General features: G+C 40.8%; 5 protein-coding genes and 1 pseudogene across 26 annotated transcripts in view; 4 read left to right on the top strand and 2 right to left on the bottom strand.

Annotated features, from left to right (window-relative positions):
* Positions 1-83,732, bottom strand: part of SERINC5 (serine incorporator 5) — an 88,476-nt gene extending 4,744 nt beyond the window's left edge. Inside the window, exons 1-12 of one of the 3 annotated variants that reach the window (XR_011525700.1) lie at positions 83,509-83,711; positions 42,872-43,039; positions 24,709-24,887; positions 24,150-24,232; positions 22,423-22,516; positions 16,768-16,979; positions 14,781-14,876; positions 12,212-12,338; positions 5,305-6,167; positions 2,818-2,857; positions 1,743-1,887; positions 1-38 (exon numbers count right to left, since the gene is read on the bottom strand). The exon at positions 1-38 is cut by the window's left edge and continues 4,744 nt beyond it. Coding sequence is in view for 1 of the 3 variants with exons in the window: in XM_070571538.1 (XP_070427639.1) it covers positions 1-38; positions 1,743-1,887; positions 2,818-2,857; positions 6,101-6,167; positions 12,212-12,338; positions 14,781-14,876; positions 16,768-16,979; positions 22,423-22,516; positions 24,150-24,232; positions 24,709-24,887; positions 42,872-43,039; positions 83,509-83,535 (1,276 nt within the window). In the remaining 2 variants the exon portion in view is untranslated. Of the gene's footprint in view, positions 39-1,742; positions 1,888-2,817; positions 2,858-5,304; positions 6,168-12,211; positions 12,339-14,780; positions 14,877-16,767; positions 16,980-22,422; positions 22,517-24,149; positions 24,233-24,708; positions 24,888-42,871; positions 43,040-83,508 lie in introns of all 3 variants that reach the window. The other 2 variants (XR_011525701.1, XM_070571538.1) reach the window with 2 other exon arrangements.
* A 31,537-nt stretch (positions 83,733-115,269) lies between these two features.
* On the top strand, positions 115,270-116,637 carry LOC103562366 (dnaJ homolog subfamily B member 6-like; annotated as a pseudogene).
* A 993-nt stretch (positions 116,638-117,630) lies between these two features.
* Positions 117,631-218,087, top strand: ZFYVE16 (zinc finger FYVE-type containing 16). Of its 5 annotated transcripts, XM_070571520.1 has the most exons (23): positions 117,631-119,164; positions 134,565-134,767; positions 140,564-140,645; positions 142,413-142,464; positions 145,760-145,894; positions 159,282-159,396; positions 177,461-177,569; positions 178,483-180,749; positions 181,647-181,743; positions 184,479-184,640; positions 186,645-186,787; positions 189,444-189,822; positions 191,037-191,159; positions 191,885-192,040; positions 192,602-192,826; positions 196,030-196,112; positions 196,976-197,080; positions 197,436-197,583; positions 202,928-203,008; positions 211,822-211,984; positions 212,836-212,941; positions 213,907-214,074; positions 216,151-218,087. In XM_070571520.1, exons 7-23 carry the CDS (start codon positions 177,500-177,502, stop codon positions 216,310-216,312), a joined length of 4,638 nt encoding a protein of 1,545 aa, XP_070427621.1. In that variant the 5' UTR covers positions 117,631-119,164; positions 134,565-134,767; positions 140,564-140,645; positions 142,413-142,464; positions 145,760-145,894; positions 159,282-159,396; positions 177,461-177,499; the 3' UTR covers positions 216,313-218,087. The 5 variants fall into 5 exon arrangements, with proteins under 5 accessions (XP_070427621.1, XP_008535617.2, XP_008535616.2 ...); XM_008537395.2 differs by lacking the exons at positions 117,631-119,164; positions 134,565-134,767; positions 140,564-140,645; ... (1 more) ...; positions 145,760-145,894; positions 159,282-159,396 and adding an exon at positions 162,524-162,952 and having other exon boundaries at positions 216,151-216,238; positions 217,098-218,087; XM_008537394.2 differs by lacking the exons at positions 117,631-119,164; positions 134,565-134,767; positions 140,564-140,645; ... (1 more) ...; positions 145,760-145,894; positions 159,282-159,396 and adding an exon at positions 162,524-162,952.
* Positions 117,864-119,342, top strand: SPZ1 (spermatogenic leucine zipper 1). The gene has a single exon (XM_008537393.2). The coding sequence runs from the start codon at positions 117,864-117,866 to the stop codon at positions 118,992-118,994; it is 1,131 nt and encodes a 376-aa protein (XP_008535615.2). The 3' UTR covers positions 118,995-119,342.
* A 9,165-nt stretch (positions 218,088-227,252) lies between the features above and the next one.
* On the top strand, positions 227,253-263,349 carry FAM151B (family with sequence similarity 151 member B). Of its 7 annotated transcripts, none has more exons than XM_070571531.1 (7): positions 227,311-227,968; positions 232,366-232,491; positions 240,033-240,198; positions 249,427-249,644; positions 252,159-252,294; positions 260,281-260,334; positions 261,321-263,349. In XM_070571531.1, the coding sequence occupies exons 1-6, from the start codon at positions 227,944-227,946 to the stop codon at positions 260,303-260,305; spliced, it is 696 nt and encodes a 231-aa protein (XP_070427632.1). In that variant the 5' UTR covers positions 227,311-227,943; the 3' UTR covers positions 260,306-260,334; positions 261,321-263,349. The 7 variants fall into 7 exon arrangements, with proteins under 7 accessions (XP_070427631.1, XP_070427632.1, XP_070427637.1 ...); XM_070571536.1 differs by lacking the exon at positions 260,281-260,334 and adding an exon at positions 236,129-236,196 and having other exon boundaries at positions 227,752-227,968; XM_070571537.1 differs by lacking the exons at positions 227,311-227,968; positions 260,281-260,334 and adding exons at positions 230,429-230,542; positions 236,129-236,196.
* A 9,172-nt stretch (positions 263,350-272,521) lies between these two features.
* ANKRD34B (ankyrin repeat domain 34B) lies at positions 272,522-286,324 on the bottom strand. 10 transcript variants are annotated; one of them, XM_070571524.1, is made up of 5 exons: positions 286,163-286,324; positions 284,927-285,079; positions 283,006-283,091; positions 280,310-280,412; positions 272,522-275,773 (listed from the first exon to the last, which is right to left on the bottom strand). In XM_070571524.1, exon 5 carries the CDS (start codon positions 275,748-275,750, stop codon positions 274,206-274,208), a length of 1,545 nt encoding a protein of 514 aa, XP_070427625.1. In that variant the 5' UTR covers positions 275,751-275,773; positions 280,310-280,412; positions 283,006-283,091; positions 284,927-285,079; positions 286,163-286,324; the 3' UTR covers positions 272,522-274,205. The 10 variants fall into 10 exon arrangements, with proteins under 10 accessions (XP_070427625.1, XP_070427628.1, XP_070427627.1 ...); XM_070571527.1 differs by having other exon boundaries at positions 283,006-283,088; positions 286,163-286,281; XM_070571526.1 differs by lacking the exon at positions 286,163-286,324 and adding an exon at positions 285,975-286,151 and having other exon boundaries at positions 283,006-283,088.
* Positions 286,325-288,358: the final 2,034 nt, after the last annotated feature.

Below are 288,358 nucleotides of genomic sequence, written 5' to 3'. Positions count from 1 at the left end.
TCCTGCTGAAGAAGGTTTCGATGTTGGCACTTTCATAGCTGTGGAAACAAGAGACCCGGCTATGGTCAGAGAAGGAAGAGAACAGGTGGGGAGACGGTCTCTGCCGCCAAGTCTCCTTGCTTCTCTGCCCTCTCCAGCCTTTCTTTTTTCTTTTTTCGTTAACAACTCAATTCAGATATAATTCACATCCCTTCGAAGTGTACACGTCAATGGCTTTATTATGTTAGTAGACTTGTGTAATCACCACCACAATCAATTTTAGAACATTCTCATCACCCCAAAAAGAAATCCTGCACCCTTTAGCTGCCCTCCCATTTGCAGCACATTTTGTCTATTCATTCATCAATTGACGGACATTGGGGTTGATCCCCCTTTTTTGTGGATTACGAATAATGCTGCTAGGAACATCTGTGTACAAGTTTTTGTGTGGACAAACGCTGTTGCCGTTTTTTCTTTAGGGTATATACTTAGGAGTGGAAGTGCCAGATCACACCATAACTCTACGTTTAACATTTTGAGGAACTGCCCAACTGTTTCCCAAAGTGGCTGCACCATTTTACAATCCCACCAGGAGTGTAAGGGTTCCAACGTCTCTACATCCTCAACAACATTTATTATCACTTGCCTTTTTGACTATAGCTTCCTCTATCCTTTCTTAAGCTTCCCAAGGCAAAATTTTCCACCAATTCTCAAAGTATCCCTGGGAAGCATGAGAAACACCCCCTGCCCCTTCCTCCCTCAGGAGGATGCTTGGGAAGAATTTCCTCAGTGAACCCTTCCCTGATCACCCCCTTTGAAACCGCTGACCCCGCCAGCCCCAACCCCGTTGGTTGCTCCTCATTCCTCTTCCTCATTTTATTTTTCTCCCCAATACTCGTCACTGTCTGACACACCGTCCTTGATTTGATTCTCCCCCATTACATTATAATCCCTGCCACACACAACAGTGTGCCCACAGGGAGCCACTCAATGTTTGCTGAAGGAACGAATAAAAGAGCCCAAGGAGCCTAAATATCTATCCTCAGTATATCCGAAGGTATAAAAAATTATGATCCAATAGAAACTCTGGATCAGTCAAAAACTGATCCAGAAAGAAACACAAAGAATCTCTATGATTTAAAAAGAATCCCTATGTAGTGGCAGGGAAGTCAGATCCACCAAGAATCGCCAAGGTAAAAAAAAAAAATCCTCAAGGAGGAAAATATGTGTAATCGCATTGATGTTAAAAAAATTACAGAGGCTTGTAAACGCATAGAAAAGGAATGAAAGGGTACACACAAAATTGTTCGCAGCGCTTCCTGGGGTGGCGGGGAGAGGGTTACTGTTACTTTTCAGACTTCTACATTAGTCAGTTCTTAAAAAAATAGATGTTTCGTACTGTAGTAATGAAAGTGTAAAACAAGGAGGGGAAAAAGACCGGAAAAAAGTAGAAAATGGGGTATTTTCTCTTTCTCAAAAGCAGACCATTGCTTAAGAATTCCCAGTTTTCCTCCACCACTATTACTATGCTCTTCAAGCCGCCCATATGGAGTCGACCTTCCAGTTTCTTAAAGGGGCAGCAGGCATCGCCAAGTCCTAGGGTTAAAACCTGTTTCTGTAAAGGTTGTGAGGACAACAGCACTAGGAGAGGAGTTTAGTGGACTCCAGATCTGACCTGTGTCTCAGCACTTTAAAGAACAGGACTTGGCTTGGAGTCTTAAAAGACCGCCCTTTTGAAACGTCTAAGACAACGGGCCACTCACTTGAACCAGTTGGTGACGGTCATCATCACATAGAGGGAAGCCAAGAAGAACACGAAGTGGAAGTAGGAATAGCTATAGACGGTGCCTTTCTTCTCATCATAAATGACCCGTGGTCCCTCTTTCACATTCTGCTGCTCTTCAGTGTCTGTGAACCACAAAGCCAGCACGCACTCAATGGGTGAACACATGCACACGGACAGGGTTAGCAAAGCCACACTCACTAATTTCAAGCCCAAGGGCCATTGAACGGAAAAGACGTCAAAAGCGATTTGTGCCCTCAGGCAATTTTCATCTCTGCCCTAAGTCAAAACCCCCACCCACCCCAGAACCTTGTTAACAGGATGAGTCACCTAATGCCACATTTATTTTAACAGAGCAGAAGATCAGCTTAAATAAAACTGATTTTAAGCTCAGAAGAAAGTGAGAGAGAGGGGCCGGCCCCATGGCCGAGTGGTTAAGTTCACACGCTCTGCTTCAGTGGCCCTGGGGTTTCGCCGGTTCACATCCTGGGCATGGACCTAGCACTGCTCAACAGGCTACACTGAGGTGGCATCTCACACAGAGGAACCAGGATGACCTACAACTATGTACTGGGGCTTTGGGGAGACAAAGGAAAAAAAAAGAAGAAGAAGATGGGCAACAGATGTTAGCTCAGGGCCAATCTTCCTCAAAAAAAAAGAAGAAACTGAGAGACCCAAGCCCCTGGGATCCTCCAATCCAAGAAGAAAGTTGAAGGAAATAAACAGGCCAACAATGAGGTGTCAGGGCCTCTTGGTATTTTCCAAATCATTCCTGTAAAAAATGTACTTCCTGCTTCCCTAAATCTCACTGTATGATTTAACAAATTGGAGCCAAAATATAGACTGATTCTTGCCTGCCAGAACCAAGAGGAACAAACAAAACCCAGACACCGCTGGGGAAGAATGTGAAAAGTGTATAAACAGAAAACCGGCTTTGGAATAGAAGTTTCCCCTTGCCGCTTCAGCTATTTGTGTCTGAATCCCAAATGCCTACAGACTAGAGCTACAGGGCTGCAGGGCCGCACGGATGCACGGAAGGAAAGCTCTCCACTTACCCTCTCCGTCGGGGCCGAAGCAAAAGCAACACCGAGCTACCTGGGAAAGCAAAATCAACAGTCAGGTTTGGTTTGTGCTTCTCTGCTTCTCTCCACATCAGTAGGCTCTGAAGGCCGCCCACATACCAAGGCTTCCCCTGTCTGAACTACGTCCCAGGCCCTGAACTGCACGCATCATGCCTTTGGAAGGTTCTGACTAAGCAACTGTTCTCCCTAGATGCTCGAGTGCTGGTAATAGGAAATACAACGGACGTGGAGGGGAGCCACCTGCATCCCCTTCACAGGCGCACTCTGAGCGCTCGCTCAGCTACCGTGATTGCTGGGAGCAGACAGAGCCGGAGACCAGCAGCTCCAGGCTTTGCCCCAGCTGCAGAGTCACCTTGCCCTAGAGCAAACCCTTCCTGGGCAGCCCCACGGAGTGAGTGCTCCCAGCAGGGGTGTAAAGGCCCAGCCGCTGACCCCCGGGCACGGCTCTGCCGGGTCCTATCTGCCCTGGAGCCCCCATGGGGTTAGCGGAGGCCTTGTCCAGCCTGCAGCACCCTTCGACTTTAGCAGCTACCCAATGCTGCCTCCTCTTCGCCCCCTCTTCCCTCCATGTGTGTTGATCCCTAATAAATATCCTGCACATCCTGTGCTCCGTCTCAACCTGAAACACAGAGCGAGCGAGACAAGGTCCTGCTCTCACGAAACCCACTCCTGACGCTCCGCTCTACTCCCTACTCTATTCAATCCCCTTCTACCTAGGAGGCTGGGGCTATTATCCTGTTTACAGTTGAGGAAACTGAGGTCAGGCAGGTTAAATAACTGGCCTGAAGTCACAAAACTAGCTTAGTGGCAGGGCTAGGACAGAATGCAGGACGGAAACTCCAAGATCCGTGATTCTCAAGAGACAACATGCATCATGCAGCATCCAGGTGACGGTGGAGCCGCCAGCGTCAGTCCTGGCAAAGCTAAGGGGTCTGGAAGCAGGAGGCCTGGCCTCATTCCTATTAAAATCAGGCTCCTAAACTGCTGCCTCGATGGAGGCAGGGGGGCCGAAAACATGGATGGATGGGACGCTTTCCTTTGAAGAGTCTTTGGTACATTTCAAATTTCGTACCATGATTCTGACCTACTCAAAACAATAAAGTAAATTAGAAGAGTAACAGGTTATAAAAAGTCACTGCATACTCCAGAAGGACTCTGTTAAACAGAAGAAACACTACATGTATAAAGACAGTCTGGGAAGTGCTGGGTCCTCGGCACTTCTGGCTGATGATATTTCTACTCCAGGGAGCCAGAGACAAGGACACAGGAGCCTGAGGCTTCATCCCATTTATACACCTCAAGGCCAAGCCCCTGTTTCCCTCTTGCGTCAAGGAAACTTGTAATAGAGGGATTGGCCTTGACGGAATCTTGGATCAAGGACACAGTCTAAGATTCACTGATCCACTCAGTAGGCCCAAAGACATGGTGTGCTGGGGTCCTAGTTCTTTTGAAGCTCACATTACCAAAAGAAACCACTAACTCTCGCTTTCGAAGGTATATCCTGTGAAACGCGATGCGAGGACAGCAAACCCACTTCCGCCCAGCATGCTCTCCAGTTCAGAAGGAAACACTGGGACGTTTTTCCTTGGAATGAGAAGAAAAACATCCTCTCTGAAATCTAGCTGAGAGACTGCCTGTTCTTTGAGCTTTAACTCTGTACACAGTGGGGACACTGAAACCACAGCAGTGCAGCCTCCGCAGGTGGTCACCCAGTCAGTGGTGGGAACAAACGCCTGCCTTCTGGAGACCATTCTCTTCTGCAGAATAGGCAGGAACCTATTAACCTCAGCCCAGTTTTCTCCTTTTTAAGTGACATAAAGAGCTGGTGAATGATGCTGGCAGACTGAGAGCCCTTCATAACGGTTCACTATCTGTAGGTCAGGTGCAGGAAGGACCATCCCCAGAGACCCAGCTGCAGAAAAAAGTGCCATCTCTAGACAAACAGCAGGGCTCTCCCATCCAGGGAAAGTGATTAGAATGCAGCCAGGGCCAATGCCAAGCAGGGTGGGCAGCAGGGCCAGGAGACAGCAGCTGAGCCCTTGGGCAGCAGTGGTAAGGAAGAGACTCTGGAGCCAGTGCACAGTTTATATGCTGGCAAATCAAAAGAGTAAATGACTTAATGTTTCTATTTTTTCCTTCTGTAAAATGGAGATAAAACCCTCATTGGGGGGGCCAGCCTGGTGGCACAGCGGTTAAGTTCACGTGCTCCACTTCAGTGGCCCAGGGTCCGCAGATTTGCATCCCTAGGCACCGCTTATCAGGCCATGCTGTGGCAGGCGTCCGACATGAAAAACAGATGAAGATGGGCACAGATGTTAGCTCAGGGCCAGTCTTCCTCAGCAAAAAGAGGAGGGTTGGTGGTGGATGTTAGCTCAGGGCTAATCTTCCTCAAAAAAAAAAAAAAGAAGAAAAGAAAAAAAAAACCCTCATTGGGTTTTTATGAGGACTCAAAGAACTCACATACGTAGCACTTAGAAGAGTGCCTGGCACGCAGCAAGTGCTCTAAGTCTTAGGCTTCAGTGGAACCTCCCGTTCTTTCCATTCTTGGGGTCAAGGCTGGGTCTCTTCCTGGCTGCCTCCATCTGATCAGACCTTTTTTGATGGACGTTTGGTGGATGTTCCATTGAGGGCCCCAGAAAAAGACTTTTACACAAGTGAAAAAACAACAGACATCTGCTGACCAATAGGCATCTGCTGACCCCCCTGATTCTTGGGACCCACCCCCCTTTGTTCACAATTCTTTACCCAATGACCGGATGGTTAAACAACCCCATGCATATATCATGCTCAGCAGTGTGGCATAGAGCAAATGCTTGTTCCTTCCCTTCTTCATCTTTCTTTCCTCCTTCAGAACAGCTATCACATAACTTCATGGTCATGCTATGAATGGAGGGCACAGACAGGTATAAAACAGAGGAATGGATGAGAAGTTTAAAAAACCACACATATTCCATTACGACAGAGGAAAAGAGCAGAGAGAAGGCTGACAAAGCTACCCAGGCCTCTGGTGGGAGACGGGCAGCATGACGCCAACAAGAAGAGGCCAATTTTGCTGGAGGAACAAGCCAGGACTCATTTTAATCCCATAGTATATACAGGACATTTCTTTTTCTGTCCAAAAACTGTATTCTCCTTTCCCAAGGAAAAAAATGGGATCATAAAATGCAGATCAATAAAGATGCAAATAAACATAAAAAGGCTTCCTGAAAAATGGGTCTTCTGAGACGAACAGGATGAGAAAAGGAAATGAACTTACTTCCAGTTCAGGAGCTGCATATCGCCCCTGCAGAGCATCAGAACTGGCTCTTGTTGTTGACGTCAAACTAAGAAACAAACAAAAAGGTCAGCAGAGCATATTAACGTGTCATAGCATATGGCAGAAAGGGCAGAGGTGCCTGGCTGGTGCTCCAGGGACAGGCTCACTGTAACCTACAGTTCTGGCTGCTCAAATAAAAGCACAGTCATGAACCGCATCGTAAAGTTTTGGTCAACGACGGACCACATATACAACAGGGTCCCATAAGATTAGCACCACATAGCCTAGGTGTGTAGCAGGCTATACCATCTAGCTTTGTGTAAGTACGCTCTATGATGTTTGCACAACGACAACATCACCTAACGACACATCTTTCAGAGCATGTCCCCATCGTTAAGCAACACACGACTGTAGTCTGTTTTAATATTCCACTTTATTCCAAAACTGGCCGACAGATTCTACAGTTGATGTCCTTTTATATGGACTGCATTAGATCATTTTATGCAAAGAGAGGTTTGTAGGTAAAGAAATAAGATGTCTTTTGGTCCTATGATCTTGACTTTCACTATTGTTTTTTGCCTCTCCTCCCCCAAATGCCAAAAGAATTTTCTGATTTCACTTTTACTTTCCCCTCCCTCTGACTGGTCGCACGAAAGCAATGAAAGAACCCAGAGATGGCAATAAAAACCAATGGCCCGAAAAGCAGAGCTTATAGTTATTTACTGTGCAATCAGCCTACGGGAGAACAAGGTTTTCTGTTGGGAAATTTAACACCGAGTAGGTGTCAGTACGTTAAAAAAATTTCTTCCCCCCACACTCCCCATACCTAGAGAGGTACAATGCTATAAAATTTGGCTTACAGGGGTAAGAAAGGTATTTCTTTTCCCTGCAAAAAAACAGGGGTGGGGGGACATTTTAAGCAAATAGAAATACATACGATACTTAGAGTTCCAACTAAATGTATAGGTTCATTTAGCGAATATTTACTGAGGGTCTGCCATGTGTCAGGCCCTGCTCCAAGCACTGGCGACTCCGAAAAAGACCAGTGAGGCAGCAGCAGGTGCTGGCTAGTGCAGGGGCAGGAATTAATCAACTCATTTCAACCAAATAAACCACGTGGGGCAACACTGCCTCCTCTGCCCATTCTCCTCCCCTTTTGATCAATGAGATGTAAATAAACAATAATAACCCTTCCTCACAAAAAGGCCCTCTGGGATCCAAGCACATTGCTTCTTCTGCGGTTCACTCAAGTCCAATAAGCATCACTTTCACTTCTGCTGTGAACAGATGGATACTAATGCAGGCCCACTCCACTCCCACTTCCCAACTTTGAGCCTAGTCAGAGCAATGACAGAAACATTTCTTGAGGGTTGTGCGCTCAAGAAACACATACACCTTGCTCCTGAATTTAAGAGTGCACTATATTTTGTGCATATGAATTATGATTTAATACAGTATATACTTTCCATGGGGGAAAATGGAATTCTTAATTTTAGGAAGAGATTAGTATCTGGAATTTTCATCTGAAAGATGATAATCATTCTTTAAAGAGTTAGAATAAATATTTCACTTTATAAATTCTTTGGAATAAAATGGTTTCAGAAAAACAAACTTGATCCTGGCACCTTTGCCATTTCACCTCCACCATCACAGAGCAGTGAATGGGGAAGTGTTCACTCTTACTTCTAAACATATCTATATTCAGTTAATCATCAGTGATATGTGACTTCTACAAGTAGATGTTTCTGAAAAATAAGGTCTTTATTCAGTCATGGCCTTGCCCTGCGAAACACTCTTGGAATTACCAAGAAAATACCATTTTTACAAGCTCTTAAAAGGCATAGGAAATCTTACTGTCTGCATTCTGGCTGTTACTGACCCATCTGTCTGGTCAGCACAAGACAAGTTACTATAAAGCAATTCCTGGATCATCCATAATCCCTTCTCTTCCAGAGCTAAGGTATGAATGACTTTAACCCAGTTCTTCCTGTGGGGTGGATGCACACCAACAGCATTTGGTTGAGACAATGCTTCACCGTACAGAGAATGCTGAATGTACCGAGCACGTGTACTATCTCTGGCCTCTACTCACAGAAAACCAGTGGTGCCTCACGTTCTGTGACGACCAACCCGATATGCACTGCGGTGCCCAGAACCTCTTCCACACTGGCAGAGAGATGTGAAACGCAGGTGGCCCCTCCGTGCCTGCTTCAGTTGCTTTTAGAACCAGCCAAACTCCCCTAGATTACAGAAAATCTTGGAAAACCATGTCCAGACTTTCCTACTGGAGACCACAGATTCTGCCTCCCTGACAGATCCCTTGACTGTCCCCAGCCTTCATGTGGTGAAGTTCAATTATGTCCCTGGTGTAGGATATAATTGGTAACTCATAGCTCCCAAAGGAGATCAGAGTTCTATGTGAGCTGGGGGCTGGCTCCAACATGTCCCCTGAGGGACACAGAGCCATGAAGGTTTCTAGCTGGTAGGTTAGGGAATGGTGGGAATCCCAAAATAAAGACACAGCCCCCTCCCTTTTTTCTTAAATAAGAGTAGCAGACCCAGAACACACCAAAAGAATAGATACTCTCCTTGATTTGCCAACTTTTCTCAGTTTAAGCTAATCTTCTCTCCAATGCCATCTTACCAAACTTGTACCTATTTCACATGGTCTGCCACATTGCTATGAATGTCCCATTTTGAACTAGCAAATTGTTTGACATTTTATAAAGATTCTTCGTTTTTCTAATTTTGTATTTAAATTCTTAGACAGCTTAAATAATATACACTTCTACGCACAGCTAAAACTGCAGTAGCCAGGGAATATTTTTCAGCACAAACGCCTCCTAATAATATAACATGTGAGTCATCCAGCTTATCTTTGCACCTCAGTGAAGACTCTACCTTACTCCAAGTCATCCCAGGGGGAAAAAATGACCTGCCTCTCCAAATACTCCAGCAAAGGAGACTTGAGGAAAGGTTTCCTGAAATTAGGGGTAGAGAGCTACAGAAGAGGCTCCATGCCCCAGTTTCCTTTTATGTACAATGAGGGGATTGAACTTGATTGATTCCTGGATCCTGTCCAGGCTGGCAGTTTGAACTTGAAGCCAACAGAATAACAATTTCGATCAAAATCCAGAGACCAAGGAGGGAATTAAGGAATAGCTGGAGGAGGCTGGGGCCTGTCACAGCAAGGATCCACGCCTAAGGGCTGTGGCGGAATCGGCCTATAGAAGGAGCCCTTGGGGAACTCGTGCATGGGGTCCAAGTTGAGACGCTTCTTCACAGCAGTAATGCCTGGGTACAGTAGAAGGGGCTTCTGGAGCAAGGGTGGCCCCAGTAGGAAAGTCAGGCAGTAGGCTTTGGCTAAGCCCTCCTTCCAAGCTGAGACAGCGAAGTGTAAAACATGCTCACAGCGAGTGTGCCAGGAGCAGGACTTGGGACAGAAAACCAGAAACTGAGGATGGAGGTCATCATGAAAGGCCCCTAAAGAAGTATACGTGTGTGTGTGTTGGGGGGTGCTTAGGGAGGACTCCAGAGGGTTGAGAAGATAGCACACTGAGCTTTCTGTGACCTTACAGAAAAGTCAGCCCCAGGCCATCTTGGACTTCATTGAAAATGGGTGATTTCTTCCCCGTTTACTGTACACATTATCCAGTCTTTTTGGCTTCCTACAGTTCCTATCAAGACTTCTAGATATTCCTGCAATCGTGTTCAAATGACAGTTTCCATCCAGCCTCTTTTTGTAACATCTTCCAAGCTTTCATTCCTCTGAGTCTGGGAGGAAGAGGTAAACTCTAGGAGCCAGGATTTGAAACCTCCTCGTCAGGCCGCCTCCCACTCCAGCAGTCTTCAAGTCGCTACAGGCCTGAACTCCCTTCCCTGTGAGCTCCAAGACGCGCAGTTATGAAGTTCTCTGAGCTGACTCCTCTCGGAGCGGCAGCGGACAATCACAGCAACCGTCAACCTGTGGACCCCGGCACGCCTGTCACTCACTCCTGGGAAGACCCAGCTGCCATGGCCAGGGAGTGTGTTCAGGCCACGTGTCACACAAACACCCCCAGCTAGCTGGTCTCTCCTCCTCTCCACTCAGTGCGGCTGCTGTTTTCCATCTCCTCGTGCCATCGGGCACCAACGGTTTTGCAGTTTAATGACCAGCCTTCAATAACGTCTGCTGTTGGCATTTAGACAGCGTTTAAGTAGCATCTGTCAGCTTTGAAAATTGTTATCATTTGGGAACATCAGACTAAACCATACCAACCTCCACCAGGGTACCTCTACATTCTGGAAGAGGCACTGTCTTATTTACCATCTTTCACTCAAAAGCAGCAGCGAAAATCTGATCGAGTGAAAACTCCATGCTGCAAAGTAACGCCATCTATAGCAATTCTATCAGCCTACCAAGCATAATTTTTGCCACCTTTCCATTGATGGATTTATAGCAAATCCAAGCTCTGTTTTATCTGAGGGGCAAACATTTTTTCCATGTGCTATTAGGAGTCCAGCAAACTACAAAAACATATGATTTTATTCTGTCAAGTTATCTTTATAGCTTTTTTTTTTTACTGATAATACAAAAACAAACAAGAAATCCTAGCTCACTGTAAAAATAATCTTTTAAGGAAAAAACAGAAGAACAAGAGAAAAAAAATAATTTATCCCTAACACCACCATTATTACAAGTTTGGTTTATCTCCTTCCAAGATTTTTTTCTGTATATGTAAACACAAGTATATTTTATTTTAAAAATGGGATATTCTGTATTTACAATTTAGTATCCTACTTTCTCCTCACTTGATTTACCAATTTTTCTTACCTACCAATACATTAAAAAACTGAGTGACCAATAACATTAGCCACATTGCTGCCAAAGCCCGACATTATCAGATTCAGCAAAGAAAAGCTGACTCAAGAAAGAAGACCTGAGAATCAGGATTCAAAATTTGGGCCTTTATGGTGGTTTGCTGAAAGCATTCATTGACTTAGGCCCAAATCTCATTCGCTGCTTTGTATATAGCAGATACTCAGTGGACAATTACGGAATTAGTAAAAATGAAGGCCAGAAATTGGTCACGACGCTCCCTTCTGCTGCAACAAGGAGAAACTGTCACTATGTCAGAAAGAGACTGAGAATCACTCTAACAACCACCTGAACACAGCAAGCAGTCCATGGCTTCATGCATGACTCTGAACAAGTACTTCATAAAACTCAGCTCTCCTGTCTCTAAGATGCATATGTCTGCTGGCCCCTTTCTAGCCTTAGCGGGTGTCAGAAGCTATAACAGAAAACACCAACGTGCTCAGAAAGACACTTATTTTATTTATACAAGCTATCGTCACCAAGATTGTTTAGTTTTAGCCAAAGGAAGATCATAATGTGCCTACGACAAGTTCAAATTTTTATGCGCTGAAACACAACACACAAAATCTAAAACACAGAAGGAAAACCTAAACATGAAAAGGTGACTGTCAAAGGGAAGTTTAGTTATCAGTGAAATCTATACCCAGAATAAGAAACTCACCATTTCTATCCTTTTCTACCCCTCTAGCAATCTGTGAAACATCTTAAAGGTGGCGTCGACCCCATCATAAGCGTCTGAAATGTCATATGTACTTTGGAGGAGCTGCCTCCCCTCCTTAACAGCACTGCGGGTTTTACAGAAAACAGAAGGGACATTTCCTGTCTTTCTTGGACCAAGCACAAAATGGCCCTGTATGTAGGACTTTGTACTCTTTCCATCAACAGCAGAACAAATGGTATTTCCCTTGGATTAGAAACTTGCCAAAACATTCTGGCTCATACCATCTCTTCCTCACTTTGTGCTCCTTTGCCCTCCAATAATGCTTTTTAAGCTAGTAATATCCAACTGTCTTTCAGAGGGTGGCAACGTACCAGGAATTTATTTTATTTACCCCATATAAATACAAGTAAGGCAAATGAAGTCCCAACACCTAGATTTCAGGGGGTAAGACTACCTTTGTACTTCAGGCTATTTTCCCTCTTCCTCAGATGGTATTTGTTTTGCTGCCTCACAGCTGCTGAAACTTATTTAAATTCTTCTCCTGTACTTTTAAAGTCTGCAAAGACGGCCTCGGGTAACTCCGAAGACTTACCATGAATATAAGATGCACGCAATTAAGAGAGTGGTACCCAGTCCAGTAACCAAGTTTTCATCTCTGTACAGGTCCTGACCAAAGTCAGGCACACAGATCGTAACGTTCTTCCCACGGTCATCTAGAACTTGTAAAGAAAAGACAAAGTGATCACAGTCAGTTAGAAAAGGCTGTGGTAACTCACAGATGCATTCATTTTGGGAAAATTCAGCTAACTTAGAACAGTGAAGATTTATCATTGGGAACATCCACTCCACAGTCTAACCCGATTCAGACTACACTGCTGCTATCGCAAAGCACCCCTCTCCCATCTCAGCACCCTCTTAGAACAAGACCCTCAGAGTCCAGCTTAGCGCTAAAGGGTTCTTCAGTTCCAGGACCTTCTAAGAGTTGTGCTCTTTTTCAGCACTATTTAAACAATAGAGAAGAGTAAACTTGGATCCATCCATCAGCTGATGCGGCAGCCTCTGAACAGAGGTAGTGTGCAGACAATTGAGAGCGTCCTCCACATCTGTCCTGTCTGCAGGAGTGTCCAGGCTACTCCAAACCAAACAGGTACCAGCAGCAGAAGAGCCGTCTAGCCGACGGCCTCCATCCAGACGAGAAGTCGTGTTACCGTCAGTAACAGGATGGTCATCACATCTTTCAGGCTGCACCCTGGGAACCTCAGATAGGGTCTGTTTTTTTTAAAAACTTTGAGAGGCTCCATAACCAAGGTTTCTGTAACATGACCATCAGCAGTACTTTACTTTTTATCTAACACAGAGTCTTCAATTTTGAACAAACAAGCTAGGTCTGATTGCCAACTGTGCCCCAAAATAAAGAACAGAAACATAAAATAACAGTCTAGAAACCATTTTACAAACCAGTGCGGTCTAAGTGTTTCAAGTTGGACTAAAATTATCATTGGTCTTCGCACTTGAAACAGTAAACACAACTGTGTAGGCTGTGGTTAGGGACTCTCTATTCTTAGGCCAATGAAAAATGTTTTTTAAAAAATTGACCAAAATATGAACTTTGCTATTTAAGCAGTGCCACCAGAAATTAAAAATAGAAGTTTTTTTCTGTTTTTAAGTGATACCTGCCATTAAAAAAACAACTTGTAAACAAAAACCCCATTAAATTAAAACCAGAGATTAGTACAGAAACAGTCATAAAAGAAAGTCTCAGAGAGACAAGATTTAAATAAAGCTACAGAGCCATGAAAGAGCTTTTTTTAAAAAAATTCTATCCAGGATAGACTATAATTAATATAAGACCTACAATTATATCTCTCTGCACTGTAAACGGCTAGAAAGACGTCGAGACCCATACAAAGTATGTGTATACGCTAAAGCTTTCAAAATCATCTTTGCATTTGCTTTCTAAATTTAAAAAAGAAAAACTTCACGTTTCTAGTTTAGAGAAAAGAGTACATTTATTTAACTCGATTTATATAAGACCAAATGCACCCAAACGTGCACACATTTAAATACACTTACGTGTATATATATATGTGCGTGTGTATACATTTATATATCACAAAAGTGATAAACATGATGAAATACGACGAGCTTGGAGGTTAAAATAAGAAAATTTGGTCTTTTACTGGCAAGGCTCTAGGGCTCATACGACGCCACCTTAGAACATAATAGCGCTTTTCCAGTCTCCAGTACCCACGGCCACTGGTCTGCAAGAATAAAAGCTAACCCTTGTATAGCACCCACTACGTGCCAGGAACAGTACTTCCATATACCTATACACAACACTGAATGCCTAATAAACCACTTTATGAAATAGGAATCTTATTTAATTATCCGATTAAAATAATAATTAAAATTCTTATTTTAAAGGTGAGGTGTCTAGGCCAAGAAAGCTAAGTAACTTTGTAGAGTTACTCAAGTGGCAGAACCAGGCTACAAACGCAGGCAGTCTGCCTCTGAAGCTCATGCATATGCTGTTGTCTCTATAAATAAGCATCATTTAAGACAGCGATTCAAGGCCACAGTGCCGGCAGAGAGTGGAGCCAGGCTCAAACCCGGTCTCCTGCTTCCCGCTCCAATGTTCTTTCCATTCTCTATTACAGTCATAGAAATGGCCACCTGAAGAAAGGTAAATTAATAACCAGCTGAAAACAAAAGCAAATAAACAAAGCACAACACAAATGTTCCTTGAAAACACAGAGCAGGAAAATGAAGATCAGGCCTCGAGGCAATCTCAACAGCCCACCGCTGGCCAAGCCTTTCCTTCACAGCAGGAAGACTCAAAAGAAGGAATTTTCATGACCATATCCCCCCTTAAGGACTTTATTTAATGAAAAAGTCTAGATCTCTCTGTTTTGATTTATTGCAACCCAGGGGCTGAAGCTCAGTCAAGAGCACGTGCTTGGCATGCGTGAGGCCTTGGGTTCAACTTCCGGCACCTCCAACCATTCATTACTCAGCCTTCAACGCCATCCTGGAGAAACACAGGCTCAGCTTGATTTACTGCATCCCTGATGTTAAACAATACCTCACAGAGACATATTTCTTCCTCCACAAACGAAAATATTCATATTGCAAGCACACGCTCCCTAACAAGGCTGGCTTACCTAATTCTACAGGTTTGCTGGACAGAGCTGAGAAAGTGAGGTACGTGACATAGCAGCTTATGAGACCGGACTGTAGTAAGCCAGAGTTCGGCTGTCCTGGAAAATGATAAGAGACAGATTTTAAGACAGTGTTTTAAATTTCAACGATAAGAAAGCAGTACCAAAAAAAAAAATAGGTGTCCTCATCCTCAAATGACATTCCCCAAACTTGGACCTCCACCTTCAAAGGAAAGAAGAGTACATAATGTGTTTCTCAGATAACAGTAAAAAGACATGAGGGGGAGAGACCTGTACACTGAGCCTAACTGCTATGGTAGGGACGACAAGTTCTGCCAAGTTCTCTACCAACAGCTTATTTTGATAATAACTATGGCTGTACTTAAACACACTGCCTGTTCCCCCCGAGGTTCAGAACGTTAGTTCTTAAATCAGACGATCTCAGAAGAAAATGTGCTATCATTATTTGTGAGATCACAAAGCTTAGGGGGGTAAATGACAGATTTCATAGGTCATGGATTCCAGATTCCACAAGGTCATCAGACACTTAAAGGCCATGACAGTGGAAAAAAGCTCTTATCTGTCAATGGACTAAAACCTTTGGGAATACCAGAGTTGGCCCAGGCCCAAGAGGAAGGCGAGGGGGCTCAGCATTCACTGGGAGAAGGGCTTTAATGTTACGATATTTAAATTAAACTAAGTGTTTGGATCCTTGAGAGCAATCAGGATGTGATAAAAGGAATTTATCTTTTTTTGGTGAAATTTTCAACCACCTGCTGACATGAAAGGATTCAGTTTTACCCCATCTTCCCTCTGGTTAAATTTGTTTCCACAATTAAAATTATTAAGTTATACAGTGATCAATAAAGGTACAGAAATAGACCCTTTTATAAAGTTGCTCTTTGGCATGGGAATAAGATTTACCTCAGCAACTAACGGCATTAAATGAAATACTTCAAAATATTATTACTATTTCAAAAGCTATGATTTAATCCAAAGGATATTTTAATCTGAATACTAATAACATTTTAGGAAATTCTTAACTGACCAATTAAAGGGATTGGGATAATACTACTCTCAATTTCAGTAATGGACTTGAAATTTTTAGTACAGAAAAACTGTTAAATTATTCAATACTAGCAGCCTTTTTAAATCACCATTTTAGAAAGCATTCAAGGATCTATACCTTTTTGGCCATATTTTCCTTTTCCTCTCTAGAAACCTGAATGTCGTGCATTTTCATCACCTGTAGAGAAAGACGCCTACAAAAGACCTACAGATACCCACGTTTCCCTGCGGAGTGAGAGACCTACACTGGACCAGGGAGGGACATTTCTCTCTACAACCAAAGACGGCATGCCGGCTTCAGATACCAGAAGTCATTTATAAAAGACAATCTACACCTACGCTTTCTAAAGCACTTTCAAATCCTATCGTCTCTTCCTTTTGGCTTTGAAACCACCATGAGCAAGGTGAGGCTCACAGGTATTCTGTTGACTTTGCTGAGGAAGGAACTGGGTCTGAGGAAGATTAGCTCATGGGCCCAGCTGCTGGCTGAGCTGGGATTGGATTTCCTGCTTCCTGACTCCTAGATCACACCGTCCCTGATTTCTGGGCCACAGGCTTTGAGTGAAAGCTGAGCCCAGAAACAGCTCCTTCCGGAGACTTCTCATTCAAGTTTTACACAGAGATTGTAGAGAAGTTTATATACACTAAGGGCATTTTCCATTTAAACGCTCCTTATGGTACATGACTGAACAACGGCAATGTCTATCTCCTATTTATTGAGTTCATCACGTTTAGATCTTTCCTGATGTGAGGCACGCTTGACTATCACATTCAGTGTGGGATATGAAGAGGAGACTGGAATCCCACCTTTCCTATTGCTGACCCATCCACAGCAAGCTAGGGAATGACCATAATTTAAAAAAAAAAAATGGATTTGCTCAGACACGTATAAATAAGGAAGAAGAGAAAAAACTGTGCTTACGATTTTGGACACAGGGCAAGATGGCTACCAGTGAAATAAGCAGACACAGGCCTCCATTTGCCCCCAGGAGAATTTTGTTTTCCACGCAGCCGTCTTTCTGTGTATAAAACACTGCCATCAAAATGAAGCCTCCGGCGGCAATGGAGTACATGACGAGCGTCACCAGGGCCAGAGAGGCGTACCACAGCTTGTTGCTGGCTGTGCCTGCAGTCCTGTTTCTCCAGGAAGTGGGTGACAGGGAGGGGAGAGAAGACAAGTCAGTGAAGCCCCCCACAGCTTCTCTGACAACACCTACCATCCCCAAGGCATGGACTAATGCCATCAGGCCCCAGGCCACCATAACCAAGTTCTTCAGGAGACCTGTCACTTTACCAGTGATGATGCTCCATCGAAGCTGGGGGGTACAAGTAAATATGCTAAAACTTCTCGTTTCAAGCTTAGAATTTTTTTCTAAACACTAAAAGAATTCCGTTTTTGACTCAAGTGTATTCATCAACTAAATTAATATCCACAGACTTTATTCCAGCTTCCCCAGTCTGAATGTGAATTAGCCTGGGACAGGTTTTGGGCGTATTGGAAAGTGGCTCTTTGCTGGAGTTCTCTCAAGTTTTCCCTATAAACACAGAGCCTGGAGCCGCCACTGCTTCTCACTGGAAGTGCTGCCGGCAGCTCCTGCTGATGCCCATCCTCTCGTTAACTTCCCCCAGAGAAAGCCTGGCTGACCTCAGCTCTTTTATCTCTGCCCTGAAAAGGATCTGTAATAGCACTCCTTCTCCAAAACAACACCAAGTATGACTAAGGAAGAAGTTGACATTTAAAAAGTGGAGAATAGGGCCGGCCCTGTGGTCTAGTGGTTAAGTTCAACGTGCTCCGCTTCAGCGGCCTGGGTTTGGCTCCCAGGCGCAGACCTACACCACTTGTCAGCGGCCATGCTGTGGTGGCAACCCACATACAAAATGGAGGAAGACTGGCAAAGATGTTAGCTGTGGGTTAATTGTCCTCAAGCAAAAAAAAGAGGAGGACTGGCAACTAATGTTAGCTCAGGGCTAATCTTCCTCAGCAAAAAAAAAAAAAAAGAGAGAGAGAGAGAATAAAATCAGCCAGAAAGAGAGTAAAAATTTTAATGGGATTTACAATAAAGAATCTTAAAGAAGAGACTAATGTGCTTTCTAGTTTATATAAATATTAATAAGGGGATGGAAGAAACAAGTGGTGGTTTAACTATAGAAATTGTTCAGAACAAAGAGAAGAGTGTTTATAAACGCTAAGTGAAGAGACAGAACAACAATAGGGAACAGGGACTGAATCACTGTCATCTGCCTCATGAGTAAATTGCCCTTTGTAACCACATTCTCACAGAGCTTCACAGAGAAAGCAACTTAATGTTCCACAAAACTGGAAAGTGTTCAAGAAACCCAGCTAAAATGTTTTAATGATGAAAAAGTTACTGCAGCCAGAGACAAAGACAATAGGGAGGAAAGGCCAAAATGATAATGACCATCATATTCCCGAAACCAAGCCAGCACTCCAATGACCACAGAATTATTCTACAAAAGGCACAAAAAGGGAAAATGAGAGAAAATGAGACTCAAGAAAGAAAAAAAATCCAAAAGCCAAATAGCAATGGATGACAGACAGAATGCATTATACAGAAAAAGGTAAACAGCCCTGACAATGTGCGAGCGGGGTCCAACCGCTTCTTCACTAGTCTTTTGGGTTATGCTGTGAGCGTATGAAGGACTTTCCTACAGTCAATTTATGCTTCTATACCCAAGGCTAAATCTCAAACCCTAACCTCTGCCCTCAACCCCAGACTCCTGTCACCCAACTGTTCAAGGTCTCCACTTGGCGGTCCCATGGGCATGTCACACTCAGCAGGTCCCAAGGAACTCCCCAACCTTCACACTTCCATGCCCCAAATCTGCTTTTCTTCATCTTCCCAACCCCAGAAAACGGCAATTGCATTCTTCCCTTTGGTGGGAGAGGAAGGGAACACAAAGAGAAGAACTGAGGCCGCTCTTGGTTGCTGTCTTTCCCTCCCCCCGCTCCCCCTCCCCCGCCATCAGCAAACCCTACCAGTTCCAACTGCAGAGGAAATCCCAGTCTGACTCCCGCTACCATCCGGCTCCAAGCGACAGCCATCTCTCACCTGGATTATCTCCCTCCTTACCCGCACTTCTGACTCCCTCTAATCTTTTCCGGACTTAACACATACGTCACGTTCCTCCTGTTTCAAAACCCTCTGATGCCCTTCCATATCACAGGACGGTGGCAGAAGCCCTGCATGATCTGGCCCAGCACCATCTGATTCCATCTCTTGCACTCACCCCTCACCACTGGGGTCCAGCCACAGCCCACAGCCCTCTGCTCCTTCAATAAGCCAGGCACGGGCACAGCGCCGTCCTGCCTCGAGCTCTCCCCACCTCCTGCCCTCGCCCCTTACCATGAAGCCTCTCTGCTCTGCCTTCAACCCCCACACCCAGCTTTCTTTGTCTCCAAAGCTCTTGTCACCATTGAACCTGTTACTTCTTTGCTTGATTATAAACTGATTATCTATCCACGTCTCCCCAGCCCCCAGCAGAAGAAAGTGAGCTCCACACACCCAGCAGGACGGAGTCGCGTCCACAGCTGTTCTCCTGTCTAGCGCCTGGCAAACAACAGGTGTTTAACGAACCAGGACTGGCGCAAGGACTGTCAACTGTTAAAAAATAACTTCATGCAGCAATGAGGGCGGCGTGGCTGCTGTTCCCGCTGCTCCAGATTCGCCTGGTCCTCCTGATGACATCCTGTTTTTACAGACACCCCAAATATGTGCCGTGACTTATTCATCTTTATACTCTCAGCGCCCACCACACTGTCTGGAACACAGTCAATACTCCAAAAATTGAGAATACATGCTAAACGGAAAGCCCTCGGACGGAGATTAGAAAAGGCCCAGGCAGCAGAGGCAAGGGCCCGGACACAGCCGGAAGCAGGCACCAGGCTGGAGTGCTGGCCGGGCTTGGGCCTAGGCTGATGGTCGGGAGGGAATAAAACCCAGCAACAACATGAGGTGACAATCTAGTCCATTTAGAAAACGGGTCCTCACCAGAAGCACCTGAGGATACCACCTACTTTTTATTTCAATTTTCATGTAGAAGTGACACTTCAAATCACAAAATTTGAGCTAGAAAGAAAAAAACACATTAAACATCTAGTCCAACCACATCACTTTACAGGCGTGAAAACAGGTCAGAGAGGCCAAGTGATTTACCCAAAGTGAAACAGCAAGCAGCGTCCCGGTCTCCAGGCCCACACCTTTCCAGCCCACTGCCTTCAGGATTTTCTCCTTCTCAGGATGTTTAAGAAAAGGGAAGAAAAAGAACTTTGGCTGTTCCATGAAGAGTGAGATGAGTATTGTATTTTCTAGCTAAGCTTGTAAGCAAAAGTCTCTGTTAAAACACACAGCAAAAAAACCTATTAAATTAGAGGAATCTATCCGAAAATAACAATATTAGTGAGCTTCCTAGCTCAGTCCTAACTTTAGGAAGACAAGTCAACTATGAACACGCTGACAAAAGGGATTTCGTTGGTATTTGGCCTCAAAGCCCAGACAACAGCAACATCATTTGTTGCAAAGCTCTTAAGCCATTCTTACTGAGTGGTTTCTGGAAAGTTTTTAAAGAAACCAAACTCTTCCAGAATGCCTGTTAAAACTTGGCACCAAAAATTAGTCCCAGAAAATGGCTTCAGAATCAATCAAAACATTAAAGTCAGAGTGAAGACACACAAGTATCCTCAAGAGAACGGACCATTTAATGGGCAGATCAGGCACTCAGTATCAAAGATGCTAACGTTTTACCATGAAGTTCTTCTCTATTTTGAAGTATATTTGTGAAAATTTTAGGATGACGTATTTACTTTGTCTAATAAAAAATTCAGAAAGTACATTAAGTACATGAAAGTACAGTAAGAATTATCATAGAAAGAATGATAATTAAATTAATATCATTAAAATGCATTTCTAACTCTTTGAGGGTATTTCTTCTGCACTACTGAGAAAACAAGATCCCATACAAGAGAGTCTTATATGACTTCTCTTTAGGAAAACTCCCCTGACTCAAAATAAGATCTAGTGGAGACCCCAAACACAAATCACGGGGTTTCAAGGATGGCTCAAAAAGCAGGACAGCATGCAATCCTTTACACATGAGCATAACTCAGACCTTGAAACGTGTCATTGAAGAGATTAAGACTTGAAGAAATACCAAAACACATCTGGAGTGCTATTTGTATGACTATTCAACATGCCATAAACATTTCAAAAATAGGCTGTAAGCATTTGGGTGCTTACTCCAATATTTACCAAATAATAAAATGATTAACATTATCCTTTCACTCATGCATCTCATGATTTGATTTTTTTTTTAAGATTTTTTTTTTTCCTTTTTCTCCCCAAAGCCCCCCAGTACATAGTTGTATATTCTTCGTTGTGGGTCCTTCTGGTTGTGGCATGTGGGAAGCTGCCTCAGCGTGGTTTGATGAACAGTGCCATGTCCGGGCCCAGGATTCGAACCAATGAAACACTGGGCGGCCTGCAGCGGAGCGCGCAAACTTAACCACTCGGCCACGGGGCCAGCCCCCATGATTTGATTTTTTAAAAACAAAATCAAAATGAAACAGAAGCTACTACCACCAAACTGAGGAACATAATCAGAACGAAAAGTATTTTGAGAGAATTTGGACAGTACATTTGGTTTTGTCCAAGATAAAAAAAAATTCACATTCGTATAGTACTTTCTGATTTTTTTTCCCAAAACAGTATAAAATAAGATTAATGCCTATAAAATCTACAAAATAACAAAGGCCTTACTGGGGACAACAGGCAGCTATTTTCATTCCTATTTTGTAAGTAAGTGAGACGGAGAGCAGCCAAGGGCTTTGCCCGCAGCCACACAGAGTCTGGACCCCTGTCTAGCTGTCATTTCCTCAGTGTGGCCCAGCAAGAAATAAAACCAGCTCTTAAGAGTCTGGCATTTCCTACTTATCCTGGGATGTGAATTCTCCTTTCAAGGCACTGAGAAAGTCTGTATTTTTAAAAGTCAGGAGGGCTTTCCAAAGCAGCACACACACCTTCCTAAGGAAAGCGTCCTTCCACTCCCAGGCAGGTGAGAAGGAACAAACGTTTCTTTAAAGTAGAGAACTCTTCCATGGCACGTTCTTTGCAGAAATGAACCTCAGCTCCAAAGCACTTTGTTTTAATCTCCTAAGGCTGGGCGCCCGGGAGAAAGCCCATGCAGGTTTTCAGCCACCACCACAACCGGAGAGCTGGCACCGAAAGGCACCAGCAATAGGGTTGAGTGAGGCTGTCACATCAGTGATTGACTTAGAGCCCAAATGACAGAGTGTGGGGGAAAAGAGAGCTAAAAAGTGAAAAGAAACGAAGTGAAAGAAGGAAAGGTAGAAAGGAGAGAAAAACAGTATGGGAGAGGAGTGAATGAAGAGGTCCCAGGAGCAGGGGCGGAGGCAAGGTGCCAGCATAAGCTGTTTTTGGTGTGTGCAGGCTGCCGACCCCTGCAGTGCAAATCAGAGCACAGCTTTATCAACACCGTTCCACCGGCGGCTTCTCTGAGTCAGGCAGTGGGTCCACCGGAAGTTTTCCATAAAGGCACATACCAGTTTTTGTTCCATTTATGTGCAAACTCCACGAGCAGGATGAGCTGGATGCCTATAAAGATGAAGGCTCCGATGGCCCCCACATAGCGCCAGGCTGCAAAAGAAGACCATCCAGAAGGAGATGAGGTGATTGCGCCAAGCGTTTAGCTCAAAAGAGAGTAACGACTACAGTTCATTTTTACTGCATGCTGACAGTACCTACAACACATTTAATTCCCACACGATCATCAGTTGGGTACTATTATACCCACTTTACAGAGGAGAAAAACTGAGTCTATGTAAATCCACAAAGTCCTGGAGCCAGTAAAGGATGCAGCTGGGACGTGAACACAGGCAGCCTGGCTCTGGAGCACCCAAGCTTAACCTCCATGCTCTCACTGCCAGATATCTTAACAGAGGCAGTAATTCACAAAATCAATGAGGACCCACAATTTAAAAGTAAAAACACACACTGCCAGAAAAATCAAGGGTTCAAATTTTATTGGATAGGGAGCCACCAACATCTGGTGAGGAAATGAGGTTCCGACTTGGGACCAGGCACTCAGATCCTACTTCTGGCTCTGCTACAAAAAAGCGCTAACCTTGGATGTGCCACGTCACATCTCTGGGCTGCAGCCTGTATATAAAGGTGACTGAGCTGGACTAGACCTTTCCCGTTCTAAATCTATTATTCTAATACATAAAAGTAGGTCTGTGGGGAATAGAAAACCAGCAAGCAGCATTTCAGGTAAAAATGAGACTGGGGCATGACTTCCTTAAGGAACAGATAAAACCAGTATGACTCTGAAAACTGGTCGGACCCCAACATGTGACTGTCAGAGGGACTCTGACGGCTCCCTGTGGACTGACGCAAGGCGACTGTTCTACTGTCTTAATTAGGAAAGTGAATCCATTTGGTTTGAACAGTGTTTGGAACTGCTGAAATTCAGGCTTTTTTTCTCCCTAGTTCATATGAAGAAGGGCGCCCTGTTTCGGCTGATTTAAGGCTTCACATTAAACCAATTTTGGTAGGTTCTATCAATAAGGAATATAACTCTGTGTGACACGGTTTCACATCAGGTACGTTTAGAAGTAGACTGGAGGATGCCTTTTCGATCCCATGACAGCTGCCGCAGGTTTAGAGCCGCTCAGAGGCCATGTACTTGTTGTCCCCGGCTCTTCCGGGCAGTGCTCAGAGAGAACAAGGTCTCCCCTGCCTCTTCACTCATGGCTGACATGCTAAACCGGTTTGCAAACAAATGTTAAGTGCCTCATTTTCCTTTCAGGCCAATAACCTTAAAATCATCATTTCAATCTTCAGCCCACAGACTAATCAAAGGTCTTCTCACCTCCCTGGAGGAGGTGAGGCAGAAGAGGGTGTGGGGAAGGAGGGGCCTGGGGTAGATAAAGTATGGGCAGGTAAGGCAGGAATTTTTTTTTGCTGAGGAAGATTAGCCCTGGGCTAATATCTGTGCCAATCTTCCCCCACTTTATAAGTGGGTTGCCGCCACAGCATGGCTGATGAGTGGAGTAGGTCTGCACCTAGGAACCAAACCCACGAACTCAGGCCACCAAAGGGGAGCAGGCTGAACTCAACCACTACACCATGGGGCTGGTGCCAGGAATGTGTTTTTGAGCCATAAGAAAATCAGTAATTCAAAATATCAAACGCACCCTGGACTACGCTTTTGAATAATTTCACAAAATGGGTAAAGACAAAATAGGTACCCAAAATACCCCATTTTTACCATTCAGAAAGGTCTCCTGATCTGGAATGAAGAAAGCTCCCGAGCACATGGCCCCCAACAGCAGAAGTTTGAAGAACCAAAAGCTGGAAGGAAACAAAAAGGGGGAAATGTATTTAAATGATATTCAAGGAAGGACAAAAGGCCTCTTAGAAGGTAAGCATGTCAATCCACGATTCTGCCACTGGCAGTGTTCTCTCCAAATCGAGGGGAAGTAATTAAGTGACTGGAGACTGCCTTTTCCTAATTATACAGACTCAGCGTGGCCTTGGACTGTGCAAAACACCATTTTGTTGCAGGGGAGGAAACGACCTGGGGAGAGATCTTGGTACAAGAAATTAACTCTTGTCTCCACTTCATGTCTCGTTACGGTACCAGGTGTTACAAATAGGATTCTAGTTCTCAGGCCTCTGGGTGGTGGCAAGTCCCACCCTCCCTAAAATCAGTGTCACCAATTTCAACTGGAGGAAGAGCAGGGAGGGGCTGACAAGTGGAAGAGGTCCTGGATACTGTTCTGAACCCAAGGAAAGGGGACGTATGCCCACGAAGACCCGGGACTTACCCGTTGTGAATATGGGCTCGACAACTTTTGCTGTTGTTGATTTTTAAGGTCAGGAGGCAGAAGATGAAGAAGAAACAGGCCATTCCAAAGCAGACTCTGTACACGGCAGAGTACCCCACCAGATTCTGGCAGGTGTCTCCAGCTTTAATGCCTTTACAAAGGTCTTCGTAAAAAGGGATCTGAGGAAAAAGAGAAAACAGTCATCTGCTAAAACTGGTAAAGAAGGGCTGTCATGGTGTTCCCCCAGCCCACAGGTCAGAACCCAGCAAGGAGGGGCGCCACGTGCTCAGAGAAACGAAGGCTGAGAAGAGAGTAGAGTGTCCTTCCAAACACGACGACTTAATTCACTCTGACTCTTTTGAAAAGATCTAGTGTTCATAAGGTACCACTCAGCCTTTCCTTTCCCTGAATGAATTCTGAAATCCAGCATCAGGATTTTTTTTAAATGACACTTGTAATACACGGATAAATTTTTCTCAAGATGCATAAATATATAGAAAAAAGTGAGAGACTTCCTTCACTCTCACCCCAAAATGTCACTCCCCACCTCAGGAAAGTTAACATTTTGGGGGGTGTTTTTATTATTTTACATATATAAATGTGTGTGTGTATACACACCCCCATCCTTACACACAACACACACACACACACATACACCTGTATGGTACCATATATAGAGAGAGACAGCTTTATTAAATAAGAGTATACATATTGTTCTGCAATTATTTGTCCAATGAACAGTAAGCCACAGAGATCTCTCCCTATGGATACATAAAACCCCACCCACTCTCTTTAACCACTATGTAATATTTTATAGTAAGGCTGGATCAAAATTGGCTAGCATTCCCATATTGAGCTCCTTGGGAGGATTTTTTGTTTTGTGTATTTGTTTTTTGCTACTACGAACTCTGATTCCATAAACCCTGCTTGGATGCCTCACTGCACACATGCTGTGATTTATACAGACACTCCCGACCCAGAAATGGAATCAATGGGTCAAGCAGTATCTACGTTTTCAAATTTCAAGAATTAAAGTCAAATCACACTTTCAAAGACTGCACCAATTTACATTCTCACCAATAATATCTGAGACTGCTCACGTTCCCAACCTGAACACTCAATTCAAAGATAACAAACATTATCTTGTTTCAATGTCCATCTTCCTCATCACTAGTAAAAGTTCACATCTTTTCTTAAATTTAGGGTCCTCTGTAGTTTTCTCTGTGAATTGGCTGTTAATTGGGTTTTTTTCTTGATCCACTGAGCTCTTTATTTACGCATCTTAGTCTTCTAACAAATGCTGACAATTGTTTATTCTAGTCCAATTAGATCTTGATGTAAAACCTATTTACATTATGAGAATAATTAAAATCTTACATAAGGAGAACAGCAGTACATTTTTATTAATGTCAGAAAATACAGATTTAGTCAGTGGTAAAAAAAAAATTGCTTCTCATCAACATCAAAGTTGAACATTCTTCAGAACAGAAAACCAGTTGAAAATCACATTATAGCTGTTATTCATAAGACAAAAATATCACAGGGACAAAAGTCACACAAAGCTGGAGGTGAAATTGAAGCATGATAGTTTAGTTCCTTCTCCAGAAAAGATCTTGAAGAAACAATAATAACCGGGGCTATTAAGGTTTCCATAAACAAAAGGAAGACTAAATTTAACTGGACTTCGTCTTCCTGAATGAGGATTTGCTCCCCTCGGAAGAGACCTGCAGTCTGAAGCTACTGCGCCTGACTCTCAGACACGTTTTTCCAAAACAAAACGTATCTTTCCAAAGTAGTGTCTCAGGCAAAAATGCATCATTACGGAGACCGTACAAGCATAGCTCCATTTTCACGAACAGACACGAAGGATTTCATGAAGAAATGTCAAACACTTTGCAGTCAACAAGTCGTGCAACTGCAATGTTTTTAGATCAGAGCAAGATATAAATGCATAGAGACTACTATATTTTTTGACCAGGCTGTAAAACAAAGTAACACACGTGTAGGGTTGCCAGAAAAATACAGAATGTCTAGTTAAATTTAAATTTCGGGGCCAGTCCTGGTGGGCCAGTGGTTAGGTTCACCGTGCTCCACTTCGGCAGCCTGGGTTTGGTTCCTGGGCGGAGACCTACACCACTCCACTGTCAGTGGCCATGCTGTGCTGGCAGCTCACATACAAAAAAAAACAAAGAGAAAGACTGGCAGTGGATGTTGGCTCAGGGTGAATCTTCCTCAGTAAAAAAAATAAAATAAAAAAGAAAATTTAAATTTTGCATAAGCAATGGCTAATTTTTTAGTATAAGTGTGTTGTATACAATATTTGGGACATAGACTAAATATTGCATGGGACATACTTATACTAAAAAGGCATTGCTTGGCAAGAGGTAAAGGACAAAAGGCAGTTGGGAAAGGCCAGGTATGCCATGCTAAGAAGTCCGGCCCCCATTCAGTAGGCAAGGAGAAACAACTGTTTAAGCTGGGATGGCTGCAAAGCGGAGGACAGACTGGAAAGGGTACAGGTGTGAGGCAGGAGGGTAAGTTAGAAGGCCACTGTTTACCAGTCCAGGTAATGGATGAAGAGGGTCAACCAGGGGCAGAAAAAATAGAAATTCTGTGGGTAGAAGTCATAGGTGGTAGGAGGTGCGGATGACAAGAATGCGGACAGTGAACCGTGCAAGTGAAGGATGGGAGGGTTCCCTTTTGCTTCTTTCAACACGCTGCTGTTCAGGGCGGAGGGGACGAGGGTTGGCAGAGGACAGAGTGTGGCACTAGGAAGACACCTCAGGAGTGTGTTTTTAACTTACAGAGGTGGAGGCACCCTAGGCATCCCAGTGAGAACATCCGGTCTGGAAGCTGATTCAGAACGGCAATGAGGACCAGATATGAGGACACAGGAGGGGCCCCTGTGAAGGGCTGAGAGGTTAGCAAGTGCTTTCCGAAGGGCTCTGAATTTTCAGCTGTGTTTCACCGTGAGATCGCAAACTCACGGGATTAACCTCTCCAGATACTGAAGCAATGGGGAGACCCCACACAAAGTGAACGTTTCAGAGCCTCAAACCGGAAACCAAAGCTATCCCCATTGAGTGGTTCGGGTAACAAGGAGGTGACATTGCTTTAAATCTGTAAAAACTGTATTCCTGGAGGACCCTCATGACCTCACTCATTAGGCTGCCGTACTTACATGGGATTTATTGCTCTATGATACTCATTTGACTCTTTTCCTCCCTCCCTTCTCTCTGCTGCTCTATCAGCAAAGCCAATTCCTGACCCCCCACTATGACACACGCCTGTCAGCACCCCCTTCATCTACACCAGCCCTTCAGGCTCTTCTCCACCTCCCCACCCCAAACGCACATCTCTCATCTCCTTCTCCTAGAATGCATTTCAAGGAGAATGCTAATGCGAGCAGATCAGAGCTCCAGACCATCAGAGCTCCAGCCCATCAGAGCTCCAGCCCATCAGCTGCCATAGAGCCCTCCCTGTTTACTCCCAGAGGCCCTCGGGCTCCTCAAAGGGTGAGTATGTGGCACTGCACATTTCAACCAAAACACAAGTAGGCAAACCACCCCCTGCTCCAGACAGATCTGCTTTATGCTCTGCGGGCGACTTAGTCATTCAGCCTTCAGTAAGTGGTGAATATTTTTAGGCAAAGAACCTTCGAGTTGAACAAGCTGGCAGGATTCAGCAAGGGGAATTTGCTCTGATCAAATATTTGCTGTTCCAAGCTCCATCCAGTTTTGAAAAAAGAAAACATACATCACATACTGATTCCACACTGTGAGGTGACGGGGACAGGCCTGCTCAGGGTATGGCCCCTGAAGTCTGGCTCCGGGCACCCAAGGACACTGCATCCATGTTGGATCTGTACACAGCTGAAGGCAAGGGGCTTCCTCCCAACCCCCAGGGCAACCAGACTCGAAGCCACAAATTATCAGTGAGAACAGTCACGTGGACTCCCAGCCCCAACTCCACCACTAACTGGGGCAAATCACATGTCCTCCCCGAGCCTCAACTTCCTTCTCTGTACAAGGAAACAACACTGCTGCCCACCCCACGAGCTGCCCCGAGATCGAATCAGTTAATCCCCGTGAAGTGCTCATACAGTTCCTAGTCCGCATAGCCATTAAGTAAACTTCCTTAATTCTAAAGTACTATCTATCTTACAAAAAGAATTTCTGGGGGAAGAAGTCAGGCAAATTACATGTGTCACTGACTGGGTGAGGCATTCTGATACAAGCATGGGGGGAAATGAGCATCCTGGAACTCAGCAGATGCTCTATTCAGTTCACCAAGGGATTCGTATGGAAGGATACAGGGTAACTTGCAATGAGGTGAACCCTTCCCTGGCACATTTATATAAGAACTGAGTTCCGAAAAACAGCTCTCACTTGTCTGTCTTCCAGACACCTGGGCACCACCCAAAGGAAATACATCAACTCCCAAATCACGGAAGACATTTTTAAAACTTCAACACAAGTACTAAGCTCAAAGAGATGGGAGCTAGAAGGAAATCCAAGCAATTTTGTCTCCATAGGAGAGATGCTAGCCATGCCCCCCAATCTCAGGCAAACAAATATAAAGAAACAGAAGAGCTATGGAAACGCTTACAGGTCTAGTTGGCCAGGGGCTCAGATGCTGCAAACTTAGGAATAAAGGATGGACTGTGGGAGTGGTTCCTACAGAAATGGAGAGAGGAAGATGAGAGTCCCGCTCCTATAATATTAAAGTATTATTTGAGAGGTCAGAAAATGGCCTATTAGGAAAGCTAATGTTTCTTAAGTTTCATTATATCAGATTTCTAGGGCAGTGAATGAAACCAAGCTGCAAAGAAAGCTCTGGGCAGCTCAGCATGAGTAACAGCATAAAAACTAGAAGAACCGGATCTACAGATTTTTTTTAATATCCCTCACTTGAAAACGAATTTCAGAACCAAGAGCCTCTTTCAGTCTGCCTCTCCTCTTTCTGATATTTTCCAAACTTTCTATGACAATTTATTTTTCTCTGTGGAATAATTCCAGGCTCCACGACAATGTCGTCTGTCTGTCACTCACCAATGGACAGGAGCTGTGAAATGTGGAATGGTAAAATCAGCTTCTGGAGCCCGCCCTGTGGCCTAGTGGTTAAGCTGGGTACCCTCTGCTTCAGCAGCCTGGGTTCCATTCCTGAGCACAGACCTACACCTTTTGTCAGTGGCCATGATGTGGCGGAAACCCACATACAAAATAGAGGAACACTGGCACAGATGTTAGCTCAGGGTGAATCTTCCTCAAGCAAAAAAGCAGAAGATTGGCAACAGATGTAGCTCAGGGCGAATCTTCCTCAGGAAACAAAAAAATCGGCTTCCATCCTCTCATAGACAGCCTCTAAAGCAACCAAGACTCATTTCTCCATAAGTCATTATCTTTGAGGACCTTTTTGGGATGTGGAGGCTATAAAAAAAAAAAAAAAAAAACCGTAACAACAACCAGTACTTGATGTTCTTTTGTTTGAGTTTCTAAATTATTTTAAGAGAAAAATCTACATTGTGTCATTATTAAAAGCCACAAGAAGAATTAAAATTCCAGAGTCTGGTTTTATTTGACCCTGCCACCTCTGAAATCAGGAACTCAATGCCCTCAAACAGTAACTCCTCAGAACCTTGGAAGCACACATGCAGAGACGGAGGTGATGCTCCCAGCTCTCCCACCACGAGCATTTCATCAGGATCAATAGCCACAAACACGATTAGACAGTTAGAAAACAACTGAAATCAACTTTAAACAATAAGCTTTCAATCCAAACAAGACAGCCCCTGGAGGACTGACTAATTACAATGGTGTGAAGGGTTCGTCCACAGAAGGGGAACAGGGATCAGCTAATGTCAAGCCCTGTTTAGAGAATTAGGTGACATGCGGGCAGAATGTATAAATAAGAACCCCACCAGTTACCGACCTTGACAGAGAAATAAGAGTTAATCCCAGTGAAAACTGATGTAGGCCTTCAGGAGGCAATGGCAGTGGGGGTTGGGAGCCATGGAATGAATAGGTCCTGTTTGCTGATTTGACATGACCCATGAATAAAGGCAGAGGAACCCAGGACTAGGATCTCAGATTCCAGATTGGCAGGTGATCCGATGGCAGACCAGTGGCAGATAGGAATCACAGGGGAAGAGTGGTTTTGGGGTGGTGGGGCAGCAATTCACTTAACAATCAGTTACACTGGAAGTGCCTGTACCAAGGGGAAGTGTGGGCTGATGGCTACGTGTGCAGCACTCCAGAAAGATGGCTGGACTAGAGATCAAGATTTTGTAGTGACCCGCAGAGGTGGCAAAGGAGGCATCAATGGGAGTAAATAAAGTCACCTGGAGAGGAATGCAGTGAAAGAAGGGGAGGAAGACAGAGGCGTGCACAGCTCAGAACCCTGGGGGATGCAAACCTCCAGGGGCTGGGAAGAAGAAAGAAACTGAAAAGGATGAACCAAAGAGAAGCTGAAGGAGAGGCTTTCAAGAAGCAGAGGGGTCAGCGGTGTCAAACACTGCCAATGGGTGGAGGCCTGAGAAGTAACTGGATTTGGCAGCAAGGAGTCATCTGGGACACAGATCAGAATACTCTCTCGAGCAGGGTGGAAGCAGAAGCCGGACTGCAGACGGCTGAGGAGACAGTCAGGGATCTGGGTCAGAAAGCGAACCGAGCGAGCCTTCTTCGCGTGCTTTCGAGAAATCTAACTGCAGAGGATCCAAGTTCCAAGGATTGTTCCTAAATTGCATTTACTTGCAATTATACAAGCAATACATAATTATATTCTTGTTGCCAAAGAAAATGTAAATTACGATAAAGATACAGAAAACAGAATTGCCTTGACCATTATTACCCCAACTCTAATCTGATTGCTTCCCAGAGGTAACCGCTGTCACGGTCGCACGTCTATCTTCTAGACCTTTTGCTGTGTTATTCTACTCTCATAATGGCTTGCAGATTGTTGCAGGTTGAACACATAAATCTATCTGAAGCCTTTTTAACTACTATATAGAATTCCACAGTCTAGACCAACCATAATTATTTTCTGTTACCTAACTGGCAGACTCTTAGGTTGTGTCTGATTTTTCACTATAATAAATAACACACAATGGATACCGTCTGTATTGTGCACAGCCATGTAAAGCATTAGGAAGGAGAGATACCAAGAAGTTGAACACTGGGTCATAAAGTTGGTACGTTTTAAATTTTCATAGATACTGCCAATACTCCCCAGTAAGGGTTTTTGAAAACTCTAGGGTTGAAGGTAACAGGAGAGTAGAAGAGAGAAAGGGAACTGCCAGCAAAGCCACACAGCCCCCACCTTGCAGCCAGGAAATCCTGTGCTGCCCCTCCCCGTCAGAGTCTGCATCTCAGTCCTGGTTTCTGAGGGTCTTTGCCCACAAGCACTGCCCCAGCAATCAAAGGGAGCAGGGTGGGAACAGGGCCCTCTGAGTCAAGAAAAAACCTACACCTAACCCCAGAGACAATGTAAAATCGCAGCTATAGAGGTCTGGACTTTGTTTCAGTTGGAGAATATGGTCATTGCCCCCGACCCTCTCCCACAGAACACAGGGTCTGATGGAGAGCTTGGTGCCGCCCTGAGAGGAACAAGGCCGACTGAAGGATGTCTCCTGAACACGGAGATGCTAGCATTTCCATAACAAGAGGACTCAGTGTCTAAACAGGTGAAGTTTTCTATTTGGACCACTTATCGGACAGAAGAAGTGCTTATACCCTAAGTGAGCCCCAAATCAGCTTTCTTCTTGAATGTGTGAACCTGGAACACAGAGGTGACATATTCTATGCAAATTCGACCATGCGCATGACTGCCTTCTGTAAATAATTTTTAAAAACCCAGTGAAATTAGAGTTTGCACGTGCATTCTTTCTTCCATACTATACACTACATCACACAGTTAAACGTATATTCTTGCAGACGTTGATCATTCATGTCTACCAGGTGCGGGTATCGTTCTAGGTTGCGGGGACACAAGCACGGAATAAAATGAGTCTAAAAAATCCATGTTAACGAGGAGCTAACTTTCTAGTGAAATGCGGTATACACAAAACCATGTGTGCTCTACTTAAGGATATTTCAAGCATTTCCATGGCTAATTTTGACTATTCACGATTCTTGCCTTAGGTGGAACATGAGAATCTAATATCCCCCAAGAGATGGGACTCTACAGTACCCATAACCTCAAGATTCTGAGAGCCCCTAGTGACTTGTTGCCCAATCCTAGTACTGAGGACCAGGACATGGCAGACATTTAGATTCCTGGCCGAGCATCCTTCTCATTTTACCATTTACTGGATCTGGAATTGGGGGTCTCCAGCAGTAGAGGACCTAGGGTACCCATACACTCAGTGTCTCCATCCTCACTTCTTCCTGATCACCAAAATGCCTGGTTGGGCTACAGAAAAAGAACACTAATTATTTTTACCTGTGAATGACTTACCATTATTTCAAAAGGTCACAGAGAATAAGACATATATCCTGTTAAATGTGTCACACTAAATTTATTACTACATTATTCTTGCCTGGTCGACCCAGTATGTGGTTCTCACAGCCCAGGGACCTGGAGCTGAAGCAAGAACTCCAGTACCCTCAGCACAAAGTTCAGGCCATTGAGGTTTCCCCTTTAGAGAGAAGGAGGGAATAACTGGATGGATACCCATAGAGCCCCTGTGTCTAACACAGGCAGCAGCAGATGGCAGCCTGTGGGTCAAACCCAGCTAGCTCCTGTTTATGTAAATAAAGCTTTATGGGGACACAGCCACACTCATTTGTTGGCACATTGTTTTGGCTGCTTTTGCCCTAAAATGGCAGAGCGAGTAGTTGCTAAAGACCACACAGACCCCAAAGCTGAAAGTGTTTTCCAGCCGGCTCTTTAAGGAGAAAGTTCGCTCACCCCTGGACCACCAGGAAGAAGAGCTGAGGAGTTGTGCTGAACTGGGGAAGTAGAAATTAACATCTCAAAGGCGAATGACGGCTGGTGATAACTTAACTTACTCTACAGATGGAAAGCCAGGGGAGCAGAGAGCAGAGCAGCTCAGTGGATGTCTTCTGAGTGTCCCCGTGCTGTCCTGCCGTCTGGCCTCCACTCTCTCTTCCCCTTCTCCAGAGCTCACTGCTGTCCCCAGATGGAACTGGTGCTGTGAGTGAACCGTCCATCTCCCATGCGTCATTTTTAGAGCAGCAATTTAAGTATTTTAGTTTATCTGCCTGCAGATAACGGTGGTGGGACTAGGGGAGCACACGCCTCTGAGTGCCAACGCTTTTCTCTGTGGGTCAGAAGCCCTCAACAGCTCTAATGGAAAAAAGTCCTCACATCTGTTATGCACACACAGCCCATGGTACCAAAAATAAAACCCACACTGATGAAAGCTGGCATGTCGAAAGATAATTTTAGACTTATTTGAAGACTGCAGAAACAGTCTCACTGAAATTGAAAAACCATAGCCCCAAAATACCCACCCTCCTGTGATTAAGCTCAGCCCTGCTTTACAGGGGTTGTAACACCCTCCACGCCCTCTACCAACCTCCCGCCTCACCTCAGCTCCCAGTCTCCAGACAGGGACGGAGAGAAAGCATTCCTGAGCTCTAACGCGGGAGACCAAAGGTCAGCAGACAGATAGCTAAGCTGACACCACGGTCTCCAACAGTCGCTAACGGAGTTCACATATTTTTAGCTTTCAAACGACCATGTGCACACGCAGTCTAACGCTGGGGACTCCTTCTGTACACTCTTTCCAAACTGGTCTCCCTTCCCCCCAGCTGAGGCCCAGTTCTCTAAGGACAATGACTGTAAGTTACTCATACCAACATCCCCAGCACCTCACACGGTGCTTGGCACCTACGTGGGAAGGAAGGAAGGAAGGAAGGAGGGAGGGAGGGAGGATAACATGACTTAAAACATGAACTCAGATTACAGCTTAACCAAGTAACACGGTCACCCTTTCAACTCTGAGAAGTGTATCATCAAGACTCAACAATTCACAATATTTATGTTCCTGCTCCCAGCATTTTGAAGCTACTCTTCCTTAGTTTGTTCTGTCTCGTGCCATTTATTTGTCTGTTGCCTCTGACCTCGTTTTTATAAGAACAGGACTGTTTGTTTCCCTCTGTAAGCTCTCGTCTGTCCCATTTATCTGCAGAGCGGGCCCCGTCTGTGGACAGTTGCTTAACACATGCTTTCGATGATGACAGAAAAAAGGGTCAGGAAAACTTCAGTGCCCCCATCTCCTCATTCTCCCGATCCCACAGGCAGACCGATCCTAAAACAGAGATCCTGTTAACATCCGGTGCCCCCCAACAGCTTCCGGGTAACGGATCCTCCAGACCAAGGACAATGACTATTGTTTGTTGTGTTCTGGCTCCTGGCAAACTCATTATTACTGGACAAGGATCAAACCTCTTTGTCTTTGGTTCAGACTCAAAAAAAGACTCTCAGCAGGGTATACGTTAGTTCAAATCACTGCCTGAGTACAAAGCTGCTTCCCACCCTCGTTTTCCTGGCATCCGCTTGCGTGCGGGAGGGTGAGGCCTGAGCTGTGGGAGGAGCGAGGGGTGGGAGCACTCCAGGGACTCCTGTTTTCTCCCACATGGTGCTATGTCTGGATGGAATTTAGACCAAAGATAAAGTTGTTTGGAAATACGTGTCCCCAGAGTCACCCCAATTTGGTGAGGAGGGGGACACAGAGGATTTAAGAGGCGCAACCTCACTGTCTGCTCCCCACAGGGACACTCTGATTAGATCATAGAGAGAGCTTTCCTCCATGTTCTACAAAGGGCTTGAGGTTCCAGGGCCCAAATCTACCTTTAACCTCAAAAACGTACTCACTGATACACGCGACACACACAAGGTACGACAGTACAATGAACCCAGTTGCTGTTCAGAAAGACAACTTTTGAAAAGCATTCTGTCTCAGCCGGATTAAAAAAATACTCCAGAATCAAAGAAGTGGGTCAGCAACATTTTTTAGCTAACTCGACACCTGTTCTAATATAAAAACAGAAAACGCCACTAAGCATGGAGAGTTCTACGCTACAGAGCTTCAGCGCGCTTCAGCAACACCGGGCGCGCCGTCTCAAGTCCGCAGGTCTCCATTCAGCCAGTAAACACCGAACCGGAACGAGAGCCAGCCTTTCCAGCTTTGCATGAAACCCTGTCGCTCTGTGCGGGGACAAACCACGTGGCGTTTTAGATCAAAGTGGAATATTTCTCATTGCTGATGTTTACTTTAAAAAGATCGTTACACCAAACACACCTTGAAGGCAGGTTCTATTTTACATGCAAAGCCACTGAATAAATAAATACTAGGTTTGTAGTTGCCTCTGTTTTCCACTTCAGACTAACAGTGGTCCCTTGAGCCCAGATTTTGGACTTCTCAACAGGAAGCAGTGCGGGGAGTAGGAATAAGCTAAGAAAGCTGCCAAAGGCCCAAGGTGATGCTGTTTCCAGAAGGAATACTTCTCCCTCACTACCGACTCCAGAAGACTAGGACTCAGCAGGAAGGATAAGTTTGCTCAGGCTTTCCCTGTTACTTCCATGAACTTCTGAGCAACAAGCACACCTAGTCACACAGGCGGGAACAGCACTGGCCAGGTGGCCAAGCCGCCAACAGTCCTGGGTTCTAGTCCCAGCTCCACTGACGTCACTGCCTTGGACAAGCCACTTCCCTTCCCCGGGCCACATTCTCTCACCTGTCAAATGAGAGGGTTGGTTAGCATTATGACTCCAGATTCTTCCACTTTAAAAAAATCCTAACATTTTATTCAAATTATACTTTAAAAGAGATCATTATTTTCTCTGTATAACACTTAACACTGCCTGATATTTGCGCGCTCTTCCCAGGGCAGAACGCTTCCCATAAATGTGAGCTGCATCCTTTTTCCCCTTTCTTCTCTCTTTAACTAGATCCTTTAACTAGTAACTTTGTTTGGTGTATTTTTTTAATTCCCTGTGACTAGCGCAGGGAGGGCTTTCCTACAAACTACACTTACTCTAGTCCCTTCATATTCCTCTTAACAGTGTAGGTTAAAAATAGAAAGTGAAGAAGCTCATCTACCAAATTTCAGAGCCTCAAACATATTGGATCGAAGCTCTGTCAACTCCAGGAACCAGGGAAGTACTGCTGAATGTCACTGCGAACTGACTGAAGGATGCACTTATTATAACAGCCTTTTGAAAGCTGAGTTGTTTCTAAGGGAAGTAGCTTCAGTATTCATCTATGTCACTAACTATGGTGACCCCAGAATTCGGAAATGGGGCATCACTTGGGAGAAATACTAGTAGCAAACAGCATCCTCAGGTCACCCTGGAGAAAGAAGTCTGGGGGAAGGGAATATGTCTGTGAAGCTAGGGACGTTCAGAGAGAATCCAAGTCTAGATAAGGCCACTGGAATGTGACATCAGGGGCTGAATCAGGATGACTCGGAGGCACAGTGGAAACCCAATGCTTTTATAACCTGTCTGGGAAAAGTATGTGGTCAGCACTGGATCTGTCAGGGTCCCCACACTGTGCTGAGAAAAGTGGGCCCTATACAGGATAACCAAAGCCACAAACGAATGAGCTGCCCCAGGGGAAGCAGGCACAAGAGAAGGGCAGGGGGCGGTGTTTAAGGCTCTGGCAAAGAGGAGATGACCACTTCGTTCTGGGTGATGGGTAACAAGATGTGGAGGTGGCCTTGGGACTAGACTGGCTACAAATAATCCTTCTTTAACTATTTCACTTTCATCTACTTCCACACAATCTTAGATTAATACTGCTAATATACATGAATTTCCCATTTCTGCATCTCCTTCTGATGACGACAATAATGAATAGTGAAAATGACTGAGAAATACAGTCCAAAAAAACTTTACATATCACCTCTAGGGAATGTGTTGTGAGAGAAGGTTTTTCTGAATAAATAGAGAAAAATCCTTTAAGCCCATCCTGCTACCTTTGTTCAAAGGGCCCAAACTCACATTTAGCAGCCTCAACATATATCCCTTTTCCCTTTCCCTGGCAAATTTTGGACTTCATGATAAATGCAGAAACTGTGATTAGAATATATACTTAAGATTTTAAAAGGGGGATGGGGATAGGTGACAAATTTAACTTAGGGAAGAAGGAACTGGTTTTTAGATCCAATGCAGAGTCCCACCTCCACCCCACATTAATCCTGAAGTTGAGTGCTCCATTGAGTTCAATGGACCAAAGTGATCAGGACAATTTCTAAATAGTCATGTGAATAAAAATGCCAGATTCCAGCATGTAAAGGGGTAGACTAGTTAGTGTAGAGAAGGCCTTCTCGGGCCTCAGCCTGGGGCTGTGCGTGTAGATTTGGACAGACCACTCTAGCACACTCAGCAACTTCCATACTGCCCACCATAATGTGTGGGGTAAGAGAGCTCTCCTACCCATTTGGACACTTACATCCTTTTCAGAAAGTTGTGAACTCCAAGGATTTAAGCTATTTTGGGAGTTGCAAATCCAAACGCCTTTCTTCGGGGGCTAGAAGGAAGAGTAAATGTCCAGTGATGGGGCCCACGGTGAGCTACAGCATGCTAGCCCTTCTACAGGCAGCCAAACTGAAATTTAAAATACGTATATATATATATCTCTACAGGCTGGCCAAACAAGAGCCTGCAGGCCAATCTACAACTCCTAGGCTCGATTCCCAGGCTCTCCTGCAATCTCTGGGGTGTGGCGCTAGCTAATGGGTGGGGCTGGGGGCCAGGCTCTCACCATCAGACCGGCTGACTTTCATCAAGTCCAGGGAGAGAACGGAATTCAGGAGCTGCTTTTATGACACTGAGGAAACTGCAGCTATGAGCCCCCCTCACGTCTGGATCCCGTTAGATCTTGGCCAATGCTCCTCTGAAGCCCACCGCACCCTGCAACACTATCACTCTGTTCATCCAGGGCGAGAGGAACCAATCACAGGAGGAGGCAGCTTCCACACCGCCACTCACTCACTCAAAGGAAAACTGACCCAAACTCAGCAGGAGAAAATGGTGCGTAAAGCAAAATATGTTCCCAAAAGAGATCAAGTAGGATTACAAACAAAATATCATGCCTTCTAAAACAAATGAAGGAACAAAAAAAGATTGCTATCAAAATAAACATCTTAGTTGTCTCTCCTTTCAATGTAAGAAGTAATTCTTCAAAATTTAAATTTAAAACAAACATACAACAACAACACAAAAACCAGTCTTCCACAAAGTGCAAGATGTGTTTTGATTCTGAAACAACAAAATGCTCAGGATTCAGCCACCCCGGGCACTACGTACTACCCATCCCCAGGAACCTGGGCAGCCCAGGGACCAATGGAACATGGACAAAGAAAACAGCCCTAAGACGCTCCAGGTTAGGAACCTTTCAGACCCTTCCTCCCTTGGTCTGGCACGGAGTTCGCAGGGAGGAAGGCCCGAGGGCCACATAGGTCACCTGTCCTCCCTTCTCCAAGGTAGGCTTGGCTTTAGAGGCCTCTCTTCCACAGAAAACAAGACCAACCTTCCTTTCTCCTCCCTCCCAAAATGCGTGCGTAGACTCCCAGGGCACCCGAACCTCGAGTGTCACCATCCGCCTCCGAACACAGAGGGTGATCTGGTGCAGCAGGACAGGACGCTCAAATCTCTCAACCATTTAGTTTTGTGTTTTTGGCATTCTACATTCTAAAATGCAGATTTTCAATCCTCAAGGCATTAAATATCTTAGGACTACACCTGCCTGCATAACACGATTATTGACAGCAACGACCTGCAATAAAACGGTTCCTACGTTTTGAGATGGGGAAAATGCTCCAAGAGAAGACAGAAATCACACCCTACTCAGCCAGCACAGTAGAACTTTCTCTGAGCCGTGGTTCTCATGGGAAAGAGGAGTTTCCCTAGTGAAAACAAACAGCACCAAGTTTGACCCAGCACCTCCTTGGCAGTTGTCTCTCGCTCAAACTTAAACACAGGCTGCATCCTGAAACCAAGGAAAAACTGAAAGTAACTGGAAAGGGGCTGCGCTCACGTCCTTAACCCACATACCAAAGGCCATCGCACATGGAGGCGAGAATGCTGGGTGGGAGGCAATTACACACTCCCCTCTGGGCTGCTGGAGGCATACAGGGCTTCTCCTCTTCCATCACATCCTCACACATGTCTACAGGCCAACAAAGAGGGGGCGAGGACTGCGGCAGAAGCCCAGTGTGCATGCCCACAAGGGGACCTTTCAACGCCCACCCTCAAGCACCGCCTGAGGATGAGGTCAGCCTCCATTCTATAGGCCACGAAACAAGCTGACTTTGTGACCAGCTGGCGGGACCCTGTGAGGCTGTAAAGATGGAACAGGACTCGTTTCGCCCACAGGGACGTCATTCCCTATGCAGGAAGCCCAGCCAAACCAATTTTAAATCAGTCCATTCAGGGAACAGACACAGAGACATTTACAGGAGCCTCTGTGAGGCATCAGTTACCCACTCCTCCCTCTGCTCTGACCCCAAATCACACTGCACACACACCACTGCAGGGCTCACCTCCCTAAATGCCTCCCTGTTTCCATGACAGCCTCCCAGCCAAGAACCTACAAGAGCTGCCCACCTGCCACCAGACCACGGTCAACGCCGCACCTCAGCACTGAAATTCCTGCGAGATCTGCTCATTTGACCTACTCACATCTTCTCCCTGTCCTACGTGTGCCTTGTCCTTGCTCTTCTCTCTACCTACAAGGCCTAGTAGCTAAGAGCACGTTCAGCCTGCATTCAAATCCCAGCTCGACCACTTAGAGCTGGAGACCTCGGGCACGGCACTTTAAGGACTCAGTGCCTCAGTTTCGTCGCCTGCAGAGCAGGGATAACGACAGTGCCGACTGCTCAGGTGAGCACAGAAGTGGTAGAGTGAGATGATACAGCTAAAATGCTCGGAATAAAACCCGGCACATGGTATCACCCAAGAAATATTAGCACTTAAAATACTTATTATCATCAAGCAAGTCCGTTCTTCCATGAAGACTTCCCCAGCAATACCAGTTCACATCTTCCATTTGTTTCTTCAATGATCTATGAACAGTCGGAAAGCAGAGATACTGGCTGGAGTCAGGGACGGTTTCATGGGGCAGCATGACTTAATGGTAACCAAATGTCAAAATTATTATTATGAAAGTCGTATCCTAAAATAGAGACCTGTGGCTCCCAAATTCTCTCTGCCTCCAGCAACAAAGTCTCCATGGGTTCACCACTAAGAGATACTATATATTCAGATAGTTTCAGACTTTGTTTCTTGGATCCAAAACTTAATTCTACAGAGACTGAAAACTTCTCAAGAGCTGGGACCGCACCGCAGACAGCCAGGACATACTGGGAGCTCCCACCACAGAACCACAGCGATCCTCAAGCCAGTGCCTGTTGAATTTAAAAAACACAACACGAAGTTACCTGAAAAACAAAGGCAGCAAACGGGAAACTAAGTGGACCTACAGAATATGAGTTAAAATTTACCCTTTCAGTATCCTCCTTTTACACTTCTTACCACAAACACATGAGGGTAAGAGGAAGAGAACAGGGGGCAAACAACACAGAGCTGGAGTGAAACCTGGCAGAGACAAATGAGGCAGCCTCGCACCTTGGCCCCCTGCCTCCAAACCTCTACAGCACTGCATGCATACTCCCACACGGCACTTGTGAATTTCTACCTTGTTTCATGCCACGGAAGACTTTGGACCTTGTCTTCAGGTTTATAAGCTCGATTTCCCCCAAGTCCGAATGCCCCATAACTGCAGTGCCCTACTGAGTAGAGAGCTGGTGTTTAAGGCAATCAGAGGAGAATCTAAATTTCAAAAGTCTAAGAGTAGTTCCGCCACATTCCAGACGGTACAACCACAATTATAAACGCATTACCCAACAGAAAACTTCCAGGGGCCTCCTCCAACTAATGGATGGGAATGTATCAAGTGCTTTTAAGAAAATGGTTGTTTTGAACCCCTTGAGTGTATATGAAATAGTCTGCAGTTTTAGCCTAAGGTCGGGGAGAACGAACACTTCCTGGGGAGCTGCTCCTGGCCATGTTGTCCCCTCTGTCAGGGGTCCATCGGAGAGCTGCCCTGGCCTCCCTCCCACTCCTCACTCCGCAGTGCTCAGCGGTCAGCGGCCAATCTGTACGGCATGCGGGGTTTAGATAGCTGGGCTCTCCTCTCTCCTTTCCCCTCCGACAAGAGTGGCCCCCAGGCAGCACGCCTGCTGCTCTTCCCGACAAACTGTGCCCCTGCAGAGAGCGGCCCAGCCCAGCGAGACTGGTGCCCGGGGAGGGTCCCCAAGTGGGTAGGTCTGGCTCATGTTGGGGTTCAGCAGGAGGAAGCCCACTTCCCTGCAGACACAAGCTACCTCGTCTCATCAGCTTTAGGAGGGATAAACGGGATGTTTGGCACCTGCCTGCTGACGCTGTAGTCTTTATTGCCAGTTTGTTCAGAACCCGGGAAGGAAAGGATGGTGCCATTTATTGTGCGCCCTCGAAAACTCCAACACCCCTCCCCCCCGCCCTGTAATCTGGCTGATCAAGAGGCCTACTATGGGGAAAAGAGGGGAATTCCAGAAAAGGGTCCTATATTTGTCTCATCAGCATCACAAACCAGGCCTCGTTCTACATCCCTTGTCCAAGAAATGGCTGAAAGTGTATCCCTCAACCGTAGAGACACCCACCCTACAAGTGACATGTCCAGAAAAGTAAAAACCGCCCCATAGCCCACTCCTAACTGTCTGTGGGATTACCTAAGCCTTATCGTACTTCCCATATTGGCCAAATTAAGTGCTTATAACAGCTGCTATTTGAGATACTAGCAGCCACCCTTATGACAAGGGAGAAGTACAAAAGTCTACAAGACAAGACTACCTGTTCACATCCAATCAGGAAGAGCCATAAACAGGGAGAAGACAAAACACACAACCCCCTGATAGAAGCATCCTCCACCAAAAGTACCAGCCCACATTTGTACCACTACTCAAGATCAAGACATTGAATGGTTCGCCTGCTTGGCAGGAAAGCGCTGTTAGAGGCATCAGGACGGTTGAGAAAGAGCGAGTGTACCCAAAACCACACTGCGGTGTGCAGACCCCATCCTCTAAAGTGACTGTTCCCCACCACACCCCCTCCTGAACCATCAGAAATGGGAAGAGTTGAAAAGAGGCCCACTTACGTGCTCCTTCATCTCCTTAGGCATGGTTTTGGACATCATGACGCAGCAGAGGAGGGCGACGAGAATGAAGTAGAGCGCGTACATGAAGCGGGTGCTCCGGGACTGTCGGAACTTGGGACAGCAGCCGCAGCACAGGGCACAGCCAGCAGGCCCGCAGCAGCAGGCCAGCTAGAAAAGGAACACAGAACATCCTCTTAAAGCCACAACTTTACAAACCTATTAATCCCAGACCTCCGTTGCAGGTGACCTTTCAAAGCTACCATTTTTCCGAGGCAACCTGCCCATTGAACATGCACGAAGAGTTTAGTGTGTGAATAAAGCTTTCACCAGAACTGGCCTGATATCCTCTCTAATGATTAGCACCACCGCTTGGGAGATGCCCAATAATTAAGCAGAAAAGGCACAGTTCACCTGAAGCACCATAATCATTACTCTTAGATAAAGATTTCTGGGATCGGCAAAGAGAAGAGAAGAAGCCGAGAATTTAAAAAAGGACAAAATGAGGTGGGGAAAACACAAAAAACAAGAAGTTGGGCCCACGAAAGAGATATATCAAACTCCCTGAGCCTAACAATGCACTGTGTGAACACGTGGGGACGTGTGGGATGGGCAAGGCTAGGTAGGCTCGCATCTGTCCACTTTCACAGGACATCACGGCGTGTGTAACCTGAAGCTCAGGGGGAAGAGGTGCCTCCTGCAAACGCACCGCTGACCAGAGCGCCAGGTCCTCATGGTAAACTCTTAGGCTAATGAGTGCGGCAAGACTAGGCTTTATTGGTCAATGCAACTGGACATACTTTGGGGATATTAAATAAAATAGGGATTAAGTTTTCAGTTTTGGGTCTGGTGTTAATTGTTTTTAAAGACTTTACTTTTTTCACAGTAGTTTTAGATCTTACAACAAAATTGAGAAGAAGGCACAGAAATTTCCCATATACCCTCTACTCCTACACATGCATAGCCTCCTCCATTATCAAGAATGGTTTGTTTTTTTTTTTTTACCAAGGATGAACCTACATTGACACATCATAATCCATGGTTTTATCCTTTTATTGGCACATTAAAGTCTGTGATTTACCTAAGGGTTCATATTTGCTGCTGCATATTCAATGGGTTTGGACAAACATACAAAGACATATATCCATCACCACAATATCACACGGAGTGTTTTCACTGCCCTAAAAGGAAACTAGATCTTTAGGAGAGCATGGGGCACTAGAACACAGCGCTGTTAAAAGCTCAGGCTCAAAGACAGTCTGCCTGGGTTTGGGGCCTGGCTCTGTCGACTACCAGCTATGAAGCATGGGCAAGTTATTTACCCTTTTAAGACTCAGACTCCTCATTTATGAAAGTAATACTTTACTATATAACAATACTTATGCTGCGGTCTCTTGGACAACCTAATCAGACCCACCTGGTGTTAGGGAAGGAATTCTGCTTAGCAAATAGAGAATTCTACAAAAGAGTTCGTCATAAACTGCAAATAACAACAAAATCTACATGTATTAACTCTACATAAAACCTAACACCTAAAAATTCAATCTCTTGATAATGATTTGGAAGGAAGTTCAGGACTCTGACTGGCTTCAAAACAAGCACCAATTAGAAGGCCACGCTATAAACATCAGCTACAAGGAGACGAGATGATGGGTATACAGGTATAAGACAGCAGGTCGTAATCATAATGGTGCTATGACAGATCTTCAAAACATACACATTTCCCAAGTTATTTCATCTACTTCATGAAACTGCCGCTGTTTGAGCCCTTTGACGTTCTGTACTAGTTCATTACTTAAAATTTTTGCTAATGTACTCTTTCCATCTTACATTCAGTTTTCTAAGCCATTTTCCTCAAAAGACTCTTCTTGCCTCCCCAGACTAGGCCACTGCTTTGGAAGATAAGCTGTTCTATTGGGCTGGGCTAACAGATCACACCAGTGGGTCCTAACACTGTGCATGTGTGGTGTTCTTACAGGCCACCTTCCTTTACAGCGTGCTCGTGTCCCCGCCCGCCCGCCCCCTCACCCCTGCACTGGCTGAGCTGGCTTTTCTCCAGGCCATGTCTCCCTCCTCCTCTGCCTCCCAAAGTCTTTCCCAACTGCCTCCACCTTCATTAGTTGCTAACTCTTTAAGCTGTATAGTCTTAGATAACCAGTCTAACTGCATTCCAAATTTAACTGTGATAAACAAAATATTTATCCTATTTGGAAAAAGAAATATTTTAGGAGCAGTTGATGCTTCCCATGATAGAACTTTCCCACAGCAGAATCAACATTTAAACTTACTATCTCCGTGGAGGGGAAAATGAACAGACACACACACAATGTGAGCCTAATTGGTCATTTACAGACAGACACATAGTGACAGAGGGATGTGATTATGGAAAATGTGAAAAGAAAATCATACTGGTTTAATCCTCTTCTATCATTACAGTCATGTATCATTGTATGGATCTGATTTTTTAAACTTTCCTTATTGTTCACTTTAACTCTACATACTGCTATGGTATTAAAAAATATACGCGCGCGCGGGCGTGTGTGTGTGTAGATGTTTGTACATATAAAAACACAAGTCTAATATTAGAATCCAATAGCCATTCTCCACTAGCCTCAAAGGTACTTCTCAAAGCAAACTGCCAATAACCAAGGGTACAAGTGCACTAACTTAAACCAAACACTGACATACACACCAAGTGGAAATTCAAAACAGCATCCAAAGAAATGTTATGTTAGCATCCAGGAAAATCTCACAGTCCTGCTGACTTGCCACTTCTTTCTGGAAAAGCATAACTTAGAATAAAATGGGTTTACATAAGGCCCTGTCATTTATGGCTTTATTACTCTGAGCATGTCACTCCCCAGATCTTCACCTTCAAAACTGAAAAAATCAACTCCTGGTCAGCCTAACTGCCAGGGCTGTCACAAGCTTGCCGAGAAGTGCCTGCGTCTTGTTACCTCTGGCTCCAAGGGCCCTAGACCTTTTACTGAATAAATCAGGCAATACAAAACAAATAAATGTAAGATGTACATCACCAAGAGTGAACTCTAATACAAACCTTGGACTTTGGATGATAATGATGTGTCAATGCAGGCTCATCAATTGTAACAAATGTATTGCTCTGCTGGGGTTGTGGATAATGAGCGAGGCTGTGCATGTGTACGGGCAGCGGGTATATGAGAAATCTCTGGACCTCCCTCTCAATGTTGCTGTGAACCTCAAACTGTGCTAAAAAATAAAGTCTTAGAAACAACAACGCAACATATGAACAAAAGAGTGCCCATGAGTGGCTCAATAAACGGATGTTGAGTGAATAATATATGGTAAAATCATAATTGCAACACTCCTCAAACAAAAGGGCTGGCAATCCCACCCCACAGGGCCAAGTGCACAAGCTACGTGCTGCAGTCTGAATTTCTCACACCAGCAGTGTATCACGGAGCAGTTAAGGCTGTAATTTGTAGATACCGCATGCTCTCCTTTTCCTTATAATAAGAAGAAATTAAGACATATTCAAGAGGAACCCAAGACTATCTCTTTGGACGACAGTGCTTGCAATTCTTCTAGAAGTTTACCCTGCAGGTACACTTGTACAAGGGCAGAGATTTAGGCATAAGGTTGTTTGTTAAAATCATGGAAACAGTCTTATTCTCCAGCTACATGTGGACTGAATAAATGAATTATGGACTACCCATATAAGAGGATATAGTTAAAAAAAAATAAGTCGGCGTTATGGGCTGATTTGTGTTCCCCTACACCCGCCCAACCAAAATTCATATGTTGAAGTCCTAACCCCCTGAAAACTCTCTAATCTTAGAATGTGACTATATTTGGAAATAGGGGCCTTAAAGAGGTATTAAAGTTAAAGAAGGCCATTGGGTTGGGCCCTAATCCAGTATGACTGATGTCCTTGTAAGAAGAGATCAGGACATGGACATGCAGATAAAGAAGACCATGTGAAGACACAGAGAAGATGGCCATCAACAAGCCAAGGAGAGAGGCCTCAAAAGAGACCAATCCTTCTGACTCCTCGATCCCAGACTTCCTCGATCCCAGACTTCCAGTCTCCAGAACCATGAGAAAGTGAATTTCTTTGTTTAAGCCACTGGTCTGTGGTACTTTGTTATGACAGCCCCAGCAAACTAACACCGTGTATGCCCTGATATTTTCTATCTGGCATCTCCGTCTGTGGTGTGTATGTGTGCAGACACAAAGACCAGTAACACTGATTCCTTGCGGTGTGGGCCTAGATGTGGAGACAAAAAGCAGACACCTACTTCTCACTGTTCTGCTCTCCTGTTGGGGTTTTTACCATGTGCATGCATGACTCTTACGATTAAGAAAAAAGAAAAGAAAACTGACTATTTGAGAAAATGAGCTTGAAGATATTGATATAAAAGCATTTACAAATATGGCATTGACTTACATGATTTTTTTTCTGAACAACCTTCCTCTGCCCCAAACATACGGAAAAGGAAAAATTCCAAAGAGCCCTGCACGCCCACCATCTAACCTCTTTTGAAAAAGCAACAGCATGAATAGCAAAGGCTTTTCTAAATAGAAGGTGCTCTGTCCTTCCAGGGCGGAGTCTAAAGGAAAGGGTCAGCCAGCTGCTACCTGGAGCTGGGGCTCCCCGATGGCATCACTGTCCTTCACCTAGCTAAGGACCACACACACACACACACCCACACACACAATAAACACCAGTGTCCCGCCCGGTCCTCCCTCAGCACAGACAGCTCTTCTAAAGACTGACGCTCCCCATGTGAAGACGTGATCACAGAAACATGAGCTAGGACTGGTAGTAACTTCCAGGTTCTTCTTTTGTTAAATTAAAAAGCATAATTCTTTTATTATCCAAAATTCCCAGCCAGCAACACCACCGATAGGAAATAGTAAAGAATTAGGAAGAAAGCCAACTATGTGTCACAGAATTGGCGTGCACACACACACCATGTATCTTACTCATAAGAGCCCCTCTCTCCGTCCCTTGAGCCCGCCTTTCACAGTTCCTCCAGGCTTGCTTACACCCACGGTGACAAGGAGGGACAGTGATGGCAAGAGCACAGGTCCGAGAACCAGAGGGCCTGGGCGCCAACTCTCTGCGGCTCCCGTCTCGATTTTCCTCCCTCGTAAACTGAAGGAGCCTAAGGGGAGATGATGGGTGGGAGGTAACTAGGTTTCTCCTCCCATTCAACTCATTCCTATCCAGGGCAGGGGCAACCGGGAACGCTGTGTGGGAGCACGTCCTAAAGCTGACTGTCTCACAGGGAAAAGGCACGATCAACAGAGTGGCATCCATGCCACATTCTTGTGGTCTCTGCAAGAGGTGATGACATCCCCACCTTCCTAAGTCCTTAGATGTTGAAAATGAACTGCGATAGGCAGGCACACTGAGTTACCCCCAAGGCCAGACAGAAGAGAGAGAAACCGATCAGACAGAGAACTAAAAGGGAGGCAGTGGAAGCTCTCCGAGCACCCCGCATGAACACGAACATCGCTCTGCTCCGTGGTCCCCGCTCCACGTGGTGTGCCCCCACGGCAGTGCGATAACTCACACTCAGGACGTCCGCCCGGGCATCGCAAAGAATCACGTTCCATTCGGGGCACTGGGGAAGGCAAAGAAGTGCATGGGACACTTCTGTCACAAGAATCATCCCAAACGTGGGTCCCATTCTTTAGTTTCGGTGCTTTAGTTTTTGGGAGTGTCCATCCCTGAGCAATGTGGAAACACCCATCAGAAAGACTTATTCCTCGAGAGCTCTGGAGAGCCAAGTTGGCTTCAGGGCGAATAATTAAGTCCAAACTGCAAAAGGAAAGGAAATATTCCAATCTGACACCGCCCTTCATCCAGGCCTTTTCCCTGATGTGCAAATACAGGAGACCTAGCAGAACTAGGGAAGACATGAGAGGGTTTTTTGTAAACCACAATAATTATAATACTGTCCCTTAATAAACGGCGCAGAGAACGGGCAGCAGCTAGGAAGTTCCTCAAAAACTGAAGTTGTTGAAGCTTTGAGAAGCAGAACCCAGGTGTTCCTGGGCAGGCTGGAGGATTATGATATCAAGGAAACAGAAGAAAAACATTAAAGAGATTAAATTGGGTTCAAAATTTTTTATTAAAGTAGACAATGCTCTCTACACTTTATTTAGATTTCCACGTCTTTCTGGAACATACAATACCGCTCATGCAATGTCATGGCCCACTTGCCTTCCTTCTCCTTTGAGGTTAGGATTACCTATGAATCACCTGTGGTCAGCAGAAAGGTAGTGAACAATGGACTCCACTTTGATAGCAATATTCATTTAAATTCTGGACCCCACAACCAACATTTTGCCACTCATTCTCCTCGCTCCAAGCTCAGAAACAGCTTCCCACTGAGCTTATACAGACCTTTTTCTCCACTGCAACAGGGAGTCAGTGGTGGGGGTAAATAGGAACTCTTGCCACCATGGTGCCAGATGCTACCCTTTCTGGGTAGCAGGCAAGGGAATGATGTGACTTGAAAGCTAGAAGGAGAACACGCAGTTCTTCTGCTCAATAAAGGAATATCTTACTGCACAAACAGTGTAGCTGCAGGCAGTCCCAATTCACACAACGATTGTGTTTCAGAAAACTCAACAGAGTGTACATGCACTAGAAAGTAGGTTTGTTCGGGGCTTACAGTGGATTTCTCCCATACAAAAGAACACAGAGCAACCTATTAAAAAACTTACTTAATCCATAATAATACTAGCTAAGAAGAGTTAACACTTAGTAATCTCTTACACTGTCCTCTCTGCAAGGCACAACTATTATTATTAGCTATTATATCACCCCTACTTCCAGAGCCGTGACTGAGGCTCAGAGAGGCTGGGGGACTCAAGGTCAGAAAGCCACTAAGTGGTAGATCCAGGATTTAAATCTGGTAGACTCTTTGCCATTCTGCTCGACTTACTGCTGGAATAATGAGGGTGAACAGGACAGATAGCACTGGCCTGAAATTGGCCTGAAACTTTGAGGTTTCCTACAGAAGGGAAACGACTGCGTGGCAAGGAGCAGGCAAGAGAGGAAGCAGCTTTTCTCCGCTGCCCTTGGGTGTACAGTAAGCATTCCACAAAGATCCGAAGAAGCCTCTCCCTTTCTGTGACCCTTCCTCTCTGGCCAGGCAACCTCTGGCCTCAACGGACCTGGATGACCTCTATTAGAGCTCTGCCCCCAGCAGTTCAACCACCCCAATCACCAAGCTCTTCCCCTCCCCTCCAGGACCTAACCCATATACAAAAACCCTATTCCTAATCCCATGGAAATAACCAGGCCATTCACTCACTCAACTGATATTTATTATACTACACACCTATTATACGCAGTGGTAATTCCTGGAAACGCAGCAATAAACAAGGGACCTTGTTTCTATCCTCACCGAGCAAAAATACAAAGATATACAAAAGAATAGCCATCTAAGTGTTGTTTAGAAGAAAGAAGGGAAACCCGGATGTTCAATGAAAGAGTACTGATCACTGAAATTATGATACATCCCTACTCTGCAATACAATGCACCCAGTGAAATGATTACGCAGATTATCCATCCCTACTCTGAATACAATGCACCCAGTGAAATGATTACGCAGATTATCCAGAAAAACTTACTGCCATGGAAAGATGTCCAGACTGTACTAACTGAAAATAGTTAATAGGACAATAGTACAGAGTCTGACAGCACTTGGAGTGAAAATATGACAAGACATAGATCAGCAATAACAACAACAAAAAACAATCTAGAAGGATAAATACCAATATGTCAACAGCAGTTAACAGAGTTGTGGGACTGTGAAAGACTATGCTTTTCTGTATTTTCTGAACTCTTTTCAATAAGCACATATCTTATAATTAGCAAAATATTACAAGTTTCTATTTTGGAAGAAAACAAAACAACATTCCTACTCTATTCCGTAGGTGGTAAACACTCAAATATGTGTTAAATGAATCAGCCAACTGAGTAAATGAAATCTACTTCAGCTATGTTATTGGTAGAAAACAGGCAGAGTGAAGTATCTCTGTAATTGAGGCATAAAACTAGAAAATTCCCACTGTACTGTACCTTTAAAAATGGTTAAGATGGCAAATTTGCTGGTTTTTACCACATTAAAAAAATAAAAATTCCTTAATTCTTGTAATACTGTCACCAGACATGGACCCTAACCCACTTCTCTTGTCCTACCTAAACTCTAACTCTCTTGTCTTCTTGAAAGATGCAGGTGTTCCTTTATCCAACACCTTGGGGCCTTGAGCTTATGTGTCTTTCAGGTACGTTCCAGGAAGAAGCTCTAAGCGACAACTGCCCTGGACCCAGGTGCTCTGAATGGGACCAGACGGGCCCAGAGCGGGCAAGACAGCAACCACAAGACTGGCACCAGGACAGATAGGCAGAGAGCTGTACGAAAGTAACCTGCCCTCATTAACATTGCAAATTCCCTCCTGTAGGCAGGGCGAAGCAGCCATTTTTAGATCACGTGATATATGCAGAAGCCTGATCTCCAACCACGCATATGCAAGCTTCTGCCCACCTCTACTCACCATGATGAAACTTCCTCTTTCAATATTCATTCCTACCCCCAAATAAAGACACCCACCTCCCTGTGCTGGAGGGGTGGGGCCATGGCTTTGTGAAATTAGTCCCTATGGTCTCCATTTTTCTTTGCTGTATGCCACAAGTAAAAATTCAACTTTGTGAAACAACTACTTCTGGTGCAGTTTTATTTAACTCCCAAGAGGGGACCCACATTTGGTCCAGTAACAATATTTTTTAGAGTTTAATTGATACAAATAAGCCTCTACTTGGTAGAATTTGAAGCAAATAAAAATGAAATGAGAAAAATTAAACAGCTACCTAAAAGTTCAAGGAGTGGAACAAGATGCTATATACACATTTGTCCAGCCCAGAAATTACCTCTTGTATTTCCTTCATCTCAGTTTCTTAAGTTTCTCCCTCCTGAGTTCAGAGAATCTCTTAAAGCTCCAAGGTCTTCACAACCATTCCCACAACCACGACAAGAGGATTTGGGGGTGTCAGAAAGGAGCTTCTCACACAGGTTTTACTACACTAGAATGTGCGAGTTTCATCAACAGCATCTCCAAGAAAAGCACCATCAAGGGTCACTTAGCACCCACGGCCATTAGGACCGAATCTGAAACGGCTAAGGATGGGCTGTGAACACACATGAAGCCAGCCATTGGCTTCTGGGTCACAACGGGCCCTGGAGCAACAACCTATTCTCCTTGTGGGAGTCTCTTTCTCACTGGGTTAGGGTTATTGTCGGCACTAAGAGAATGCGATCAAGTTCTCTGTTCTCAGACAGCAGCTGGATTCTTTGAATCACCCCATCACACCACCCTCCACTTAGGTACCTCCTAAAAAATACCACATGATAAATTTTAGTAGGTTGGAGGAGAGAATCTATAAGGCTTAAGGTTAAAAGGTCAAGTGACTCCACTCTCTCTCTGACCATTCAACAGAAAACAAACATTCCTGGGAACAGATCATCGACAGCAGGGTTTGTTAAACTCAGCATCATGACATTTGGGGCCACATAATTCTTTGCCGTGGGGGCGTCCTGTGCACTGCAGGAGCTTTAGCAGCATCCCTGGCCTCTACTCACTAGATGCCAGAAGCAATGCCCTCCTCTCCCTCACAAGAGGTGACAATTAGAAATGTCTCAGACAGTGGCCCTCCCCCTTCTGTTGAGAACCACTGATTCAGGGGCTAAGAACAAGAGCTATGGAGTCAGGCTGTCCCGGCTCACAGCCCAGCTCAAACACTGCCTGATTATGCGGCCTTAGACCAATGCTTTACCTCCTGGGGACTCAATTACCTCATCTGTAAAATGGGAATAAAAATACCTACTTCACAGAGTTGTTAGGAGGATTAAATGAGACAATTCAGGAAAAGTTCTTAGCACAGGGCACTCGGAAAAAGGCAGCTGCTCTCGTCATCTCCCTCCTCCACAGAGATGCCCATACCCCTCAGTCCATCAGAGGTCAACAGAGAAAGAGGTAAAGCTGGGAGGAGGAGGATCAAATAATAACTGATTTATAAGGATGTTTTCATTTTCTGCTCTAACGCGGATGATAAATGCATGTGTTGAGGAAAACACTTTTAGAAATAAAACTCCTGAGCTCTGACCCAGGAGAGCATCCTAACAACTTGGGGGGAAAGCTGTTCCATGTTTCCATGTGTGTCAAAGCACTTGCCATGTGCCAGAGAGTTAAAGCTGTCTTTGTACCTTTGTTTCCACTAAGGAACAAACAAGGTGATTGGAACACTCATTCGTACCTACTGAAGCCACAAACACCTGCAGCAGAACAGGGCTGAGTTAAGCAAGTTCTAGAAAAAAAGGTGTCAGAAAATGAAACCTTGACATTCAAAATGGAAATGTGTAGAATAATGGGAAGAAAAGTGCTCATTAGATTTAAACCATTTTTCAAAGTTAAATCTTCTCATCAAAATAAGAAGGGGAAAATCCTGCTGGTTCTACTTTACAATAGCTTCATCAACAAGCCGTTAATGAAAGACAAACCTCCAAGTTTGCCTGACTGTGTCATGGAGATTACGCCACAATGGAGAAATCTGCCAAGCCATTTCCAAGAGGTGCTTGTACGCCAGCCCAATCCCCAAACCCTGCCAAGCCACAGAATGCTTCACAGGCTGGTGACGGAGTCCACAGAGCCAACTAGATCCAAGTGTGCTCTGGGATAGGGACCAGAAATGAGCTCATTTCACTCGTACACAGTTCAAGTGGGGATGAACTCAGGAGCTCAGCTGGGCCAGCAGTTTTAGGGGTTAACAGTGCACCCTTCTCCCCATCAAACAAAATTCTATGTGCAACTCCAACGTATAAAATGCATGGATATGCTACAATACTACAAATACACTTATGTATTCATACAACAAATATTTATTGAATGCTTACTAGCAACCAGGCGCTGTTCTAGGAGCTGGTAGTACAGTCCCGCCTTCATGAAGCTTACATTCTAGTGGACTTACATCAAGCTCAGCATCTCAAAAATTCTACCCAAACTGGGACAGTCACAGCACCTAGGTTGAAAGCCTCTGGTCCAGTTCAGTCCTCTCATGTTCCTGATGCGAAATCTGAAGCCCAGAAAGGGTAGGTGATTTGGCTCAAAGACAAATCTAGTGATGGGTATCAGTGAACCAACAAAACACACACCGGTTCAAACAACTCCATGCTCTGGAAGAGGGACGAGCGAATCAAGGACTCTGGACCCGACACTTCTGTAGCTATAGCATGACAAACTATCAGACAATCAAAATAACTAAATGACGCCTTCGTAAATAGGCTTAAATGATGCTCTGTTGACCCTGGTAAGAAGGCAGCAAGCGTCTAAGTATCCAGCACGTTTTGAAAGGTTTCCATCACGACAGTTAAAGTGAAAGGCGGGCCACATGATGAGTTAACCCAGGGATGGCCACAAGTGGAATGCTCCTGGACAGCTCCAGGCGATGGGTGGTAAATGCCTGACCCCCAGATGTACCTCCCTCCCCCATTCTGAAAAGCAGATGCAGAAAAGCTCTCCCCCCAGCCCACACACAACCCACGTGCAGGGTCAACTACTGGCCACTCCCCAAGCCACAGAAAGGGACCACGACTCACAAGACCGTCTGCCCCACTGCCTGTGACAACACACCTCTCTCTAAGGTTCCTCAGGCTCCAGCGGCACTGAGCAAGGAACAACCTGCCCACCACACTCTGGGAGATCGTGAGCCGTCAGGATCTCACAGAATCCTATTCTTTAGGGTTCACAAAATGCCCAAGGAAAGGGGACATTTCAAACTTGTTTTCACCTAAATGATTAGATAAGCTGGACACAGAAATGTCAGACAGCAAGGGAAGGCTGTACCTGGACGCACCAGCGCTAGGGGCAGGAGCAGGGAAGCGGGGAGCGAGGGAAAGGCTCACACTTGCTTAGACCCCTATTTCTCCCAGGGCACCGCAGGACTCCTGTCCCTCCTACAGGGTCACCCTCACCCCTCACTCACTCCCTCTTTCTGCATGAAAGCCTGGTGGCCACATGAAAGCTTGGTTTAACAGCTTTCTCTGGGAGCTGAGGTCACAGCTGCGCTGTTTTCCTGCAGCTGAGAAAACACCTTCTCACAGTCATTTTCACCATTCATCAGCTCCTCAAAACTTCAGGAAGCCTTTCCCAGCTCTCTTCTCCTTTCATCCTCAGAACTCATCTCCTTCCCCCACTTCCAGCCTGAAGAGGAAGGAAAACAATAGATATGCGCCCCACCCCCACCCCAGCAAAGAGCTACAGTTAATTGCCTTTTTTAAGGGAAGTGCTGTCCAGTTGCCCAGTAGATTTTATCAGCATCCCCACCCTCTTCTGAGCCAGGACCTCAGGATGAGGCCAGCAGGAACACCTGGGCAGCACTGCGAGGATGCTGTTCCTCAGGCACAGGCTGCCTCCAGGGCACCAACTGGCAGAGAACTACCCCACACATGCAACTTGAGAGGCTTCCTGTCAATACTCTCAAACACATTTGCAAAAGGAACCAGGGCCAAATGTAGGAGCCCATGAGTCATATTTTCTCTATCAAAAATACCAACAGAAATGAAACTATTCTTATACAGGAGCCCTCCTCTCCAACCTTCACCTTATTTTTTATTCACCAGGGCACCGGCTGCGTGGCCAAGCAGGGCAGGTGAGTCTAACGGGAGGTTTCCCTGAGGACTCCTTTTTAATCAAATAAGTCATTTCCTCACGTTAGGAGTGGTATTCCTTCTGCTTTTTAAAACCATTAAGATCAAGCTCTTCCATTGGCCCCAGACTATGAACAACTGTACCCCAGCATCAAAACCAAACACAAGGGAGCACAGAGCTGGGATGACACACCCACGAAATGAGCTGTTATTGGGCTGCAAGGTAAACAGGCCTGAGGGTAGGCAGTTCAGGAAATGGACCTTAATCACTATTTGTTCAGTCAAACCTAGCATTTCTCAAGTCAGCTAGTGGAGAGGATGCTGGACTGAGGAGGAGAGGCCTCCTTTAAAGACTCTGGATCTGTCTCGCCCCTCCTTCCCGCCTCCCCCCCCGCCCCCGGGGAGAGCCAAAGCCTTGGTGTTGCGCGGATGGGGTCAGGGCAGGGCTGACAGTTAGCACCTGTGAAGTGGGAGCCCCATCCCCCACGGAAAGGAAGGAATCAGCCAGCACTAGACCTGAGCTCCCAGACGGGAAGATGGGGAGCGGGAAGGGAGAGGGAAGGACAGGCAATAAAGTAGGAAGTAACTAAAATATCTATCTGGGCCCTGCCGTGGTGGCGGTGGTGGGAAGGGGAGTCCTGGGAAACTGAAGTGCTCGAGCAGAAGAGCAGGTGTGGTGGGAATGTGGGCGTGAACACAGGACAACAGAAGAGCTGGAGTCTTGAGCAGCCTGGATGAAGGGATGGAAAAAGGAAGTGGAGGAAGGCCCCACACAGCCCAGCCCAGAGCAGAACAAAAGCAGAGACTGCCTCACGGCAAAAGCAGAGAGCACTCAGAGGTGCTCCAGGTGTGGCTCATGGGCGAGCAGCCCGGGCGTCACTGGGCGCCTGTCAGGTCCCACCCCAGACCGGATTGTGAATTGGAACCTGCATTTTAAGAAGCTCCCCAAAGTCCTACCCGGCTCAGGTGAGAACTCTGGTGAGAGCTTGCTTTCTGCAGTGGCAGGGCCTCTGGTTCTGAGTATCCTGACAGGCCCAACCGCAGGCACAGGTGTGTTCACACCGTTCCGTGTCTAAAGACGACATTCCACACGCCTGACAGGTCTCCCTATCTCTTCAGTCAGAAGGGCTCTTCGCTGATGGCAAACAACGAAAGCCAGTTTCCAGTGAGATCAAACACCACTTCAATATAACAAGATAAAGGAATCATGCAGACTAGCAGGCAGTCCCTGAACAAGATGGCCTTAAATAACTTAACAGGGAAAAATGCAAATGGACACATCCTCCGGAAAAGATAAAGTAAATACACTAAAATACTAATCAGAGTTGTGACGTTAGAGGATCTTTGTTTTCTTTACCGTGTCCTGGCTTTTCCAGGTTTTCAACATTAGCATGAATTTCATAAGTCTTTTTTATTTTTTTTATTATTTTATTTTTTTTCATCACAATATGTCTTTTAAATTAAGAGAAAATTGGGGGCAGCCCCGTGGTGTAGTGGTTAAGTTCACACACTCCTATTTAGCAGCCTGGGGTTCACAGGTTTGGATCCCAGGTACAAACGTACATACTGCTCATCAAGTCAAGCTGTGGCAGGGTCCCACAAATAAAGTGGAGTAAGATTGGCAGGGATGTGAGCTCAGGGTCAATCTTCCTCAGCAAAAAGAGGAAGACTGGCAACAGATGTTAGTTCTGGGCCAATCTTCCTCACCAAAAAAATAATTAATTAATTAAGAGAAAATTACACAAAATTTGAATACATGAAGAATCAAAGAAGAGAAATCTTCTGATGCAAAACAAATAAAAAGCCCAGTTAATTTGCTGTCTTCCACATATGCTATGACTTGCTGTCTATTTTATTTATAAAATTCATTTTACTTGGGTACTTTAAGTGTCAAGACAGCAACCCTGGCCAAATCAGAAGAAAAGAAATATCATAAAATGGGTTTCAAGGATAGCTTTAATAAAAATGGTCCCAACCTCACTCTCTGGGGCTCACCCTAAGACACTGCTTTGACAGGGGCAACCTTCTATTGTACGGTCCTCCTTGAAGAAGAAGCACCTCACCAAGCAACCGTGGATGGGCCACCGTCTCAAGACGATTTCTCAGTGACGGGACAAAGCTTTGCTGATGCACTATCTCCAGCCATTACCTTTCATCAACACCAGCAAGTTCAGTGTCTACAAGGAGAATTGAGAACTCACGATATGTTGGTCCCTAAACAGACATTTACTCTGTAAGAGCAAAACTGGACCACATGGGACCAGACCCAAAACTGTGACCTCATCTCCAGACCCAAAACTGTGACCTCATCTCCAGACCCAAAACTGTGACCTCATCTGCTGCAACCCAGGAGTCCTTACACCCTGCTCCTTTTACTGCTCTTGTGTCACATGCTGGATCAAGGGACCCATCACTGAAATTAAATTATGGTACTTTTCTCCTAATTTGCAAGAACAAACTATAATATAGTTATTTTTTTGATGCTCTGGCAGCTTGGGGCCTTGCTGATCCAGGAAGGACTGCCCCTCCCAGGGCTAGCTAATTCCTAGAGATGAATATGCCTTTTGTATGCAAACCAATCAATTCGGGGCCCATATTCTGGACCACCTCTTCCGTCTGGCTCTTACACTCCAGGAAGTAATATTTCTCTGCTCTAACCATCCCAGGGCTGGGTACCAGACAAATAGAGATCACTCCTATACCCGGGGTCTGCTGAAATTATTCCATCTGGCTAATCCTAAGCCTGCTTTTGCTGCCCTGCCTTGCCTTTCCCAAGGAAGCCATAATAAAAGCTTCACCCATGCTTTCCCCTCACTCCTTCTGTCTCCTACCAGCCCCTGTGCTTCCCCAAGTGGCCCTGTATGGCATGGGTACCCCTTCTTCTTGGGAACTGTGAGTAGCAAACTATCTTTTCAGTGGCAGTTGTCTCTTGATCTGTTGGCTTCACCATACCTGAATAATAATAAAACCTACATTGTAAAACACACCCAAAAAATGGCTTCATTTTTCTCAATTTCCATTTTTTAATCTCACACATTTTCCTTAAGCCTTTACCACCTACTCCCAATTATGTATGGGCAGGTGGCAAACAGAAAGAACACATCACAGATATTCATAGGAAACTAAGAATCAGAAGATATTTTGCTTGCTTTGTTATGAACAAATACGTTTGGGATTTTATAGAATGTATATAATAACCATATTCTGCTATGGAAACAGATCTAGTGCCTGTCACTAACTTTCTCACGGTCCTCAGTAAAGAACACCATGATTTACAAAGAGTACCCAATCCTGACAACAAGTTCAAGAGTCAATGTTCTACTCAAATTAAAACTCATCTTACAAACTAACTTTCTGGTACCCTTAGGCATCCAGAATAACTTGAAATGAAGAATTCCAGAGCAAGAACAAAACAAAAAAAGGAACTGTCAGGAATAAATGGAAACCCGAAGATTTAACCTTTGATGACGCAAATTCCCACTCACCAACCAGAAAGTAAGGAGGCTTGATGGTCAGGCATTTTAGCCAATGTCCAGTCTTCCCAAAGAAAGCAAGGGAGAAACTGGGGAAACGTAGAGAAATAAGGTAAAATAGGCAGCAGAACCGACAGTCACAGAAGCAACAGCTACTGACAAGTATGTACAAATGTGCAACATATACTTTACTAGATTCGTTATATACATTACAGAATTTAACGTTCATCATAACTCATGTTGTTATCATCAACCTCTGTTATAGCTGAGAAAGCGGATCAAATAACAGACACACCTAGTAACTGGAAGAACTGGGATTTCTGCCTCAGTCGGGTGCCAAAGTCCATTTCTTTCCACTACTTTACAATGTTGAATTATCAGTTTACCACTGTGATCACGCCTTCACTAAATTCCTCTCATTCTCTTCTGATAACCACCCTCCCTGGTAGGCAGGGAGAGTAGCAGTACTCCCAACACAGAGATGAATGTGAAACCTGGATAAGTTACATTACTTTTGGAACTCATTCCCGGTCCCTCTAACATAGCACCCTGCAAGGAAGAGAGTAACGAGCAGCAAAACCTGGATGGTGCAGACAGAGCGAGGAGACTGGTGACACCAGAAAAGACAGAGACAGCAGCTCTGCAACCTCCATACAGCCGTGAAAGCACACAGTTATTCCACGTAAGTGTGCAATATGCACTTGCACGTGTACATGTGCACGCGTGGATGTGCACCCAAGAAAAGCAAGCAAAACTCCAGAGACAGAACAAAGCCCCAGAGCCCCAGCTCTACCTCAGTGTCAAACTTTGCAGCAAGTTCCATAATTCAAAAAGGCAGAGAATTACATGCTGTGTTGTCATCAAAACACTGAAAATTAAAGGCGGGAGTGTCTTAAGCAACCCAGGAGATCCTTCTACCTAGTACTTATTATAAATAATAGTTACCTAACATGTCTTAAACACTTCCTCTGTATCAAGGCACTACATACACTCTGCTGCTTTCAAGACATTCTTTCATTTAATCTTCAAAAGAGCCCTGTGATGTAAGTGTCACAATTCCCATTGTGCAGATTAGGAAACCCGAGCTACTGACTGCAAAGCCCATCAGGGTTCCAAAGACTGGTTTTATCCCCGCATCTCCAGGAGACGTGGAGTACACTGTTTTGAAGCCTCCTCCACCTGCTCCCATATAGAAACAAAGACCAAGAGACCCCAAAGCAGGTAAACGCAGGTAAGGCCTGAGGCAGTCAGAAGAGCCCACTGGACCTGAATCTTCCTCACCTGTCCTCCCCGAGCACCGAGCAAAGGCCTCCTAGGAGGAAACAGCCAAGGCCTTAGGCATCCCAGTATCATTCTGAAAGGCATTCTTCATTCTGATAAGTTCCAGTAGTATCAGTAATAATAAATTTTGAATAATGTAAAATTGTATTGTATATTTTCTAGATGCCAGGGGGAGTCCTAAGTTCTTGACATAGATTCAGTTCATCCTTACAACTCCATGAGATAAATACTCACTTACCATTTTTTCATTCGTATTTTTGCCATTTTTTCACAAATGAGAAAGTATTACTTAATTTTGTGACGTGAAAACGTACTACTCTTAAAATCAGAAAAAACTGTATAAGCTATGCTGACTTTGAAAAAGTGATGGAAAGACAAACAAAGAAGCAGACAAAAGACACAGGAAGAGAAGAGAGAAAAAGGAAATGAGAACGTCGATTCCATTTTTTCACAAATGAGAAAAGTGAGGTGGACAGAAGCGCAGTAACTTTCACAGGGTCCTGAGATGACAACTCGTCAGCCAGGTCCTAAACCTCTTCCCCGAACTTCCACGTGCCGTGTCTGGAGTGCAGGGGCCATGAAGAGTTGCTGACATACACTCAGAATAAAACGATGTTCTACCCGAGAGAGATGATTTCGAAGTTTCGAGCAATTATTTTGGACTCCAGTTAAATATACAGACACTGAACATAAAACAGAGCAAAAACCAAGTTTGGCACCGGTAGCAAGCACAAAACCTGACCCAGTCCACATCTCATCATTAGCCGCCTCCTTTCAACTATCATAGTAAGTAAACAATTTTAAAGTTGCCTACATTCTCGTTCACTATGATTCTGTACAAAATGTCCAGTTCTAAAATGTCCCACAATTCACATTTTTCCCATTGCTAACACTAGAATACCTCCCACTCTTTCTAAGACACATACAAAGATTCTTCCTAAGTCCTGAAAGTTAACTATTACAAGACACACAGGCAAAAGACAGAAAACAAAAACTAGACTGAGGCTTAAAGCAAATTTAGAGATAAGTTCAGAAAATTCCCTTTCCCTCAAAATATCACCTAATACATTACATATATATAAACCAAATTTTTTGCTAATTTAACATCTTGGGATCATTATTTCCAGAAACTGAATAAAACAAAACAGTTTTGCAACCTTGGAAGTTGTCGAGTAGGTGACAAATGAACAATATAAAACCAGAATTTGAACTCACGGACATTAAATATTCATGGGTTCAGTGAACATGAGGAATGGGTAAAGTAAATAACAGAAACTTGCTCCATAACATAGATGGGAACCTCCCGGCCTGTGGAGCAATGCAAACACACAGACCGGTTCCCGTGTATCGAAGTTACGATGATGGACATTTGCAAGGATCATTTGAGATCAGCCATGTAAAGAGCTTGGCCCATGTGCCTGCAGATAATAAGTGTTCAACAAGAGCTGGTATTAAATGCTCATCGTATTCAGTCAAGGTTACTTAGCTACTCTGCTACTCAGTCGCCTCACGTACACAACAGAGACAAGAGTAGTTCCTATAGAACCCTCACACACTGCTGGTGGGAATGCAAACTGGTGCAGCCACTATGGAAAACAGTATGGAGATTCCTCAAAAAATTAAAAATACAACTACCATATGATCCAGCCATTCCACTACTGGGTATCTATCCAAAGAGCTTGAAGTCAGCAGTCCCAAAAGTCCTACGTACCGCAATGTTAATTGCAGCATTATTTACAATAGCCAAGACATGGAAGCAACCTAAGTGCCCATCAACAGATGAATGGATAAAGAAGATGTGGTATATATATACAATGGAATACTACTCAGCTGCAAAACAGAACAAAATCATTCCATTTGCAATAACATGGATGGACCTTGAGGGAATTATGTTAAGTGAAATAAGCCAGCTAGAGAAGGATAATCTGTGTATGACTCCACTCATATGAGGAATTTAAAAATGTGGACTAAGAGAACAGTTTAGTGGATACCAGGGGAAAGGTGGGGTGGGGGGTGGGCACAAAGGGTGAAGTGGTACACCTACAACACGAATGACAAACATTAATGTACAACTGAAATTTCACAAGATTGTAACCCATCATTAACTCAATAAAAAAAAAGAGTAGTTCCTATATCACAGGATTATTAGGATGGGAATTGCATTCAAAGCACTTAGAACAACAACGTTAGCTACTAATATTATTCTTAGTGCCCTCAAAAAGGAAGCTGAGAGGTTTACAAGGCTGGGATCTGAAACTAAGTTGCTCCAAAGCAGCTAGTATCTCATTTCCTCAAACTCAACCTGGAGCTGATGCTTAGGGAGACTTCCATGGCTGCCAGTTCTCTTCCCACTGCCCAAGGAAATTCCCAGGGGACAAGGAACCCAAGGGCTCAACCTGTTCCAGGAACCTGCAAGCTTTAGCATCCTCAGTCCCATCACCTGAACCTCATGTCTGACCAAAGAGCTATTCCCGCTGTGTTTCTGTTTGCCAACTATTTCCAAAAGGCGTTGGAGGGGAGTTTTGTAACTATCTAAACAAATAACAACAACAAAGGCAACAGTTCCATTATGCAGTGCTCACTTCCAAGTGCTGTGATGGACTCCATTACACATGGACAATTTCTCCCAACGTGAGAGGCAGTTACTTTTATTATTATCCCCACTGTGGCAACGAGAAACTTGGGCTCAGGGAAATAAGCTGCCCAAGGTCACAGCTCATTAGGGGTGAGGATAAGGCCCAAATCCAGTTGCGACTTCAAAGCCAGCATTCTTAACCGCCTTGCCAAACTGAATGCAGAAAAGGAAAAAGGAAAAAGGGAATAGCACTTTTTTAAAAAATAATTGTTTTGGAAAACCAAATCAGAATTCATTTTCCAATTAAGGTATTGCTTAATAAATGAAAATATTAAATAAAGAACCAGCTACTGCTCCCTATGACAAGGAAGTGTACTTTAGTCCCGACAATTCCACTACTCAGGAGCACAGCTTAACTGTGATATATGGATGGCTCCAGTTTCTGCTGCACAGTATTTATTTTTTGTGATTTGTATAAACAAAATCATCTCTCATGCCTCTAACAACGTCTACTACAGTCCTGTGTAACTTACAATTAAGGCTCTGTAAATATTTAATCTCATGATCACACAAAGATGAGTCAATGTCTCAGAATGATGTCACCAGTCCCCAAACTGCAATCTCCAGCCCACTGACTGGCAGTCCCACTGTGTCAAAATCCCAGATGAATAATTCCTCCAACGCAGAGTCAATTAAAAAAATTAATAGAATTGAGAGCCCAAAAATAAACCCTAACATTTATGGCCAATTAACTTTTGACAAGTGGGCCAAGATAACCCAATGGAGAAAGAACAATATTTTCAACAAATGGTGCTGGAACTGGATATTCAAATGCAAAAGAATGAAGTTCGCACACTCTGCTTCAGCAGCCCGGGGTTTCACCAGTTCAGATCCTGGGCACGGACCTAGCACCGCTCATCAAGCCATGCTCAGCTGGCGTCCCACATAGCACAGTCAGAAGGACCTACAACTAGAATATACAACTATGTACTGGGGGGCTAAGGCGAGAAGAAGAAGAAAAAAAGAAGATTGGCAACATACGTTAGCTCAGGTGCCAATCTTATAAAAAAAAAAAAAAAATGAGACACCACTTCACATCCACCAGTATGGCTATAATAAAAAAAAAAAGAGACAATAATAAGTGTTGGTGAGGATGTGGAGAAATTAGAAGCTTCACACACCGCTGGTGGGAACATAAGATGCAGGAGCCTCTTTGCAAAATGATTCAGCAGTTCTCCAAAGGTTAAACATAGCTACCGCATGATCCAGCCATTCCACACCTAGATATATACGCATCCAAGAGGAATGAAGACATGTCCACAAAAAAACTCGTACACAAATATTGATAACTGCATTATGTAAAACAGTCAAAAACCGGAAACAACCCGAACAACGATCAGCTGATAAACAGATGAATAAAATGCGGTACACAGTCCGTAAAAGGGAATGAGGTACTGACGCACGCTACAACACGGATGAACCTGAAGAGATGCTAAGTGCGAGACGGCAGTCATGACAGACCACATTCATACGAAATGTCCAGAACAGGCAAACCCAGAGTCAGCAAGTCGATTAGCAGTTGCCAGGAACTTCTGAGGAAGTCTGGGGGGAAATTTGGAAATGACTGCTAATGGCCACAGAGGCAACAAAAATGTCCTAAAATTAGGTTGTAGTGACAGGGCAAAATTCTGTGACTATATAAAAACTACTGAAGTGTATACTTGAAACAGCCGAGCTGTACGGTTTGTAAACTTTATCTCAATGAAACTATTTTTTAAATTTTTACAAAGAATTTCTTTAATTAAAAAAATAACCTAATATAGTCCTTTTTAGATAAATAAGGAAGTGTATCTGAAAGAAAACCTGAAATAATTTTAAAAGGTTGGACATTTCTGCTCAACAGAGAAGTAAAAGCTTGGGCATTTCTCCACCCTACTTTAAGAATAAAAATAAAACTACGAGGTTTTTTTTGAACACCTGCTAATTTAAACAGGAATAAAGTGTCCCCAAGGGCAAATTCCCAGCACTTAGGAGCTGAAATTGTTTTACGTATTTCTTAAATTATCGGTGGGCTGTAAAACGCTTTGTAAAAAGTTCACATAAATTATTTCATGGATCTTTCACCGTGTAGTTTTCTTCAGAGACTGCACATTGGAAACGGCTGAATCTTAGTACTGGGGCTTCCATTCCTCTAACAATTTTCTTGTCTGGGACCAAAGCAGCCCTTTCAATACCTCCTAATAATCCACAGCCAGCTGGGCACTCTGACAAAGACGGACTTGACAGTTTAACTAGAATCTTGGCACCCACTCTTATGAGTGGCATACTCTTTTTTTTTCTAGTTCTGTTCACCTCAGTACACTTTGGTTAAGAAAAATCTACTTTTACGTTATGTAAATTGTGGATAACACAGATAAAAATAAATTACACCACATAGCCATGCCCGCTGCGCAAGGTGATAATCTCAGCTTCCTGTCTTAATGCAAAAATAGGTTAAATGTGTTGTCTCTAAATTCACTTCCTAAATACGTCACACACACACAGCCCCCACCACCATCTCCTTGATATCCAAGCAAATATGCAGAAAATGCAATTATACAACGTGTTGAATTCACACATGTAGGTTTGCTAAAACCTAAAGCTTGCCAAAACAGGCTTGCAGACTTTAAAGGAAGTGACCAAAACACGCTCATGATAAATTCAAACAGCATAGCAAGGTGTCAAGTGAAAAACAAATGCCCCCAACATTATCCCCTACGGTCGAGCTCCTGTTCTCACTCCGCTGCAGTAACCACTGTTGACAGTTTCTAGTATATCTTAAAAAGTCTCAGAAATCTTTATATGTGTACAAGCATCTACATACTTAAGTACATATGTGCCTCTTCCTTTTGAAAACCATGTGAGCTCCTCATACGCATACCGTTCTTTTACCCCTAGTTAACACTGTATCTTGGACACTGTTCCCTCTCTGCATACACATATTTAACCTCATTCTTTTTAATGGCAACACAGTATTCCATTGTATGAAAGGCTAGTGACTTTTTTTTAATTTTTTTCTGAGTTTACTTCTAATACAAAAAAAACAGGAGAACTGTTAGATCCAAGAACATGGACATTATTTAATTATGATTCAAAGAGATCATGCTAATTTAAATATTCTTCCAAAGACAAATGAACATGAACCCACAAAGCAGGTCTTTCTATCACCTCGTCCACTCTGGGTACTATTCTTCTAAACTTTGCCAATCTGATTAATGGAAAATATCTTCATTTTGAATTCTGATTTTTTAACTATGAGTAAGACTGAGTACTTTGCATTTTTTCCTAAACTATCTACCCCTGAGCTTTGCCCATTTTTCTATTCTGTGTCTTTTCTCTTGACTTACAGGAACACTTTTTGTAAATTAAGGAAAACAGATCTCTGTCCTGTGACTCAATGTGTGTCATCTGTGCTTTGACTTTGTTTATATTTTGCTATGGACAAGTTTCTAATTTTTATACAGTCAAATTCATCAATTTGGCTCATGTATCTTCTGTCAAGATCAGAAAAGCCATTCCAAGATTATTATTTAAAAAGTTCATTCATCTTTTCTCTTAATAATACTTCCTACGGGCCCACTTTTAGCCCACTTTAATATGGTTAAATATTAGAGCTATCCACAGTCCATTCTGATGTAAATAAAGGGCATGGATCAAACCCCAAAAGAAGCTTAGTCACAACTTGCGATCTGTGTACTGCCAGGCATCCCCTTAACAAGGAATATTTATGAACACATCCTCTGGGCCAGCTACTGTTCCACAGGCAAAACCCTATGAAGACCTTAGTGATCACCCCATTTTGCAGATGAGCGGACCAAAGGACAGATCAAGGACACAGCACTGGTAAGGGGCAGAGACCACATCTGGACTCAGGCTGTGTGTCACCAGAATCAGCTCTTAACTGCTCAACTATCCTGCCTCTGGACGAGCAACCGAGAAGCCTGAACACGCACACCACAAACACGTCTAAGTGAATTCTCTCTCTGCAAAGCAGGCTTTTCCTCTTCCTATTAATCACATAACATTATTTAACTAGCTTTGCTTAAATGCTAAATCTTAACATGATACTTCTGAGCGACACTGAAGCAAACTACATCCGAAACTGCCATGTCCACGTCAGGTTGTGAATGGATGTTATACACGTCCAGGTGCTGCGGTAGCGTCATCTACCTTGCTTGTTGTGTCCTTTTTCATCTCTAAAGCTGTGCATCACTGGAAGTGGGATTCAGTCCGTTCCGCAGGAGTTCTAAGCTGTATGAAAAGCCCAAACCAGACCCTGGGTCTGATCTGAGCAGTGTCATCCCATCTCCCTGGGGCCTTGTGGGTCGCTGGTCATAAAGGTGGGCGCAGCGTTTTCACAGAGACTGGTGACAGCTACTGACACCTGGGGGTTATCATGCCTGCTACAGATCAGCTCTGCACAGGCTCCCTCAAGAGAAAGGACTGCCCCACTCAAAACACCAACAGCCCCGCCGCTGGGACACACTAGCTGAAATCCCTCCTCCCAAATGCCACAGTTCACTTAACGAGGTTATGGTTTTTTCTTTATCTCTTCTCATAGCAGCCTTATAGAATACATGCTTTTTCGATCAGGAGCTCTGGACTTTGTTTACAGTACCTAATTGTTTTCACTCTCAAAGTCTTACAGACACCAGGAAGGGGGGCTGGAAGGGCACTGCTGAGTGGAAGAGAGGGGGCGCCTCCCTAATAATCTGGGAATACCCTCAGGCGCTCCATCAGGAGGGGCCTGGGGAAGGAGCATCAGCCTTGTTCTCCAGCGCTCGGAGCCCTGCTTTCTTTCTGCCACATCACAGCAGGAAAAAGAAGCCAGAGACTCAGCTCTGCCGGACCTTGTGCTTCCAAGAAAATGCAATCCCCTGACAACGCTTACCCCTCCCCTCCCCTTCCCCCATCATAAGGAAATAATCTGCTGCTTCACGCTTTTCAAAGCCTGCAGCCAGAAGCTGCTGCCGGGCATAACGATTTGCATAGAGCAGCTCATTGGTTAACCAGCTCTTTCTAAATGGCCTAATAGCCCTTACTCAGCAACCTGCAACTTTCACATACTACCTACCCTACTTGGTAAGAAAGCATACTCTTAAAACTGCTTTCTGTTAAATCCTATGATCCACAGACAGAACGGACCTTTCTGGAAAAATATTTAAACAACTGCTTGGGAGTTTGAGAGAAGAGAGGAGACAAAAGGTTTAAACTGATTTTATTACAGCAAAATACAGCGTAAAAAAAACCAGTGTGAGATTTCAACCATAAGATTATGTTTAAAATCTGTAGCCACGAGCTCTTTGCTGAACCGCTCTGCAAAGACAGTAGACATCTTCAGAAAAAGCCCAATATCCACCCATTCACTCTCTCGTCATTTACCAAGTGTCAACTGCGTCCTGGGCAGTGGAGCATGGCACAGGCCAGGAGGGCAGGTGGCAGCCCCTGCTGAGCGCTGATCAGCCCTTTGGACTCGAAAGAAGCCCTGACCTCTGGGGGCCTATCTCCTCCTCAGTAACCTGAGAGGGGGGACATGCACTCCCTTAAGGATCCTCCTCACTCCAGAATACCACTGTGTGACTTCCCAGATTCTCACAGTCCATATGCCATCTGAGAATGGTAACGCACGACCAGGAGTGCCAAGCATCACTCTCCTCAGAAACCTCCTGGTCAGCAGTGAGACCGTCTCTAGCTTGCTGCCAACCAAAGACTGCCCAAGACGGTTCTAACCTCAAACAGGCTGACCATTGTCCTTAAAATCTATTTGAGTGTGCTCAAAGTTCCAATAGTTTGGCTTCTAACCGAAATTTCTCCTACCCAGAGGCACAATTCCCCTTTGTCGGCATGTCCCAAGGTGCCATTTATGGTTTGGGTGGACACCAGGGAGTCCCATAACCAGGAGCCGCAGCATCAGCCCAACTGTGGCCCTCTATGGCCCATGAGCCGTCGTCCATTCCTGCCTTCGACGCTGCCTCTTCTACTATACAAAACGACTGCAGCCTGCCCCAAGATCCAGGCGAGCAAGTCCTTTCAGCCTCAGGAAGAGGAACTGAACCAGAGCTCCCTAAAATGAAGCAGCGCTGCTTCGGAAGGGAGGAAGTTCCTGTCTCTGGAGTTGTTTGCTTATTATAGGACTAGAAATCTGAGCACAATTGGGCAGGAGGAGCAGAAGACCCTTCCAGCCACTTCCAGCGCTAACTTTCTGGGAGCTGGTCCAACGGGAGGCGGGGGGCCAGCTCCACCCTCACACAGCTAACAGGAGCGTGAACTGGTCAGCCTTTCTGAAGGAGGTCTGCAACGCCCAGGGCTGCTGAGCTCATCACCCCATAGTCGGTTCTGCTACGCGTACTTGCTCTGAACATGCAAATTTGTCCTAACAGGACTGATATCGAAGGAGTTCGGAGCATCTCACCCCAAAATATGCTGCTTTGGCATATTGATTATTTTGAATTAAAGGCACTTGAGAAACAGCAGGTGCAAAAAGGGCACTGTGACTTTCTTTTTTCTTCCTGAAAGCAGGAGAGAAAACTCCCACATGAAAAGTGAACTCCCTGTACCAGGAGGAAGACGTTCTTATCAAGGAAAGAAGCTGAGACCAAGAGAATTCTACACAAACAGACCTCGTTCAAATCACTTATCTTCCTTTCGCCTCCCCACAGAGTTCAGTGGCTTTTCCACCATTGGCTCTCTTTGTTCAACCTACTATACAAGCAACGTGGTTTTGCTGTGGCTTTGGGTCTTCATTCCTTATGGGGTCTCCCAAGTCATGTAAAACTTACATTAAATAAATGTGTACGCTGTTCTCCTGTTAATCTGTCTTCGTCCATTTAATTTTTAGTACCAGCCAGAGACCCTCGAAGAGTCAAGGAAAACGTTTTCCTCCTCTGCCATGTTGGGGAACAATCTGAGCTAACAGAACGTGCATTTTTTGTCTGTGAGAAACACTAACTGAAGGCAGAACACGGCGCCCAGCAGAACTGAGCCGCGCCCACGAATGCACAGACCTCCACTCAACGCATCAGGAGTCGCTCCAAAGCACGTCCAGTGTCACAACATCCCATCCAATTCCAGACAACCCTTCTTGCACCACTTCACAACAACTCGCCAACCGCCACTCTTCCAACACCCGCTTCCACAAGCAAATTTCTGGTCTTTTTCAAGGTCAAGTGACAAATTTTTCATAATATTTATATATTTCTCAACTACTTAACATTTGTAAAATTATAACATCATTTTTTTCTGGGTTCCTTTTTTTTTTTTAATGTTTCACTGACAAAGTTCTGGAATGCTGTGCTCCTAACCCCATTTTTCCTATAAGGCCTGTGGTTTTTTATTGTGCAATTCTGCATACTGATTTTTAGGAATGCATATTCATGTTGCATTATAGCAGGACTATTTTCTTCAGACTGTAGCCTAAAGTAAGAGGCATGGGTATAGAGAAAGATTACATGAGTTATTTACAGTAATTTTTTTAAAAAAAAGAAATACAGGGGGCAACCCGGTGGCGCAGTGGTTAAGTTCTCACATTCTGCTTTGGCATCCCGGGGTTCACCAGTTCAGATAGCGGGTGCGGACATGGCACCACTTGGCAAGCTATGCTGTGGCAGGTGTCCCACATATAAAGTAGAGGAAGACAGGCACGGATGTTAGCTCAGGGCCACTCTTCCTCAGCAAAAAGAAGAGGATTGGTGGCAGATGTTAGCTCAAGGCTAATCTTTCTCAAAAAATAAATAAATAAATAAGTTGATATGATCAATTAAATGTAATACAGCCATTAAAATGTTTGCTTTAAGAATTCTTATGATATGAGAAAATATTCACAACGTTATGTAAAATGAGTTAGGATATAAAACTACATAGAGAATGGTCTTATTTATTTTAATACTAGAATAAAATAAAACAGAATACTAACAGAGTTTGTTCTCTGGGATTACAAACGATATTTATTTGCTTTATACTTTTCTGTATTTCCCAAGTTTTCTATCATAAATATATGAGCATTACTAGAGATATAAAAGGATCATTTCATAAAAGGATCAATTCATTAAAGAGATACAACAATCTTAAATGTGTGTACACCTAATGGAGCTTCAAAATATATTGACAAAAGTTGGCAGAACTAATGAGAGGAAGAGACAAAAACACAATCATAATTGGAAACTTTAATGCTCTTTTCCCAGTAATTGATAGAATTAGAACCCCCCCCCCACCAAAAATCAGTAAAGATGGAGAAGATTTGAGCAACATCAGCAAACAACTTGAAAACTATACGAATAATTGTCGAATATACGTTATTTTCAAGAGCACATGAAACATTCACCAAGATCTACCATTTCTGGGCCACAAAACAATAGGTTTAAAATAAATGAATATATACAGAATATGTTCTATGATCACCACAAAAGTAAATTAGAAATCAATAGCAAAAATATGTCTGGAAAATCCCCAAATATTTGGAAAATAAAAACACACTTCTAAATAACCCACAGGTGAAAGAAAAAAATTACAAGGAAAATTAGAAAATATTTTGAACTAAATGATAATGAAAATACAACATACCAAAATGTGTGGGATGTAAAATATGACTTTACTTACTTATTTTAGAGAAAAGAAAGATTTAAAGTAACGGTCTAAGCTTCTGCCTTAAAAATCAATAAAAGGGCAGATTAAAGTCACAGTAAAAGGAGGGAAATAAAAAGCAGAAATCAATGAAATAGAAAACAAACAACTGACAATGAAAAAGTTTGTTTTTGTCACAAGATTAACGAAATAGATAAACTCCTAGCTAGAGACATTAAAAAGGGGGGATGGGAGGCTGGCCCAGTGGCATAGTTGTTAAGTTCTCGCACTCCAATTCATCAGCCCAGGGTTCGCGGGTTAGGATCTCAGGCAGGGACCTCCCCACCACTCATCAAGCCATGCTGTGGCGGCATCCCACATACAAAATAGAGGAAGACTGCCACAGGTGTTAGCTCAGGGCCAATCTTCCTCACCAAAAAGAAAAAAGGTGAGGGGGACACAAACTACTAATATCAGGAATGACTGAGAGCACATGTATGAAGTAAACTGCCAGTTACAATATGTTATCTTGGAACAGACCCATAACAGATTCTTACAGAGGACTTGCATTTAGAAAATCTACTACATTAACCCCGATCAGTGTTGAAAAATCAGGCAGGAGATGACACAATTAGAACCAGACTTCACTAGAAGGAACAATCTGCTGGTGGTGTGGAAAAAGGATCACGCAGTGAAGGGACCAGAGGGAGGAAAATCAGTTACACAACACACATTTCCATCTTCCTGCCTCTAAGACAACCCCATCAACACTGGCCTTACTTCTGAGGTTATCATTCCCCCTCGATCAAGCGACAATGGGCAGGAAGGATGGTGCTCACGAGAGTGGAGTTTATCACACTGACTCCTCATAGCTTGTGCTCCACATGGACGGCCGTCTCCTGCAGCCTCCATTGCCACCTTCTTCTATGGGTCTTCCCAGAGAGAAGAATCTGGAAAGTGAAACATTTCCCAGACTCTTTGCTGTTAGGGTCCTGACAAGTAGCAACAACACTCACAACATTTGGAAGGTGAAAACAAGGTGGGGGCCAACCGCCTGCTGTCCTGTCAGCTGCCAGGCAAGGTCCCGGGACAGGACAGGCAGATGCAACCCCCACACTCAGGGCTCCTAGGTTAAGCCACCAGCTGCGTGGGTGTCTAGAGGCAGTCACGGTGGCGGCAGCTGCGGCTTCCAGACTCCCAGGTTCCTGCTGCAGTGGTGTGTTCTTACATCCAAGAGCTCCAAGGGTGCCCCCCGGATTCTTGTTCCTCTAGTTCTTTTATTTCTTAAACAGCCAATTCCCTGCATCACATCTTCTGCTGAAAATACCTAGAGTGGTCTCAGTTTCCTGCATTGAACCCTGACACACCTGCATTACCACTTTACAGATAACGAGGAGTCTTAATATCGTCTTGTTTTGATCCCTTTCAACAATCACATAAGGGAGACAAGACACAAATTTCCCCCATTTGATGAACAAAGAAACCAAGGCTCAGAAAAACTTAAGAACTGGGAACAGTAGTGAGCTCCCCAGCACTGGAGAGGTTCAAACACACCAGAAGTACACTTAGGAGAGGCATTTAAAAAAGACAGCTAAGCTTCAGAAGGGGAATTAAAAGGGATGCCTTTTAAAGCCTCTTCCAAAAGTTTTCAATTTCACAACCTGCCTCAAAAATCAACACCCAAATAGCAAAACCTTGATCTCTCCAGAACTAGACTTGCCTCTCCAAAATTTTCCAAAGGAGAATAAAATGCCATGGATTAGATTCAACCAACTTAAACAGAAAAGAGGGGGCAGGGTTGAAGGAGGAAGAAGAGGAAAGTCAAGGAGATGGAGGCTACCTCCAGACTAAACTTTGGCAGGTTACAGCAGTACTTGGAGGAAATGAACTTCACTCACCATCCTGCAATCTGGAGACAGGAGGTGTCCAAGCCTATCTCCACCACCCATCAAGAGCCAGCCCCGAAAGTGCTCAGGCTGTCCCCTGCTCCTCCTTCACCTTGGCAATCCGTTCAAATCAGCACCAAACCATACTCCACTGAAACCCACATCTCCCACTAGCTACTGGTCTCCCCGTCCATTGCTACAGGTCTTAAAAGATAATAACCGACCCTCCCTGGCTTCAGTTCCTAAGCTCCCCAGCACTCCCCAACCCACAGCACTGTAGCTTCTGCTCCTAGAAAGCAAGGCTGCCAAACCCCCCACCCCCAGGATTCTTTTTTTTAATTGAATTTTTATTGAGTTAATGATAGGTTACAATCTTGTGAATCTTCAGTTGTACATTATTGTTTTGTCAGTCGTGTTGTAAGTGCACCCCTTCACCCTTTGTGCCCACCCCCCACCCGATCTTTCCCCCAGTAGCCACTAATCTGTTCTCTTTGTCTGCATTTTTAAGTTCCTCATATGAGTGGAGTCACACAGAGATTGTCCTTCTCTATTTGGCTTATTTCACTTAACATAATTCCCTCAAGGTCCATCCATGTTGTTGCAAATGGGACGATTTTTGTTCTTTTTTACAGCTGAGTAGTATTCCATTGTATATATGTACCACATCTTCTTTATCCAATCATCTGTTGATGGGCACTTAGGTCGCTTCCACGTCTTGGTTATTGTAAATAATGCTGCAATGAACATTGCAAACCCCCCCCAGGATTCCCCATCTCCCTCTTACTAACTTCTTGGTGTCCTGTGACAAAGCCGAAAACTGCCCCCTACCCCCCACCCCTCACCCCCAGGCTCTTTCCCCTCCAGGGAGCCGGTACCCTCACTTAATTTTCTTCCTTTCCTTGTCTGCTACAGGGAATGTCTGCCTTTTCAGCAGAGATGTCTCTATTGTTGGCCTTTCCCTTCCCATTCTACATCTGGTTTTTTGGAGGTCAGAAGATCCCTTTGAGAAACTGAGAAACGGTAAGGACCCTCTTCTAGGAAAAGTGTTCAGAACACACAGACACGACTGCGTGTGCGGCTGCAGGGCTGCACGGAAGCCCCAGAGCCCCTTCCCGGGGGCCCAGCTCTCCACATGCTCCCTGGGTGGGCTCGTCTCCTCCCAGGGGAGTGTCTCCCCCAAGGGACTTCCTGCTCCCTTCCCTTTCCCAGGCATGAAAGGTCCAAAGCTGAGGTACACAAGCCTCAATCTGGGTCTGCAAGAAGTTCTGCCTGAGGAGAAATCTTATTTATACACAAGGAAATCCAGCATCAAGTCACTAGTCATTCCCAAGCATGAAAGTCAGCCTAGTTACTCGCTCTGAATTATATCATGCTAGGTACCCAATGAATATTTATCACTTGACATATTGCTTCAGGGGTGGTTAGCTTTTTTTTTTAAACATCAAATGAAATAAATCAACAATGTCCTAGGGTCCTTAGCAGTAATACTACCAAAGCCAAAGAAAATTCATTTTGCTACCGAATCCTATTACAGAGAACAGTTTCATTACTATGGTTACAAAATACTGCCATTGTTTCTGAGAACGCCACTGGAGGAGTTCAACAGCATGGATGGAGTCAAGAACAAAAGGTTGAATTCTTCCCCAGTTTTGGTGAGCCACACACTAAGGATCAGAGCATTAGGAGACTCAGTCCTCCGTTAAACTACTGAGATACAAAAGGAGAACAAAAAATTGGAAAATAAATCCCATAAAGACCTCGAAGGCTTTGTTTCAAAGTGCAGTTGGCCAGTTTATAAAAATGATACTTAAACAAACAGAAGCCTGATTTTCCATGTCTCCTGGTTATCTTCACATAAATAAGATTTAAGGGGTTATATGCATGTGTTTTTCCTACTTTTGTTTTGACTACACAGTTTTCATGAGAGTGAAAAATGCTGTCTAATCACTATATATTATAAACTTACTTCAAACCCACAAGTTGTTTCAAAATTCACTCTAACTAAGTTTTTCCATAACAGCTGTTTTCCTTACACATCAGCTCAACTCTAATCTCACAAGGCAAACTACAGAAGAAAAGCCTAAAGTAAAATCCTGTTTCCTTTAAAATTCAAACAGATGTTTTATGTAATCAAACCAATCCACTATTTGAATGTCCTACACACACGCTACACTGACTCCCAGATTATGTCCTAAAATCTTTTAAAATATCATTAATACACAAGCTAAAAATCTTTTAAAATACCATTAATACACATTAATGATTAAGATATCATTAATACGTATTAAAGTAATTAATACACAATAAGAGGATACCCCCACTGGAAATGTTTTAAAATACATTTTAATTAGGCATGCAAAGATTCACTTTGGACTACTTAGAAAACCTGATCGTCAGGGACCATCAGGGTGGTTTAGATTAGTAACTAGACAGATATTGCTCTCAGCATCCAACCCTAAATTCAACTGACGACAGCAACATGTAAGGAAAATTCACTAATAATGCTGCTCAGGACACTAAGAGAACACAGGATCCTTATTTACAATTAGAATTATAAATACTGAAAACAGCTCAGTCAAAGGACAAAGTGGAATTGCGTCTAATGGCTAGTTCTGCAGACATACCATCTTCTATGAGGACTCCCTTTTTAACGTCAAACTATCATGGATGAATTGGCCAGTACTGCTCTGAAATGCCATCAGCCGATGCCATCATTTCGTCTCTCCCCTCTCTGAGGCTTCTAAAGGGTGATTTACATTAAAATACCTGGGAAACTGAAAAGTAATGTTCAAGCCTCAGAGTTGAATCACTCCCAGATATTCAATCTCTGTGGGAAATCTAGAGTGATATTTATACAGAGGACGGGCGGAAACAAGCAGTGGGGATGGGGGTGTTAGCTTTTATCTCAACAGCAGAGAGATGAGTCAGAGGCTGCCTTCCACTCCCTACAGGTCGGCCCTCCTCAGCCCTCCCAGCAAGGTCATCCCACCCAGACCTGCCTCAGCCCAAAGCTATTTGTCAGCTCGCCCAGATCAGCTATAAAGCAGCCCAAGAAAACCAACCTGAAACAGCAACCTTCATCCTAACTCTCCACCTAACATGGCAACCTTCACACTCTTTACTGCTCAAGGTAAGTGACAGACTCAGCTTTCCAACAACCTGAACCTGGCTACCTACACAAACACATCTCCAAAACGCTCTTCCTGTATCAGTTCCCCAGTGAGCACAGCAGCCGACAGGTCAACATGAGCAAAGCATCAGCTCTGTAGGCATGGGAGAGCAATTGCGTGGAAGAGCAATTATGTGGGCATTTTACTGCATTCTGCCTGCGTTTTATAAAAACGAATAGAAAAATAAAAGAGCCGATACTAGTGCTAAGCAGCACAGGATTCAAACTTAATGTCACTGAAACCGAGATGAGCACCTCCGCACAGCAGGAAAACAGGCACTAGGACACCACTGAGACAGCTGGTGTCTGTACAAGCAACTGTAAAGAAAAAGATCAAAGTTAAAGAAAATGCTGAAAATGACTGAAATATATTGTTGACGATGGCATCTAAAGGGGGCATAATTAGGGATTTTCTTCATTTTTAGCCTTTGGGGAAGTGAAACACAAAAACCTATTAACAGAGAAGCCTATTAACTGACTTTCATACATTCAACTTGATGTAACACCTCTGGAGAAACGACAACCCACACCCGAATGTAAGCCCAGAAAACAATCACAGCTGCAGAGAGGTGACTGGTGCAAGTTAAAAACTTTCTTGGTCACCCCACAATTCAGCAAAAATAGTGGGGTCAAATATAGCACCTACAACATAATCCCAATTTTGCAAAGTAAAATCATAAATAGTAAATGTGAAAGACTGGTTTATAAAATATCAAAATGCAGTTCTCTCTGGGTGACAACGTATGATTTTTCCCTCATGTTTCATAAATACCCCAAATTGTTTAAAAAGCATCAGTCATGGAAAGAGTGAACTTTTGTGCCTGGATCCCTTCCAAGGGTGGAAGCAACACGTGATACGAACACCTAACATTTCCAATCACTATAAACAAAGAGCCGTGGGGAAGAGTTTTGTAACCAAAAGCACTCAACAGCGGGTTCAGCCAGGTGGTAGCACGTGCTTGTCTAGGAGAGAGGAAGCACATCCACGCATGGACCAGGAGTCAATGCCTGTGCGTCAGATGACCCAGTACTAGGGGGTGGGCAGGCTAAGTGGGAGTTCTGAGAGAACACTCAGAACAAGGGGAAGATCATTACTGAGGAAATGCTTCTTGAGCTTGGCCTCAAAAGCAGAGATTTGGGTTTCATGGAGAAGGAAGGACATTTCAGGGAAATCATTACAATTATGTGTGTAAGTGACTTTTTAAAGAAGTCTTCATGGACTGTGTGTGTGTTTCTGCTTTAAGCTACAACCTAGAGGTGGCCGGACGCCCTGATGAGGAGGCCCCATTCCAGCCGGCATGTCATCGGAGGGCACACTCTAAGTCTCCTCCGTGGGCTTCGGTTCCCTCTCACGCAGATGACCGCAGGTTTCCTTACCCAGCAGAAGGGTGAGAACCACAGGAACTCTCGGCACATGGCAAACCCGCCCAAAGCACTGCACGACCAAACTTCAGCACGGCTTCCAGCAGCCCAAGCCCGCATCCCTGGGATGACCCGGCCGCCTCTTGCCTTGTGAGTTCTTGTCTGGAAAAGCTCTGGTCTGTCAAAGAAATTTACTGTTTGTTCTAGCCAACACCTCAGATGGGCCCCAGCCTCCCTTTCCCAGAGTAGTTACTAAAAAGGGCTTACGACAGTGACTCCTTCCACTGTCCTCTGAGGTGTTTCGCTATTTCCTACAACTCTGGAGCGTCTCTCTCAAGGACCCAAATGCCATTCCTCTGAAATGCGGTCATCAGGAAGGACAGGGGGAGCCGGTTCGTGGCTGAGTGGTTAAGTTCACGCACTCTGCTTCGGTGGCCCAGGGTTTCACCGGTTCAGGTCCCGGGCACGGACATGGCACCGCTCATCAGGCCATGCTGAGGCGGCATCCCACATGCCACAACTAGAAAGACCCACAACTGAAAAAAATATATACAACTGTGTACCGTGGGGGCTTTGGGAAGAAAAAGGAAAAATAAAATCTTTTAAAAAAGGATGGACAGGGCCCGTCTCCCAGTCTGTGTGGAAGGACAGAAGCTAGCACGCACGGCTGGCCTAACCCTAGTTGTGACCTTTTATTCCTCTGACTACTAGGGCCCCCACTGGCTCCTGCTCCCTACACCCTCATTCTCCCTTTAAAACTCCCAGTCACCTCCATGTAAATGAGAACAGAGCTAGGCTCCTTCCCCTACTGTCAGTGGTTACTGAATGAAACCCGCTCTCACTACTTTAACTAAGGTCCGGCTTTAGGTATCTCTGACAATGGACAGTCCCTGGTGGCATTCGTGGCTTTGTTAATTAACATAAGTGACATTAGAAATGGGCTTTCAGTGAGGAAAATCTCAGCGATCAAGTAACATGATCTTGCTGGAAACACCTCAGCCTGGGCATTGATGCCCTGACAGGAACTGGCTATAAGGAGAGAGGGACTCTTCACCTGAGAACGGCACCAGGCTGGATCCATCCACACGGTCCTGCTGGTTCGACAGTCTTGGTCAAGTGCTGCCTACTGCAATGCTGTCGCATCTGCCTCAGCTGAGCACGCAAACTGCACGTCGGTGCGCCAAGGAGGCCCGAGAGCTGGAACTCCGTGAAGCCTCAGATCAGGCTGCACGACTGCTCTGCGCCCAGCTGCCAATAAACGTCTGCATGTGTGGCAGAGCCTGCTTTCTTCATAACCTGGACCACTTTACGAGGAAGAAGCCACACGTCACCCACCCATAACTACTGGCAACCACCAATGTCTACCGAGACAGCCTAACAGCGGTGTATTCAAAACTGCCTTAAGTCCATTATGAGCAACAATAATGAGCAACAGTTACTCAGTATTTATTCATATGGTAATACAAACAACAAGGAATAGGAATCTCACAGTTAAGAGCCCCAACTCGAGTCAGGTGGACCAGTGTTCAAGGCTGGCTCCACCATGTAACATCAGTCCAGTTCATTTATTTCTTGGTACTTAGTCCCCTCACCTGCAAAAGGAGGCCATTTAGAACATTACCCAGCCCAACTTGTGAAGAATGAATGAAGATATAACGTAGGTAAAAACAGACACTGAAGGCATGAAATAAACTTGAGTACTGTTATTATCATCATTAACACTTACACTTCCCCGAACAGCCTTATCCTCAAACTGCCTGGAAAGGGCTGTCCAGATTTTTCTACTGCTCATCTCATTTCACCTCTGACAGCATGTACTGTCATTTTCTGTGGCTATCTTCCTCCACACTCCCACCCCCAACTAGCCCTTAAGTTCCAGGAGAGCAAGGAAGCTCTCTGCTCCTCACCCAGTCCCCAGGGGCCTACCACAGTGCGGGGGTACCCAGAAGGCATTGAGTGGCCACTCTTCCGTAATCTCTGCTTCCATCAGCATCCATTAGCCAACAGCCTAAGCAAAATCTAAGTGTATATCCGAGTCGATGCAAAAATAAAATAAGATGACCTGGAGACCGTCCAGAGGCAGATGGGTAATGCCACTAACAAACTAAGATTTCTCCTTCTTAGTGCCAAACCCTGGACTAGAGGCTTCATTTCTATTATCACATGTAATCCTCATAATAACAGGAGGAGGAATTGTCACACCCATCCTACAGCGGAGGAAGACTGAGGTTGATGGAGGGTCAGTAACGTGTACAGTACACCAGCCCTTGCTGTGCAGACTCCCCAGCTGAAACCCAGACCTGAGCCCAAAGCACAGGCTCTCTTCCGCGTTACACACGGCTCCCAGTTGTCCTCCGTTAAAGTGCTCAAAATTCCTATCTCCAACCTCCAACTTCTGACTTAAACATCCAACTGGTGACTTGCCATCTCCATTTAATTTATAACAGGCGTCTGAAAAGTAAGAAAGCCAAAAGAAAACTATGGGTTTTCCTCGCCAAATGTCCTCCTCCCTCACCTCAGTACAAGGCACCACCAGCTCTCCAGCTGCTCAAGCCAAGAACAGAATCTCTCCCATTCCCGCACCCCACTTCTCCCCCACGCACAAGTCCTGCTCCGCCTCTACAGAATGCCCAGAAGCCAGCACCGTCCATGGTAAGCACTACTCCTCTCTCCTGGGACCACAGCAACAGCACACGGCCAGGACTCAAGCTCCAAAGGGACGGATTTTTGCTCACTGCTGAAGCCTAGAACACTGCCTGCACACAAGAGGAGGCTTAACTGCCTCTCTGAACAGACTCCTCTCTGAATGGACAGCTCTGACTGCTCTCCCTACCCCCACTCTAGTCCTTCATACAGCTGAGCCTCCACAGCACCAAGAGAGATCTTCCAAGTAGAAGTTAAACCACAGCTCTCACTGTATCAGGCATAAAACCCAAACTCCCAACAGTGGTTGACAGTCTCCACCCACATCTGGGCCTGGCTACCTCTCGACCTCATATGTGACACTCCAGCCACCCTGGACTCCCTTCTGTTCTTTGAACACCCTGGAAGGCTCCTTACCCAGACCTCGATACAGGTGCCTCTTCTTGCTGATCAGTCTCAATTCCAGGGGCGTCTTCTCAGACAGGCTTCCCCAGCAACCCTACCCAAAGCCACTCTGCCACTCAGTCTCCTTACAGTACCAGTACTTACTGTGTCATTATTGACACACTTATGGAATGTCCCCCACCCCCGGCCCCAACTGGACCCACCACTGAAGGCAGAGATGATGTCTGTCTGGCTCACTGCCATAGCTCCAGCTCCTGGCACATAGTAGGTGCTGTGATATTGTGATATGATCAGAAATATATATTTGGTCTTTGTCCCCCATAGGGGAGGCCATGGAGACTTGTGATTGGAGTCCGAAATGGGGCGTGGGCTGGGGGGAGTCTTGTGGGACTAAGCCTTTGACCTGTGGGATACCAACTCCAGATAGATGTCAGAAGTGAATTGAATTGTTGTACGCCCGGCTGATGTCCAGAGAGCTGAGGAATTGGTTGGTGTGGGGTAAAAAACCCTACATACATTTAATGTCAGAAGTACTGTGAGTAAAAACAGTTTATAGGTGCTCAAATTAAAAAAAAGATTCGGGGGGCCGGCCCGGTGGTGCAGTGGTTAAGTTCGCAGGTTCTGCTTCGGCAGCCCAGGGTTCGCGGATCCCGGCTGCAGACCTACGCACAGCTTATCAAGCCATGCTGTGACAGGTGTCCCATATATAGAATATAGGAAGATGGGCCTGGATGTTAGCTCAGGGCCAGTCTTCCTCAGCAAAAAGAGGAGGATTGGTGGCGGATGTTAGCTCAGGGCTAATCTTCCTCAAAAAAAAAAAAACAAAGATTTGTAGACTTAGATAGCTTCTGCTGGTGCTGTCTTTTCAAATGTAAACTTCACAGCCCCAGGCATAGGAAATCTTAGTGTCATCACCCCCAGCTGTGCGAGACCCACCACAGAGATGCCTCCAGCAGGCCCAAGAAAGCAGAAGTCAACCTTCCCGTGATGAACGGTCAGGACTGGGTTCTTTCCAAAGTCCTGAGAGGGGGATTTTAGAAACAAGTGATTAAATACTGCCAAAATATCAGCCATGCCAATACCTCTTTTCCAGTACCCACTTGAGTCCTGGTAATAATTTTCAGAGCTCTAAATTAACTGCTTGGAGTCACAGAAAGCCTCAGGCGGCTTTCAAGGGACTAGGGGAAGACAGATGCCCCTAAATACCTGTAGGGTAACTACCGCATAACGAAAAGTGTTGCATCAGATTGGAAATAAACAACAACGAAAGATTTGAAAAGTTTTCTTGAGATTCAGAAAGTTCCTAGGTCTCAGAAGCCCTGGTAAGGTGGTAAGCATCCTCTCCTCTTGTCCAACACGGCAAGTCATTACACTTCAAGTCAGAAACCTCAATTTCCTCATCTCTGAGAAAGCCAGACTGAATGCATGCCAAGTACCTATTCGACCTCAAAAACCAAACAATGACTTCACGTGGCTACTCGAAAGAGGACCGATCATCTGCCAGTATAATCGGCCGGTTACAGAAACCCACGCTTAACCCGGCATCACTCATGGGCTGGCCCCCGATTGTCGCAGGGCTGCATGTATTAAGAAGCAAGAACAACCCCGCACCTGAATGCCCCGCGGAGTCAAAGATTCATTTGAGAAAACACACCATTAAAACTCTCTAAGAAATGTTGATAATCAATATGGATAAGGAGGGGGGAGCTAGAGTCCGGAAAACTTTACCTACTTAGTTTTTTCTAACTCTACAGGAAAGAGTGAAATTAGCATTAAAGGGTTAAAACCTCCTAATTCGGCCCCGATGCACTACTAACCGGGAGGAGACGCCTATCCCAAGTGGACATATGTGTGTTAAGATATCACGAGTTTAATAGGCAAGAGGTGCAAAACAGGTTTTGGCAAGTTCAGCTGGAAGGAGAAACGGGAAGGCTCGCGCTCTACGAGGCAGCCGAGGCAACCGTGTCTGGGTCCAGACAGGGCTGAGTCCTCCCTGCACCCAGACCTGAACACCGGAGTTTGGAAACCAGGCTTTGAGACGTTCTCTCGAAGACAAGAGCTAACGCCATGCGCAACCTGTTTGGGCCACATGACCCGAGTTTTGTTCGGGGCACGGGAAAGGAGACGTCGCCCAAACCCACGCCTTTCCCTAGGTTCATCAGGAAGGCAAAGTCGGGTGCGCTACGGAGCTCAGCACCACACTCGCGCCCTGGGGGGCGGCGACACGCTTCAGAAGCAGTCGGGATCCTCCGCCCAGCCCCGCCCGCCCCACCCAAGGCTAAGTCCCGAAGGCCGGAGGGGAAGACCTCGGGGTCTCCTCTCGGGCTTCCCCGTGTCCCCTTCCCGCACAGGGCTTCCCCGATGGTTGAGAGCCACGCTCAGGCCCGAGGCACTGACCAGGGCAGCGCGAGGTCAGCCCGAGCGACCCACCACCGCCCTACTTGGGGCTGAGGAGCTGGGGCGCGCACCCAGGGTAGCCCGGGGTGCCTGCGCCCCGGGCCCGGTCCCCGATCCGCCGCCCCCGCGCGGCGCCCAGCCCTGCTCACCTGGCCCGCACAGCACCGCGCTGACATCGCGGCGGCCGACGACCCCGGCCGCGCTCCCTCGCTCCCAGCTCCCCTCCGGCCCGCCTGGCTTCCCCCGGCCTCGAGCACGTCTCGCTCTCCGGCTCACGCCTGGACGCGGAGCAGCCCCAGCTGAGCCCGAGGCCCCGCGGCCAGGGTACAAACAGGCGCCGCCAAGCCCCGCCCCGCCGCCGAGGCCCCGCCCCCTGGGGCCGCGGCCGCCGCAGCCCCGCCCCGCGCCCGCCCCTTCCCGGGCGCCCGGCCGCCGAGCAGGCTCGCCGCGGGCTCGCACTTCCGCTGGCGTCAGGCGGCTGGCGGCGGCGATCACTTCCCGGTGCGGCGCCGTGCTCCCAAGTCCTGCGCCGGCCCGGTGCCGCTCGGTCCCCCGCCCGCTGGCCCGCGGCTCCCGCGGAAGAGCTGGTTGCCCATCCCAGGAGAGCTTGGAGCCTTCAGTGAGCGAGTCCCGAGTGTCCCGCCCCGAGCCGGCGCGGCGGGACCGCGGCTGCGCGCCACCTGGGACATCCACGGGACCCCCGTTGCCGAAATCCCTGTACCTTCCTCATCTGCCAAGAAAACTTACCAAATTCTGAGAAAGTCACCTGTGCCCAAGCTTCCCCGACTCTGGGCGCTGGGCGGTCCTGCCCTGACGTTCCCACGACTCTTCGGGAGACCGGGGAGAGCCCTTTCTGCGCTTCCCTGGATATTCCGGCCTCTCCTCCCCCGCCCGCCAGAGACCACCTCCCAGCCCAGGGACTTGGTTTGCATCCCTGCTTCCCGCCCCCCTCCCGGTTCACTACAAAGATGGTCCCGGATAACTGCTGGTTCTATGCAGAAGGCAGAGAGGACGCCCCTGGTTTTTCTCCCTCTCCGTGTCTCATCACAGCCGCCTCCCCAAGAAGAGTAAGGGAATTTGTGTTAGTGCGAAGTTTGCGCCAAGCCCTTTCCTCTTTAAAACAGACATTACTGTAACCGCTTTCGAAGTGAGGCAACTGAAGCCCAGACAGGTTGCTTTAACTTGCCCAAAGCCTCACAGCAAAGCTGAAGAAGCAGAACTGGGATTGGAATCCACGTGTCTGACCCCTCCGGCAGGATGCAGTCTGTTTAACTGGACTCGCTTCTAGACAGAGCCTTTGGCAAAGGCAGTTTAGGAGCTGGAGACTAGAGTCGCGTGGGAACCAGTCCTCGGGATATGAACTGCACAGAATCTCCCACAATCTCAGATGCGGTGTTTAGAGAGAGAGAAATAATGGAGCAGGCCCTACTCAGAGCCACGGAAAGTAATGAGAAGTTGGCTAAGAAATGTTTTTAAAAACAGCATAAACAGTATCGGATCCACCCAGGAACCTGCTCGGTTGTGGCCTGTGATCCATCAGAGGCAGAGGGTCTGTAGTGAGCTTTCTAGTGAGCCTCCTTGTTGCTGGAGGCCTTCGCTATGGCCCATCTTCTCACCTAGGGGGACTAGTTGGGCACCTGGAGTTTCTGCCCACGGCCGGGCAGCTTCCCAGAAAAGGAAAGGTGTGAAACTGACCTTCTTTTGAGCGGGCTGGGACTCCAGGGCTGGTCGCCTCTTAGGGACTAGGGCTCAGGAAGGTAAGAAGCATCACCAGGGACCACTGGGTGAGAAGCAGAGCAGGTTGTAGGTTCCACGCCTCCTGAGTCCTGTGCTCTTTTTGCCAAATCGATGCCAATGTGGGAGGGTTCTGTGACTATATCACTGTTGACCTCGCAGAGAAAGAGAACACAAGTCTTACTAACCTGAGAATTTATAGACTCTGCCCCAAGGTACATGAAAACCCTAGTGGAAGCCTGAGCTCTTGGAGCCAGGAAGTGGCAAGTTTTAACTCCACCAGGAGCTGGCTGGGCGGCCTCTGAGCCTCAGTTTTATCATCAGCAAAACAGGGCTAACAGTACATTCTCCAAGGATTGATAAACTCACCCCTACACATCTTGCAGCACAGGGCCCAGCCTTCGTAAGCACTGACTAAATAGTAGCCCTGACTGGTATTAATAAACTAGTTTAAATGATGTTGAAAAAATAATATATGCAGGCTGATTCCCCGCTCCCTGCTGGAAGATCTCAAAGGACTGGCCAGGTCTGGAAGGGTACCACCCTCCTGGTTGGAGGGCTTTGCAGTTACTATTCAGGGTCTGGTTGGTAGCATCCTTTGCATCTGTGGTCACTTAACAAGAACAGAGGTAATGCCAGCAGACATAACATAAAACAGTGGCACCTTAATTTTATTTTAAGTACTCTGCAGACTTTTTCAAGAAGACAGTTGTGTACCGTGTCCCTACCGAGTAGGCAGTTTTCCAGTCCATCTCTTTTGATACAGATTTTTCAGGAATAAGCAGTAACAGACCTGTTTTCTTAAGACTGTAGCTCTTGGCAGACCTTGTGAAATATTTCCCCCACAAAAATTTTCTTAAATTAACTGAATGAGCTCCTTTTATACAATATAATTACATATGTATACATATGACATATTATAAATAACTATCTTATAATTTGCTTTTTTTCCCCTCCTGAATTTGAAGTTTTTTTGGCTTTTCCTTTTTAGGAAGGAGAAAACATTGAGTTAGAAACACTGCTCACTGAACTGAAAACAACAGTGATATACATGAAAGAAAAAAGCATAATCATAGAGGATCACTTTTTTTTTTACCTTTAATGAATTTAGAAAACTTCATTACAAATTTAATTTCCAGTTCAAGAATGGCTTAGAAGCAAATAAAATTAATTATTCTAATTCCCTAAAACTGTGTCAACTTTGAAAAATCCTAATGATGTGTTCTGTTGGTTTTTAAATATAAAAGAAAAAATTTCCCTAATCTTAGCTCACAAAGTCTCTAGGGACCTCAATCTAGTAGTGGAGGTTTAATTAATTTCCGTTACAAGTTAACAAGAAAGTATTCATTTAGAATACCTATAAATTTGGGGCCTCAGGCAAAAAATAATCAGAACTGGGCCGTCCTGGTGGCGCAGCGGTTAAGTTCGCACATTCCACTTCCGGTGGCCTGGGGTTCGCTGGTTCGGATCCTGGGTGTGGACATGGCACCGCTTGGCAAAGCCATGCTGTGGCAGGCGTCCCACAAACAAAATGGAGGAAGATGGGCATGAATGTTAGCTCAGGGCCAGTCTTCCTCAGCAAAAACAGGAGGATTGGCAGCAGTTAGCTCAGGGCTAATCTTCCTCAAAAAAAATAAATAAATTTTTTTAAAAATTAAATAAATAAATAATCAGAACCTTGTAGTTCCCCCATTCCACTCCTGGTAATTTCCTTTATTTATTATTTATTTATTTACTCTCCTTTATTTCTATTAAATTAATATATCCACAATGTTTTTGGTGTTTTTTTCCAAATAACTTCCAATTATTTTATCAGTTTTTCCTATTTACCTCCATATTTTCAAATAATATTCTTATGCTGTTATTTCCTGATCTGTTGCCTGTACTTATTGTGTATTATCTTTTGTGTTCTATGTGGGCTGAAAGTTTAACCCACTGAGCGCTATCATTTGCTATCTTGCCAATCTAATTTATATCACAGTTTTCAAAGAATTAAAAGTCAACGTTTATGGGATTATGGCTAGTAAAAATTATTCATTGCATAGCTGCATAGTGTATAATGATAGCATTTCTTTCTTGTCGACCTTTCATTTTTCGATCCCATCCGCCTCTCTTGGAGAGGCAGGGATATTCCTGTGTTTAGGGGTGGGGACACTGGACCCAGACCTGGGATCAGATCTTTGCATGGTCACTTATTAGCTCTGTGATTTTGAGGAGGTGCCTTCATCTCTCTGCCCGTCAGTTTCTTCCTCTATAAGATGAGGAGGATTCATAAATGAATGTACATTGAAGCACTAAGAACAGCACCTAGCACGTATTAAGTATTTCATGTTATGTTTTACTTGCATGATTTTCTATGTACCTAATCTTGATTTTTCTCCTTTCTCTCTCTCATCTGTCATAATTCTTTTTTCCCAGGTAATCAACCATGTCAGATAATCTATCAATTTCATTTCTTCCGAGAGCCCTCTCTTTCTCCTAGAACTCTCCAAACTGCTGGGATCTGGGTCCCTCCAGGCTGCCCCTGCACCATGGCCATCCTGGCCTCCCCTGGCTACTCTCTTCTGTTGGATATCTGGCTTTCTGGGCTCCTCTTTCTTGGTTTACTCCCTTGTTTTGGTGAGCCCATCAGCAGCTTTGGGACTCCAAACCCCTGCCTTTAACCCTATACTGACTTTCCTTGAGCTGTCCAACCTAAAATAAAAATTACTAATCTTCCTTTTTAACACTGTGGGGGGTCAGAATTGGCCACCCCAGAATGTGTCTCTTTGGCTTGATTATTATTTTTAAGAAAAAAGACTCTGAAAGAAACTTTGACCTCCCCCGCAACTGCCTAAAAGAAATTTAAGATAAAGGGCCTGTCCCTAGGACAAGCCATCGCCATAGATAACTCTGGGTTTCCGTAGACCGGGGAAGATCCTGGCTAAGCCCATTCTTATCAAAGGTCTATCTACCAAACATTTGCTTTTCCATTTCCATGTGAATTGCCTTCCTCCCCTTTGAAGCCCCAAACCACTATCCTCCTCCACCCCCTATCCTCCTTTGTCTTTAGCTGAAGACAGTATTTAAGGTGGCAGCCTCAGCCATTCCAGCTGAGTTACCCAGTTTTCCTGGGTTTCTCCCATGTATACATGTTATAAAGCTTTGTTTGATTTTCTCCTGTTGTTCTGTCTCCTGTCAATTTAATTCTTAGGCCAGCCAGAAGGACCTGGAGGACAGAGGAATTGTCTTCCTCCCCTACAACATGAATCCTTTTGTTGTACCCTCATCCTGCCTTTAATTCCATTACCTCCTGTCTCCTCGATTTTCTCTCTTCCAGGCATTTTCAGTCCTTGCTTTCTATTGAATCATTCTCAAGCTACAAACATGCTCAAATTTCTCCTAAATTAAACAACATGTAGAAACCTCTCTTTGACTCAGCTGCTGAGACAGGAACCAGCCTAAGGAGACAGGGCCATCTGCAAGGCCCCTGGCCTAACAAGATAAGGTCCCTAACCCATCAGCAAGCTAGGAGAATCAGATAGAGGCCACCAGGACCCACATTCCGCAGCCTCTGGACTCTCCTGGGCTTTCCCATGGGCCCTAGCACCCAGGAGTCCACTGACAGTGACCCTAGCCCCATTAGCTTACCAAAAATCACACCCAGGGGCGGAGAGCTAGCATGCTAATGATACGTGTCCTCTGTAGTAGCATGCTACGTGACAGCGCAGGCGCAAGCACAGCTCCACCCGTACATGCCAGGACAAGGCCCTCCTCCCCAACATTTGCCTAATAAAAGCACCACAATCCCGCTCCCTAACGAGCCAGTCACCTGCCCCTTTCCTTTTTCCACTGGCTCCCTTGTGCCTCCCTTGTGCCCAAGCCAATAAATTTCTACTTCTCTACTCCCGTTTGCTGTCTCTCTTGATTTCTGTCTTGGGGGACAATAAGAACCCAATGTGCAGCTAACACTACCACCCTTTCCACTTTTCTTTGTCTTAAAACTTCTAGAAAACAAGATTAGTGCTCCACTCTCCTGAGCCCTCTGGCTTGGCTTGTCCCTCCAGGCCGCTGGAGCTGCTACTTGCATGGCTACTGGTGGCCCTGCTCCTGCTCCTCAGCCTCCCACTTACTTTGGACAGAAGGAATAACTCCTCCTTAAAATAATTTTCTTTTTCTCCCTTTATCCAAAGGCAGAAAGAAAATTGAATGTAATTCCACTGATTCCTATTGACAGTAATTTTTAAAGAAATGTACTTTTATTTTTCCAAATTCAGGTAATGACTGCAAATAAGCTAACATTTGTGGTCTGCTCAAGGTTTTTAGGGTCGATGCTTTCGGGAACCGGAGAAATCTTTTGTAATTATCATCAGTAATTTTGTAAGTAAGGAAAGCTCATGATTCTTCAGCACTCGAATGGTGCCTTAAGAGTTCTGCCTCAGTATTTTAAAGATTCTCCCTTTAATCCATTTCACATTATTAATTTGCTTGGCCAGTCCTTTGAGTATAGATAATACAAAGGAGAATACTCAATTTATAACACCCCAGGGAACCCCAAGTCCAAATTAATGAAGACGGTAGGGAGTTGTTCAACTTTTTCAGCATTGCTCAACCCTCTGGGAACAAATTAATTTTTTAAAACTCCTCTTGGATTAGGGGCCTAGTCTTAATATACGGAGAGAATATATATGTATATTTCCCTCCAGTCCCATCTCTGAGTTGTGTCAGGTCCGCTCGGATTTTGAGTTCACCTTCCTGTTACGAAAACTCCGTGGGAATGTTTAGGGAAGATTTGCCTCTTTAACTTAATTAAAATATGTAATAGTCTGAGTAGATTTTTGAAAGTCTTCATTTTCTTGTCTTAGAAATAAATATTTGGGTAAATCAGGCAAGTAATCATTATAGCCACTACCCCACTTTATTATGAACTTTAGAAAGGATTTCTGAAAACAGCATACCAAGGAAAATTATTCTGACTTCTTTGGTTTTAAAACTCAATCCAAAAAGCTTTCCATATCCTGATTTCAAGTAAACACCTTCAGAAAGGCTTGAAGTTGAGAAGGGGGAAGAAAAGACAAAAGAAAGAGCAGGCGCCCTGCTCAGTGTTCCTGGTCCGGCCCTTCTAATTAATTTCCTGCTGGGAAGTACAAGAGGGGAGCCCTGTTCTTCAAATCAGAGCACTTTGTGTCGTCTTACCTTTTTAATGTGTATTTGAGGAAACTACTCCTGTTGGTTTCTTTTAAATTCGCGTCTTATGATGCATCCTTTAAAGTGAATGCTGTTTGGAGGCGATTTGTTTTAAAAGAACCGCAGCCAGCTAACTACCTGTGAAACCATATAGTTTCAAGAAAATCAGTAAAAGGCTTTCACTGAGGGTTTCACTTGAGAGATGCTTACAGTGTTGTGTGAAGAATGGAAAAGCAGAAGGAACTTCCTGAGGTTTCACAGAAAGACAATCCAGCTTATTTATTCATCATAGGATTTCGGGTACAAAAGAACATTTTAAATTCAACAGTAAGAGAATTTTAAGTGGCTGAGAAGATAGTAAGAAAATGTTCAAGGCCATTTTATTTCTGTTTCTCTCTTAAATGCATAAGGAAGAGGAATACACCCAACGAAGGAAGTCAATGGTCTGAAACTCAAATGAGAACTTTAGGAACACCAGCTTTAAAAAAAAAAAAAAAAAGTATGCATTTATTGAACTGACGTCAATCAATCAATCAACAATTTTGGATATTTTCTTTTTGTGTTTTTTTCCCCATCCCGATTCTACAAGTTCAAAGCGAGATTAAACACTCCCATTCTTTTGCTTTATTGATAAGCAATGGGCTTCTATTTTTACAACCCGAACACATTTTCTGAAGAAGCAGATGGAGCCTTAGGCATATTCCTTTCTGACCCACTCAAAGAATGAAATCCAAAATGGGGGTATCTGACTTGAGCCACTGAGGCAGGGACCAGGCACCAAATCTTTTTGCTGGGACATGGGACCAAATAGTGGAAAACACATAGTTAAAGCCACATTATAGACTTGAGGGCAAAGGGGTAAAGACAAGGAAAGAAGGGGGAAAGCACAAGACTGGCCATTTAGCAGAGAAAAGGCTCTACTGAAACTTCTCCCTAGGAAAACCTTATACCAATTTACATTCCCACCAACAGTGCGCAAGTGCTGTCCTTTCTCCACATCCTCACCAGCACTTATTATCTCCTATCTTCTTGGTAATAGCCATTCTAACAGATGTGAGGTGATGATATCTCATTGTAGTCTTTTTTTTTTTTTTTTTGAGGAAGATTAGGCCTGAGCTAACTGCTGCCAATCCTCCTCTTTTTGCTGAGGAAGACTGGCCCTAAGCTAACATCCAGGCGCATCTTCCTCTATTTTATATGTGGGACACCTACCACAGCATGGCTTGCCAAGTCGTGCCATGTCTGTACTGGGGATTCGAACCGGCGAACCCTGGGCTGCCGAAGTGGAACGTGCGCACTCAACAGAAGCGCCACCTGGCTGGCCCTTCATTGTTGTTTTGATTTGCGTTTCCCTGATGATTAGTGATGTTCAGCACCTTTTCATGTGCCTGTTAGTCATTTCTATGTCTTCTTTGCAAAAATGTCTACTCAGGTCCTTTGCCTATTTTTAAATTTAATTACTGCATTTTTTGCTGCTGAGTTGTACGAGTTCATTGTATATTTTAGATATTAACCCCTTACCAGATGTGTGGTTTGCAAACATTTTCTCCCATGCCATAAGTTGCTTTTTCATTCTGTTGATCTTTCTCTTTCTTTTTTCTTTTTTTTTTTTTTTGCTGTGCAGAAGCTTTTTAGTTTGATGTAGTCCCACCCGTTTATTTTTGCTTTTGCTGCTTGTGCTTTAGATGTCGCATAAAAGACTGTATTGCTGAGAGTAAATCTGGTGTTCTCACCGCGAAAAAGAAAGGAAATGATAACTATGTGAGGTGATGGATATGTTAATTGGCTTGATTGTAGTGATCATTTGACAATGTAGACGTATATCGAAACACCAAGATGCACATCTTAAACATGTGCAAATCCTAGTTGTCAATTAAAAACACAAGAAGTCCCTGAGGAGCCATGGTGAGGAGGAGTGGGGGAGAGGAAGCTGCTTTTCATGATCAAACTCTTCTTTCATGGTTGAATTTTAAGACATATGCAGGGGTGACTTTATTTAAAAAAGAGAAAGACAGCTACTGGCTTCAGAGGGCCCGTCACAAAGGCCCAAGGAACGTCAGATTTTCCAAATCCCAAGGTCGACTCTGTCTGGGAACTCCTTTAAGAGGAGATTGACCTCACACGTGGGGCCACACACACAATCAGTGCTGATGTATATGGCAATGCTTCATCATTTAATAGTTACTATACCAATATTTCATAGTGTTTTGCTTTAAAAAACTAGTTTGAGCAGTTCTACGTTATCTGTCCGTCAGTTGTATTCCCAAGCGTTTTGTTGGGTGGATGAGAAAGGAGGGGAGCCTAAATTTCGTACCGCCCTGGTACACCATGGGAGGTGCCCCAGGAGCGAACGCCATCCATCGTGGGTGCCAAGGACCAAAGGCAGAGAACTAGAGAGCTGGGATGAAAACCCACCCACCGTTCCCACCCTGAAACAGTCCCCAGGAGCGTATGCTTTGGGACCACCTGCCTACAATTGTTTAACTGTAAAATATAACGCTCATTTACTGAAAGCGTATCGGCAGCAGTTTAAAGAATAAAGGGAACACCTGTGCATGCCTTTCTTCGCCCTTCAAAGGGAACATGTGTCCCCAGTTTTGTCTTAATCATTCCTTTGCTTTTCTTTATTGTTTTACCAACTCCGTCTTCAGTTTTGAATGTTCTATAAATTAAATCTGATTATATACATATATCCTGTAAGTAATTTCTTTGGCTCAAAATTCTGTTTTTTAAATTAAGCTGTTTATGTACATAGTTATAGTTCATTGATTTTTACTGCTGTATAATCTCCCCTTGTGAGAATTAATTGCAGCTGATTTATCCATTCTACTGCTGACGGGCATTCAAGTCGTTTCCAGGTCTTGCTATTGTGAAGAACGCTGCTGTGTCTGTGCTGGGAGAGGCCATCTACCATGAGCCCAGAGCGTCCCCAGACACGTCTGCTGGGAATGCCCAGAATACAGGCCCTGACTGCTCCTTGCTTGGACCATTTCTCAGGGTTGCACTTACAGCCAGCAACGCTGAAGAGGTGGAATAATGTTTCCTTCCAGGACAAAGCATTTGTAAAAAGAGGTGGATTCCCCAAGCTCAGCATTCCTCAGCTGTGATGCAAACCCGTTACGTTTGCAGCATCCAGCTGGGCCCCTCCATTGTCCCTTCCTTGGATGACAAGGAGAACTTTTATGAATGTGGTACTCCTGCAGCTTGCTGTGCTGTGAGTAATAAAGTCCTTTGTCTCTGACCCAGGAGTCTCATTTTCTGCCAGTATCCATAAAACAAGCTAACTTAACCACCCAAAGTTCTAAAAACAGGAACAGTTTGAGATTCAAGTAGGTCCCTGAGGAGCAGACCAGCGGCGCGGAGTAATCAGGGAGAGGAAGCTGCTTTTCAATATCAAACTCTTCTTTGAGGGTTGAATTTTCAGCCATATGCAGGGGTGACTTTATTAACAAAAGAGAGAGCAGGGAGGGACAACCACGGGTTTGAGAGGGGACATCACAAAGCCCGAGGAACGTCCGATTTCTAACTGGGTGAGGTCCCAGACCCTGATAGCACGTTCTGTCCCTTTGTCTCAGTGCACATGTTCAGGGGAGGGTAGGATTGCTAGGTGGTGGGGTTTGCACTTTACTAGGTAATGGCAACTCTTTCCATAGTGGTTGCCCAACCTTTAGTCCCACCAGCAGGATGAAGGTTGTGGTATCTCTAGAGCTTATGAGTTAGAGCTAGAAGCTATTATTATATCCCCTTTTTTGTAGATGAAGAAGTTGAAGCTGAGAGAAGTTAAGCAACTTGCCCAACTTTGGCTGCAAGCAGTAAGTGGGGAAAGCGAGGATCTGAACCCAGGCCGCCTACTTGAATCTGCGCATGGAACAGCTCTCCTAAACTGCCCTTCAGTATTTAAGGAACTTCTAAGAAGATGATAAGTCAAGGAAAATGTACTTTTTTTAAAATTTGGGGGAAAAGGCAGAAGAGGAAACAGGAATGGTCCATAAACTTAAGAAAAAATGACTTAGTAATCAGAAAATGAAAATCACAAGACACCATTTTACATCCACCAGATTTTAAAAACTGAAAGCACAATGACAAGTATTAAAAAAGATTGGAAAGTGCTTAAAATGGTTCCTGACATACAGTGAGTTTTATACAAACATTTGCTATTATGTTATCATCATCACTGTATTTCTACTGCTATTCCCATCATGAAGATTTGGTCAGTTACGTGTGTCTTCTCCTGGTGTGTGGCTACTATCTTTGTGGTGTTTTTTGATCAACAGAATTCTTCATTTTAGTGTAGTTGAATTTATCAATTCTTTTGCCTTATTTAAGAAACTCTTCCCTACGTGAGATTGTAAAGATATTCTCCTTGTACATATTTTTTTTTTTTTTTGAGGAAGATTAGCCCTGAGCTAACTGCTGCCAATCCTCCTGCTTTTGCTGAGGAAGACTGGCCCTACACTAACATCCGTGCCCATCCTCCTCTACTTTATATATAGGATGCCTACCACAGCATGGCTTGCCAAGTGGTACGACATCTGCACCCGGGATCTGAACCAGCAAAGCCCAGGCCACCAAAGTGGAATGCGTGCACTTAACCATTGTGCCACTGGGCCAGTCCATATATTTTTTGTTTTATAGTGTTGCTTTGAGTCTTTAACCCATCCTCTGTAATTTATTTATTTTTTTTTTAGCTTTTTTTTTCCTTTTTTTGGAGGAAGATTAGTCCTCAACTAACATCTGCTGCCAATCATCCTTTTTTTTGCTGAGGAAGATTGGCCCTGAGCTAACATCTGTGCCTATCTTCCTCCATTTTATATGTGGGATGCCTGCCACAGCATGGCTTGATAAGCAATGCATAGGTCCACGCCTGGAATCCAAATGGTGAACCCCAGGCTGCCGAAGTAAAGTGTACAAACTTAATTGCTACACCACCGGGCAGGCCTTGTAATCTACTTTTGTGTATGGTTCTAGGTAGGCATATAATTTTCCCCTAATATAGCCAACCAGTTGTCCCTGAAGTCTTCATTAACTACTCTATTCTTCCTTCTTTTCCACCCAGCTTTCTTTTTTTTTTTTGAGGAAGACTAGCCCTGAGCTAACATCTGCCAATCTTCCTGTTTTTGCTGAGGAAGACTGGCCCTGAGCTAACATCCATGCCTATCTTCCTCTATTTTATATGTGGGACACCTACCACAGCGTGGCTTGCTAAGCGGTGCCGTGTCCGCACCCAGGATTCGAACCAGCGAACCCCAAGCCACCAAAGCAGAACATGTGCACTTAACCACTATGCCACCAGGCCAGCCACCCCCCAGCTTTATTGAGATATAATTGAACTATAACATTGTATAAGTTTAAGGTGTACAATGTGATGATTTGATACATGCATACATTGCAAAATGATTACCACAATAGGGTTGGTTAACACTTCTATCTCCTCACGTAATTACCTTTTTTTGTGTGTGTGTGATGAGAACATTTAAGATCTACTCTGGGGCTGCCCCGTGGCCGAGTGGTTAAGTTTGCATGCTCTGCTTCTACGGCCCAGGGTTTTGCACGCAGGTTAGGACATGGCACCACTCATCAGGCCATGCTGAGGCGGCATCCCACATGCCACAACTAAAAGGACCCACAACTATGTACCAGGGGGCTTTGGGGAGAAAAAGGAAAACTAAAATCTTAAAAAAAAAAAAAAATCTACTCTATATAATACAGTATTGTTAACTATAATCGTCATGCTGTACATTAGGTCCCCATAATGTATTCACCTTATAGCCGGAAGTTATTCAGTTCATGACAGTTTACATCAATTGTACATTGTTTCTTGTCTGTCACCACATAAGTGCTCCCCTTCACCCCCTGTGCCCACCTCCCCACCCCCTTCCCCTGGTAACCACTGAACTGTTTTCTTTGCCCATGTGTTTGTTTATATTCCACGTATGAGTGAAATCATCTGGTGTTTGTCTGTCTCAGTCTGGCTTATTTCGCTTAGCATAATTCCCTCCAGGTCCATCCATGTTGTTGCAAATGGGATGATTTTGCCTTTTTGTTTGGCTGAATAGTATTCCATTGTATATATATACACCACATCTTCTTTATCCAATTGTCAGTCAATGGGCACTTGGGTTGTTTCCATGTCTTGGGTATTGTGAACAGTGCTGCAATGAACATAGGGGTGTATATGCTCCTTTGGATTGCTGATTTCAATCTGTTTGGGTAGATACCCAGTAGTGGGATAGCCGGGTCATATGGTAGTTCTATTTTTAGTTTTTTGAGGCATCTCCATACTGTTTTCCTTAGTGTCTCCACCAGTTTGCATTCCCACCAGCAGTGTATGAGGGTTCCCTTTTCTCCACACCCTCTCCAACATTTGTTATTTTTAGTCTTAGTGATTATAGCCATTTTAACAGGCATATGGTGGTATCTTAGTGTCATTTTGATTTGCATTTCCCTGATAATTAGTGATGTGGAACATCTTTATATTTGCCTGTTGGCCATGTGTATGTCTTCTTTGGAAAAATGTCTTTTCAAGTCCTCTGCCCATTTTTTAATCAGATAGTTTGCAGTTTTCTTGCTATTGAGTTGTATGAGTTCCTTATAAATTTTAGACATTAACCCCTCATCAGATAGATGATTTGCAAATATTTTCTCCCATTCTGTAGGCTGTCTTTTCATTTTGTTAGCTGTTTCTTTTGCTATGTAGAAGCTTTTTAGTTTGATGTAGTTCCACTTATTTATTTTTGCTTTTGTTGCTTGTGCTTTTGGTGTCACATACAAAAATCGTTGCCAAGACCAATATCAAGGAGCTTTGTCCCTCTGTTTTCTTTTAGAAGTTTTACAGTTTCAGGTCTGACGTTTAAGTCTTTAATCCATTTTGAGTTATTTTTTGTGAGTGATGTAAGATAGGGGCCCAATTTCATTCTTCTGCATGTGATTATCCAATTTTCCCAGCACCATTTGTTGAACAGGCAGTCTTTTCCCCATTGTATATTCTTGCCCCCTTTGTCATAGATTAATCAACGACATATGCATGGGTTTATTTCTGGGTCCTCTGTCCTATTCCATTGATCTATGTGTCTGTTTTTGTTCCAATACCATACTGTCTTGATTACTACACCTTTACGATATAGTTTGAAATCAGTAAGTGTGATGTCTCCAGCTTTGTTCTTCTTTCTCAAGGTTGCTTTGGCTATTCAGGGGCTTTTAAGGCTCCATACAAATTTTAAGATTGTTTGCTCTATTTCTGTGAAAAATGTCATTGGAATTTTTGTAGGGATTACATTGAATATACAGATGGCTTTAGGTAGTATGGACATTTAACAACATTGATTCTTCTTTTTTAAAGATTTTATTTTTTCTTTTTCTCTCCAAAGCCCTCTGGTACATAGTTGCACATTTTTAGTTGTGGGTCCTTCTTGTTGTGGCATGTGGGATGCCACCTCAGAATGGCTTGATTAGCAGTGCCATGTCCGCGCCCAGGATCCGAAGTGGCAAAACCCCAGGCCGCCAAAGTGGAGCGCACGAACTTAACCACTGGGCCACAGGGCCGACCCCAACGTTAATTCTTCTGATCCATTTATTTGTGTCTTCTTCAATTTCTATCATCAAAGGCTTATAGGTTTCAGTGTACAAATTTTTTGCCTCTTTGATTAAATTTATTACTAAGTGTTTTTATTGTTCTTTGTTTTGTTTTTAAAGATTTTATTTTTTCCTTTTTCTCCCAAAGTCCCCCGGTACATAGTTGTGTATTTTTAGTTGTGGGTCCTTCTAGTTGTGGCATGTGGGGTGCTGCCTCAGCATGGCCTGATGAGCAGTGCCATGTCCACGCCCAGGATCCAAACTGGTGAAACCCTGGGCCGAGGAAGCAGAGCGCGTCAACTTAACTGCTCAGCCATGGGGTCAGCCCCTTTATTGTTTTTGATGCTATTGTGAGTGGGATTGTTTTCTTTCTTTCTTTCTTTCTTTTTTTTTTTTTGAGGAAGATTAGCCCTGAGCTAACATCCATGCCCATCTTCCTCTACTTTATATGTAGGACTCCTGCCACAGCATGGCTTGCCAAGTGGTGCCATGTCCGCACCCAGGATCTGAACCTCAAACCCCGGGCCACCAAAGCAGAAGGTGTGCACGTAACCGCTGCGCCACCAGGCCGGCCCCTTCTTTATTTCTTTTGCAGATATTTGGTTGTTGGTGAGTATTCTTTCCCCATTCATTTGCAACATTCTCTAAGTCATGAATCTTGCAGCTGTTTCCTGGGCTCTCTATTACGTTCCCTTCATCTGTTTGTCTCTCTTTGCATCTATATATACTGTTTTAAATTCTGTAACTTTCCAATAAGTCTTGCTACCCGGTAGATTGAGTCCCACCACCTTCTGCAGTGGCATCTTAACTCTTCTTGGCCCTTTTTCACTTCCATGTAAATTTGAGAACCACCCTGTAAAGTTTCACAAAAAGCCTGTTGGAATTTTTATCAAAATTTCATTGAATCTGTAGCTTGTGAAGAATTGACATCTTTACAAGAATGACTGTTCCTATCCAAGGGTACTGTATATATTTTTCCATTTATCTGAGTCTTTCTTATTACCTTTCATTAAAATTATTTTCTCCACATAGACTTTGCACAATTTTTGTTAAACATATTCTTGGATTTTTTTTTAATTGTAATTGCATACAATATATTTTTAATTTTTAATTGTGAAATACAAAATAGCTACAGAATGAGTATGTAAGCATACACGTACAATTTAGAAGAATAATTATGAGGTCATCACTCATGTGACCTCCACCAGGAGGAAGAAATGAAGGCTGGCCTGTACTGTGAAAGCCCCGGTGTGTCCCACTCAGTCACACCCTTCTCTCTCCACCCCAGAGATGAGCACATCCATTGCCTGTCGTCACAGTTTTATTACCGTGTATGTGTCTCCAACTGGTTTAGTTTTGCTTATTTTTGAACCTTATACTAATGGCATCATATTGTATGTATTATTATAGACTTCTCCTAGTCGTGGCCATTTTGTGAGATCCATCCATTTTAATATACCTAGCTGTTTTCACTAATGTGTATTCCATTGTATGAATAGACTACAATTTGTTTCTCTATTCTATTCTTATTGGGTATGTCTTATTTCCGGTGTTTGGTTATCAAAAACAATGCTGCTGTAAAAATCCATGCTCATAAGATCTGTATGTATTTTCTGGAGCACATGAACAAATATTTTTCTAGGTCAGCAGTTCTTAAAATGTGGTCTGAGGGCCCCTGGGAGTCCCTGAGAGCCCTCGTGGCTTCTGGGGGGCCCTCCCTTTTCCAAATATGTATCTATATGATCCAAATTTTCTTCACATCCATCAACCAAAACAGCGTAGATCACAACATATTGAAAGTAGAAGCAGATATGAGAATCTAGCTGTCTTCTATTAAGCAAACGTTAAAAAGTCTTTTAAAAAGGTAAAACAGTAATTGTTTTTATAATATAGTTATTTTACATGAAAATATGTTGTTGTCAGCTAGATATATTAAACAGCTAGATATATTAAAATGGATGGATCTCACAAAATGGCCACGACTAGGAGAAGTCTATAATAATACATACAATATGATGCCATTAGCATAAGGTTCAAAAATAAGCAAAACTAAACCAGTTGGAGACACATACACGGTAATAAAACTGTGACGACAGGCAATGGATGTGCTCATCTCTGGGGTGGAGAGAGAAGGGTGTGACTGAGGGGGACACACCGGGGCTTTCACAGTACAGGCCAGCCTTCATTTCTTCCTCCCGGTGGAGGTCACATGAGTGATGACCTCAAAAAAATGTTTTTTGGTGTCCTCCTCAATCTTTAAGAGTGCAAAAGGGTCCTGAGTTTGAGGACTGCTCCTCTGGGGCATGGCCTTCAATCTGGGTGCATCATCCGAGGTGTACACAAGGTACAGAGAGCTTTCAAGAGTCTATTTCCAGATCCCTAACGTCCATCTGTCCTCTGTGCCAGCTTCAGGTAGTTCTCCTTTCCTGCCTCCCGCTTTGCAAGACTCTGCCTTAGATCCTAAGAGGCTCTTTCCCTTCTCCACCCCGTGTGTTAATATTTCTGAAGGCTGATACAGGTCACCATCTGTATTGACCGGTGACAGTCTTGCCAAGGTTGTCTTTGCCTGACACCTTCTGGTCAAAACAAGACAGTGCAAGGCTCAAAACTTGAAGACTAGATGTCAGCGACTTAGAAGAAATCCCCTGAGACCAGAGTGGAGCAGTTTTTTAGGAAATGCTGCATCACCAATGCTTTTGATGCCCTGAGACATGTTGTATGGGAAGAAAGGATACTGACTCTGTGCAGAGGGGTGATTCATATGAGCCAACCTGGTGGAAAGACGGTGTAAAATTATTTATTTCACAAGGTTAAAAAAACTATGTCAATAATTTTTTTTCTTTTTGAGGAAGATTAGCCCTGAGCTAACATCTGCTGCCAATCCTTCTCTTTTTGCTGAGGAAGACTGGCCCTGAGCTAACATTCATGCCCATCTTCCTCTACTTTATATGTGGGACGCCTGCCACAGCATGGCTTGCCAAGCGGTGCCATGTCTGCACCCAGGATCCGAACCAGTAAACCCTGGGCCGCCGAAGCAGAATGTGTACACTTAACCGCTGCGCCACTGGGCCGGGCCCTCAATAATTTTTTTACAGCTCTTTTAATAAGTATAACATTTCAATTTTACATTACTAATAAATGTAATTTGTAAAACTTAGAGCCTTGTGGTCACAGGAAATTAAACAAAATGAAAGTTTCAACTTATATACACATTTTTGTTACAAAGAATTATGAGAAGTGATATAAAAAACTTTTCAAGCATAAATACATGTTACCTTAGAATAAAATTCTGGGGGGAAAGTGGATCAGAAATGTGAGTTCAAGGAGAAGAGGACTGATATAAATTTCCCATTGTTAAGGAGGAGTTTGTGTATTTTTTAAACAAATGGCAGTTCATACCAAAATCACTATAGTATTTAGAGTCCACTGGATACATTTAAAAGAATGAAATTTGATGAGAAATTTTAGCTATCAAACTAGAAATATGTGAGGAAGTACATAATTTTTAAAACTTTATGTGGCGTACACTAGCAAAATCTAGAGCATTGTTCACAGGATTCAACCTAGCGATAGGAAAATGAGTGTGTGTCTGGAGCCATGGCCTTCAGTGGGGTTGGAAGGGCTTTACAAAGCTTTTGTCTTTTGCATTTTGTTTTGTTTTGACAGAATATTTTTTTTCAAGTAATTTTATTGAGATCATAATGGTTTACAACAGCATCTTCTGCGTTTTGCTGAGACTGAGCTAAAGGGCTTAAGTCAGGAGTTACATTCCAGACAAGGGGACTCCGCAACCCACTACAGCTGTGGCCTGGAGCCCGGGGCCTTGAGCCCGGGGCCCTGCAGTGGGATGGCGGAGGCCCGGCCTGCTCGAGGGCAAGACACTGATCCACAGAGGATGTGAGCCTCCTCCAAGGAGCACGGAGAGGCAGGACGGGGCAGGGGAGGAGGGGAACTGAGGGATGTGGAAGACTGGATTTAGGTTTAATTCAGGCCTAGTATTTGAAATAAGAGCTCTGACAGGCACATCCAGGAAAAGAGATCATTCAAGAAATCTTTAAATTGTATTGGACCTCTCTCATAAACACACACATAGACTCACTCACAATTTTTTCCTCCTTTCTGAGTAATTCAACCCCAAACTCCCATTTCCAGCCCACAGAATGTTCCCAATTAGTTTGGAATGAAGACAAAAATAACTTGCTTCATCTCCCTCCACATTCCATGGTTAATTGCGGCTTTCTTTCTCAAGGCCGCTCTCTTGGCTGAAACTTAGAAGATCCCAGGGCTGGAGCCTTTGGAGAATCAGAATCCCTGTTGCTTGCGTGAAGATTCTGTTTCTGTGACACCTCTTCCACGTCCCACTCACTCTTGCACCAGGGCAACCGTGAGTCATCTCCCCAGGTACCTTTCTCCCCTTCTAAGAACTCTCACACCAGACAAGGTCAGCACGAGAAAAGAACATTAAAATTCAATCTCACTTATGAACCTACATGGAAAAATTCGGAATGAAATACAAACATCACTTCCACCTACATTCCACTGGCCAGAACATATTGCCACACGACCACATGTAGTTGCAAAGAAGACTGGGAAATATAACCTTTCCTCCAGGCAGCCTTGTGCCCAAATGGAAATTGATTTTAAATTCTCAAGAAAGTCATTGCCCCTCCCTCCGCTCAGCAAGGTCAAGATAAGCAAGTTTCCTACTGTTCCTTTCAGTGTCGTGCATTTATTTTCTACTTTACCCTTATACAAAGGCCTTAGCATTTTGCAGACTCGGCTTGATAAAGAAGTCTTCTATTAGACTCTGAAATGGCTTGTGTCACCTCTCCTCCCATATGAGACTTAACCGTCAAAACTGAAATTCAAGTTTACGAGGATTTGGAGATGCCTGACGGAAGATCCTGACTTCTTGCTTCCTCTGAATTTCTACCTTCTTTTCTTTTTCGGTTTTGATTTTTTTTTTTTTTTTTTTTTTTTTTTTGCCAGCTGAGCAATACAGTTACATAATTTATTAAAAATTTACTCCAGAGGCCAGTCCCATGGCTTAGTAGTTAAGTTCACGTGCTCTGCTTTGGCTGCCCAGGGTTCCTGGGTTCAGATCCACGTGCAGACCTACCCTCATCAGCTATGCTGTGGTGGCAACCCACATACAAAGTAGAGGAAGACTGGCACAGATTTTAGCTCAGGGACAATCTTCCTCACCAAAAAAATTAAAAATTTAAAAAATTTTAAAAATGTACTCTAGCATGTCTTGTTTTACGAGGAAGTTCATGCAGGGTCTCCAGACACCATCCTGCCCAAGGGGAGGTTCTCTCTGATATTTTTAGAGGTTTGTTTAAGAAAACTTCAAAGGACAGCTAGTCTTCATCTTATACAAAAGATTTCAGAGAATAGAAAAGAAGGAAAGTCACACAACTCATTTTATGAGACTTTTGTCACCCTGACATCCAAACCAGACAAGGTCAGCACAAAAAGAGAAAAGTAAAAATCATTCCCACTTATTAACATAGATGGAATTACCACTGGAATTTTTAGTTAAATAAGCTAATAAGCTCTCTTTTGCGCTTAAAACATTGTTTACAGACACAGATGGAAATGTCCTAAGTAAAACACAAGCAAATCCAAGTCCAATAGTATATTTAAAAAGAATGATTCCAAAATAATTCAGAGATGGCTTAATATTTGAAAATCTATCAGTGTAATTCACCAGATTAAAGATTTAAGGAGAAAGCCACATAATCCTTTCAACTGATGTAGAAAACACATTTGATAACAGTCAACACTCATTCTTGACAGACTACAAATAGAAGGAAACTTCCTTAACTGATAAATGGACTCTACATAAGACCTTCAACACTCATTCATGCTGTGGTCAAAATCTGCAAACTTAGAAGCTAGAAGTGGCCTTGATTTTTATATGAAAGAAACCCCAGGAAAGTGTCCGGCTGCTCGTCTCGGTCTAGGGACTATGACATGGTTCATTCCTCCCAGGTAAGCAATTTCTCCCAAGTCCTGTCATCCCAGAAGAGAAGCGAACCTGTTTCCAGGTTCCTCCCTGTTCCCTCATTCTGGTCACTAACCCCTGACCGCTGGACAGCCATAGAGTGCTGAACGAGGATGCAGTCCTCATGATCAACTGGCTCAACCCACTTAGCTTACAGTGCCATCTCTGAAGCCTGGAGTAAAGTGCCTGAGATCCCCGGGCTGAGCTAATGGCACATGTGGCGTTGGGGCTCAGGCCTCGCGATGCCCAGTCCCATGCGCTTTGTATTTTCTTCTCATGAGCAAAAACAAATTCGTCTCAATTTCTTATTCTGGTTAACCATCTCCTTTAAATTTTTTGGGGTTTCTTTGTATACTCACAACCTTGGGGACTTACCTTCCATCTCAAGCAGGAGTATGGGAGGGGCTGGAGGAAGAGCAAAGGCTGATGGGATTAAAGGAACTGAAGACATTCCCAGAAGGAAGGCAGTGCCTCTTTTTAGGATCATTCTAGAGTAGGGAGTTAGAGAAACCCGAGGCTGCTCTGGGGAAGGAGGTCATTCTGCAGAGGGCGGGAGGGAAAGGCCACCATATCTGACTGTGCAGCTTGTGGATGGCATGACTTAGGGGACACCAGTCACATCATACTCCTTGTGAATTTGTGCATTTATTACAACCATCCTGGGGCAGATGGCAGGAAAGCATCCCGGAAGGAGTGTCTGGTTCTCATTCCTGCACAGGTGCTGCTGGGCTACCTGTACTGCTGCGAGAGGGTCTGACTTTAGCAGAGCTGGAATAAGATCTGGGGTGGCCTAGTCCCCCTTGATTCTGGAATTGAGATCTGGGTGCCAGGGCCAGACATTGTCTTGCAAGAAGGACCAGTGGATCCTGAGCTCTCCTTCTCCTGGACTTTTCTTCTTAGCCGGTTCTGCCAGTAATCAGCTTCACCTGGTGCATCCCCACCTGTTCCGGGCCCAGGCTCCTTCCTGTCTCTGGCGCCTGCTGGCCTCGGCCTTCTCTCTTCTCTGCCACGGCACCATCCCCCGCTGCAGTCTCCATAGCCTGATTTTCCATAGGTGCCTTGGGACTCTCTAAGCATAACTCCCTTACTAGGAAGTAATTACTGTGACATTTTCCTCAGGGAGAATGCTTCTATCCATAAAGAGAAAAAGATAGGAAGTGACTGGCAGCACGCTGTGCAGAAATTTAAAAACCTCTTAGGGAATAAAAGAAATTCTTAGAGAGTTGTTAGATTATCAGCAGATCATCAAAGCTACAAAGAAGATTTTTGAGGAACCCAAGATACAAATAAGAATAAGAATCTCTTTGAGGAAGTGGGCTTAAAGATGCAATCACAGAGCCTGGAGGAAGAAATCAAATGCCAGTGGTAAATCCACTTGTTATTTTAGGCCCCAAGAACAGGAATGTAAAAACCCAGTATAAAATATTAGAACACAGGGGCCAGCCCTGTGGCCAAGTGGCTGAGTTCACGCATTCCCCTTCAGCGGCCCAGGATTTCACCAGTTTGGATCCTGGGTGTGGACATGGCACCGCTCATCAGGCCATGATGAGGTGGCATCCCACATGCCACAATTGAAATATACAACTATGTACTGAGGAGATTTGGGAGAAAAAGTGGAAAAAAAAAAAAGATTGGCAACACTTGTTAACTCAGGTACTAATCTTAAAAAAAAAAAAAAATCAGAACACAGGAACTCAGTGGAAATAGTACCAGTTTTTACAAGGTCTTTTGCAAAGTTTCAGAGGTGAAAAGAGCCTTTAATGAAGTTAATCTAAATAGAGGGACAAAACCTGAATTCCAAAGGGTTAAAAAACAATACTCTGGACTTAAGCAACTTGGACACTTGCAAGAGGAAGCAGAAGATTGAAACGAGCTCAGAGAGCTAATCAAAAAGCGTCAGAAATTTCCAAAAAACATAGTGAGTGCTCTTGCTCACAAAGAAAATGAAATTCGAGTTTTGAGTAATGACATTGCACAGCTGAAATAGCTGGCAGGTGACCAGACTGGGAAGTTTAAAAACACATGATAGATGGCTCACGAAAAGAACCTTTGTTAACGATGGCTGAAAAAGATAAAGGCATGTCCAATCCAAGCTGCGTGCTGAGATGCTAGCTCGGCAAGGGCTGGAAAACACAGACGTTGAAGCTTGCTCACTGCTTTCAGCCAAAGCTGTACTGGAAAATGAATACAAAACTTTGCCTCAGAAAGCTGATATCCTTAATAAACTCTTGGGCAGAAAGGCAGCGTTCTTCCAAAGATGCTGTTTCAGCAAGAGTAAGAATGGGAAGAGAGAGAGCAGAAATATCAGCTACAGAGTAGGTAAAATTTTACAAGCAGAAAATGCAAGAAGCAGAGGGTGAAGTACAGAAAACAAAGACCTTATGAAACCTAGATTTCTCTTCGTGACAAGAAAAGTCACGACAGCTGGCTGGTTGCACAGACTACAGAACGAGCTCTAGTGAGAAGGTGCAGCTGTTAGGCCAAGGCTGATATTAGTATGTGTGTATCAAAAGATAATAATTTTTCAAAACCCAGGGAAGGTCCATTCAACCCCAGGAAGACTATAATGATAAGAAAAATCAAAGAGAGATTTACTAGTCCAAGATTGGTCCTCTGGTCCACCTTTGAAACCAGTGAAAGCCTCTACTGTTATTGATATTGTATCCAAGCGGAATCTCTTACTCTTATCTCACTGGAACAGAGGTGTTAAAGTGAAACTGCGTCTGTCAGTGGTCCTGCACATGGCCCTAGGAGGTCATTTCAGGTATCTAAAATAGTATCTAATTCTGATCTGCATCTTGGTATAGCTTCATCGGTAACTCTTACCAGGAAAGCTTACCAAGATATCACACTTATTCATTAACTCCACCAGCATTTATTCAGTGTCTTTCATGAGTCAGGGATTTTATGAGTGTTAGAGATACAACAAGGAACAAGACGAAATTCTCGCCTTTGTAGAGCTTACATTCTAACAGAGAAAACAGGTAAGTCAATAAAGAAACTGATGATCTAATCCCAGGCAGGGTGAAGGGATAGTCATGGGAGCGCCACTTCACCCATGGTGGTCAGGGAAGGCTGCACTAAGGGGATAACATCTGGGCAGAGACGAGAGTGGAGAGAGGGAGTGAGCGATGTCAAGATCTAGGAAAGATCCTCGCAGGCAGAGGGAATAGCCAGTGCAAAGGCCCCAAGCCGGGAGCATGTTTGGTTTGCTGGAGAAACATCAGGTGTTTCAGGCAGAGAGAACAACATGTTTGAAGGTTGAGAGCTGAGAGTTGAGGACTGAGAATGAACATCCTATGTTCTCGTATATAGGAGGAAACGAGATTTCTAATGGCTTCAAGATAGGGTAGGTGGGGAAGTGAAGAGAGAAGATGTTGGAAAGGTAAACCCCTTCCAGGTGCTATTGTACATTATAAGTCATGTTAAAGAGTTGGAACTTTAGTCTAATGATACATCACTAAGATATTTTGAGCCCTTACTACACTTCAGGCAATGTAATGTAATATATCCTTTACTAGGATTTTCTCACTCGATCCTCATAAATATCCTATGAGCTGAGAACTAATGTTATTTCAGTTTTACAGATGAGGCACAGAGGGGAAAAGTAATTTACTTAAGGACCCAGATCTAGTAAATAGCAAAGTTGACCTAGGATGCCGCGTCAACTTGAGTCCTAAGCCTGTACTCTCGTCCTCCACTCTTCTGCAATTTTAAATGGTCCCTATGGCTGCAGTGTATGGAGGATATGGGGGAGGAAACCCAGCAGAGGCAGGGATGAAAGGCCGAGAGGATGGTCATGGGAGCTTGGCAATGAGAGTGGGGCTGAGAACAAAGAGATGGGCTTGAGAGAGGTTTAGGAAGTGGAATCGTTAGGATTTGGTGTTTGATTGGATCCAGGAAGGGAGGGAGAGGAAGAGAGAGAGGAGTCAAAGATGATTTCCAGATTTCTCCTTAATGAAACTCTGTGGGTGCCATTTAAGGAGACAAGAAACCGAGCAGGAAGGGCAGTTTGGGGCTAGGGGAGAAGATGGTGAGGGGTTTTGGATTAAGGATGTAGAACAAGGAAGTCTGAAAACCAACTCCTCCATGAAGCAACAAGATCACTGGCAAAAAATTGTCAAAATCAACTTTTTAGAACTCTGGAAATTAACCAAATGCTTACAAGAACACAAAGAGCGTTTATTCAAGAAAAATGACTGGATCTCAGTAAGAACAGTGAGCTTTGTGGTGTTTTAATTTGCCCTCCTCCCATCCCCCTGTCCCCAGCTCTGCGGTAGCCTCAGAGCTTGAGTAGCCATGAAAACCAGCAATCTAGCAGCCACCAGAGGGGGCAGAATAGGTTTGAAGTGCCCCAAAAAGCCCCACCCCAGAGAGTCGTCACTATTTGACCTATCTGGAAGCTTCCTGAAAAGCTCCATTTTCAAGACTTGTCTCTACTTTTTTTTTTTTTTTGCTTGAGGAAGATTGTCCCTGAGCTAACATCTGTGCCCATCTTCCTCCATTTTGTATGTAGGATGCCACCACAGTATGGCTTGATGAGTGGTGTGTGGGTATGCACCCAGGATGGGAACCTGTGAACCCTGGACCACCAAAGTAGAGCACATGAACTTAACCGCTGTGCCACTGGGCCAGACCGAGATTTGTCTCTGTTTACCCACTAAGGGCTCCAGGTGTCAGAACAGCCCTATCCCCAAGGCATTCATCAGAACTATTAGCAGCAATTGCTTAACACTGCAACTGCCTGAGGTGGCCAATGAAAGGCTGACCAAAAACCTTAAAGGGAAACACTGGGGAATGAGATGTTCAACGGGGGGCATTAAAAAGCTGAGGCATATTCCTGGGAATCTAGAAAGTCATGCACATAGAAAGGACTGAGTGAGGGGCAAGAGTGAGGCAGAAAATCAGAGAAGTTGATGCCATGGAAGAAAAAAAGCCACAATTCATTGAACACTTACTGAGCGCCAGATGCTGTGCTTGTGCTTACAACATCCTGCCTCGTGGGTACATATCATCACAATCCCCAAGTAACAGTTGAGGAAACTGAGGCTCTGTGAGGTTAGGTAACTGGGCAAGGTTGCAGGGCTAGTACACGGCCGAGCTGGGATTTGAACTCAGGCAGGCTGACTTCACACTTCGTTCTGGATCTGAATGTCTAGAAGGGCCAGGAGTGTAAAATGCAGCTGAGGGCACTAGTCAATAAAGACGTAAACTTGTCCTTTTTGGATTTCTCAGCGAGGAGGTCTTTGAGGAACTTCTTGAAGAGCTGGGGCAAGAAATCAGATTCTAGTGGTTTGAAGAGTGAGTGGGAGTAAGGAAACAGATGAAGCATTCAGCCATTCAGTTGGAAAGAGCAAAGAGGTGGGGCCTTAGCTAGCTGGAGGACCAGTGAGCATGCACTGTTCTTTTTGTTTTTGAGAGATTTCAGCATATGTAAACAGTGCCCTGTAGCTAGGAAAAGGCGTGGTCTCTCAGGAGGTGAAAAGGCCCAGTGTCTTGGGCCCAGGGGAGAAAAGCAAGACAGGAGGGAGGGGATGCCAATCCCAACAGGCCAGAGACCTGAAATCTGACACCCAGAGACAAGCAACCTGCATTATTCTTAACCTCATTCTCAGATCAATTTCATTGTTTGCCCTTTTTGCTTTAGAGATAGAAGCTTGTCTTTAGAAATTAAGAAACAAGGCAGGAGACTGGCCCAGTGGAGTAATGGTCAAGTTCACGTGCTCCGCTTCGATGGCCTGTGGTTTGCCATTTCAGATCTTGGGCACAGACCTACACACTGCTCATCAAGCCATGCTGTGGCTGCACCCCACATAGAAGAACTAGAAGGCCATACAGCTGTGGACTGGGGGCCTTTGGGGAGAAAAAAAAAAAGTGGATTGGCAACAGATGTTAGCTCAGGGCCAATCTTCCTTACCAAAAAAGCATACCTCAAAAAAGAAACAAGGCAGAATTGATGAAGAAACATCATAGTGAAGGAAGATTAATTATTTACATCATTCAAGTCCTCTGCAGTTCTTTAAATGTAGTTACATAATCATTGGTCTTATTAATTGCCATAAAGCGTGTCAGTGTTAGGTTTATAGCATGTCATCTTGATAATCTGTCTGTCTTCAGAGTATCCTAGGGATCCTCAGACACTGTCTGCAGGAGTTGGAAACCGCTTGGTCTAATGGAGCAAGTAGTGAGTTCTGACTGAAAACCAGTAAGTCCGGAGATCTGATGTACAGGTATGATGTCTAAACTTAATAATAGTGTATTGAACACTGAAAATATGCTGAAAGAGTAGATTTCTGGCGTACTCATCACACACACAAAACATGTGAGAAGGTGATTTGTTAATTAGTTTGTATCAACCATTTCACTATGTATATGTATATCAAATCACCATGTTGTACACCTTAAATATATACAATTTTTATTTAAAAATGTACAAATAAATTAAAAATAAATAAACCTATTCATTAAAAGAAAAACAGACGAGGGATTCTACTGGTTCTCAAACTTGGCTATACATGGAAATGCACTGGGGAGCCTTAAAAGTACTGATGCCTGGGCTCCAATCGACAGACTGTATTCGAACTTAGTTGTCCCAATGATGTCTTTTAAAGGTAGTTTTCTTTTCCAGTTCGGGATCCCGTCCAGAATCACACATCGCATTTAGTTGTGATATCTCTTTAATTCCCCTTTGAACAGATCCTCAATCTTGCTTTGCTTCCAAGATCTTGAGTTTTTGAAGAGCATAGCCTAGCTATTTTCTAGAATGTCCCTCCATTTTTGTTTTTCTGCTGTTTTCTGATGTTTAGGTTCAAACTATGCATGTTTGGTCATGAATATTACAGAAGTGATGTGTCTTTCTCTGTGCATCCTGGAGGCACAGAAAATTTTATTTGTCCCACTACTGGTGACGGTGACTTCAATCACTTGGTTAAGGTGGTGGCTGCCTGGCTTCCCCACCATAAAGTTATTATTTTTCCTGTTGCTTATTAATAAGTATCTTTGGAAAGATGCTTTGAAATTATGTAAATATCTCGTTGCTCATCAAATTTTCACCCCCTAGTTTCAGCATAAATTGACGATCTGTGATTGCAACAAGGATTACTCTAGTGGTTGCCAACTGGGGATTTTCTGATCCCACCATTGCTTTTGCGTTTACTAGTTGGCATTCTATTGTAAAGAAGGGTTTTCTCTTCTCCCTCGTTTATCCATCATCTATCACTTGATGTTAGTATGGACTCATGGATTCTGATTTTAATCTATTGGTAATGTCTGTTAATATTATTTATTGATTGATTTTAAGATTGGCGTCAGAGCTAACAACTGTTGCCAATCTTCTTTTTTTCTGCTTTTTCACCCCAAATCCCCCCAGTATATAGTTGTATTTTGTTGTTGTTGTTGTTGTGGGTCCTTCTAGATGTGGCATGTGGCATGCCACCTCAGCATGGCCTGATGAGTGGTGCCATGTCCGCATCCAGGATCCGAACTGGTGAAACCCTGGCCTGTTGAAGCTGAGCGCGCGAACTTAACCACTCAGCCACCGGGCCTGCCCCCACCATTATTTATTTTGAGGTTCAACATCCCATATTTGACAGCGAGAGTTCCTTCAGCTAGTTCTTGCGTCCTTTCGACATCTACTCTCTACTTTGCAATTACACAGGGCTGAGATGAAGACATAAATTTCTTAGGTAACACAAAAATTTCGCTTTCCCAATTAATCGAAATCACACTCTACCAAGTATCTCAGTGTTGCCAAATAAAGAATTTGACTTTTTGAAATAAACTTTTTATTCTAGAATAAAGTTTTAGATTTAAAGAAAAGTTGCAAAGCTTGTTCAGAGAGTTCCTGTATACCCCGCATCCAGTTTCTCCGTTGTTTACATCCTACACTGCTATGTACACTTGTCACAACCGAGAAGCCAGCAGTGGCGCATGACTATTGACCAAACCCCACTTCATTCAGATCTCACCAGTTTTCCCCAATGTCCGTCTTCTTTTCGTCCAGGGTTGTATCCAGGATCCCACAGGACTTTTAGTCATTATGTCTCCTCAGTGTCTTCTGCTCTGTGACTGTTTCTCCAACTTTCCTTGCTTTTGATGACGTGACAGTTTTGAGGAGTACTGGTCAGGTATTTTGTAGAATGCCTCTCAATTTGTTTTTGTCTAATGCTTTTTCTCGTGGTTAGACTAGGGGTAATGGGTTTTGAGGAGGAAGACAACAGAGATGCAGTCCCATTCTCACCCCATCAGGATACATCCCATTGACATGACCCAGCGCTGATCATGTGAACGGGCCCAGATGGTGTTTGCCAGGTTTCTCCACTGGAAAGTTACTTTTATTCCCCCTTTCCACGCTCAACTCTTTGGAGGCAAGTCATTAGGCATTGTCACAGTCTGCTTTCCATGCCTTGTGTCCTCTGACCTCCTGGCTGATTTTTAAATTTTTTCATACAGTATGTTTTACTCTTTGTGAAGTGGGTTCTATGGGTTTTGACAAACACATAGTCATAGATCTATCACTCTGGTACCATACAGCTTAATTCTTTGTGAAGTGGGTTCTACGGGTTTTGACAAACGCATAGTCATGGATCTATCACTTTGGTACCATACAGCTTAATTCCATCACTCTAAAGAATACCCCATGATGGTGCCAGCCAGGTGACATAGTGGTTAAGTCTGCAGGTTTGGATCCTGGGTGCCGACCTACACACCTCTCGTTGAGCCATGCCGTAGTGGCGTCCCACGTACAAAATAAAGGAAGATTGGCAACGGATGTTAGCTCAGGGTCAGTCTTCCTCGCCAGAAAGAAAGAACCCTATGCTCTCCTTAGTTAACCCCTTCTTCTTCTAATCCTTGGAAAACTCTGATCTGCTTTCTGTCCCTGCAGTTTTACCTTCTCTGGTTGTCTTGTGAATGGAATCATTTGCTATATAGCATTTCCAGTCTGAACATTTTTGTCATGGAAATGCCATTTGCGTTATATGTTTGTCTGACAAGGTCCTTGCGAAACAAACCAGTCTCAGCAACTTTGAAAATCTGCTGTTCCACGTGACCCTTTCCTGTATAACACTGAGCGGATGTTAGAAATCCTTCCACAGCCTCCGGATCCGCAGAGCCTTTAACAAGCTAAGGCAGGCTGGGGCTCTGATTCCAGCTCTCGTCGTAACCAACTGTAATTCTGGGCAAGTCACTTCAAATCTTCACCCTCAAACTCTGAAAAAAATAAAACTGTAGATGTGAGTATCTCCATGGTTCCACTCATTCTAAAGTTCTATATATAAAAAAAAAAAGTTCGGGGCTGGCCCCGTGGCCTAGTGGTTAAGTTCGCGCGCTCCGCTGCAGGCGGCCCGGTGTTTCCTTAGTTCGAATCCTGGGCGCGGACATGGCACTGCTCGTCAGACCACGCTGAGGCAGCGTCCCACATGCCACAACTAGAAGAACCCACAACGAAGAATACACAACTATGTACCGGGGGGCTTTGGGGAGAAAAAGGAAAAAATAAAATCTTAAAAAAAAAAAAAAAAGTTTGTGAGTAATTTTAATAGCACCCAGCACCACCTGGTGGTCAAAGGGAAGAGGACATGCTGAGGAAAAACGTTAATAGACGCGTCCCGCTGCATCGGTATTTTGCTTGTTTGAATAAAATTTCACATTTTCAAACAATTTCTCCTCTAAACTGGCTACATACAAGTGCAGTACTACATATAAAATCAACCACATGGGTCATTATGTCTAAAATCACACCCTGCATTTCAGAATCCCTTGTGGATATGCTCTAACCCTTGAATAGTCATCATCAATCAGCTATTATGCTTTGGTTAACAGAAAAGAAAACAAAACAAAACTATAGAACAATTACACAAAATAAAAATATACTTCATTATACCGAAAAACTTCTATCATATTAAAATTATTCATACATATTTGAGCAAGAAAATAAGTGATGGTATTCAATTATAACCCCCAAAATAAAACAAACGTCTGTGAGTTCTTACTTATATAAATGCATAGTTGAATGAATGAATGAATAGGTAAATACAGGAAAACAGCTCTTCTTTACAAAATAATTCCAGTCAATAAATATAAAAGGAATAAGAGAAATAGAAAACCATCATTTGATCCCTACTGAGTAACTATTGCAGGCAAGATCCACTCCTTATACTAAAAAGTTGACTGTACAGGCAAAAGTTTGAGGAGAAACAGGATAACTTCATAGTCTCAAAATATCTCCCCCAAGATCTTTATTAATTACAAAAAAAAGATAGTAGCTTTACAGCAGATAAATCCAGCAGATATCTCCTAATAAAGTGACCAAGGTTAACATCGCAAAAATGACATAATGACATCATGTGCCCTTTGATATGATTTATATTTTTGTTAAGGCTAACTGGTTTTAAAGAGAGAAAATTGTATACAATTTTTCCCTCTAATAATTTTAGAAACAGCTTTTTGCTTTTCTTTTTTTAAAGTCATTAAGCAACGGGAAACTTAGTAGATAGCAATCAGAAGACAATCCAAATGTGTCTGACTTCCCCAGTTATCCACTGGGAATGTGGGTCATAAAGGAGAGAGGACCACTCTGGGATTCTTTCATCACCCGCAGTAAACTCAGATTTCAATAAAATTAACAGAAATGTTATGTGAAATTCATTATATTTGTATGCAGGAAGGAAACATTTAAATTCCCTTTTGATGAAAGGAAAAGAGTTCTCTTGATATCTTGACCAAGCTAACTTCAAATCAGTTTCCATAACAATCAAAGACAATATCATATTTACGTCCAAAAGCATCTAAAAGCCCCAAGCATAAGAAAAAAAATATAAAATACGTTTTCTTTTCAAGTATCGGTGAAACATACATAAACACTGATAATTTACTAGGCCAAAGAGAAAATATCAATTTCAAAAAGTAGAAATATTATATTTTCTGATTACAATGCAATAAACTAAAAATAAATGACCAAATCAGAAGAAAAAATTTCCCTGGCCTGGAGATTGAAAAATTTTCCTAAATGATGCCTTGAATCAACAGGACCTTATGAGATGGAATCAAAGCATGAGGACAATTGCTAGCCTCCATGGTATCACTGTGTGAATTAGAAAAAGCGCTCCTTCTTCATGTCAAAAAAAAAGGACCAACTCTGCTGTATCTGTGGACGGTCATGAGGCGATGGCTCTGAGCCCAGCTGTCTGGAAGATGAGCATGAGGCTCAGGGAAATTGAAGTCAAGTGAACTGGTAGCTGTGAAAGAAAAGTATATAAATTTCTTTTCTCTAAAAAAAAAAAAACCTACTAGGGGAGAAAGGAAAGCGCGAGGAGCCACTGTCACCGTCACCAGCGCCGCCGGGCCGGAGCCAAGGGAGACCGGGCCCTTTCCCGCCGCGCCGTCCCGCCGCCGGCCCCGCGTCCTCGGACTTGTTCCAACAGCCTGTTAAAACACGGTGGAGTGCTATGAAGTTCTAGGCGTGCAGAGACATGCCTCAGCCGAGGATATTAAAAAGGCATATCGGAAACTGGCACTGAAGTGGCATCCAGATAAAAATCCTGAGAATAAAGAAGAAGCAGAGAGAAAATTTAAACAAGTAGCTGAGGCGTCTGAGGTGTTATCAGATGCTGAAAAACGGGACATCTATGACAAGTACGGCAGAGAAGGATTAAACGGTGGAGGTGGAGGTGGAAGTCGCTTTGACAGTCCGTTTGAGTTTAGCTTCACATTCTGTAACCCAGATGACGTCTTCAGGGAATTTTTTTGGTGGAAGGGACCCGTTTTCATTCGACTTCTTTGAAGACCCATTTGAAGACTTTTTTGGTAGTCGAAGGGGCCCTTGCGGAAGCAGAAACCGAGGCACAGGGTCGTTTTTCTCTGCCTTCAGTGGATTTCCATCTTTTGGAGGAGGATTTCCTTCTTTTGATGCAGGATTTACTTCCTTCGGTTCACTGGGTCGTGGGGGCCTCACTTCGTTCTCTTCCATGGCATTTGGTGGTAGTGGGATGGGCAACTTCAAATCTATATCAACTTCTACTAAAACCGTTAATGGCAGAAAAATCACTACAAAGAGAATTGTCGCGAATGGTCAAGACAGAGTAGAAGTTGAAGAAGATGGCCAGTTAGTCTCTAACTAACGGTAAGGAGCAGCTGCTGCGCTTGGATAGCAAGCAGTTCAACGCACGCATGTAACAAACAGAAATGTTAACCTAACAAGCACCATTTGAGGATTAACAGGAACACTTTTTTTGAAGATTTCAAACGAACTCGACTTTCAGTATAACTGTACCTAGTCTAAAGTATTTATGCACAGCTCGTAGGAGCCCTATTTGTCATAGACTTTTGAGTTTATTGTTGGGACCAAATAATAGGACCATTTTTTTGTTTTTTGTCTTTAAAATTGTTGTAAATCTCTGTATGCTCTTTGCTTTTTTATTAAACGTAATCCAAAGTGGCCGTGACTCTTTCGTACACTAACACCAGCGCGGACCTGCTTTTCCATTGTGTTTGAAACGTGAGCCGAATAACGTCAGCCTGCTGTGAAGTTAACATCGCCAGAATGAATCGTCCACAAAAATAATTTCTTTTTTTTTCAGTATTTAGTAGTGAAAGATATTAATGCATTAATGGTAATACATTTCTGGTTTAATATAAATTGAGGATGTTTTCTAGTTGTGCATGAATGCTGGCAACTTAGTAAGTTTCGGCAATTGTTTAAATATGTAATGTTAAGCTTAGGTTTAAAAAAGTAAAGCTGGTAAATTGGATCTTTGTCATTTACTTAAAAAAAAAAAAAGAAAAGAAATGCGAATGTGTTTGGTGCATTCTTTCCAGAAAAAAAAAAAAAAAAACCTACTAGGGTATGAGTTTTCCTTTAAGATTGGAAGCAAACTTCCAGTTAGTAAAGTGCTTGCTAGCAAGATTTTGAAGGCCAAGAAAAAGTCTCACTTAAGGAATGTTTTCTTTGGTTGAACTCAATATTCTTGAGGTCCTGATTGCTATGGAGAAAAAGACAAAGACGCACTAGATTTTAAATTTGAGTGAGTTTTCTACAACCCACTATAAGATTTAGCTGTTTCAAATGCTTTAGATAAATTATGCCACTTTTAACAAGTTCTTGTGAAAAGTAGTGATGACAGTTTTACATCATTCGATGTAAATGATTGGGGAGCAAGCTTACTCAGCCTGGCTTAAAGGATGCCTGTATTTGAACCCAAGAAAAGTCCCAATTTGTAACTGCGTTGTTAGAGAACCATTCAGATATTCTCTTCTGACTGCAGCAGAATATTTTTGAATAGAGTGATTCCTGACATTATTTCCCTAAGATCACAAAAAGATGCAGCACTTTGGGGTTCTATTTTGTAAGGATAACTTCCTTAGACAGTAGCATCCCTCTTAGAATGGAACGGTAGAGTCTCCAGGTGCTGTGAAAGAAAGGGGAACCTCACCAGGGAGCGCGTCCCTCAGCCACGTACTCACAGGGTGGAAAAACACTGCAGTGGAGGTTGGGTCGTGGGCGGTGGGGCTGAGGAAGGACTGTCACCGACCACAGTTAGAATGACATGAATAAAGACCCAGGCAAGTAAGGAGGGGAAGGACTGGGAAGGAAGAGAGAGCCTTCTGGCGTGAGCAGTAGAGGTAGCTCAAGGTTGATTTTGATGCAGGAGTCACTGGGCAGGACTTTAAGAGGCTTCTATTGTGACACAAAGGAGACAGAAGCTGGGGATAGGCCACAATGGTGCAGTGACAGAATAAGGACCTGGTTGCTAGGGTCTGAGAATAAATACCAGAAGCCTGGAAGAGGAGAGATGGAGCCCTAGCTCCTGGTCCCTCTTCCCTCCCCCTCTCCCCCAGGCTATCTGAAATGTCACCTTCCACCTAAACATCACCTTCCTAGCTTCAGTCCTTAACTCTGATCTCTGACTTCTTAGTTTCACATTCTCCAGCCATTTGCACCGAGGAACGCCACCTTCCCTTCCCGTAATCTCTAAGGTTTTCTGCTTTCCTCGTGCCCTGATCACCAGCCCTACTAACTCAGCAGAGATGGAAGTGCCCACCGTCTCCAAAACTCTTAAGCCTACTGCTGGTGTCACTCAAGAGTCTCTGGAGCCCAGGATTATCGTTGCCTTATTCGAAATCCGATCACTTCCCCCTGTCTCCTGGGGTTCTCTCCCTTCCCTAAAGGGTGGGGTCCATCAAGCAACTGAACAAGAGACTGCAAAGAAGTTTGAAAATCTCCTAAAAGAAATTAAGGATATTGTTAAAAATATGACAAGTTGTGAAGAGAAGATCACAGAAGCAAAAGAATCTTTTGAGGAAACCAATATTTCTGAGGATGTGGCAGAGCTTACAGAAAAAATCAGAGGACTCGATAAAATGAACAAAGTGCTATTGGAAAACCTGCTTGGTAGTTTGGACCTAGAGAAAGAACAGAATGCAAAGAAACAGGAGATGATATTGGAAAACCAGAACTCCAAGGATACAGTACAAGGTTTTGCGAGGGATTTGGTAAATCGTTCAGAAGAAGAAAGAGCCCTGAATGAAACTCAGCTAAGTAAGGAAAAGGCAAAGCATGAATTCCCTCATGTTCAAGAAAAAAATATCAAACTTAGGAACAACATGGAGCAGTTACTCCAGGAAGCAGAACACTGGAGTGTGCAACATAGTGAGCTTAGTGAACTAATAAAATTGTACCAGAAATCTCAGGAAGACATAAGAGAAACTCTTGCAAATAATAGAATCCATTTCCAAACGCAACAAAATAATGAGGCGTCAGCTAAGCACAAGCTGGAGGAACAAGTGAAGAAACTGAAGCATGACACGTATTCATTGCATTTGATTGCAGCTTTGCTGGAGAATGAATGCCAGATCTTACAGCAGAGAGTAGAGCTTCTCAAGGAACTCCATCGTCAGAAAGAGCGAGCTCGGCAAGAGAAGCCAATTCAGATCAACAGTGAACAGGACGAGAAAGAACCGAAGCTACCAGAAGCCCAGAAGGTAGAAATGTATAAGCAGAAAATACAAGCAATGGAGGGTGCATTTCAGAAAAGAAACCAATTCTATAGAAGCCTGGATGTTTGTCGTAATAAAAAAGCTCGTAATAACTGGCTCAATATTCGTATTGCAAGAAAAGCTCTTATGGGAAAAAGGAGGCCAGGCAGCAGCCTAAGATAGAAAATATCAAAAGTAGAAGAAAAGGCAATTCTTAAAAACCGAAAACTATAATACATCCAACTCCAGGCATGGTCAATCATCAAACCTACGATAGATCTGTTGGTTCAACTGAGAAACAGCTATGGAACAAGAAGATTGACACCAACCTTGTTCGTTCCCTCAGTAGTTATGTAAGTTTGGCTTTTAATGACCATTGGTGTCAACATCAAGTTCATAATTTTTCATCTTTACAATATGCTTGCTTTTGTAGTTATTAGATAGGGATCCTATGACGCTTTAACCAAAAGTAGGAAGTTACAGGTCCAATTAAGTAAAGATCTAAATAAAAACCAGATCAAACAATGGAAAGGTTTTTTTTTTTTCTTTATTTAAAGATGACCTCGGGGGGGGGGAAGTTCTGGGGGAAAAAGTATATAAAACTTCAATTGTGAACTTTTAAAGCTTGCTTTTTAAATTCATGTTTCCTTTTCCCATTATCCACTGAAGTGTGGGGAGCGCTGGAGTAAAAAAAGAAATGCTGATAAACTGCTCGTAAACAGTTTTTCGCTTCTCGTAAGTCTCTCCATCCCCTGGATCTACTTTTGCTGATGCTCCTCCCTGCTCCTCTGCTAGGGACTGGTGGGCATACCGGAAGCGGAGGCCCTGGGGGAAGGACACCTTGGCTTGTTTAGAAGAACAGATGAGTATCTAGATTTTGTTCTGTGCACGAAAAATTCCTCCCATGCCCCCAGGTGGGGGCACTAGAGTTACCCCGGGCAAAAAGCAATACCTCTGTTAGGGCAGCTGAACTTCTGGTTCCAGAAAAGATGGAGCAGATGCATTTCTCCCTATTCCTCCCATTAAGTAAGCTAAAAACCCTGGACATTATGTATAAAATGAGCATGAGAAGACTGTGACAGATGGAGAGAAGGAGACAGACTGGCCTCGGACCCTGAGACATAAGGAATAACATGATGCTGCGTTCCCTGGGTTTTCTTTTTGTCTCATGTATCCTGGACTAAGTCTTAGAGGAGCCCACAATCCAGAAATGCCAATGCATTTAGACAGAAAATGCACTCCCCCCCCCCCCACCATAAAGCCAGCTTTCTCTTGCCAAAGGATGAGGAAAAGGACAGTCTGGCAAGACAGAAACCTTTGACAAAAACTGCCCTGCTCTGGGGTCCCGGCCCCATGGCTGAGAGGTTAACTTCACGTGCTCTGCTTTGGCGGCCTGGGGTTTACTGGTTCAGATCCTGGGCATGGACCTACGCGTAACTCATCAAGCTATGGTGTGGCATTATCCCATAGAAGAACTAGAATGACCTACAACTAGGATATACAACTACTTACTGAGGGCTTTGGAGAGAAAAAAAAGAGGAAGATTGGCAACAGATGCTAGCTCAGGGCCAATCTTCCTCACCAAAACTAAAACCAAAAAACCCCTGCCCTACTCTAGTCAAACCGCATGGAAAAAGCCATGCCTCCGCCCTTGCCCCCATCTGCAAATACTTAGTGGAGAGACTAGACTTTAGCCCTTGCCTGGAGGTAACAAAGCACTCCTCCCCTCATCTTCTGGGGTGGTGCAGAGAAGGCAAAGTGGGGACCCTGGAGTTCCACCCCCACCCAATGGTAACAAGGTGCTTCCCCCTGACCCCTTCCCTCAGTGGAGTCCACATGGATAGCCTAGATTTCTACACCCTTCCCCCACTGTCACAACATCAGAAGAAACCTGCTAAAACAGAAGATTTAAATAAGATCCAGGGTCTCGTAACATAACGCCCAAAATGTCTAGGACATACAGAAAAGTCACTCTTCATTCCAAGAATGAGGAAAATCTCAACTTGAATGAGAAAAGACAATTAACAGATGCCAACAATGGGAGGACAGATGTTGGAATTATCTGACTAGGGTTTTAAAGCAGTCATTATAAAGATGCATCATTGAGCAACTACAGACACACTTGAAACAAGTGAAAAAAATAGAAAGTCTCAGGAACAAAAGAGAAAATACAAAGCAGAAACAGGAGCCAGCCAGGTGGCAACACGGTTAAGTTCGCACATTCAGCTTTGGTGGCCCAGGGTTCACCAGTTCGGATCCCAGGTGTGGACATGGCACCGCTTGGCAAGCCATGCTGGGGTAGGCGTCCCACATATAAAGTAGAGGAGGGTGGGCATGGATGTTAGCTCAGGGCCGATCTTCGTCAGCAAAAAGAAGAGGATTGACAGTAGATGTTAACTCAGGGGGGAAAAAAAAACAAGAAACAAATAGAATTTATAGAATTGAAAAATATAGTATGTAAAAATAAACTCACTGGATGTGCTCAATATTAGAATGTTGATGTCAGAGTAGAGATTCCACGAACTTGAAGATAGAATAATAGAAATTACCCACTCTGAACAACAGAGAAAATAGGCTGAAAAAAAGTCTAGATTCTAGAGTCTCAAGAATCTGTGGAACAGTAACAAAAGATCTAACATTGGTGTTGTCAGAATCCCCTGCAAAGAGGGATAGAATATGGACTGGAAAAGTAGTCAACAAAAAAAATGGCTGAAAATTCTTCAAATTTAGTGAAAGGCATAAAACTACAGATTCAAGAAACTGAGTGAACTCCAAATAGTGTAAACTCAACGTCAAGGCACTCACCATCAAATTTCTGAAACCTAAAGACAACGTAAAAATCTTGAAAGCAGTGAGAGAGAGAAATGACTCGTTAGATATAGGGGAACAGTGATCCAAATGACAGTGAATTTCTCATCAGAAACCATGGAGGCCGGAAGGAAAGGAACATCTTTCAAGAACTGAAAGAGACGTCAACCCAGAATTGTTTGCTTAGTGAAAAAATACTGCAGGAATTAAGATGAAATCAATTTATTCTCAGATTGTGGAAAAGTGAGAGAATTTGTTGCTATTTGTTAGAAGAGTCCATTTGGTTGCATTACTAATCCTCTTTTTTTTGCATTCAAGAAAATGAGTGATCCCTTCAGCTTCAGGCTTTGTTCTATTCCATTTCCAAACAGGAAATTCGCATAGCAGGTGCTAAATGAGTGAAATGAGAAACTACAACGTCGTTGAACCAAGTAATCACTTCTTGTGCTTTCTCTTGTTCATATGCGTCACCCGAACAAATTCTGTCAGTGCCATTTATCTGTCAAATGCTCAGGGCTGACTCGCCAGTTCCTAAACCCTGCACTGAGGCTCCCCTGCCACCACCACAAGCGCACAAGGGAACCGGGGGGGGTTTTCACGTTTTTGAGAGATGCACAGCAATATGCGACATCCATTGCACACGACACACTCTCAAGGCAGTCATAGTTTCAACATTAGATTGCACATAGCACCACACCCAGAAGTGACATTTTCATTGGTGAGAGCTCAGTCACGAGGCCACATCCATCTGAAAGCAATTGAGAAATGAGGTTTTAGGCTGGGCGACCACGCGACCCAGGCAGAAGGAAGAGTTAATTTTGAAATGTTGTGAATTGTAGTGAAAATATTTTTGTGTTTCTTCACAGTTAGGGATTTCTTTCTTTTTTTTTTAAAGATTTTATTTTTCCTTTTTCTCCCCAAAGCCCCTCCTCCGGTACCTAGCTGTGTATTTTCAGTTGTGGGTCCCTCTAGTTGTGGCATGTGAGATGCCGCCTCCACATGGTTTGATGAGCGGTGCCATGTCTGCACCCAGGATCCGAACCAGTGAAACCCTGGGCCACGGAAGCAGAGCGCGCGAACTTAACCACTCGGCCATGGGGCCGGCCCCAGTTAGGGGTTTCTGAACAAATTTTATGGAAACTTGGAGATCCTGGACTAAAAGCAAGCTCTAGAAGATAATTTACAACTGTATAGAGAATGAGAACTCAAAAGACACCTAACTTTGGAGATGTGTGTTTACATCTCAAGCTAGGGGGAGGCCTGGACTTTGGAGACATCTCTGAGTTGTAAAGCTGGAGACGCTGGACTTACCTGGCCCCTGGAGAGATTTATTTACATTATAAAAGGGTTAGAGAGAGAACCCAGGATCCTTTATACCTTTTCTTCAAGGAGCAGAGGTCCCGCTCCCACCCCACTTTTAGAAGGAGGAGACAGCTGCCTTTCTTGTCTACACAAATGCCTAGATTCATTCTCTCAGCTTTCATCACAGTACAGACCGTGGTGTATGCAGGGTGACCTCTGGTGCTCGTTGCATCTCTCCAGGGGTAAGAACTGGAGCACAATTATTATTATGTAAGTAATCATAGTCTGTCTCTGATCCAAAAACCTCGTATGTGCGTGCAGGACAAGATAAAGATGAATACTAAAGACCCAACAAAGACAATCACAGTCTTCACAACCAGTTCTATTATGGATGAAGCATCGGGCATAAGAAATTCTCATTTGTTGAAGTACTGAAAATACAATTTGAAATACTGCTCCCTACTCCACAGACCAACATTTCTTTCTCATGTTTGGAATATGGATCACTTTACAAATAATCTAAGAGCCAAAATTTTCCTATTCCAGCCTCTGGCAGAAGAAAAAGATTTCCAGTGAAGCAGGATTGAGGCTCTCAAAGAATCACGCATTTCTTCCATCTGCCTTTCCCTCTAATGGAAACTACATACCATCTACACTGTTTTATTTTCCAACCATCTTGATTAATAAAACATTGTGCAGTTCATTTTTGTATTTTACCAGATATGTGGTTCGCATTACCAAGAAATAAATTGTTGCTAAAATTAATTACAGGTGTTTAATCAAGCTTCAAATACAGCAAGCAAGCCCCGCTACATCACACCCTCTGGATTTGGCGTTGACTTTAACATTTTCTATGTGTAATAAAATTGTCCTCCTACCACAGAGTCATATATATATTTTTATCCAATTCCAAAACATGCAAATGAGAATTTCTAAAAACAAGGCATTTCTAAAGGTGGGTTCATGTGGCCTCCAGTGGACAATTATGGATTATAGTCCTTCGGTTAATGTAAAATTATTTGGAGAAGTATCATGGCATTTCACACTCGGAAGGATGTTTAGGCCATCACTTGTAGACAGTGAAAAGCCAAGCTGTGAAATCAGTGAAAATCTGGAACCAGAATCAGTGTTGGCCTAGTCCAGAGGCTCTTCAACGCTGTATTTTCTCATACCCGAGGGTCAAATTCCAATAAAAATCCAACTCTGTTTTTGGAACTTTTAGACGTTCGTTCCCAGCATCAGTACACTCTGTCCAACAGCAATAGTGATTTTTAATATATATTTTTTGGATAATCGTCCTAGGAGGAAGAAAAAATTCATACAAACTTCTTTGTCAAATAAATTTTTCCCAATAAATTCTTCATGGTAATGAACTAGGAATTCTTGATTTCAAAATACTTGCATCTCTACAAAGTCTCTCCCATCAAGCCATAGCAGTTCCACAGATTAAAACAAACAAAAGAAAACAGTTCTTGATAATGTTAATACTTCAGTAGGAATAAGCACCTCATTTCTCCTTGAAAATATATTCCGTGAGCCAAAAATTATTTTTAAAAATTTGGCTTCCCTGTAGGCCCAAGTAAGGGTTTAACTCTTTAGAAAATTCTGAAATGTGATGTAACAAATATACAGAAAAATGTGTAAAACTTATTTGTACAACTTAACAAATAATTAAAAATTAAAAACCTATTTAACCACTCCTTGGGTCTTGAATTTGATAATTCACGAACACAAAATTGCTTTGACAGATCTCTAGATATTGCCCCCTTAATTGAAAAAGCAATATGATGTTTATATACGCTATTCAAGTTAAGTTTTCTGTGAAGTAGTCTTTTCTCATTGCAAAGACAGACTACAAAAAACTTCAGCGCTGTTTGGGTGTCTTATTTCAACTGCAGATTATTTTCCCCAGTGGAAAGCTGACTATTTTTGTTTTAGAAAAATGGGTTGTTTGAAGGTGAAAATCTTTTATCCTTTTTCACAATTTATTTTCATTATAGGTTCGTACATTCTTATTAAATATTTCATATACTTTATTGCAACTACTTTGTTATGACTACATCTTAGATAAATACTGAAAAGGAAAACTTGATTTCGTTGTTCAGTAGCTTAAGCGAAGTCAGAATAGAGTGGTTTCTGTAGAAATTGGAGAGCACTGTTTTACATCTGGTTGAACCACAGCAGCGCCTCTCTTGTTGTGAAAGGTAATTAAATGCTTTGCCCTCGGGAACTTGATTTTTGTGTGGCTGAGACATTAACATAGTGCTAACTGCTAAGCATACTGTTCATTTCTTCTGGGCATTGGAGTCTGAGTTTTAAAAAATTCTCGAAAATATGTTCTGTGAAAATATTCATATGCCTCTTCCTGCATACTTTCTCTTAAGAACTAGGTTTGAGGTGAAAATGAATTTACATTATTTTCTCATTTGCTCTGTGTGGCATGAAGGATTTGTAAAGCTTTGCTCAAAGTTGTGTGCATTTGTAAACACTGATATTTTCAATTTTATGCATAAATTTTATTGTCTGTTTTTAGTGACTGACATTAGTGGAAGAGAATCTTTTCCTTTAGGTTTAATTTTTTCCTCCCCCCGATGCGTTTTTATTGTTGATTTTTGTTGTTGTTGATTTTTTTTTTGGGGGGGGGGGAAGATTAGCCCTGAGCTAACTACTGCCAGTCCTCCTCTTTTTGCTGAGGAAGCCTGGACCTGAGCACACATCGTGCCCATCTTCCTCTACTTTATACGTGGGATGCCTACCACAGCATGGCTTAGCCAAGCAGTGCCACGTCCACACCCGGGACCCAAACCTGTGAACCCCGGGCCGCCAAAACAGAACGTGCAAACTTAACTGCTGTGCCACTGAGCCGGCCCCTGAGAGCCATTTTTAAAATACTTCTTAACATAAGTGAAAGCCTCAGACAAGGAGTCATCATGGGAGCATTACAACCAGTTGAGTGTCTTTCTTTTCTAATAATTACATGGTTTTCCAGAGGAAACCACTAACCACTACTTCATATTTAATTAAATCTTCTTTCACGGGGAGGTACGCATAACGTTGGTCAGCACTGGTCTGTTACAAAACTTCATTTTATGAAGAATTAGGTGCTGATCTTTGCATTCTGTTTTGATTTTAGGGATTTTTTTTTTAGGAGAAAAGTACCATTCAGTGGTCCTCAGATTTTTCTGGGGAAATATTCTATTTTGTTTATTTGTATCTTTTCCCTTTTCTTGGTCTATCACATTAATCTTTTCCAAAAACTGGATTTGGGTCTGTTAATCTTCTTTATTACTTTTAGTATTCCATTTCAACGATTTCTGTCCTTATCTTGATTTTCTTTACTGTTTTTAGTTTGTTGTGCTATTTCAACTTCTTGAGTTGAATGCTTCCTGTGGTTATTTTTAACTTGTTTCCTCAAAAACGTTTCTAAAGCTATAAATTTCCCCGTATAACTTCTGTGGATGTGGGTCACTAGCGTTCATATGAAATGCATTCATCATTATTAATTTTAAGTTTTTAAAAATATTTCTTATGATTTCCTTTATAATCCAAAAATTATTAAACAGGGTAGTAGACACACTGGTATGACTTTAAATATTATTCTTTAAATTATACATCAGCATCTATGATATCCTTTGTGTGTTTGATATATTCCATAGGAAAAAAAATTTTAAGGAAAAAAAAAGAAAATGCATTTATCTTGCAACCCAGCAATTTTACTTCTACTTATAAACTCTACAGAAACCCTTACGCATGAGCAAAAGTAGCCAAGTATAACACTATTCTTTGCAACATTAAAATATTGTGGGAAATAAAGCTTTGCCTACTGGTGAAGAATGGCTAAACTGGGTGATACTCGTGAAAAGTACTAATACAGAAATTAAAATGAACTAAATTTACATGTATCAGCATTGACGTCTTTGGTCAGAACTTTGGGCTGCTGTCAATTATGACATCTAATCAAAAGAAGTTTATTTTATTAATCTAAGAATTTTAAGAACTTTAAGTAAACTAACCACCTAAATCTTAATATTTCTTAAATGAACAGAGTATGTACACAATAACTTTTATAACATTACCATTTATCATTTTTTATTGCTTTTCTTATTATATATGTCTGTCAACAGTAAAATACTATCCAACATTCTAATATATTTTTAAGTCAGTTTTTTTTTTTTGTTTTTTTTGTTTTTTTTTTTAAAGATTTTATTTTTTCCTTTTTCTCCCCAAAGCCCCCCGGTACATAGTTGTGTATTCTTCGTTGTGGGTTCTTCTAGTTGTGGCATGTGGGACGCTGCCTCAGTGTGGTCTGATGAGCAGTGCCATGTCCGCGCCCAGGATTCGAACTAACGAAACACTGGGCCACCTGCAGCGGAGCGCGCGAACTTAACCACTAGGCCACGGGGCCAGCCCCTTTAAGTCAGTTTTTTTAAAGGACAATCCTCCAAGGAAGAAAGAGAATGGCAACTTTCACCAGTCACTGTATTCCAAATATGTTGTTATCCCCTACAGCCATATTTAGATTGTCCAGTAATGTTTTCTGAACACCAGGCTTATGGATGAAAATTATTTTTAAAAAGAGTACATTAGCACCTCTGACAGGCACACACTCAAACATGGCTATAACATTCTTTATATTAAGGTTTGAGGTTTTCAAGGGAAGCATTATAGCTATAATGGCATCTTCTCTTTCCCTGGTACAATTCTTATTTATGGAAAGAAACTAAGCAACAATATAATTTTCTTAGTTGACCTCCAGTCATTAGTTCTCTTCTTGGCCTTGAAAACTGCTGAGGTCATGCTTTTATTGTCAACATAGGAGTTTTGTTCTGTTATAAAGGTTGTTTTATATCCTTATTTGGTTGCCAGGCTGGGTTTGGCATCTTCTTAATGGTTTCCACTGGGCAGTTGTGTCATGGAAGACACAAACTTAGTGGGAAAGTATTCAGTCTTTCACCATCGAATATGATCTGTAGATTTTTGTCGATCTTCTTTATCAACTAGGCAAATGTCCCTCTATTTCCAGGTTTCTGAGAGTTTTTATCAGGAGTAAGTCTTGAATGTTGTCAAATGCTTTTTCTGCATCAATTGATATACTTATGTGATTTTTTTATTAGCCTGTCAATATGGTGGATTACATAGACTGATTTTTGAATCTTGAACCAGCCTTGCATTTCTGAAATAAACTCACTTGGCCATGGAATTAATATTTTTTATATTGCTGAATTACATTTTTTAATAAGAATATTTGTGTCTATATTCATAAGGGACATTTATCTGAAGTTTTATTTTTTGTGCTGTCTTTGGTTTCAGTATTAAGGTAATAGTGACTTTATAAAATGAATTGGGAAGTGTTCCTTTCTCTTCTAATTTATGGAAGAAGTTGTGTATAATTGATGTTATTTTTCTTTAAACATTTGGTGAAATTCTCCAGTGAAACTTTTGGGCCTGGAGATCTTTTGGGGGAGAGACTTTAAATTATGAATTCAATTTTCTTAATAGTTATAAGGCTATTCAAATGATCTCTTTCAGATTGGGTGAGTTGTGGTAGTTCACATTTTTTGAGGAATTGATCCATTTCATCTAAGTTGTCAGATTTATATGTGTGGAGATGTTGTATCGTCCCCTTAATTATTCCTTTGATATCTGCAAAGTTTGTAGTGATATCCCTTGTTCCATTCTTTTTTTTTAATAAAAATTGGCACCTGAGCTAACAACTGTTGCCAATCTTTTTTTTTTTTATTCTTGTCCCCAAAGCCCCTCAGTACATAGTTGTAGATTTTAGTTGTGAGTGCCTCTGGTTGTGCTATGTGGGACACCACCTCAGCATGGCTTGATGAGTGGTGCCATGTTTGCACCCAGGATCCAAATTGGAGAAACCCTAATATATGTGAAGTCTTAAAAAATAAAGAATTTAATAAATTGAATGCTTACAACGTCCCAGTGCTACTCTTGGCCCTTTCCATGTATTATCTCAGTTGATCCTGACAACAGTCTATAAGGCAGATATTATTGTCTCCATTTACAGATGAGGAAACCGATGTACAGAAGATTTTGTAAAGAAAAACAATCGTTCCCCCGCGCTCCACTAGGGGCCACTAATTTTAACTGTTTTTGCTATTTGTTTTTCCTTTGGTTACTTCCATTTTTGTAAATATGTTCATATTGCTGTTTATTAAGTGAACAAATTTAGACATTTTCTTTTGACTTCCCAACATGAAAATGAAGACAACTCCAATGTATTCCTCTCCAAAAAAGTTATAATGCTGTTCTCAGTCCCTCCTATGATTAGCCTCTGTAGCTGTAAACAACACACTTAAATCTCTGTTTTGTTCTATTAGTTATAAACAATAGTTCTTGACTCCTTACTTTGTTAGATGAGCACATCAGCTCTCATACTCTTGTCTGCAAACACCCCACCTTACCTAGACTCCGCATCTCCTGCTTTCCCAAGTCATTTCTCTTCCTTACACTGGAATTCTTGCTGATGTGACTGTCTTGTTGTTGACTCCATTGTCATTTTGCAAACATTTTCTTATTTGATCTCTGTGTGGTGCTGGACACCTTGGCCCTCCTTCTTAAGCATTGGTTTTCCTTAGTCTTCTGTTCTTAGTTCTCTCTTTTTGGTGACCTCATTGGTACACAGGTCTGCAGTAATCCAGACACCCACCCAACTCCCCCAAAAAGACTGCCTAAACTAAAGAATAGGTGTATTGGGGCCAAAAAGTAGGGATGTAGGTGAGATTCCATGTCTTATAAGCAGTATATTCAGTACGCCTTGGTGAAAAAGTGAATGTGTGTAATTGGAAGAGTGAGTAGTAAGGAAAAAAATGGGGGAGTTAGGATGAGACCTAAGGTTCCAACTTCAGCTCTGGGTTCCATTCATTGAGATAGGAGCGGAAATGGGTTTGGAAAGAAATATGATGAGTCAACTTTTGGACATGGAATTTCTGTTTCTTTCTTGTTTCCCACAATGCACAAACTACCAAGGGCATGTGTTTGAAAACAAAATAATTCCAGAAGTGAAAGGAAACATTGGTCCCATATGTTTACCTTATTAATAGAAATAGGTAGGGAAATCAGTCAGCAAGTTTTTATTAAGCACTCATTTTGTATCAGGCCTTAGGTGAGACATATGTTAAAGAAACAGGGAAAGAAATCTTGTGGGAGACAATTTTTTATGGATTTTTGTAGCCTTGCGGCAGCTTTGTTTCTAACTCACCTTTTCAAGAATGTTGCTATAGTGAACAGCCTCTGAGGCCTCCAGGGCAGAGAACAGGTGTGATTGCTGTCTAGGATAATAAAGATGTTTCCCTCCAGGGCAAAGGTCGGGTAGGTGTGCTATCAGCTCCTTTTAAAGATTGAGATTTCCTAAATTCAGAGTTCCTCAGCTGGGACACACACCCGTTATTTGTGCAGCATCTATCTGGGCCCTTTTCTCTATCACCCCTATGGGATATGGGGGGGGGGGGGAGGGAGAGAACAGATGCAAACATGAGGCTCATGCTGCCTCTGATATGAGTAATAAAGTCCTTTGTTTTTGACCCAGGGTCTCATTTCTTCTGCCAGCACCTATGAAACAGTGGCAAGTTAACTGGTTAGCCTGGAAGATGGGTAAAATTTCAGGCCATTTGTAGTTCTTGACAATCTCCAGCCAACAGTTGGAGACATGATCTTGAGTTCAGAAGAATCTAGGCTAACGATGTGACTTTGAGTGTCATTAGTACATGAGTGGTAATTAAATCATGGTAGCGGATGTGGTCATAGAGGCTAGCACTTTCTGGAAAAGAGGACCTAGTACAGAGCTTTGAGGAACTCCAGCATTTAATAATCCGACAGAAGAAGGGGAGTCCAAGGGAGACTTGAAGAAGCATTCATCTCAGTGTGGTGTCACAGAACCAAAGGAAGAGAGTGCTTCAAGGGAGAGAGGATGGTCACATGTGTCAAATGCTAAGAGACCACGTAAGAGAAGAACTGAAAATGTCACTGTGACTTAGCAAGAGAAGTAAGGGCAGTTTAGTGGAGCAATTGGGTAGAACCTCTTTTTTTGTTGTTTTTGCTGGGAAAGCTTCACTCTGAGCTAACATCTGTTGCCAATCTTCCTCTATGTGAGCTGCTGTCACAGCATGGCTACTAACAGATGCGTGGTGTGGTTCCACGCCCAGGAACCAAACCCAAGCCACCAAAGCAGAGCACGCCGAACTTTAACCACCAGGCCATTAGGACTGGCTCTGGGTGGAATCTTAATTGAAGATGCTTGAGGAGAAGAAACAGAGACAGTGGGTGAGGCCAACAGCGCTTTCCTACAGAAGAGGAAGAGAAAGGAGGATCAAGGAAGAGCCTTTGGTTTTAGCTTTCTAGGCAAAGATCGTGCAAATGGCAATGTGATCACCACCAGTGCTTTTCAGGGGTGACTGAAAACCCTTTCTCTGCTTTGAAAACCTTGTTGGTCTAAAGACAGTCCTTTGGTTTGGGGCTGAAGAGCTACACAGAGTTTATTAAGCCCGTGTGTACTAAATTAAAGGAGTTCTTTTTATTCCAAGACATCTTCCAATACCCCCTCCAGGGTCAAATATAGAGACAACAAGAAAAATTCAGAAATGGACTTAATGGAGACATAGGCCATCAACAAAACCGAAAAAACGATAAAAAGCTAAGAATGAAAGTGCCATTTTGGGAAAAAGCATATAAGGAAATTTATTGTCTTCAAGATGACCAAAGCCCAGAGGTCCTGCTTAGGAGCCCTTGACCTTAAATGGACACTGGATAAAGAGATGATCATAAATGAGGAGAAAATGCCACAGAGGGAATGAAGTCCCAAGTAAGCCAAGTGTCTTTGTAAACTGAGCCCCCACTGCAGTCACCGTGTGGGAAGACAGGAACTAAGGAGGAGAGGCAGGGACAGAAAGGTTCCCTTATTCCCTTTAGTGCCCACTTTTCTTTAACCTGTTGGTCATATATATTTGCTTAATTTATACTGTAGTTGCCTTAAGAGCCATGAGTTTCTCTTGACATTTATTTATCTAATGAAAGTAGGGTGAAATCAATACTAAGATAAATTCTATAATATGGAGGAAAAAAATACATCCTGTGCCCTGTAGAGTCTATTCTAAAGGAATAAACTAAAGATTTACTGACTACCAATCCCCAGGAGCAGAAAATACCAATAAAGGTCACCGGGAATTCTCTTACAGAGAGTAGTATTTCTACTCTGTGCCAACCTTCTTTATTGAGAGAGTAAAAACCATACCAAATGGGTACTAAACAGTAGGGTACAAAAAGTCACAGACCCTTATTTTCCTAAATCAAATTTAATCTGCTTTGAGATGTGGAGGAAAGTGAACCTCAATTGTTTGGGGGCTCCTTCTTTCCCTCCACTGCGTTCCACAAGGACTCTGGGCTCCGACATCTCAGGAAACAGGTTTAGGGCTGGCCCTTTGTCTTCGGTGGCTGCATCTTGGCCGTTACTTTGAAGACTCCGCAGCGCTACTGTGGAGCCTGGCCCCCTGGTCCTGGCTGCTGTCTTGTGGGCACTGAGGCTCCAGGCAGTTTCAGGCACAGGTGTTGCCTGATTCCCCCTACTGACTTCAGAACATGCCCATCATCTCTGGTTCCTGCCACCGGACGGTCCCTGTAGTTTCCTGTGGCCTTCCCAGGCCTGAAAGAAGGTAAAGCTCTCTGTCTCAGTCTTGAGAAACGTGACCCATCTTTGTAGTGGTGGAGATGAGCAAATAATATGCTAACTCCAGCTAAAATTTTTAAGTAACCTATCAAGTTTTATACGTATAACTCAGAAATTATCTTGGCCATTTGTTTCATCCTTCTCTCTCACAAAATATCATTGTTAAAGAAAAAATACTGATTTTGAATTGCACTTCTCTTCCTGGCTTCAGAGTAAGTGATGACTGGTAGAGGAATTAGTTCACCAACAGCTGGCTGTCTTCTCTATAGCTTTGTTCTGAGCCTGGAAGTATCCGTGCCATTTTGAGCCCTAGTGTGAGTTTCTTGGTACGTAGTGTTCAAGCAGTCAGTTCAGAAGCTCCGTAAAATAGCACGTATTTCCTTGATAGTATACATATTTGTATATGTATTAAGTATAATACACATCACATATTAAGTAAAATACATAATACATATATGCATAATACATATTAAGTATAATAGAAATACATATACATTTGTCTATTTGTTTGTATATGTATTAAGTATAGTATATGTATTTGTATATGAAAGTATATAGGTATATGGCTTCGAAGATATATGTGTATTGCACCTAACCTTAGATGTGAAAATAAACTTACATTTCTGAAAAAGTTTTTATCTTGGGCACTTTGTGTTAGTGAGTGGAAAAAATAGAAACCAAATAGATTCATAACTAGATCCTATACAGATTTGAATTTTGCTTACTTCGTTGTCTATGTATGGTAATTATGGTTTTGAATTGGGATTACGGCAATGAATACTACTTGTGATTATTATATGTATTAGGTATTTGGATGAAAAATTGTGAAAAGGCTAAAATAGACTAAAGATACAAAATCAAGGGGGATGTCTGAATCCCTGGGGAACCGAATTAGAATTCAGTGCAACCCTAAAAAATTGTACAAGTGAGGGGAAATTTATATAAACTATACTTACCTGAAAAACTATAAGAAGAATAAGTATAGGGTGGTTTACTTAGGAAGAAAAAAACATACTTTAAGCTAACATAATGAGGAAAAAATATTATTGCATCATGTTACTTGAAATTTGTTTTGGATGACTCAGAGGACTTGTGTAATGATGTTGAAGTAATATGTACTAAAAATCTACTAGAAATATAGCTCTCCGTCATTCCAGATTCTATGAACATAAGCCCAATAGTATATCGATTATTCAAAGACAGTCATAGTCAGTAATGTAATATATTTCATCCCAGTCTTTTGCCTATTGATTTTATTTTACATGGTGTAATCACACTATATATTCGATTTTTGGTTACCTGTGTATGATTTATATATTTTATGGTTATTTACAGAAAATTTTTTGTCACAGGTTAGCTTTTCTTTCCTAACAAGCTAAGGTCTTAGCCTCTAATTAATTGGATTAGTCAAGAAATGGAAATGAAAGACCACAAGTGTATAACATTGAATTATTTGTAGTTTTCCCCTCAATGTTCATTGTTTCTTAATTGATCTTACTATAGTAAACACTTTTAAACCAGGAATTCAATGCCCTGAAAAATAGGATATGATCTGTAGTTCTTAGTTTTGTAGTTGACCATTGGATTCAATCGTATTTTTTTTTTGCAGGCAGCACGTGTTTCTTTTAAAACAACTGTATTTCAAGAAAAACAGCTAAAATCATTTTCCCAGAAGAAAGTGCCCTTATTACAAATTATCTTCTGGTCCAGGGCCAATCCCATTGGTTAGAACAGTGATACGAAGGAAAAATAGCCATGGGTCTGACGACCACAAGAACTTGTTAATTAACTTTCTCAGTCCCAAGCCACAGGCTCTAACTCTAACTACATATTCTGAAACAAGTATGTTACAGAGTAATACAAGACGAGTGAAAAACCACCGTTTATTTACTTATTATTAACTAAAGTCCATACTTTATTCAGATTTCCCTGGTTTTTAACCTAATATCCTTTTTCTGTTCCAGGATCCCACATTACATTTAGTTGTCACGTCTTCTTAGGCTCTTCTTGCTGTGACGATTTCTCAGTCATCCCACGTTTTTGATGACCTTGACAGTTAGAGGAGCACTGGCCAGTTAGACAGTCAGATACCCCACTATTGGACTTCATCTGCTGGTTTTCTCATGAGTACACTGGATTATGGGTTTATGAGAGGAAGATCAAACAGGTAAAGTGCTGTTTTCATCACCTCCTATCAAGGGTACACACTATCAACATAATTTGTGGCTGTTGATAATGTGCTGTTGATATTGACCTTGATCATCTGGCTGAAGTAGTGCTTCCCAGGTTTCTCCACTGGAAAGTTACTCTCCTCCACCTCTCTTCCCATACTGTCCGCTTTAGAAGGAAGTCACTATGCATAGCCCACACCTATCACCATTTACTTTTGGAAAACAATGCAGCATTGCATGCCTTTCTCAATATAGATTAGTAACAGGTTTCTGTTTCAGTTCTAACAAATTAGGTGCGACTCAGAGTTTGGTGAGAACATTACAACAATAGTAGAGTAAATTTAGGGAAAGTTCCCATTTATCCAGAATATCTAAGGAGTGAGTCACAATATATAATTTGTATGGACTATTAATTTGCAAAAGAGTTAAATAGAATAAAATACCTTTGCCCCTAAAATTACACACACCATTATTTACATATCTATTTTTTTGTTTTTACAATTTACAAAGCATTTCAGGACCTTTACAGTGAATGCAACAGAGTCATCAACAGGAACAACAATTAGATTTAATTCAACAAACAACAGATATTTGTTGATTGAATAACAGACATTCCCACATTTTATTGAAGATGTAGAATGAATAAAAGTTTTGTATAAATTTGTACTAAATTTATGACTACCAGGAAATCAATAAAATAATTAGCGAATCTTATCTTATTTCCTGATCCTACCCCCAGCTTATTCTTGCTTTTTGGTCTTTGAAATGTTGTATGTATAAGGGCTTACTCTGTCACTCTTTCCAAGGATCTTCAGTGATTGCATTGTGGACGTTACAAATGTGACTGTCCTGAGAGCACTGGAAAAGCTCTTGCAAGAAACAACACTAAATAATAGTGTTTCGTACAAAAGGACGGTGGGCTATTGGCTATGTGTTCTTACATGACTGTTTTCCCACTTAACCAACAACTATCTTAATGCCAAGAAGAATTTGTGATGTGGGCATTTGGCTCACAGCTAAGGACCAAAATTGTTCACAATCAGAAGTTTGTAAAAAGGCGCAATGAGTTGGCTCTTGCTATAAGCCGTTTTGCATATGAAGCTGACGACTGTAGTCAGTAGGTAGGAATTGCTTTAGCTCTCTTTTAGAACGTTGCTCCTCCATAAACTTGCCATCAGAGATTTATAGTTTGTTCTTAAAGTTTATGAGAACTAACTGGAAAGAAAGGCCTATTTGAGTTGTCATAGGATTACCGTTCTATTTCTATGCAGGGACTAAAAGTCAAAATCTGAGTTCTTGAATGTACCTTTTTCTGCTTGTTTTGTCAAAACCAAAGTGAAATGCTTATTATAAATTGGTAAATATATTTTAAATATAGCTATGTTGATGCCCTTCCGCTAAAACCCACCAAGAACACACTTATAGTTGGGTTTATTACTCATTGTAGAAAGAGAGAACAGACGCACAGGGCACTGTGGGATGTCACAGGGAAGGGCTGTTAGAGAACACCTGTAGGAGCTGGGCTGGGTTGGGTGATTTGGGGGGTTTTAAGGAAGCAGGAATTTGCTTTGGACTGGAAACTCTTAGGAAGTTGGGGTAATTCTATGGTTAGGTATCTTAACTTTTATCTGGGAGAAGGGAAGACCAGACCCACGCTAAAGCTCTAATTGGTGAAGAGGCAGCATCACTCATGCTCAGGATAGGGAGATGTTCGGAATTTTGGGGCTCAGACAATTTTATGTTTTGTCTGTGTTCAGACACGATTATGAGGGGGTCTTGTTTTTGTCTTGATCCATCATGGCCACACGTATGATGCTGAGGTTCTGTGAAATTGTTTCTGTTTAAGAGGAAAGCAACATCATGGTCTAACTCTGAGTGCCAGGTCAGCTCCCAGAAGCCAGGGGCTGCTTTTTCCTTTCTCAACTATCATGTCATTGATTGCCTAAAGTCATAATCACTGATTTCAAAGGTTGTTTTCCATTATTATACATGTTTAATGAAATTCAAATATAATACCCACTCAAAATATGAAACGACATCATTACACTTCTAAAGATCTACTAAATTGTTGCAATTTTTTGGTCAACTTCAGAATTAGATCCGTATCATTAAGTTCTTTGGCACTAAATTTAAGAATCAAGGAGTATAAATTTTGTATTAGCTAATTTTTTATTTCTCATTCTACAAAATTTTGATCTGCATGAGGTGGCAATCTAGTGGAATATCAATACGTCCCAGGTGTCTTGTCTTTAGTTTTATAGACTCAGAAATTCGGTATATTAGAATATCCAGGTAAGACTGGGCTCGAGGGCACATAGGCAAACTTACCAAAATCACAGGAGAGTAATGTCTCTTCAAGAATGCTAATGCATTCATTCACAATAAGAAATATAACCATTAATAGTAATATTAGTTCATTCTTACTGAGTGCCTACTACGGTAAGCATGTGACATAAATTATTTCATGAAGCCTTCACAGCAGCCTTATGTGGTAGTCACTGGTTATTTGGAAAACACTGGACTAGCCAAACTCTCTCTCCCCCACCCTTCCTCCACGAGCCTCCTAATTTTCCTAACTTCTCTCTCTTATGCCCAACTCTCACTCCCAAGAGTTGTTGTATCTGCGCTACTGTCACCTTCCATGCTCTTGCAACACCCATTTCCCCTTTGGCATGTTTTCCCATCTTTTAGACCAAGTTGTTGTGGTGGTGCTCAAAACTGAAGGATCCTTTCCCACTTTTTCTTTGCAGAAATCTGAACAATGACCAGAATTTTATATTATTTACTTATTTTTGTTTATATAACCATGAATTCTATAGTTACGACAGATTAGAAATTAAGTGTATTGGTATTTTGTGTTAGTTTGACTTGAGACTAGGCTCACAAATGTGGCAATCTGATGGTTATCACTTTTTATTAAAAAAAGAGCATTTATTAGCTTAGTGTGTTTTATCCTTTATTTGTTCAGTCAGGCATCTCTAATGCATCAAGATTAGGTTTAATGACTTGAATCTAGAAGATTCCTATATATAATAAACTGGGGTTTTTTGGAAGGTGGGAGAAGGAGCTTTTTTCTTTTTTCTGTTACTATATATGCTTAATGGTAAAAACAAAATTAAAAGTATAAAGTAAGCAAGGTACAAAGTACAAAGTAGAAAAATAAGCCATAATCCCCCTACCTAGAGGCAAACAGTTATTAACAATTTGGGTTGAGTCCTTTTAGGTATTTTCTACACATTTGACATGATAATATACCCAGAATTGAGTCCCCTGCTTTTCCTGCACACATTATAAGCATTTCCCCATCTTTAAAAATGTAAACACATGACAATTCAAATATGCAAGTAGTACATGAATAAAACATCTCCATTTTTAAATATTAAAATATTTAAGTGTAAGGATATGTATCAATTTAATTTTTTAAGACATTTTTTAGAGCAGTGTTAGGTTCATGGCAAAATTGAGAGGGAGGTACAGAGGTTTTTCATACTCCCAGCCCCAACACATGCATCGCCACCCCTATTATGAACATCCCCCACCAGAGTGGCACATTTGTTACAGTCGATGAACCTACATTGACACATCATAATCATCCAAAGTCCATAGTTACTTTAAGGTTCACTCTGGGTGCTGTACACTCTGTGGGTTTGGACAAATGTATAATGACATGTGTCCATCATTATAGTATCATACAGAGCACTTTTGCTGCCCTAAAAATTCTCTGTGCTCTGCCTATTCAACCTCCCCCTCCCCCAAATCCTGACAATCAGTGATCATTTTATTGTCTTCATAGTGTTGCCTTTCTAGAATGTCATATTGTTGGATTCACACGGTTTGTAGCATTTTCAGATTGACTTCTGTCACTTAGTAATATGCATTTAAGATTCCTCACGTTTTTTTCATGGCTTGATAGCTCATTTCTTTTTGGTGCTGAGTAGTATTCCATTGTCTGATGCACCACAGTTTATTTATCTGTTCGCCTACTGAAGGACATCTTGGTTGCTTCCAAGTTTTGGCAGTTATGACTAAAGCTGCTATAAACGTCTGTGTGCAGGTTTTTTTGTGGACATAAGTTTTCAACTCCTTTGGGTAAATATCAAAGAACAGGATTACTGGATCATCCTGTAAGAGTATGTTTAGTTTTGTAAGACACGGCCAAATTGTCTTCCAAAGTGGCTGTGCCGCCAAAGGAGAGTGCATGAACTTAACCACTGTGCCACCCAGCTGGCCCCAATAGGCATTCTTCCACATATCTTTTGTGTGTGTGTGTGTGAGGAAGATTGGCTCTGAGCTAACACCTGTGCCCACCCCCCTCTATTTTGTATGTGGGTCACCACCACAGCATGGCTTGATGAGTGGTGTAGATCTGAGCCCAGGATCCGAACCTATGAACCCTGGCCACCAAAGTGGAGAGCACCAAACAACCACTATGCCACTGGGCCGGCCCCTGATGTATCTTTAATATATGTTTCTTCAGGATAAATAAATAGAAGTGGAATTTCTGGGTTATAAAGTATGAAAATTATTTTGTTAAAATCGACATTTTTAGAGCTTAAATAAAAATCTATTGTATTGTTTCAATATTGGGCTTCAAACGCTCTGGTGAAAATTCTTTGTTCATATACTTCTGTGCTTATTTTATGTTATTTCCTTAAATTTCTTAAAGGAGAATACCCATCTAAAGGATATAAAAATTTACAGTGAGCATGTCTTTTTATTCATAGGAAATAAAAGCTGAATAAACAATTGTTTAGTTTTCCTAAAAAATATTATCACATGTAGCCAAAGGTTGATACCCTTGCTACATATAAAGCTAATACAAGCGGACAGGACTGGCGATGTAATTGGCAGAGCCCAGTGCAAAATAATAATATGCAGCCTTTTGTTCAAAATTATTAAGAATTTCAAGATGGGACAGCATGGCATTACACCCAGTGTGAGGCTTTTCTGAGTGTGGGGCCCAGTGGGACGGCACAGGTTGCACGCCCATGAAGCCTGCCCTGCAAATTGATAAGAAAAACACTAAGGCTCTAGGATAAAGTGGACAAGGAATGTGAAAAGACAATTTTCAAAAGAGGATGTACAAAGCACTGGTAAGTAAATGAAAAGTTCAAACTTACCACCCCAGAAACACAAATTAAGATCACATGCCGTTTTCCTATCAAATTGAAATATGTATATTTTAAGTGATAACACCTAACATTTAATTGGATGGTAAAATGGGTATCCCATGTGCTCCTCGTGGGGTTCTAAGTGGAAATAATCCTTTTGGGAAATGATTTGATGCTGCATCTTAAGAGGTCTCAAAAATTTGATGGATACAATACACGTTCATTTGCTACCATTATGCGCAAACTGTATTTATTTACTTTCAAACACCTTTTATTATTCATATCATCTGTTGATAGGTTTTTCTACTTGTGAACATTGTTTGAGTGTCTTGAGATGGGAAAGACTGTATCATCACTTTTCCCCATTAGAATTAATGAAAATACCTTTTCATTTAATGGCATGATCTTCAGAAATAAATTAAAGTCGTTAATTGAGAGCTAAGTATTTTTTATTTGTGTATTTTGTAAAAATGAACAACAATCCATTTGTATTCTGCCCAATCATAGGCAATATGTTTTAGATATCTTTCTACAGCACTATATATAACTCTATGAGTAAAGATTTTCAACTAGATTTTTGTGTGTAATCTTGTTTAACGCAACTGAACTTGAAATATTATTTCTTCTAAAATCTCCTTTTCAGTGTTAATTAATATCCTGTTGTGCATACCTTTCTTCCAGGCGCTTTTTAATTTAATATGACCCCTGGCTTCTGGGCTTATCTCGTACATCTAGTGACCTGTGACTGAAAGGATATGCAAAGGTTGGTTGTGGCTGACTTGCTTTTAATCCCTTGCAGAATTCTCCTCAAAGAACGTGATTTTTCCTATTTATGGACGGAAAGTTATAGTGTGCTGCCTCTTTTTCTGATAGCTGTATTTTTGATGTTTTACTTCAAATCATAAGGCTTCGTGCCCAAATCAACCTGCAGGTCCCTCTCTGTAGATAAGGAAAAGAGGCTACAATGCGTACTGAAAGCGACGTGCTTCCTCTTTCACTGTTCTGACTCTGCAGTGCCTTTCTATTCTTAGGACAAGTAAAACAGGCAGGTCTTAGTGTACTAAAACCAGATCATAAAGCCGTGGTGCTTCATGGCCCAGGAGTTCAGTTTCATTTCCCTGCCCCTTCTGCCTCCCCAGCTCTTAAGAACAGTCTCTACTTCTGAATCACTTACATCACCACCAGTGCAAATACGTAAAGAATAATCTTCAGCTTTCAATTTTCCGTGCCACTGGGGAAATCATTTGCCTAGTCTGTAGATGTCAAAAAAAGATATTGTAGGAGTGAAGAGTGAGTATGCCATGTTTTATTTTCAAGGTTCAATTCTGCAAGATTTATTGCTGTCATTTAAATTTTAGTCTAATATTAAATTATAGACATTGACAAATGTCTTTATTGACACTTCGAGAGATGTTTTACCTCTAATGTGACAGAATAATGTGTATTAGCGAGTACATACTTTTTTGCTCTAAATCATTTCTGTCTGGTAATTAAATTTTTTTCCTTAGCTAATCACATATATTGGATTAGCTTATCAATAGTTATTTTCCGTGAGGCTATATTTTTTTCCCTATAGTAGATAAATGTCTTGCAGTGGGAAATAGAATTTGAACAGAATGGATTTAAAAGCAGAAGAGTCTTGAACCCCAAATATGACAGATTTGGATCTTTTATTTGTAGATCTATGAAAAATATATGCATATACATATATGTATTCAACTGTACCTGTACACATTTATACTACATGATCCAACTGCAAGCTTTATTACATTCTTATTTTTCTCCATCTTATCAACTCATATTTTCCTGTTAGTATTCATTTTCACGCACTTTTTTTTCCCAGTGAAAACCTCTTCCTATAGAATAAACTTCCCCTTTTTGCTATCCTAAACACGTCTCTACACTTCAGCTAAGAGAAGCACTTTCCACACACTTTTGGCCATGAGACTGTTGACTTTTTCACCAAACAAAATCTTATAATGAGCAGTTTTATAGTGTGAATTTACTTTATAAGGGCAAATTATAGCATTTATTTTTAGCAAATCAATCAGCAAGAACAAGGAGACTGTTTTAATCAGCCCAAATATGAAATCCAGGTTTGAAGATGGTCTTAGCATATGATTTATAGCTGTATTTGCTTTGGTTAGAAAGTGTGGAGAGCAGTCTGATTCACCCACATTCTAACAAGGATCTAATAGCTTGACTTTCTGGATACTCTTAAACAAATGGCAGAGGAAGCTTTATTCTGAAGTCTGCACAAAAATGAATTATCTGGTAGCATATGTGTCAATTTGTTGATGATCTCCAGATATTCCTACACAACACATTTGAGAGTTCAGATTTATTTTTAAATTGTGGTAAAATACTTATAACATGAAACTTACTATCTTAACCATTTTTAAGTGTGCAATTCAGAAACGTTAAGTACGTTCGCAATGTTGTGCAATCAATCTTCAGAATTCTTTTCATCTTGCAAAAGTGAAACTCCATATGCATTCAACAATGACTCTCCATTTGTGTCTCCCACCAGTTCCTGTCAACCACCCTTCTACTTTCTGTCTCCATCAATTTGGCTACTCCAGGTACCTCATAGAAGTGGAATCATACAGTATTTGTCATGTTGTGACTGGCTTATTTCACTTAGCTTAACATAATCAAGTTTCATCCATATTGTAACAGTCGTTAGACTTTCCTTCCTTTTTAAGACTGAATAATATTCCATTATATGTATATACCATATTTTGTTTATCCATTCATCCCTTGATGGACACTTGAGTTCCTTCCACCTTTTGGCTATGGTGAACGATTGCACTATGAACATGGATGCACAAGAATCTCTTACTCTGTTTTCAACTCTTTTGAGTGCACACCCAGAGGTGGAATTACTGGATCCTATGGTGAATCTATTTTTAATTTTTTGAGGAACTGCCATACTGTTTTATATAGTGGCTATATCATTTCAGATGGTTTTTTAAAATCATAGACATAGTTCTAATGTGAAATTCTAATCAAATGTTTGCAAGCCCCTGAAGAGCCTCTTAGGAATCGACTGAACTCAGTTTGAAAACCAGAGGCCTAGAGTTCTCAGACCACTGGGCAAAGAACCCATGTTTGTTGCTCAGGTCTCTTGGGCTTCATAGGCAAGGTCTGTCTCCTCTCTGATTGTGGTGTGTTTTTTAGTAGAAAATTGATGTCTTACATTTACATAGCACCTTGAATTGAAAGGCCTCAAGTTAATAAATGATAGTAACAACCACTGTTTTGATGGCCCAGGACCCAGTCTGATTGTTGAATATAATACTTGTCACAAGTATGCACCGTATAATTACTTAGGTGTTTCTATTTTAAGCTGCACGTTTAGGTGATGAGCTTCTGATTGCTGCTCTATTTTCTCTTTTTATTTTTACATATTTTTTTAAGCCACTGAGGCTAGACAACTTGAGAAGTTTCAGGATTCATACTAATTTTTGTTCAAAAGAATGTTTCTTAGAACATAGCTAAATTTTTTAAAATATGGTTCTTTGCATATGCTTTTTGAGCTTGGACTAGTACATATTAATAATCGTTAAACTGACTTAAAATGTCAATAAAGAGAATAGACACAAAATATTCACAGGCTTTATTTCTGGTACTACTAATTTTTTTCTTAAAGAAAGTAAATAAGTATTCATGATGGTATAGAAGTATATCCAAATACCCTAATTTTTTTTATTTTCAGTATTCCCTTTTTTCTAAGAATACTTAAAAATATTAAAAATTATACTTCGTGTTCTAACAATGGAAGTGAAAATATTCTTATTCAATCAGAATGTATCAGACTATTAGCAAAAAAGGGAATTTTCTATTTACAAAATATGCAGTGAATACACTCTATTGGCAAGTCTGTAGGAAAATAGGCTTTCTCATATATTATTGACAGAAGCACAAATCAGTGTGACTCTTACAGAAGGAAAAATTACCAATGCATTTTACCCTTTGACCCAGTAATTCAATTTCTGAGAATTCATACTACAAATATATATATATACATGTAAGAAATAAAGTATATATAAAGTTTTGCATTGTGGAATTTTTTTAAGAGGAAAATATCGGAAACAATTCAAATATCCAATAATAGGGAACTGATTAAACAAACTATGGATTCTAAATTCATAGAATAGAATACTATTCAACTGTAAAAAAGGATGAAGAAGCTCTTTGTATATTGAGATAGAAAGATCTTCAAAATAAATTAGAAAGTGCAAAAAGCATGACGTAGTGTGTACATAGTATGTTACCTTTAGTGTAAGAAATGAAAGTGTGATTGCTTATGTTTGTATATATAAGCACCAGAAGAATGCAGGAGACTCCTAAAAGTGGTTATTTGTATGTGATGGTGTGGAAATCTTGGGAGATGAGGATGCGGGAGTGAGACTTCTCATGGCATATCATTTTTACTGTTTTGTTTTTGAATCATGTGCATGTATTTATATGCAAAAAAATCTTTAAAAATAGCATACTGTGAATGTATTATCCTTAAAGAAACTTGAAATTAAAGAGCGCTAAATTCTGAAAGTCCAAGGAAGCAGGAAGAATATATATATATAGAATGACTTAAAAATAATAATATTTTAAAACATTGGCTTTACATGCAGTGTCACAATGAAACAAATCTTTTAGATGTTGAGAATATGTACCAATAGAGACAGTGCTAGAATTTGCAGTAATGCAAAATAATAGAGGACTAAAATGCATCATTTAGATTTGTATACAATGTAAAGCTAAATGGCGGAAGAAGTGATGTTTGAGAAACACATGGACCAATGCAGCATTTATTCTAGGGCCAATTATTCCCCACTACTGAGGCAAGTCCCTTCTAAGCACTCTTTCCAGTTTCCAGTAAATTACAAGGTTTTCCAGTCTGGCCGGTAGGAATAGGTACTATTCTTGGCCCCGGGTCAGCACAGTCTTCCATCCTGTCTAATCCTAACTACCTGCCAGTCACTGGTAAACTGCATCACGTACCTGCTCTTATCTGTACTTGGCTGAATCTTTGAGGGGGCCCCTCTGCCGGTCTCTGGGGTTGTCTTTCTGTGCAGCTCTCTCCTCTCTGGTACTCTGACCTACAAACTCTGGCGGCCTTGCGCTCCCTGGACTCCTGCCTCTGTCTCCTCAACTTGGGGAGTCCACCAGGCTCTACCTGGGTGCTCTCTCTCTACTCTGCGGCCTTGAAACTATCTCAAGGTAGTAAGCTGGGAAAGCCTAGGGCTCACATTGTCATTTCCCATCTCTCAGGCATCACTGGCTTTCAACACGTGATGTCCAATGTCTTGAAAACTGTTTTGCATATATTTTTCCTTGGTTTTTTAGCTGTTACAGCAGGGAGAGTAAATCTGACCCCTGGTACTCATCTCAGTGGCCTTGTGCATTAATCCTCTCTCCCTTTCTCTACTTTCGGACTCTCCGTAACACGGAGGAGGGAAGGACTGTTTTTTGCTATCTAAAAGATAACAATTTGCCTTAAGAATTAAATGCTTGGTTTGAGGAACCCCTGTAAAATTTCTTAGTTGTTAGTTTTCGCCATCCTGAAATTCTCTAACTTGCCTTTGAATATTCACACTTTTACTTTTAAAATTCTCTGAATTGTCTTTAAAGAAACAATAACAAGACTAGGGGTAGTTTGGATATTTTCACCCGGCAAGACAAAATAATATATTATCCAGCATCTCACATTATTTTATTGGATATAACTTTTAAGATGGAATTCTGGGGGAGCCAGATCTTGTAGATGATGGATGTCATAAATATCGCCTAGAAGAAATTATTCTTCTTTGTTGGAGCGACTAGGGTAGCTAATACCAGTTGGAAGTTCTTAACTAATTCTGTCTAATCTTTCAGTTCTTGGTTTTGAATCAAGAGCATCTGGAGTCCCTGGCAATGTTTGATTTAAGAGTAAAGAAGAAGAAAAAGATTACTGCTCAGGACACATGTACTGTCTGTAAGATTGCCTTTGCAGAGGTAACAGATCTTGAAGTAAGTATCTGAAAGTTAAATACAAGAAAAATTTTTTATTTCCTTTTTCTTCCTCTTCTGACTCTTCTGCTAAATTGTTGAAGTGTAGAAAACCTTAGAAATTTGGGACCGAGAGCATAGATGAGTACTTGCCACTTCGCTAGCGCCATGTCAGTTATGCGTGAAGTTCTCAAGCGTTACAGAATGGGCGGATTCTCTAAGTACTCTCACGTACGTTTCATTATTTCACGTGACCTCTGTGAACGACATATAGCTATAACTATTATCCCATTACACAAATGTGGAAACAGGCCTCGAGAAGTTAAAACCCTTTCCCAAGGTGACATGGATTAGTTATTGGTAGAGCCAGGTCTTAAGCCCACGTCTGCTGACTGCTGACTAAATGCTAGGTCTTTCTTTAGAGGATGCATTGTTAACTCCTGCCTGGAATGCTAAATGCCTTAGCACTAGGGTGTTTTTGAAAAGAAAATAAATCTCAGCAAAAAGAGCCCTAGGGTAAATAAAACAGGATTCTCTTAGAGGCAGCACTCAATCATGAGAGGTTGTGAAAAACTCTTCCCTAGAAAAGTCTAAAAATAAGACCTAAAATAAGCCCATCTGTTTTGTAATGAATATATTTTACAGCCACTGAAAGTCTAGAAAATAATTTTATACTAAGTTCCACATGAAAACATTTGCAACTCTAAAAGCGTGGCCTGAAATGGTGAACAGAATGTCCCCATTAAATGGTAGGAATCTGACTTTTTTTGGAAAGTAGAAATTTATTTTTGGTTGTTAAAATGAGTATCAAATGAAGGATTCTTTATCTTTATCACATTTTTAGTGAGTTAATCAGATCTAAACTCCATGTACCATGCTTCACATTGGGATCAACAGTGATATAGAATTAACTCCTGATCATCTGGGCTAATAGAAGGGATCAGGGGCACAGGCATTTTTAAAACAGTAGATCATCCAAGAAATCTTTTCTTTTTGTCTTAAAAATGTATGATAAGCTTGTGGATTGTGAGGATTTTTTTCAGGAGAGTGGAATTGTAGGGCACTTGTGTTTTACTCCTCTATATATTATGATTCATTTGTCATCTCTTAAAATATAGCAGCCAATTACTGGAAGGAATTGGCAACAGTGAATGCCAGGCAGCAGTGGGAAATCAGTATGGAATGTTAATTTGTCACAGAAAAATCCACAAAGTACAAATGTACGTGTGGATATACCCAAGTGTTATCTGTGAAATTAGGCCAAATTCTTTCAGAGGATTTGTAACGACCCAAGGCGAATGCCAAGCCGCAAGGATTTGACAGAAAAAAAGGAAAGCTAGCTCATATTTCACTCTCTATTTCAAGTGAAATTTACTCATTCCTCATTTGTTGTTAATTCCCGCTTGAAATCCTGGCTCCAATACTTCTTTGGTTCACACTTTCCTTTCTAGTTTCTTTGGACACGGTGCTTGAAAAATAATGTACAAACTTGTGTGTGCCTGCCCTCGTGTTTGTGAGCAAATAAGGTACCAGGATGCTTTTCGGATTTAAATCTTGCATTGCTTAAGATCTGCCTCAATTATGGCTCTTGTTCATTTGCTAAAAGTGCCAGCTTCTCTTAGGAATTAGCTTTCTCCATTCAAAACACAGGTAATCATGTAAAACTACTCTTTTAGTTCTGCCTCTCCAATTTTTGTAGAATAAAATGGCAGTACCTGTTCTGGGTTAACTTCATTGTGGAGCTCAATGGATATTGAAACATACGATTGATTTTATATAACAGAATTAACTCATTAACTAGATTTTGTTTCCATGGTTCAAGTGTACAAATGGTAGTTGGAAAGACAGTTGACGCCACATACGATTGTTGACCTGACCACGACACAATCAGTTCCCTATGCTTGTACTTAACATTTCCTAAATTCGTATATCTTTCATGTGGCTCTAAAATCACTATGTAAGTATATAATAAGACCTATTTGTGCTTATTAAAACCACAAGGATGAGCAAACACTGGTTAACATGAAGGTAGGCATGGAATGTGTTAGAAAAGTAGAGTGGGGTGGTAGAAAGCACGTGTATCAGACAGCTGTAGGGGTGAAGCCAGACTCACCACCTATGAGCTACATAATCGTGGTCAAGCTTCTTCACCTTTCTGCGCCTCAGTTTTCTCCTCTGATCAATAAGGAGCAGCACTACGTTGCAGGTTATTGTGAAGATTAAAGAAAATATTTGTGAAGTGTCTAGGTCAGTGTCACTTGACAGGGATTCATCAAAACAGAAGCTGCTCTTCCTGGTCTTGAGAAATAAACATTTAGACGATGATTATAAAAATATTTCACTTTTATAGAAGGTGGGTAATTTTATTTTAAACTTTCAGAGTAGATGTGAAAGCAAACTAATATTAGCAAAGCATTGGGAGGAAAGACTGGTTATAAGGATAAAACTAGAACAGGTATTAGCAGCATGTGGTAGGAATTTGAAAAGTGGCGGTATCCATCAGGGTCCAGGCAGGAAAACAGAACCGAAGTCTCTTCATGGAGGAAATTTAATGGAGGGAACTGTCACAAAAGTGATGGGAGAGCTGAGAGGGCAATCAACCAGAGGTCAGTGAGGCAGCATAGAGTTTGCTAATGGTGGGAAACTGCTATTGTTCTAAAGCTAGAGGGACAAAGGGAGGAGGTGGTGGAACCACGGCTTTGGAGGCCTGGAGAGAGGTGGAACCATGGCGGAGATGGAGCCCTTCCTGAGATCTCACACAGAGCAGAGAAAGAAAGGAGGAGAAATACCCTGGTTTTCCCGCTTCTCACTCTCCAATCTCCAGTCAGTATCTCTGCAGGGGTCTATCCTAACTAGAAACCAGTTGTCAAGGGCCTGGGAAATGCAGTTTGCAGGAATCGGGGCCCCGCAATACAGAGCAGAACGGGAGGGGGCAGGAAATGGATCTGAGGACAAATAGACAAATGGCAAGCACATTGACATTCACAGTTTTTTTCTAAGGAACTCTTTGCATGGTCTGGGACAGAATTGCAAGGCAGATAATTTATTGCTTTTGCTTTTTCCCTTTTCTCGCTGTCAGTGCCCTTCCTCCCTGGATGTGGTGTAGGGCAGGTCTAAGGTAATGAGATTCAAGACTGTGATTAGACCGGAAGGAGGCTCACAGGTACTGGAAGTCGGAGTACCTGTGGTCAGGTCTGGAGCAGAAAGCTATGGCAGGGAAAAACAAAGGCAAGTAGCGGTTTATCAGTCCAACAGATAAAATAGATTCTTTCTTGGCAACAGATCGAAAATCAATGTTAGTGGAACAATCTGCAGTAGATTAGAGATTGTGGTGGCTTGCACCAAATGGTGAGAAGCGGCTATCTTTTGAGGGTGGAGCCAAGAGGACTTACTGATTGATAAATGTAAGGGTGAGGGGAAAAAAAAAAGAGGAGTGAAGGATGATGCCCAAGTTTATTCTGAGCAACCAGAAAGATAAAGTCACCATTTATCAAGATGAGTAAACTGTCAGAAGAGGTCTGGGGAGGATAGCAAGAGTTTAATTTTTGATATGCTGAATTTTAGAACTTTTTGTTTTCAAAAGGCACTTTTGAAACTGCCATTTTTGTTTATTTTTTCTGTAATGCAGAAGGCCCAGTACTGAAGCCAGAGAAATTATTAAGTGCAAGTCTACACATCTAATGGTGAAACCCCATCTTTCTTCCCTCCATTGATCTGAGAACGCTGGCAGCCAAGATTTACCCATTCTGTCCCCTCAACCCTTCCCCCAACCCCAAGAGATTGGTATGTTACCCTTTGGGGAAAATGACGACCTCAAGAGAAAATTCCCAAAGATATCAATTATTAGGGATTTCCCACAGGAATATCTGAGTCCACAATCACTCCAAAGCAATTCCTCACAAATCCCCAAGCTCTGACCATGCACGCGTCCATCACATTGTTAATTCCACACACTATGCATGAATGGACAGTCAACGATCGTAGGCTTATCCTAGGCACAGTGTTAGGCCCTGGGAGAGACAGAAGGCCCGGACACCACATTTGCTCATCAGCCTCAGAATTTAGGCAAGAATTGTTCTGGGTTTGTCTCTGTCACCTGGTAAACATTCTTTCAAAAACACTTGTGTTACACTTATGTACATAGCAGCATTGTTCACAATAGCTAAAACTTGGAAGCAACCCAGTGTCTGTTGATGGATGAATGGATAAGCAAAATGCAGTACATACATACAATGGAATATTGTTCAGCCTTAAAAAGGAAGAACATTCTGACACATGCTACAACATTGATGAATCTTGAGGACATTATTCTAAGCGAAATAAGCCAGTCACATAAAAAAGGAACACTGTATGATTCCACTTAAATGAGGTACTTAGAATAGTCAAAATCATAAAGACAGAAATTATAACAGTGATTGCCAGGGCCTAGGGGAAGGAGGGACTGGGGAGTTAGTGTTTAATGGGCATGCAGTTTCAGTTCTACAAGATGAAGAGTTATGTGGCTGGATGGTGGTGATGGTTGCACAATAATGTGAACATAATTAACACCACTGAACCGTACGCTTAAAAATGGTTAAGATGGTAAAAGAAAAATTATTCAAAAAAATAAAACACGTAGAACTTCTGCAAAAGAGTGGAGTAGTGGCGGATGTTCTCCAAATTGCCTTTGAGCAACAATTGATCAAGAAAAACAACCAGGTACTAAAATTGGCATAAATGGACAAAATGTGTAGAAAGAAAATCAGAACAGGTAAATTAGAGACACCTTAAAAGAAATGTTAAAATATTGTTCTAGTAACAACGATCCAATATAATTTTTATATTTTTATCATTAAACGTAGGTGTATTTATTTCAGTCATGCTCAGTTTAAACAATGCTATGAATATAATGTTTCACTTACAACTGTGATCCATTTAAACATGTAGCTTCTATGATAGAACAACAAAGGAGGTCACTGGGGGCCACAGCTGCCAATGACCTATTGTAATAATGAAATCATCTTTTCAAATTAACAGCAGAATCACTGCTTTATACTCTACTGTCTCCTGTAAACAATATGAGGTTTAGTGAAAAGAAAGTAACAGAAGATGTGGATGACCTAAAAAGAACTCCCCAGAAAGAAATAATATGGATAATTTTCATGAAACCCGCAGTTGAATTTATCTAATTTATTTAGTCAGTACTGAACGTATGTGATTCTGGAGGGAACATTAAAGGGTGAGAGAAAATTATCTTGGCTTAAAAAAATTTTTAAACTATTTTCATTAAAAATGAAATAGTTCTGTGGATGGGAGAAAGGGGAGTATATAGGAACTCTTTGTGCTTTCACTCAATTTTTCTGTAAACCTAAAATTGCTTTAAAGCATAAAGTCTAATTAATTTTAAAACATTTTAATGAAATAGCCCTTTAAAAAATGCTCTCGGCTTTATAAGCCTACTACAATTTTAGGGCAATTTGCATTGCAAATTTAGCAATTGTTTGCATTGCATTTCCTAAGGAAAATATACAACAGTGTGGGAGAATAAAATGACAATTGAAGAGGGCTTGCAATTGAAACAAAGCAGGTCATGTTCTTCAGAAATTGTGTTTTTGCTAAGTCTTCAATATACAAAACCAATTCTAATTTACTTTATTCAATATAATTCATGATGTGTAAATTAGTAATGCAAATCAAATCATAATTTACATCTACTCATTGATCATTTTCAAGAAAGATTAAATTGAAATTTAGAATATATTTAAATGTTTGTTATTGCAGTATTCAAATTCTGAGAAGATATTCTAAATATCTTATTAAATTTCTTGAACCTTTAACCCTAATTCCAATTTTCTTATGTATTTGCAAAGACTCTCTGAAATGACACGTTTCCTTTAACATAAAAAAATACATAACACAGAAGAAAAGAAAATCTTTTCTGAAAAGATTTTATGTGGCTTAGCCTAAAGGAGATCTGTCTATCTGTCTATCTATAATCTATCTATCTATATATCATCCCTATGTTTATATACAGTAAAATAGAGAATCAATCATGAAAGACGGTAAATTTGATTTGCCTTTTAACTTCCTAATGGCCAGGACCAAACCAAGACAGATTCCATAACTTTCAGGGAGGAAGAAGCACACCTATTGCTCAAGGCCCACATCATTCTTTCACGCTTTAATTTCCAATAGCAATTTCTGGCAAGAGACCCAAAGAAGCCATTGGGCTATAAAATGACCTCAGTCAGGAGTAAAATGACCTTGTCTTGCTTAGTAACAAAAACAAGACCAAATTTTATATGACTTTTTCTTTTTTTTTTTAAAGATTTTATTTTTTCCTTTTTCTCCCCAAAACCCCCCAGTACATAGTTGTATATTCTTCCTTGTGGCTCCTTCTAGTTATGGCATGTGGGACACTGCCTCTGCGTGGTTTGATGAGCAGTGCCATGTCCGCACCCAGGATTCGAACCAACGAAACACTGGGCCACCTGCAGCGGAGCGCGCGAACTTAACCACTTGGCCACGGGGCCAGCCCATGACTTTTTCTTATAATAACTTTGATAAAAGCTAGGAGTATAACATTAAAATTCAGTTTAGTATTGGCGATTTTGCAAGGGGCTAATTAATGCAGTTCAAGTATGCCTTCTCAGAATCTAATTTAATCCAAGGAAAAAACATTACTGTAGATGACTCCTCAGGAACTACTTCTTTCAATTAAACTTTTTATATAAGTTAAACAGCAAAAAATTCAAAAATGAACGCTGAGGAGGATTCAGGAATGCTAGCATTCTGTGTAGCCGATGCTTTGAAAAGCAGATGGGTACTGATGGGGAGTGGGCCCGGAAGAATAGAAGACCCTCACGTCTGCATGTAAGTAGATTTTGTGAATAGGTGTCAGGAGGCAAAGCCAGGGGTTTCCCTTAAGGAGCAGATGTGGATTTCCTCTAACACTTGTACAGCTACCCACTTACTATCTTAGTGTTCCACACCAGAATACCCACAACAATCATTTTGGGCTGGAAAAAACTTCAAAACAAATGTAGCCAAATTTCAATAACATCCCATGGAGAATAAAACTACAACAGGTATAGCTGAAAATATCTCAGGTTTATTAAGGTGTCTGCGGTATATTGAATTCTTTTTAAAGCTTTTGAGAGACTTCCATGTACATTGGTTATTTAATCTTTACAACGATCCTGTGAAGTAGGCGTTGTCCTTATTTTATAAAGAACTAAACTAATGCACAGAAAGGATCATTATATCACCTTATACTTGTCCCTAGAAGGGTTTAAAGTTGCTATTTGTGACCATATAGTTATGTATATGTTGCAAAACCGTACATATATTTATATATATGATACACATATTTGTTCTCAACCATATTTTAAAATTCTCAATAAAAGAGACATTGTCTTAATTTCTCTTCTTAAATCCTGAATAATATGCAGAGAATGTGTCTGAGAAACAGCAAATACCTAATTATTTATATCGGTTGACAGTTTAAGGAAAGAAAGACTAAACCTTATGATGACAAGCTATAATAACATTTTTTCTCTTAATATGGCTATCTGATCTGTGGTCTCCTGACAAGCTCACATGTTATTTAAAATTTCTTTGCATTCGGATGGTTAATGAAGAACCAGCTTTGGCTGTTAGTCAAGTTAGTCACTTGCTTGCTCAAGCACTGAAAGAAAAAGAAGATACCGCAAAACAGAATAAAGAGCAAATTGTAGATATAGTTTTGAGAATCCTCAGCACATGGTGATAATTGAAGCCTGCAGCAAATGAATTCATCTATGTTTAGTGGTGGAAAAGAGAAGGACTTAGAACTGAACTCTTAGGAGAGCCGTCATTTTGTGTTCTGATAGAGGACATGCTCACAAAGGAGATTTACAAGGAGCTTCTGGAAGAGTGTTGTGTCATGGAATGCAACAGAAGAGAGGGTTTCAAGAAGGAGGAAGTGGCAGCTGTGTCAGATGCTGAGAAGCCAAGGAAGATGACTGAAAAACGCCTGATTAATTTAGTGTCATGGGGGTCACTCTAGGCCTTAGCAAGAACAGAGGAGTAATTAGGGAGAATCCATTCTGAAAAAGGTTGCAGATAAATGAAGGAAGTGAGGAAGTGAGTCAGTGAGAGCAGACACTCCTCCTAAAAATGTGATTGAGGAGGGGAAGAAAGAGTGAGCGGTGGAGGGAGGGCTTTTGTATTTGACTTTGCAGGTGAAGATTACACACTGACAACGTAATCATTAAACAGTGTGTTCCAAGGTGACTGAAAAGTCAACCTTTATTCGGGAGTTGCAGTAATCATGCAGAGCCTGCTCAGATCCATGCTATTTGATGAAATATTACCATATTCTTGCAACAAGGGACTTCCCAATGGCACCATGGTTCAAATAGGGTATGGCAGAAGCTGCTACTTCCTCTCAACATCCCTTCTCCCATTAGAATATTCAGCTGGGCATAGGGCTTTCCCAAATAAAGACAATTCCACAATCTTCCTGGCAGTTGTATTTGGCCAGGAGAATAAGTTCTGACCAACGGGTATAAGCAAAAGTATCCTGTAGCAGCTTCAGAGACCCTTCTTTAAGGAACAGCTTACGTGAACCCTTTGACACTCTATGCCTCTTTCCTCCTTCCTTCTGGTTGAAATATGGACATGATTGCTGGACTTGAAGTAGCCATCTTGGACCATGAGATGACCTTGAGAAGAGAGGGCACAGATGATATAGCAAAAAACTAGAAGGATCCAAAATCTGTGTTGACTTCACAGAACAAAGTTCCATGGCAGCCTTAGACCACTTGTATCTGGATGTTAATGCAAAAGAAACAAGCATCTAGTTTAAGCTTCTGATATTTTGGGGACTACTAACACCCTTAGCCAAATCTAAATCTGACAACCATATAGAAGGACAGCAAGAAAAGCCCAGATTGTAATAGAAATGATGAGCCATCACTGAAATGAAAACAGATTAAAAGTCATGGAAGAAAATTCTATTTAGGAAAAATAATAGCATTAATTTAAGACCAGGGATCCTGTCCAGGAGTCCTTGATGTTAGGAAGGAAATGGGCAGGGAAGTGATCATAATAGGGAGAAAATGCCACATGAGGAAATGTGGTCCCATTGTCCAGTCTCCTTGTATATCTCTGTTCAACCAGAGCAGAAACTCTTGCAAAGCCCTACTTCAAGAGGAAAAATGAGGCCGATGATGATTTCCTTTTCCTATTTAGTGCATACTTTCATACTTTCTTTTAACCTGTTTAACTGCACATATATATATTTATCCTGCCTCACTGTATACATGTATATATTTCACAGTCCACATGATTCTATTGTTTTTTAAAATATTAAGGCCAATTGTAAAGGATGCAGAAAAGATTCTTCTGGTAATCCCTATTTCTCTCTTTTTTTTAAAATTGAGTTCATGATAGTTTACATCAATGTGAGATTTCAGTTGTACATTATTTCTTGACTATCACCACATAAGTGCTCCCCTTCACACCCTGTGCCCACCCCCCACCCCCCTTCCCCTGGTAACCACTGAACTGTTTTCTTTGTCCATGTGTTTGTTCATATTTCACATATGAGTGAAATCATCTGGTGTTTGTCTTTCTCAGTCTGGCTCATTTCACTTAGCATAATTCCCTCCAGGTCCTTCCATGTTGTTGCAAATGGGATGATTTTTGCCTTTTTTATGGCTGAGTAGTATTCATTGCATGTATATACCACATCTTCTTTATCCAATCATCAGACGATGGGCACTTGGATTGTTTCCATGTCTTGGCTATTGTGAATAGTGCTGCAATGAACATAGGGGTGTATATGTTCCTTTGGATTGTTGATTTCAAGTTGTTTGGGTAGATACCCAGTAGTGGGATAGCTGGGTAGTATGGTATTTCTATTTCTAGTTTTTTGAGGAATCTCCATACTGTTTTCCATAGTGGCTGTACCAGTTTGCATTCTTACCAGCAGTGTACGAGGGTTCCCTTTTCTCTACACTCTCTCCCACATTTGTTATTTTTAGTCTTAGTGATTGTAGCCATTTTAACAGGTGTAAGGTGGTATCTTAGTGTAGTTTTGATTTGCATCTCCCTAATGATTAGTGAGGTTGGACATCTTCTCATGTTTGTTGGCCATCTGTATATGTTTTTTGGAAAAATGTCTGTTCATATCCTCTGCCCATTTTTTCATCAGGCTGCTTGTTTTTTATTGTTCAGATGTGTGACTTCCTTATATATTGTGGAGATTAACCTCTTGTCAGATATATGATTTGCAAATATTTTCTCCCAGTTGGTGGGTTGTCTCTTTGTTTTGATCCTAGTTTCTTTTGCCTTGCAGAAGCTCTGTAGTCTGATGAACTCCCACTTGTTTATTTTTTCTTTTATTTCCCTTGTCTGAGAAGACATGGTATTTGAAAAGATCCTTTTAAGTTCGATGTCAAAGAGTGTATGACCTATATTATCTTCCAGGAGTTTTATGGTTTCAGGACTTATCTTTGAGTCTGATCCATTTTGAGTTTATTTTTGCGTATGGTGCCTATTTCTCTTTCTTGATTTGAAGGAGTAAGCCAAAGAAATTTTATATGAGAAAATACACTATTGAGCTGACTATCAAATCTGTCACAAAAAATGCTAATTAAAACATCATCATCTTTCATAATAGAGAACTTGAGGTTTTCCATTCTATTTATATGCTTTTTATTCATAGATCATTATTACAAAACTACATATAATGGGTATGAGTTTTATTCTACAATGCCAGGATATAAGAAATAACACATTCCCTTATTTCCTAAATCAAAGATAACCTGTTCTGAGATTGGAGAAAAATTCAACCAATCATTTTTGGGACCCCATTCTCTTTCTTGGTGGGTCCTGCAACAATCCTGGCCCTCTGTAATGTCAAAATCAGGAGGTTGAGCTCTTCTTTGTTCTCCATGGTTGCCATTTCTGCCATTGCTCTGTTGGCTGCAGGATGCTGCTATAGAGTCCAGGAGCCTGCCTCTTGGGCACTGAAGATCAGGCAGGCTCCAAGATGCATCTCACAGGGGATCTTCCCACTGACTTCAGACTGTGCCTCTTATTGCCCCATCCCAGAGAGGGTCACTGCATGCCTTCCGGGCTTGGGCTCTGCCACTCAGTGGTGGGTTTCTCGTCTTCTCCTCAGCTGAAGAGAGCTAAAACTCTTCCTCTCAATATTTTGAAACACGATTTCATTCTTTGAATACACATAAGGAAAGGAGATGGTAACTCCAGTTCATTTTTTTCTCCTAATTATGCACAATGTTAAACTTACACTACTCAGGATGTTAACCTTTGTTTTTGAGCTTGTTCTCACAAAATATCATTATTCAAGCAGCTAACAAGTAGAATAATTAATTTCACTTCGCTGATTTGAATTTCAGTTCTCTTTCTGGCTCCGGTTTAAATGCTAACTTGCAGTGGCATTAGACCACTAACGGTCCTTCTCTCTGTATATTACCTGATATTGTGAATTCCATCTTAATACATTTGAGCCCTGATGAGTTTCCTTATGCCCACATCAAACACAAAATTAGTATAATTTGATATGCCTATATCTTTGAAATTTTTGTAGATGAATTCAGTTGTGATCATCCTTAGAGATACAAAAGCAACTAATAGTTTTGAAAAATTTTTTTACTGACCTGTTTTATGACTTAATAGAAAAATTAGAAATCTAACATTAGAATTTTAAGTAAATCCTAATTGGATTTAAATTTACTTATGATTCCTTTGACTATTTTAATAATATTTTTAGTATTATGATTATGGCAATGGATATGACATGCATTTATTATAGTATTAAACATTTGGATTGACAATAGTGAAAATGCTTAAATTTGTTTACAAAAATACCAAAAAGAATCCAGAGAACTGGTTTAGCCTCATACATGCATATATACATACATACATACATAAATTTTAATTTATATATATTAACCCCACCACCACCACCATTGGTCTCATTTAGAAAATACAAGGGAACCAATTCATTCTACTGAAAACTGTCAGTAAAATAAAAAGTCAAATATTTAACTTCCCTTTCCCATATGAACTATATTTCAGGAAAACTAAACAGTTGTTGAGGGATTTTTTTCTCTATAGAAGAATTCCAGCCAATAAATAAAAAAGAAATAATAGATTAGAATGTCACCATTTTGCAAACCCTAAATCAAAGAATGGATCCAAGCAGTGATTAGCAACGGTTGCTAACATCACTGAAAGAGAACCAATGAGATATGCGTTTCCTGGTGGAAGTACACAATACCGATTATGAAGTAACCTTGCTAAAAAACTGAATCTGTATCAAACCCAGTCTCTAGATCTAGTTAAAAGTTTATAGAAAACAGGGTCAAGAGAAACATGTTAAAAGATGCTATGGGGAGGGAGGTGCAGAAAAATCCAGATACTGAAAATTCTACAGGCCAAAAGACATGGCTTTTTAAAAAAATAAATTTCAAGGAATGAAAAAGAAAGAGGGAATATTATTAGACAGCATCCAGTCTCAATATGTTGACTTATTTGGATTTTGATGCACACAAACTATTTCAAAATTATAACACTTATGAACAATTGGAAATACAAACACCAGTGCCGAAATATTTAGTATTATTGAAGAATTATTGTTACAGTTTTCACGTGTGATAATGGTATTGTTATTATGTTTTGTAAAGAGCTGTTTCTTTTAGAAATGTATATTGAAATATTTATAGAAATGAAATGAGGCATGGGATTTGCTTCAGAACAATACGGGTGGGTAAGGGTATAGATGAAGCAAGGTTGTCCATACTGAAGCTGAGTGATGCTATTGGATGCAAGGGAGTTCATTGCATAATTATTTCTACTTTGCAAAGTGCTTACCTTTTAAATAGACACGTAGAAAAATTTAGAGATGAAAAAGATATAATAAATGAGATTTGCCTCAAAATAATCCACTTATGGGAGGAGAGGTAGAGTGGGTGAGTTTATAGATAAAATAGGATCTTCACTACAAGTTATTGATGTTGAAGCTGAGAGACAGGTACATGGTTTATTGCACTATTCTCTCTACTCTTATATGTGATTGACATTTTCCATAAAACAAAATTAAAAGTAAAAAATATTCACTGTCACTCTGAGAAGTTGTAGAGGTAAATACGCGTTTACAGTGAAATGTTTTTACGTGGCAAATCATAATAATCATGAGTATAGAGTAAGTTCAGTTGTGAAGGAAAAACACATTAGGAAACAATATTGCCACAGATAGCTTCACTGAAGCACTGACTCAGTTTACCATGCAGAATAGCCACCCCTAAACCACAGAGGCATAACACAAGTTTATCTGCCATGACAGGCTATGATGTTGCAGCAACAAATCACCCCAAAAATCTCAGTGGCATATAACAAGGTTTATTTCTTGTTCTAGAAGTTCTCTGTTCATTGGAATCCCTCAAGGACTCAAACTGATGGAGCAGCCGCAATATCAAGTCTTGCCTATTGCTATGCCAGAAGGAAAGAGGGCTCTGGAGGGTCTCACGTTGGTGAGTAAAGAATCCAGTCTAGAAATGACACGTCACTTCTCACAATTCATTTGCCTGAATCAGTCACATGGCCCTATTCAACCAGAAAGGGGCCAGGAAGTACATTGCCATATATGCCTAGAAGAGAAGAGAATTGGAAATATTTGGCAAAGAATTCTAATGACTTCCTTGCTAAGAGAACCTGTGTCATGATGATGAAGCTATATCATACTTGAGCCCTGGGAACTTGAGCCTTGTACCTTGTTGCCACCTCTAAGACAGTATCCAAACACAAGTATTCATCCATCCTTTTGGGTTATTTCCCTCTTATGACTCATAGTCATGCAATATATTGCATGCAAGGACTGCATAAAGAATGTAAGGTAATTGGTTGACTCAGTTATGAATTCAGCAATAGTTTTTAAAGGAAAGTGTTCCATTTGTCCTTTCGGATTATTAAAGTAATATGTTCTCATTGTAAAAAACTTGGAAAATATAGAAAACTAGAGAGAAGGGGGAGAAATCACTAATAATTTCATCTTCCAAAGACAACCACAGTTAATATTTTAGTGGGTTTTCTTCCAAACCTTTTTAAGCATTTAAAAAGAACTAGCTCTCACGGTCACCCAAACTATAACCATTTCTTTCTTTTCTGTCTTTTTTTTTTGAGGAAGATTAGCCCTGAGCTAACATCTGCTGCCAATCCTCTTTTTGCTGAGGAAGACTGGCCCTGAGCTAACATCTGTGCCCATCTTCCTCTACTTTTTATATGTGGGACGCCTGCCACAGCATGGCTTGGACAAGTGGTGCCATGTCTGCACCTGGGATCCAAACCGGTGAACCCCAGGCTGCCAAAGCGGAACAGGCGAACTTAACCACTGCGCCACCAGGCTGGCCACTAACCATTTCTTCATTAGTAACATTGCTCCAAACAGCTGATCTAGCTGACCAGCAGATACTTTTTAAAAAAATGTTTTAGCCCTTTTCCTTGTAACATGAGTTTTTAACCTGGTTACATAGCATTTAAATACTAATGGTTAACTAGCAGTTCCAGGTCATATTCCGTGTTTTGGAGCCATGAATCCCTGGTTCTAAAATTGCTTGTTATCATAAGACCGACTGTACAACAATGAATAATTGTAATAGTTATTTTCATTTGCTTCTGGTATTTTCTCCGCAGAGATTATTTATGAAAAGGGAATAGCTTTGGAAGTTTATATTAATTTGGAATTTAAGCCTCTTAAAATCATCCAGATTCTTTTTACCTTTCAAAATAATAAACTGCTGGTGATCCAAGCAACGACTAGTTAGTCGAAGGAATAAATTGGCCAAATATGCTATAATTGGGATGATTTCCTCATGTCCAGGAACCATTTAGTTATAAATCGGGATCTTTAGAGGTTAAAGATGATACACGGAATTTTTTGGCAATTATTACTCAAACTTTGCCAAGGACTCTTCTTCATTAATATTTTATTTGACACTGCATTTGATGTGCAGATTTCTTCCTCATTTCAATCAACAAAGGAAATCACAGAAAATTTAATTGACCAAGAATCTACACAAAGCTCTTGTAATCTTATTAAATTGCAGCAATTTGTCAACTACTTATGTTGGTAAATAAAATAATGGCACAGTGAATTGTGAACTTCAGGGCAAAAATTATGAATTATCCATTTTTATAATCCTTAGAACTCCTGGTATATTGCACTGCACAGAAGACACGCCCATAAACAAATAAATATGATACAAAGCATAGTTGGACTGACATGTGAAAGGCATTTGAATTTTGGGTACCTTGTTTATTTACCTTATTGCTATTCCACACAAATCTTTGTGTTCTGAAATATCTTGTTATAATTTCCAGAAGGGAAATTATTGAATTAGGCCATATGAATGTTTCTTGATATGATTTGACAAATAACTTTCCAAAATCTTTGTCCTAATTCATATCCCCAACTGGATATGAGTGCTCATTTCACTCTACCCTCACCAATGGAGTTTATTCACATTTTAAACAAACTGGCTAATTAGACCCATGGGAAATAATATCTATTTCACTACTGAGTTTGAACATGAGTGAGATATATAGTAGGCATTTAAATTTCCCATTTTGTGAATTGACCATTCATGTATATGCTTTTCCGTATCTATTTAAGGTCTTAAAGTTGTCTATTTCTACTCTTTGTCCTCCCAATATACCATAAAAATACTTCTATCCCAAGTATATTCTTGTTTACATGTCTCCACTATTAGACTGTGGTTCCATAAAGGCACAAGGCATTTTTTTTTTTACCTGAGAACGCCTAACACATAGTAGAGAACATGCATACAGCACTTTGTAGAATTATTCTTACTTAGGATTACACGAGATAACGTAAGCAAAGCATCTAATGTTTGTCACGTAGATGTTCAATAAATTATTTTAAGCAAACAGGAAGTTTCACTTTTCCCCTAAAACCACACACTTCCATTTCAGAGTTCTAAAAAATCAAGATTAGACAAAGAAAACCAAGACTAAAAATCTTTGAAAGAGCACAAACTAGTTTTAAATCGCGGATTTAGGATTTGAATACTGCTTCTCAAATCTTTCACCACAAATCACGTGACTAAACTACTCCTGAGAGATTATAACTCTTGAAAGTTTCCAAAGACCAGCATGAATTTTGAGCTGGTAAAACCTTCGGCAACCGATGGATTCTTCCCCCTAGTCTGTCATGATACGCTGATCCCACTCTCATGTCTCTTCTTCCCTCCTTTAACTTTATAGGAAACTTGTGGTAAAAATAGCAAAGTTCAACAAGTACAAACAGCCATCACATGAGGGACATTTTATTTCTCCCTCAGATCAGCTGGCTCTTGTTTGCAGACAGAGGCGGCAGCTGTCCCCGCGGCCAGTTTAGAAAAGCAGAACTGAAGCACGGGAGGGAAGGGGCCCGCGGCTGGGAATGGCCAGGCAGCTGGAGGCCTTGAAGCTCGGGGACGGGTTGGGAGCCTTCTGGTTGCTGCCGGGGGAGAGAGACGGGTTGCATAACTAGTCGAAAGTAAAAGGTTTTCGGGGAGGGCAGCAGGCAGGGAGCAGGCCGGGTCAGCTGCCCAGCAGGCAGGCGGGTGTGTCCGGTACAAGCCGGAGCCCCACCGGCTCCGCGGGCGCAGGCAGCTGGGGCGGGGGGAGATGCGTCTAGGTCAGCGAAGGGCAACGGAAGCCGGACGCCGCCGCAGCTCCAAGGCGTCTAGCGGGAAACCGAGTCCGATCTAAGGCCGAACTCGGGCGTCCCCGTCACCGCAGACCCTTCTCAGGCACTTCCGGAAAGAAGCGCGGCGGCCCCGGCTCAGACCCGGCTTCGCTGCGCGCAGGCGCCTCGGGACTGGGAGGACGCGGACGCGGAGGGAGGGGGCGTGTGCGCCGAAGGAAAGCCTCCTGTGCGCCTGCGCCGTCGGCTCGCCCCAGGGCCGGGGGCAAAACAAACCCGGAGCCGCCGTCTCGCACTCCCCGGACTCCCGGCTGGGGTCTCTCGTCGCTCTTCAGCGCGTCGTCGCGTCGAGTGCCCAGAGAGCTTCGCAGGGGTGCGGGGAGGTAAGAGCCCCCCGTAAGAGGCATCTGGCCTCTCATCAGCCCTATTGCCCTCGCGGAGGGGGCGGGGCGGCGCCGGACCGGCCGACCTGGGCGCCGGGTCTGGCCCTCCGCCTTCTCCGGGGTCCCTGACCCGTGCCTTTCCCGAGCCCCCTGAGCTGGCCGGGGGATCACGACCCTCAAACCCCGCGTCCCCTCGGGAGGGCCAGGAGGGCCGGACCGGGCGGGGAGGGCAATCTCGGCGGCTGTTTGCCGGGTCCCACCCCTCGGGCCGCCCGGAGTGCTCTGCGCCGCCGGGGGAGCGCCCCCCGGGCCGCGGCGGGTGGAGGGGGCGGCCTGGCGCGCCCGGGGAGGGGACTGTCGCGCCTGCCGAGGGTGGCCACTGCGCCGACGGGACTCGGCCTGCCGGACGCGTGTGTCCTCGCCGCCCGCGCTCTCGCTCAGCCCGTTCTCGCACCGATGCGTTTTCTCATCGTTTTAGACCAGAAAATGCGCTAGCGTTGCTTCCCGCTACCTATTCTTAGGTACCTTTGCAAAATTCTAAAAGATGACCTCACTTTTTACTATTAACTTATTTGTACTACCGTGATTGCAAATTATTATATTCTAGTCTGAGAGGTTCTTGTTCGTTTGACGCGTATGGAAACCAGCCCAGAAATTTGAATAAGTTAATCTTTTTCCCTTAACAAAATAGGCAATTTGTTGGTCGAATTAGGTTCCTTCATTTATTGTTTTGAGCTGTTGTCTTTTGAATTGGCAGAAGTTTAATGGTTTGACCCAGTAGAATTATATATAATTTTTCACCTGATTTCTTCCTTTTTTTTCTCCCCTGGATATTAAACTGTCTGCTTCGTATCAAAAAATTTTTTTAATATGATAAAGAATAAGGAAAAATAACTGTAATTCCCCCATTGAAAGATAATCAACCACGGTTAATATTTTGACCTCCGAGTCTTTTTTTCCGTGGCGTTTTCTTAATTAAGATGACAAGATTTTATGTACAGTTGGATTGCCTGCTTTTGTAGCTTGAAATTATATTTTAAGCCTTTTCCCATGTTTTTGAAAAATTTCATAAACATAACTTTGATTTTTGATTACATAGGCAATACATGAGCAAAATATCTTTTGAAAGTTACATTACAGATAAAGCTAAATTCTCATTTATCATCCCCAATCATGTTACATAATATGATGGTATCACAGTTTATTTAACCCAGTGAGTTCCTTTACACACTTAAAAATAGACTAAAAGAGTTTTTGTTTTCAAATGCAGTATATTTACCTTTTGAGAAATTAAAACTCAGAAAATTTTAGAATTTTAATTTGTTCATTAAAAATAAACCCATCGTATATTGAATTAAATAATATTTTGGAAAGATAACCATTTTCTTTAAAAATTTAGCCAGAAGGGTGGCATTGTTTTACATTTTGGCGGATCACTTTAGCGTCTGTCTTTATAGAAGACAGCTGGATTCTCATTTGCGTCTCCCTTCAAGCTGTGTGTTATTTTGTTTAGGCTGAAGCATATTAAGAAAATCCAGCTTTGCACAGATAGGTATTTGGAAAAGGAAGGACCTCACAGACATGGTAAGAACCTCTTTCGGGTCTTCCAGGGGTCCTCAGAACACAGTTTGAGAAAGCTGGTAAATCATTCTTGTATTGATGGGCTGTTAGGTTCTTTGCAGTTTTTACACTGTTACAGACATTACAACACTGAAAGTTCTTTGTGATGTGTCCTTGTGTACCAGTGCTAGTGTTTCGCTAGAAGTGGAATTACTAGTTCAGAGTATGTACTTAAAAAAAAAATATTTTTTGATAGACATAAACATTCCTTTTGATGCCTAAATAATTTTCTCTGTGTCCTAATGTTGGTGTTTAGATTATTTCAATTAATGATTTGGCAAAATAGTTTGTCTGCATATTTTCAGGTGTTTTGGATTATTTTCTTAAATTTCTAAAAAGAGAATTGTTAGATCAAATGTTTGGAATCTTTTTGAAGCTATTGATACATATTGTCACATTTTTTCCTGAGAGAGTGTACCAGTTTACTTCCTGTCAGAAGTGTCCGAGATGTTCTTTATCACACCCTTACCGACATCGAGTACTTTTATTATTAAAAAATTATGTTCTGATTTAGTAGGCAACAAGTGGTATGTGTTCTAATTCATGTTACTTTGTGCAGATTGTGCATTGAACATTTTTTTATAATCATACTGGTTGTCTGCTCATAGTATTTGCCCATTTACAGTCCAGTGCCCAAATGTTCTTCTAACAGATTTTTATCTTTTTTATGTTATAAGAATACATGCTATAATTTTTTAGGAAAGGAACAAATTTATCTTTCTTTTTTTCTCTCCACAAAAGTAGTACATTTTAATTAAAAAAATAAAAAGTAAAATACTGTAGAGACACAATGTAGATGTGAAGGGCTCACATAATCTCAGATAGATACCATTATTAACAGTTTTTTTTTTAAGATTTTGTTTTTTTCCTTTTTTTCCCCAAAGCCCCCCAGTACATAGTTGTATATCCTTCTAGTTGTGGCATGTGGGACGCCGCCTCAGCGTGGTTTGATGAGCAGTGCCATGTCCGCGCCCAGGATTCGAACCAACGAAACACTGGGCCGCCTGCAGCAGAGCGCGCAAACTTAACCACTGGGCCACGGGGCCAACCCCGATTATTAACAGTTTGGTGTTTGCTCCTCTATGGTTTTTTTCTCATGCCTTTGCTAATACTATTTTTTTTTTTTTTACAACTTATTTGTAAAAATGGGTTTGTATTATGCATGCAGTTTTACAATTTGTTTATCTTTTAACATTATTTATTGGATATTTTTCTATACAACTGCATGTAACTCTGGGCAAAGTTTGATCCCGAGTGGCTTTAGGAGCACTAATTCTGATCTTTGGTTGTCTGATGTCAGGGTCTTGTCCTCTTCTATACTCTCTTCCTAGGTGATCGCATCCATTAACAGCCATGTGCTGCCAATTCTCAATCTTTCTCTCAGACTTCTCTCCTGCATTCCAGATCCTTATATTCAGCTGCCTAGTGGACATCTCCTCCAGGATGTTCTCAAGGTACTTCAAACAACAGCCCAAACATGAACTCGTGTTTTCCCTCAGTCCTGCTGCTCCTTGTATGGCCTGTCATGGTCAGTGGTACCACCGTCCACCCAGTTCACCCATGATGGGAACCTGGCAGTAATCTTAGCTTTCTGCCTTGCTTTCACTCTCCAGAAGTTCTTATTCTTTAGCCGTTTTTATATTGATTTGCTTTCCGTCTGCCCTGCACTGTCTCAGTTCAGGCCTTCATCATCTCTCACCTTAACCACTTTAGGAGTCTCCTTACTGTTGGTTTTGTTGATTTTCTGGTTAATCTTCCATGTTGCTGCCAGGTTTTTTTGTTTGTTTTTTTGAGGAAGATTAGCCCTGAGCTAACATTTGCCACCAATCCTTCTCCTTTTGCTGAGGAAGATTGGTCCTGAGCTAACATCCCTGCCCATCTTCCTCTACTTTATATGTGGGATGCCTGCCACGGCATGGCTTGACAGCAGTGCATAGGTCCACGCCTGGGATCCAAACTGTCGAATCCCAGGCCACCAAAGTGGAGCACGTGAACTCAACTGCTACGCCACTGGGCAGGCCCATGCCAGTTTTTTTTTTTTAAATCATGAAGAAATTTTTCAAAACTATTTTTTGTAAATATTGCAGATATTTGTTTGTAGATCTAAGAGTACGTAAATGGCCAAGTGAGTAAAAATATAACCTAAAAGAGGTTATCATGTGTACATGTAGATTAACTTCTTTGAAATAGGGAATATATCTTATATATCTTTTGTGTCTTCTACTATACTTGGTAGATTACTGGCATAATAAGTACATCTTGGTTAATTGAAATGGGATGTTATGTGCAGCTTAAGATTTCGTGTTAAAAGGTTTTGATGCACAGTATTTGCATTGTCCTACCTTTTACAAATTTTTGGATTATGTTATTTAATTATTTTACCTTTTATATATCTTTTTAGGTTCCTCAGATAACATAATGCTTAGTAGTACATTGCTATACAGATAGAGATACTCTGTAAATAAATATTATTTAATGAATTCCACAATTTTTTAGAAAGATTCTCTGGCTTTTTCCAATGAGAAACCATTTCTAGACCTTTCAGTTCCTGTGCTTTGTTTTTTTTGTATGTTCTGTATTCAAATTCCGTTACTACTTTTTGCTCTTACTTTTTTAATATAATGTTTATGTTTATCAAAGGGATACCTGTACAAAATTTAAAGAGTCAAAGAATACTACAAGACTTAGAAGGAAACACAGCAGTCCTCTGCCCCGGTCCTTCCCTCCTCTGAATCCCACTCCGTCAAAGCAGCCTTTCCCAATTGGCATTCCTTATCCGAAGCACAAAACAGGAACCAATTCGATTAACTATTTTCTCAATTCCCCTGAGCATGGTTTATATCTGGTAACACTTTAGATGCATAGGAGAGAAGTTAATTCATTCCGTAAAGTGGATGCCTTAGGGCATTAAGGCTTAATTCTCTCACAGAACCCGTCTTGAGAAAGCTGCTCCAGAGTCAATGACTGTTCAACTTTTTCACCTCTAGGTTTTTAAATAACATGCTTACTTAAACAGCTATCTCCCCTCCCTACCCCCATCCTACCACAGTTTTAGATATTATTTGCCAATTTCCTATTAAAGAAGATGAGAGCTTAGATTTGTTACACCAGCCTCCACCTTTAAAGACTGCTCTTCACCCCTCCCCTATATTGGCACATTAGTTATTTGTTAATTTTTAGTTAACTCATTACTGTTTACATCATTTTACTATGTAAATTCTGTGTACACCTGAGCCAGGTAGGATATTGCGATGATATTTCCATTCTTATATAATTTTTTGTTTTTCCTAGGGTTAAAGCTTATCTTAGTTCTTTTATCTATCTATCTTTTTTTTTTTTAAAGATTTTATTTTTCCTTTTTCTCCCAAAGCCCCCCTGGTACATAGTTGTATATTTTTAGTTGTGGGTCCTTCTAGTTGTGGCGTGTGGGATGCTGCCTCAGCATAGCCTAATGAACGGTGCCGTGTGCGTGCCCGGGATCCAAACCGGCGAAACCCTGGGCTGCCAAAGCAGAGCACGCGAGCGTAACCAGTCGGCCACCAGGCCAGCCCCTATCTATCTTTCTTATATCTTTATAAATGTATGTTTTATATCTTTTTAATATATCCTTTATTTTTTTTTGAGGAAGATTACCCCTGAGCTAATATCTGCTGCCAATCCTCCTCTTTTTGCTGAGGAAGACTGGCCCTGAGCTAATATCCGTGCCCATCTTCCTCTACTTTATATGTGGGATGCCTACTACAACATAGCTTGGCAAGCGGTGACATGTCTGCACCCGGGATCCAAACTGGCGAACCCTGGGCTGCCGAAGCGGAACGTGTGCACTTAACTGCTGCGCCACCAAGCCGGCCCTAATATATCTTTTATTTATTAACAACCCTTCAGACAAGATATGCAAATCTCCTTTTGGTAGGTTGAAACCCTTGTCAGATAATGTGTTTGTCTTGCAGCATCTTTCCTGTAATGGTCTGTCACCCTACGAGCTGTCTTCCTGGAGTGTCATTTCACCATCATTTGTGAATTCCATTTGTCTCTCCCCTGTGTTGGATAGCCTGTTTCCAGGATTTCAGGTCTTCCTTTTTTCTTGGTGTCTCCCTCATGTTGGTAGAATACATCTAATAGCTTCCTGAGAAAGACTGAATGGGAGGCAAATTTGGGGGTTCTTCATGTCTAAACATGTTTTTTTGTTCTACTCTCACGCTTGATTGTCAGCTTAACTGAGTATGGAATTATAGGTTGTAAGTAATTTACTTTTAGAATTTTGGAGGTATGGTTCCATTGTTTTCTTGCTTCTAGTGTTGCTATTGAAAAGTCTATACTAAATTTGATAATCAGTCCTTTGTATGTGATCTGTTAGTTCTCCAGAAACTTTTATATTTATTCACAAAATATGTATTAAGCATGTTTTATGTGGCAGGCACTGGCCAAGAAACTTTGAATATATGGGTGAACAAAATTTCAAGATCCCTTTCCTCCTGGAGCTTCAATTTGTTGGAGAGAGTTGTTCCAGATGGTAAACAACAAATGTAATAAATACATTATACAAAATGTTAGAGGGTCTTCAAGTGAATAAATGCTTTAGAAAAGAGAAAAAGGAGAGCAGGGTGGGATGGAGAGGTCAGGGGTGTTGGGGGAAGGAAGGATGGGGTATGTGGATTGCAGTCTGAAATGGGGCGATGTTCCCTTGAACCACTCAGGTATTCTGAAATTCACAGTGATGTGGCTTGGTAAGAGTTTTTCATTCATTCTGTTGGGCCCTAAAGGGGCCCTTTCCACTTGGAGACCATATCCTTCAGTTCTAAGGTATTTTATTTGACAACGTCTTCCTTCTTTCCCCCTGCTTACTCTTTCTGGACTTCTTGTTATTTGAGTATTGGACCTCATTAGATTGACTCTCTAGTTTTCTAATCTTTTCTCCTGTTTTCCTTTCCCTTTCTTTTTGTTCTACTTTCTAGGATATTTTCTCAGGTTTATTTTCCAATGCCTTGATTTCATTTTTTAAAATCTTTTTTAAAACAGTTTTAGATTTACAGAATTATTGCGAAGATAGTACAGGGCATTCCCATATACCCCACACAGTTTCCCTATTATTACATCTTACATTAATATGGTACATTTGTCACAGTTCATGAACCAATATTGATACATTATTATTGACTAAAGTCCATACTGTATTCATATTTCCTCAGTTTTTCCCTAAGATGCTTTTTCTGTTCTACTCTCCCATCCAGGATATCACATTATACTGAGTAGTCTTTTCTCCTCACTCTTCTCTTGCTTGTGACAGTTTCTCAGACGTTCTTTGTTTTTGATCCTCTTGACAGTTTTGAAGATTACTGGTCACCTATTTTGTAGAATGTGAATTGGGATTTGTTGATGTTTTTCTCATGATTAGATTGGGGTTATAATGTGTTTTGGGAGGAAGACAACAGAGATAAAGTGCCATTCTCATCACAGCTTATCAAGGCTACGTACTATCAACATGACTTACCACTGTTGATGTTAACCTTGATCCCCTGGCTTGAGGTAGTGTTTGTCAGGTGTCCACTGTGAAGTTATTTTCTTTTTCTCCCTTTCCATACTGTACTCTTTAGAGGAAAATCACTATGTGCAGCACACACTTAAGGAGTGGAGAGTTATGTTCCACTTCCTTGAGAGCAAAGTATCTAAATAAATTATTTGGAATTTTCTGCATAGGAGATTTGTCTTGTTCTCTAGTTATTTATTTAATCACTTATTTGTCTCAGTAGGAACTCAGATTTTTTTATGTTTTGGGTTATAATCCAGTATTACTTTATTTATTTTATTGTTCAAATTGTTGCAGCTTGATCTTTGGGAGCTCTTTCAGTTGGTTCTTGTATCCCTTTGACATATCTCCTTCATCGTGTGTGTGTGTGTGTGTGTGTGTGTGTGTGTGTGTGCGTGCGCACTTTCTTACTTTCTGGCATTACAAGAGGCTCCATGTTCATCTTGGAGCTTATATATTTCTCCTGCCCTAATCTCAGAATCAGCCATTTCTCCAAGGAGCCTTGGTTCCTTTTTTTGGAGAAACCAAGCTCTGGATGCTAAAGTGTGCTTGTTGCCACTGGGATTCCTTGCTTCTAGGCCCTCTCAGCTTGACAGAGCAAGAGATATATGTGTTTATGCTAACATCTATAAATATTTCAGATAAATTTGCACAGATGTGTGACCATCTGTGCCCATTTTAAGCTAAACATGAGTTTATACTGTCTCCAACTCAAATCCATTACCACATAGATCGTTCTAGCTTCCTACCTTTCCTACCTCTATCCTTCCCCTCCAACAGTGAGAAATCTGGCTCCCATATCAGCCATACGTTTACTTAATGTCAATTCCAGTGTATATGTATGATGGTCTGCGATTGTTAACCCATACCCCCGTGGGAAACAACTTTATCAACTAGAGAAAAAGCTTGTGTTCTTTTTGCCTTTACTCTTACAGACTCCACTCATTTCCAAAGGTAGCACTTTATTTCTCCACCTCCTTCAGTAGTGTTATTTTATACTTTTGTAATACATTTAGTCTTTTTTGTCACATTCTGCATTCCATTCTGAGATCCCCCAACCTTCTAAGTAATTTTTTTAAATTTGCATGCATTGAGGTTTATTCTTTGTGCTGTAAAGTTCTGTGGGTACTGACAAATGCTTAATCTTGTATTCAGCATTATAGTATCATACAGAATAGTTTCAACACCCTAAAAAATTCACTGTGCTTTACCTGTTTAACCCTCCCCCACCGAAACCACTGACATTGATGTGTTTACTGTCTCTGAAGTTTTACCTTTTCCAGAATGTCATATAGTTAGAATCATACAGTATGTAGATTTTTTTAGACTGACTTCTTTCACTTAGCAGTATGCATTTAAGATTCGTCTATATCTTTTTGTGGCTTGATAGCTCATTTCTTTATTTCACTGAATAATGTTCCGTTGCATGGATGTACCACAGTTTATTTATCCATTCGCTTACTGAAAGATGTCTTAGAGGCTTCCAGATTTTGGAAGTTATGAATAAAGCTGCTGTAAACATTTATATCTAAGTTCTTGTGTAGACATAAATCTTTAAATCATTTGGGTAAATACCTAGTAATATAATCACTGGATCATATGGTAAGACTATGTTTAGTTTTGTAAGAGACTGCCAAACTGTTTTCCAAAGTGGCTGTACCGTTTTGCATTCCCACCAGCAATAAATGAGAGTTCCTGCTATTTAGCATCCTCGCAGCATTTGGTTTTGTCAATTTTTTGGATCGCAGACGTTGTAATAGATGTGAAATGGTATCTCGTTGTTTTAATCTGCAGTTCCTAAAGACAAATGATGTTGAGCATTTTATCATATGCCTATTTGCTAACTCTGTGTCTTCTTATTGTATCTGTTCAGAACTTTTGCCCATTTTTAGAATTGGATTTTTTTTTTTAAATTGGCACCTGCGCTAACAGCTGTTGCTAATCATCTTCTTTTTTTTTTTTTCTATTTTTTCTCCCCAAATACCCCCAGTACATAGTTGTATATTTTAGTTGTGGGTTCTTCTAGTTGTGGCATGTGGGACGCCACCTCAGTGTGTCCTAATGAGCGGTGCCATGTCCACGCCCAGGATCAGAACCTGTGAAACCCTGGGCTGCCAAAGCAGAGCACGCGAACTTAATCTCTCTGCCACAGGGCCGGCCCCTTGTTTTCTAATTGTTGAATTTTAAGAGTTCTTTGTAGATTTTGGATACAAGTCCTTTATCAGATATATGTTTTGGCAATTATTATCTCCCAGTCTGTAGCTTGTCTTCTCATTCTCTTAACAGTGTCTTTTTCAGAGCAGATGTTTTTAATTTTAATAAGGTCCAACTTATCAATTGTTTTCTTTCATGTATCATGCCATTGGTGTTGTATTTAAAAACTCATCACTAAACCCAAGGTTATGTAGATTTTCACTTATGTTTTCTTCGAGAAGTTTTATGATATTGAATTTTACGTTTAGGTCTGTTATCTTATACATTCTTATGTAAGGTGTAAGGTCTGTATCTAGGTTCATATTTTTGCATAGAGATGTCCAGTTTTCTTAGCACACTTCTTGAAAACACTGTCCTTTCTCCTTTGAATTGCTTTTGCTCCTTTGTCAAAGATAAGTTGCCTGTATTTGTGTGGGTCTATTTCTAGTCTTGCTGTTCTGTTCAGTTGATCTGTATGTCTGTTCTTTTGCCAGTACTACTACATTGCCTTGACTACTGTAACCCTGTTGTGAGTCTTAAAATCAGAGAATGTGAATCCTCTAAATTTGTTCTTGTTTTTCAGTACCCTATTGGCTGTTTTAGGTCCTTTGCCTTTCCATATACACTTTAGAATCAGTTTCCTGAGTCCTACAAAATAGTTTGCTGCGATTTTGATTGGAATTGCATTAAATCTAGAGATAAGGTTGGGAAGAATTGACATCTTAACAATATTGAGTGTGCCTATCCATGAACATGGAATATATCTCCATTTATTTAGATCTTTGATTTTTTCATCAGAATTTTGTAGTTTTCCACATATAGGTCCTGTGTATATTTTGTTAGATTTATACCTAAATATTTCCTTTCTTGAGGTACTATTGAAAATGTATTCTTTTAGGGGCCGGCCCCGTGGCCAAGTGGTTAAGGTCACGTGCTCTGCTTCAGCGGCCCAGGGTTTCTCCAGTTCGAATCCTGGGCATCGACATGGTACCGCTCATCAAGCTATGCTGAGGTGGCGTCCCACATGCCACAACTAAAAGGACTCACAACTAAAAATACACAACTATGGGGGCCGGCCCCATGGCCAAGTGGTTGAGTTTGTGCACTCTGCTTCGGTGGCCTGGGGTTTCACTGGTTCAAATCCTGGGTGTGGACATGGCACCACTCATCAAGCTATGCTGAGGTGGCGTCCCACATGCCACAACTAGAAGGACTCACAACTAAAAATACACAACTATGGGGACCGGCCCCATGGCCAAGTGGTTGAGTTTGTGCACTCTGCTTCGGTGGCCCGGGGTTTCACTGATTCAAATCCTGGGTGTGGACATGGCACCACTCATCAGGCCATGCTAAGGCAGCATCCCACATGCCACAACTAGAAGGACCCACAACTAAAAAATACAGAACTATGTACCGGGACGCTTTGGGAGAAAAAAGAAAAATAAAATCTTAAAAATATATATATATTTTTTAAAATTCCAAATTCCCATTGTTCCTTGCTCATATATAGGAATGCATTTGACTTTTGTATGTTAACCTTGTAACCTGCATCCTTGCTATACTCTTCCATCTTTTGGGGTCAGTTTTGGGGGATTTTCTACATTGAAAATCATGTCTTCGTTAGAGACAGTTTTATTTCTTCCTTTCCAAACTGTCTGCCTTTTCTTTTTTTGTTGCACTAGTGAGGGTTTCAGTACTGTGTTGAATAGGAGCAGTGAGAAGAGACATCCTTTCCTTGATCCCAGCCTTTGGGGGAAAGGAATCCAGTTTCTCCTCATCAAGGATAATATATAATGTTAGCTGTGGGTATTTTGTAGATATCCTTCATCAAATTGAAGAAGTTCCCCTCTCCTTGTAGTTTGCTCAGAGTTTTTATCATGAGTAGGTGTTGGGTTTTGTGAAAGCCTTTTTTTTTTTTGCATCAATTGATGTGATTTTATGATAATTCTACTTCAGTCTGTTGATGTGGTGGACTACCTTGATTAATTTTCAAATGTTGAACCAGCCTTGCATAACTAGATAAATCTCACTTGGTTGTTGGTATAATTCTTTTTGTACAGTGTTGGGTTCGATGTGCTAATATTTTGTTGAGGATTTTTATGTCTGTTCATGAGCAGTGTTGGTCTCTAGTTTTCTTTTCTTGTAATGTCTTTATCTCGTTTTAGCGTTAGAGTAATGCCAAATGGTCTTACAGATTAAGTTAGGAAGTGTTCTCTCTGTTTCTTTTTTCTAGAAGAGATTGTGGAGAATTGATATCATTTCTTCCTTAAATGTTTAGTAAAATTTACCAGTGACGCCATCTGGACCTGATGATTCATTTTGTGGAGGTTATTGATTATTGATTCAATTTTGTTAATAGACATAGGGCTATTTGGGTTACCTATTTCTCATTGTGTGAATTTTGGTAGTTTCTGTCTGTCAAGGAATTAGTCTATTTCATCTAAAGTATCAAGTTTGGGCATAGAGTTATTCATAATATTCTCTATTTTCCTTAAATGTCCATGGCATCAGTAGATATGACCCCTCTTTCATTTCTGATATTGGTACTTTGTGTCTTTTTTCTTGATTAGCACAGTTTATCAATTTTACAGGTTTTTTTCAAAGAAAGAGTTTTTGGTTTCAGTGATTTTCTCTGTTGTTTTCCTGTTTTTAATTTCGTTGATTTCTGCTCTAATCTTTGTTATCTTTTCTTCTACTTGCTTTGGGCTTAAATTGCTCTTCTTTTTCTAGTTGCCCAAGGTGGAAGCTTAGATTAGACTTTTAGATCTTCTTTTTTAATATATGCTCTTAATACTATAAATGCACCTCTAAGCACTGCTTTCACTGCATCCTACAAGCCTCACTTGAATCTGAAGATTTCTTCTGGCAGTTTCCATGATCCCTTTTTTCCTCCATATGTTCCTTATTTATGGCTTGCTGTTCCATAGTTGCATTGCCTTTTTCTGAGAATGTTAGTTTCTTTGAAGTTTTCTTCTGTTTCTTGCATTGTCTCTTCCTTCAAGTTCCTTTTGTTTGTTTGGTGTCTTTGTGTTTTGTATACTTTTGTGTATGTATGGTATAACCACAATTTAAAAATGGAAATAAGAGAAGTAATATGCCTCATTGAATTAGGATGACATACCATTATTATTGAAAGTTTACCCAAAGTTCTGGTGTTTACCTATTGCCAGCATAATTATTGTTCCTTTAAAGGTCATGTTTTCTCTTTGGCTGTTCTATCTTTGGAGTTCGAAAGTTTCATTATAGAGTGTCTAACTGTGGATTTCTCTTTATTTATACTGCTTGGTATAATGGGTTACTGTTGAGTTGTGAGCTGTTGAGTTGTGTTTTTCATCAATTCTGGAAGAATTCCTAGTATTATCTTTTCAAACATACTTGTTCCATGCTCTCTGTTCTCTTTAGGAGGCTGTGTTCTCAATCTGTTGTCCTTGTCCCGTAACTTCTTTTTCCCATTTTCCTCTTCCTCATTTCAGTGAGCTGGCTGCATTTTAGGTAATTTCTTCAGATGGGTCTTCCAGTTCATTCAGTTTTCTCTTAAGCTCTAATCTTTTTAATCCATCTTTAAAGTAGCCCATATTTTTTCTGGACCTCTGGTGTCCTCAGTTCATGGTGACTATCATAAGTGGTCCTGTAAAGCCCTCTCTTTTGTTGTTGTCTATCTCTCATTTCCCAGTCTTGTTCCTCACTTCAGGCAACCATTCAAACGTGCTTAATAACGTACATCTTTTTGTTTGTATTGTTGCAAAATTTGTATTTTGTTTTTTACAAAAGTAAGTTTTTAAAAAAGTAACAGTTTGCAACAGATTGTAAGTTTAAAGAAAAAAAGGTCATTCACCATAGACAGTTTGAAGAAGGTTGTTGTAGAGTGTTCCACCTTCTGGATTTAGCTGATTGCTTTCTTTTGATATCATTTAACTTGTCCCTCTATGTTGGAATTTCCTGTAAACAGGTAGATGGTTCTAAAAGCTTGATTAGATTCATGTTCAAATTTTTTTTTTAGGTGGGAATACATTATACGTGATGCTGTATCTTCCACATGAGGCATATAATATTTGGTTCTTCCACATTTGTTGGTGAAATTGATCACTGGATTCACATGTGTTGGCCTGATCCCACTGTTATAAAGTTCCCCTCCAACCTTTCATCTAACAGTTTTAACATCCATTGATAGCCACTACTTGGTCCATTTATTGCGTTAGGGACTATGAAGAGATATTTTTAAAATTTTAAATGAATTTTAAAATGCTTCTGCATTTATTATCTGGAATTCTTATCTAAAGAACTTTCTGTCAGCAACTATTTTGTTATCCTAAAGTATGTTTTGTAAATAATGAGCAGGATAAATTCTTGGCTTTTTTCCCTTAGTGTATCAACTTTCAGAGTAATGGGTTAGTGCCCTGGCAATCCTCCAATGAGTAGTGTTTTTGTTTTCATGTTGGTATTGTTGTGATCTCTTGGTTTTTATCTATTTGCTTTGGTTCAGTCCTTTGTAGTCTTTATTCATTTGATGTTCAGCTGTCCCGTTTAAGCTAGTGGGAGCCCCTTTAACTTGACTCCTGTGTCCTTTTGGTATTATCTCATTAGTCATTGATAGATTCCTTCAAGGTGTCTCAGGCTCATTTGGTGGAATTCCTGCCGCAGATCAGAGGTTCATTTACTTTATTCATAAAACTAATTTTCAGTTTTCTTGTACCTCTCTCTTGTATGCTTGTTTTCTACTACTTTAATTTCTGCTCTTAGCTTATTCATTTTCAGTCTTTCTTCTTTCCTAGTATGAGCATCTAAGGCTCTAAGCATCTGTTGAAGACTTTTGCTGAATCCCACAGTTTTTATATGCAGTATTTTTATTTGTATGTAGTATATTTTATATTATTTGATATATGGTACTTATAACAGTTTTTAGCTTTCAGTTATGACTTCTTTGACCAAGTTATTTAGATGTGTTTTAAAATTTACAGTGATTTATATATGCATGTTATGTCATTAAAGTTGGTTTTCATGTCATTTTTGTATTTACAGAGAGAGTTTTCCCAACTAAATCGTAAATTCCTCAAAGCAGTACTCTTAACTTTTATTTGTGTCTATTATCTGTTTCTTGGCATGCATTAGATGGCATAATATTTATATGTTAGAGAATTAAATGAGCTATCATATTTTTTATTTTCTAGGCATACAAGAATTAAATTCTAAATAAGTTTACAAGTAGGATGGACAGTTATTTTAAAGCAGCAGTCAGTGACTTGGACAAACTCCTTGATGATTTTGAACAGAATCCAGGTTTGTTGGTTTTTTGTGTTTGTTACTAATGGCTTTTTAAAATGTCTGTAATTCGGTTATCTCAGTAATAGAGTTTAGCAAAATTTGGTTTCAATTTTGGTCACATAGTTATCTTCTGTAAAAAAAAAAAAAAAAATTTCACTTATTTCATTATAGCATATTAGTCTTTTCTTAAAATGCTGAATAGAACCAATAGATAGAAATGAAAGTAAGGAAACCAGAAGTTTCTCTCCACATACAAATTTAGCTAAAAGAAAACCCAAAACCAACATATGAGCCAGCTAAAAGCAACTTGAAAGCTCTACATAAATTGGTATTTCATTATTATGAGAGATGATATTTCCCTCATCTCAGAATGAAGACTAGGAAGCTAGAGGGCAGAATGAAGACGTTAGATTGTTTTTCAGCTCTTCCTTAGTCTGGATTTTAGAGTACAAATGAGTTATTTTGAGTGGAATTTCTATCACTTTATGACATCTACATTCAAAAGTAGAAACCCCTGGTGCTGACCCCATGGCCAAGTAGTTAAGTTCGCACGCTCCGCTTTGGCCGCCCAGGGTTTCACTGGTTCTGATCCTGGGCACAGACGTGGCACCACTCATCAAGCCATGCTGAGGCGGCATCCCACATGCCACAACTAGAAGGACCCACAACTAAAAATACACAACTATGTACCAGGGGGCTTTGGGGAGAAAAAGGAAAAATAAAATCTTAAAAAAAAAAAAAAAGTAAAAACCCAAAGTACTTTAAATCCATATAAGAATAATTTTGGAGGTTATTACCATTTTGCAAGAGTAATCCATCTGGTCTAAAAAAACGTTTAGTTAGTTTGGAAGTCTTAGAAAACATAACATCTTTGTAATAATTTTTCATTTGGGTCTCCTGAATAACATTGTATCTCTTTTTTAATTAGATGAACAAGATTATCTCCAAGATGCACAAAAAGCATATGATTCTAACCACTGTTCAGTTTCTTCAGAGTTGGCTTCCTCACAGCTAACTTCACTGCTACCAAAGGATCAACAATGCATTAATTGTGCCTCATCAGAAACATGCTATGAAACAAATCAGATTTCCCTGAATGGAAAAACTCTTGAGGGACTAACTTCTATACAGAATGAAAAAAATGTAACAGGACTTGATCTCCTTTCTTCTGTGGATGGTGGCACGTCAGAAGAAATCCAGCCTTTGTATGTGGGACGATGTAGTAAACCTGTATGTGATCTGATACGTGACATGGGTAACCTCGTTCATGTAACTAGTAGTGAAGAAGATACTAAAAAATTATTGCCAGAGGATTTTAAGTCTAGTGCAGATTCTTTGATTGGGTTGGATTTATCTGCAGTGTCAGAAGCTCCTTGTGTTTCTTCAACAGACCATGGTAATGATACTGTCAGAGAGGAAGAGAATGATGTCATCAGCTCTGAATTACAAAACAGAGAAATCAGTGGAACTAAAGAATTGGGTATAAAAGCAGATACAGCTCTTTCAGATTCATGTAATTATATGGGAAAAGAAAATTTACATGATCAAAAGATCTCTAATCAGTTAGAACCAGTTCTTGATTTTAACACACCCTCTGCCTTGACTCAACAAAATTCCAAAATGTTTGATGCCAAAGACAGCCTACAACACAAGAAGCAGCCATGTGAATTAGTAGAAGCTGATGGCTGTTCGGTAGAAGAGGAGATACATGTAGCAGTCACAGCTGCCACAGAATGTTTAAAAGGAGGCAGCACAAGTACTTTGCCTTGCAGTCTTCCAAAAAATGAAGGTCTGTGCTTAAGTGATTCAAATTCAGGAGATGAAAATTTCAAATTACCTGACTTTTCCTTTCAGGAAGATAGGACTTCTATATTTATAAAACAATCTGCAAAAGAAGACTCAAGAAATTTAGATCCTAAAGATTATAAAGATGTAATCCAAGATTCCTCTTCAACTTTACATGTTTCGGGTGAAGATACATACTCCTCATTATCCTGTCTTCCAGTACCTGGGTCTTTGTGTGGATCATTAGTTGAAAGTAAAGCGCATGGTGATGGTTTGCCTCAGAATGAACATGAAGATAATATACAAGATGCAGTGACAGTGCATAAAGAAATACAGAAGAGTGTTCTAGGTGGGGAACCATTGAAGGAGACTGATCTTTTGAAACAGGAAAAATGTAAAAACGTACTTCATCAGCTGTCAGCTGAAAAGATGGGAGATAGAAAGGTAGATCCTGAGCAGATGGTAATCAGAGTTGAATCTTTGGGTTACCCAGATAACACCAGTTGTTCAGTAGCTGCAGAATCTCAGATGGAGCTTTCTGGTGCTAATGCCCCAGAGTCTCCTGATGGTTGTGAGGGTCTCGCTTTTTCAAGCAATGATATTGATGGGCAAGACTTAGATTACTTTAATATTGATGAAGGCATGAAAAGTGGTATGCTAATTAGTGATGCTGAGCTTGATGCCTTTCTGACTGAACAGTATCTTCAGACTAGTAACATAAAGTCGTTTGAAGAAAATGTAAATGACTCAAAATCTCAAATGAGTCAGATAGATATGAAAGACCTAGATGATGGAAACATCAGTAATGTATACTTCAATGCTGAGGCAGGAGCTACTGGGGAAAGTCCTGGTATTAATGTGATTTGTGAAACACTTGATAAACAAAATACAACAGAAAATGGTGGCCTTTCTTTAGGGGAAAAAAGTACAATTCCAGTTGAACTAGGGTTATCCAGTACTAAGTCTGAGATTACGAATGACTTATCAGTCTCTGATATTAACAGTCAATCTGTTCATGTTGGAGGGGCCAGACCTAAGCAATTGTTTAGTGTTCCATCAAGAACAAGGAGTTCAAAGGAACCAAATAAGCCGGATGCTCCAAATGTGACTGAAAGTGAACCCAGCATAGCAAATACCATTGCTCCAACCACCTGTAGTACAGATTTTACAACTGATCCTCAGGGTAGCTTCAACTCGAATTACATTGATATAGAAAGTAATTTTGAAGGTGGATCCAGTTTTGTCACCGCAAATGAAGAATCTCTACCTGCAAACACTTGCAAGGAAGGCCTGGTTTTGGGCCAGAAACAACCTACTTGGGTTCCTGATTCAGAAGCTCCAAACTGTATGAACTGCCAAGTCAAATTTACTTTTACAAAACGGCGACACCACTGCAGAGCGTGTGGGAAAGTAAGTTATACAAATCTTTGAGTCTTTTATTCTTTTGAGACATTTTAAATGAAATTTAATGTGACAGAATAGCTGATTAATAGATGATTAAAAGATTCAATTAATTTAAAATCATTGCTTTTCACCTACATGGAAATACATAAAGCATCATCATTTTACAGATTGCTTGAGAGTTGAGTAAATATCACATTGTTGTGGGTGTTAAGTATTAGGAAATCAGGAACACTTATTACTAATTTTTTGAAATCTCAGAATACGTCTCATCATCTCTCTAACATTAACACATCAGTCGTCCAGATCCAGCAGGATCCCCCTTTGTCCTTGAATACTTAATCTTAGGACCACTCTGCAGCTAGTGTTGGGGTCAATACCCAGGGAAACACTGAAAAAAAAGCTGATTGGCTTGTACAAGGTTCAGAACACTGAAGCTGACCTCATTTGCACTATGACTGCCTTAATCATCTATAAACTCTAAGAGTTGCTTATAGAAATAATGTTGCATTTTTTTATTCAGCATTTTTCAGTAACATATTGGTCTCAGATCAACTATTCTTTTAGAAAAATAATCATATTCTGCATTTAGAAGTTTTAAATGAAGAACCACAGAAAGGTTTTTAAATTATAAACTTATTTAAGAGTTTTTGTTCCCTTCCAGTTAACAAATTTGAGTTGAAGGAAATCTCCTTGTCAGAGATATATTTTAAATTGCAGAAACTTCATTTAAGTAATAAAAAAAGAATCATTTTAATAACTACCTATGATTATGGTGATTAGAAAGATTATTTGTATTATCAGAAAAATAGCCTTTGGTGAATTAGATTTTGAGCGTCCCCTCCCCCTTCAGTAGGTATAAGTATGCTTGAAGCAAAACCAAATTTGATATTTTATTCTTTATAGGTATTTTGTGGTGTCTGTTGTAATAGGAAGTGTAAACTGCAGTATCTAGAAAAGGAAGCAAGAGTGTGTGTAGTCTGCTACGAGACTATTAGTAAAGGTGAGTATTAATAACCAGACATATTTTCTTCTAGTAATTGAATATATCTTTAAAACAATTGATTGTGACAAAGATAAACTTCTTTATTTTCTTAAGGCGAGGACCTAGTGTTGACTTATCTGGCTTAGGTGGGACCTCCCAAGGCTTGGTTTCTCTTCTTTTTGTTCCACTCTCACAATTAATACTACCAGTCTGGAAAGGAACCATTCAGTTTCTGGAGTGACAGTTCATTAACTTTTAACAGGTACCAAGTCCCTAAATGCTGCATTTCATCTGCCTATTTGTTTTTGTCATCATGATCGTCATCCTCATCATCTTAATCTAAACATTTATAGAATACCTACCAATAAATAGTGTTCAATCTTATATATTAATAGTGTAAGACAAGATAATAGTTCCTTCCCTTTAGAAAATTACAATCTAAAATGGGAATAAAAGATAAGGTAGTAATATTTATGATTTTATAGATAAATTCATAGGACTGCCACGCTATTTGCACATTTTTGTCTCGTATTTTTTTTTCCCCCTTCTCGTTTGTATGTGTTTCCTACTGTTTCTCGGGCTCCCTAGCTAGCTACCATTATGAGCAATAATCTTGGTGGTCTTATTTGAGTTCTCACAGTTTTGTGTATGTGTTTTTTTCCTCAAATACACTTTTGTTCTTTTGAGTACTTCTCGGCATTTTCAAAGATTTGTTGACAGTTTAATTCCCAGCAAATATTACTTGGGACTTTTTAAGACTAGGCCTGTGCACTAGCTCAGGCACTGCTTCCTGTTAGCCAGGAGATAAATACCTGATAATAATTTGTTTTTCTCTTTTGAATGAAGATAAATTTTTTCAGCAATTCTCCAAAAAGCTCTGATGTGAGTCTGTTAGCCTGAGGTAAGCTGTTTTACTACCTGCTGTTGACCTCTGCTCTGGAAGATGTTAGAGTGTACATCTTTTTATATTTCCATATTACCACCATTGTTCATGAAGAGGTTAGTTTAAGTGCTTATAGTTGTTTGTTTTTTCTTAAGCTCTCTGAATAGCCTAGAAAACGACTGCTGGTGCTGTTAGCCAAGGCAGCCTGGAGGAATTCCGAAATACTAGAACAAGCTCCCACATAATTATCTCTCCCCACTTAAAAATAAATAAAACAGCTGTGAAGGTTTGAGGCGTTATTTGAGTTGACAGGCCAGATTTTTGGGTGAGCATTAAAACATATTCTGACTATAAGGATCCAGGAGGGGAGAAAAATCTAGTCATTAAAGAGACTTGGTAGGATATTGGGCTCAAGCTTTGGTTTATCAAAGAAAATATTTTGGAATGGATTTGCTTATTTAGTTATCTGTTTTATTTATTCTGTTTTGATATCTTATAGCATGCAATTTTATTTATGGTTCTCTTTATCATTAATTTATACACCACAAGAAGCAGAAGTACAAGTTATTTTAGCCTCAGCTTTAGGGTTGAAAATGGTAGAAGTGATCATTTAAAATAATGTTATTAAATAAGAGGAGAAAGATGGCTCAAGAGACACATTTCATGAAGGATTAGAAGAAAAGATAGTTTGAACGGAGATTTTGGATAACCGGGAAGTTGTGCTGAGACTGTGTAAGTTTCAAGGCAGCATGTGTGTGAATGCCGTTGGGTAGATTGGGGGCAAGTTGGAAATTAGTTTGAAGCACAGAGAAGATGTCTGGATTTCACTTGGTTGGTGGAAGCCGTTTCATGAGAGTGCTATCGTTGAGTAGCCCTTATGGAAGATTATTTTAGCAGTGGCAGCGTTTATAGCAGATCAGTTTGGAAAATTGCTGAAGGGAGAGCTACCGGTGCTCTTCTGGTTATTTGGGTGAAATCATTGAGCAACGTTCAGGCACTATTCTGCATTTTGGAGCTCCAGCTGAGAAAATAGACTCCCTGTTCTCATGGAGCGTATGAATGTGGGAGAAATGGACAGTAAGCAAAGAGACGATCAGGTGATGATAATATCCTAAACGAAAAAAAAAGAGTGAAAGAGAGATAGATAATAACAGATTGGTGGCAAGAGGTAGTATTTTTTATCAGGTGGTGATAGTAAGGCTTTATGATAATATGATATGTGAGCAGAGACTTGAAAAAAGTGAGAGAATAAAGCTATGCCAGTGTCCATGGGAAAAACATTCCGGGAAGAGAGAACAACACGAGCAAAGATTCTAAGCTAAGAGGGTGCTTGCCTGACTTATTGAAGAACAAGGAGGCCTGGGTGGCTGGATCACAGTGAGTGAGATGAGGTCAGACAGCTAACTGGGAAAGCAGACGAGGTAGGGATGCCAACTATGTAGGGTCTTGTGAGCCATTGTAACAAGTTAAATTTTCACTCCAGTTGGGAAACCATTAAAGGATTTTATTTTAAACAGAGGAATGATGTGATATGATTTATAGCTTAAAGAAATCACCCTGAACTATGTTGGAAATAGAATCTAGGGGTACAAGGGCAAAAATAGAGATAGTCATATTAAATAAGTTATTTTATTTAGTAGATATCAAACATATGCCAAATATAGTATTGAAATAACTAATTGGTAGCTTATACTGAAGTGGAGTGCTGCCAGCTAAAGTAAGGACATTATCTTTGCCAAGTGCTACTTCTTTTGCTTGCTTAGCTGTTGATTTCTTTCTCCTTACAACGTGAAGAATAGTATAGTTATCATAATTTACTTTTAAGTTCAAAAACATCTGAGATTTTAATATTATTTTTTTCCCTTTATAGCTCAGGCATTTGAAAGGATGATGAGTCCAACTGGTTCTAGTCTTAAATCAAACCGTTCTGATGAGTGTGCCACCATCCAGCCTCTTCAGGAGACTCACACACCCAGTCTAACTTCACCTACAGCTTTACCAATCTCAGCACTTAAACAACCATGTGTTGAAGGTAACTAGAAGAAAATGCTGTGTCTTAGACTAAAGATAAATTATTAAAAGAGAAATTTCCTAGTGTTGACAGAGTTCTAGTGAGGAAAGAGAAACCAGACTAGATATCAGAAGGCATAATATGGTTATGCATGTATGTTAGAAGGCTGAAAGAGCAAAAAAGGCATGCTCGGTGACTCAGAGTTTAGTAACTGCGGGAAACAACTACCATCCGGTGGGTTAAGGGAATGAAAGAAGAGGCCATATTACTGGAGCTCAGGGCAGGAGCACCAGGAGCTGCTTGGTTCTCACACCTGGGATCCAGAGGTCAGGCTACCATGTGTCTGGTGCTGTGACTCTTGGGGAACACCAAGTGGCAAATGCTAGAACCACCAAGGAGCCTTTTAAGGAAAGGGCGTTATCTCCCTTTCCTTAGAAATCTATTTTTAAATATATCTTTTACCACAATAAAAAATGTTTTTTAAATCCATTTTTAAATGTTTGGGCTCTCTGTTCTTTTTTACAACTGGTGTAATTTAGGATCTTGAGTAAAGCCCATGTACATTTTAAAATATAAACTATTAGTCTGTAACATGCTAGAAAATAACTGTACATGTCAGTTAAAGGCAAATTCAGATACTTTGGACAATTATTTTGGGCTTCAGTTTTGCTCTCATTTAATAGCTATTTTTCATTTATCGTAACTTAAGGAGATTCAGCATATATGGTTGTATATTATACTCTAAAGATGAATAAAATTTGCTTTAAAAAATATTTATTCTCTTAATATTGACATCCTAAGTTATTAAGTTATAAAAATATTGCAAATACAAGAAAGATACCTTGTTTAATATGTACACCCATACTGTAAAAGTTATATATAATCCTTGTGTTTCAGTCTTATCAGAACAGATAACACTGTCCTGCAAGGTAGATATTTATCCTTTTTGGGTTTTTTTTTTTGCTTAGGAAGATTAGCTCTGAGCTAACATCTGTGCCAGTTTTCTTCTATTTTGTATGTGGGCTGCTGCCACAGCATGGCTGACAAATGGTGTAGGTCCAGGCCTGGGATCCGAACCCACGAACCCAGACTTCCAAAGCAGAGCATGCCAAACTTAACCACTGTGCCACGGGGCTGGCCCCAAGATCCTTTTAATTTTTATATTGTTCTAAAATCATCTGGCAGCAGTTTTCATAGCCTTCCTGTAGATGGTTTTGTATAACAAAAGAGAGCAAGTATTTATACTGAAGTCTAGTTATTTCCTCCAAATGTGGGAGGAAAATAATAACTATTAATCAAGTTCAGTATCCAGATTATAAGAACGAAATGTCATGCTTCTCTTGTTAAATAAATTAAAAGTAAGAAATGACCTCTGATGCACAAGTGATTGTTTCCTTTTTTAGACTTTTTATGACTCTTTCTGTTCTTCATACGTTTTTCTTTGCTTATCTGCTGTGCTCTGGTCTAGTCCATTTTCCCTCTTGTGCCCTAGTCCCTAAATTTTATTCAGTCTTCACTCCACACTCACAAACTAGCCTTAATAATATAGGCTTTAAACTTGCCCCTGTGTCTTTAAGGTGTAACCTCACCTGTCTACTCCTTTTCTGAGTAGTGATTCCCAGGGCCACCCCTGCCTTTGTATGAATTAGAAAAAGACTTCCATTCTGGGTAGATGAATCACAAAAGGGCATTTCTTTAGTCCTTTGCAGCCCTGAGCATGCAGGGCTTGGCATTGGATAGCAAAAAGCTTTTGAGGGGCTGGCCCCGTGGCCTAGTGGTTAAGTTCGGCACCCTCTGCTTCAGCGGCCTGGGTTCAGTTCTCAGGCGTGGACCTACCTCACTCATTGGCAGCCATGCTGTGGTGGCAAGCCACATACAAAATAGAGGAAGATTGGCACAGGTGTTGGTTCAGGGCAAATCTTCTACAACCAAAAAAAACTTTTGAAAACATTTTCTGACCCACTTAGTATTAAATAATTGCAATATTGCCAAACTAAAATGCTCTACTTTTTTAACTGATTCTAGGATTATGCTCCAAAGAACAGAAGAGGGTATGGTTTGCAGATGGCATATTGCCCAATGGTGAAGTTGCAGATACAGCAAAATTATCATCTGGCAGTAAAAAATGTTCTGAAGACTTTAGTCCTCTCTTACCTGATGTACCCTTGGTAAGGAATCTAAAGAATGACTTGTTAATTTAATAAAATTATGTTTTGTAGAGAATTCCTTATGTGATTATTAGAGTACTTTTTTTTTTCTAACACTGTCAGCTCCCTAAAATGAGAAATACATGATGTAGTGAATATATTTTTGATTTTACCTTTTTAATGTCAGTTTAAGGCAATGATTCATAAACTTTTTGGTCTCAGGATAGCTTTATGCTCTTAAACATTATTAAAATCCCCAAAGAGCTATAGGTTATGTGAGTTATACCTTTTGATAATTACTGTCGTAAAATTGAGGAAAAAATTAATTAAAAAATAAACTGACTACAGTTGTGTCACTTAACAACTGGAATATGTTCTGAGAAATGTGTGGTCATTAGGTTATTTTGTTGTGTGAACATCATTGAGTATATACTGAAGGGGAACAAAATTTGCCACCCTAAAATGTATCTCTTTAACATAAGGATTATTTTAGGCTGATGACTTTGAAGAAACAAAAGACTCAAAGTTTTTCTTGTTACCTCCCCTGTAATTGCCTAAAAGAATTCAGATTGAAAAAATCTCAGAAAGTGAACTATCACCTTAGCATCACATGAACTAGGTGGTAGACAGGGATGAACCTAGAAAAGCCTGTTTGTGGGCTCCCCTCTGTGTTCTTCTGTTTCTGTGGCCAAACACTTGTTTTCCACATGTTTGCTGCTTTTCACCTACCTGTGAATTGCCTTCTTTCCCTTTGAAGTCCCCGATTCTACCTTTCCCCAGCATCTTCTTTTGTCTTTAGCTGAGGGTATTTAAGGTGAGGGCTTTGGCCATTTTGATGAGTCACTCAGTTTTCCTGGGTTTCTCCTGTTGATACATGTTACTAAGCTTTTGTTTGTTTTTGTCCTTTTAATTTGTCTCATGTCAATTTAATTCTTAACACCAGCCAGAAGAACCTAGAAGGGTAGAGGAAAATTTCTTCCTCCCCTACAGTACTTAGTACTTATACAAACCTAGATGGTATAGCCTATTACACATCTAGGCTATGTGGTACTGATCTTCAGGGACCACTGTCATGTGCGGTCCCTTGTTGACTGAAATGTCATTATGTGGTGCATGACTGTATATTAATAGAAATAATATTTTTATGGAAAAAATTTCAAAACAAAAGTTTAATGAGAGGAATAACATTGTTTTACATTTTTGCAAATTTCTTTAATATGTGGCTTAATAGAAGACAGATTCTCACATTTGCTTCTATATTCAATCTGTTTGTTATGTTGTTTAGTTAAATTATATGAAGAAAAGCCTAGGACTTCTCTGACTCTCTGAAAGGGTCTTGGGGACCCCAGGGATCCCTGGACCACATGTTGAGAACCACTGGTGTATGGATATAGAACTGAGATTTAGTAATTTAATTTAGACTAATATTTATTTAATGATTTTCAAACATTTAGTAAAGTATAGGATGGTTATATTTATGTTTGCATTTATACAAATGTGCTAAATAGGAAATACATAATATAGAACCCCAGCCCACTAAGAACTCTCGTTGTAAAGTACCAAAATACTTATAGACGTGAGTATTAATACATGAAGTAGGAATGTTTTTATTCGTTAAGCAATATTTATTCAGCATGTACTCTGTGCCAGTTACCTGGTTTATCCTGGATACATACGTTAGGCAAGATGGATATGTCTCCTGCTCTGTTCAGTTTCACACCATATAAACAGATGCTGTTTGTCAATAAGAATTTATGAGCTAGGTTTTACAAATAGCCATAATTACCAAAAGTATGTTTCTTAGCCAGCATCTACTCTTAATCAATATTTTATCAAAATGAAAGTTCTAAACAGACTAGTAAGTATTACTTGAGTTCATAAATGGTTGTCATTTAGTATTGACTCAAGTTTGGCCAGTCCAAAAAGAAAAGGGCTTTATTGAAGCAGACTTGAGGTGTAGTTTATTCCAGGTGGTTTACTATTGTGCCACATATTTACCACTCTACCTCCTAACCACTCCCCTCCCTGTTTTCCCCCCTTTTCCTCTCCTTTGCCTACCCACGGCTTTTTTGGCTTTGAGAAGGAGAAGCCTTGGGTTGAACTCAGCTTGCTCACTGTGTGATATGGTATAGGATTCTGAAGTTCTCCTTGCCTCTTTTTTCCATTCTATAAAATTAAATTTATTAATACCTACCCAAGCATATGGTGAAGCTAAACATTATGCTCCTGAATTTAAAAAAGCAAAATGGGGCCAGCTCCATGGCCAAGTGGTTAAACTTCCCCATGCTCTGCTTTGGTGGCCTGGCTTTGTGGGTTTGGATCTCGGGAATGGACCTACTCTATTCATCAGCCATGCTGTGGAGGCATCCCACGTACAAAATAGAGGAAGATTGGCACAGATATTAACTCAGGGCTAATCTTCCTCAAGCAAAAGAAAAAAAAAAGGAAGGAAGACTGGCAACAGACGTTCAGGGTGAGTCTTCCTCACCAAAAATAAAAGTAAGTAAATAAATAAATTGGTACTATTTCTTTGGAAATTTGGCTTCTAAAGAATTTCTGAGCCCATTTTGGTTTTATATATTCTTATTAAAAAGATGTGTTTGGCTATAGAGATCAACATTTCACAGTTGAACAGAAAATATGAACTGATTTGTTTTTTTCCTTCCATATTTTACAGACGGTAAACACAGTGGATCATGCCCGTTCTACTACAGTGGAAAAAACAAACAATGAGATAGGAGATATTACAAGAAACGAGATAATTCAGAGTCCTATTTCTCAGGTTCCATCTGTGGAAAAACCGCCTATAAACTCAGGAACTGAGGGCTTACCTAGTTCTGGTTCTTTTACACTAGATGATGATGTTTTTGCAGAAATTGAGGAACCATCGAGTCCTACTGGTGTCTTAGTTAACAGCGATTTACCTGTTGCTAGTATTTCAGATTATAGGTTACTATGTGATATTGACAAGCATGTTTGCAATAAGATTAACCTTCTACCTAGTGATGAGGACAGCTTGCCTCCTCTTCTGGTTTCATCTGGAGAAAAGGGATCAGGTAGGATAACAGTTATTTAAATTTAAAAAGGAGGTTTTTTTTAAAAAAGCTGTACTGATGAATTTTGTCTGTGTTGTATGAAATTCATTTTTTTGAACTTAGTTTGGTTGAAATATTTGCTATGGCTCAGTAACTTTAATTTACAAAAAGTCTTACTCTATGAAAACAAGTTCTAAAAAGATCTGAACTTTTGAGTTGAATTGCATGTGATTCATTTATCACGTCTGGGTCCCTAATTTAGAATGAGGCAAAAGTCCAGTACAACAGGGAAACTCATAGACTTTTAGCCCTAAAAGTATTTCCAGTATATTAGAGTTTTGACTCCATGTCATTTTTTTTTCCAAGGATCACAGTGCCTAAAGAAAAGAGTATTGCATTGGACGACAGAGCTAGGAATTTTAGATCCTCATCTGCTGCTTAATACATGTATGACTTGCAGCATGTTATTTAATCTCTTTGGACCTCAGTTTCCTTTGTAAAAGAGGAGAACCTAGATGATCTCTAAGGTCCTTTTCAAGCTGGAGATTCTGTGGCTGGCTCCTACCTCAAGGGTAGTTCCCTAGGATACATCCTTGTCACCCCAGGCATTAAGCTGCATCCTGCAACATGAAATGATTGTGTTCTGTGCATGATAATGTAGGGGAATGAAGCTTAGGATCTCTGTTCTGTCAGTAGGAGCTATTTTTGAACCTAGCTCTAGTAGCAAAACTATCTTAAGCTTTGTTCTTTGTACACCATGCCTATTTTCCTGTTGATTGTCCAGATCTTTTTTTGCCGCTTGTCACTGACATAGGGTATATGGCAGCAAGCAGCATTTGCAACTTGGGTCTAGATTACTTTCACAGACTTGTAAATTTCAGAATTTATCATTGGAATGGTTGGTGGACTGGAATCTGCTTTACAAAAGTGTGTTTAAAACGTTAAAAGTGCTAAAATTGTATAAATATGCTATTTAATCAACATTTGCATGTACACTATATATATAATATATCAAGATTATATGTATTACTGTATTGATAGTTTTACTAAATAGAAAAGTAAGAGTGAGTATATAACAGTTGCCTAAGGTGTTGATTGATTTTATGAAACATGTTTGCTTTTGTTTTTAAATCTGATTAAACCGTTGGTGGATTTATAAATCTGTTTTTTCATTGCAAGCATATTTAACAGGAAGTCATGTTTATCCTAATTAATATGTTATTTTCATGATTTAGTGCCTGTAGTAGAAGAACACCCATCTCATGAGCAGATTATTTTGCTTCTTGAAGGAGAAGGTTTTCATCCTGTTACATTTGTCCTGAATGCTAATCTACTCGTGAATGTCAAGTTAGTATTTTGTAAGTAGTGATTTGTCTTTCTTTGGCTAATTGGTAAGCAGGATTTCTGAATCAATTACTTCTTCAGGTACATTGTGACTGGCAACTGTGAAAAATAAGCCACATTGGATATTGGTTTTTCAGCCAAATGTGAATATAAATTTGCAAATTTATATTCAGTAGGACTTGAAATACAAGCTTACGGATTTTTACTAGTGTCCCTCAGTCAGTCCTAGGTTAAGGTCGTGGGCTTGTAGCTGACCTATATTTTGATGCTCATGATACAACTGACTCTTTGATATAGCTTTTAGATAAATTGAAATTTGGTAATTGAGATAAGCAAGAATCCTTTTTGCTTAAATAAAGCAGCAGTAAAGACAGTTTTAAAGTCAGTGACATGTGACCTGATTAAAAACAAATAGTCGTCGGTAATAAATAATCCTCACTACTCAACAATGCATCTCTCAGCTTTTCGTTCTCTTTGAAACTAAACTGATTCTTACCATTTCAGCATGTTAGTGCATCTTTTATTTTAGTGTCATTTATTAATTGACTCCATAAGATAATCTTTCATCCTTTATCTTTTTTTATATTAATCTTATACAATACAATTCAAAGTTTTTGTGAAAAGAACTTTGGGAAAATAAGGAATTTGAAAAGTTGTGCTTCGTGTAAAGGACAATTATGTATAGTTTTTTTGGTTAATATAAGTTGACATTTATAATTGTATGCTTTTATCACTTAAGATTCCTCAGACAAATATTGGTACTTCTCAACCAATGGATTGCATGGCTTGGGACAGGCAGAAATTATTATTCTATTGTTATGTTTGCCAAATGAAGATACTATTCCTACAGATATCTTCAGACTATTTATCACCGTGTATAAGGATGCTCTAAAAGGTATAGCATTTTGTTTTGAACTGTTCAGACTAGGGGATGGATAAATTAATTAAAGGCATTTATGCTTTTCGCTATGCTAACTGTACTAAAGATTTGTTATGTGAAGAGACTGTTGATTTCTTAAAAAACCTTAATCATCATTTTCAGTCTCTTTAAATCTAGCATTTTATGTGATTAGTCTCTTTATACAGATTTTTTTAAATTTAAAAAAATGGATATATATTTGCCTTCTTGATTTTTTTTTTTTAAATGTCTATATGCTTTTCTTACTGTCTATATAAGACTGGGGAGACATGATTTTTCACTAGACCATGCAGTAAGGAGAAAAATTTAAAAACACCTATGGTTAGAAACATTTTAGAATTTGTGTTCACAATTCCCAATTTCCAGGAATAACTGAGCTTTGTGTACACAAGGTATTTAATAGATACTTCTTCAAGAGTGAAAATTTAAAAAAAATTCTATATTGCCTTTATTTAAGAAGCTTATATTGAGATATTCAAACACAGAATGCCTCTTTAAAACAACTTAAAATCTTTTTATTAATGATTTTATTTCCAGGAAAATACATAGAAAACTTGGACAATATTACCTTTACTGAGAGTTTTCTCGGTAGCAAGGATCATGGAGGATTTCTGTTTATTACACCTACTTTTCAGAAACTTGATGATCTCCCATTACCAAGTAATCCTTTTCTTTGTGGAATTCTTATTCAGAAGCTAGAGATTCCCTGGGCAAAGGTTTTTCCTATGCGTTTAATGTTGAGATTGGGTGCAGAATATAAAGGTAAGTTTTAGAATAATTTAAATTACATAGGTTCAAATATACTGATTGTAAAATAAGAACTTTCAGGGATATCATTAAAATCAATTTTTTAATAGATTAATGGAACTACTTTTGTACTGATGTACTTTTAAAATTCCAAAACAACCCTCCTTTACTACTGAGTTAGTCTACACAACCTTGGTGTGTCATGAAGTTTCTGGATGTTCATAATAATTATATCAATTTACCTTAAAGAAATTTTTTTTTTTTGAGGAAGATTAGCCCTGAGCTAACTTCTGCCACCAGTCCTCCTCCTCTTTCTGAGGAAGACTGGCCCTGAGCTAACATTTGTGCCCATCTTCCTCTACTTTATATGTGGGACGCCTGCTACAGCATGGCTTGCCAAATGGTGCCACGTCCGAACCCGGGATCGGAACTGGCGAACCCCGGGCTGCCAAATCGGAACATGTGACCTTAACCGCTGTGCCACCGGGCCGGCCCCAAGAAATTGTTTTTGAATTTCAGAACAAACATACAAACCTTGAAAAATTTTCTTAAAAGCGTATACTGTAAGGAGTTCGTTTTGTTATGTTGCCTGTGTATTAAGGTAAATTATGTTCCCCCTCAGTTTGTGTACATCATAAAGCCAAACATAAAGGATTTCTGGATTATCAGTGCTGTTCCTCTTAGTTAGTTACTATAGTTAGGAATTGACTTTTTAGAGAAGGAAATACTTAAAAATAGTGGGTGCCATCTTTTCTGAGTTTGCGCTTCCTTATTCTTATTTTTATATTCCTGATGTTTAAGCTTATCATCCAAAAGTGATGTAGATTGTATCGTTGATGTATATGTGTATACGTGAATGTGTGTTGTGTTTGCCTGTGTATTTACATATCTACCCTTGACATAACTGGAGAGTCTAAAGCTGTTAAGAAATAAAGGTCTAGGTTTATGTTTATGGTTATTTCTAAGTCAAAATCATTTCTAATGTTAAACTTTTTTAAATTCTCACCTTTTCTTTATCTCTGACTTCTTTCAAGAAATAATTTATTTATTGCATGTGAAGTATGTCACATGTAATAAAGTTTTAGGTGTTTGATGCTAACATAATTTAAGAGGTATTTTCTTGGAGGAAAATTAAATGTAGGGAATTTATAAAAGAGACCATTACTATTTCAAAATAGACAAATTCAGTGAAAGAGATATTTAAATCTTGCTATTTGGCAAATTTGATTAAACTCTGATTTGTGGGGAGGTCCTTACCGTTTAGGATTTAAATATGTAATGCTATTAAATTGTGTGAAAAGAAACAACATTTAACTTTCAAGTTTTGTACTGTGTAAAGCAAAGGGCTTAAGAAATTTCATTCTGAGCCAAATGTTTCATCCATTCAGCCTGTTATTTTCTCTGATGTTAGTATTCGAATGCTATTTTTATAGGTTAGGTCAATATACTAGCTAATCTTAAATCATTATGGAACATATGATCTGTAAATTTGGCCATTATTTTGGCCAATATCACTTCTAGATACTAAGTCTGTTTTTTCTCACGCTGAAAGTAGGAAGATCATGGAACAACATGAGAAACTTCTCAAAAGATCACAGGGCATGGTGCTACACAGCTATGACAGCTCTTCAGTGATAATGGGGGCAAATGACTAGTTATACATAGAAGTTAACTAGTCTCAGCTGTTTACTGAGTTCTTTATGTTCTGCGAGATTTTAAATAGAATGGTATTTGATGTTATTGGTGCCCATGCCTCTTTAGACAAACTTGGAAGTGTGATGTGTGTGCATATGTGCGTTTATTTTGTTATAGAAGTGTGATGTGTGTGCATATGCGCGTTTATTTTGTTATAGAAATGTGATGTGTGTGCATATGTGCGTTTATTTTGTTATAGAGATAACCTATGTATGGAAAAGTTAGTGTTAAATGTTAGAGTTCCAAGATTAAAGACTGAAAATGACTGTCTGAAATTAGTAATTTTCAAATAGGGATTATCTATGCTTATATGTTGAGAACATTTGTTTGGAATATTATTAGATGTTGGGTTAGATGATTTATGAGGTCCCTTTGTAACTCTGACAGCATGTCATTCTAAGCCATAACCTTTGAAGATAATGTTTTAAATAAAATTACCTCTATCAAGTTGCAAGGATGCCCCCACATTCATAAAAGATGAAGTAAAAAGTCAGCATTTACCTTAATCATATTATTTATAATTTTAATATCTTTTACACTGTCTTATTTTTTTTCTAGTCTGCACCCTCTCTCCTCCAGATAACTTAGTTGTCCTTTATAAAACTACAAAATATGTTTGTAATAGCAAAGATGTGAGTTATTCTGACTTAAGTTTTTAAAATAGATGAGGTCAGGTTTGTTTTCTTAGAATTTTAAGGAAGTATATTAATATGAAAGGTTTGCTTATAACCTAAGCTGAGAACTGAAGGTTAAAAATGTGTCTGTCTTTTGTGGTAAGAGAAATAGTCTTACCTTCCTTTTTTCCCCTTCCTTTTCTTCCAGAGGCCTTGCAGCATTGCCTGCAATGTATCCTTTCCTTTTTGGTGCATAGCATTTATAGTGCCCTAAAGAAAAAGTAGTTAGGTGACAGACTCCATGTCCTTTCTCCTACTCTGCATTGATTTCATTGACTCTGTGTGCCCCTTTCATCATGCTGACACAAGAACTATAAGAGTTTACTACCATCCATAAGTTAGCACAATTGAACATTAATTGTAAATGCCTTAAAAATCTTTAATTCTTTGTATTTCTTTTTTAAATTATCAGAACTTTATAGGGGTCTAGCCCATTATTGTAATTTTCCAGCCATCATAATTTTGTGGAAACATGTAGAATGAAAAGATTAAATGCTTTGGAATTAGGCAAGCCAAGTTTCAAGTCTGTTTCACTGGTTATTAACTTAGTCACCATAAGCAAATTTATTAATCTCTATGTCTCTGCTTTCCCATTTGTAAAGTAGAGAGAGAAATACTTGCCTCATTGGGTTGTTACAGGGTTTAAATAAGACAATGTATGTAAAGTTCTCAGTTCAATGTAGCATCTTGTAGATACACAGTATGGGTTAATGTCATCCATCACTTTCCCCTAACAACTGATTGGGTTTATTTATCCATAATATTTGAAAAATGAGAATTAAAGGTAATAAATTCAGGACTTTTTTTGGTTTTTGTTGATAGTAACCAGTTTTCCTTTCTTATATATAGCATATCCTGCTCCTCTAACAAGTATCAGAGGCCGAAAACCTCTTTTTGGAGAAATAGGACACACTATTATGAACTTACTTGTTGTGAGTAATTGAACTATTTTTAAGTGTTCTTATGTTGTTACTTTAAAAATTCATTTAGCAAATTTTACACGTTTGTATTTTCCTATTTTAATTTGGCCTATTTGGTGTAATGAAAGTTCATGGATAATAAATCCTAATTCATTTAACATAAATGGGTCCTGTTTTTGATGCATGTTTAGAACACATTTCCTAATTTACGTGTATCTGATTCTAATTGCCTTTTGATTCATTCTGCTGCAGTGCTTACACATTTAGGTAATATGAGATCCACACAATTATTGAAACTTTTGAAGCTTTAGTGAAAGTTTTAGTAAAGTCAGTCAGTTTGGTGATTTTGAGCAACTCATGGCCTAAGTTTCCTCATTTATAATAGGAAGGATTGGATTAGATGATGTCTTTTTCCCTTCCACCTCTGATTTCTGTAATTTTGTGTTTACCTGTTCCCACAGAAAAGTATTTCAGTGGACTTTACTTTTATTTATACATGTTCAGGTTGAAGACCTATTCTCTTTTGGAAGATCTGTAACTAGAAGGAGGAGGTCACCCCCCCCGACTACTACAGAATTCTTCCTGGGAATGATAGTCCTTATTACTATTGTGGAGTAGCTGGAAGGATTAGTTGGTTTTTTAAGTTGTTAGTGCTTTCTAGTCTACACCCTCTGTGCTCTAAATAACTTAGTCGTCCTTTTTAAAACTACAAAATATGTTTGTAATAGCAAAGGCATTTTGACAGTTATGGCATTTTGGCAGTTACATATCACAAGTCTTAAAATGATGGATACTCCTAAAAATGGATTTAATGAATGGGTAAATGCTCATGGATAGTAGTTTAAGGTTTATGGAAATGTCATTATTTTATATAGGACCTTCGAAATTACCAGTATACCTTGCATAATATAGATCAGCTATTGATTCATATGGAAATGGGGAAAAGCTGCATAAAAATACCTCGGAAAAAATACAGTGATGTAAGTATAATTGCTTTGTTCAAATCTGGAAGATAATTATTCAACATTAGATTTCCTTAGAAGTGTGTCATTAAATTTTGTTTTGAATCAGACTATCTAGTATATAATGGCAAAAAATACGGTTTTTGAAATTTTAGATTTCTAATAAGAAATTTGTTTAATTGTATTTTTTCAGTTTTATCTATTTGAAGTAATTTTATCTTAAAACATTTGTTTCTATCACATTCTCCAAGAGTTGTCCAGATCAAAGCTTGATGGTTATGAAGCTGATCAGAAATGTGACTCTGGATTAGTGTAACTGGTAACGGCATAAAATGTTAATGAAAGTTTCTAAATGGATATTGTTTTTTTCCAGGTAATGAAAGTAATAAATTCTTCTAATGAGCATGTCATTAGCATTGGAGCTAGTTTTAGTACAGAAGCAGATTCTCATCTAGTCTGTATACAGAATGATGGAGTTTATCAAACACAGGCCAGCAGTGCCACTGGCCATCCTAGAAAAGGTGAGTCTTGATTCCTAGTGTTGACCCATAAAACCACCTCGATAAATAGAATTCCTTTCAAAGGGAAGTATATATATTTTACTTATTTGCTGAATCGATGGTGATAAAACAGTATGCTTTAAAATTTTAGCTATACAGATTAAAAAACTGCTTTTAATTTGTTTTTTTCTCTTGGGCTACATTAGGTTTAAAGACTTGGAACACTATTTAGATATCTTCAGGCTTAGTGTGTCCCGTATGGTGGGAGTCTTATTTTCAGTAATTTCTCTCTGGAGTGAGGTTTTTTCACCTTTGTTTGCTGTGTGTTCCAACTCCTCTTAGTTAGGGGAACACAGGGTGGATAAAGGTAAGAATGAGTTATAAAACTGTAAGTGGCTGGGGATATAAAAATGGTAAAGATGGTGGAGTGAGTAGCACGTGTGAGTGACGTTACTCTGGCTGAGTGGCCTCAGTGACTGCTGCGATTTCCGACTGCTGCAGTAGTGGGCCTGACCAATCTGAAGTGAGGTGGAAGTAAGTACTCTGTAGAATTAATACGTTATTATAAAATAACATATTTAAGATAGTCTGACATTCTGGCAGCTAATAAAATATTTTCCTCTGATTATAAAAGGAATATATACTCATTTGTAATAAGCTTGGAAAATATGTTTTAAAAAGTAGTAAAAGAAAAGAAAGTACCAAGATATGGTACTTATTGACATTTTAGTATATTTCCTTCTTATATTAATATGTGTGTTAAATAGATGATTTTTTTAACTTTTTATTAAGATTATGATAGTTTACAACCTTGTGAAATTTCAGTTCTATATTATTGTTGGTTATGTTGTAGGTGCACCACTTCACCCTTTGTGCCCTCCCCTCCCCCCCCTTTCCCCTGGTAACCACCAATCAATTCTCTTTGTCTCTGTGTTTAACTTCCACCTATGAGTGGAGTCATACAGAGTTCATCTTTCTCTTTCTGGCTTATTTCACCTAACATAATAACTTCAAGGTCCATCCATGTTGTTGGGAATGGGACGATTTTGTCTTTTTTTATGGCTGAGTAGTATTCCATTGTATACTTATATACCATATCTTCTTTATCCAGTCATCAGTTGATGGGCACTTAGGTTGCTTCCACGTCTTGGCTATTGTAAATAATGCTGCAATGAACATAGGGGTGCATGGGACTTTTGGAAATTGCTGATTTCAAGTTCTTTGGATAGATACCCAGTAGTGGGATGGCTGGGTCATAAGGTATTTCTGTTTTTAATTTTTTGAGAAATCTCCATACTATTTTCCATAGTGGCTGCACCAGTTTGCATTCCCACCAACAATGTTTGAGGGTTCCTTTTTCTCCACAACCTCTCCAACATTTGTCACTTTTTGTTTTGGTTATTTTTGCCATTCTAACAGGTGTAAGGTGATATCTTAGTGTAGTTTTGATTTGCATTTCCCTGATGATTAGTGATGGTGAGCATCTTTTCATGTGTCTATTGGCCATCCATATATCTTCTTTGGAGAAATGTCTATTCATGTCCCCTGCCCATTTTTTGATTGGGTGGTTTGATTTTTTGTTGTTGAGCTGCGTGAGTTCTTTATATATTATGGAGATTAACCCTTTCTTGGATAAATAACTTGTAAATATTTTTTCCCAATTAGTGGGGTTTTTTTGTTTCAATCCTGTTTTCCCTTGCCTTGAAGAAGCTCTTTAGTCTGATGAAATCCCATTTGTTTATTCTTTCTATTGTTTCCCTTGTCTGAGGAGTTATGGTGTCCAAAAAGATTCTTTTGAAACTGATGTCAAAGAGTGTACTGCCTATATTCTCTTCTAGAAGACTTACTGTTTCAGGCCTAATCTTTAGGTCTTTGATCCGTTTTGAGTTTATTTTTGTGAATGGTGAAGAAGAATGGTCAATTTTCATTCTTTTACATGTGGCTGTCCAGTTTTTCCAGCACCATTTGTTGAAGAGACTTTCTTTCTCCATTGTGGGCCCTCAGCTCCTTTGTCAAAGATTAGCTGTCCATAGATGTGTGGTTTTATTTCTGGGCTTTCAATTCTATTCCATTGATCTGTGCACCTGTTTTTGTACCAGTACCATGCTGTTTTGATTACTGTAGCTTTGTAGTATGCTTTGAAGTCAGGGATTGTGATACCTCCGGCTTTGTTCTTCTTTCTCAGGATTGCTTTAGCAGTTCGGGGTCTTTTGTTGCCCCATATGAATTTTAGGATTCCTTGTTCAATTTCTGTAAAGAATGTCATTGGGATTCTGATTGGGATAGTGTTGAATCTGTAGATTTCTTTAGGTAGTATGGCCATTTTAACTATATTTATTCTTCCAATCCATGTGCATGGAATGTCTTTCCATCTCTTTATGGTTGTCATCAGTTTCTTTCAGGAAAGTCTTGTAGTTTTCGTTGTATAGATCTTTCACTTCCTTGGTTAAATTTATCCCAAGGTATTTTATTCTTTTCATTGCGATTGTGAATGGGATTGAGTTCTTGAGTTCTTTTTCTGTTAGTTCATTGTTAGCGTATAGAAATGCTACTGATTTATGTATGTTGATTTTATACCCTGCAACTTTGCTGTAGCTGTTTATTATTTCTAATAGTTTTCCTATGGATTCTTTGGGGTTTTCTATATATAAGATCATGTCGTCTGCAAACAGTGAGAGTTTTACTTCTTCATTGCCTATTTGGATTCCTTTTATTTATTTTTCCTGCCGAATTGCTCTGGCCAACACCTCCAGTACTACGTTGAATAGGAGTGGTGAAATTGGGCACCCTTGTCTTGTTCCTGATCTCAGAGGGATGGCTTTCAGTTTTTGTCTGTTGAGTCTGATGTTGGCTGTGGGTTTGTCATATATGGCCTTTATTATGTTGAGGTACTTTCCTTCTATACCCATTTAATTGAGGGTTTTTATCAAAATGGATGTTGGATCTTGTCGAATGCTTTCTCTGCATCTATTGGGATAATCATGTGGTTTTTGTTTCTCATTTTGTTAATGTAGTGTATCACGTTGACTGACTTGCGGATGTTGAGCCATCCCTGTGTCCCTGGTATAAATCCCACTTGATTGTGGTGTATAATCTTTTTGATGTATTGCTGCATTTGGTTTGCCAAAATTTTGTTGAGGATTTTTGCATCTATGTTCATCAGTGATATTGGCCTGTAGTTTTCCTTCTTTGTGTTGTCCTTGTCAGCTTTTGGGGTCAGGGTGATGTTGGCTTCATAGAATGTGTTAGGGAGTGCTCCATCTTCCTCAATTTTCTGGAATACTTTGAGAAGGATAGGTATTAAATCTTCTTTGAATGTTTGGTAGAATTCTCCAGAAAAGCTATCTGGTCCTGGACTTTTATTTTTGGGGAGGTTTTGGATTACTGTTTTGATTTCTTGTGATTGGTTTATTCAGATTCTCTATTTCTTCCTGCTTCAGTTTTGGGAAGTTGTAAGAGTCTAAGAATTTGTCCATTTCTTCTTGGTTGTCAAATTTGTTGGCATATAGTTTTTCATAGTATTCTCTTATGATCCTTTGTATTTCTGTGGTATCTATTGTGATTTCTCCTCTCTCATTTCTAATTTTATTTATTTGAGTCTTCTCTCTTTTTTCTTGGTGAGTCTGGCAAAGGGTTTGTCAATTTTGTTCATTTTTTTGAAGAACCAACTCTTTGTTTCATTGATCCTTTCTACTGTCTTTTTTGTTTCAATATCGTTTATTTCTGCTCAAATTTTTATTATTTCTCTCCTCCTACTGACTTTGGGCTTGGTTTGTTCTTCTTTTTCTAATTCTGTTAGGTGTCGTTTGAGATTGCTTATCTGAGATTTTTCTTGTTTATTGAGGTGAGCCTGTATTGCAATGAATTTCCCTCTTAGGCCACTTTTGCTGTGTCCCAAATGAGTTGGTATGGCGTGTTTTCATTTTTATTTGTCTCCAGATAATATTTGATTTATTCTTTAATTTCTTCAGTAATCCATTTTTTGTTCAGTAGCATGTTGTTTAGTCTCCACATTTTTCCCCTTTCCCAGCTTTATTCTTGTAGTTGATTTCTAGTTTCATAGCATTATGATCAGAAAAGATGCTTGATATTATTTCAACCCTCTTGAATTTGTTGAGACTTGCTTTGTTTCCCAAGATATGGTCTAAATAGATGATTTTTATACTGGATATTTATACTTTTATATTGTGCTTTTTTAACTTAACATGTCATTGACATTTTTGCATTAAAATTTAACAACTATTGAATATTTGTTGAATAGGAATACATTTCTGTGATGTGAAATTCGAAGGATAAAAGCATTTATAGTGCAAATTCTCCTTTCCTCCTGTGACTCCCAAGCTACACTCTTCCCCTCCCCATAGGCAGCCAAACCAATGTTACTAGTTTCTTGTATATCCTTTCTGAGACATTTTTGCATGTATGTACATTTAAGCAAACACACATATCTTTTTTTCTTCCACTTTTTAAATGTCATAACATTTGTTCCATTCCGCACCTTGCTTTTTCTTTTGTAAACACACCTTGGATATTATTGTGTGTTAGTATATAAAGAATTTTCACATTCCATATAACTTTCTGCTTCATATGTTTACATCATTTAATTGTCCCTTATTCATGGACATAGCTGTTACCAATCCTTGGCTGTTTATAAAAATGTACTGTGAATAACCTAGTAGCTGTGCCATTAATTCCTAGAAGTGGAATTGATGCATCAAAGGATACTTGCATATTTGTAATTTTGATAGATAATTTTCAAGTTGCCCTCTACGGAGATATTTTGATTTATGCTCTCACCGGTAGTGGGTGTCTGATTTCCCACACTCTGACACAGACACAAATATTTCAGATAGTACAATAGTCCATCAATTATTAGATACAAATGTTAAATTACCTTTATATAGTATTTTCTCTTAATTTTGTTTGGTTTGGTTTTTTATTAGCTTTCTAATGTAAGTGGTATGGGCATGGCATTAATCAAGTACTTAAAATGTGCCATACTTCACATTATGCATTTAACAAATATATAAAAAAGCACAGGTTAAAACATAGTTCTTGGGGCCAGCCTGTTGGCATGATGGTTAAGTTCGTGTGCTCTGCTTCAGCAGCTTAGGATTTGCCAGTTTGGATCCTGGGTGTGGATCTACACACCACTCATCAAGGCATGCTGTGGCAGCATCCTACATAGCAGAACTAGAAGGAGTTACAGCTAGGATGTACGACTATGTACTGGGGCTTTGGGAAGAAAAAAATAAAAGAGGAAGATTGGCAACAGATGTTAGCTCAGGGCCAATCTTCCTCATCAAAAAAAGCATACCTAAAAAACAGAAAAAAACCATAATTGTTATATATTTTTTTTTACCAGTGACAGGTGCAAGTTTTGTGGTATTCAATGGAGCTCTAAAAACGTCTTCAGGATTTCTTGCGAAGTCCAGCATAGTTGAAGGTATGAGTACCATCTTTAAGGTTGTTTTATTGTGAAGATGTTTTCCATTTCCTTTTAAAACGGTATTTGATACTTAGAAAAGAATATACGTAAGTTACAAAGCATAGAACCACAGACTTATGTGAAATTATCACCCAACCCAAGAACTAGAACATGACCAATATTTGGATCTACTTATGCCTTCCTCCTGTCTCCAAGAATTAACTATTAGACTGAATACACTGTGTTTATCATTCTCTTAATTTTTTTTATTCTGTATAAGCATATGTCTAAACATGTTATTGTTTGTTTATGCTTATTTGGGAGATTTATAAAAGTGATATCATTCTTCACATAGTCTTATGGAACTTATATTTTTATACAATGTAATGTCTCTAAAATTTATGCATGTTGTTGCCAAAAAACTACAGTGTATTCATTTTCAATGCTTTTAAACATTTTGTGAATGTATGACAATTTATCCACCTTTTGATCATGAACATCTGGTTTTCTTTTTTTTTTTTTTTGCTATTATGAACAGTGGTGCTCGTAGCTTTCTTACTGATATGTGGACATTAGGCACATGTCTAAGAGGTTCTCTACAGTATATATCCAGGAATGGAATTTCTTGGCCAATAGATTAGTAAATGTTCAATTTTACAAAATATTGCTAAATTGTTTGCCAAAGGAGTTGTACCAATTTAAATTGCCCTCAGAATATATGATTTTTCTTTGATCTACATATTCTCCAAATGTGGTATTATCAGACTACTTAATTTGTATCAGTCTGGTAAGTATCTCTGAACATGGTCATAATTAGCATACCACTAATAAGTAGAGCATCTTATGACATATTTACTGGACATATATGTTCCTTCTTCTGTGAAATGCCTCTTCACATCTCCTGTCCGTTTTTCTACTGTGTTGTGTCTTTTTCTAACTGATTTATAGTTATATAGTTTTATATGTAATGTAGATTTCCCCCACCATTTTTTGTTTTTTAAAGATTTTTTCTTTTTCTCCCAAAGGCCCCTCGTACATAGTTGTGTAATTTTAGTTGTGGGTCCTTCTGGTTGTGGCATGCCTCCTCAGCATGGCTAGATGAGTGGTGCCATGTCTGCACCCAGGATTCAAACTGGCAAAACCCTGGGCCCCCAAAGCAGAGCTCGCTAACTTAACCACTCAGCCATGGGGCCAGCCCCTGCCCTACCATTTTATGGTGTTTTTTTAATTATTATTATTTTATTGAGGTCATAATAGTTTATACCATTGTGACATTTCGGTCATACATTATTATTTGTCAGTCACCATATATGTGTGCCTCTTTACCCCTTATGCCCACCCCTCAACCTCCTTCCCCTCTGCTAGCACTGATCTGTTCTCTTCAGCCACGTGTTTATCTTCCAAATATGAGTGAAATCATGCAGTGTTTGTCTTTCTCTGTCTGGCTTATTTCGTTTAACATAATACCCTCAAGGTCCATCCATGTTGTTGCAAATGGGACAACTTTGTCTTTTTTTATGGCTAAGTAGCATTCCATTGCATATTTATAGTACATCTTCTTTATCCATTCATCAGTTGATGGGCACTTGGGTTGCCTCCCACGTCTTGGCTATTGTGAATAATGCAGCAGTGAACATAGGGCTGCATAAGTCTCTGAATTGTTGATTTCAAGTTCGTTGGATAAATACTCAGTAGTGGGATAGGTGGGTCATATGGTATTTCTATTTTTAATTTTTTGAGAAATCTCCATACTATTTTCCATAGTGTCTGCATCAGTTTGCATTCCCACCCACAGTGTATGAGGGTTTCCTTTTCTTTACATCCTCCCTGACATTTGTTATTTTTTGTCTTGGTAATTATAGCCAGGTGTAAGGTGATAGCTCATTGTAGTTTTGATTTGCATTTCCCTAATGATTAGTGATGTTGATCATCTTTTCATGTGCCTATTGGCCATCTGTATATCTTCTTCAGAAAAATGTCTGTTCATATCCTCTGCCCATTTTTTGATCAGGTTTTTTGTTGTTGTTGAGTTGTGTGAGTTCTTTATATATTTTGGGGATTAACCCTTGTCAGAAATATGATTTGCAAATATTTTCTTCCAGTTGGTGGGTTGTCTTTTCATTTTGTTCCTAGTTTCCTTTCCCTTGCAGAAGCTTTTTAGTCTGATGAAGTCCCATTTGTTTATTTTTTCTTTTGTTTCCCTTGCCCAAGTAGACATGGTATTCGAAAAGATGCTTCTAGGGCTGATGTCAAAGAGTGTACTGCCTAAATTTTCTTCTAGGAGTTTTAGAGTTTCACGGGTTTTTTTGGTTTTTTTAAAAAAGATTTTATTTTTCCTTTTTCTCCCCAAAGCCCCCCAGTACGTAGTTGTATATTTTTAGTTGTGGGTCCTTCTAGTTGTGGCACGTGGGACGCTGCCTTAGCATGTCTTGATGAGTGGTGCCATGTCCGTGCCCAGGATCCGAACTGGCAAAACCTTGGGCTGCCGAAGCAGAGCGCGCTAACTTAACCACTCGGCCATGGGGCTGGCCCCAGGTTTCACGTTTACCTATAAGTATTTAATCCATTTTGAGTTAATTTTTGTGTATGGAAAAAGATAATGGTCTACTTTCATTCTTTTACATGTGGCTGTCCAGTTTTCCCAACACCATTTTATTGAAGAGACTTTCCTTTCTCCATTGCATATTCTTGGCTCCTTTGTTGAAGATTAGCTGTCTGTAGATGTGTGGTTTTATTTGTGGACTTTCAATTCTGTTCCATTGATCTGTGTGCCTGTTTTTGTATCAGTACCATGCTGTTTTGATTACTGTTGCTTTGTAGTATATTTTGAAGTCAGGGATTGTGATGCCTCCAACTTTGTTCTTTTTTTCCTCAGGACTGCTTTAGCTATTTGGGGGTCTTTTGTTGCCCCGTATGAATTTTGGGATTCTTTGTTTTATTTCTGTGAAGAATGTCATTGGGATTCTGATTGGTATTGTGTTGAATCTATAGATTGCTTTGGGTAGTATGGACGTTTTAACTAGTTTTATTCTTCCAGTCCATGTGCATGGAATATCATTCCATTTCTTTATGTCATCATTGATTTCTTTCTATAATGTCTTATAGTTTTCCTTGTATAGGTCTTTCATCTCCTTGGTTAAATTTATACCTAGATATTTTATTCTTTTTGTTGCAATTGTAAATGGAATTGTATTCTTGAGTAGTCTTTCTCTTAGTTGATTATTAGAGTATAGAAATGCAGCTGAGTTTTGGAAGTTGATTTTGTACCCTGCAACTTTGCTATAGTTGTTGATTATTGCTAATAGTTTTCCAATGGATTCTTTAGGGTTTTCTATATATACAATCATGTTGCCTGCAAACAGTGGGAGTTTCACTTCTTCCTTTCCAATTTGGATACCTTTTATTTCTTTTTCTTGCCTGATTGCTCTAGCCAAAATCTCGAGTACTATGTTGAATAAGAGTGGTGAGAGTGGGCACCCTTGTCTTGTTCCTCTTCCCAGAGGGATGGCTTTCAGTTTTTCCTCGTTGAGTATGATGTCGGCTGTGGGTTTGTTATACATAGCCTTTATTATGTTGAGGTACTTTCCTTGTATACCCATTTTGTTGAGAGTTTTTATCATAAATGGATGTTGGATCTTGTCAAATGATTTCTCTGCATATATTGAGATGATTTTGTGTTTTTTATTCCTGGTTTTGTTAATGTAGTGCATAACATTGATTGATTTGTGGATGATGAACCATCCCTGTGTCCCTGGTATAAATCCCACTTGATCATGGTGTATGATCCTTTTAATGTATTGCTGTATTTTGTTTGCCAATATTTTGTTGAGGATTTTTGCATCTATGTTCATCAGCAATATTGGCCCATAATTTTCCTTCTTTGTGTTGTCCTTGTCTGGCTATGGGATCAGGGTGATACTGGCTTTTTAGAATGAGTTAGGAAGTGTTCCATCTTCTCCAGTTTTTTGGAATAGTTTGATAAGGATAGATATTAAATCTTCTTTGAATATTTGGTAGAATTCTCCTGAGAAGCCATCTAGTCCTGGACTTCTATTTTTTGGGAGGTTTTTTATTTCTTTTTCAATCTCTTTACTTGTGATTGGTCTGTTCTTCTTGATTCAGTTTTGGGAGGTTGTATGTGTCTAAGAATTTATCTGTTTCTTCTAGATTGTCCAATTTGTTGCCAAATAGTTTTTCATAGTATTCTCTTATAATCCTTTGTATTCTGTTGTATCCACTGTAATTTCTCCTCTTTCATTTCTAATTTTATTTATTTGAGCCTTCTCTATTTTTTTCTTAGTGTGTCTGGCTAAGGGTTTGTCAATTTTGTTTATCTTTTCAGAGAACGAGCTCTTAGTTTCATTGATCCTTTCTACTGTGTTTTTTTGTTTGTTTCTATTTCATTTATTTCTGCTCTAATTTTTATTATTTGTCTTCTGCTGACTTTGGGCTTTGTTCTTCTTTTTCTAGTTTTCTCAGGTGTAGCATAAGATTACTTATTTGAGATTTTTCTTGTTTATTAAGGTGTCTGTTTATCTCCTTCCTCAAGGCTTTCTAAACCCTCTTCTTGTATGAGGTCCTTCTTGATCATTTCTTGGGGGGGGGGGGGGGTTGCGTCTCATGGCAATGAACTCCCTCAGCATTTGTTTATCTGGGAAAGTTTTTATTTCTCCATCATATCTGAAGGATAGTTTCACTGGATAGAGTATTCTTGGCTGAAAGTTTTTGTCTTTCAGAATTTTCAATATATCATTCCACTCTGTCTTAGCCTGTCAGGTTTATGCTGAGAAATCCACCGAAAGCCTGATAGGTGTTCTGTTGTAGTTTATTTTCTTCTGCCTTACTGTCCCTAATATTTTTTCTCTGTCACTGACTTTTGCCAGTTTTACAAATACATCCCTTTGAGAAGATCTTTTTACATTGATGTAATATAGGAGTTCTGTTAGGTTCATTTACATGTAATTCCAGCTTCTTGCCCAGGTTTGGGAAGTTCTCAGCTATTATTTCTTTGAACAAGCTCTCTGCTCCTTTCTCCCTCGCTTCTCTCTCTGGAATACCTATAATCCTTATATTGCTTTTCTTAATTGAGTCGCATATATCTTGGAGAATTTCTTTCTTTCTTTTTAGTCTTAGTTTTCTCCTCCATTTGCAGCATTTCTATATTTTTGTCCTCTAAATTTCTGATTCAGTCCTCAATAATATCAGCTGTATTTTTTAAGGAGTCCAGATTTTTCTTTATCTCATTCCTTGTGTTTTTCATCTCCAACATTTCTGATCGGTTTTTTTTATAGTGTCAATCTCTTTTGTGAAGAATTCCCTCTGTTCATTAATCTTATTCTTGAGATCATTAAACTCTTCTTCTGAGTTTTCTTGTAAGTTGTTGAGTTTTTTATGATAACTATTTTGAATTCTGTCATTTAGATTGTAAATTTCTGTGATGTCAGGATTGATTGTCATTTTCCTTCTGGTCTGGCATGTTAATATACTTCCTCATGCTATTTGATGGGGTAGACTTTTGCCTCATATAGTGGTAGTATCTGGTCACAGATTCCACCTGCCACCACTGGGAGGGGCAGGAACTCTGTTTTCTGAGCCCTCTGTGACCCCTGGCAGTTGTGCCTATCTGTTGGAAGCTGTGCCAACAGGGCCCATCTGTGTTTTCCCATTGGCCACTGCTGCTTTACACACGTTTGCACAGGTGCTCTGGCAGATCCCCCTGTTCTGTCCAGCCAGCCGAGCTGGTGCACCAGGCGGGGGCGGGCAGGCGCTTTCCTTTGCGTGAGTAATCCTGCATGACCCTGCTCTGCACTCACTGTCTGCTGGCTTGCGCTGCTCAGCTTGGTGAGGATGCCCCTGCGATTCCTTAGCTGCCTCAGTGTGGGACGTTCCCACAGGCTGGGAGGCACATCTGAGAATGCAAGCGTTACTGTGGAGGACTGCCTTTTCCCCTTTTCCTGTCAGTGTCACGTGCCAGCTGTTGCGTGATGTGTTCACCAACTTGGAAACTCTCCAAACCCCAATATTTTTTCTTTCTGTTCATCAGACTAGATAATCTCAATTGACCTATATTCAAGTTCACTAATTCTCTTTTCTTCCTACTCAAATCTGCTGTAGAGCTCCACTTCTAAATTTTTCATTTCAGTTATTGTACTTTTGTAATTCAGAATTTGTTTGGTTCTAGTTTATAATTTCTGTCTCTTCATTGATATTCTCTGCTTGCTGAGACATCATTCTCATACTTTCCTTTGGTTCTTTAGATATGTTTTCCTTTAGTTCTTTTAACATATTGAAAATAACTGATTTATGGCCTTTGTTTAGTAAGTACAGTGTCTTTGTTTTCTCAGGTACAGTCTCTGTACCTGCTTTTTTCCCCACTGTGTGTGAGCCATTCTTTACTGTTTATTTGCATGTCTGGTAATTTTATGTTGAAAACTGTTTTCAGGGCAGCAGTTTGCCCTGTGACCTCAACTCTCTGATAGATCTAAGAGTTATTCATTTTCACTTTGTTCAGCTTTTTTCTTATTGTGAGGATGGAAATAATGACTTCTAAGCTCTTTACATGTTGGAGCAGAAACCAGAAGTTACTGGCATTTTTTTGTAGTAGAAATAGGTGGGCTTTCATTTGTCTAAAGCTACTTTTGTTTCATCCTCATTTTTGAAAGATATTTTTGCTAGATATAGAATTCTGCTTTGAAAGTTTTTTTCTTTAAAGATGTCATTTTATTGTTTTTTGGCCTCCATTATTTCTAGTGAAAAGTCAATCATTTGTTTCCCTGTATTTATTTTTTTAATTTTTACTTTTTGCTTTTTCTCCCCAAGTTCTCCCAGTACATAGTTGTATATTTTAGTTGTAGGTCTTTCTAGTTGTGCTATGTGGGACGCCGCCTCAGCATGGCCTGATGAGCGGTGCCATGTCCGTGCCCAGGATCCAAACCGGCGAAACCCTGGGCTTCCTGAAGCAGAGTGCGCGAACTTAACCACTGGGCCATGGGGCTAGCCATTTCCCTATATTTAATGTGCCCTTTTCTTCAGTCTGTTTTCAAGATATCTTCTTTACTTTTGGTTTTTACCACTTTTACTGTAATGTGCCTCACTGTGGTTTTTTTTATTTTCCCTCCTTGGCATTTATTGAGCTTCTTGGATGTGTGTGTCAATATTTTTCATCATATTTGGGGAATCTATCTATTAATTAGACTGTTTTATACCATCCCATGGGTCCTTGATGCTCTGTTCATTTTTCTTCAGTCTTTTTTCTCTGTGTTCTTCAGATTGGATAATGTTTATTGATCTTTCTTCATGTTCTCTGGTTCCTTCTTTTGCCATCTTCAAGCTACTATTAAGCCTATCCATTGAAGTTTGTTTCAGTTGGGTTACACTTTTCAGTTCTAGAATATTTTTTTGGTTCCTTTTCCAGTTTCTATTTCTCTGTTAAGATTTTTGGGGTTTTTTTTGGTGAGGAAGATTGGCCCTGACTAACGTCTGTTGCCAGTCTTCCCTTGTCTGCTTGAGGAAGATTGTTGCTGAGGTAATATCTGTACCAGTCTTCCACTGTTTTTTGTATGTGGGATGCCTGCCATAGCATGGCTTGACAAGCAGTGCATAGGTCTGCGCCCAGGATCCAAACCTGCAAACCCTGGGCCACTGAAGCAGAGTGCGTGAACTTAACCATTATACCACTGGGCTGGCCCCCTCTGTTAAGACTTTTTATCTGTATATTCATTTAGCTCATATTTGCTTTTCATTCTTTGAATGTGTTTTCCTTTACATCTTTGAATATATTTAGAATAGATGTTGTAAAGCGTTTGTGTGTTTAATCCAACGTCTTGGCCATCTCCATGGTTGGTTCAGTTGTGTAGGGCTCACATTTTCCTGTTTCTGTCTAGTAACTTTTTATTATGTTTTTGCCATTGTTGATGTATTTTAGAGACTTTAGATTCTATTGGCTTTTGCTGAAGAAGGTTTATTTGTGTTTTCGAAGGCATTTTCATGGCTGATCACCTTCAGCTCGTGTAGACTTTACTTTTCACTTTAGGAGGGATCTGTGGAAATCATAAGGTGTTTACAAATCTTCTCTAATCTGATAAGACACATTCTCCAAATGTGCTTTTCCTCTGGATTTTGTTTGGGCTTTGCTACAGTGGAAGTTAGTCAAGTGCCATTAAGGTCTGTCTACTTTGGTTGGGCCAGACTAGCAATGTCCCCTAACATTGCTTGACTTCTAGTATGTCTCTTCTGTTCCCAGCCCGATAACTTCTGTTTTCTGTTAGGCGTCAGCTACTTTCATTCTGTTAATGTGTCGCCTGTTCTAGTCCAAGGACTCAAAAGGAGCCTTACAGCGTCTTCTGTTGCCCCCCTCTTCACTATCTTCGACCCCAGATTCCAGGCTTCCCAAACTCATTTCTGACTTCCTAGCCCAGTAGGGCCATTGTAGGCTTAATGGGTCACCATGTAGAAACTGTCCCCAAGCAAAGAGCCTGGGCAATTGTAGGCTTATCTCTTGAGTTTTTATCTAGGGATCATAGATTGCATTTCTCTTGTCCAGTACCTGAAAACACTTGCCTCGTACATCTCGTCTAGTTTTATGTTTTGTTGTTATGAAAAGGATAATTTGATATCAGTTATTTTATCATAGCCAGAAATAGAAATTCTCACCTTTATTTTTTAACCATTAAAAAAAAAAAGAATCCTTAACTTTGTGAAATATTTTTATTTCCTAGATGATTTAACAGATGATTTAAAACTTGCACAGAACATATTTTGATAGCAAATTTTATGGCTTAGACTTATAAATTGATAGCAAAATAAATGTACAACATAACTCTCATTTTTAGATGGCTTAATGGTACAAATAACTCCAGAGACCATGGAAGGCTTGCGGCTAGCTCTACGAGAACAAAAAGACTTTAAAATTACATGTGGGAAAGTTGATGCTGTAGACCTGAGAGAATATGTGGATATCTGCTGGGTAGATTCTGAAGAAAAAGGAAACAAAGGGTAGGAATTTCTTCTTACTCAAATGTAATTGATTTGATGGAGGGGGGAAGGATAAAAACATCCTGGCGATAAAATTAAATATTTATGAATAAATACAGAATGATACTATGAATGTAAATACTTATACTCCAGTTAATGAATGCAGTCTGCTTTTTCAAACATGTGCCTAATCAGGCCGCTGTGTGTTTTCTCGGCCAGGATGCTGAAAATTATTAAAGGGTGGTCAGTTTGGGAGGGGGCCAATGATAAAACGTCCATTGTGTAGCAGGGTTGGCTTGATGCCAGGGCTGAGAAAGATAAGGCACTTTTTCTGTCACATGGTACCTGTTTTTGTCAAGTAAGTAAAGGATTCCCTTTGGATGTTTATTCTGCATTATGTTGATTCACTGTAAATACAAACAACTGAATTTAATAATATATACATTAGAGGCCTTACAGAATATTACTGCCACTCCTTCCTCTTTTCAGTTACTCATTTTCTTTCTTTTTTGGAGACTGGCTAAGGGTTCTGGAGCAAAGAAGGAAGAAGAGGGCTAATGCTGAAGGATTCCAAAGTAGAGTTTTTGAAATTCATGAGACAGCTTTTCTGTTAGGAGGCTATTTAAGGTATTTTAAATCTCAGGTCTGAATTGGGCATATGGAAAAAGTAGATATAATTTGCTACACAATCAAGAAATCTTGGTAAATGAATATGAACTACAGTTTTAATTATTTTGCATATAATTGAGATCTTACTGCTGCTTTAAATTTATAGCTTTCATAATTTTTCTTATTCCATTTGTTCAAATCTAATAATTCATTTCATAGGAAGCACGTTGGTACTAATAATTCTGTTGTGTTGTGTTCTGTAGTGTTATTAGTTCAGTAGATGGAATATCATTAGAAGGATTTCCAAGTGAAAAAATAAAACTGGAAGAAGATTTTGAAACTGATGAGAAGATTGTAAAGTGTACCGAGGTAACTGAGAAAAAGGATTCCTTCCCTTTACATGGTGTTTGGACTTGGTTTTAGTTTTATTAATGTGGAGATTTTGTGGTACTTAAGCTGCATTTAAAAATTCGGAGGTTATTGCACTTTTTATGTTGTACCTTGAGACACACACATATATCCACCCCAGACTGCCTTTTATATACCAGATTTGGAATTCCATAGGATGATTTCAGGCTGTGTAGGGTGGTACTGCCTGCCAGCTTACAGTTAAGTTTTGGCAGCATTGCCATCTTTGTTTGTACAATAATATGTTATTTGACCATATTATTTTCATTTTTCTCTTATTTTACAAAAAATAAAATATTTCATTGACATCAGTTTATAGTTAGCATTTACATATGAAAGTTATTTTTGTATCTTCCAATTTTTTTTTAATAAGAGGATATGAAACTATAGACTCCAAACCCCTTAGTTCACCACCATACTCCCCCTCACTCTACCTCCCCGGTCAGGCAATCAGTGGTTCTCATTTCTTATGTATTCTTTGTAATTTTATGCATGTACAAGATAGATCAAAACTATAGAGGATACAGAAATTATAGAATATTATTTTTTTGTTTGATGTTAACTTCATAAAGATGTCCTTATCAGATGGTGATCTTATAGGGTGGATGACTTAGTACCCTTCTCTAAACTGAGTTAACAAGGCTTTCGTTAGTACAGGTTAACTTTAGGCAAAAATAGCCATGTCTTTTCTGTATTCCATAACCTTTGGTTTTAAGTTTTTACTTGTAGTATAGATCAGGCGATGGATAGGTAGGTAGGTAGGTAGGTAGGTAGATAGATAGATAGATATAATGCTCTTAACTAGTGGATTTCATGGCACTGACATTGGTATTTTATTAAAGCTGAATTGAAAGTAGCAATTGTTGCATTTTTAAAGCTACTTTTAATCTTAATCATGACTTGTTTTCTAATTAAATACATTTCAGGTGTTTTACTTTCTAAAGGACCAGGATTTATCTGTTTCAGCAACTCGTTATCAGTTTGCAAAAGAAATAGCCATGGCTTGTAGTGCTGCACTGTGCCCTCACCTGAAAACTCTAAAGAGTAATGGGATGAATAAAATCGGCCTCAGAGTTTCCATTGACACTGATATGGTGAGGCATGTTTTCATGATATCTTTTTGAAATGAATGCATTATATATGAAAATAATCAAAAGTTTTTTCTTCAACCTTTTATTTTTAAGGTGAATGAAGAGAACTAAAATTTGCTGAACATCAGTGTATGCTACACACTTCATGTACATTATCCCCTATACTCTCCACAACAGGGGTCAGCAAACTTTTTTTGTGAGAGGCCAGACAGTAAATATTTTAGGCATTGTGGGCCTCTGATGTCTTTCACAACCACTCAGCTCTGCCATTGTGGTGTGAAGGCAGCCACAGACAGAATGTAAACTAATGGGCTCAGCTGTGTTCCAGGGAAACTTTGCTTACAAAAAGGGGGGCCAGACTGACCCCTGCTCTGTAACAATCCTGTCTGATAAATAGTCTTTTAATTTATTATTCTGACTAGATTCTGTATTCGCATGATTTAAAATTACACAAGTCGACAAGTGTGTCTATAACAGGACCACCTCATTGAACGTTCCAGGGAGCAGCATTCACACTGTAGTCTGTACTTGGTGGCTCCTGGAGACATTCACTCCAGGCTGCAACGTAAATGGTTCCCAGTAGAGCTGTGTAAGGTAACAGTCCTGGAAAGATCTCCTTCCCATCCTCATCTCCTAACCCTTCAGTCTACCTCTAGACTGCCCTTCCTCCTCCTTTCTGGTCAGGCAATCAAATGTTACCCATTTCTATGTATTCTTTGTGATTTTATGCATGTGTGAGCAAGTAAGTGTGTGTGTCCTTTTCATGCCTCCCTTTGCACTGTTATTTTACCTTATTTAACTTAATATATCTTAGAGACATTTCATATTACTACATCATCTTTTTAACAGTTGTGTAGGAGTAGTTGATTATATGAATGTGCCATACTTTAACTAGTTCTTATGCATGTTTGGTATGTACTGATTGACATTTAGGTTATTCACAATATTTTGCTTTTCGTAACTGTGAGTATATAAGAAACATCCCTAGAAGTAGAACGGCCAGGTCCAAGTATGTATTCAATAGATACTACCATATTGTCTCAAAGAGAGGTTATGCCAATTAATATTTCCCCCACAGTTTGTGAGTGTTCTTCCCCCACATCCTTATCAAAGCAGTATGTAATCAGACTTTGGAGCTTTGCCAATGTGATAGCTGAAAAATGGTACTCCAGTACTATTTTAATATGCATTTCTGTTTCCAACATCCAACATAGAAGATTTCAAAGCAGGTTCTTAATTAGAATGGTTAATCTAAACGTGAATGAGTTCATATCCTGCAGGTTTGCTTTCCTTCAGCCAGGATGTGTTATATTCATAGTTCTTATTGGAAAGGAGAACTTACATTTTCATCTCACTGTTAAAGGTTCCATTTTCAAGGACGCATCTGATAATTATTTGAGTAAGCACTGTTAATATTTTTTTAGTCAAATGTATTAAGATGTAATTTTCACCAGCAGCATTAAATTCAAATATTAAATATTGCAACAACAAATTCAAAACATTTTAGATTATTTTTATTTTTTTGTGAGGAAGATTGGCCTTGAGCTAACATCTGTTGCCAGTCTTCCTCTATTTTTTTGTATGTGGGATGCCACCACAGCATGGCCTGATGAGTGGCGTGTATGTCTGCACCTGGGATCTGAACCTGTGAACCTCAGGCTGCTGAAGCGGAGTGTGGGAACTTAACCACTATGTCACTGAGTCAGGCCCTAGATGATGATGATGATTGCTATTACTTTCATACCATGGGATTTTTATTTATGTCATGTTGGTAATCATTCAAAACCTTAGTTCTCCAATGTGTTTACGTGTTCATTGAGAAGAAACCTAAAGTATGAAGTAAGTAGTGGCAATTTTTAAAATTTTCATATCTGTACGAGGGACAATTATAATTTATGTAGTGGATGGATAAAAGAAGTATAGGAGAATGTAAAACATTATTTTATGAATAAAATATCAAGTATTATCTTAACATGCTAAACTGAATGATATTTGTAGTTTAATTATTTTATATTCATCTGCTGAGCTAAGCAAGATTGCTCACTTTCTAGGGTTGACTTCTCTGTATTTTTTTTCCAGGTTGAATTTCAGGCAGGATCTGAAGGCCAACTCCTTCCTCAACATTATCTCAATGATCTTGATAGCGCTCTAATCCCTGTGATCCATGGTGGGACCTCCAGCTCTACTAGTTTACCATTAGAAATAGAATTAGTATTTTTCATTATAGAAAATCTTTTTTAGTGAAAGGATTTGGGTCATATTGTATATTGCAAACTGATCTGTTAAAACTAACTCCAGCACTAAAGCTGAAATGCCACAAACACTAAAAGTAAATATATTTAATGTTTGAAATACGTAAGCTTTGCTTTTTAAGGCAGGAATGATTTTTTTAAATCAGCACAATATTTAAATCTGTAAAAATTTAAGAGATCTACAGTTTTTGAAGCTTTACATTTAATACAAGTACTAAAAAGACAAGGATTTCTTCTGCCTTTAAGAAATTTGTAGCATTTACTGTGTTATTTAAATGCTAAGCCAAAGTATCTGCACTTAGGTATACCTCTTTATGCCAAGAATGATTTAATGAAGGCTCTTTTCAGATGTCACCTTACAAGGGAAATAGCTGCTTTGTGTATTTGATTTCTAAAGTCTATTAAAAATGTGTTTCAGTGGCACAGACCAGTTTCCAGAACTTAGACTTACAATTCTTTTAATAAGGCAGATAACTTATTTGTATAACTGGAGTGGAGACCTACCTCCATGATTAGACAAACTGACTGTTTGGATTAAAATCAGAATTTTGCCTTTTTCTTCTCAAATTATATATATATATATGGTTTTTTCTTGATTAAATGGGTATTCTTAAAATAATTGTGGGTGCTTCAGGATTTTGTGCTTCTATATTTAAGTATATTGTTTTTATAGCGAGAACATGTGATTCAGTATGTTTTATAAATCTTTAATAATTTATAAATAGGTAATATTTTTGTATTGCAGTACATTATTTTTCCTCCTTTCTTTCCAAGGTATTTCACTGTATTTACCACTTCTAAGACTGATTGACGACAGGCCAGATGACCCTTGAAGTAGTCATTATGTAGCAATAAATGAAGCCTGAAAAAGGTTTTTTTTTGTCTTTTAACTTCTCCTTTAAACCTTAGAAGTTTCTTGGCAAGTCTGCATATTTTCATTGACACCAATGTATTAAATATAAATTTTAATGAACTAAGTACTTTTGCATATTTTAAATTCTTTACATGGTAGTTATTTTTTATAACAGGATATTAACATAAGTTAAATTCTGTGTATTTGAAACTGTTACAGAGCTTAAGCCTCTTTACTTCAAACAGCAAAAAAAACTATGTTGCATTAAAAAAAAGTAAAGGGCATATTTTAGTTAGAGCTGTCATTTAAGTTATATAAAATATAATCATTTTGTTGCTTTTTTTATTCTTATGTGGAATATGTATGTTTTTGTATCAAAAACACTCATTGTATATCTCAAGAAAAAGAAACTACACTAAATAGCCCTGTTTTAAGAAAAATATTTACCAAGCATCTCAACTGGAAGACCCAGTCAGGGTTATAACTCAGGATCTGAAGTCTCAGGCCAGGAGAGACTGGGAACGCTAATCACTTGGGTCATATGCTTCTTACTGAATCATATCAGTAGTACTCGCCAAAAACAGCATGGAGGAGAGTATCAGTCTTCTGGCAGTAGCTACTTCATGAACGATGTAAAATGTTGCAGACATCAAATAAAATGGCAACACGTAATAACTTGTGAAATTTATTGACATGGTGTAAGATAAAAACAATTATATATAAATTCAATTTATATTATTTTTCTTTATATGGTGTGTGTTTCTTTTGCAGTATAAGTAATTGCACAATGTATGAGTACTGAACTTTCAACCTTAAAATAACCAAACAGTGGAGGACTCTTCCCATGATGAGATAGCTTTGCATTTGTTTTCTTAAAGTCACTACATTTAATAAAAATTGGAATTACTTGCCTTTGGAGGCACACTTCAGAGTATTCTTTGTAGATGTGTACTATGTTTCTGAATGTATTTGTTACTTATTTGGTCATGTTCTTCATATTGCTACTTAATTTTTTTAAAGGTGAAGAATTAGAATGTTTCTTTGTACTCAGTCTCTGCAACGATCTATTTTTGGTCTTATGCCTTTTAATACTACTCTCTTTCTCTGAATTTTGAAATATGAAGTAAAATCTAGTTTGTTTGTTGTACGCAGCCGTCCAGCAAACTGTATGTGTCTGGTATACTTGCTACATGCAGAGCACTTTATGAGTCTTCATTGGTTAAAAGATGAATAAAATAGTTCTCCCTCTCGGAGCTGAATGTATGAAGCAGATAATTAACAAGGTAAAAGTAATTGTTATGACAGAGCCATGAATCTTGACTAGATGGCTGGAAAATAACCCAGGAGGGCAGCCACACCAGTAATGAGAAGGCAACCCGAGAACCTGTTAGATGGTGGGCATTAAACTTGTCCAGGCAAGAGGTGAAAATCTGAAAAGTAGGGAAAATATAGAAAGACTGAACCTTCCCTTTTAAGGCAATTTACTTTAAAGAGTCTTGTGTGTTATGTGAATATCTTACCTTATAATTTAATCATAAAAGTAGTAGCCTGATTATGGTGTCTCAGTTGCCTAAGTTTATAACAGCCTAGATTTAGATATTGTTTTATAAGTAAAGAACAGAACTTTTTTTTTTAATAGTTAGCATAGCTTTGATAACTTGACTAAAATTTTAAAAGATGATATCTTGATATAAGCCAGACCCTCCAAACCATCCTAGGTTTTAATTTTAATCATTGCAATTGAGGAAAAAAGTTTCATATATGTAATATATACATGATTAAAAAATGAGAAAATATTAAAAACTTACATGTAAGTTTTACCTCTCATCTTGCATGTGTCTACCTTGTTCTTCCCATTCCAATCTCAACAATTTTTTTTTTCTTTTTGATGAGGAAGAGTGGCAAGAGATGATAGCTCAGGGCCAATCTTCCTCTTTTTGCTTGAGGAACATTGACTCTGAGCTAACGTCTGTGCCAATCTTCCTCTATTTTTTGTATGTGGGACACTGCCAAAAGCATGGCTTGATGACCTGAACCTGCGAGCCCTGGGCCATCGAAGCAGAGCATGCAGACTTAACCACTATGCCACCAGGCTGGCCCCAACAAGTAATCATTTTTATTAGTTTCTTGTGTATCTTCCCAAGGTTTAGGTGCAGTAGCAGCAAGTACAAATATATTTTTTCCTCTTAATTTTTTTATACAAAATGTGGCATGCTGTTTACAGTGAAGAACACAGTGTCATCTTCTCAATTACTTTGAGTTATGTGGTTTACTTATATTTAGAATCTTAAAGGTTTCATTGTTTCTCAAACCACTTTTACTCAGTGATTGATAAAAGCAGCTTAATTGCAGAAAGGCAAGAAGAAACTCTGTTATTGGAATTATGACCATATGTTTCAGTAGGACTATTTTTCTCATAAAAAAATTTTTATGACTAAAACACTTGGAAGGTTATTTTTTATTTCAGCTGTATTTAAAACCTACAAGACCCTAAGCCTCACAATCTAAATTTATCTTTTACCACTTAACACACTGAATTGTGTTTTTCTTTACATCATATTTTTAGTAGTTTTAAATCCTTATATTGTGTTTTGGATTTAGCTTGGAGTGATACACAATTTAATATTTAACACCTTTGGGGAAACATTTTCTTCATTTGCACTGATCAAATTACAACTATATTTTCATTCTTTTTACAAATGAAATAGGTCTAATTCAGTGCTTCATTATGAACCTCTGAATATAATAAAGGGTTTTTTCTTTGCTTTTTTTGGTTGTTTGGTAAAATAAGGTGCTAGACAGCCTCCAAGATAGCCGACAATGATCCCTACCTCCTGGTATTCCCACCCCGTGTGGTCCCCCTCCCACACGGTGCCATTGTTGGTTTTTGTGGCCAATAGAATAAGGCAGAAGGGATGGGATGTCACTTCCAAGATTGTTATAAAATACTCTACGGCTTCCATCTTTGGTGCATGTCTCCCTACTCTCTCTTCTTTCATCTCTCTCCCCCCACCACTCCCTCCATGTCTGTGTGTGTGTCTCTCTCCCTTTCTATTGGACCACTCACTCTTGGGGAAGTCAGTTGCCAAACTTGGGCAGCCCCATGGAGAGGCCCATTTGGCAGGAACTGAAGCCTCCTCACAATAGCCATGTGAGTAGAAGTGGATCCTCCAATCCCAGTCAAGCCATCCAATTGCAGCCCCAGCCAACAGTTTGACTGCAACCTCATGAGAACAATCCAACTAAGCCCCTCTCAGATTCCTGAATCTCAGAAGCCATGTTAGATAATAAACGTCTGTGGTTTTAAGCTGCTAAGTTTTCTGGTGATTTATTATATGCAGCAACCAATATTAGACGACTAATATGAGATACCTCTATCTTTGAGCAGCTGTAAGTAAAAACTGCTTAAAGTGATTAATTGCCCTGACAGAATTAAGCATATTTCTTATCAACACTTATGGATTCCATGCCACAAGTAGTATGTGCTAAGTGCAGAAAATACTAAGAGAAAGAGCAGGATTTGGCCATGTAAGAACAAAGATGCAATTGTGGGAAACTTCCTGTTTCTGGAAATTGCATACTAGATATTTAGATCCATGCTCCTGCTGAAAAAAACCCAAAGCTGATTAAAATACAAAAATCATCTTAAAACATCCAGGGGATTTTAAGACAGTAAGGAATGTCCAGTCCAAAAGTAGAGAAGTTAAGTGAACATGGGGCCCTATTGTGACAACTTTATGAGGTGAGGGGAACAGATATCAAAGTTCAAGACCTACACAAGGTGGTGAATCCAACAGAACTTCCACACAATAGGCTGAGACCTCCCCCCACCCCCAAAGGGTTTCCGCCTTTGGATGAGGCTGAACTAGAAGTATAAACTATGTAAAATTGTAGCCAAGTTTAGAATTGCCTGCACCACCCAAAGACTCTTAAGCATTTAACTTGCTTTAATGTGTTCTCACACTGGTGATGCCTCCAGGTGCCAGAAGGAATAAAAATGTAAATCTCCATAGAAAAGTAACTTCACTGAAGGCCTCAAATTACTTTTCAAGTATAACATCTACTAACACAGTAAAAAAAAATAAGTAGGCATGTAAGGAAACTAAACTCCAGAGGCACGGATTAGTGGAAACAATGAAAACAAACTCATAGACTTAGGTATTGGATTTATGCATTCTGTGTTTAAAGAAAGTCAGGTGTGGGGTACCTGTAGAGAATGAGAAACAATAAAAGCTTATGGAGCTAATTTGGGAAAGAACTGAATACAAATGTTGCAAGAATATATAAAAACTGAACCTTAAAACTCAGTAAATAGGTTTAATGGCAGAAAAGAATACAGCCAATGGGAAGAATTTATAAACAGGAATATAAATCAGGAGAAATGATACAGAGTACAGCATGGAAAGACAAAAAGATGGAAAGATAGAAAAAACAAACATATAGAAGATATCATGAGAAGTCCTAATATATGCTTAATTAGCTGCAGACAGGGGAGAGTAGAACAGAGCAAATATTTTTATGTAGACTTTTCAAAACTCCTAAAAGACATGACTCCATAGATTCAAAAAGCCAGACAAATCCCAAACAGAATAAAAAGCAATCTAGACATTGACACAACAGGAAAACAGGAACTGCCAGCTGTCACAGACAGAGTCCAAGCACAGTTTGCACTCTCCCAATCAGAGGACCAGGAAGGGGGTTGGGGAGTATGAGACAGAACCCTTTTGAATTTACTTGCCTTATTCCAGGAGAGCTGCAGAAAAGCAGCAGCACCCCGTCCTGCCACCACATGTAAACTCTGTGAGGTGGAGCCTCGTCGACTTGCCCTGCCCTACACCAGGCTAGAGACAGCAGAAAGGTAGCACCCCTCTCTCTAACCACTGGTGCAATGATGGCAGACACTGCAGGGGGGAACACTAACAATGGTGTGGGGAGGGTAAAGCCCTTTCTAGCCAGAATGCCAAGAGAGGGGATCTTGGAACCAGAAAGTGTGGGGAAGATCTCAGGTAGGAGGAAACTGAAGAAAGGGAACCTCTAAATTTGTGTATAAAATCCTGGGATCACCCTCAAGCTGTGCATTTATGTAACTGACCAGAGGTAGCGGAGCAAAGGTTTTGAACACTGAAACACAGTGTATATCACTATCCTGGTTTAGACTGGTCACTGACTGGGTGGTGCACAATTAGGGCAGACCAGAATGGCACTAAAATGGCTTTGAAAACTAAATTATCATTGGAACCACAGCCCACAGAAAGCTGGCCAGGGTGTGAGGTCTGAACTAACTGGAGTGACTGCCAGCTAACACAAGACAAAACAAAAACATTCTTCTGAAGATTTAAACAGGATTGAGAGTTTCCTAATATTCAAAATATCCAGGAAGCAATCCCAAGTTACTCAACATGCAAAACACTAGGGAAATCTGAACAACTCTCAAGGGAAAAGACAATGAGCAAAAGCCAATTCTGAGATTACCGGAATGTTGAAATTACCAGAAAGACAACATGAATTATTTTAATCATGCTACACAAAGCAAGGGTAAACAGTACTGAAATGAATGGAAAGACACAAGTCCTCATCAAAGAAACAGAAGCTATGAAAAGAACCAAATGGAAATGTTAGAATTGAAAAATACAGTAACAAAAAATTTACTGGAAGATCTTAATAGTAGAATGGAGATGACTGAGGGAAGAGTCAGTGAATTTGAAGATACATCAGTAGAAACTATCCAGTCTGAATAACAAAGTGAAAAAAGTAGGAAAGAATGAGCTTTGAGGACCTATGGGACAGTATCAAAAAGTCTAATATTCGTGTCATAGGAGTCCCAAAAGAAGAGGTGAAATATTGGAAGAAAAAACGTTTGAAGAAATAATAGCTGAAAATTTCCAAAATTTGTTGAAAGAGATAAATTTATATACACTTAAATTATATTTACAGCATGTCTACTGGCACAGTGAACTCCAAGAAGGAAAAAACAAAAACCATACCCAGGCACATCATAACAAAACTGATAAAACCAAACATAAAAAAACATCTTGAAAACAGTCAGAGGAAAACAACACTGCATATGGGAGAAAAAAAGATTGGAATTATGGCAGACTTCTCATCAGAAACCATGGAGGCTAGAGGCAGTGGAACACCATTTATATAGTGCTTTAGAAAAAAACAAAAACTACCAACTCAGAATTCTTTAACCAGCAAATATATCCTTCATGAATGAATGCGAAATAAAGAATTTTCAGAAGAATAAAAACCAAGAGAATTCATTGTCAGTAGGCCTGCTTTAAAGGAAATGATAAAGTTCACAGGGAAGAGAAATAGCAGGAGAACACTAGAATGCCAGGACAGAAGAAAGAGCAACAGAAATGGTAATATCTGAGTAAAGAGAATAGACTATTTTTCACATTTTAAATTTGTTAAAATATGTGTAACTGCTGAAATAAAAAATTTATAACATTGTCTGATGGGATTTTCAGTGTATATAGATCTAATACTTATGAGAACTGCATCTTAATGGGGGGATGGTAAAGGGACCTATATAGGAGTTAGGTTTCTACATTTTACTTGAGGTGGTAAAAAATTCTAAGTAGATTACAAAAGGTTTGGTATGCAATAACATCTAGAGCAACCATTAAAAAACTGTGCATGGACATATATTTTTAAAGGTCAATACCCCATGACCAAGTGGTTAAAGTTCTGAACGCTCCTCTTTGGCAGCCCAGGTTGGCAGGTTTGGATCCCAGGTGCAGACCTGCTCCACTCATCAGCCATGCTGTGGAGGCATCCCACGAACAAAGTAGAGGAAGACTGGCACGGATGTTAGCTCAGGGCGAATCTTCCTCAACCAAAAACAAAAACAAATTCTGAAAAATATTCAAATAATTCAAAAAAAGGCCAGAAAGGAAAACAGGAGTGAAAACCAGAAGGGACAAACAAAATTAATGATAAATAGTAGACCTAAATCCAACAATATAAAAAATTACATTAAATTTAAGTGGTCTAATATGGCAATTAAAACACACAGATTAAAAACAAGACTCAGTTATATGCTATCTACAAGAAACCACCTATATATAGGTTCTAAAAATAAAAAGATGGAAAAAGATATACCAGGCAAACACACACACACAAAATCCCTGGAATGGCTATGTTAATATCAGACAAGCAGACTAAAGTAAAAGAAAAATTACCCCGTGGTTTCTTATTGCCTTTCACAGACTAGGTAATAAGACGGTAACTTGCCTAAAGTCACACATCTAGGAACTGAGCTAGAATTTAAGGGAATACTTTCTAGTAGTTAGGACTCTCCAAACATGAAGTAAGCTGTATTAAATTTATCCATGCAGATTTTTGATGGCTCTGCTTCTAAGTTCAGAGCCAGCGGAAGTATGAAGTTCCTCTAATCCAATGTCCCTCCTTTTACTAATGAAGAAAATGAAGAGGTAGTTTTAGGGCACAAAAACGACTTACGAAGCTAGAGGTCACACAGCTGAAACTAGACCCCAGGTCTGACCGACGCCCTTCTCACTACACCCAGTGCTCGTATTCTAGATAACGTCTAAGATTCATTTTTAATCCCTTGAGTTTGTGTGTTCATCGTTCACTCAACATTGTAGGTAAACACAGCTAACTGGGTGAGTGGCAATAATGCCCAACAGATTTGTTGAATTAAAAAAGAACATTAAGCAGCTAAAGTGAACCAAGATATAAAATATTTAAATTCTCAATTCTCAAAGTCTTACTTCAACCCTGAAGGCCATTAAAAATTCACTGAATTACATTAGCTTTTTGTTTTTTTAAATCACAATTTAGGGAATTTATAATTAGTGGGAATCCCAGGGTTTTAGCCTGAAGTTATGTGGAAGAGGGAATATATATTGCAAAGACCTCAAATTTGGCAGATGACATTTAGGCGTCTTTTGGTAGGAAAACGTCTGCTGAACTGCAGAATAAACCCCCAAACAAGGATCAAAATAAGTGGAAGCTATCCATGTAGGCATATTTAAAAAGAAATTACAGGCAACCAGAGAGAAAAACAGACTGCTTTATATTAGGAGAATTAGCAATTGGGCTGGCAGAAAACTTGTCAATAACAAAATAGAGGCCAGAAAACTATAAAATATATATACTTAATATATTAAATATAAATTAATGTTAATATGAATAAACGTTTTTATATTTATATATATATTTAAGTGCTGAGTGGAAAATAATTAAACTTTAAGGCCAGCTACCCTCTTATTCAAGAGTAGGTTATATATACTGAGTCAAAGGTCATACTTTCACAGATGACCTCATTTCACACCACTCTAATACACATCATCTCACCACCTATACTCAGATTGGGTTCATCAGAACCAATATTATACTATTTATTCCTATTTATTTATGTCATCAAAAGCAGCTCCAAAAAAGTGACCAAACTCTCAGGTCAATACCCATTTTTCACATTCTAATCCTTATAAAGGCTCTGTATATCTCCTATTCTTTCCTCAGTGCACCATATACCCTTAACATAAGAAACCCTTTTTTTTACCAAAAAAAAAAGTAATTAGATACATATTTGCTATAAAAATTTCCAAACACTCAAAAGTAGAGAAAATAGTATGATGAAACTCCATATACCCATCCTATAACAACTCAGATTCAACAATTATCAAGAATTTCCACTTTTGCTTCATCTATCCATTTATTCAGACATCATCATTTCATGCCATATACTTCAGTATGCAGCTCTAAAAAATGAACTGTGAAGAGGAATTTTAATTGAGTCAGTTGCTGTAAATATCTATGAAAATATTGATCTAATACTATGATCAATAGGCCATAAAAACTTTTGTACTGCAACTGATACCATCAATAAAGTGAAAAAACAGCCTTCAAAATGGGAGAAAATATTTGCAAATCATTTATCTGTTAAGGGACTTGTCAGACTTTATAAAAATTTTTACAGTTCAACAAAAAACCCACAAATAATCCAATTAAAAATGAGCAAATGATATGAATAGACATTTCTCCAAAGAAAAAACACAACTAGTCAATAAGCACTTGACAACATGCTCAACATTATTAGTCACTAGGGAAATGCAATTCAAGACCACAATGAGACACTACTTCATTTCCACTTGGATGGCTACGATAAAAAAAAACAACAGATAATAACAAGTGTTGGTGAGGATGTGGAGAAATTGGAACCCTCATACATTCCCGGCGAGAAAGTAAAATGGTACAGCTGCTTTGCAAAACTCCTGGGCAGTTCCTCAAACAGTTAAACGCAGAGTTACCATATGAACCAGCAATTCCACTGCTATGTACATACCCAAGAGAAATACGTCCAGATGCTTCCACATAGAACTTGTACATGAATGTTCATGGCATTATTCATTAGTAGCCAAAAAGTGGAAACAGCGCAAATGTCCAACAGTTGATGAACAGACAAATAAAATGTGGTATATGTAAACACCGGAATTTTATTTGGCCATAGAAAAAGAATAAAGTACTGAAACATGCTACAATATAGATGAACCTGGAAAACATCATGCTAAGTGGAAAGAAGCCAGTCACAAAAGACTATATATGATTCCATTTGTATGAAATGTCCAGAATAGGCAAATCCATACAGACAGACGTAGATTAGTGATTGTGTAAGGTTGGGGGCAAAATGGGGAGTGACTGCTTTGGAGTGATGAGAATGTTCTAAAGTTGATTGTGGTGTTAGTTGCACAATTCTGAGTACACTATGAATACACTGAATTGTACACTTTAAATGCATAACACTTTTAATCATTAGGGAAACGTAAATCAAATACAAATCAATTGTAGATCTCAAGCTTTTTTTCCTTAAAGGCCACTGAAGTCGTTAAAATTTAGCGTTTTCTGAAACTGAAGAAATCCTTTTGATTGAACTGGAGAACAACCTGAGAATACAAACGACTGATTGAAGATAAATTGAAATAATCATAACTTAGGTCTGGAAAGACAATATATTAAAATCTGAAGGGCTGGGCGAGAAGAGCTGCTATTTGCGTTGTGTCAGGTGACGTATTGTTATCCTAATTTTAAAACTGACAGATTGAGTTGTATTAGAGTTACAGGACCAGAACATGCCTGTACTGTGTTGCCAACTCAGACCAGTCCGACTCCGCCCGGGCATTTTCCAGCCTCAGGTTGGCTGGGCGTGGAGAGCAAGGAGCCAAGAAGGGCAAGGAAGGCGGAGGGTGGGAGAATCGCGCTGCCAGGAGGGTTTTCCGAGTGAACACTGGTAGAGAGCAAGACGGGGACAGGAAACTTTCAAGTTATCACGTTATGACTTGTACAGAAACATTCATTTTTACGGAGAAATGATTCCATGTCACTGTAGGATGTAACCCAAATTAAAAAGAGAAAATATATCCAACTTGGGAAATTCGTACCCCACACCAGCACCGCTTTCAACGTCGGGTCTCCTCCTCCGCCTTCGTCCTCCCCGACGCGGGATTCTTCAGCACCACCGGCCCTCCGACCACCTTGCAAAAGAGCAACTCGCGCGACACTTGGACGGCGGCCACCCGCCGCGGAGACTGCGCGCCGGGGAGAGGCGACCGCTGCGTCTGCGCGTGCGCGCCGCTCCCCGGCCCCTTCCGCCTCCGCCGCCGCAGCTCCAGCCGGCCGGTCCCACGCCGCCGCCCCGTCCGCCGTCCGCGGTTGCCCAGCCGGGTACCCGCGCCACCTGCGGCGGGGCAGGCGGCGCCCACCGCTCAGCGCCTGCGCGCACCGCGGGCGTCCGTCACCATGACAGCGACGGCGGGCGGCCCTGGTAAGCGCGGGCGGCTGTCCACCGCTGCCCGGGTGCGCCGCTTTCTCGGGCCCTGCGGCCGTGGCTGGGGGCGCTTCGTGGGCCCCCCCCCACCTCCACCCCCACCCCCACCCCCACCCCGCAGCACCCCTGCCTTTCCCGAGCCTCGCGCTCCGCGTTCTGGGCGCGCACGCTGTCCGCTGGCCTAGAACCTTGGTTCCCTGTGGACGTTAAGAGAAAAGTGTTTGGGGGCCCGGCCCCGTGGCCGAGTGGTTAAGTTCGCGCGCTCTGCTTCAGCAGCCCAGGGTTTCGTGGGTTCGGATCCTGGGCGCGGACATGGCACCTCCCATCAGGCCACGCTGAGGCGGCGTCCCACATGCCACAACTGGAAGGACCTACAACTAAAATATGCAGCTGTGTACAGGGGGGATTTGGGGAGAATAAAGCAGAAAGAAAGAAAAAAAAGATTGGCAACAGTTGTTAGCTCAGGTGCCAATCTTTAAAAAAAAGAGAGAGAAAAGCGTTTGGGGCGGTCAAGAATGGCAAGACTATGTGCCCTGTTTTAAAAGGGTTGCTTTTTTTCTTTTTGAGGAAGATTAGCCCTGAGCTAACTACTTCCAATCCTCCTGTTTTTGCTGAGGAAGACTGGCCCTGAGCTAACATCCGTGCCCATCTTCCTCTACTTTATATGTGGGATGCCTACCACAGCATGGTGTGCCAGGCAGTGCCAGGTCAGCACGCGGGATCCAAACCAACAAACCCGGGCCACAAGAAGCGGAACCTGCGAACTTAATTGCTGCACCACCAGGCCAGCCCCTAAAAGGATTGCTTTTTTTAGAGTAGTTGTAGGTTCGTAGGAAAGTTGAGTGGAAGATAGAGTGATTTCTGTAAACCCCCTACCCCAGCGCCCACAGTTTCCTGGCTGTGAACGTCCTACACCAAGGTGGACGTTTGTAGTAACGCTTGTGAAGCCACGTTGACACATCGTTATCTTCCAAAGTCCATAGTTTACCAGAAGGCTCACTCTTGGTGTACATTCACTGGGGTTGGACAGATGTGTAATGACATGTATCCATCATTAGGATATCATGCAAAGTAGTTTGACTACCCTAAAGATCCTCTGTGGTCCACTTATTGGACCCTCTCTGCACCCCCATTAACCCCTGACAACCACTGATCTTTTTACTGTCTCCAGAGTTTTTCCTTTTCCGGAATGTCGTGTAGTTGGACTCATAGTCTAGCCTTTTCAGACTGGCTTCTTTCACTTAGTAATAGGCTTTTAAGGTTGCTCATGTCTTTTCATGGCTTGATAGCTCATTTCTTTTTAGCACTGAATAATATTCCATTGTCTGGATGTACCAAAGTTTATTTATCCATTCACCTACTGAAGGACGTCTTGGTTGTGTGATAACATGATAATAAGATAACATGAGTGGAGCCATATTAAAATAAAGCCAGAGCAGCCGTTTCAGAAGATCTTGTACCTATCTTGTTAGATTTATACCCAGGTATTTATTTTTGGGGGGTGCTAATGTAAATGGTATTGTTTTCCATTTCAAATTCCACTTGTTCATTGCTGGTATATAAGAAAATGATTGACACTTGAATATTAATCTTGTATTCTACAATCTCGCTATTATTAAGTCAAGGAGTTTTGTGTTGCTTCTTTGAGAATTTCTGCATAGACAGTCATGTCATCTGTTAACAAAGATAGCCTTTTTTTTCCTTTGGTTGTCTTGGTGCATTTGCTAGGGCTTTCAGTATGATGTTGCAAAGGAGTGGTGAGAGGGGAGGAATATTGCTTTTTGAGGTCTTGGTTAAAATGAAAGGAATGTGACATTTACCTAATCCGTAATTTCAACAGACCAAATGGGAAGTAGTTTTGGTCAGTCCATTTTCTGTTTGGGAACTGGGTGAGGATGGGAAATGCAGACAAAGGGATGTGGCCAAGCGTTGTTCCAGCTTTTCGTTGACAACCTTTGCAAACTGGTGATTGGTGTGTCTCTGTTATTTGACCCTGAAGTCAGAGGTGTTTTAAGCCAGACAATTCTACTCCAGAAGTACAGGTTACAGTATCTTTCACATACACCTAAGAAGTTACGTTAGACAGCTTTGGTGACACGTTTCTTTTTGAGTTTAAATTTTTTCCTGATTGTAGACATAATACATGCTCATGATAGAGCACTTATGAAGTATATTGAAGTATGGAAAAAAATCCACATAATGCCGGTCCTCAGAGGCACCACTAGTAACTTTCTGGCGTGTTTCCTAAGAATCCTGACTTTTAAGAAAATACAGTTAAAATCATAGTAAATTTATATTTTTTTATCCTGCATCTTCTCATAACATACCATGTCATGAACTTTTTATAACATAATTTTGAATGATTGATTACATTGCATCGTACAATTATACTATAATTTACTTAACCAGTCTCTTAATTTTAGACATTTATCAGTGTTTCACTTGTTGTTTCTCACAGAACTCCTGCTGCGATGAACATCTTTGCATTGTTCTTCCTCGTTTCTGATTTTTTTTAACCCTAGACTGAACTCATTCAACAGGAATTACTGGATCAAAGGATATCAACATTTTGTAAGGCTGTGCTAAAGCTGCATCAAACATTCTATTCATATTCAACAGCCAAATCAGTCACATATCTTATCATGAGGATATACTGTGATTTAATTATTTCCCCATTGTTGGACACTTCTGTTGTAGCCAACAATTATTGTGCCTTCTAAAAATGACTAACTTAAATGTAAAAACAATGATGGCCATGTTGTGTATTTTCATCCAAGTCTGAAGGGTCTGTGACCCCATTGCATATGCCGAACAGGGTCATGTGCTCTGAGTAGCAGATGGCTTGGGGGCTAACGGATCCTGCAGCGGACTGTCTCCTCTCTTTACTCTGTAGCCTGACGTACAGAGTGGTTGCCAAGTTCATGCATGTTACTTAGAAGTTATTTTTACACGCACCTCCATCCTCTAATCAAATTACCACTTTTTCTCAGTGTCTCATCAGCAGTTTCTGATAGTGGTTTTTAGGTTTTTAACTGCCCTTACATGGAGTGAATAAACAAATAATTAACAGAAAACACAATGTCATGCATAGAGAATTTGCAGCCACCCGGTAGGCACTTAAATGTTTGAACAAGAATTAGGGAGGTAAGATTATAGATAACTGCTGTCACTGTCTTTCACCTTTGTCTCATTTTATATTGGAATATGGCATAATTTGGAGTGGACCTGGTTTCAAGTGTATTTGTCTGGGTTAACGCACATATTTTAATGCTTAATTAAGAGAAAATCTGGTCTGCCATAAAGTAGTCAATAGATACGGGAGTTGGGTATGTTTGTACATGCTCGATAAATCTGTGAGTACTAGCTCAGGGGTTTGCTTAGTCACTCATATAAATGTTGCTGAGACTTATAATCTGAAGGCGAATATACTTAAATGTGTAAGTTAAGACTCTAAATTGTTAATATTAATAGAGAATGGGGAGGGGCTGGCCCCGTGGCCGAGTGGTTAAGTTTGCGCGCTCCGCTGCAGGCGGCCCAGTGTTTCGTTAGTTCGAATCCTGGGCACGGAGATGGCACTGCTCATCAAACCACGCTGAGGCAGCGTCCCACATGCCACAACTAGAAGGACCCACAACGAAGAATACACAACTATGTACCGGGAGGCTTTGGGGAGAAAAAGGAAAAAATAAAATCTTTAAAAAATAAATAAATAAATAAAAATAGAGAATGGGGAGAAAACAATTAAGGTGGAGAAAACAATTAAGTTGTACAAAATGTAAAAGTGTTTTTTTTTTAACTTGTTAAAATTTTTCCTTTTTCTCCCAAAGCCTCCTGGTACATAGTTGTGTATTTTTAGTTGTGAGTCCTTCTAGTTGTGGCATGTGGGATGCTGCCTCAGCATGGCTTGACAAGCGGTGCCATGTCTGTGCCCAGGATGTGAACTGGCAAAACCATGGGCCACTGAAGCGGAGCGCGAGAACTTAACCACTCGGCCACGGGGCCAGCCCCAGAAGTTTTAAAAGCTTTGGCTGTACATACACTTTACTTATTTATGGGGCCGGGATTGGAGAAGATATCTTATGAAAATTCCTACTTTAAAATACCTGCTTCTTACCAGTTTTTTTTTTCCTACATACTTTCTCATGCTTCTGAGGTTCAGACTATCCTATATGTTTACTAATTATTACTTACATCATATATAGCATGTTTATATATTTAAATATATATTATATACCTGCCACATCATACTTGTTCTCAGTTCTTAAAATTTTGTATTTTTCTCAGTTTAATGACTTTATTCTCTCTCGATATATGCTGTACCCTTTCTTATTAAAAAATATTTTAATCCATAAAAAAACAATCTATTCTTTTTAATGTAAATGCTGTTATTTTAGGATCTTGGAGTGAAAATATACTGGAATATTTTCTGAGAAGTAACCAGATCACAGCGGAGGATGGCGCCCAGATCACCTGGTACCATGCCGCTAACCACAAGGCCCAAGTGAATGAGGCGCTGAAAAGTGAGTCGGGACGGACACTTGTGTTGACATTGGATGGTGGACGAATTCAACTCTTTTTTTGATATCTGGGCATGTTTGCAGGTATCAGAACGTAGATGATCCAAATCTAAATTCTAGGCTGACAAAACATTTTTATGAAAGATCCCATTTCATTTACAAAATGAACGAATTTCCGTAATGGAAGAATTTTCTTATTTTTCGGAAGTGATTTGTCTTTTCTATGTCCTATTTGAAACTCTCATATACTATTACACTTGCTGATGTATTGTAGTGATTTGAATAAAATTGTTAAGATTGGGGTCATATGTCTTACATATTTTTGTGTCTTTCACAGTGTACTAAAGAGAGGCTCAATAAATATTTGTTGAATTGATGGATGAAGCCACTGTATGCTAATATATAGTTAATTACCTTGGGCAGTAATTATGCCTAGGCTAGAAACCAAGCCTTTTGGTTTACTAACTCAGTGTATGCTCACACATATTTACCCCTTCATTATGTAGATGAGCATAGGGCAGGGTCTCAGGCTTTTCCTGTGAAGTTCCCCTTGTCGCTGCAGCAGCAGAGGAGCATGAAAGCACGTCACCAGAGGGCTGGAGCACAGCTTGAAGTGATCTGGTCCCACAAGGAAAATTCCTCGAAGTCCCATGTTTTGCTGTAAAAATGTATGCATTTTTAGCGTCCTACTCAATTATGTATCTGGGTAATGTCCCTGAGTAACGTATCTGAATATGTATTTCTTTCATTGTAAAGATATTGTTTTAAATCGCTTTTCTTTGCTCCTCAAAGGGAGGAACTTTGTCTTGTTTAATATTGAATCCTTAGTACCTAAAGCAGTGCCTAGCATGTAATAAGCACACCATGATTATTTAATAAATGAATTTTAGCAAAAGCAATGCTTTAGGGAAAAGTTAGTTAGTGACTGCCAGGAGCTGGCGGGAGTAGGAAATAGGGAGTGAGTGCCGACAGGTGCAGGGTTTCTTTTTGGGAGGGTGAAATTTTTCTGGAATTAGATAGTGGTGATGGTTGCAGAATCTTCTGAATATTTTAAAAACCAGTGAGTGCTATACTTCAAAAGGATGAATTTTATAGTCTGTGAATTAAACATCAATTTTTAAAAAATGAACAAAGGATAGGAAGAAATAAAACTTAATTACAGACAATATGGTTGTGTATATAGAAACTCAAAAAGATTCTACACATAAATGGTTGTAATTCATAGGTAAATTTAGAGAATCTCAGGATATAAAGTCAAAATAGAAAATAAATTTTATTTCTATGTAACAATAACTAAAAATTTGGAAAAAATCTTAAAAATTTACAATTTGTAATAGTACATGCAGAATTCTCATACCTAGCAATAATCTCATTAAATATGGATACTTTACATTTAACCGTGTTTTAAAAATTACTAATGGAAAATCATTTCCAATTGCTGGCAGGCTGGTGTTGACCTGAGAAGTTTTCATCGGTTACTTAGTCTTCAGATATGATCCTCTTTACTGTCTGTTAGGCAGCCGGAGCCCCAAGTGTTATAGTTTGGGGAATGCTCCTCATTGAGTCCCTTTTCTCAGCCGTGGCTGGTCTTGCAATTTCTTTCTAGTCCCAAGGAAAGAAACAGGTTCTTGGAGACATGAAGACTATGTTTCAGTGATTTATCTCATTTCTCCCAGAATATTTAAATTTAGCACAGCTATTATTAATAGAGCTGTTTCCATTTTTATTAACATGTGAAACTGGATTTTAGCAATGTCTATGATAAAAAAAAAAACAAAGTACAGTAGGAGCAATGTAAGGGCATCCCTTGGTGTCACGCTGTCAGCACCTGCATCTCAGAATAGTCAAAATTATTCATGCAAGTTATTATGTATAATGTAATTTTATGTTATAAAATTTCTGCATTTAGATTTTAAAAACGTATATTAAAAGGTATGCTGGTTCAAAAAGTAGAAAACATTGTCTTTTTGAGAATAAAAAATGTATTTTAAAAAAGCCTTTGTAACATCTTTAGGAAAAGTGTTGACTATAGTCACCAACTAAATGTATTAATAAAACTATACTAAATTGCTCCATTAGAGCACATAAACAATATAGGCAAAATATATGTTTAATTTCATTTCTATAAACATGCTTCTTTGAGTTTTGATTTGAGTGAGTGTAAATAGTAACTAGATTTGAGTGTAAATAGTAACTGAGGTTTTCTTCTTTTCTTTTGAAAACAAAGCTGTACAATCATTTGGTCTTTGGATAGAGAGATAATGTAGTTGAACCAATAGTAGTTAGATCCCCTTTCTTTTGCCCTCTTTCTTGGGAGAAAATAAATAATGAGGGGGAAAAGCCCTTTTGATATCTCAGCCTTGGGATGGGAAAAGTTGGTTTTGCTCAGGAGTCCATGTGGCCAGGGGAAGCAAGGCAGATTTGGCTCTGGTCACAAGCTGGACCTCCTGCGGTTGGGGTGACGTGTATCCTGATGTGCAGACGTCCCCTCTGCTCTCCCTGAACTGGGAAATATGGTGACCGGGCAGTATCCCAAAGCAGAAGGATGCCCTGGCCTTCAAAAGCCTTCTCCCCAGGGCTGGGGGTGGGAGACTCAGGAGAGAGGCTGAGCAGCTCCCATCTCTGTGTCTCCAGGCCGGGCCTCCCTCTCTTCTGAGTATTAGTCTATCCGTCTACTTCGTTGGTGTTTTCACTTAGAGAGCTCACGTGCATCTCTAATTTAAGTTATTCAAAAGGAAATTCTTAATTATGTCTACTAACCTGTACTTCCTACAGTCTTTCCTATCTCAGTAAATAGCATGATAATCCTTCTAGAAACTTAAGCCAGAAATGTGGGAGTCATCGATTCTGTTTTCTTTATTTCTTGTATCTGGTCTATTATCCAAACATAGTTCTATTCCAAAATACATTTTGAATTGGTCCACATCTCTCTGTGTCTGCTGTCACCATCCTAGTCCAAGCCATCATGATCTCTCGTCCCTGTAGCTTCCCTTCTTATTCTTAAAGGAGACCTTCAGGGACATACTTTACTTGGGACCTGAGTCTCCCTGACACTGCCATTTAGTGATTTTTTTTTCTGCTCATGGGAATGAATGGAGTTAACAAATGAAGACTCTATTACTCTTTTTTTTTTAAAAGATTTTATTTTTCCCCCAAAGCACCCCGGTACATAGTTGTGTATTTTTAGTTATGGGTCCTTCTAGTTGTGGCATGTGGGATGCTGCCTCAGCATGGCTTGATGAGTGGTGCCATGTCTGCACCCAGGATCCGAACTGATGAAACCCTGGGCCGCCGAAGTGGAGTACACGAACCTAACCACTCGGCCACGGGGCCGGCCCCCTGACTATTACTCTTAAGCAAGAAATTCTCAGGCCTGTGTGCTCCTTTACAACTGCACTGATGGAGAACATAGAATGCCTACATATATTTTGCTAAACATCACACTTCATTGGTAATTCATGATTCCTTTTTAAAAATTAGACAAAAGCTTGACCCTTTGCAACTCAAATATGTCATTAGAAAATTGAGTTGGAGATACCATGGACCCACAACCCATTCCCCCAATTTCTCATCCTGGGAAAGTAATAAAACATTAGATCATCCATTTTTCTGCTAATTCAGTTGCCCTGTTTCTCTACAGGCTGAAAAAGAGACTTCTCTGCATCTGCCTCGCATTGCCAGGGGAACCACACAAGCATCTTTAACCATGTGAGCAATCCCACCTTTGGCAGGGGACTGAAGGCTGTGTCGATAGAACCTGGATACAGCTTAGAATCGCGTTTGTAGAGCATAAAGGGAGTACAGAACTGGTGGGCCTTGGTCTCTCATCTGTACTTTACCTCATTATAAGCAAAAGAACCTAAATGTGATCTAGCTTAGGGAAGAGAGATATAACAAACACCATTGGCTGCCTACTCCATCACCATTCCCCTTTTCTTCCTTCCTAAGACAACTCCCGTTTTATTAAGGTATCCATCTCTGCTCCGTGCAACCGTATGGAAGCTGACTTCATTTCTAGCCCCAGGAGTGGATTAGAATAAGTTAATCAGCACTTGGAGTTCCCTTGATGGTTCATATTGTTCCCATGGTGGGCAAGTGATCTAACCTGGCTCACTCAGACCCAAGGAAAGTACTTATTATCCATAATTATCAAAGAAGAGTTCTGTCTTAAAACTGAAATACGCAAATGTGGAAGTATGTAACCCCAGTGGCCTTGGGATCTGCCTTACAATCATAATAGAAATCAGCCTTAAGATGAAGACAACACCAGGAACAGTAAAGAAGAGCCATGAAGACTGATAACATCATTGAGCTGCCGATGATACCACACCTGGAGCCCCCCACCTCTGAACTTCCAGTTACATGAGATGATCAGATTCTTTATTAGCTTGAATCTGAATTTCTGTTAACTTGCAGCCAGAAGCATCCAGTGGATATATGAGTCAACCCTGATTTGGCAAATCATTTTCCCTGCTTCCACTTTTGTCCTGTCCAGCTCATTTTCTACCCAGCAAAGTAGTGTTTTTAAACACAGATCAGGCTTTTTTTGCTCAAAACCCCTTAATGTTTTTCCATTTAAAGTCCTTAATATGGCTGTTAGATGGGCACTCTTTTAGTTCCACCACTCTGGTTTCCAGGAGGAGAGAGTTTTCCCTAAATGCTTTGGCCTCTTGCCTCACTGATTATTCCTCTCACGGCGGTAAGGAGAATTTTTTGGTTTGTGGTTGATCTATCAAAGGTGCTGGGCAAAGGAGTGTGCTCCGGTCTCCTCTTCCACCTGGACAGTGGGAGGGCAACAGTCTGGATATTTGTATTTGCTGGAAATTTGCTTCAAAGAGGCAGTTCCAGAGTTTGGACTGGGAGGTGATGGTGGAAATCAGGAGTCAGCAAGCTCGTTTAGCTCTCAGCTAATACATCCTCTGACCTAGGCTTTTAGGTAACTAAGGTAATACTGTGAGCCTTATCTTCTGACTTGGCTATTTTATTTCTCAGAATCCATCTGGAGAATGGGATGCTGTTTATTGGAATCTTCAAACCACCTCCATAACCTGTAAAGCCCTGCGTAAACTGGCCTGTTTCTCCCACTTCATCTGTCACAGGGTTCTTACATTCCAGCTCTGCCAGCCTTACAGTTCCTCACATAGCTAAGCTCTTTTCCTTCTCAGGCTGTCACAGATATGCTTTCCTGGAGTACCCTTTGCTACACTTTGCTTGGCTAACCACTTACACATCCTTTGGTATCAGCTGAATTGCCATTTCCTCGAAGAGACTTTTCCTGATCCCAGAATCAAAATTCAGGGTAGCACCTTGTACTTTTCCTTCGTATGTGGCCTTTTGTGATGGGCTCCTTTCACTTAGCGTGTTTTCAATATTCATCTGTGTTGTAGCATTTATCAATACTTCATTCATTTTTGTGGCTGAATAATATTTGATTGTATGGTTATACCACGTTTTGATTACCCATTTGGGTTTGTTTCCGTTTCTTGGCTACTATAAATAATGCTACTGTGAACATTTGTGTACAAGTTTCTGTGTGGACACACATTTTCACTTCCCTTGCATATGTGTCTAGGAGTGGAATTGCTAGGTCACATGGTGACTCTATGTCTAAGTTTTTGAGGAACTGCCAAGCTTTTCTAAAGCAGCTGCACCTTTTTACATTCCACCAGCAGAGTGAATGAGGGTTCTGATTTCTCCACATCCTTGCCAACACTTGTTATTGTCTGTCTTTTTCATTATAGCCATCCTAGTGTGTGTCAATTGGTATGTCGTTGTTTAGATTTGCATTTCCTTACAGCCTAATGATGATCAGCATGTTCTCGTGTGCATATTGGTAAGTGACCCATATTTGCAGCTCAGTAGCCTTTACAGCCTGTAGAAATTTGAGAGCCTATCTCTTTTCATTTTGAACTATCTTTTTGGATCCAAATGGATACAGCTCCATTAAAAATGTAGTGGGCTTTCTATATATCAAATTATAAACCATTCCTTTAATCAAAAACCTCATCCCCAAATCTCTTTGGGGTAGGCCTCTCTCTACTTTGGTCTGCCAGTTAAGGTGCTGTGGGACAATACCCTTAAGATTCTAGAATTTCTTTTGTCTAACTCTGGGAGTCCATGAGCCACCATCTTTTTGAGGTCTTAACAAATGATCTTGTAGTTGCTTCCTTGATTTGATCTTGACCATGAGGCCATAGTTTACTAACAGCATCCTGAATTTGACTTTTGGTACTTTCGACATTCTGCGGGGAAACCTCTTTGGTCAAATCCACAAATTCATTTGGTACCCTCTCTATCTTCCTTCCACCATTTGCTACAAGTGATAATGTAGCCCAGCGTTTCACCACTATATAAAACAGGTTGTCTGTTCTCAAGCTTCCAGTAAGAATTTCCTCACTGCTCTTCCAACTTCCGTTAACAGTGCATTCCCTGCCTTTCTTGAATCCACCAGATCCTAAAGCTGGTGTCACATGTTTCAGGTTTTTGTTATGGCAACCCCCCACTTCCAGGTAACTGTTTGTTTTCTATTGCTGGGTAATAAACTAGCCCCAAACTTAGTGGCTTAAAATAACAATGACTTATTATTTCTCTTGATTTTGAGAGTCAGCTGGTGGCTCTCCCATTCTATGTGTTGTAGGTTGGGGACACTCCTGTTGCTGCATTTGGCTGGGAGCCCAGCTGGGCCCAGAAATTCTAAAATGGCCTCACTCACATGTCAGAGATCTTAATGCTGTCTGTCAGGCAGGAAGTTCTTAGTTCTCCTTCGTGTGGCTTCTCTCCCTTGTCGTGGTCTCTGAGTCTTCACTAGTCTTGCCTGAACTTCTTTGCATGGTGGCTGGCTTTCAAGAGGATGAAAGCAGACGCTCCCAGGCCTTTTAAAGGCTAGGCCTAGAACTGAAAGTTTTACTTCCATTACCTTGGTCAAAACAAATCACAAGGCCAGCCTAGAATCAAGCAGAGGAGAAAGAAATGAGAAGAGAGGTATGAATGTGTGGGAGGAATTGTTGTCTACCATCTGACCTTGGAGTCACTCTACTACCGCCTGCTAAACACATTCACACCAAGTGACTGGAGGAGCTTATTGCTTATTCCAGGGATGTGTGCGCTTTTAAACAGTGGCCAAGCTTTAAGTCACAGAATGGAATCTGTAACTTAGGGCTTCAAACATAGCAATAAATCTATGGTTTCTAATTTGAGGGATGAGAAGATAAAATTACTATTTTTATTCTCAGAAACTTAAACAAATACTTATTAAGCCTCCCTTTGTATACTCACTTTGCTATGTACTTGGAAGAAATTAAATAATATGACAGCAGCTTAAGAGCTGTGTGACCTAGGGAAAGGCATTGAATTCCTCACTACCTGTTTGCTCATCTGTAAAAACTAAGGACAACATATAAAGGCCTCGTCCAGTACCTGGCACTTAGTAGTTACTAGTTAATGTTAGTTTCCTTTCCTTCCTTTTATCCTCCTCAAAAGGATACTGGACATGGCATCTTCTGTAGTCCTTGTTTTAATGAGATTGAGTTCTTTTATTTGGATAGGTACTGCTCACATGATAGAAGCCGATGTCCTTCTTCCAAGTGATGGATCAGAACATGGCCAGCCAATCATGGCCCATCCTCCTGAAAGAAACAGTGATAATACCCTACAGGAATGGCTAGCTGAAGTTGTGAAGAGCAATAAAGGCATCAAGCTGGATTTCAAGAGGTATTTGTACAAATATGTTCAGTTTTCTTGTTGTTACAGAATAACTTTGGGGGAAGAAAAGATTAATAGCTTTATATATCTGTGCCTGACTAACTTTGTACTTTTATTTAAATTGAAAATGGAATTGCCAAGTAGTATGTTTCAGGAATGGACCTGAGATCCATTGAATTATTTGCTAAAATTGTTTCTTGGGAATCTTTTGAGGCTAAAATTAAGTTAATTTTTACAAAGCAATTTATCATAAGTGACCATTGTGTTAATAGAATGGTAAATTTAAAATACTACTTTTGTTAAAAAGTAGTCCAGGAGACGAGAAACAAAGGAAATGCAGTAGAACAGGAAAACAAGCTATAAAATGGCAGCATTAGGCCCCCATGTTTCAATAATCACTCTAAATGTAAATGGATTGAATTCTCCAATCAAAAGACATAGAATGGCAGGATAAATTAAAAAAACAAGACCCAACAATATGCTGCCTCCAGGAAATGCACCTCAGCCCCAGACAAACACAGACTCAGAGTGAAGGGATGAAAGACAATACTCCAAGCTAAAAATGAACAAGAGAAAGCAAGTGTTGCCATACTTTTATCAGACAAAGTAGACTTCAAGACAAAACAGGTAAAGGGGCTGGCCCCGTGGCCGAGTGGTTAAGTTCGCGCGCTCTGCTGCAGGCGGCCCAGTGTTTCGTTGGTTCGAATCCTGGGCGCGGACATGACACTGCTCATCAAACCACGCTGAGGCAGCGTCCCACATACCACAACTAGAAGGACCCACAACGAAGAATATACAACTATGTACCGGGGGGGCTTTGGGGAGAAAAAGGAAAAAATAAAAAAATCTTTAAAAAAAAAAAAAAAAAAAGACAAAACAGGTAAAGAGAGACAAAGAGGGGCAGTATATAATGATCAAAGGGGCACTCCACCAAAAAGACATAACATGGGGCTGGCCCAGTGGCACAGCAGTTAAGTGCGCAAGTTCCGCTTCGGTGGCCCGGGGTTTGCCAGTTCAGATCCAGGTGCGGAGATGGCACCACTTAGCAAGCCATGCTGTGGTAGGCATCCTACATATAAAGTAGAGGAAGATAAGCATGGATGTTAGCTCAGGGCCAGGATTCCTCAGCAAAAAGAGGAGGATTGGCAGCAGTTAGCTCAGGGCTAATCTTCCTCAAAAAAAAAAAAAGACATAACACTTATAAATATATATGCATCCAACAAGGAGCACCAAAGTACGTAAAGCAACAATTAACAAAACTAAAGGGAGATATCCTTTTATAGTAGGGGACCTCAACACCCCACTAACACCAATAGATAGATCATCCAGACAGAAAGTCAACAAAGAAATTGTAGAATTAATTTAAAAACTAGACCAGATGGACTTAATAGATATATGTACAACACTCCATCCGAAAACAGCAGGTTACACATTCTTCTCAAGTGCGCATGGAACAGTCCCATTATGTTGGGAAACAAAGCAAGCCTCAATAAATTTAAGAGGATTGGAATAATATGAAGCATCTTTTCTGACCATAATGCTATGAAACTAGAAATCAGTTACAAGAAAAAAGCTGGCAATGGGGCAAAGATGTAGAGATTAAACAACATGCTACTGAATGACCAGTGGATCATTGACTAAATCAAAGGAGAAATTAACTATTATTTGGAGACAAATGAAAATGAAAACACACCGTACCAACTCATTTGGGAATGCAACAAAAACTGTCCTAAGAGGGAAATTCGTTGCACTACAGGCTCACCTCAACAAACAAGAAAAATCTCAAACACCTAACAGAATTAGAAAAAGAAGAACAAACGAAGTCCAAAGTCAGTAGAAGGAAGGAAATAATAAAAATGAGAGGCAGAAATAAATGAAATTGAAACAAAAAAGATAGTAGAAAGGATGAATGAAACAAAGAGCTGGTTCTTCAAGAAAATAAACAAAACTGACAAATCCTTAGCCAGGTTCACTAAGAAAAAAGGAAAGAAGACTCAAATAAGTAAAATTAGGAATGAAAGAGGAGAAATTGCAACGGATACCACAGAAATACAAAATATTATAAGAGAATACTATGAAAAACTATATGCCAACATATTGGACAACCTAGAAGAAATGGATAAATTGTTAGACTCTTACAACCTCCCAAAACTGAATCAAGAAGAAATAGAGAATCTGAATAGACCAATCACAAGTAAAGAGATTGAAACAATAATCAAAGGCATCTCCAAAAATACAAGTGCAGGACCAGATGGCTTCTCTGGAGAATTCTACCAAACATTCAAAGAAGATTTAATACCTGTCCTTCTCAAACTATTCCAGAAAATTGAGGAAGATGGAGCACTTCCAAACACATCCTACGAAGCCAACATCACCCTGATATCAAAGCCAGATAACACAAAGAAGAAAAATTACAGGCCAATATTGCTGATGAACATAGATGCAAAAAATCCTGAACAAAATATTGGCAAACTAAATACAGCAATATGTTAAAAAGATCATGCACCATGATCAAGTGGGAGTTATACCAGGGATGCAGGGATGGTTCAACATCCACAAGTCAATCAATGTGATACACCACATTAACAAAATGAGGAACAAAAACTGTATGATCATCACAATAGACGCAGAGAAAGCATTCAGTAAGATCCAACATCCACTTATGATAAAAATACACAATAAAATGGGTATAGAAGGAAAGTACTTCAACATAATAAAGACCATATATGACAAACCCACAGCCAACATCATATTCAATGGGGAAAAACTGAAAGGTATCCTTCTGAGAACAGGAACAAGACAAGGATGCCCACACTCACCACTCTTATCCAGCATAGTACTGTAGGTTTTGGCCAGAGCAATCAGGCAAGAAAAAGAAAGAAAAGGAATCCAAATCGGCAGTGAAGAAGTGAAACTCTCACTGTTTGCTGATGACGTGATTTTATATAGAGAAAATCCTAGAAAATCCATCGGAAAGCTACTAGAAATAATCAACAGTTACAGCAGAGTTACAGGGTACAAAATCAACTTACATAAATCAGTTGCATTTCTATACTCTAATAACAAACTAACAGAAAGAGAAATCAAGAACATAATCCCATTCACAATCGCAACAAAAAGAATAAAATATCTTGGAATAAATTTAACCAAGGAAGTGAAAAACTTATACAATGAAAACTACAAGACGTTCCTGAAATAAATTGATGATGACATAAAGAGATAGCAAGACATTCCATGCACATGCATTGGAAGAATAAACATAGTTAAAATGTCCATAACACCTAAAGCAATCTACAGATTCAGTGCAATCCAATCAGAATCCCAATGACATTCTTCACAGAAATAGAACAAAGAATCTTAAAATTCATATGGGGCAACCAAAGACCTCAGATTGCTAAAGCAATCCTGAGAAAAAAGAACAAAGCTGGAGGCATCACAATCCCTGACTTCAAAATACACTGCAAAGCTATAGTAATCAAAACAGCATGGGACTGGTACAAAAACAGGCACACAGATTAATGGAACAGAATTGAAAGCCCAGAAATAAAACCACACGTCTATGGACAGCTAATCTTTGACAAAGGAGCTGAGAACATACAATGGAGAAAGGAAAGTCTCTTCAACAAATGGTATTGGGAAAACTGGACAGCCACATATAAAAGAATGAAAGTAGACCGTTCTCTTATGCCATTCACAAAAATAAACTCAAAATGGATCAAAGAGTTGAAGTTAAGACCTGAAACCATAAGACTTCTAGAAGAAACTATAGGCAGTACACTCTTTGACATAGGTCTTAAAAGGATCTTTTTGGACACCCTGTCTTCTCAGACAAGGGAAACAACAGAAAGAATAAACAAGTGGGACATATCAGACTAAAGAGCTTCTACAAGGCAAGTGAAAACAAGATTGAAATGAAAGACAACCCACCAACTGGGAAAAAATATTTGTGAATCATATATCTGACAAAGGGTTATTCTCCATAATATATAAAGAACTCATACAACTCAACAACAAAAAATCAAACAATCAGATCAAAAAATGGGCAGGGAATATGAACAGACTTTTCTCCAAAGAAGATATACAGATGGCCAGTAAATACATGAGAAGATGTTCAACCTCACTAATCATCAGGGAAATGCAAATCAAAACTAAACTAAAATACCACCTTACACCTGTTAAATGGCTGTAATCACTAAGACAAAAAATAACAAATGTTGGAGAGGGTGTGGAGAAAAGGGAGCTCTCATACACTGCTGTTGGGAATGCAAACTGGTGCAGCCACTATGGAAAACAGTATGGAGATTTTTCAAAAAATTAAAAATAGAAGTACCATATGACCCAGCCATCCCACTCCTAGGTATCTTCCCAAAGAACTTGAAATTAGCAATTCAAAGAGATCTTTGCATTATTCATTGCAGCATTATTCACAGTAGCCAAGACATGGAAGCAACCTAAGTGCCCATTGACTGGATAAAGGAGATATGAGATATATATATATATATATCTCAATAAAATAACAATGGAATACTACTCAGCCATAAAAAATGACAAAATCGTCCCATTCACAACAACATGGATGGACCTTGAGAGTATTATGTTAAGAAAAGTAAGCCAGATAGAGCAAGAGAAACTCTGTATGACTCCACTCATATGTGGAAGATGAACAAACACATGGACAAAGAGAACAGATTAGTGGTTACGAGGGGGAAGGAGGTGGGGGGTGGGCACAAAGGGTGAAGGGGCAAACCTATAAGATGACTGACAGATAATAATGTACAACTGAAATTTTTCAGTCTCGTAAACTATGATAACCTCAATAAAAAAAAGTCCAGGAGAGAGAATTGAGAGAATTTTGTTGAGGTAGTTAATGCATATCCTTCTTGATCCAGGTTACTATATTTGTGTATGGGGAATTATTTAGAGTTCTTCAATAACTAAAATATTCCTTAAAAATAGCATTTTGGAGGCATTGATAATGAAGAGCAAGATTAAGTATCATTTCCTTCACTCTGGCTGTCAGGAAATTTTACTTTTGTGGTGTTTTGGCAGTTTAAAAATTATGTAAAGCTAGGAATATATTGTGACACCACCAGAGCTCACTATAAGGCATGAAGGCAACTTCTATGGAAATCTAGGATTTGTGGTAAACCTACCTCATCTCTGAACAATTGAATTGTTATAAATTGAATTATCTCAAGAAATTAATAAAGATTTGGAAATCTTACTCATAGGGTTATTGAGATGACTCCACTCATTTGTAGTGGAGCCAAATATACCAGTAAACCTCATTATACTGTTAGTGAATGAAACAGCTGTTTAAAATCGAAAAGCTTTTGGGATGGTGAATGGTCCAACTCCATTTTATTGACAAAGAGTCCCAGAGAGGTTAAGTGATTCACCCAAGAACGATAGCCAAGCGTGACAGCTGAGTTAGGACCAGATCCCAGGTTTCCTGGAGCCAGATCAGCGTTCTCTGTAGCATGAAACAAAGCATTTGATCTTTAGTGCTCAGTGACTCAAAGTTTTAGATCTCCTTGCCTTTTCATGTGCTCGGTGTTCTGTGTGTTTACTACTGCCCCTTGAATTGTTCCCTGTGACATATGCTTTGGCTCCTCACCAGTCAGCTCAGCTCGTTCGTTCCTGAACACGAGCAGCTGCCACAAAAGGGCTGAGCCACTAGAAAGATTTTGCAAGTTTTTTGGTCATAGTGTGTTTGAAGGGACTGCCAGTCCGGCTGGAGAGCTCATGCTCTGAACAAGAACTCTGCACTACCTTTGTAAGAGTAGCTGAGCCACCTGTTAGGTAAATTTTACTACTTCTTGTTTTGTGCCTCTAGGTTATTTTGTTTAGTATGCAAATAGTAACTAAGTAATGTAGAATGATTTTTAGATTTTACATGGAGTTTTAGCAAATAATTATTTTTTCCTTAGAATGTACATTTAACTAATTTATTGCAATTTTAAGTATGATTTTTACTTTATCATCCCCAACTTCTGAATGGAATTAATAGGAAAGTAAGATATGATACTCAGAAGTTTGACTTACAGGTAACTTTTTAGGAAAAAAACCCTAGTGTATAAAAACTAAATTTATATTCTTTCCTAGAGATTTAAATAAGTCCTACCAAAGAGAAATTTTAGGTAGTATTTTGATCGGGACTTCCCCTCTTCAAATGATCATCTTGGCAAACCTTTTGGCAGTTCTTAGTGGAAACTGAATACATGTAAGAAATTGAGAATATTGGCCACTGGTGTTTTTTTGTTTTTTTGGGTTTTTTTTAAGATTTTATTTTTTCCTTTTTCTCCCCAAAGCCCCCCCGGTACATAGTTGTATATTCTTCATTGTGGGTCCTTCTAGTTGTGGCATGTGGGATGCTGCCTCAGTGTGGTTTGATGAGCAGTGCCATGTCCGCGCCCAGGATTCGAACCAACGAAACACTGGGCCGCCTGCAGCGGAGTGCGCGAACTTAACCACTCGGCCACGGGGCCAGCCCCTGGCCACTGGTGTTTTTGATTAGAATTACATGGAATTTATAGATTAAGTGGGAGGGATGTGTCGTTTTGTCATATTTACAACATGGAGTCTTCCAGGTGAGGAACATGGTATGATATTCCTTGTCGTATATATTCTCTTTTGCTATTTGCCAAAGTTTGTCCTCAGTCCTTTTTTTCCCCCAAAAAAATATTAGGGCTTTCCCTCCACATTTATTCTTTTAGGATTATTTTGTTGAGTTCCAGAAAAATAAGAACTACAACAAAAAAAGTTTTATTTTCCTTAGTAAGGTTTTGTGTTTTTCTTAATGTAGGTTTTGTTTGTCTTATTTGTTTCCAGTAAGGGAGAGCCTCATTACTGCAGTCTGTGTTAGTGATAATTAAAATATGTACATGTATAATGGAACAGGAGTTCTGGTTCAGAGCATGAGCTCTCCAGCCGGACTGGCAGTCCCTTCAAACACATTATGACCAAAAAACTTGCAAAATCTTTCTAGTGGCTCAGCCCTTTTGTGGCAGCTGCTCGTGTTCAGGAACGAACGAGCTGAGCTGACTGGTGAGGAGCCAAAGCATATGTCACAGGGAACAATTCAAGGGGCAGTAGTAAACACACAGAACACCGAGCACATGAAAAGGCAAGGAGATCTAAAACTTTGAGTCACTGAGCACTAAAGATCAAATGCTTTGTTTCATGCTACAGAGAACACGTGTCACATCTTCTCAGGTTTAACTGCGCAGTGCTTTGCGTGTAGCAGACACTTGATATATGCTGGTGGAATTTTAATTTTGGGGAGAAAATGCTGTTTGAGACTAGATAAGTCTCCATCTGAAAAGATGGAGAACCAATCTTAAACAGGCCTGTGTCGGATTACCAAACTGAGAAAGCCGAAAAAGTTCCCTCTGGAATGTAAACTGGAAATTAGTGTTTAAGCCGACCTCCACAGGCACCAGATTTCTTAAGAAATCAGTCCTTTACGGAAAAAGAGAGGTCGATGGTGGCAGATGTGCGTGGATTAGTTTCAGGGTTTCCCCTGCTTCACCCATGCAGAGCGGAGCCCCGTGGGGACTCGGCTGCTCCTGTGGGACTTGCAGACAAGCAAACTTTGGAGTCACAGGCACAAGTTGCTTGCTACCAAAAATGAGGGACTTGTGTAGGAAATACGGTGCCAGATCTCAGAATTGTGGTTTTAACATGGTATTGGTACCCTTCAAGGCAGAAAGCATTTGAGGCAGAGAAATGACAGCATCTAAATTACATTTGAGGCAGAGAAATGACAGTATCTAAATTAGAGTCTGCAAGGTCCAGCATTAGAGTTTATTAATCCACTAAAATCTGGGGCCTCCATTTCAGGGGCAGAAGAGTGAGAAAAAAGAAGCTGACCACCTGGGAGCAGCGCGAAAGGCTGGAGGCTGGCTTCCTCTGGTCTTAATGCACAGTATCCTTGCTCACTAATAAGTATGACCCAATAAATAATGAGATTATCAGTGTCTCCTCTTAAAGTAGAAGGTCCAAGAAAAGTAGAGTGAGTGAAGAGTGACGAGCCTAGGCAGAAGGATTCCGGCCCCTCAAGAAGGAAGAGGGAAGAGTGAGGAACGGGTGCTAAGTGTCCTCCCCTGCGCACCCATCTCCCACATTCCTAGCCTCCCATTACAGTATTCACTAAAAGCTAATTTTCTGGGGCCACCTCGGGGCTGAGTGGTTAAGTTTGCATGCTCTGCGTCAGCAACCTGGGGTTGGCCGGTCCCGATCCTGGATGTGGTCCTGCGCACAGCTCATCAAGCCACGCTGTGGCAGTATCCCACATAGAGAAACTAGAATGACTTACAACGTGGATATACAACTATGTGCTGGGGCTTTGGGGAGGAAAAAAAAAAAGAGGAAGATTGGCAACAGATGTTAGCTCAGGGCCAGTCTTCCCAAAAAAAAGAAGCTAATTTTCTTAGAAATGAATAGAGGCCCTAAAGGTTCAGAAGAGATTCAAAATTATTAGTGTAGTTTTCCAGTAAAGTTAGTGTATATATTTTTAAAAAGTAAAAATTATGTAGCCTGATTAAAACTTGATTGTTTCAAAATCTATAGATGTCAGAATAGATGTAGGGAAGTATAAAGAAGGAAGCTGCTTTTTTATTTAAAAGTAACTAAAATATAATTGTCTCTAGTTCCCAGAAAAGGAGTTTACAATAAGGGGGAAAAAATTAAGTTAATAAAAGCTTTAAGGAAATGTTGTAATTTTATACTTTGCAGTCATTTTTAGAAATGTGTTTATGTGTCCAGATTCACACAAGAATGCATGAAGGAAAAGAGAGCTTTTCTCCACAGTCGTGGCCGGTACTGGAGACACAGTGTTTCCATCAGTGTGCAGGATATGAGTATATCTAATTTTTAAACCATATTTATACATTCTCTGATGAGTGAATATTTATGCTTTTCTTAAATTGTTTTTATACTGAGTGATCATAATACAGAATTTTGAAACCTCTATCTGTCCACAAGTAGTAGCATTATTCATATATTTATAGAACCGTTAAGGCGCTTTCATGAGTAATAAACATAAATCAACATTTTGAGATATGGCATATGTTAATTTTCCCCTCTGGTGCTGTGTGATCTTTAATTTTATTTAATTCAAGCGTTGTTGTATTACACTTTTATTATGAATTTGAGAGCATTAAAACTATTGGTCCGAAAGAACTTTTTACTTTTACTTTAGGAATATGTCTCATTGACAACAAACTGTGTTTTCAGTCTGGCAGCTGTCGAGCCATCCCTGATGCTCTTGGAGAATGTGAAGAGGCATCTGAAGCGTCCCGTGTGGATTAATGCTGATATTCTTCCTGGTCCAAATGGACATAGCAGAGTAGTGGATGCAAAACCTTTCATAGACACTGTGACATCCTTCTTTCCAGATGTGACACTTTCCCTGGGTTGGACAACAGGATGGCATCCTGAGAAAGTCAATGAAGGTAATAATTTAAAAAATATATATCTTGTTGGTCAAATTAAAATATACTCCAAATATAAAAATAACACCTTTAAATACAAAACCAAAACACATTTCACAAAATCTAAGACCTAATGGAGAGAAAGATCTGGCCTTAAAGATGTGTGTATGAGTCTTCTTTCTGTTGTTTCACATAGAGAGACACTGCATTCACTGGTGATGTTTGTCACCAAGTTTCCATGAGAAATATTTATTTGCAAGGTCTAGAATCACCAAAGCTGCCTCTTTACATACTTTAAACAAATCCTGAGTTGGTCTCTTTGAACTTGTAAAATATTCTATACTCTTTTTACCTTGAAGCAAACTCCCTATGTCAGATGAAAGATAAAGAAGTGGTAATCAAAGCTTTTCAAGCCACGTGAGGCCAGAAGCATGCAGAGTGTGGTTGCAGAGCACAAGTTCTGCCACCTAGACCCTGGAAGGGAACCTTGGTGCCCCCCCCCACTCTCTTTGGCTGGACAGGGGAGGCCATGAGACTACTGTCGGCTGGATCCCTGCTTTCCCTTCACATATTCCTACACATGGAACTGAATATTCACCTTCTTTTTCCTGGCTGAAACTTATTACACTGTTTGGATTCATCTTTCTGTTTCCTCATACAGTCATGCACTGCATAACAACGTTTCAGTCAATGACAGACCATATATACGATGGTGGTCCCATAAGATTAGTACCATACAGCCCGGGTGTGTAGTCGGCTGTACTATCTAGGTTTGTGTAAGTACACGCTATGATGTTCGCACAACAACAGAATCACTTAACCACGCATTCAGATGTCTCCCCATCGTTAAGCAATGCATGACTACATCTCTGGGTAGTGATTTCCAGGTAAACGGCCAGTAGGCAATCAGATGCTCTGAGACACCTGTCCGCATGGTAAAAATAATAAACTAAGAAGGTATTTAGGGTCTATGGAGATGTTAACCCTTATCCTGTGTTCAGGGCATTCATTTTTTACTTATTTGCTGTTACTGTTTTTAGATGTGAAGTTTTTAAGTCTAACATGAGATTAGAATAACTGCTCTCTGGTGAGTAGTGACATTTAGGTTATAACCCCCTGGACCAACACCTGATATGCTTGAGAGAAAAAATAATATGCTTTATTAATTCTATTTTAATTTTTATTAGTTTCATTAAAGAATATAACATGTAATTCAAAATGTTTAAAGAAGGGAAACTAGAAACAAGTTAGTAACTTCCTTATGCTTCTAAAACTCCTTTTAGTCACTGTTCAGTCTAACTGACTTTAACCTCAGGCTTGACGTGAGTTAACCATGTGTGGATCTGTAAGTCATGCTGGTGTCAGATGTTTCCAGGCTGCCCTCTCGTCTCATGACCAACACATGCTTCATCCCCCTGACTTCTTATGCCACAAATTTAGAACAGAGAGTTTATAAGTCTATAGTCATGTAAGTGTAGCTCCTGTTAACAATCCCTTTTTCTAATTAAAAAGATATAATTTTCCAGATTTTAAAGGAAAGCAGACATTTCCCTTCTTTCATGTGGAATTTACTGCTAAACTAACATAGTCATGTAGACTTTGTGTAAAATGTTCCTTTACTGACTAAGACTTTTTACAACCTACTTTTGATAGAGTTTGAGGTTATTTAAGGAATATATAAATTTTTTTCTGAAGCTATTTATAAATAAGCAAGTGTGTTTTCCACAATGTCTTAACATGATTTAAAACATATATCATATAAGACAATTTTACCACTATTTCTATTTTAGATAAATGTATGAGTAATTTGGACTAGCCAAAAAAAAAAAAAAATGAAGTTAATTATTACTTAAATAGCTAGTAAATACCTAGCAGCTATCTTTCTCTTGGAAAAGAAAATTTAATTAACACAAATGGAAAATCTAAGTTTATAGAGACTGTTAATGATGCAAATGTACCTAAGAGCCTTAAAATCTTGAAAATATAGTGTCAAAATTTGCTTTTTTTGTACTTGAGAGATTAGTAAATGCTTTTTAGAATTTTCATTTGCTGTTAAATTTGCTCTAGGTTACTCATGGCATGATTTTAGATTTAATTTTTTGTCTACATTTTCCACTCAAAATATTTTCTTCCATTGAGTGATATTTTAATTCACTCTGACTCCAAATGGAAATTTTTATGAATTACCTGTGAAGTTACCTATTCATAGGTAGTTTAGTGTTCTTTTTTTGGAGGAAGATTAGCCCTGGGCTAACTACTGCCAGTCCTCCTCTTTTTGCTGAGGAAGCCTGGCCGTGAGCTAACATCCATGTCCATCTTCTTCTACTTTATACGTGGGATGCCTACCACAGCATGGCTTTTGCCAAGTGGTGTCGTGTCCGCACCCAGGATCCGAAACAGCGAACCCCGGGCTGCCGAGAAGCAGAACACGCGAGCTTAACCTCTGCGCCACCGGGCCGGCCCCAGTAGTTTAGTTTTTTATTTAATTGAATTTTAGGATTCCAGTTAGAAAAGTTAAATTTCTTTTCATTTCAGGTTACAGTTGGACAATGGTGAAAGAGATGGAATATATATGCAATGAGCTAAACCAGCCTGTGACGTTTCCTGTCAGAGCAGCGTTAGTCCGGCAGTCTTGTTCTCAGTTACTTTGGCTGTTAAAGAAATCACACAGGTATGTGTAAGTTTAACAGTGTAGTGTGTGCATGTGAGTATGTGTGAGAGACAGAGACAGAAAGAGGAGGAAACCTGATTATGTAAAGCCTGTGTGTGAGAGGAAGATAGAGATGGAGAGAAGGAACACTGGTTCCATGAGCGCAGACTCCCTCACCAGAAGGAAGCTCCTGGGTGAGCCTTAACTTACTTCACGTCGTGTCTTTCACCGCTATTCCTCACAAAAGTTTTTGCCCATGTTAGGTGCCCAGTGAATGTGTGGTGTTTTTTTCATTATGTTATACATTCACGAAAAGTTGTAAGTGGATAAAATAGTTTCCCTTTGAATTCTATCATAATTTCAGAAGTCTTTTCCATATAAAAATTTTATTATTTTAGTATGTAATAAAAATTAGTTGGACCACCTGTTAAATTTTAAAATATGTTACAAAGGTACAGATATTGAAACAATTTTGATACTGTCTTTTTAATAGACTCGTCAATAGAACAGCAGGGAAAGTCCAGAAATAAACCCAGCTGTACCATGGGACTTAAGATAGGAAAACACTGGCATTTCAAGTCATTGGAGCCAAAGTCCAATAATCTGTCTTGGGACAACAAGCCAACCATGTAGGAAAAACAAAGCTGGCACCTTCCTGAGTCCACACTCCAAAATCAATTCCAGATGAATTAAAGACTTGAACCTCAAACATAAATGCATAAAGAAGAAGCAGGAGGTGATTGTTTATATAGTTTCAGAATGCAGAAGACCTATCTTAGTAAGGCACAAAATCTAGAAGCTATAAAAGGAAAGTTTCCTATATTTGAATACATAAAAATGGAAAGAGTCTGGTAAAAATATCCTCAATTACATATATCAGATAGATACAAAGAATTCTAACAAATAAAAAATTTTCACAAGTCATCCAGAAAAAGACCCGGTTTGCTAATTGACTATGTCGTGGAGAGTAAAGGAAGCTGACACTCGTACAGTGAAGTATCCGTGCTCCTGCGGATGTCGGATTTTTACTGAATGCCTTTTCTGTTTCTATGAAAATAACCGTATTTTTCTCCATATATCTATTAATAACATAAATTATAATAATATTTCATAATATTGAACCATCCTCACGTTTCCAGAATAAACCCCACTTGATCATGATTTGTCATTCTTTTAAGGTGCTGCTAAATTTTATCGCTAATATTTTAGTTAGAATTTCTGCATTTGATAATGAGATTGGTCTGAATTTTTTTTTTCTTTCTCAGTTTTAGGTATCAGTATCAAGTACATTTCATTAAAAAAACTAGGGACCTTTCCTTCTTTTTATGTGTTTGAGATGTTAAAAATAGCATTAAAATGGCCTGTTCCTGAGTTTTGGTAAACTTATCAGTGAAACCCTCTGAACCCACTGGTTTGGGGGAAGCTTAGTTCGTACAGTCTTTGCTATTTCTCACGTGGTAAATGGTCTTTTGATTTTCTGTTTCTTTAGGAGACAATTTTGATATATTGTATATTCCTGGAAAATTGTTCATCTCATCCAGGTTTTAAAATTTATTTACGTACAGATGATTAAAATAGTTTCTTATTCTTTCAGTTTCTTCTATGTCATTAAAGTAGTTTCCTTATTTTGTTTATTTGAGTTTTCCCCCTTGTTTCTTGATTAAACTGGATAATGATTTCTCTCTCATTTTTTTAAGAACCAGATCTTGGATTTATTTATTTTTCTGGTTTATGATTCACTGATCTCTGCCTTTTATCTTTTGAAATTCTGCTTTACGTAGTTTCTTCTAGTTTCTTCAGTTGGATGCTCAACTTATTTATTTTCATTTTTCTGTTTATTAATATAAGTATATAAGACTAAACTTTTTTCTCTGACCACTGATTTAGCTGTATCCCATTGTTTCCAGTGTGTAGGTTTTCATCATTGTTAATTCATTAATATTCTGCAATTGTGGCTTTTTCTCAAAAGTTGTCTAAGAGAAATTGTTTTAGGCATGTAGGTGATAGAATTATTTTTTTATTTTGGCTTTGTTAATAGTTTTCAAGGTTTATTGTATTGTAATCAGATGATGTCTATATTATTTCTACTTTGTAGACTATATTAAGGTTGTCTTGATGGCTTGGATATTTGTCTGAGTCATGTATTGTATGAGGATGTGGTTTGGCTGTTATAGGGGAAACCTAAATTAACAACAGCTTAGACAAGTCTATTTCTCTCTCACGTAACTGGGAAAGCTTACATAGTCCAGCGCTGGTTTGGCACCTCCACAGTGTCAGGGACCCAGAACCCTTCTGTCTTGGTGCTCTGCTTTCCTTAGGATGTTGACCTCAGAATATGGTCAGATCGATTCCTGTCATGTCTGAATTTCAGTTGGTAGGAAGGAGGGAAAAAGAGAAGCTCAGGTCATGGCCCTTTCTTTTAAGGGCATGGCTTAGAAGTTGCACACGCCCATTGGCTATAACTTAGTCATGTGCCGATACCTGTGTGCAGGTGCAGCTGGGCATGGAGCTGTTATTCTGCACAACCTTGGGTCTAGTTAGAATTCAGGGGATCATTATGTAAGAAAGAAAGGAGAATGGATGTTGGAGTAAGACTACTAGTTTCTGTGACACATTAACATACATAATTAGTTATGTTAAGTCTTATACCCTACTTTTTGTGTGCTTTTAAAAACATTTTTAATTTAATTCTTTGAATAAGTAATACATTCACACAGTTCAAAAACCAAAGAACAGAGTCATACCGTGAAAAGCCTCTCTCCCCGCCACCCAGTCCTGCCCGCTCACTGGCCACAGTGGTTCGTTTATTAATCAACCACGGTTAGTAGTTTCTTTGTGCATGTAAGAGTGAATACAAATATAGATTCTTATTTTCTCCTCCTTTTTAAACAAAAGGCAGCATATTATATATCTTGCTTCTGTTGTGTTCTTTGCTTTTTTTTAACTTAGCAGTACATCTTGGAGCTCTTCCCAAGGTTCCTCATTTTTCTTTTCTGGGTGCATCATATTTATGTGTGTCTTATAGTTTATTTAACCAGTCTCCTGTTGATGGACATAAAGGATAGTTCTAATCTTTGATATTACAAACAATGCTGTAGTGAATAACCTTATGAGTGTACCATTTTTCGTGTATGAAAATATATGTCATCTTTAATTTTTTGGCCATTTGCTCTCTTATGGACTAAAGCAGTTAGTCTCCAACTGTTGAAGTATTTTTGTCTGTTTCTTCTCATACCTTTGTAGTTTTTGCTTATTAAACGTTCATCATATATCATTTGGTGCATATTCATGTCTGTTTTATCTTCATTAAGAATTCTACCTTTATTATTGGTCCAGCCCCGATGGCCTAGTGATTAAAGTTCAGGGTGCTCCACTTTGGCAACCCGGATTTGGTTCCTGGGTGTGGAACCACACCACTTGTGTGTCATTGGCCATGCTGTAGCAGTGGCTCACATAAAAAAAGGAAAGAAAGAGGAAGATTGGCAACAGATGTTAGCTCAGGGAGAATCTTTCTCAGGAAAAGAAATATAACTAAAAAAAGAATTATACCTTTATTGTTAAAGGATCTCCTTGGTCTTATTTAATGATTTTTTAACCTAAATTCACACTGTCTTCCTCTTTATTTGTCTTGAATAACTTTGCCTTATTCTTTTCTTTGAAAAATAAATTTATAGAGTTTTATTTTTCATTGACTCTTTTAAGGGTGATTTATTGTCATTTTAAAAAAATAGTTTTAAACGTATCAAAAAGTTGCAAAAAATTACTACAGCTCCTTTACCCAGATTCCCAAATCACCATTTCCTGCGTTTGTCCATTTTCTCTCTCTCTCTCTTTTTCTGTTTGTATTTTTTCTGGCATGATGCCTCATCATCCTTAAGTACTGCAGCGTGTACCTCCCCAGCTAGGGCGCTCTTCTGTGTTGCTACTAGGCAGCTTCCATCTCAGGAAACCAGCATTGAGGCCACACTACCATGTAGTCCACAGACCCTGTTCAGATTTTACCAACCATTCCAACAATGCTTTTTATTTCCTTGTGGTCCAGGAAACTCTCCAAGAACATGCATTGCATTTAGTTGTCCCCTCTCGTCAGTCTCCTTCAATCTGGAATAGCTCCTCAGTCTTTCTCTTTCATATACTTGACACTCTTAAAGACTGTAGGCCTTTTATTACGAAGATGTCCTCAATCTGAGTCAGTTCGATATTTCCTCATGACAAATTTCAGGTCTTCCATTCTTGGCAAGCTCATCATTTACTTTCTCATCATTTACTTCCCCAGTTCTCAAATCATCCCTTTAAGCATCCCTGCTTGATTATAGTGGCAGATGGTATTTAGAAAGCAAAACCTGTGAGTTTAATCATTGCTGCTAGGGTGTCATTGCTTCTAGGTCCTCTCAATGGACAGAGCTGAGGAATATATGTGTGTGTAGATGTGTGATTATGGTCTGTGTGTGTATGTCTGTATATATAAACACATCTATACAGACATACACACACACGCCTGCCTACATATACATCTATAACCATTTCTAATCTGTCTGTGTGTATGTATATTTATATTTTTTGTTTGTTTGTTTTTTTAAACAACCCATGAGTTCATACTGATACTTCCGATTTCAACCCAACTCCTCAGGGTTCTTTCTAGCCTTCTCTCTTTCCATGTTGTTAAATTCCTTAGCAGATGCTTAGATACCTGGCTTCCATTAATCTAATCAGACAGTCTTTTTCTTTTAAAAAAAGAATTTAACTTATTTACACTTGTTTATAACACAGATATGTTTGCTCTTGTTTCTGTTATTTTTTTGAAACTAGAACACTTGCTATTGTTATAGTTTTTAAAAACATTTCACTGTAGCTATTTTCTTTGTTTCATATTTTTAATTATGATAATTTGTTACTTTTTTTCTATTTGTTATTTATTTCTGCTACTTTCTAAAATATGCTTGATCTACTTCTTTACAAATACCCATTGAATTCTATGAGCAATAGTAAAATTAGTGCATTTCTTCCCCTTCTCACCTCATTTTAGTTGGCCGTACTCTCTTAATGCCCAACTTTGTGCTTCATACTGGATAGTAGATTGGCTGGCTGGAAATTCTTGGCTCACAGACCTGTCCTGGAAGATTGCAAAGGCATTGCTCTCCTGTTCTCTAGTGTGAGTGTTGACATGGACAAGTGTGAAGCCAGCCTGATTATTTTTTTGCCTTAAAAGTGACTTGATTGGTGAGGATGGAGAGGATGGCAGGAACTGAATGTAGAAAGGACTCTTTGTCTCTGAGGCTCAGTAATTTTACTAGAATATGTCTCAATATGGACCATTCTGCACCAGTTTTCTCAGGGGTTGTGGTGTTCTTTTCAATATGTAGGTTCAAATGTTCTTCTTTTCTGAAGTATTTCTGTGAATTTTATTTTTAAATGCTTGTCCTATTGCATTAGTAACACTGTTTTCTCTTTCAGGGACTCCAGTTATGAATATGTAGCTTTCCTTTCCCTATCTTTGGTATCTATTATTTTCTCTTTAGACTTCTTTTCTTTTTATTTATTTGCATTTTATTTTACTTGATTTTATGATTTGTCTTCTGTGTCCCATACAATATTTTCAACAATATCTGTTCTCCCTTGAATACCTTCAGATTTCCCCTTATTTCTATAATAGTATTAATTTTCTACTTTTTTCCTAAGATCTGCCACTTAGTGTTTCGTCATCTGTTTTCTTTCATCTTGCAGCCTCTTCCCTGAGCTCATATCTCTGCTTTGTGTTCTTTCTTTAAAGAGGTAATGGCATCAGTTAGAAAGTTTGGTCATGGGTTTCATCTGCTTTCTGGCATTCTTTTTTTTGTTTGTTTTACATCTGTTTCAGCTGTCTGAAAGTTTTTTAAAGATGAGGTTTTTATTTCTCCATTTGCCATTTGTTTTCCGTTATGTTTTCTTGTACTCTCTTGTGTAGAACCTCTACCAAATTTATTTTGATTGCTCTACTTTAAAGACAGTGAGTTTTCCTGGACCAGCTCCTTGCCCCAAGTTTGTCTGCAGAGGCACCAGGACTATGCTCCTGAGGACCCAAGTCTCATGTGTGCATTTTTTTAGCCTCTGACTTCTCCTCCATCAATGGAGATGGGCAGTTGCAGTATCTCTAAGTAGAGACTTTCATCTGTCTGTTAAATTTAAAATTGTGGGTTTTGACAGGAACAGGCTGATTCCTAAAACTATGGCTTTCCTCTGTTAGCTCTTTCCTTGATTCCACTGCTTTTTGGGACCAAACTTAATCCAGGGACCCACTCCCAGTGTTGCAAAGTGTTTGGGTGGAACGTGCACTCATGTAGAAGTGTCTTTGTGGGCTTTCTCTGTAGTCTGCGTGCCTGGTCAGGTGCCCTCTACCTCCTCACATGCCCATCTGGCCTCAGTCTCCGTTGCTACCGGGAACCTTTCGCCTGTTTTGTAATTTGCAGTTTCAGCTCTTTCTTGATTTCATTGAAGATGAGATTTCTGTTTTCGTTCTTTTTGCTGCCTTTGGGTGATTCCTAGGAGAAAAAGGAGGCAGTGCTGACTTTATAAAGGCTGCCATATTCAAATAAGAAGTTCCTGCCAGCCCACGTCTTTCGTTGTCTACCCCTCAATTTCCTCACCTTCCTCTTCCTATGCAGTCAATTACTCTCCCGAACTTTCTCCTTTGAGGATCACACTGTGTTCGAGCCAAATTCTTAACCTCTGCAGCATTTAGGTTCTGCTGGTCACCCTCCATTTGAACTCCCTGTCCTTTGGCTGATGGCTCTGCACGAAGTGGGTCTTCTCCTTCTCTGTCTCGTTCTCCTTTGTGTTGTATTGTCCATTTGTTTTCCTCTATCCCTAATTTTGGGTTTCTCTTAACTCCATCTCTTTCAGCGTCTTTTTTTAAATATGAAAGGTAAAACAGCCAAGCTTTAATGGACCATATCACTAGAGAATATCTTCATAATTGGGGATAAGAAGAAATTCTTAAACAAGACAGAAAAATCACTATCCATAGAGGATATATTTGAGTAATTTGAATAGATTAAAATTCAGAAATTTTTTCCATCTAAAAATACCAGGAAGAACATGAACAGGTTAGGCACAAAGTTGGGGAAGATTTTTGTAACTCAAAAAGGCTCTAATACGGAATTTATAAGGAACTATATATTCTGTTATTTCTGTGTCACTATTTGCTCTATTATTGAATGACAGGTGGATTGTTTCATGGTTTCGACTGTTTCAAAGAGTGCAGCTGTGAGCAGTCATGTATTTTATACACACACACACACATCCTGGTGCACATGTGCTGCATTTATAAAGGTTGCATAGGAAGGCAACTTGTAGGAATAGAATTTCTAGGTCATAGGTTATTCATATTTTCAACTTAAGTAGATAAGGCTAAATTGTTCTCCAAAGAAAATGAATAAACTGCAGCTACGTGTTTCAACTTGGGTAAGTTTTACAAACAATATTCAGCAAAAGAAGCAAGACCAAAAAAAATATTATATACCTATGGTTTCATTTATATAAAATTAATTAGCAGGCAAAAACTAAACTGTATTGTTTAGGGATGGATATATAGGTGGCTAGTAAGAAGAAAGTAATAACGAAAGAAAATAAAGAAAACCAAGAAGATGGTACCACAAAAGTCAAGGTTGTGAGGACTCCAGTGGGCAGGAGAGGGTGTGACGGGGCAGTGACATACAGGGGCCTCCTGAGGTGCTGGCCACAGTCCGTGTCTTGATTTGTGTTTTGGTTACACTGGAGTTCATTTTATAATAATTTGTTAACATGTACATTTATGTTTCATGCATTTTTTCCTATGTATGTTATTTCACAATAAAAAGGGCTTAAAAAATGAAACCTGAGAATTGATTTGAGTGAATACAATTTAAGATACCCTTAGGCAATTTTATTTTTCCTATTTCAGATTAAATTCAATGGAGGATTAAGAGAGACAAAAATAATACTGGAAAGCTCTCCTTTTAACCTAAACTCATATCTGTGTCCTTTTATAAGGTTTGTCACCGTGGTGCTCAAATAAAGTAATAAAGATGCCATTTTAGCAAAAACGTAGGTTTTTAAAGTAATTCTCATTTTTTCTTTTCTGTGTTCTCAGCTGTAGTTTAAAAATTCTTTTTGGTTTTCCACATAATACTGCTGGGGAACAAAATCCAAAGCACTTTTCTCTGCTACATTTTCAGGATGCTGTCACCATCCTGAAGGACAGAAACGTGTCAATATAACAGGAATATATACCATGGTTAGACTATTTCTTATCATTAATAGAAGAAATGCTTTGGAGATTTTCCCCTGCATTCTGACATGTTTATGGGGAAAAGCAATATGAAACCACTTAACAGCTTTGCATTTTCCTAGACTCTAAAGCAATAGGAGTAATGTCACTAGAAAAAATGAAAATATAAAATTTAAATAACATTAAAATTCTGAGCATATTCTTACATCCATAATAAATCTGCATATATTATTGTTTCTTTTTACCTCCAGAAGTAGATCTAAATTTATTCTGTTTGGCCTTAGTGACCCCTCTTGGCATTCTTGTATCTCATGCAAAAACCCCCAGAAGGGACAATGGGGCCGCTTAGAAGTGTGATGCTCGGGTCTCCTCACAGCCCTTGCAGATGTGCATCTGACTCTGTGCAGCCACTGAAGAAGCCTGGGCAGAGCTGCAGTTCTGTGCAGGAAACAGATTCCCTGATGAGCAACACAATCTCCTCAGTTCTTTTGTCCCAAATTTGGCCCATTTCCAGTGCTACCAGTCTGGTTTCTAAAGCCATTTAACAGTCCTGTAATTCAGATACAGCAGTTACCTAATTTAAACAACGGCCATGTGAATTTTTTTCTCTCTAGTCCCTTTGATGTTGATGAGGGAGTGAAACAGGAAAGTATAGTACCGCCATTACTAATTAATTTTTTCATCCGTGTGAATTTGGGTTAGAGACGAATGAAAGTAACTGTTTTTAGCCTTATTGGAATTCCTCGTCACTGTTTCTTATCTTTCACTTTTAACTATATAATTCTGTTTTATTTTAATGCAGGTACAGTCTGACTATTTGGACTGGAAAAAATGATAACTATTCCACTGAAGATTTGCTTTTTATTAGAGACCATTTTGACAAAAAACAAGTTTTCTATGACATCTTGGAACCACAAAACCATGAATTTAAACAAGCCATTGGAATCAAAGTTAATCTCTAAGAAGAAGATTCTTCTAAACTATTTCATGTCTTGGTTTCATAATCCTTCTCCACTTTGGTCTGAATTAATTACCATGTGAGTTATGATGATTGATTTATGCTCCAATTCATCCAAGCAAAAAACGCTTGAGTGCTTACTCTGTTATGCATATGTCCTTGGAATCCTGTACTTACCGAGAAGATTTGGTAAGAGATTTCAGTGGGCCTAGTCTAATATTAATTTAGGAAAATGATGCTTTAAAACCCTTTATAGGAAATAATTTTGATATACTGGAGATAACTGAAAGGATCGCATGTCATACATAACACAGGTATAAATCATATTTTGTTGGCATTTGTATTACAGAGATTCCACAAAAACATGGCACCCTCTTTCCTTTTTCCTGGAGAACTGGTTATTTCAGAAACTTCAAAAGAGTAAGAGGGCTTTAAAAATGTTTTTAACTTTCACAGGGGCAAGGAACTTTCTCATAACAAAGTCAAATCCGTTTACTGAAAACAATATAGATTAAATTAGATGAATCTAGAATTTCCATATTGTTGGGAGCATGCTGACAGCTACATATGTTTTTTGTATCTTTGTTTTGATCATAGCATCTTATCTATAGTGAGCAAAATAGTGTGGGAGAGCAGAATTTTACTCCTGGCAATCTATCATTTGATTTCTGTTTCTCACCAGTACCACGTTAGTCCAGGTCCTTGTTGTATTACTAGAATTGCAAAAACTGGTTCTTCATGACCCATTCCTCACACTCTACCCGGAGATGCCCTGAGTATCTGCTGAAGAAAACACTTTTAAACACCTCTTTCTTTAAGCCAAATCAAAAATCTCCAAGGTCTTCTTAAATTCAACTTTATTGAATTCTACTGTTTCAAGACCCTTCATAGTATAGTCCCACTCTAAAAGTCAACTCAATGTCCTCCAGCACAGGCCACTTCAAAGATGCCTACAACATCAGTGGTCTCTAGATCTTACTTTAACAGTTAACTTTAACTGTTTAATATTGTTTGCTAATTGTGTCATACGTATCAGTTATGTCTCCTCAGCCAGACCATAAAATCCTTCACAGTAAGGGAACGTTCTTAACTATCCTTTACAGTGTCTGGCATAGTCCTGAACAAGGCATTCAGAAAAACATGTTACTTCTTGGATTTATTGAAAAGTAGTTTACCAATGAATGTCCTAATATATGTAATTTGCCTTTTGTTTATCAGCCCTTCTCCCAGAGAATGAAGTAGTTCTGTACAAAGAAAAGAGCTTGGGTTTTGAATTCAGACAGACTTCTCTCAAAGCCCCATCTCGTCCCTTACTAGCCATAGATTTTTGGAAATATTTAACCTCATTGAGTCTTGGTTTATTCATCTATAAAGTGGTAGGTGGGTGGGGGTTAGGATTCTTTTGTAGGCTGTTGTAAAGATTGAGAGAGATTCACAGAATGGAGGCATCTGGCTCAATGCTTATCACGGGGCAGGTGCTCAACAGATGAAGTTAGTTCCTTTTAGACTTATCATATGATCATGTAAATAGATAGATAGATGGACAGACAGCAGTAAGAGATATAACATGAAACATTGTAGACGTGTAAACACTTAAAGAAAACAATTATATTTCCACTTTGAATTTTAGCTCCCACTGCATGCAGTAACACCTAAAACTTCACTTTCTATGCTTATTTGCCAAAAGCAAAAGGTGCAATTTCATAATTATAAAATTTTAAAAATTGTAACAAAGAATAACTTAAAATCATAGTAAAAAATGTTTAATTTATAAATTTCCTGAAATGACCATGCTTTACTTTTATAAGGAAAGTTCAATTTATAAATGAACTGCATTTTGATGAAGTTTGAAATAAAATTTACTTGTCCAGAAGATTATTTTTACTACTTGATTATTTGACCGTTGATAGTATTTTTTTAAATGTTAGTCTTAAGGGAAAACTCTTTTATATTGAGAAATTTATTAGCTGAATGTCACTTAGATTATGACTTAAAGGTTTATTTTAAAGTGTTCTAAAGAACAAAAATTATATAAAATAATTATAATATGTATTCTGTTGAGAAGTAAATTTTTAAGGGATATCCACATGGAATAAAATAACCTTGATCCCTGCTTCCCACGGTACACAAGCAATAGTTTGAGTTGGCTCTTAGGCCTAAATGTGAAAGCTAAAACTAGAAAGCATTTAGAAGCGGCTAAAGGGAGACGTTTTCATGACTTTGCGGTAGGCAGCAATTTCCTTCCTTTTTTTAATTTCAGCTTTATTGAGGTATAATTGACATATAAAATTGAAAGATGTTCCCAGCTTCTCCCTCTTTCCCCTGTATCCCAAGGAAATGATTTCTTATAACACAACACTAACCATAACAGAAAAAACTCGGTTAATGGGTTTTATCATAATTTTAAATTTCTCATCAAAAAACACCATTAACACATATCTGACAGAGGGTACATACTCAGAATCTGTGAAGAACTGTTATAAACTGATTTTTAAAAAGCAGCTAAACAACCCAATTAAAAATGGACAAAAGGGGCTGGGCCTGTGGCCAAGTGGTTAAGTTTGTATAATCCGCTTTGGCGTCCCAGGGTTTCCTGGTTCGGATCCTGGGCGAGGACATGGCACTGCTTGTCAGGCCACGTTGAGGTGGCGTCCCACGTGCCACAACTAGAAGGACCCACAACTAAAATATACAACTACAACTATGCACTGGAGGGATTTTGGGAGAAAAAGCAGGGGGGGGGGAAAGATTGGCAACAGTTATTAGCTTAAGTGCCAATCTTTAAAAAAAAAATGGACAAAAGACTTGAACAGACACTTAACAATTTGGTTGTTAAATAATATTGATATTTTAAAGGATTTAATGTACAGGAATGCAATACAGTACTATGTAGACACTGAAAGTCTACCTTCATTAATATAGAAAGATGTTATATTGCAGGCTGCAAAACAGATGTGTGGTATCATACTATTTGTGTAAAATTGTATGTCTATGTGCATTTCTATACATAGGAAACTATTTGGAAAGAAAGTCACAGACTCAAAATAAGTAGATAGTTAAGTACTTATTTTTCCCGTCCGGGTTCTCAGGCCTAACACTTTGGTGTTGAGGTGCATAGCATCTGGCCTGGCAGAGCAATCCTAGCCCTAGAAGAGACTTTGGTACAAGTCCAATTGTTTAAAAAAATCAGAGCTTTACAAAGTACTGTAGCTTATGGCCCTGTAGGAATGATGTAGTTGCTAATTGGCCAGATATATCCTCATTTATCCAGTGGGAAATTGTTAAAAGTTATTCAGAATGGTTTGTTTATTTGCTTGTTTGTTGGAGCTAGGGTCTTGGATTTTTTCCTTGTCATTAAAAAGATTAACTACCTGGTGAATATATAGAAAAATGCTAGTTCTCTCACGTGGGAATTTACGGTGTGAGCCTACCTGGCAGGAGCCTACAGCCGGCTGATAATCGTGAATTCGTGAGTCAGCACGAGGAAAATAGTGGAGGGTTACAAGGAAAGAAGAGGGTAGTAGTGCTCAGGAACTTCTTGATCTAGAAAATGGGAGTCTAATGATAAGCTAATAACCAGGGCTGGGAAGAAGCGGGGCGGGGTCCAGGAGCTCAGGTCTTTGTCCTCGTTTCTGCTTCAGTGTCACTCAATCTTCACTGAGATTGCTTGTCTCTCCTCTGCACCCAGCGTCTTTTTGGTCCAGGGTCCATAATTTGTCCAGGCACTTGTGTCTTTCATGAGGGAGACATGAGAGGACTTCAGGGCTCAGTAGGAACCCCGGGGGGAGGATATGGGGCAGGCACCTACTCCATGTCCGATGTGCTGAGGCTGTGCAGGTAACTCAGAAATGATTCCTGCCCTAAGGATCTTACGGTCTGGTGGGGGAGAGAGACCTGTAAACAGTGATTTGGGTATAACTCCTGTGATGGAGCTAGTATACCCCAGGTGGTGGTGACAGATGGCAGTCTGTTAATAATTGAGAGGAAACACGTAAGATGTGTCTGGAACGATGAGTAAGAGTCCATCGAGCAAAGGCACGCCAGCAAAGTGGGAAAGAGTCGGATCTGACCTGCTCAGAACGGTCAGTAGAGGCCCCGTACTATGAGGCTGGACATCAGGCTGGGGCCGGATTCATTTTCTGAGCTGAGTACGAGCTTTTCTCTTAGGCGGTGGGAGCCATCGCATTTTACACAGGGAAGTGTTATTATCAGTTTTGAGTGTTAGAAAGGTGATGACAGTGGCATGAGGAGGAGACTTGGCATTCGTGAAGTGAAAGGAGAGGAACCCCTGATTAAAGTGGTAGCAAAGGGAATGGAAAGGCTCAAGAGACAGAGGACAGGTCAAGAAGGAAGAACTCGCCAGAGGTTTTAAACTAGTGAATGGGGCATACGGGGGAGAGGGAAGAGTCCGGCATTTGTATTTTTGGCTTGAGTAGCAGGTGGTGCCACTGACCCAAACAGGATAGGACAGGGGCCAGGTGTGGCTATATTTCTCAGTGATTTGTTGATATTGCTACTTTATACCAACTTGGAAAGAAAAATGAAAACCCCGTCTGCCTGTCCCTGAACTCCCCTCCCTCTCGAGCTTTAGAGAGGGTGCTTCCTTATTTTATTCTGCCAGTCTCTTAAAGAACTCCCCCCAAGTAATTGCTACTTTACTAATATTTTACATTATTTCCTAAGTTTAAACAACTCAGAGTGGAGAGACAGCAGGCAGGGCTTGAAAGGGGCTCCCCAGCCTCCTGGCCTCTCAGTGGCTTTCATTTCCATGTTTCTGCTCGCAGGAGGGACCAGCCTGACTAAATCTAGCGGCTGAGCTTTTCTGGGTTTGGTTGCTGCCATAGAATCTTTGTTAAGGCTGGTCATTGCCCCTTTCTCCTTTATTTCTTCCTTGGGGTGAAAGAATGTAATAAGAGTTCAAAAACGTTAATTGAAATATTGGCTGTGAGAGTCTGTTGCTATTTTGTGAATTCAAGAGCTAATCAAACAACTGCAACGCGGAAGGGCGTGACCTCTTCACAGAGCCTGTTTAGCCCGGCCCCTAAACCAAGGTTCCTCTAAGGAGCCTTTCGTGACTTCCCCAGGCAGACCTGTGGCTTCTCCTGATGCACATCCTCTGCTAGACTATAATTATTTTACAGGCTTGTATTTTGCCCTCAACTGTGCTGTTTTGGGAAATGAAACTATTCATTTTCAATGATGCCTGGTCAGAATAGGCCCTTAACAGACGGATGGACGGATGGATGATGACGCAGCACCTCAGTAATTCTCTTACGCCAGTTGTTCTTACGGTGTGGCCTGCAAACCCCTCAGTTCCCAAGGCACTTTTAGGAGATCCATGAGGTCAAAACCATTCATGAAATTATTTCACAAATAACAGTATTTGCCTGTCTCACTGTGTTGACATTGCCCTGATGGTGGGAAAACAATGGTAGGTTAAATTTTTGATGCTTTAGTATGAATCAAGTTCATGGCATCAAGTAGCAATCATATTCTTCACTGCCACACACTCACATTAAAAAGGAAGAAAAAAGACAAAATCATTGATTCTGCAAACATTATTAGTTTTAGTAAATCTTGATCTTGAGTACACACCTTTTTAATATTCCATGGATGGAATGGGAGGTAAACACAGAACAATTCTGTATACTGTTCAGTGCTTGTCTTAAAGAAAAGCACTTGTTGCAAACTGAACTAGCCATTGTTTTCATGGAAAAAATATTTACTTGAAAGAATAACTGACAGACAAAGTTACTCAGTCTTGGGTATTTGGCAGATATTTTCTGAAAAATGAACAAAGCAAGTTTGTCGCTTCAAGGAAAACAACTGACAGTATCTGTTGCCAGTGATAAAACCTGACCTTTTAAATGAACAATTAGAATTTAGATAAACTTGAATCCATCATTGTGAGCTTGACAGTTCCTCATACTTAAAGACTTTTCTCTGATATCAGTGGTAATAGTAATAAATGTTTTTTATGTTATATACAATGAAATGTTTCAACATTTAGAAGATCTGCATAACTCAAGGAATCAGTATTTTCCAAATGAGTAGTGCATGATGTCATAAAATCTTGCACGGCCGAAGAACCCATTCAAAGTGCAAGACAGAACAATGAAATCTGGTGGAACAGAATATGGACGTTCACTGATGTGGTTTCAGATTCCACATTACAACCACCTTTTAAGAAACTACCATTTACTAAGTTTGGGTCCAGTATCAAAGAAGACCATCCACCATTATCTGAAAAGTCTATTAAATTATTTCTTCTTTTCCAATTACATATCTGTATGAAGCCATATTTTCTTCATACGCTTCAACTAAAACAACATATTAAAACGGACTGAAAGCAGAAACACAGAGGAGAATCCAGCTGTTTTCTATTAAGGCAAAAAAAGAGATTTGCAAAACATAAAACAGTGCCACTCTTCTCACCAAATGTATTTTGGAAAATGTAGTTATTTTTTCATAAAATATTTATGCTAACATGTAATGGGTTTATTGTTCTTTTCAAAGAATTAACATTTTAGAAATTTCCCAGTTTTAATTTTTAATGTACTAAACATTGATACCCATAACCTAGATTTAAAAAAAAACCTTTGGGGTCCTCAATTTTTAAGAGTATAAAGAGTCCCTCAAACTAAAAGCTTTGAAAGCCTCTGTCTCAAGGCGTTTTAGGTGTTCAGCACATATGGATAAAAAGGCTAATGCTATTTCTGCTTTAATCATTTTGAATTCAAAGCATTGTTTCTTTAAGCTATAAAAATGTGTGTAGCACATTTAAATGCATTTTGTGTCTAAATATACTCAATTCTTGAAAAATAGTTCTATTAATTTTTTTTTCCTGAGGAAGATTAGCCCTGAGCTAACATCTGTTGCCAATCTTCCTCTATTTTATACGTAATATATATATTTTATTCCTCTATTTTATATATCTTCACCACAGCATGGCTGACAAGTGGTGTAGGTCTGCACCTGGGATACAAACCCACAAACCTGGGTGCCAAAGCAGAGCGCATCAAACTTAACCACTAGGTCATGGAGTCGCCCCCACCTCCCCCATTAGGTTTTAAATTGAAAAAAATACATGCAAGTCATTTTAAAAAACTCAAACAGTAAGAAACTATATTATGTTGTTTTTGAGTTAAAAAGGATGTATAAAATGAATGACCCATTTGGAACTTTGCAGGGGAAGGAGTATAATTACAACCATCATTTTACTAATATATCAAATAAATTAATGCTTTTGCATTTTCCAAAATTCTTTTTTTTTTTTTTTTTTTTTTTAAAGATTTTATTTTTTTCCTTTTTCTCCCCAAAGCCCCCCGGTACATAGTTGTGCACTCTTCGCTGTGGGTTCTTCCAGCTGTGGCATGTGGGACGCTGCCTCAGCGTGGTCTGATGAGCAGTGCCATGTCCGCGCCCAGGATTCGAACCAACGAAACACTGGGCCGCCTGCAGCCGAGCGCGCGAACCCAACCACTCGGCCACGGGGCCAGCCCCTCCAAAATTCTTTATCCTCACACTTACAGTGATGATAAGCAGGAGTAAACTTTCGGAGTGCATACTATATGCCAGGCAGTGTTCTAAAGAGCCTCTGTGACCGTGATGGTGTCACTGATGAAGACTCTGTCCCCTGATTGGCACCCACTATGTGCCAAAGCTGCCCTGATGAGTTGGAACTCTCTGTGCCATGCAGTCCTTGTTCTGTTAATAATTATCTTATCTCGGGACCACATATTCCATTTTGATCCAACTGATATTGCTTTAGGCACTGTTTTCATCAGAAACATTTTGGATGCAATAATAGAATCCTGTTCAATTATCTCAAATAAAGGAGGCCAGGGAGGAGGTTATCATAAGGAGACATATCCACAAAATTTAGGGAAAAGCTGAACACCTGGGCAGCAGGAAGGGGAAGAACTGAGACAGGATCCTCAGCAGGGGGAGGTCATGGACTCCATGCTCCACTCAGCAAATTCAGATTGCTGAGAGAAAGCCCCATTGGCTCATCCCAATTTGTGGTTTTGTTCCCTTGGGTCATTTGTCCATCCTTGGTCCGCTCTACCATTGAGGGGAAGAAAACCAATAGGGTTGTATGGTAATTTAGACTGCCCCTTCCAATAGCTGTGGTCAGAAACAGAGAGCCAAGAAACTACCTTGTGGTATATGCCAACCCTTCATTCTTGAGGGTGCTGAGGCCTTGATGGTCCTGCCTGTGTGAGATTGTAATAACCTACATTTACCACTGGCTATGATATGGGGCTACCCCAGTGAGTTACTCAGATTCCACCCATATTCCTTCTACTTCCTATTTGGAGTTCTGACAGTCAGTCCAACCAACAGCATGACCCCTTTTTCCCCCAAGAAGGAATGACCTGGAATGACCTGGAGTGGTTATCCCAGTTTCCACTTCAGTGGAACTATGATTCCATCCCTTGGTGGAAGTGTTCTTCCCTTGGATGTCAAATTCTGCATATTAATAGGACTCAAGGTTGCAGGGATCAGATAGCTTTTTTTTTTTTCTTTTTGAAATTGACAAGAGGATCCTTTTTGAAATGTTTTGCCTGGCAATCAAAATTTAAATTTTTGCCACTATAACCAATACTTAATGAATGTGAAAATAAAGCTAAGAAGTCATATGGATGATTGAAATTCCAAAACGTCATTTCAATCATTAGTGTCCAACTTTTCCCACTGAATCTAGAATTGTTAATAAGTAAAAACTGTCTGAAAGAACCTTCTAGTTGAAAAGACTTTAAAGGTTGTTCAATAAAAAGAACTACTTTCGTTAAATCTCTGATCAACACCTACCCTCTGCCTAGTTCCAAAAATGACAGTTCACGTCTCCTTAGGACAGAGTTTTCCATAGACAGACAGCTCTAGTAGCTAAAAGGGTTGAAATATTTCTGTAACTTCAATTTTCTGGTCTTAGTTTATCTTAATTTGGAGAGTTCTAGACTAAGTCAGTGCATCAGTCCTTTTATATTCAAGGTCAGCCGTCTAATCTCAATTGTCTTTTTATCTCCATGCTAAACACCACCAATCCTTTCTATTTTAAAATTTTTTCCCAGACTCTTTGTCATCTTTTTCATTTTCTTATGTGTATACTTTAAGATGTGGTATCTCGAATTAACACTATTTCAGATTTGACCCACCAGTGCTAAGATTCAGTAGTAGAAACTCATTAATCTTTTAATAAATCAGTCTTAGCCCTGTTAGCAGTCCTGACAAGCTTGGATTGTATCAGGCTAGTATTTAACTAAAACTGTCAGATGTTTTTCCACATAAATTATTGATCATTCTAATCTTATGCAATTGGTTTTCAAAACCAACCTGCAAGCTACTTGCTAAGCCTCAAGTTATTGGTTTTGAGACAATGTTCCAGCTAATTCAGATTCTTTTAAATTGCTTTTGTAGTTATCGTTGTATTAGTTATTCTCCCCAGTTTTTCCTTTCCTGGCCTTCTCTTTAAGAATTGTAGACATTCAACGAACGTGCACGAAGAGACAGGATGTCACCTTGAAAAGGCCAGTGGGCAGCTCCAGGAAATCTCGTGAATTTACCACGGTCCATGATTTGGCCCTCTTCTCGTGGAGACTTGGAAATGGGATCTAAGGAATACTGGCATTAAACAAGGCTCCATAAACTCAACTATTGACTTATTAAGAATTATGACTTCCAACTGGACTTTGCCTTCTTGTTTTAAAATGTAGGCTTTATCATTATTCAGGTGTGGTGAAGCCAACAGATCAGGAGACAACTGCCATTGAGAATATAGTGTGTTACTCACAGTTCCCAAGAGGAAGAGGACCTGTCACACCACACAGGGCCACTCAGGGAAGCACCAGCATCAGTCTGGAGGCAGAGGGAGTGAGGGAAAAACAGGGGCAGGAGCCTATATTATAGCTTCTATGGAAATGCACGAGCAAGGCAGGGTAAGCAGGCTTAGGATTGGCTGGTTTGAATAATTTCAGTGGGCTCTAGGTGTAGAGGCTGTCTCTAGTTGTCTGGTACCTCCCCTGGGGTGATGAGAGCAGGCAGGTAGTGGCCTTAAATGTGAGAGCCCCATAGAGGAGGTGGTTGGAGTTTGGGCTCTGGATTGGTTGGTCTGCCTATGAAAGATGTATTCCCAGGCAAGTTGTTTTCTATCTCTGGGAATTAGCTAACCTGGGAGGGGCAGTCCCTCTGGTGTCAGCAAGACCCCAATACACCAAAGCATCAGCAAAATACAATAAATAAAAAACAGGATTAATACGATTCCCCTCACCCTGACAAGTTTGTTCTTTCCTTTAAGTAAGCTATATGGGAGTCAAATTATTAGAAGGCTACATGGTGAGTATTTAATCAGAATAAGAGTAGTTAGTTTTATCATTTGAGTTTTTAAAAGGTTCAGGTACTGGACGCCTGATGGGTGCGCCTCCACCAAAGAACATGCCGGACAGGTGTTACCACCTTCCCTGGGCGCTGCTTGGCTGGGCACTGGCGACACTTGTCTCGGTAACTGTGGTTGCTGTGTCCTCCACAAAATTACCCTTGCCATGAAATAGTATCGGCTGTATTGTGGAAATGCCAGCCAGGAGTAACTAAAAATGGCACCTCTCAAACTAATGAATGAAGTGTCATCATACCTTTCATACGTTTATGTTATGTTAAAGTCTAAATACACATACACACACACACACAAACACACATCCAATTCCTGATGCAAATATCTGTGACTTACCATTGGGATCCCAGTGACATATTCCACTTAATGGAGTGAAAATCCCATAGGATGGCTTTACAATCAGGCTCAGACAATCTCAGCTCCTAAATTGTACTTAGGATTGCTAGAAGGCTAAAAATTCTTCCAAATATGGCCAAGAAAGTTTTAATCCTAGTAAATTTTGTTTTCATGTTGGGATGAGAATAGCAACAAAAGTTATTCTTTCTTTGTTTTCTATTTACTCAAAGTAAACATATGGGGCACAATTTCTCTTGAGATTATGTTGAAATATTTACCATTAGTATTTGAGATAAATAGAAATCAGTCATAATCAAAATGACATTTTAAATCTTTATTGATACCATTTTAGGAACTAATCTATTTACATATTCTTCCAAACTCTATCCTTACAGCTTTTAAAGCCAAGAACTTTTCTCAATATTAAAACTTTCAAAAGAGGATTTAGCTACCTATAAACATCATGTACAATTCTAAATTCTGAATCAAAAAATATTTCTAATATAATTAATATTGATATTCTTCAAAACATTAAATGGAGAACCTCCAATTATTTTTCAAACAAAAGCCACAAGAAATTAAATAATTTACTATGTACATCACAACTTGCTCATATCCAATTGCCAGGAAAAGCATCATGCCAACTGTTCGGAGGGCCTCCACTGACAAAGGCAAAGAAATCAAGCTGTATATGACGATCATCAAATTCACACACTCAGGTTTTGTATAGTTTGATCTATTCTTTGTTGTAAGGCTGCTAGATTGAAATGAGGACTCTTTATATAAACATGACATTTTGAAATCATATAGATAATTTAGTCATTTTATAATATTTTATGACAGTAGCATGGTATTCATTTATTTTGTTAGAAGTTATTCACAGGTCCTAATATACTAGATGATTGGAATGTCACACTAAGGAAATTATCCTTACGTATCCTTATTATTTAAATGTCTAATAACAATATATCAGAAATAAAAAGATACTGTTTAATATTGATCAAATATTTAGTACATTTTCTAATTAAGCTTCTACTGGCTGTCTTAATTTTAGCTAACCTAAGATAATCTAACAATCAATTTTTCCTCTTTTAAAACAAAGCAAGTATTTAGGTTATACTTGTGATAAATCCCAAGCTCTTTTTTTAAGTTGTTCTTAGAAAGACAAGAATAATTTGATATAAGTAAAGAGGATTGCTTTTTCACTTTTATATTATCTCGTTATTGGGAACCTATGGATAGACTTCAAAAAATAATACCAGGAATTAAAAGATATGGAGAAATAAGAATTCCCTAAGATAACGTTATGGCAAAGTTTGTCTGAAAAACAAAATAAAGCAAAAGATAGCACACAAACACTTGGCCTAGACTAGCACGAGCTTGTGAAACTGAGCCACCATGTGACATTGACGAAGCCGACAACACGAGCATGAGCCGCTCAGTCTATAATAGTGGTTGACCTTTTAAAATTTTAACTACATTTTTACCTACCTGCAGTCAACATTGTTTAAGAATTAGTTCATTGTTTCTTTGTAGCTTAGGCTTATTGATCATAGAACATTTTATAGCTGTCAATATTTTCTTTTATGGTTTTCACATCATGGAAAATTAGAATCTTATTTATTGAAATGTTTAAAAAAACTTATGACTTGAATGCAACGTTTCCTAATAAAATATTTGGCAAATCTGAAATTTTTTTTTAAGTTATCTCTTTCTTTGCTGATTTTTGTTTACGTTAAAAACTTCGACCACATGAAGGTTGTTCAATATTGGAGGTTTTGAGAAAAATAGCTTTAATTTTGTTTGAGAGAATTTCCTCAGCAGAAACTATATGTTATTTGGGTGTTCACAGTACTTACTATGATACACAGTACATTTTGATCCCCCCTAACCATTACAGACTAACTGATTACAAGACTTAAAAGAATGAACATTTGAGATTTCTTCTCTAGTTCTCTATTTCTGATGTAGACATTTAACAAAATGTGTCTTCTAGCCAGCTCTTAAAAGTTTACTAATTGCTTAATTTGTTCTGTTTGCAATGACTGTCTCCTTAACAACATTTTTTTACTTTTGAATTCTTTAGGGAAAATAGGAACTGTTGGCATAAGCACTTTTTGGCCACAAGAAAGAAGGCTGGAAATCTTGTTGCTGACGTTGATGTCCGAGACGGGAGGGTGCAGATTCACATTTAAGGGGGGCAGAAATCCTGGTCTGGTTCCGGGAATGCTGTGATCTAAAGGGAAAGCTCCAGAACCACGCCTTTCTAAAATTGCGTGATTTCTCCTGCTCAGGGGACCGGGGGGAATATTCTCCATCAATTCCTTGGACCCTGACAACAAGGAAGAAGATGGGGAGAGGATCTTTTTCTTTCCTATAAATGCTTTGCCGTCTTCTAAGGTTGCAGGGGTTAGGCCAGAGGAGAGCTGGGAATCAGAGCTGTAGTGATTTGCCCCTGAGTTTCTTTTCTGAACTATACTTCTTAGGGTGGAAGCAAATATTGTCTGGTTAGAGTCTGGGTCCTGGTCAACAGGGATTTCAATGCATTGCTGATTTCCTTCTGAAAAAAGGGACTGGTAATTTATCTCATCATGTGACATCTTCCTTGAGCTGGCCCGATCAAAGGCTCTTAGCAAATGTGCAGTGTCTTTTATATCAATGCTTTCGTGCCTAGTGATGAATCGCTTGGAAAGTGCCAGCCCATTGGTTTTGTAGGATAATTCTTCCTCTGGAGTGATATCCTGGAGTTCCTCTTGCAAAGAGGCCACTCTGTGCTGGTGCATTAATGAGGGGGGACTCTTGATCCAGGGTGGAGCCTGGGGTAGCTTGGGCCCATTAGGAGCCATGGCAGGCTTCCTCACAGGGGAGCCTGGGTCCAGTGCATCATCACTGCTTCCTGAGGGCTCCAGGTCTTTAAAGCCAAAAAGTGTCGTTTCGGTTTCAGGAGAAGGTGAAAGTGGCGACGAGGCAGTTTTGATGTCTATTTCTGAAGGAGTGGCACAGGCGGCTGGTGCAGGACTCCTGTCTGTATCCGCAGGAGGCATGTTTAAGTACTGTCTGGTCGTGTGCCTGCCAGAAGGCGATTTTGCTGTTGTTATGATAATGACCTCTTTCCCTTTTGCCCTGCAAGCACTAAGCAGAACTTTCAGGGTCTCTCTATCTTCTGAATTTATAGCATAAACGAGGGCCGAGGAACTAGAATGGTCTTGCAAGCTGAGGTCAGCCCCGCTCTTCACGAGCAGAGACACAACTTCAGGACCGGCTTTTTCTAAGCAAGCGTGCATCAGAGCAGTTTTCCCAGACTTGTCCTGTATGTTCGGATCAGCATTGTTTTCTAACAGGTATTTAACCATTTTGGCTTTACTGACACCCTGGGGATCAACGTGTTTGGTCTTACAAGCGATCATTAGGGGTGTTTCCCCGCGGTCATTGCTCTCGTTGATGTAGGCGCCGCCTTCCAGCAAGAGTCTTGTGAGGCGAAGCCGGCTCTGATGCACAGCTTTGATCAGAGAATTTCCATCACTTGACAATTCTACACCTTCATCCATCTTCAAAAATCAGCAATCAATACCTGGGTATCCAAGAAGATGAAGACCACAAGATTAGCCAGAATCAATGCCCCAAGTTATATTCATGTTATTAGTCACAATTGCTGAAATATGTATAGAGAAAGAGGACATAAATGAGATTACACAATTAGTAAATACAGAGCAAAATAGTGAATTGTGAAATAAAAAATTTTAGAATGGTAACAATGCTTAGAGAATACAAACCAAAATTTACTTTCAAAATCTTCATCAAATTTGATATAACACAAACCCAGTACTTCCCTAAATCTGACATTAATTAAACAATAACACACTTATTTTCTACTTGTGAAAAATATTTTTTAAATAACACTAAAATGCAAATTTAAGCAAAAGAGCCAAAATTCTGTGTAACAACAGAATCAATTAAAATATAGTGTGTTTATGGTAGCTTAACGTAAAAACGTCCTAGTATTAAATTACTCAAACAAGCTCTTCAGTTAAATAATGCAACTAATATCTAGATTTTCAATTTGAGGAGCTATGTTTCTTTTAAACGATGAAAAATTATTTGGACTACTAGACGTTAACATAACTGACACAGTCTGGAGTTCACACTGAGATAGGAATGGTGAGCACGTGATTCTGCACTTTTCTTGATTCCATCATTCAAATCATATGCTGACTAGATTATGGCGTCAGCAACACACTGTTGGGTTAAATTTTGACAGCAGTACGGTGGCTCTGAAAAAGGCATTTTCTAGGCTAGAAACGTGAATGAAGACATGTAGACTCTATAAACATTTTATTTTTTATCACTAAAACTGAAAATTATTTGTTTAATTTATCTAAATAATTCAGATTCAAACTCCTTCAACAGATACTTCCATTAGTTGATAAGAATTATATCTTTATCTGGAGCTGAGGAAATGTTTGTCTTTTAACAGTCCGTAGAGCTGGGGAGAAAAACCCAGTGGAGAAATCTATTACATATAACTAGGTAGTTTTCAGAAATTGAGAAATAGTATTTATTCTACTCATTAACTTTTAAAATTAAGAATATGGGACATGAATTTCTATTGGATAATAGAATAGATAATAAATATAACAACCTCTTGACAGACAGACAGAAGAGGAGACGAAGTGAGCAGAAAGAAAGTAAAGAAAAAGGGAACAGACAGACATGCAGGCAGAAATTAATTCAGTTGTTAAACAGCTGTGAGCTCCTCACATGTGCGGGTCCCTGAGCCACAAAGGCAGGAGCCTGAGCCCCGGGGAGCTGACAGCTGTTGGAGGAGATGCTGGATAAGCAGCTGGTCATGAGTTAGGAGAACATTCAGGCTTTAATGACTTGGGGACTGAAGGGGGCTTCACGGAGGCCAGGCATCTGAACTGGGTCTTGAAGACCACGTGAGTTTGGCAGGCAGACAAAGGAGGAAGAGAGAAGTAGAGCACATTCCTTGTGCAATGACCTAGAGGCTTAAAATAGCAGTTCTTTATCATAAATCAGGCTCTATTTATGCTAATATAACCAAACTTTAGGAAAATATTTTAGCAGGTGGTTATAGTTAGGGTGACTATGGCAGAATACACGTATCTAATTTTGCCCCTTCTTGAAACCCCCTAAAACTAAAGAATTTTTAAAAAGACATAAACTCACAAAGGTAGCAGGAAAAGGAGAGAAGATGACAGCAACATTTTGGAAGCCAGAAAGCAGACAGGCCGGTGGTAACTGACTCCAGCAGCCTGAAAAGGCTGTGCCTCGAGTCATTGGTGGTAAAGCTGAGAACTAAGTCCATGTCCACCACAGAATCCTCGAAAGAGGCAGCAGCAGGAAGCTCTGAAACTGGGGGTGGAGGGGACAGCTAAAATAAGGACTAGGTGAGAAGCTGTTAGAGAAGCAGTTCGATCCCTAGGTCCTCGCTGCTCGAAGTGTGATCCCACCTCGGACCAGCAGCAGCCGCAGCGGCATTACCTGAAGCCTCTCAGGCTTGCAGCATCTCAGGCTCCACCCCAGACCTACTGAACGAAAGCCTACATTTTAACCAGATCCCCAGGTGACTTGTATGCACATCAAAGTCTGAGAAGCGCTGTCTCAGGTCTTTCCTCCAATCTAAGCCACCAGGAGATAGGAGAGCCCCTCCCAGCTGAGGACACATCCGGAACTTTATCCTACAGAAATGGTGAAACAGAGTCTCTGGACTGGGAGTCACTGGGAACGTCTGAGGACAAGAAAATGGGGGGGAAATGGATTGTATGCTTACTGATCACTGAATGGAGGGATCACAGCCCTCTTCCCCAGCTCCAAGAAGGCTGGCAGCCATACCTTTATCCTTCAGGAGAAAACTGCGACTCTCTCAAGAATCTGACCTGCCTACCTAGAAGAAAATACCCGAGTCCTGACCACAGGGATTCCCCAACATGCCACCCTGGTCCTCCGACAGTGAGGCTTCAAGGTGACCCACGTGCTCCAGGTCACCCATGTGCTCCAGGCTTCACGTTAGCCTTTTAATCCAAGCCCTTTGACCATGAGCAAACAGTCCAAAGAAAAAACAAACCAAAAACCCTCTTACATTAAAGATAGAGACCAGAACAAATAGAAAAAAGCAACTTGGAGAAAACAAATATTAGGAAAATGAAGATTTCAAAAACTCTATATCCTCAAAGGGATGAGAAGATGTTGTAACCACAAAACAAGAGTCTATGAAAAAAGAATATTCAGAGACTAAACAAAGCTCTCAAAATATAAAAACACGATAGAAACTGCAAAACTCAATAGAAGGGGTGGATAACATTGATAAAATCTCTAACACAGTCAAGCAAAAAGAATAGAAGAGAAAAAAATGAGAAAATTAGAGAGCTAGATCAGGAAATCCAACATCCAACTAACAGAATTTCTTGAAAGAGAAAAGAGTGGGGGTCAGGGGAGAGATGAGCAGGAAAGGAAATGCTGGTCAATGAGATCAAGAGAATTTTCTAGACCTGAGGGACATGACTTTCCAAATTGAAAGGACCAATTAGATCATAGCACAATGGATGAAGACAGACCCTGACCATGGCACATGGCTGTAAATTTCCAGAACACTGAGAACAGAGAAGATTCTACAAGCTTGGGGGCAAGAGGTGGGGAGTGGGCTGGATAAGTCAGATACTAAAGGATCAAGAATTAGAATGGACTGGGATATATCCACAGTAACAGTGAAAGACAATGGAAGAATGTTTTTTTAAAGATCTAAAGGAAAAATGATTCCCAGCTTAGAATTCTACATCTAGCCAAACCATCAGTCAAGAATTGGGATACACACTCAAGAATCTACTGGCAGATGTAGTCTACTAAGATGAAATGGTAGAATAGGAAAGAAGAAATGAGATACCACAGGCTAGAGATCATTACAGAGGAGAGGCATCTAAAGTCCCCAGGAAGATGGTGAGAGGAGATGCCAGGATAAGGGAGGTACACAGGCATCATCCCTGAGATCACACTGCCATTTTACCACCTTGTTAAGCGAGGACCAAATGCCCAGGTGAGCCTACCCTCAATTCTTTGATCTACTTGCTTTGTCCTGACCACATCTCTGCTCTCTTCTTCATGCCCTGCTTTCTGGGGTAGCCAACAGAACTCATTTCAGCCCTGCGCAATTGTTTGCCTTTGACCTGCTCTGAGATCTGGGGATAAGTTGTGGGGAGTGCAAGAAAAGAAAGACCGAATATCCATGCCCTTTGGATACCCAGTACCTGGTCTACACTACAGCTCTGCCAGAAGCCCTGTAAGGGTGAGCCCCGTAGTCCCCAGGCCTCACTCACGACCTTGCCCAGAAGGGGCTCTTGTAAACGCTCAGGGACGCTGAGCCAAACTAAGATCCAGAGACTGCTCAACTGATCTTCTCCCAAGGCCTTTCATCGTGTATTGGCAATACTGGCCTTTCTTTTATTCATCTCATTTTGTGCTTGGTACCCAGTTTTTCAAAAATAAACATTTAATTTACTAAAGGAATATACACAAGTGGGAAACTGGAAAGAAAAATAAGCAAAGGGAATGATTAACACAAAAATCAAGAGAAAGTTTCTTCTTGGCGGGGTAGGGAGAAGAGTGCAATTCGGGGGACACACAGGGGCTTTGCAGGTTCAGGGACTGCTCTGGTTCCCAACCTGGGTGGTATGTACATGGGTGTCCACTTTACTCCTCTCTAAATGGTACATATTTCACATATGCTTCTTATGATACTGCTCTTACCTATTTATTGTCAAATAGAACACGTGTACAGAAAAGAGCATAGCGTTTATGTAAGATATACTTCACCATTAAAGTTTATTAAGGTCTTACTTTTTGCAACATAATTCCGTTTTTGTGGTATTATCGATAGGATTTGTGCCTACACTTTCAAGGAGTTTCAACTAGTAAGCTCCTGAAAGGCAGTATTCAAAAGAATCTACTTATTCGTTTTCACTTTAGAATCATTCATGATGTTAAGCAAAGAACAACTACTCAACACGTACACACATAAATACAGCGAAAGTGAAGGACGCGATTTTTGTCCCATGTGCAACGTTCTACAAAAGCTATCCAGAGCCAGACATACCTGCAACTCAGGAACCTGGGAATTTAGGATTGTTGACGGCTTGGGTCCCAACTCAGAGGTCTACTCTGAATGCAAAGCATCTGACAAGGGCTCTCGTGAGATGCTGGTCACGAAAGAAACCTTCTGTTAGCATTTTTCATATACAAGTGGGTTTAATACAGCAAAGAGACTTAGAGAAATGAGCTGGAACATAACATCAAGTGCAGGACCCACTTAGTGAATACAACTCAAGAAGAGTTACAGTATCAATCTTGTAAAAACACCTTTGACCAAAAGTAGCATTCAAGAAACATACTCAAATGCAAACAAGTTACAGGACAGCAGATTTCAATACTCAACCTTCATATAGCCTAGTATTTGGGCCAATCTTGCTTGAAAAAAGAAGCCTTATAAGAATCTTTCAGAAAGATTTTCAAACCTTTCACCCATCCTCATGTAAAGGCCTTTCTCCACAACGCTAAGCCTGAGCACTTTCTGTCATAACTGTCTGTCACTGAAGTTGGTGTCAAGAGGTCTTGGGAGAAGAAGGGAGCTGGCAATGCACTGCCAACTGGGATGCCTGAGGGGGTGCGGTCCTGTGACAGGGGGTGCTGTGGGCTCCGGGGCCTCAGGGAAACTGGGCAGTGGACCCCCAGGTAGCGGCAACAAGCGAATCCATCTGCCAGGTGGACAAGGCAGACCCCTCCCCTGAGTACTGGAAGACCATCTAGCAAAAACAACAAAGGCTTCCTCTTTGTTTGATATAAACTTTTTTTTTTTTTTTAAAGATTTTATTTTTTCCTTTTTCTCCCCAAAGCCACCCAGTACATAGTTGTATATTCTTCGTTGTGGGTCCTTCTAGTTGTGGCATGTGGGATGCTGCCTCAGCGTGGTTTGATGAGCAGTGTCATGTCCACGCCCAGGATTCGAACCAATGAAACACTGGGCCGCCTGCAGCGGAGCACGCAAACTTAACCACTCGGCCACGGGGCCAGCCCCTGTTTGATATAAACTTTTACGTTGTTCACATTTAGTAGAGCAATTTTGAAATTGTTGAAACATCATATTTGTCAGAGAAAGAAGCTGCCAACTACTTTATTCTCCACATGCACACAGGTTTGGTTTCTTACTGTCTTGTTTTGCCATCAGTATTTTATTGGAATAATCCCCTTGTCTTGACGCCTTCACCCTCTTTCAGTTGGTTCTTTTATCTTGCCTCATCCATTTACACATCAAAAATGCTGATATTTGAAGTTTGACCAATTTACTCTTCATCGAGGTAAGCGATGAAGAACACTTCTCTAGCCTCCAATAATCCTCCTTCAGAAACGTTCTCGCTTCCTATTTCCTCATGTGAAACATGCCCACTGAGCACCCAGCACTGATGCTGTATTGACATTCGGGCAGGCCCTTTGTTTAAATCCAGCTTAGAAGTGATTTCCAAGTTCAGTTATACCTTCCAAATGGATAACAGTTAAACTGGAGAAAGTTCGGGGGTCAGACAGACCCAGATTTCCATGCTAACTCCCCTATTAGTAGCTGTGTGCCCTGGTCAAATCGCTCAGCCTCTCTGAGTCTTGGGTTCCTCCTCCAGGGAATGACAATCATCACATTCCCCTCCCCCGCGGAGCAGGGTCATGAAATCACATAATGTCTAGAAAGACTTTCCTGGGGTGCTCCCCACTCACTGCAATCTTCTTTTTAAAATTTTTATTTCAGAATTTAGCCTTCTTTTATGTCTATCATATTCTAAACCACAGGCTATTTAAATAACAGATAAAATATTTAAAGTGTTGTTTTTTTTTAGGATCTGTAAATAACGTTTGTAAACATAAATGGAATCTAATAAGTGAAATATGGAAAGATGATATCTTTTAAGTGCATTTTCCAAATATAATAATTTCAGCATTATTATGAGATATTAATTATTAAACAGATGGATAAATTGCTTTTTATTTTAAAATTAGAATGTTTTTAACATCACTTGCGATTCATCATGGCATACTTACTGTTCTCTTTTAGTGCCTCTCTCTAATTCCAAGATCCCACTAAAATTACAGTTTAATTATTTAAAAAATAATAAGAAAGATATATATTCTGAAAAATAAAGAAAACTGGAGGAGAGATATCACCAGATGAGCAACTTCAAACAAGCTTTGGAAACAGAGGGGGACGGTGGTGTGGGAAAATGCCTTAGCACAGCATAGGCCGCAACGTGAAGCATCTGAGGAGGTGGCCCCCATGAGAAGGGAGCCCGCTGACCCGTGGGACCCATGACCTCTAGGACCTGGAGGCCCCAAGTGACACAGAAAGTGGCAATGAGGCACAGGGCTGAAATGAGAGGATGATTCAGTGTCTGTGAACAGAACAACTGGACCCCCAGGTCCTTTACCCCTCCCCACCCCCACACGTAGACAGCCACACTCCTAGGCAAGAAAACAAAGAGTTATTCTCTGAACAGATTAACAAGAAAGGCTCCAAACTTGGAGGCAGCGAGCTGAAAGCAGGGGATACGGTCAGAGGCTACAGGCTGGATGGTGGAATCCCCAGCTCTCTGCCCTGCTGCCAGGAGACTGGAAGCCAGGAGAAAGAAGTAAAAAGCCCTGGATCTTAGAATTGCGAACCCTGTTAAAAATACTGTCGATAAATGAAGCAATTCAAATCGTAACTACATTCTCCCCTCCAGACACCCACTCTCAATGGAAATAGAAAGTTACCTGAAGATGTTATTCACAATTTCATCCTTTGCTTATGTCTCTTCTCTCCCTGGATGAGTTTTCTGTCAGCCAGCTGTCAGTTCCTACTGAAGGAAATCAAAGCTATTCAGAGTTACATAAATACCAATAATTTGTTTCACACATCTCTCCCATTTGGAGTCTGGTTTTTCAATTCCTTGTGAAGCCATTTCTACAGTGTTGGTTCAGTTACCCATAGAGCACTGATTAGGAGTCTGAAAAGCGTCGGGAGTGGATCCTACGCACGGCCACCCTGTGTGTGTGTCTGCAGGACCCAGCCTGCTCTGCAAGGGCTGCTGGAATCGGAAGGGCTGCAGCCCTCACCAGGTCGGCTGCATTCTGTGCAGAGGAAGAGGTGGAGGAAGGCAGGGTGAGGGAACTCTCCCAAAGTCACTCCTCTTACTTGCCTGCTCCCCAGGACTTGATCAAATGTTCCTGTGCCCTGTCTCTCATGTCTCCTTGCTTCCTGGATGGCCAGCTTCCCCCACAGTAGGGTTCTGTTTGAGTACCTGATCTGTCTGGTATGTTACACGGTAGTGCCACCGGGCTGAGGAGCTTTCCAAGCCCCCTTGGAGACGACAGGCTTGGCCTTTCCTGTGGCTTTTTCTCCCCAAGTCACTGCAGTTTTCCTCTTATTGAGAGAGCAATATTGTTTTCCTTTGAACCTCTTGCTTCACCTACAAATAGGATTTGTGCTCCCTCTCATAAAGTTAGTTGTCTGGCCATGGTGGGGGAGGGCAGCCAGGGGGGAGAAATTAACAAATGGATTTCAAGCTCGAAATTCAGCCCTTCGCCCTTGTCCCAGGCTGCCCTCTCTCTGTGCTGCCCGTAGCTGGACCAGAGCGAGCTGGGAGGAGGCAGCAGGCTGTGCCTCAAAGAAAGGGGCTGTGTCTCCTCCAAGTCACCAACCCTCTGGCAGCCGTTCCTCTGAGCCTCATCTTAGGGTTAATATCTACTTTACAGAAGATGATTGTGAGGATTTAAAAAGATCCTAATACACTTGCCACTTAGGAATTCAACAAATGTCAGTTTCTAAAGATGCATCACTAAACGTGAGTCTTCTGGGCTGGAGGAGTCTGACAGTGGGAGGCCAAGGTGCCTGATGGGTTCCCCACCTTCTGTGTTCATAGGAATCACACGCAGAGCTGGTTAAAAAGAAGATTCCAGGCTCCACTCCCAGATATTCAATAGGGGGTGCTTCCTGTGCACACTTGGAGAAAATCTGTGACAAGCTCTCCACTCCTTGTTCCAGTCCCACTTCTTATTTGGCTATCAACCCTGCCTCAGGCTCCCACCAGGCTGTCTCATCATTACCTCCAGGAGGTCTGATGCTCAACTCTCCTGCAGGAGCAAGGGCAGAGATGACTGCCTTGGCCTAGAGAGGGGTACAGGGAGCCCACAGGTCCAGAGAAGAGTGCAGCCTCCAGTTAGAATGGGCCAGGGGCTGGAGGTTTGCTCTCCTGCCCTTCCCAAACAAGTTTGAAGAAATCCAGAGTTGTAGTGGGCAGCCCAAGGCCAGGATGCCAGGCCAGCTGCACTTGGAACGCCTGCCACAAGCAAAATACACGTCTCCTCCCGGTGCAAGGAAACAGGCAGAGTCAGAACAAAAGACGCACCTGAGATTGTCCCAGAAATGTAACGGCTTGCCAGGGAAAGTATTCTTCTCTGGCACCAGCCTGTGAGAAATATTTAGAAGCTGCCCAAGGCAAGGAGTAGCTGGTAAGGTTTGCTGTGTTTCCCACACATACCCAAAAAGGGCCGGTGTCTTCTAGTTACTTCGGCTGTCCCCCAGGTCTCTGGGGCTGAGGCCTGGGGCAGCCAGACCCCCATCCCTTTCAGCAGACGCCCTCCCAGCACACACACACACACACACACACACACACACACGCACGCAGACCTATACCTCCAAGTCTCAGGGAACCAAGGTGATGGATTTCCAAGCAGTTGAGGATTCTGGCCGCGTCTCCACAGTCGCCGCTGGCTCCGGGAGCCGGGAGCCGGGAGCCGAGCTCGTTTCCTCAGCTTCTCCTGAGTAGGAGGGAGCGAGCCCGAGGTGCTGTCGGAGAAGGGCAAAGGAAGGTGACTGGGGCGACAGCGCCAGGGCACCGGTGGGGGCCGGGCGCGCGTTTCGTCGCCTGTCTCTGAGCCAAGGCAGGCAGCTGGAGGCCGAGGCGATCGCCATCCACGAGCAGAGGGTCAGCCCAGAGCCGCTGCGAAGTGGTCCCCGCACCGCCGGCCCGGAGGACGCGGCCCTCCCTGGGGAGCAGCCATTGCCCCCATCCTGGGGCAGGCGCACCTCTGGACCCCGGCTCTCCCGAAAGGGGTCCGGGGTCCTAGTGCCAAGGCTGTGCGCCCCCGAGAGGCGCCAGTTCCGGGCTGACTGCCCCTATGTGGCTCCCATTTGCCGAGCTAGCGGCTGCAAGCGGCTCCGCGGACCCGAGCCCGCACCTCCCGCTGCCCCGCGGCCCGAGGCACCTGCGGCGACGCGCCCAGGTCGGACCCTCCGACCAGCGCGCTCCTGCGGCCGAGCGCGCGCCGCTCCCGCTGCGGCGCCGACCCGCGCCCGCCGGCCCTCCCCGCTCCCCCCGGACACCCCGCGGCCACGGGCCGCCCCATCCTGTCCCCGGCGCGGTCAGGCCGAGGAGGAGGCGACAGCCGCATCCCGGCGGGGTCGTGACGGAGCCGCCGCAAAGCCCGAGCCGAGAGCCGCGGGGACTGCGGGAGGCGCGAGGGGGTCCCGCGATGGCGCCCCTCGGCCCGCGCGGGTCTCTCCGCCCCGGGGCCCCGCAGTGTCAGTGCGCGGCAGGGGCGGCCGCGGGGCCCCGGGCTCGCCCTCGGCGCCCTCCGCCCGGCAGCCGGCGCTGCAACCAAAGTTTCCCCAAGTGCCGCCCGCAGAGACGGCGCCGCTCGCCGGCCGGACGCGCTGTCGGGGCGGCGGCGGCGACTCCCACCTCCCGGCTCGGCAGGGACCCCCGGCGCCGGCGGCCCGGCGCCCTCCGGGCTGGGCTTGCTCCTCCGCGGCGCCCGGCGGCTCGAGGCGCAGACCCGGAGGTGCCGCCCTGCGCCGCCCCTGCCGCCGGAGAGAGCGCGCGGCGGCCCGGGCTGCGAGCCGTGGGCGCGGGGGCCGCGAGGCGCGCACCTCGCCAGACGCCGGCGGCGCCGCGCTGCGGCCGCGAGTGACGCGCGGGCTCGGGCTCGGGCTCGGGCTGCGCGGCGGGGGCGGCGGGGCCGAGGTCTGCCCTCGAGGCTCGGCCTCCCGTCCCTGCACGTGCGCCCCCGCCCCAGCCCGGCCGCTGTGCTCGGCCCGGGCGGCTCGGCCCCGAGCAGGGGCCGCAGGGTCTTCCAGCTGCGGGGCGTCGACCGCTGCTGCATCTCGGGCCCCGGTTCCCCCGTCCGTCTCTGCGTCCCTCCCCCGGTTCACATCCTCCCGGCTGCTCCCTGTCTGTCCCCCGCGGGTCCCTCTTTCCCTTTCGGGTCCCTGAACCTCCTTTAGGAACGGCCGGAGTTTCACTTCAGCTTGGGGGGGGGGGTGGGGGGTGGGAGCAACCCTTCTTGTTTTTGTTGTTATGAGTTTATAACTTTATTACAGTATTATTACAACATCAGTGTAACACCTTAACAAAACTCCTCATAATGTATCGTATGTGTTAAACTCCAGTGCGGGATAAAGGGAGACGAAATTAAGAAGCAGCAATGATCTTAACTCTTCATTTATGGTCAAGTGGAGAAAAGACCATGACCATTTGTTGTTGTTCAGATAACGTCAACGAAAACCACTCTGTAGTTTTGGGTCCCCAAAGGGGGAAAGTAGGCTTATCTCTGGGCAGGCTTCCTTTATTTAGGGAAATAATCCGCTGAAATGGGCCCTTAGTGGATCTATGAAAGCAAGTTCACAGGACATGTTAACCCAGAGTTGGGCTCTAGGGATGTGGAACCCTGAATCTGGGTTGCCCTGTGCCCAGGCCACTTGTTGGGGGAGACTGGAGGTGCCCAGGGAGGGACTGGGCAAATTTGCATGAAGGCACAGATCCTGTTTCCCCCACTCAAAAAAAAAAAGTTTTATTAACCTATAGTGCATATTAAAAGGTGCACATTTCACAAGTTCAATGAGTTCACAGAAACTGAAGCATCGTTAAGATCAAGGGACAGAAGGGGCCGGCCTGGTGGCCTAGCGGTCGTTTGCGGGCTCTGCTTCATAGACCATGGTTCGTGGCCCACAGCATGGGGGCCACCGCTTATGAAACCATGCTGTGGTGGTGTCCCACATACAAAACAGAGGAAGATTGGCACAGACGTTAGCTCAGGGCCAATCTTCCTCACCAAAAAAAAAAAGAGAGAGAGGGAATGAGAGAGACAGAAGACTGACAGCTCCCCAGAAGACTCCCTCATATCTCCCTTTGCGCTGACAGGGTAGTGGCTTCAACCAGCACAGATTACTTCTCTTGTGTTTGTACTTTATAGCAATTGAACCACAGAGGATATACTCTGTTGTCTGGCTTCTTTCAGTCAACATTATGTTTAAGAGATGCTACTGTCTGTGGTCATAGTTTGTCCATTGTTTTTGCTTTGTAGTATTCCACTGTGTGAATGCACCTCAATTTATTCATTTTACTACTGGTAGACATCTGGGTAATTCTCAGGTTTGGGACATTATGAATAATAGCATGGCTGTAGTAACATCAGAGTAGACGTCTTTGGTGAACACGTACACACATTTCCAGTGGGGACAGACCTGGGAGTGGAAGTGTGAGTCATTAACAGGCATATGCTCAGCTCCTGGAGATATTGCCAAACAGTTTCTCAAAGTAGATGATCTAATTTTCACTTCTATTCTTTAGTTCCCTATTGCTGCTTATAACAAATTACCACAAACTTGGTGATTTAAAACAACACAAATTTATTCTCTTATGGTTCTGGAAGTCAAATGTCCAAATGGGGTTTCACACACCTAAGTTAGGTAAGGGCAGGGCCGCGCTCTTTCTGGAGGCTCCAGGGAGAATCCGTTTTCTTGCCTTTTCCAGCTTCTCGAGGCTGCTGCATTCCTTGGCTGGTGGCCCCTTCCTCTGTCTTTGAATCTCAATTTCTCACGCTCTCAACTCTGCTTCTGTTGTCACACATCTTTCTCTCCTGCTCCCTTCTCTCCCTCTGGGGGAGATTGTGATTATTCTGGGCCCACTCTGATAATGCAGAATAATTTCCCGTCTCAAGATCCTTAGTTTATTACATCTGTAAAGTTCCTTTTGTCATGTAAGGTGACGTATTCATAGATTCCCAGGATTAGGACGTGAACCTCTTCGGGGTCCCATTATTCAGCCTGCTACAGCCTATTACCACA

Source organism: Equus przewalskii, chromosome 13 (genome assembly GCF_037783145.1).
Source record: "Equus przewalskii isolate Varuska chromosome 13, EquPr2, whole genome shotgun sequence".
Lineage (NCBI taxonomy): Eukaryota > Metazoa > Chordata > Mammalia > Perissodactyla > Equidae > Equus > Equus przewalskii.
This window is presented reverse-complemented; position numbering and strand designations above follow the sequence as displayed.

What these genes read in the sequence shown, in the direction of transcription:
- SPZ1 (XM_008537393.2), top strand. Translation starts at nt 117,864, where the DNA reads ATGGAAGTGCCCACCGTCTCCAAAACTCTTAAGCCTACTGCTGGTGTC.
- ZFYVE16 (XM_070571520.1), top strand. Translation starts at nt 177,500, where the DNA reads ATGGACAGTTATTTTAAAGCAGCAGTCAGTGACTTGGACAAACTCCTT. An exon ending in TGATTTTGAACAGAATCCAG is followed by an intron (nt 177,570 to 178,482) that starts GTTTGTTGGTTT and finishes TTTTTTAATTAG; the next exon opens with ATGAACAAGATTATCTCCAA. An exon ending in GAATGTCAAGTTAGTATTTT is followed by an intron (nt 191,160 to 191,884) that starts GTAAGTAGTGAT and finishes TTATCACTTAAG; the next exon opens with ATTCCTCAGACAAATATTGG.
- FAM151B (XM_070571530.1), top strand. Translation starts at nt 227,944, where the DNA reads ATGACAGCGACGGCGGGCGGCCCTG. An exon ending in AGTGAATGAGGCGCTGAAAA is followed by an intron (nt 232,492 to 240,032) that starts GTGAGTCGGGAC and finishes TTATTTGGATAG; the next exon opens with GTACTGCTCACATGATAGAA. An exon ending in TCCTGAGAAAGTCAATGAAG is followed by an intron (nt 249,645 to 252,158) that starts GTAATAATTTAA and finishes TTTTCATTTCAG; the next exon opens with GTTACAGTTGGACAATGGTG.
- ANKRD34B (XM_070571524.1), bottom strand. Translation starts at nt 275,750, where the DNA reads ATGGATGAAGGTGTAGAATTGTCAAGTGATGGAAATTCTCTGATCAAA.